The sequence below is a fragment of the Acinonyx jubatus genome, chromosome D3, assembly GCF_027475565.1.
Source record: "Acinonyx jubatus isolate Ajub_Pintada_27869175 chromosome D3, VMU_Ajub_asm_v1.0, whole genome shotgun sequence".
In the NCBI taxonomy this organism is placed as follows: Eukaryota; Metazoa; Chordata; class Mammalia; order Carnivora; family Felidae; genus Acinonyx; species Acinonyx jubatus.
In genome coordinates this window covers 8,302,561-8,588,140 of record NC_069392.1, presented here as the reverse complement: position 1 = coordinate 8,588,140, position 285,580 = coordinate 8,302,561, and the positions used below count along the sequence as shown (strand labels likewise).

General features: G+C 41.9%; 10 protein-coding genes across 35 annotated transcripts; 7 read left to right on the top strand and 3 right to left on the bottom strand.

Moving 5' to 3' along the window:
• The first annotated feature begins 3,421 nt into the window (after nt 1–3,421).
• PPP1CC (protein phosphatase 1 catalytic subunit gamma) lies at nt 3,422–24,217 on the top strand. Its single transcript, XM_027043797.2, has 8 exons — nt 3,422–3,679; nt 14,362–14,493; nt 15,464–15,694; nt 19,860–19,964; nt 21,348–21,571; nt 21,780–21,914; nt 22,875–22,935; nt 23,826–24,217. The coding sequence occupies exons 1-8, from the start codon at nt 3,625–3,627 to the stop codon at nt 23,894–23,896; spliced, it is 1,014 nt and encodes a 337-aa protein (XP_026899598.1). The 5' UTR covers nt 3,422–3,624; the 3' UTR covers nt 23,897–24,217.
• Nucleotides 24,218–48,687: 24,470 nt separating this feature from the next.
• On the top strand, nt 48,688–85,450 carry HVCN1 (hydrogen voltage gated channel 1). 8 transcript variants are annotated; one of them, XM_053206765.1, is made up of 9 exons: nt 49,342–49,477; nt 50,017–50,077; nt 55,142–55,181; nt 60,519–61,534; nt 73,642–73,923; nt 78,418–78,516; nt 80,691–80,922; nt 83,171–83,283; nt 83,636–85,450. In XM_053206765.1, the coding sequence occupies exons 5-9, from the start codon at nt 73,681–73,683 to the stop codon at nt 83,699–83,701; spliced, it is 753 nt and encodes a 250-aa protein (XP_053062740.1). In that variant the 5' UTR covers nt 49,342–49,477; nt 50,017–50,077; nt 55,142–55,181; nt 60,519–61,534; nt 73,642–73,680; the 3' UTR covers nt 83,702–85,450. The 8 variants fall into 8 exon arrangements, with proteins under 8 accessions (XP_026900108.1, XP_026900111.1, XP_014919240.1 ...); XM_027044307.2 differs by lacking the exons at nt 49,342–49,477; nt 60,519–61,534 and adding an exon at nt 48,688–48,881; XM_015063754.3 differs by lacking the exon at nt 60,519–61,534 and having other exon boundaries at nt 49,288–49,348.
• On the bottom strand, nt 84,016–112,679 carry TCTN1 (tectonic family member 1). 5 transcript variants are annotated; one of them, XM_015063751.3, is made up of 15 exons: nt 112,363–112,678; nt 109,218–109,338; nt 102,342–102,472; nt 100,836–100,987; nt 99,058–99,145; nt 97,410–97,519; nt 95,611–95,637; nt 91,201–91,335; nt 90,538–90,663; nt 90,061–90,146; nt 89,380–89,520; nt 88,071–88,233; nt 85,703–85,828; nt 84,973–85,117; nt 84,016–84,104 (listed from the first exon to the last, which is right to left on the bottom strand). In XM_015063751.3, the coding sequence occupies exons 1-14, from the start codon at nt 112,580–112,582 to the stop codon at nt 84,974–84,976; spliced, it is 1,770 nt and encodes a 589-aa protein (XP_014919237.3). In that variant the 5' UTR covers nt 112,583–112,678; the 3' UTR covers nt 84,016–84,104; nt 84,973. The 5 variants fall into 5 exon arrangements, with proteins under 5 accessions (XP_014919237.3, XP_026900104.1, XP_026900102.2 ...); XM_027044303.2 differs by lacking the exon at nt 112,363–112,678 and adding an exon at nt 112,301–112,319; XM_027044301.2 differs by lacking the exon at nt 84,973–85,117 and having other exon boundaries at nt 112,363–112,679.
• Nucleotides 112,680–134,351: 21,672 nt separating this feature from the next.
• On the top strand, nt 134,352–168,781 carry PPTC7 (protein phosphatase targeting COQ7). The gene is made up of 6 exons (XM_015063836.3): nt 134,352–134,874; nt 155,275–155,454; nt 160,528–160,726; nt 164,367–164,490; nt 166,142–166,271; nt 167,399–168,781. Exons 1-6 carry the CDS (start codon nt 134,652–134,654, stop codon nt 167,455–167,457), a joined length of 915 nt encoding a protein of 304 aa, XP_014919322.2. The 5' UTR covers nt 134,352–134,651; the 3' UTR covers nt 167,458–168,781.
• Nucleotides 168,782–170,538: 1,757 nt separating this feature from the next.
• Nucleotides 170,539–202,182, bottom strand: RAD9B (RAD9 checkpoint clamp component B). 7 transcript variants are annotated; one of them, XR_008291821.1, is made up of 12 exons: nt 202,033–202,182; nt 200,124–200,194; nt 199,177–199,329; nt 198,856–198,970; nt 190,795–190,894; nt 189,240–189,346; nt 183,097–183,203; nt 182,951–183,015; nt 182,284–182,406; nt 180,921–181,161; nt 177,727–177,811; nt 170,539–172,617 (listed from the first exon to the last, which is right to left on the bottom strand). XR_008291821.1 is itself a non-coding variant. In XM_053206436.1 (11 exons), exons 1-11 carry the CDS (start codon nt 202,067–202,069, stop codon nt 172,555–172,557), a joined length of 1,182 nt encoding a protein of 393 aa, XP_053062411.1. In that variant the 5' UTR covers nt 202,070–202,182; the 3' UTR covers nt 170,539–172,554. The 7 variants fall into 7 exon arrangements, 6 of the variants coding, with proteins under 6 accessions (XP_053062411.1, XP_014919242.3, XP_026899978.2 ...); XM_053206436.1 differs by lacking the exon at nt 177,727–177,811; XM_015063756.3 differs by lacking the exons at nt 170,539–172,617; nt 177,727–177,811 and adding an exon at nt 173,112–173,381.
• Nucleotides 202,183–202,213: 31 nt separating this feature from the next.
• On the top strand, nt 202,214–210,892 carry VPS29 (VPS29 retromer complex component). The gene is made up of 4 exons (XM_027044183.2): nt 202,214–202,362; nt 206,901–207,092; nt 209,941–210,176; nt 210,411–210,892. The coding sequence occupies exons 1-4, from the start codon at nt 202,360–202,362 to the stop codon at nt 210,526–210,528; spliced, it is 549 nt and encodes a 182-aa protein (XP_026899984.1). The 5' UTR covers nt 202,214–202,359; the 3' UTR covers nt 210,529–210,892.
• Nucleotides 210,893–212,205: 1,313 nt separating this feature from the next.
• FAM216A (family with sequence similarity 216 member A) lies at nt 212,206–222,044 on the bottom strand. Of its 4 annotated transcripts, none has more exons than XM_053206439.1 (7): nt 221,792–222,044; nt 220,182–220,216; nt 216,581–216,696; nt 215,125–215,251; nt 214,862–215,045; nt 214,220–214,302; nt 212,206–212,582 (listed from the first exon to the last, which is right to left on the bottom strand). In XM_053206439.1, exons 1-7 carry the CDS (start codon nt 221,881–221,883, stop codon nt 212,467–212,469), a joined length of 753 nt encoding a protein of 250 aa, XP_053062414.1. In that variant the 5' UTR covers nt 221,884–222,044; the 3' UTR covers nt 212,206–212,466. The 4 variants fall into 4 exon arrangements, with proteins under 4 accessions (XP_053062414.1, XP_026899981.1, XP_026899980.1 ...); XM_027044180.2 differs by having other exon boundaries at nt 220,176–220,216; nt 221,792–222,036; XM_027044179.2 differs by having other exon boundaries at nt 215,125–215,254; nt 220,176–220,216; nt 221,792–222,034.
• A 481-nt stretch (nt 222,045–222,525) lies between these two features.
• On the top strand, nt 222,526–235,636 carry GPN3 (GPN-loop GTPase 3). 3 transcript variants are annotated; one of them, XM_015063760.3, is made up of 9 exons: nt 222,528–222,693; nt 225,952–226,060; nt 229,010–229,081; nt 230,796–230,963; nt 232,214–232,338; nt 233,036–233,151; nt 233,273–233,369; nt 234,328–234,456; nt 235,015–235,636. In XM_015063760.3, the coding sequence occupies exons 1-9, from the start codon at nt 222,646–222,648 to the stop codon at nt 235,075–235,077; spliced, it is 927 nt and encodes a 308-aa protein (XP_014919246.2). In that variant the 5' UTR covers nt 222,528–222,645; the 3' UTR covers nt 235,078–235,636. The 3 variants fall into 3 exon arrangements, with proteins under 3 accessions (XP_026899979.1, XP_014919246.2, XP_014919247.2); XM_027044178.2 differs by lacking the exons at nt 234,328–234,456; nt 235,015–235,636 and adding an exon at nt 234,224–234,279 and having other exon boundaries at nt 222,526–222,693; XM_015063761.3 differs by lacking the exon at nt 229,010–229,081 and having other exon boundaries at nt 222,533–222,693.
• Nucleotides 235,637–239,272: 3,636 nt separating this feature from the next.
• Nucleotides 239,273–248,971, top strand: ARPC3 (actin related protein 2/3 complex subunit 3). Its single transcript, XM_015063762.3, has 7 exons — nt 239,273–239,430; nt 241,829–241,928; nt 244,779–244,855; nt 246,677–246,745; nt 247,595–247,721; nt 248,073–248,167; nt 248,647–248,971. Exons 1-7 carry the CDS (start codon nt 239,425–239,427, stop codon nt 248,707–248,709), a joined length of 537 nt encoding a protein of 178 aa, XP_014919248.1. The 5' UTR covers nt 239,273–239,424; the 3' UTR covers nt 248,710–248,971.
• A 16,878-nt stretch (nt 248,972–265,849) lies between these two features.
• ANAPC7 (anaphase promoting complex subunit 7) lies at nt 265,850–285,356 on the top strand. Of its 4 annotated transcripts, none has more exons than XM_027043878.2 (11): nt 265,850–266,050; nt 269,566–269,752; nt 272,062–272,181; nt 275,334–275,445; nt 275,778–275,931; nt 276,679–276,821; nt 278,519–278,636; nt 279,372–279,568; nt 281,810–282,034; nt 282,694–282,844; nt 284,489–285,356. In XM_027043878.2, the coding sequence occupies exons 1-11, from the start codon at nt 265,851–265,853 to the stop codon at nt 284,676–284,678; spliced, it is 1,797 nt and encodes a 598-aa protein (XP_026899679.1). In that variant the 5' UTR covers nt 265,850; the 3' UTR covers nt 284,679–285,356. The 4 variants fall into 4 exon arrangements, with proteins under 4 accessions (XP_026899679.1, XP_053061673.1, XP_053061674.1 ...); XM_053205698.1 differs by having other exon boundaries at nt 265,930–266,050; nt 269,543–269,752; XM_053205699.1 differs by lacking the exon at nt 265,850–266,050 and adding an exon at nt 273,696–273,735 and having other exon boundaries at nt 269,611–269,752.
• Nucleotides 285,357–285,580: the final 224 nt, after the last annotated feature.

Sequence of the window (285,580 nt, the reverse complement as noted above, 5' to 3'; positions counted from 1 at the left end):
GTTTCTCTGTTCCCGTCTATCTTCTCCATTAGACTGAGAATTCCATGAGGGCAGAGACTATGTTGGATTGCTTACTGCTGTGTCCCCCTGCTTCTCACATGGTACCTGACACAGAGTAAGGCCCCAGTGAACATTTGCCAAAAAGAATACCAGTGTCTATTGGTAATACCACAGGATATTGAAACAAAACTGTGACCTTTGTCAAAGGTTTTCACCCATATTTTTTCCTATGGTTCTTGACTTTGCACAAAACCTCCAGAATATCCAGGCGGGGGGTCCAGATGTACTGGCAAACCTCATCAACACTATTTCTTTGTATCTTTAACAAGAATCCTAATGCTCATTAAATTGGGATAAGGGAGGGAAAAGAGTTCACCCCCTACATCCTAGAACAGAGTTCCAAATTATTGGCCAAGGGCCAAATGTAGTCCAGATAGGTTTTGTCAGTCTCATATAGTGTTTTAGGATTTGAGTTTATGACCAACCAATTTAAAAATTGGAACATTTCACATAAAAACCCATATGCCTAAATTCTCCTGAAAACTCAGAGGATCTGGCCACACTGGGCATGCTTCCCACATGGCCTCAACAGACTGAAAGTGAAAGTGGCCGCTCCTTAGGTGGATGGGGTATGGGCTCTCCAGTTCACCATGGTCCCCATCCACTTGGCTTAATTATTTCATGGTGCCTGAATTCTCCTTAAAGCTAAAGTATCCCTAGAAATACCATGGAGTTTTCAGACATTTTGGCCACAGCCCCTCTTACATGGAAACTCAATGTATAAAAGATAATAGTAGTGATACTTAACATTGATCGTTTAGCGTGTAGTGTGGTTCTGCTTTGGCTGATGCAAAGGATGAGGGACCAGAACCCCATCAGTTCCCCATCATTTCCAGCAGCTCCATAAAAAAAGCTCTGTGGACCCAAGGAAGAACACACAAAAAGCACATTTTAATCCACTATCTTCATTTTCTAGATAGGCAAAATGAGGCATAGAGAGGAGACTCCACCTATTAGACAGTAGCCTTTCAGGCAAATACTTGTCTGCTAGTCCTCTGGGAGACCATTAGTATCCATAATGGCAGAAAAAGGCCAATCAGCTCTTTCCTCCAAGAGCTGGTTTCTGGGAGTCATTCAGACCTATTTTGTGAGCTGATGCCACTCTTGGGCTCTAAGCCAGCTAATTTGCATAGACACATGCCAGCAAAACTGGACTCCAGGGGGGTTGCCCAGTGAAGAATGGCACGTGGATAGAGGCCCTCCCTATGTCCCAGTCCAGTCCGAAGTCCTCCTCCTGCAGCCCTGATGATGTCAACAGATATTAACATACCTGCCATTTTGTGAGTGGAAAATCATGGCACTGTTGTTGTGGTAGAGACATGTTTAGATCATTTCACTGGGTTCCCCATTTACGTGTCAGGATTGTGCTTGGTGTGGTGCATTCACAATGGTGATTTGTTCCATATGAACAAGGGCTTTGGTTTTTAGCTGTCCTGAGTCCCAGCCCTGGCTCTGTAACTTACTAGCTGTGTGACCTTCAGAAGACAACCTAGCCTCTCTGTGTCTCACTTTCTTCACCTGTAAAATGGGGATGATTGTCCTGGGGATTTGATGAGATCATTTTTGGCACATACTAAGAAAATGAGTGCAGTGTTTGGTTTTTTTTTTTCTTTACTGCACTTATCAGAAGCTGACATTTTTATTTGCATCTTTGTTTATTGTCTGTCTGGCTTACTAGATGACTCTCCATGAGAAGGGCCTTGTCTATCTTACTCACCCCTGCTTCCCAGCCTAGAACAATGCCTAGCACAGAGTAGGTGCTCCATAAATATTTGTCTGCTGAATGAATCGCTGTCTTTCATATTCTTGTGATAATTGCCATTGCCATGATGCACCCTGCCCCGGAGGAGCCCAAAGTCTCCTAGAATCCAGCAAGAGCCACCCTGACCTCAACAGCCAGCTGTTCACAACAGTGCTGGGCATCGACTCTGAATGTCACCAACTGGGCCCTGTGCCCTAGGCTGAAAAATGACACTTGTGTATCTTCTGGTGGACAGAGCTACAGCACGAGGGAATGAGCTTAAGACTGGGGAAAGTGGAGTTGGTAGTTGAGTCAAGCAGGGGGAACCCTGAACTTCAACACTCCACCCCCACACCCCCACCCCACCAGCAGCAATGGGACCACAAGTCCACGTGCAAGAAGCCAGCCCAGGGAGGACACCCATACCCGCAAGGATTGATGCCCAGGTGGTGCAATAACCTCAGTGGCATTTGAGGATGGGATGTGCATCCCGAATGCCTTGGGAAACAAAATTAATTTCTCAGGGATTGGGAAAGAGCTTTGCAAACTGTAAAATGCTGCGGGAGGAAACAGGCAAATGTAAAGGTCAGGAAAGAGCGTATGTTTTTGCTAAGTGTGGACTGCACTTCCAAAGCTAGCTAAAGGCGACACGGAGCCCTCGGAGGAGGCATATTTTGGGGGCTTCCTGGAGAGGGGTGCACTTGGAAAGACTGGGAAGCCGAGGGGAACGGGCCAAAGTTTCCTAGGATATCGGCAGAGGACAGGACTGACTGCACTGCCGGCCTCTGCAAACTCGCTCCTCTCTTCCGGCCTCGAGCTCCGACGCGGGAATTCTGCAACTTCTCCCTTTATCTGCTTGCACACGCTTGGTCACCTTCATTCTGGTTTACATCAGGGTAACCGTTCCGGTGATTATATAAGTTCCCGAGTTCAAGAAAGATAATCCAAAGACAGGAAAGATGAAAAATTTTTGAGTGGATTAAAAACATTTTCTCCCAAACGTAAAAGTTACAGAGCGCACACATACACAAAAATATACAAATACCCATAATCCCACCGCTCAGAATGAAAAACTGTTAACCTCTTGATTTATCTGGGAGACGACTTTTTAAATTAGTGGCCAAATGAATCTGTCATTGCCCCCAAATCCCATCAAATTTGAATCCAAAATAAATCAACCTACTTCTCTTTAATGCGGTCTTCACCTCCACCCCAGATTTATCTTAGGAGGTGAATCCCAGGACCCCCGATTTCTCCCGGTGGGCTTCCACATGGCCAAGTCTGCAAACATCTAGCTTAATGAACAGTATCTGGCGGAGACTGCAAACCTAGGAGCGCACACCTGCGTCTACCGCCTCATCTCCAACTCCCGCGTGCAACTTTGCAGCTCCCGCTCCCGCCAGGGGGCCTATTTGCTCGGCCCGTTTGGCGGAGGGATCCCGCGCGGGAGCGCGGTTACGCTCAACCGTCCTCTCCGATTCCCGCGTTCTGGCCCCGCCCCCTTCCCGTACTCTGGTCCCGCCCCCTCCCGCGCGCCCTATGGCCCATAAAGAAGTCCCGGCCGGGCCGCTGCACTCCGCCGCGCGCATCCGTGCGCCGACAGAGACTGGCTAAGGAGTCGGCGGCCATCTTGTTCTTCTCGTGGTTCCAGTGGGGAGAGAAGGAGGAAGCAGGGAGCGGGGCGGTTGGGGGGGGGGACCCGCCGCGGCTGCTGCCACCGCCGCCACCGCCGCCTCTGTGCTCGTGGCGTGGGAAAGGAGGTGTGAGTCCCGGGCGCGAGCCGGCGGCGGCGCCGCTGCGGGAGGGTCGGCGGTGGGAAGGCGATGGCGGATATAGATAAACTCAACATCGACAGCATCATCCAACGGCTGCTGGAAGGTGAAGGGGTCGGCAGACGGGCTGAGGGGAGGCGGGCGCCCCGGGGGCTCGCGGGGGAGGGGGAGTTGGGAGGCCGGTTGGGCTTGCAGCGCCGAGGGGAGTGAGCCCCGCGAGTTGGCTCGTGGCGCCAAGGGTTTGCAGCCCGAGGGAGGCCGGCCGGGGTCCGGCACTCGGCCCACCCCGCAGACCCTCCCGGCCCCGTTCATTCATTGCTCAGAGGTGCAGCCTTCTTCCCAGAGATTTGAAAACTCCGCTCCCCACCCCCACGTTTCCGGTCCGTACCCCCTTGCGCCCCGCAAACGGGACCAGTCTTTGGAGGCGAGAGGGCTGGGGGACCCGGTCCGACCTGCAGGACGGCGTGTTCCTTACTTTCTGGTACTCGTCCTCTCGGAAGGGAATTTGATGGGGCTGTGGGTTCCACCGGCTCTGGGGGCTTCTTTCCTGTCTTGCTTATTTTTGTGTGGGGCTGGTGTCGGGCGGCCCTTTCTTATTACTTGGTGACGAATGTTCATATCTCCGGAGGATCTTGGAACTCATCCCCTCCTGCCCTCCCAAATACTCTTCTTAAGTTATCCTTATCTTGAAGAGGTCTCCGCGCTCTTTTCTGAACGTGCCACTGAACCTGAAACCAGCGATGGTGACAGTTTCGTTATCTTTCCGGTTGTGCCAGGCTGTGTATTAATGAGGCTTTGCATTCATCTCATAATTAGGTTCATAGCAGTAGTCAGCGTTTCTAAAGCGCTTACTATGTGTCAGACATAGAGCAGTTTCATTCTCCCAACAACCTTGAGAGGTGGGTGCTGGTCTTTTTTCCTGTTTTTCAGAAGAAACTAAAACACAAGAGACATTAAGTCACTTGACCAAGGTCACACATTAGTGACAGTCGGGTTTCAAACCCAGGCAGCCAGGAGTTAGAACTTGCTACATTCAACCCACCTTGTGTCTGAAGGAAGGAGCTGCTCAGCGGTTAGGCAGAGGTTAAAAGAAAGCTTGGATTTTGGTTGACCTGAGACTCCTGAGGTGCCTGACAGTCGATTGATACTGACCTGGGAGACCGATGAAGTTTGGATTTCAAAGAGGGTCGCGGAAGTGAATCCCCCCACCCCACCCCCTCCAGGTCTAATGCTAATGTCTTTTTCTGAGGCTTTGGGAGAATTCAAATCTCTTTCTTGATTTGGGCGCTGGATAATGTAGGTTTGGCTGAGTTTTCACTGCTTTTTTGCCTTTATACTGTCCTCTTAAAATAGTGCACTGTAAATGCTTGAGGGATGGAGTCCAGACTAAGAACAATTGGGGTAACTCTGGTTCTAGAATTTGCAGGTCTTTTAAATAAGTCATTTAAAATGAAACCCCTGGGAATATCTTAATCCGTGCTGGGGTTTTTTGGGGGTTTTGTTTTGTTTTGTTTTGTTTTTTTACTTTTATACCTTCTTAAAGGAAAACCTCACTGAATGTGTATAAGGATCCCTGAAATGTCAGTGCATTGTGTGAAAAACTTGTCACTCGTTAAGTACTTGACATTTATTATAAGAACTGTATTTTCATGCTAGTTAATATAGTCCTTTGATTTATATAAGGCCACAGAAACCAATTAAAACTGTTTGCAGTAAGAAAGGAACTTTTTATTAAATATTTTCATTTTAAATCTAACTTCTGTCTGTGCAGGGTTATGTGTCTCTAGATTAGATGGGCTTTATTTCACTGAGGAAACAAAAATTGGAATCTGTGTTGATTAGAATCATCAGAACTTTAAAACCATTTAAGTCTTGTTAACTTAAGATCTATGTTGCCTGTAATTCTATTCACATAAGAGATTTGTTCATTTCAATCTTATTTTTAAAATCATGCTAAGAAATTTACCTTAATGAACTTAGATCATCTAAAATGAGATCAATCATTTCTTAATAGTTCCTCTTTACATGTTATGTTGCACTTGAAAACTGGATTTTTTTACTATTTCATTTTTCATTGAAATTAATATAAGAAAGCATTGTATCTTAATGCCTTCGGAATGGGCTACCTGCACAGTACTATATGCTTAAATTCCCTTTTTTCTCATCAGTGTTAATTTGGCAGAGAAATGGTTGAAGATGATCCATTGAGGGAGGAGATTATATGTGTGTGAATATATATATATGTATGTATGTTAGAAGTTGATAATAAATTTTGTGATTTTGGGGGGTAATGCCCCCAAAACATTTTCCCCTAAGAATTTTAATTAAGGTGTAAGTATATCTGACAATGGAATAGGAGTTTTGTGATCTCTTTTTGTATGTTCATATAAGGTGGAAGATTGGGGGCGCTTGGGTGGCTCAGTTAAGCCTCCGACTCTAGACTCTAGCATTCATGTCACTGTTCCTGAGATGGAGCCACATGTCGGGCTCTGCACCGGCAGTGTGGAGTCTGTGTGGGATTCTCTCTTTCTCTCTCTCTGCCCCTCCCCTGCGTGTTCTCTCTCTCTTTGTCAAAATAAATAAACTTAAAAAATAAAAAGGTCAAAGACTGTGCAAGCTTAGTTGAGAAGTGGCTCAGTAATAGTACTGACAAGGCAACTCAAAGCGAGGTCTTATTTAAGAAAAACAGCGTGTTGATTTAGAGTACAGCTTGGCAGTTGTTTTCTACTCTAAACCCTTAAGTTGTTTTTACTTAGCTGAGGCATCATTTATGTGATCCATCTCGGAAGCTTTATCCAGGCTGTTTGCCTTGCTGGTGATAAAACTTGAAACTCGTAGTTTAACTAATATTCAATTATTTAATTGCCTGTACCTTAAAACTTGGGAGATTTAGAGAGAAAATAAGCCAGGTGTTGGTTTGGTCTGATATTCCTACCATGTTAGAGAAAAGCGAGAGGGCAGAGTTTTAACTTTGTAAGTGAGCTGGTTCAGGGAGCAGTGATGGCTGGTACTTTTCTTACATAGCAGGCAGTGTAACATTTCACATCTTGATTTGCAAAAAGCATCTTGGCTCTGAAGATGGCCATTGTCAGACTGCAAGACTTTGTCAGGCTTTGCATAATTGTCCTACTTACTTTAGTGTTTAAATAATGACTTCTGCCCCAGCCCTCAGAAAGCGCCTACTACTTTAATCCTCGGATGTGTAAGAGTTCATCTGAAAATAGTGTTCACATACTCTCTAAAATTCAGTGACCCGTGTGTTTAGCTCTTTGGTGTAATATGAAACATGTTTATACAGCTAGTAAAATTCTGATCAAAGAAAACAAAAGTAATCTTTTCTAATGAGACCTCTGCATTTATTATTTTTTAATAGGTCATGCTTTTAACGATACAGGTTTTTCTTGGAAGCAGTTACCATAGGGCGTTTTGTTGATAAAGACAGTGATACCCAAGTTTGTGTCACTAACTCCCTAATTTACAAGAAGTCTGTTGTGAGACCTCTGCTCTTCCCTGCTGTCCCCGCTACTGCGTGTCTGCAGTAAGCCTCACCCTCTCCTGTGAGGCAGGAGAAAAAGATCTCTTGGAGACACGAACTGAAGCTTGCACCAGTCCTAACCCACAGCATGGAAAGGATTGCTCTCCTTATGCCTGAAGTGTCCCCTTGTTTGTCAGTAGCAGGAGGCATCAGTGAAATGTTAACAGGATGGTGTGCGTCATGATGTTGTGTTTGAGGGAATGTTAGCCACGGGAGCAAAGGCCAGGCTTTCCTTCTCCCAAGCTGGTGAGGTGGAAACAGTGCTGGGCCACGCGTTAGTAATCTGTTGCCGAAGTGGAGTTTAGTTGGTGAGATTGTTTTATGTCTTTGACGCTGCAGTCCTATAATAATCTTTGACCTGTTCTGCAAAAATGTGTGCCAATGCCAGTTTACTTGAGGTAGGTGAGGATTACTGATCCTGAAGCAAGGCAGTGGTTGGTACTGATTTTATACCAACTTGACTATTTCATTCACTTCATTTACAAATCAGGGCTATTAGGAGACCTTAAAGATTGATATGTGAAGGAGACCATATTCTGATGTGAATTGCTTCAAAACTGTGGAAAAATCTTATTCATGATGAATAAGGAAAGATTTCATAATTTTGGACTTTGTGGAACTCTGGGATGAATTATTAAGTTTTAAGATCAGACCCCTGTATCCAAAGCATGTAGGAACAGATGATTTACTTAGTGGTCTTGATTTACCTGATATCTCCCAAATTCTCCACTGCTCTAAAATTTGCAGGCATCCCTTGTGTAGAGTGGAATGGGTGTCACTGATATTAAGGCTTATGAAAATGAAAACCACTCATAAAATGTAGGGTCAGACCTCGAGTCCAGTTAGTAGTGTTTTATCAAGATGGGTTGTTAGACTGAAAAGATAAATGCTTTTCAATAAACTGGGTTCACTCTAGGTGTAGAAAACTCAAAATATTTTGAGAGCAAGTAGATAAGTGTTTTGCAACTATATCCTGATTATTTTGAGAAAATTGGTATCACCACTAAATGCCCAAAGTATATACTAGTGTAACATTGTGTGTCACCTATACTTCAATAAAATAATTTTTTTTAAAAATGGCCAAAGTATAAGGGCAGCAGTTAGGAAAGTCAATGAGGGGAGGGTATAGTGAGGAAACAGTTTTAAGATGGCCCGAAAGTGGGAAGTCTTCCTCCTGGTGACTTTGCAATAAAACCAAAGGATTCTTGATAACATTTTTGTCTTTTCTATTTTTTGCAGAAAAGAATTCAGTTGTTTGTGGGAAAGTTTTAATGTTGCAAATATTCCCTGTTTGTCTTGGTTTGAAGTCTTCCTTTCCTAAATCTGTCTTCTATTTAGTGAAGTTATTGATTCTGTCACTGCAGTGAATATGATTACCACCTGCTTTAATAAGATTATCTTAAAACAGCAAAATCTGTGTTGGCTTATTTTTCTGCTGGTTGTGTCATTCATAGATTCTAAAACTTCATTGTAATTCATCTGGGGCTTTTTTGTGTATGCCGTTCCTTCAGTAAGACTTTGAATTAAGGGACTTCTTTTTTTTTTTAATGTTTTTATTTATTTTTGAGGCAGAGAGAGACAGAGCATGAGCAGGGGAGGGGCAGAGAGAGAGAGAGCGAGACACAGAATCTGAAGCAGGCTCCAGGCTCTGAGCTGTCAGCACAGAGCCCGACGCAGGGTTCTAACTCACGGACTGTGAGATCATGACCTGAGCTAAGTCGGGTGCTTAACTGACTGAGCCACCCAGGCGCCCCTCAACAATTAAGGGACTTCTATTAAAGAGCAAGAAGAATACTTTTTATTATTCATAAATAATCCCAAAGTAGTCTTAAATTTCCTTGCATAGTTTTCATCTCTACTTTGCTTGTTGGCAAGCTGTGAGAAAAGTTAGTGTTACTTGTAAGAAAAAGCTGGTGTTGCAAATAATCACCGAAAACATTCTTTTTATTATTTCAAGTTTTTGTCAGTTTGATAAAATTGCATGGAAGTTTTTATCATATGCTCATGTTAGTGATTTGCCAGATAAATAGATAAGTTTTTACAGAACAGCCTTTGCTGTTAACAGCCATGATGCATTTTTCAGAATTCTTTTTTTCTAGCCAGGTAAAGGGAAAAGTGTTTACAAAGTTGTATGTTTAAGGTCTAAATTAATGTATTTGGTCACTAACCTATACATGTTCACAATACCTACTGATTTCCATGCACCTAGCATCTGTCTTTATGAGAAACACTCCATCTGGAAAGTGGAATTCTTATTTGTTGGAATATTTTGGATTCCTTTGGCAGTTGTTGAAATAATTTGATATTTACTACTTGAGCTTACCTTGGCTACTACTTAAGAAGGTGACATGGGGTGACAAGTCTTGAATTTTCCACCTAGGGTCTCTTTTTTTATGAACCTTTCTCCCACTATGCACAGAGTACAGTGAGGGCTTTAAACCTCAAGGTAAGTATCGACTGATGTTTATTGAGTAGAGCTGCATTGTAATTCTCTTTGTAGCTACTAGTGATAAAATAGAGATATTTTTATTTAAAAAGCCTTTGTGTTTTTAATGATATTGAAGATACCCTTAAGGTAAACCTTTTAGTTTTATAATCTTTATGGGGGGGGGGGGGAGGGAGTTCTCATTGTAGCATTTATAACAAGATGCAGTTACCTAGTTGGTCTTACTTTTCATGTCCTCCACAAGAGAAAGGCTAAGGTTCCTGTCCATCCTGTTGCCAGGGTATCCCCAGCATCCGCCAGAGGGTCTGGCACATAGTAGATACTCTACACCTATTCTCTTGAATGTTTGAAGCATAGTTAATAAGTATTGACAGTTTTAACAGATTGCCTAATTTAGTTCTGATTTAATGCTTCTCATTTGTAAGGATGCCTTATGATTTTATATCCCATCTTGGAACTTTCTTAGGGAGCAGTGACCATATATTAGGGTTTTGATAGTTGGTCCTATAAAAGCTCCTTTGGTTTGGAAGTTAAAGAAGAACAAATCCTCAGTTGGGAGGAAAGTAGTATGGTAGAAGCACCACTAGACCTAGAGTTCTTTGGGGCCCGGTGTGCTTAAAAGCTCTTGTGACCTTGGACCAAGTCACTAAACCTCTCCCAGGCTATAACAGAAGTGAGAGCCTAACTTCATAGGATTGCTGTGAGGATTCAATGGCAGCGTAAAGCCCTTTAGTGCAGTGCCCAGCACATGGTGAGTGCTTAGTAAATGTTATCTACAACTAGTAAGTAATTCTATTTGATGGACGTCGAAAATAATGAAGTAGATTTATGTGGTATTGGTCGATATGGCCATCTTTTTTTTTTTATTTTTTAAAAAAATCTTTCATTTTTGAGAGAGCGAGAGAGAGCAGGGGACAGAGTGAGAGGGAAACTCCAAAGTGGGCTCTGCGCTTACAGCAGCAAGCCTGACACAGGGCGCAAACTCAAAAACCAGTCCTCAAAAACTGCAAGACCATGACCTGAGTCCAAGTCGAAGCTCAACTGACTAAGCCCCCTGGGCGCCCCCCACCCCCTGCCATATGGCCATTTTTAAGAAATATCCAGTGTGCGTTTGGTTTGCTAAAACACATTTTGAAATCTTTATCTTCTAATTGTTATCATTTTCAACTTGAAATTTAAGAGTAATCCTGGATTTTTACAACTAGAAAAATGCTCTATTAAAGGCTGATAGGAAAATGACTCTATTGATTTTTAACTTAAAGAACAGACACGGGTTGTTGGTTTTTTTTTAACTAATCAGAAGTATGTAGTCTGGTACGCGTGTTTAATTCTGATACCACAAGTCATCAGCGCTTAGAGATTTATCCAGGTTTCATTCACACAACAAATTTTGAGCACCTGCCACATACTGGCGGTGGCATGTACACTGCTGAGCAAGTGGTGTGGTCTTGGGGCTTCTAGTCTGCCGGGAGGCTCAGATGAATAGGTGAAAGCGAAATGGCAATCACAGTACAAAGTACTAAGTATGACGTGTGCTGAGTGGTGTCCAGGTGTCGTGAGAGCATTTCAGAAAGCAAGTAGGCTTATGAAGGGAGAGGAGGTAGACAGAAGAGGCTCTCCAGGGCGGTCCTTGAAGGATGAACAGGTATTTGCCAATTGGTAGATGGTGGTTTTGGCAGAGTTTCCGTTTTTATAATGTTATTCCTTGAGCTAATTGTAGGGAATTCAAGAAGCCTTGGGACCAGGTTATCTTTTTTAAATGTTTATTTATTTTTGAGAGAGACAGAGTGTGTTGGGGGCGGGGGCGCAGAGAGAGAGGGAGACACCATCTGAAGCAGGCTCCAGGCTCTGAGCTGTCAGCACAGAGCCTGATGCGGGGCTCAAACTCACCAACTGTGAGTTCAGTTGGCTTAGCCAGCTGAGCCACCCAGGCACCACAGGGCCATGTTATTTTTAATGAGCACTGTCCTTCAGATATAAATTCTTGATCTGTTCTGGAAAAACTGCAGTTAATCCTTATTCACGTAGAGGATAATTTTTAAATGTCGGCAATATTGCTTTTTACTTATCTATACACTCCACTCATAGGACAAACAGGAAAACAGAACAAGAAAACTTAACATAAACTATGTCTGAAGGTTGTAGTGGGAAGCCTTCAAAACCAGTAAAATTTATATTAACAAGATTGATTTAATCTGATGGCACTGATTTATTATGATAGCATTCTCCTATAAAAAGTATAGCTTTTGTTCTATATAGGTGTAAGTTATTATTGCATACTCTTCTGGAGGACTTAAAGGGCTCTGCTGAAAAGATTGAGGTTGAAAACCAGAAGCTTCTAGGAGTCCCCTCCTAGCCAAAAATAAAGTTCCTGCTGGGCTGTCTGCCCAAACTTCTGGCTGACTTGTGGTATAATTGCTAATGATTGGGGTTTTCTGGCCACTGAAACAGGAATCCCACCGTCTTTCCATCAGGAGCGTTTCTTGAGTTCTTCACTGTGTGTATCTAGAGAGAAAATTACTGTGGTTCTGGAAAAACCATTTTTTGTTGCTCAGTTGCTGTAGTATTATATGTGTGTCTATTCCATATCTTCCCTCAAACGTTATCATTACTGAGCTTTCCTCTTCGTTGCTTCTCATTTCGTAATATTTTTATCAGAAGGAGACTGGCAGTTGTTTACTTCAGTTACATATTTTGGGGTTCAAAGTAGTGATTTGTTCAGGCTCTAGAACTAATACAGAAACTTGGGGCCGGCTCCCAGTCCATTGCTCACCCTTAACGTTTTCTCTTCATTGTGTGCTTCAAGAGCTTGGCCCTTCCCTCTTGTCATCTTTTCTTGTTTACTGTCGTTCATTGAAAAAAATAAAACCCCCTCCACACAGTGTTCCATTTCTGCTCAAACTTGTTTCTTCAGAGAACTCAGGGTTTCAGTGGCTATTCAGGTTGAAGAATGGCTTTGCCTAGGACAGTATTTCTCAAACTTGGACATAGTCGTTTTTTTAAGTGTATTTATTTATTTTTGATAGAGGGAGAGAGAGAATCCCCAGTGGGCTCTGCACTAGCAGTGCAGAGCCCATTGCGGGGCTCAAACTCACCAACCGTGAGATCATGACCTGAGCCAAAGTTGGACGCAACCGACTGAGCACCCAATTAACACAGGCATTTTTAATGGAAAAAAGTTCTCAACAGACAATTGGGTTTTTTACTTGTAATTTTTATCACTCTGTAACATCAGATATTTACAGAACAAAGCAGTTAAACTTACTGTTTTTATTCAGCTATTAGACTGAATGATTTTGTAATTGGAATATAAAGCCTCCAAAACTGATGAAATTTAAACTAGCAACCTTTATTTATTTATTTATAATTGTTTATTTTAAGAGAGAAAGCGGAGGGGGGGTGTCAGTGGCAGAGAGAGACAGAAATAGGGGCTCCAAAGCAGGCTCCAACCAACAGTGGGAAGCCCAACATGGGGCTTGATCTCTCACATAAACTGTGAGATCATGACCTGATCCGAAGTCAGACACTTAACTGACTGAGCCACCCAGACACCCCTAAATTAGCAACAATAATGTAATCTGATGGGTTTTGTGGTTTTGCTAAAACTAAATCATTTTATACTGGGTTTAATGGTGGAGGGATGTGACGTAACATTCTGTATTTAGTCTGGTTCTTTGTTTTTGCTTCGCTTGTAGTTCATAGGATGCCTGCTTTCATTAGTCTTTTATGCAAAACGAGTATTAGGACTGATTGCAAGTTGAGGATAATCAATCCCTGTATTTAACCAGGCCACTGGATAACTGTAAAGTTAAGGTAAAATTAGCAATTCTTTAATCTGTAGTTAGTGACTGTCTAATCTGTTACAACTGAAATCAAAACAAAATTTCATTTCCTGCCCACTTGCTGATAAATTAACTGTTATGGAGCTGGAGTGCTCAACTTTGATAGTGAACAGAACTCCAACAAGAATGCCTGGATGTGGGCAACACCTAGTACTATCCCATGTTTTCTTTTCTCCCTTTTCTTTTTATTTGTTCAGATTACTAGGAAACCTTCCTTACATCATTCATGGACATCCTTTGCCCTGTAAGGTCATGATTGTATTCACAGATGCAGGCTCCGAGGTTGCACGGCAAAATATGTACAATGAACGTTAAAGTGTGTTTCAGTGAAATGCAAACAACACCTACATTTTTTCATAGAACTCTTAAGAAGATAGATTACCTATCACCCTTTGAAAAGCACTGATGGGGGCAGGCTTCTGAGCATTACCGATCTCACATTTTAAAACAAGAAATTCTTAGAACCAACTCAGTAACATGACAATCTCTGAAACCCCCTGCTGTACACATACTGATTCATTTATAAGGCTGGAGAAGAGAAGACAAGATCAAGGCAAAAAGCAATGGCCTGGTGGGCAGGCTGCAGGTGAACAAGCCAATTGTGTGGCTTGGATGCAAACGGAGGCCTCGAGCTGTGCCACAGGGAGTCTGATTTCTGCAAGGAAGACCTTTTCTAACAGTATTCATACAGAGCGTGGCTCCTTGTTCAGGACAGCATAAGAAGTCTTAACTTGGTATAGAAGATGTAACTAAATGATGAAATCCTGTCTAAGATTTTATAGTTGTAATTAGTCATTAAAACCATGTTCTTTATAAGTGTTGAGAAAATAGAGTCAAGTCAGAAAGCCAGTTAAACTGTGTTTTTGACTCCTCATTAAAACTTGTGCCTTTTCAGATCATTGTAATTTTTCTGGTAAATTGGATTTTGACTTCATTTGACTAACTGGAGTTTTTCTTCTCTGCAGTGAGAGGGTCCAAGCCTGGTAAGAATGTCCAGCTACAGGAGAATGAAATCCGAGGACTCTGCTTAAAGTCCCGAGAGATCTTTCTCAGTCAGCCTATCCTACTAGAACTTGAAGCACCACTCAAAATATGTGGTAGGTTTTGGCACATGAACAGCTTTTGGTTATATGATTGATTGACTCAAGGATATAGAGATGAGCTTGTATTACCCAGCAGAATCATTTGCTGTTTATGAATAACCTGGAACTACTTAAAATTAAATAATTTTAGCTTTTGAATAAGTACCATTAATGGATTTAGTTTACTTAGATGTGCTTCAGATTTTCTAAAAACTATTTCACTAAAGGAATATAAACAGAAAGGAGATGAAACTGAATAGAGAGCTAAGAAAAGGTCTGAACTATATGAATATATAAGAATTCTATTTAAGCTTAAAGTAAGACTGGTTATGCTTAAAAATAGACCTTCCTTGATGCCATTTGTCATCTGTTTCTACATGATAGATGCAGATAATCTGTATAAAAACTGAAGTTCATCTGAGTAATGTTCTATATTCTAGCATATTTGACTACATTGATAAAGCTTATTATATGGATGTTTTTAAAGTAAAATGCTCTTTGGCGTTATCTAGCAGGGAGAAATTGAGAGCTGAATGAACTGGTGGGTGTTGTGTGTGTGCCTTTGTTCACCCCGGTCCAGGGCTCAGCAGCAGTGCAGCAGTTGTGCTGACACAGTCCCTGCGAACCGAGTTGCCAGAGGTCTGATATCGATCAGCCGACCTGAAAGGAAAGCGATGTTACTTGGCAGAAAGGCCTGTCTGGGCATTAATAATTCTTTCCACAAAATTAATTCTTAATTAGTTGAGTTTTGTGTGAGACTCTGGACATATACATATGCTTAAAATTTTCAGGAAAGCTCACTTGAACTGAAATGAACTGAAATATAATACAAGATTGGGAATTAGTGTTAGCCATCAAATTTAACTCTCATTATTACAGATCAATCCCATTATGCAGGGAGTGTTTAAAGATGGTCTCTCCAGAGCTTGTTAGTGGATTGAACAAGAAGTATGAAGTTACTGTGTAACACAATTCTTGTTTCTAGGTGATATCCATGGGCAATACTATGATTTGCTTCGACTTTTTGAGTACGGTGGTTTCCCGCCAGAAAGCAACTACCTGTTTCTTGGGGACTATGTGGACAGGGGGAAGCAGTCATTGGAAACTATCTGCCTCTTACTGGCTTACAAAATCAAATATCCCGAGAATTTTTTTCTTCTCAGAGGAAACCATGAATGTGCCAGCATCAATAGAATTTATGGATTTTATGATGAATGTAAGTACTTTCTACCTCTAAGGAAGAGTTACTTAAACTGAGATATTTGGTCATAAATTGAACTATCACATACTTCTGTTAGGATTTATGACTGTTTAGATGAAATGTTACAGTCTCTCGTGTTTTCTATTAGTTGTTTTTATCATAGTTTTTTCTTTCTTGGGGTAGAAAAATAACTGCTGCTGCAGTATAATAATGCCCTAGATTCTTTTATGATGTGATTATTAGATTAAGAAGTAATGGTCTCAGTGATGACTTCTTTAAGATCATTTTTTGTGAAAATTCACAGATAACTTAATTCTTAGTACAACTCTGAGAACCTGTCCAAATAGATAGTTTTGTTTTTAACAACTTTATTGAGATATAATTTCATTCCATAAAATCTGTCCTAGTGATTTGTAGTAAATTTATAAGGTTGTGCAACTATCAGCACAGCCTCAGGCAAGCACTGACCTGCTTTCTGTCTATAGATTTGCCTTTTCTGGATATTTCTTATAAATGGTATCTTGAAATACACAAATAGTTGCTTTTTATTTTTATTTTTTTAAGTTTATTTATTTATTTTTGAGAGTGGGGGAAGAAGGGCAGAGAGAGAATCCCAAGAAGGCTCTGTACCACCCGCGTGAAGCCCAATGTGGGGCTCAGACTCACAAACCGTGAAATCATGACCCAAGCCAAAACCAAGAGTTGGACACTTAACCAATGGAGCCACCTAGGCGCCCCCAAATAATTGCTTTTTAAATTTTGTGATATTGTATTTTTTTTCCTTCTGGCACATGCGCACCCAGGAGAAATGCCAGTTACTATCCTAAAATGTGCTGAAAGGAGAAAGAAAAATTAGAAAACAAACAAAAATTTATTTGTGTAATATTTTACACATATTATCCATTTTGGATTGTTTAATTGAAGGTGCACTTTGAGTTGTAATTGACAAAAACCAAGATTCTTAAAGCCTTAAAAATTGCCAGTTTCGGTGGAGGTTTTTGTTGTAGTGTTAAGTATAAAATGTTTTTTTAAAAAATGTGTGAGTCCTTACCCCATCCTCCTTTTGTGCTTATTTGTGCTAGGAGAGGCTTCAGGCTTGGACGAGAGAGGTGGTTGAGGAATTTGAGTTACTAGCATTTGCCAGTGATGATAACAAGATCAGTAAAGAATTGTCCCTGTGGCCCTCCCCTAGACTGTAGTCATAACCTGTAATGTGTTTTTCTATCTCAGTTCCACATAGCTCATTTGTTAGAAGTGCACTGCTGGAAAGATTACATTTCTAGACTTAGCTCTCCTACTCCTGCCTACCCTCTCCCACAATTGTATACTTGCCTGGTGGTCTAAGGCCCTGAGACCCATCTGGTAAGATGAGGTGGGGAGGGATCACCAAAGAAAAATCTTGTGGGTTCTGAACTGACCAGGGCAACTGAGTCTGTGGCAAGGTTTATTGTTGTTATTTTAAGTAATCTCTACACACAACATGGGGCTTGAACTCACCACCCTAAGATCAAGAGTCAGATGCTCTCCTGACTAAGCAGTCAGGTACCCAAGAAAGGTGTTTAATTTTGACAGTGAGTCTATCAGAGAAGTACTAGTAAAGCAGTTATTACTCCTAAGGTAGTGAGATGAGAGGCAGCGAGTTTTATAAATTGTGTTTTGGATATTTGCTATAGTTGCTACTTTTTAGAAAAGTTCCTTTTAGGGGCACCTGAGTGGCTCAGTCAGTTAAGCATCCCACTCTTGGTTTCAGCTCAGGTCATGATCTCACAAGCTCTGCCCTGGGCATAGAGCCTGCTTAAGATTCTTTCTCCCTCTGCCCTTCCCCTGCTCATGTGCGCTCGCTCGCTCTCAAATTTAAAAAAAAAAAAAAAAAAAGGTTCCTTTTATACACTATTCAGCAAGTACTTTGATGTTTTCATTGATGAAGTTCGAATCCAGATGATCTCTTTGTTGTGACATATATCCAAATGTGAGGATACTAGCTATGTCCTTTTCAGTTTCTATTTAATGCAGAGGACTTTAACAGTTATTTTAGATGGTTGGAATCAGTTTTGATTCTTGTTTGGTCAAGACTCATTGACTCTGTGCTCATGCTCCCCCCAGTCCTCCATCAGGCAGGTATAACTTGCCGTCTAGTCTATTTGCAAGCACAAAAGTGTCCTTGGCATAGGTGGCCTTCAGTTCATGGTTTGCAGACTTTTAAAAAAACTCGATAATTTCATTAAAATTTTATTTTAAATTATAATGAAAAATTTTATTGAAATGTAGACTTTCATGGAACAATTTAAAACCACTGCTTTAAGTGCTAGGCTTATTTCACAAGTATAATAAGCGTTCTTCTATACTACGGTTTCTCCCCCTGACCCCCACCCCAGTTTTATGACTGCAGTCCTGGTATCTGTTGTTAGATAAGATGTGAATGTGTGTTACCCTTTTCTGATACCAGAAAATGGTCTGATCTGTAGTAATTGGAAACTGCATTAGGGGTTCTGGCTCAGAATCCCCAGATTTGGAAGCTTGAAGAGACGTTGGCATTTATCCAGGCTAAGCCTTTCTGGAGCCAGATGTTCCTAGTGGTGTGAAGTAGCTTGAGAGAGGAAATGTAGAGAGAAGAGAAAACAGGGCCCCAGGACTTAGTTAAGATGCTCAGAGGCAATAGAAGGAAGAATCCTCGTTTTTGTTGAAGAAACCAACAAAGATAGCAAAGGACTCTGCAAGACAATCTGGAGTGTGTTGCATGAATAAAAAATCAGGGAGCAGAGCAGACTTTAAGAAGGGAGAGGGTTCGTCAGCACTGGCAGATGCGGCATATGGGCAAAGGAAAAATCCAAGTGAGCCATTGGATGGTCCTTCAGAGATACAGTGGGAAATGGGAGATAGAACCAAATCACTTTTATGAATGGAGGTCAGGACCAGCCCAGCCTTGTTCTTCCATTATTATCATTATTGGAAATTGGAGGTGGTGATTGTGAACAGGTTCCCTTTCAGCCTTTTGTAGAGAGGAATTCTATTCAGCTTTTGGAAACCTCCAATGAAGGAGGATAAGGCATAGGGAATTAGTGACCGCCCAAGAAATACAAACAGGGTAAACCATAGTGAGAGTTATACCCAGGTGCAGAGAAATAGACTATTATGAGAAAAAAGGACAGTCCTCCTCTGTAGAGGGAGAAGTCAAGTATTTGTTGAATTTACATTACATTCCAAACTCTGCTAAATTCCATACCCGACTTGATTTGCACTAGAGTGGAAGGTGTGGTTCAGGAACCTGCTGCTTGGGCCAGTCTCTAATTTTCAAAGAACATTCAGCTTTAAACCTGTAGATGTCCCTAGAATAAGAAAGGAAAAAAGAGACGAAGGACAAACTTGGCTTTAGGAATGAACATTGTGCTTTGATCTTTGGTCTTTCTGGTATGGAGAGTACAGGAGACAAAGGCACCCAACAATTGGGCCATTCTCAATCCAGTTCTGACAGATTTGTGCTTCCAAGGTTTATGAGTAGGTCTTTAACTCAGAATATGATTTTCTTGTGGGAACAGTGCCTTAAAAGACATGCTCTGTCCAGATCACACTGTGACTCCAGTATGTATGGAACACAGGGCTGGTAGAGGGAATATAACCATCCTGTAACATCGTGTCTATGGGGAACGTGAGCTTTTGTGGCAGTTGTAGGAACGGTTATCCTGGGGTGCCTGCAGTAAATCTGTATTCCCCTATAAGTCATTTGTGCCTGCTACTAGAGTATGTAGGACTAGGAATTGTCTGGTACCAGTAGGCTATTGATGATAGTGGGAGATAGGATGGGTGTTAATTCTCAGAAGCTTCCACAGAAGGAAGATGGTAATGACACATGTGTGATCTGTTCATAATTACGTTTAGACACAGGAGCTACTTATGGGTTGAGATTGGACAAAACAGACTAGATTTCAAACAGAGTAGGTGCTACCAAATAATTATTGGGGGTTAATGATCTTTAATCGTTGCATCTGGGATTCTGATCTCAAACTTCTATGGAATTTTAAAGTGTATCTAGTTCTGCTAAAAACCTCCAATGGGGTTTTAATAAAAGCATAGTTTTTGTTTACTTAAAAGGTAATTAGCACCTTGCTTTGGGAGAAATGGTCCTGAGAGAATGAACCTATAGAACACCAGTCTCTTTTTAACCATCCTAAAATTTTCACAGGTAAAAGAAGATATAACATTAAACTATGGAAAACTTTCACAGACTGCTTTAACTGTTTACCGATAGCAGCCATCGTGGATGAGAAGATATTCTGCTGTCATGGAGGTTCGTGGGCCGATTTTAGTTCCAGATAGATTTTGTTCCTTCTAAAGGGTGTGTGTACACTTTGACATTTATGAGTTGTCATTGGGATGACTTCCTCTGAACTCTCCTTTACTGATGTGTTGTATCATGGGTCCAGTCTGGCACATCCAGGATCATTTGACTAGAAATCTAAAGTAAGAAATTGATTTGTTACAGGGAATTCTAGGCTCTGTAACAGTTTGACTTGAAAATAGAGCAGAAAGTGTTTTTAAATATAAAATGAAGTACGATTAATATGCTGTACTATAGATCCTCTAGAACACTGAAAATGTGAGTAGACTTTCCTTGGTCTGTTTTTGATCCTCCAGAAATTTTTATGACTTGGATTTTTATTTTATTATTATTATTATTATTATTATTTTAGTGTTTATTTATTTTTGAGAGAGAGTGCAAGCTGAGGGAGGGGCAGAGAGAGAGAATCCCAAGCAGGCTCTGTGCTGAGAGCTCAGAGCCTAATATAAGGCTCAGTCTCACAGATCATGAGATCATGACCTGAGCCAAAATCAAGATTCGGATGCTTAGCCAACTGAGCCACCCATGTGCCCTGATTTGGATTTTAAAAGGATTTTCCTCAGTGGTTGTGCTCTGTGAAGTAGTAATTGCAAGAAGAATTTCTTTTCATCTATAGTCAGAAATTAGATAACCATCAGAGAGCCAAAACAATACATTTTAATAAAGCCATTGTTCCTGCCCTCCTATACTTTAACTGGTTTTGGTAGAGCTGGACATATGGTTTTTAAATTTTTTAATTTTATTTTTTAAAGTAAACTCTATCCTCATGATGGGGCTCAAACTCACGACCCTAGATCAAGAGTCTCCTGCTCCACCCACTGAGCTAGCTAGGAGCCCCTGGGCATGTGATTTTAGACTCAGATGAAAGTCAGCTACATCTGAACTGGTCTGATAGATTCAACGGTCCTTGGACAGCACAGGTTCCCTGGAAAGCTTATCACACCTGAGTATCTGCACCTTCTACACCCAGTCCTTACTAATGGTCAGTAGTAAAATCTAGAATGTACACTGTTCACTACCATCATCAAAGGAGTTGAAGAGTAGTTGTTTTTAAATCACTGGATCTTAATTTTATACTATTTAAACATAATGTGCCCCACAGATTGGTGCATATAATAAATTCTAGTGCCTTTTCAGTTGAGTTGTTTTGTTTTTTTTTTCTTAAACCAAAGCTAAATAAGAAAGCATAGCCATGAAAAAAATCCTAACCGTAGATTTAATTTAAGCCTTCCAGGTAGAGTCATTGCATCTCTATGTAAGTAAATGGAACCGTTAAAGTGCAAACATCCTTTTTAAAGTTCTGTTTCCTTCAATTTTCATCTCATTGAATAGGTTTATCACCAGATCTTCAATCTATGGAGCAGATTCGGCGAATTATGCGACCAACTGATGTACCAGATCAAGGTCTTCTTTGTGATCTTTTGTGGTCTGACCCCGATAAAGATGTCTTAGGCTGGGGTGAAAATGACAGAGGAGTGTCCTTCACATTTGGTGCTGAAGTGGTTGCAAAATTTCTCCATAAGCATGATTTGGATCTTATATGTAGAGCCCATCAGGTATTGATTTTGAATTTTACATGTACACTTAACAGCATGTGTGTGAGCACAGATTCTCCTTGTTGATTTTAGTGGGTAGGTATTGCTTATTCATACAAAATGTCTCTGCAAGTGACCTAGAGGATATCAGACTCAATGGGAAACTGAAAAATGGTTTTACTCACCTACAATTTACACCTACTTATACTGAAAACATTTTCTCTCCAAGGTGGTTGAAGATGGATACGAATTTTTTGCAAAGAGGCAGTTGGTCACTCTGTTTTCTGCACCCAATTATTGTGGAGAATTTGACAATGCAGGTGCCATGATGAGTGTGGACGAAACTCTAATGTGTTCTTTTCAGGTAGAGGATGTTTTCAACATTGCTGCTTCTTATGATGTCTGAATTTTACTGATTTAAAAAGACTACTTTCTGCCTACTGTTCATCTATGTTGAATAGACTCAATTTTTACTTTCCTGTAACCAGTGTTTGTCCTAACTCGGTAATGAGTGGACCCCTTTTAAGGGAAAAAAATTATCAGAGAACCTTTCCTGCAGTGTTGAATTTAACGTTTTTGCATTATTTAAGTGGGGTAAAAAGAATTTCCTGTCTTCTTTACTATAAATCTGAAACTATAACATCAGTGTGTTCAGCTAAAATTAATCACCACTTGTACGTGAGAATAGAACTAACCGCCAGGTGCCAAATGTGCTGTGTGATTACTCCCTTCTCCCACCACTCTGCTCTCATTTCTACAAAACCTGTTGATTGTCCATGACATCATTTGGCCTTCACTTGGCGCAAAAGCATCGTTTACATGTAAAGTCTGCCTGAATCTTTTTCTCATTCACTGATTACGATTAAACTTATACAGCTTCAAGCTAGCCTAGCCCAATCATTAACACAAATAAAGCCGTTGAAGTCAAGTGGCAGTAAAATGTTGTTTTACCAATTAACTGGGAGAACTTGCAGCTCCCAGAGATTGAGAGACTCAAACATTGCTCTCTAAAGAACTTTCCTCCTTTGTGTGAGAAGGGATAGCCTGAAGGTACTTAACAAGGTCTGACTTCAGAAAATTGTTATTTTATCCAGAGACAAAATAATTTGTCCATGGATTTAATGTGTTCATCATAACATTTTTAACCAAAATGTTCACGTCAGCTTGGCTTATATTAATATGTTAGTGGGGCCTTCAAAGTTTTGGGGGCAGTTTTAAATGGCCAAAAACGTTTCTGAACAAAGATTTGAGTGAGATTTAAGAAATCTTAAGATGGGCGGTTGAGAATATTTCCTAAAATGCACCATATTTTGAATCTTTGCAGATTTTAAAGCCTGCAGAGAAAAAGAAGCCGAATGCCACGAGACCTGTAACACCTCCAAGGGGTATGATCACAAAGCAAGCAAAGAAATAGATGTCATTTTGACATTGCCTAGTTGGGACTTGTAACATATAGTATATAACCTTCATTTTTAAAACTGTAATGTGTATTGGTCAGCTTGCTCAAATAGTGTGTTTGTGGGCTCCCCCTTCCATTTTTTGAGTTAATGAATGGCATTTGCTGGTTATAACAGCAAATGAAAGACTCTCCACTCCCAAGAAAAAATGTTTTGTTTTTTAATTGTCTATTCCTTTTGCAAACAACTTTAATGATGGTGTTAAAGCTGTACACCCCAGGACAGTTTATCCTGTCTAAGGGGTCAGTGTACAATTGATCTTTTTAAAATTTAGTTCAATCCATGAATTATGTAAATGCTTGTTTTCTTTAGAATATAAAGAGAGCCCTAGGGTGCTCAGTCTGTACATGTTATTGTCATAAAATACATACTGTTGATACAAACCACTGTGAACATATTTTTTTTTAAATTTTGTTTCAAAGGGATTGCTTTTTTCTCTCATTGTCTTGTCGTGTACAAACTAGTTTTTATAGCTGTCATTAGGATTAACTCAACCTTGCCAGCATCACTGGTATGATGTATATTTAATTAAAGCACACTTTCCCCTACCATATACTCAAAATGACAATTAAAGCCATTATTTTAAATGTTTGTGACTCTTTCCTAAAGCCAAAGTTTCTGTTGAAATGTGTACTGACACACCCCCTAAGTCCAAGGTGGCGTGGCTATGTACACACACCACACTTGGGATTCAAAAACAGGTTTTTGGTTTTGAATAGCAATTAGTAACATAGTGCTGTTTAAGCTATTAATGATTAAAGTTAATAACATTTTGTACAATTTCCATATAGTCTATTCATTAAGTAATCTTTTTACAGTTACATCAGGCCTGAACCCGTCCATTCAGAAAGCTTCAAATTATAGAAACAATACTGTTCTATACGAGTGACCGATTATGCTTTCTTTGGCCTGCATTCTTTATTCTGCGGTGAAGTTGAGGCTTATAAGTCAAAACAAAGGAACTAACTTACTATCCACCAATTTATACAGAACTCACAGTATCTATGACTTTTTTAAACTTAATCTGTTAAAAAGAAATCTGTTTCAACAGATGACCGTGTACAATACCATGTGGTGAAAATGAATTCAGACTTATTAAACGACGAACTTGTTAAATTCTCTCAGTGTCTATTTATCTGCACAATACACCCAGGAGAACTGTTGATGGCATATTGAATAGATTTTAATGAATAAATTGCTCTGGAAACCACACAGTTTCAATTTGGATTTGTTTTCCTTCAAATAGTCTGTTTTGCAAAGAGGGATTCTAATACGGATGCTCATGTTTGTGGTGGTCTAACCTGGATGGAGCTGCGTTTCTGAAGTGGGGTGATGAGATTGAGCCATCCTTCCGTGTTGTTCGGGAGGGGTGGGGCTTGGTGAGCTGCAGTGTCCCCTGCATCCATGGTTTTCCCTCGGCGTGGGCTCAGTTGAACAACTGTTTGCTTTCTCGGGCTCAACCACCAGTGTTAGCATGCACGGTAATTTGCTCTCTTCTCCCTTCCCTAATTCGTATGGAACACGGTGTTGTGTCATGTTACATGTGTCACACGTGTGTCAAGTGGATATTAATTTCTTAAAGTACATTAAAAGTGGGTGAAGAGCACGTCATTTGCAAAGTGCTTTCTCCTATTAAAAACTGGTTCACCTCAGAATTGGAGGAAGAAGCTGTTTAAGCCAGTGCTGGCATGTGGAGGGAAAAGCACAGGGCTGCTGGGGGCCAGTCTCCTCTCTACACTAACAAGCTTTGGTCCTGAGGCATTGGCCACATCTCATCTTCCCTCTCCTCCCACCCATGCTCCTCAGTCGGTGAGGGGGGGTCAGACCCCCTGACCTCTTGTACTTTTCTATTCCACATTCTGTGACAGATCCAAATTTGTACTATTTTTAACTTCCTTGTCCTATTCTTCCAGGTCTCTTTAAAAAAAAATTTTTTTTAACGTTTATTTATTTTTGAGACAGAGAGAGACAGAGCATGAACGGGGGAGGGTCAGAGAGAGGGAGACACAGAATGTGAAACAGGCTCCAGGCTCTGAGCTGTCAGCACAGAGCCTGACGCAGGGCTTGAATTCATGGACCGTGAGATCATAACCTGAGCCGAAGTCGGCCGCTTAACTGACTGAGCCACCCAGGCGCCCCTCTTCCAGGTCTCTTTAATTGTAGGAAGAAAGATGAGCAGTAATTGATTATGTCAAAGGCAGATTTCATGTGTCCTTAATCTGTGCCCTGGACAGATTGTCGATTGTGTCCCTTCTAGGATTTCAGAATTCTACAGTTGTAAAATTGGGCTACTCTACTCAGGTTATAGAATGTGGAGTGTGGTAGCCTCCTTAAAATTCTTTCAGAAAGAAAACCTAGCACCAGGTAAATAGGTAAGAAAGTCAATCTTTGTTTTAGGACATGAAGTCTTAGGAGAGGCTCATAATTTGAAACTAGCATGTGCTAATAAAACTTGAGACCTTGCCTTATAAATCCCAGTCTGCTCTAACCTTACTTTCTCTTTTCTTACTTATCTTTATTTGCGCCTGAAGTCACATCTGCCTTTATAAACCATTGGTTACACTGCATCCAAGTCTGGCTCTCCTTCTCACTTTGAGTAAATGACTTAAATGCTGAGCAACAGTGTCTTATAAAACAGGGACAGTACCTGCCTCATGGTGAATCTTGAATGCAGTGATACGATACAGTAAGAATAATGCTTGACTCCTAATAGTATTCCTCACTCTCTCTTGCTTTATAATTAATCCCAGTTGTGTCGTGGTTGAGTGTCTCATCTGGCCAGCTGGGTTCTAAGTAGCAACCTGTATGTAATGACCTGATACTAAGCCATGGACAGCCAAGCAATTGAGCACTGACTGCACATAAAACACCTATAGATATTTTCAGCAAATACAAAGGAAACAACCAGGAAACATGAAGTTGCAATTAGTGTAATATTTTAAATTCTAGTTTGCTTCTGTGTGATTTTTAAGCATCCCATTACAATACCATTCAGAAAGGTAATAGCTATCCTTAATGTAGCTAGTCTATATAATATAATTGAAACCATCTTTTGAAATCACTGGTTTGTGCCTACTTGACTAGACCTGCCCATGTCTAGCTACAACGAACAGCACAGATGCTGATGTGGCATACTTCTCAAGTAACAGGCACATAAATGGGACACGGGACAGGGGAACTAGGAACAAATGATTGAGTCCTGAGCCGTGAAGAAGACACAGGGTTTGGACTGAGGAAAGGGAAGGGAAATCACATAAGTTTCCCACTGTGGGACCATGGTGGGAGGTTTTGAAAGGAAACTGCTGCGAAGTGCAGATAAAAGGATAGCTGCGAAACTGAGGCAGGGTGGGCTGGAGCCTTTAGAAAAAGGTTTAAAGGTTTCAAGTTCTCTACGCCCATTTCTCCCACCTCTTAGAAAAAGACCCAAAGCCCATTCAGCCTTGCAAACCAGCTAGCTGGAATCTGCAAGGATCATGATCTGCTTTTTTGAGTTCTGCAAGTCAGATGTAGACATCAGCCCAGATGAGAAGGCTCAGACACCCCAGGCTTTGGTTTCCTAACCTGTAAGATCCCTCGATGGGATTGTGAAGATTGAAAACCCACAAATGGTGTCTACAACTTGGCTTACATATAACGAGCACTCACTAGGCAGCTCTAAGATACCAAGGAATATAAGATTTACATCAATGGCAACAAAAAGGAACTTAATTAGGAAAACTCAGCCCAGGCATAGGCAAAAAATCAATTTTCATTCATCCTTGCTGGATTACGTATGTGAGCTTCAGATGAAGAGTGAAAATGAAAACTTATCCATGCTTTCAACCTCATCCCAAAACCAGTGGAATGAATACTTAGAATTCCTGGTATCCCTGAACTGGCGTGGATTAACGATTGGGTGGTCACAGAGATGACAGCTATTGAACTTATCAGCCAATCCCTGCAGTAGCTTGAAAAGACATGGCATTTGGATTTATTCCATTTATCTGAATAATTTCAAATACAGGTAAGCTTTCCAGTTGCGCAGATAGTCTTTTTTTTTTTTTTTGACAGTTATTTGAAGTATAAATGTAATAGGATGAACACTTCAGTTAATTTTGAACACTTTTACAATCAAAAAATTAATGCAATAAATAGGAAAATAAGTTCAGGAAGAACTTTATATTCCTTAAGCTAACAAAATGCTTTAAGAATTTTTAAATAGGCACGCAAAATACTGGAAATTAATCAACATGGCAAAAATCTTAAGTGCTTCTGAAAATATTAGGAAAGCATCTTACAATAAAGCTTGAGATGGAGGGATTGTGTACAGTTAAATCATTGTCATCAGCCAGAATTTTTAAAGTCTAGGAGCTGCGGAAGACCCAAGTCGTTATCTTACGATTAGGACACAACACTCAATTTGGTAGTAGGACCACTGGTGCTAAGAAAGTTTCATTCCTGCCCAACATCAAACTTTGGAAAATACTGACAGTTTAAATAAAATATTTTTTTTTAGCTGGAGGTCACATTCTTGTGTTACAACAGGCAGTTTCTTTAAAAGTGATATTTAATAGTGTATTTGGCTGTGACCAAATACAGAATTTTAATAATCATTCAGCCTAGATGTGGATTTGGTACAACTGTAGAAGAAATTCGAAGGAGCCATTTTAAAATGTATTCCCTTTTTCTTCTAGCCACCCAATTAGCACAGTATCAAATACCGTGTCTCCCAGAGAGGACCAGCCCACACACCAGTTGTTCAGGGCTGGTGTACAAGAGAACAGTAACCAGTCATTATGTTCTTGGACAGACTGGCTGCTTGACCTTTCCAGAAAAAAGCCTGGCAAGTTAGGGAGGTGTGGCAGGAGAGCGGGTGGGATAAAGAGGTTTTCGCTGTGGTTGGCAGAAGTTCGTTTGCCATCTGCTGGAGATTTGCTCCATTCACCAAGTCACGAGCCTTTAGAGGAGTCAAATTCTATACCTGTTAGTTACCAAAATGAAATCCTGTCTTTCCAATTTTGGTAGTCCACCCACAAACACCAGTATCTTCCTTCGCATGTTTAGTGCTAACCCTCATGATAAAGGGGTAGCTGGAGTTGACTCAAATAATCGCCTAATTGGGAATCTGTGCAATCTAAGTGATAAGCTGTGTGGATCGGGGCATTTTGCCCACCAGCTTGGCTTAGATTGGTTTCAAGTCTGCCTCCTGTTCCTATCGCTCTTCTAGGGCCATTGGGTATTTCTCAAGGCAATGGGATAAGGGCAAAAGGGGAGAGAGAGCCAGCTATCTCAAGATCTGCTGCAGCGCAAATTGCTTATTGGGTGTACGTTTTGGTCCCCTCTGCTTTTACATTTATAGAGAGTTGAGAAAGGTGATTTGCATTGTTTTCCCAACTCCAGAATGCTAGCATTCCTCTAAAACAATGCTGTTCAAACTCTTTTGACAGGTGGAACCCTTCAAACAAAATCCTATCAAAGGCATACATAAAGTGAGTAAAATCAGAATGGCTCTGTAAAAGCAGAGGCTGGGGGCTCCTTGTCCCCCACCAGCTTCAGTCCCCAACGATTGAAACCACTGCTTTAAGAGAACTGCTTACAGGCCTGGGTTTGTAGACCAGCATCGGTAAGATACCAATACAACCTTACAGTCTTAGAACTTTCTCAGCTTTGTGATGCCTTGTCTAGTATCTAAGAAATTTAATCCAGGTACTGTCCTGATAGAAAGTCAAACAGATTATCACTTTGGGGTTATTTAGCTTGCTTTCCCTTCTTAGCACTGCATTACAGGACACAGATCAGGAAAGCATTCTGCAGATCTGAACACAACATCCTTTAGGAGGCCAGGGTGTTTCATTGAGGGGGTTCCAGGGCCATTTTCTTTGTTTCTTGATGTGTGTGTAATTTTAATTAAGTGTATTTTACTGTGTGTGTATATATTACCATTTTATGTGTTACATATTTTATATGCTGTAGATTTTTTAGTGTATTTTTTGTGAAATACCTGAATACAAATATGTGTGTGTGTGTGTGTGTGTGTGTGTGTGTGTGTATAAAACACCCACATACCCACCACCTGGGTTAAGAAACAGAATATTACCAATATCTTAGGAGCCCCCTGGATGTACCTGCCCAATTACATATACTCCCTCCAGAGTTAAGCACTGTCTTGAATTTGAGATTAATCATTTCCTTGCTTTTTATTGTGTATGTCCCTAAACAATATATTGTTAAATTTTGCCAATTTTTGAACTTTATATATGCTGGGTGTATTCTTTTGTGAATGGCTTCTTTCAGCATTTTTTAATTTAAAAAAAATTTTTTAAGTTTTATTTATTTAAGTAAATCTCTACACCCAATGTGGGGCTCGACCTCACTGCCCCAAGATCAAAAGTTGCATGCTCTTCCACCTGAGCCAACCAGATGCCTCTCAACATATTTTTTTTAGAGATTTTTATCCATGTTGACATGCTCAATTCCCATTTTAAGGTTTTTTGGGGTCTGGGGGGGTTCCCCTCCTTTCTTTTTTTTCCCCTTTACTTTTTTTCTATTTGTTTGAAGTTATATTTTTTATGACTGCTCTTTTAGTAGTCACTCTAGTAATTCTAATATGCATTAATCGTGTTAAGAGTTACTATCTTTGCTCTTCTCATTTTCTCTCTTTTGGAATTGAAGATAAGACAGGCATTCGACCCCATTCTTCCATTTCCCGGTAACCTCTCTTTTCCATCTCTGTCCCTATGATCTACATTCTCTATCTTCAGCTCTAGCTTCTAGTTTACTAATTTTCTCCTCACTCATGCCTAATCTAATCCACTGCATTTTTAAATTTTAATTGCTATACTTTTATTCCAAGTTCTGTTTTTGTTTTATTTTCTAAAACCTGCTCGGTCATTCTTTGTTGTTATTTTTCCCCTGCTAATCTTTTAAAACTTTGGTTCTATTTCTCTAAGTATAATAACCATGGTTATTTTATATTCCATCTGATTATTCCAATATCTGAAGTCTCTGGGAATCTGTTTCTATCATTTGTTACTCCTCCTACTGGTTTTTCATTGTTGTTTGGTCTGTGTGTTTTGTGAGTATTGAGTGGGAGTTGCCCATTTTCCTTGCATCTTTACCCATGGAGAGTCCCTGTGGCCTGGATTGAAGTTGAGTTCTGTCAGTCAAGATTGAGTTTGCCTCTGCAGGTAGAGTGGGACAGGGATGGTGAAGAAATTTTAAATTCCTCACTTGACACTTTTCAGATCATGCAGGTATCACAAAATTAGGTCTCAAACCTAGAGGTCCTAGTTGTGAATTCTCAGGAGAGCTTTTCATTTCCCTCTACCCAGTGCCAGGGTCAAGACAGGCAGGTTTCTTTGCTGTCCCCTTACGTGTGGCAGGGTTATTTCTTCTTTTTCTTTATGCCATATATGCAGCTGTATTCACGGTCCACTGTAATTCAGTTGAACCACGGGAGGATGCCTGCAGAATTCATCAGTGTCATAGAAAATGGCAGCTTTCTAACAGACTCCCTTTCCCCCCCCCCCCCCCACCTTTAGCAGGTTCTGGACTTTATGCCCTTCCCCACTAGCCCTAGAGAGTCGTCAGAACTGAAGCAAAAGGTCTCCAGGGTTTTGTAGAAGCCTTGAAGACAGAAACCGTTTTGATGCTCACCTGCCTCCCCGAGCGCAAGTTTCTTATTTCTGCTTTGTTTAGGGATCAGTCTGTCAATCCCTTTAATGCCAACCCTGTAGTTTATTTTTTAAAAACCTAATTTTTATATTTAACATTTTAGGTGTTTTAATCAGGAGGGCCTCTCAGGGTCTTTCTCCATACTTTGGTCTCCCCAAGTTTCTCTCAGCTCATTTCTAGTTCAGTAGTTGATATAATTAAGTTGAACCCTTGGCATTGTTTTTACCCTTGGCATTGTTGTTTCAGGAATTCAAACACCCCACCACTTAAACCCAGAGGCTTTAGGGTCTTGGGTGCCTGTCAGATTTCTCTTTAATAGTTTCATCCTTTGATCCTGGATCCCACTTCAAATGGAAATTATTTTTTACTTTGTATTTAAATTGTTTGAAGTTACCACCTGCAGATCCGTTTAAGGTCAGAGTTTGGTGTAGAAAATAGTTTACTGGGTGGGTGTATTGCTACTGTTATTTCAAAAGCTCCTGTTGATTTGCTGTGCAGTCTTCCTCTGGTAAGAATTTTATACCACTTGACTTGCACACCCAGAAGTGAAGCTGCTGTCGTGGAGAGCTGAATTATCAGGACTGACAGAGGCCAGACAGTGGATGTGGGTCCGTGAGCTCCCTGAAATTATATGCATCGTATTACCTGTGAGTGCCTGTGTGAATATTTCTAAGGAAAGGATTTATAGTTTTGTCAAGTTTGCATAATTAGAGGGCCTAAGTGGTGGTTTAAAATGAGTGAGTGGGCTTGGGTAGTACCTCAAACTTCATTTGACTTGAAGGTGGCCATTCTCATAATTACTACTTTAGTTCTAGAGCGCTTCTAAAATACAAAGATAAATTCTTAGGCCTAGAATTGTAATTCTCTCTCTCTCCCCTCCCCCTCTTTGGTCTCATGTTTTAAAATGGTATTTATGCACTCTTGTTAGTAATTATCTCACTCATGGTTTCTTTGCCAAGTAACAGAGATCCCATTGGTAATAACTAGTATTTATGTTATAGTGCACATTTGTGTTCATTTTGATGAATAAATAGTAGAATCATACATCTTCCAGCCATAAGGGGACTTTCTGAATTATTAATAGTTTCTCAACAATATAGATGAGTGAGATTCAGTTTAAGCTTTCTATTCCTTTAGGAATCATTTGTTAGGGGGCGCTTGGCTGGCTGGCTTAGTCGGTTAAGTGTCAGACTTCGGCTCAGGTCATGATCTTGTGGTTCGTGAGTTTGAGCCCCGCATCAGGTTCTGTGCTGGCAGCTTGGAGCCTAGAGCCTGCTTCCAATTCTGTCTCCTTTTCTCTCTACCCCTCCCCCATTCATTCTCTCTCTCTCTCTCTCTCTCTCTCTCTCTCTTTCTCTCTCTCCTCCCCCCACTCTCTCGAAAATAAACAAACATTAAAAAAAATTTTTAAGGAATCATTTCTTAGAAAGTAGGAATGCAAACCCAGTATTATAAGGTTTTCTACAAAGTATGCTGCTCAAGCTACTTCCTACATAAACTGAGAGAGGTGCCCATTTTTGTAATGAGTTTGAATATATGTGGCCTTGGGCTGGTTACACTAGCTTCCCAGTCTAGGAAGCCCCCATGGGCAGCAGCCTGCAGCATTTCCTCCTCCTGTGTTGGGCAGTGGTTAGAGCACGGGCTTTACAGCCAAGGGCCTGAGTGGGGATCCTTACTGCCACTTCTGGTCATGTGGCCTTGGGTGAGTCATTTAATCTCTCAGTGCCTCAGTGCTTCCCTTGGATAAAACAGGGATGATGACATCTACAGCAGTGAATGCTGGGAGATTAAAATTAAAAGCTAATACATGGAAAGACCTGAGACCTAGACCGATAATAGCTGTGCAATAAATATGATGCATTATTACTATTTTGTGACTATTTCCTGCCACCGAATCCAGGTAGCACTAAATGAATGGTATGAAACAGTTAAAGGAAAAACAAAAAACAAAAAACACCTTCATGCCCCTCCTCCCCTGACCTGCCCCCGTCGCCATCATGTACTTGATAACCAGACGTAGAATTCGTTTGTGAAAAGCACTGTTACAAAATTCCACTCCGCGAATATCCACAGGCTTCCTGTAAGTAACACCAAGCTAACCAGGAAACTGTGATTTTAATACAGTCTCAGCAAATCAGTTATAAATTAATCTTTTTAGCATTTTTAATCTTTTAAATTATTTTTGAGGCATAATATATGTAAATCATTTTCTAAAACTACAGACACCAGAAGGGTTAAAGTAAATCTTCCCTTCACCCCAACCCCCCAGATGAAGCTGTTCCTGGTTTTGGGGTACCGTTCAGGGATATGCCATATACACACACCAGCATGTATGAGTATACATCTCCTTTTTTTTTTTTTTAACACAAATGGCACTGAAACATTGTTTTCATTACTTAACCATATACTGTAGACACCCCATATTAGCATGTTGTAGAACTAACTCATTCTTTCATCTCAACCGTTGATCCTAATTTTTCAAAAAGCTTATTAGAAGAACATTCTTCCTTTTTTGGAAATAGGGAATTGTGAAGTCAGGAGTAACAATAGAAAAATGTGGGGGGTGGGGAGCCTTATCACGACCCAATTAAGAGGACCTGTTTTATGCCAGCAGAACTGACAGTATTTACCTAGAGACATTTGTTCTTGTAACAAGCCACGTTTGTTCCCAACCCTGGTTCCTCAAGTACGGTTGAGGAATGTCTACTGAATTGTTGCCAGAAGAGGGAAATGAGCTCAATGGGCCTCACACAGCCCTGTGATTGTGCCAGAAGGAAGAGGCAGGGGCCACACTCTTGAAATCAAGCCAGGGCTGGACCTTGAGGGCTAGTAGGCCTGCCATGAGCGGCGGCTCGCTCAGTGCTGGTTCCTTAGCTGCCCAGTGTTCATGTAGCCTGGGGGGCGAGTGTGGGTGTTTTCCACTCCACGGTAGCTAATGGTCATGCGTGGGACTGAAAAGTCGTTTTCAAGGATAGAAAAGGATAGACAATGTAAGGTCCCCTAAGCTACCATTTTCTTCCCCAGAGACAAGGAATCCCTCATTCTGCACGTTTATAAGGATAAGTTGATCTTTTTTTTCCGTACACACTAATTTTTTGCACACTTCTACGTCTTGCTTTATGTGAGTCTACTAATAATAGGTCTTGGGGATCCTCCTATATTATGTGTACATGTTGCTGCCTTACGCATTTTAAGAACTGCACAGTATTCCTTTACATAGCTTTCCTTTTCTTAACCAGCTGCCCATGAATGGACTTGTAGGTTGTTTGCTACTATAAATAATGCTAGAATAAATATCGTTGCCAGTACTGAGGTGTGCACGTGTTCAAATCAGGTGCTGTGTGTTGAATATATTCCATGAAATCAAATTGTGAATCAAAAGGGAAGTTGATTTTTTTTAAATTCTTCTTAACTCCTCACTCTGGAAAGATGTCAAATGCATACACAAGTAGACAGAAGAGCACTGAAGTCCTCGGTCATCACCACCTCGCCCCATCGGTCACCAACTGAGAGCTGAGCTTATATCATCTTCCCTCCCCAACACGATCGTTGTGAAAGATGCCCTACATATCACTGTATCTATATGTATTTCAGTTTGTACCTCTGAAAGATGGTTTTCAAAACCATAACTATAACACCATTATCCTACCTAGTATCTAGTCAGCATTCAAATACTGAAATCCATGAGTTCATAATGATATGAAAATCTCAAGGATTGCACAACGTTCATACTCTGATTCTGTCCTGCCTTCTTTATTTGTCACCTAGAATGTGTCTCTGCTGGGGACGCCTGGGTGGCTCGGTTGGTCTTGATTTCAGCTCAGGTCGTGATCTCATGGTTTCTGGGTTTGAGTCCGTTAGGCTCTGTGCTGACAGAGTAGAGTCTGTCTGGGATTCAGTCTCCCTCTCTCTCTGCCTCTACCCTGCTCTCTGTCTCTCTCTTTCTCTCTCAAAAATAAAAAAATAAACATTAAAAAAAAAAAAAGTCTCTGCCAAGAAACTTCCCTTCACCTGCTACTTGATTACCCTGAATTATAATATGTACAGGAAAGTCAGGACATATGCTCGGCTCTTCCCTTTTACTAACTTTGAAAACAAATGCATCCCCCAGCATCCTCTCACAGGTGACCTGTGAGTTAGGATTTTGTTTTGTTTTGCTCTGTTTCCATATCATGATGAACCCTTGGAATTCAGAGTATTTGAAATGTTTCAGTCTGTCGTAATTAATAATTTTGCTCATGTTCACAGTCACCATCCTTAGCCAATCAGAACCTCTTCACGTTCCCTGCGTCCTTTTTTTTTACCCCGTGTCCTTTTGACATGACTCTCCTAGTCGGTGTCTTCGCCTTCCACTCTGATAAGAGGTTCTAGGTGCATCTTGAGGTTGTCTCCATCTCTCCAGAGAGCTATGACTCCCTTCAGAGGGAAGTGGCATTTAGTCTGGGTAATAAGGTCGATGTTCACTGCCACCGACCTGTTAGTGTCTAGGGCTTTTCAGTGAATAAAGCCAGGATATACATATTTTCAAAGAGAAAATAAGTCATTAGTTTTTGCTGATATTTCCCATCGTTATTTAGGATTACACAACTTTACTTTGATTTTACATTGTTATATCTCTTAAATAGTGAAAATCTTCGCTCCTAGCAATAGTAACATAATTATTTGCTTCATCCTATAGTACATATAATGGTTTCAGAATAACACTATATGAATATTATTAACATTATGACTCCTCTAATTTTTTTCCTAAAGTTCTTTTTGTCCTTAGTGTCATTTCTAGTCCTTCCAGGTGCTGTTTTAAAGTCACCTGAGATGATTCTTTTTAAGTTCTATTTATTTAATTTTGCTTTTGTGCGTAAGGATAAAATATTTACATGGGCCCAAAGTCAAGTACATGGAGCAAGGTATATTCAAAGAAGTCTAGCTTCTCTCCCTGCCCTCTCCATCCTGTCCTTACCTCACTCTGTGTATCCTAAGTGCGTGTGCATGTGTGTGTGCACGTGTGTGCATGTCGAATATAAGGAACGCATCTGTATATTCCTAGGCCCCCTTTTTCTTACAGAATGGAGGAATGTCACACACTTGACTACGTCTTGCATTTTTCCTTAACAGTTTCTCGTGGAGACCATTCCATGGCAGTATTTGAGTTCTTCTTGCCCTTTTCCAGCTTCACGATGCTCCAGGGCGGGGTGTACCATAGCTCATTCGACCAGGTCTCCACCAGTGGCCACTGGGGCAGTTCCTACCCCGTGCTCTCACGGCTGTGGTAAGCAACTGGCATATACACCTTTCCATGTCGCTGGCCCGGTGTCGTCGGGATGGTCCAGAGGAGAGGTATTGCTGGGTCAACGGGCAAATCTACATGCTTTTTGTTAGGTTTGCTATATTCACTTGCCCGCCTGCCTTCCAGCAGCAGCGTTTGAGGGCAGTACACTGGTCATTTGAAATGCACGTTTGCAAGACAGTGGCACCCAGTTTGGTAGCCCTGTGTGTTACAGATGTCCTTGCTTGACCCTTGAGCCCCTGGCTAGTAACTGGCCACAGGAGTTAGACGCGGGGCCTCACTGAAGGGATGGAACTGTGCTGAGTTAGAACCAGGAACCAGGGCCATTCTGATGCCAAGTCTCCCCTTGGTCTTTTCATTTCTTCTGTGTTCTTGTAAGTCATTTCTTTAAATTTATGACCACCTGGCTGTTGTGTCAGACATCGAGTCTCAATAACCTGTCAGTAAGTGTCTTCTGATTACCAGTCAACACACCCTCAGCTCCCCCCTTCAAAGATAAATATTTATTAAATGCTGATATGTCCTGAGTGGACACTAGAGGTACCAGAACAAGCTCTTAGCCCTTCCTGGGCTCCAGGGTTATTTCTACAAGGGCGAAGCTGGAAATGATTAGGAAAATACAGGGCCTCCCACAGGTGATGTGGATGGGAATTTCAGGCTGAGGAAGGGATGCATCCCTGGGCTCAGGTATCCCTTTTCCTCTCAGATCTACTTGGGGAGGCTCCGTTGCTCACAGTTAAATATTCCCCCAACTTTTTAGATGTAGATAATCCAAACCTGTTGTTGTGGACACTTGAGACAGAACAGTTGCCTCTCTAACTTGCTCCCTACCCTCTCCTGGTATATAGAGCCCAAGTTGAATGGAATTAACCCATTCCTTGGCAGAGACATTGGTTTAACAATGGTCAGCCCCCGGGCACCTGGGTGACTCAGTCGGTTAAGCTTCTGACTTCAGCTCAGGTCATGATCTCACGGCTCGTGGGTTCGAGCCTCGCGTCGGGCTCTGTGCTGACAGCTCTGAGCCTGGAGCCTGCTTCGGATTTTGTGTCTCCCTCTCTCTCTGTCCCTCCCCACTCGCACTCTGTCTCTCTTTCTCTCAAAAATAAACATTAAAAAAAAAAAAAAAAGAAAGAAAACAATGGTCAGTCTAGCCGACACCCCCTAGCATACAGTATTCCCCTGGCTAGAGTGTATTTTGAGGTGGAAAGATAATCCAGATTGATCTAATCATAACAAAGGGAAGCCCAGGACCATCCTTTGGTTGGGGGTTGGGGGCAGCACCAAGAAGGCCCTCTCCTCTAGAAGTTATGGTATGCCAGTGTGAAGCCTAGAACTGCTACGTTTTACAACAAGGGAGGAAACTAGTCTGAGGACAAAACCAATCCCAGGGAAATAGCAGGGCCAAGAGAACAGCAGAGATACTGCCAAAGCCTTGATCAGACCATACCTGAAACCTATCCTACCATTGGACTTCCAATAAAGAAACACATTTCCTTTATTATATAGGTTAGTTTTCTGTTACATATAGCCAAAATGGACTTCTTACTGAGTGAGCGATAGGAAGAAAAGCAGCTTCTCAACAAAATGGTTTAAGATTACTACCAAATATCAACAGTTCTATCATTCAAGTACCTATATCCTTGTGTTTCGCGGGAGAAGTCTTCACAGATCGCCTTTGTGCTCCAGCCTAGCCCACACCATCTGGCTGCAGATGGGGTGGACTTGTAGGAGAGGTAGCTTTCGTGTGCTCATTTCCCCCCTGCTTCCTTCCCTAACTGCTAGAAGTAACAACCAGCAGAGGAGTGAATTCCCCCACACTTATAGGAAGTCACATTCAAGTGCTTTTGTAATCCCTGTAGATGAGCATTCACAGCCTAAAGTTGGAGGGGTGGGGGGAGGATGTGGAGAAGGAATGGTGTTGCCGGCATAAGTGGGGTGATGCCCACGTTCTGTTTGGTGTAAAACCCGGTGCCTGTCCTGACGTTGGCCCTATACCTCCCACCTTACAGTGACGCCAGGCCCCGCGCTGAGCCCTGTCCCTGCGTCGGCTCATTCAGTCTTCCCAAGCACAAGGTAGGTACTCTGATCCCCATTTTACTGAATAATGAGGAAGCGAAGGCAGATGGCTATTCCTAAGGCAAACGAAACGTTTTTAAAATTAAATGTTAGCCCAGCACACAGTAGGCACTCCAGAAATATTTGTCAAGTGAATGAATGTTGTGTATTTTACTGAGATTGCAAAAGCTGAGACCTCATTAGTACCGTTATTTATGGCAGCTACTCTGCTCTAAGCCCTGGGGAGACAGGGGTCCTGCCCTCATGGGACTCAGTCTAGTGGGAGAGACAGGCAGTAAGCCAAGAATTAAACATTGTGGGTAGGTGTGCATGAGGCAATCACCTGGGGCGACCTGGTCTGGGGTTGTTGGAGGACCCCGCCTAAGGAAATGCCATTACATTACGGGAGCCTGAGAAGGAGCAGCCGGACCCAGCCGGTGGGCCCAGCGTTTCAGAAAGAACATCAGGTGTGCCAGCCCTGAGGGAGGAGGCTGAGAGACAGTCCAGGCCAGCACAGCAGGAGCAAAGGCGTGTGGGCCGGGTGTAGAGCAGCAGGGTCCAGATAGACAGGGTCTCCTTGGCCACAGGTAGCATTTCAATCCCAAGAGCAAGGGGAAGCCAAGGAAGGTTCCTGAGCTTTGTGATTCAAGAAAACAAGTACTTTATTCCTTAACCTGGTGGTAAAGACATGGGTATTCCGCATAATTGTTTGAGTGTCTGTGATATTTCTTAACAAAGCAGTGAGATTATGTAAAAATGCTCTCGGTACTGCGGGGAACAGGTCTGAGGAAGACAAGAGTGGAAGTGGAGAGACTATTACAGCAAGAGACAGTGGTGACAAGGCCCAGGGTAGTTGCAGTAAAGACCAGAGAGGATGTACCCCGGCGACATCAGGAGGCGGAATCATGGTGCTTCGAGTCGGTCACCAGGTGGGGGGGTAGGGAAGAATCAAGATCCTTTTCTAACATGAAAAGTCCACATGCCTAACGAGTAAGAAGTTCTGTTTTCATTCTAAAGACAACAGGCAGTGAAGCATGGTGCTGGCTAGTGGGAATTTGGGGACAGACACAAGTGGTTTCCAATCCACCAGCAGTGACATTAGGCAAGTCAGTCAGCCTCTCTGAACCTCCGTTTCTTTCCTTAAAAGAGATATTCAGCGGATGTGAGGATTAAGTAAGGGCGGGCACATTAAGCATTTCCTCACACGGGGCCAGGCGTCTGTGAAACAGCCAGTCAGTGGAAGGGCTCTGTTCGGTTGTTGGGAAAACCTAGAGAGACCTCGAACACCCAAGCTGGCAGCAGGATCTGGGTTGGATCCCAGGTCACCTAGTTCAGCCTCCAGTTCTCCTATTGGGTGCCAGTGGAATCCCCTACAGTGCTTGACAGGAATGCAGAGTTGCAGCCTCACCTCCAGAGATTCTGATTTGGAAGTTGGGGCCCGGTAATGTGCGGTTTTACGGAGTTCGGTATCACGGCGGTGCAGACACCGGGTTCGTGGATCACACCTGGCATTCACATTGCACCAGCCCCCACTGTAATGAAACACACAGATACTCCCCAACCCCCCTGCCCGGGTGGCAATAAAAAGAGGCCTGGGGCGTCTGGGTGGCTTAGTCGGTTAAGTGTCTGACTCTTGATTTCGGCTCAGGGCATGACCTCATGGTTCATGAGATTGAGACCCCCACGTTGGGCTTTGCACCGGCAGCACGGAGCCTGCTTGGGATATTCTCTCTCTCTCTCTCTCTCTCTCTCTCTCTCCCTCCCTCCCTCCCTCTCTCTTTCTCTCAAAATAAATAAGCGAACAAAACAAAAAAGGCCTGACATCTCTACCTCTGTTAGTTGGCATTCTTCAGTGACAGTGACAGGAACACCAATCAAACTGGCTGCGGCAAAAAGGGAATTTATTGGCTTGTGGAAACTCACAGGTGCAGGGTAGCTCCGAGCACAGCAGGATGCAGCCCCCCGTTTAGCCATCAGATAGATGCCTCTGCTCTTGTCTGTGTTGGCCTAACACCCAAGCAGGCCTTCTCCACATGACGCCCCCCAGGTCCACGCTCACCCGTCCTTGCAAATGGCAGTCCCAACAGCAGAACTGTCGGCAAAGAGTCCCCGCCGGAGGCTCCTGTGGAGCCCCACTGGCCTGGTTGGGTCAGCCACTCTGGAGCCACTTGGACTGGAATTAGGGGACAGCTGGCATTCCCAGGAGAAGGGACACAGATGCCGAGCAGGGAAAAACTAGAGATGGCCACCACACTCCAAAGGAGAGCTCTGAGGAGAAATATGCATAAACACAATGATCTCTCACAGGCGTGAGCCCCCTCTTGCTGGAGATGATCCGGGCTATGGCCAGAGAGCATTTGTAAGGGGCTACCCCAAGAAGAGAAATTTTCTTCCAAATAGTTATGCCTCTAGACCTCAGCTCCCACAGTGTCCTTCTTCCACCTTTTCCTAACCCAGGAGACCCAGCTGAAATCTCACTTTGCCCAAGAAGCCTCCTCCCCCAGCTGCCCTGTGGCCTTGAGGTCTTCCTCGTCTCCTGTGGACAGGGGGCTCAGGTCCTGCCCTGCCACTTCGTAGCTGGGTGACCTTAAACGAGTGACTTCATCCTCTGAGCCTTGTCAGTCTCATCTGTATAGTACCTGGCATTTTCTCAGAGTTCTCTCTGCACTTCCTCAACCATCATACACTTTCTAGCTGGGCACACGGTGCCCTGAATAACAGCCACATTTCCCGTGTTCCCTTGCAGCTAAGTGTCCTGGGAGGAAGGGCTCCCCATGGGGTGGGGACAGCAGTTTCAGAGGCTGCTCTGAAGAGACAGCCTGGCGAGCATCAATTGTCTCTTCCAGGTCTACACCCTCCTCAGGCCTGCTGCTGGAAACACGGATGGTGCCATCTTTGACCAGGAGGAAGGCCCTGGGAGTGCTCTGTGGAACGGAGGCACCCTACCTGCCCTGGAACTCATGCCTCCGGCCTTTGGCATGAAGACAACTTGTGGTTTGTTTAAACCACTTGTGATTCGGGGACTTCTGCTACAGCAGAACCTCGCCTGAACCCATCAGGGTCCCTGCCTCCCAGGGGCTGACGTGGAGACTAAATGAGAGAGGATGTGCTCGGCGTGCCCGGCCCAGGGCCTGATGGGCAGTAGGCGCTCCCTCGATGTGCGTGGCTGCTCTTTTCTCCCAGTGTGGTTACTCCTGTCCACTCCCTTCTGCCTCACATTTGAATGGCTTGTTCACAGTCTGCCTCCTGCACTAAGGCCACGCACCTTCACGGCAGGGACTTTGTCTTCCGTCTGTCTCCCTCTGGCCTGGGTTCCTTGGATGCAAACAGTGGAAACCAGCTGAGGCTCACTGCGGCAGCTTGCTGGGAGACCGCCAGGCACCCACAGGACGGCAGGGGCGGCCGACACCGAGGCAGGGCACTGACGGGCACCAGCAGCCGCATGTCCCACCCTGATGTGAGCAGATGCCAACTGGCCGCCGTCTCCCTGTGCGTCTCCCACTGGCTCCATCTGGGTCACATGCCCACCTCTCAGCTAGAAGGTAGGGACGCCTTGGTGAACACTCCCACTGGACTGGACCCAACGGGGGTAAATGCGTTCCCCAAACGGAAAGAGGACGCTGTTACCAAGAGAAAGCGAAATGGCCTCTGAGCAGCAAATGCCCAAGTATGAATGGGGTCTGTATGCTCCTGGAAGTGAGGAACAAAGACCCTGCCCCAAACAAGAGTCACCTCTCAAAAATGGGCATCTGTACATGGCTGCCCCTGGTGAGGGGGTCGGTGACTCGGCTGCAGCCGCATCAGAGCCCAGGTGCTTTCCACCCCTGGCCCTGCCCTCAGGCTTCGAGCAGGAGCTGCAGACCTGACGAGGAAGGCGAGAGGAAGGCCACTCCTGGGAGGAGGACACTTCCTCAGACAATCCCCCGGGGTCTCGGCGGCCAGGGCATGGCATCACACGCCCTTTCCGGAAACATAATGGCAAGGAGGGATGGGTTTAGACTAATCTCCCGGGTGCAGAGAAGGTGGGGAGAGTCTATCCCAGTTCTGCTCTGGGCCGATGTGGGACCCATCTGGTCGAACCTTCTCCAGCTGGCCAGGAAGGCTGAACCACATTGTTGAGTAGTTGCCGTGAGTAACCAGCAGGTGGAACAAGGCTGTGCTGCTGGATCCTTTAGTTTGAGGTTCTGCTCGTCCACGTGAGAGTCAGAAAATACTTCCAGGGTCCTCTGCTCACCTCTCCCCAACGTTAAGCCTCACCGACATCAATAGGCAGGAAAGATTCCAGAGAACTGTTGAACTGACCCCACAAACATCAGCACCCACTGCTCCTGCCGCAGGCAGGGAAGGAGTCCATTGAGAAGCCTGCACGGAGCAGCTTCCTGTTCCAGCTCTGCCACTTACCCGCTGTGTGGCCTTGTAGTTAACTGTCAGGGTCTGGCCTCTCCATGATGTGGGGACTGGATGCTCAGCACGTCTCGGTCTGAGGTTCTTACATTCCAGGTACCATCTAGGCTGGGGGCTGTGTGTGGGCCCTGCCAGCCCTCCCCCTGTTGTCCCACCTCTTGGCTCCCTTTCATGAGCAGCCATTGTCCCGTGAGCGGTTCCTGTGTCTCCCCTCCATGTCCCTCCTCCGCACCATCCCTTCCTGTCCAGCCCATTCCCATCAGCTTCTGACCCGCTCACACTTCTGTCTTCCTGGACCACTGGCTCCCTGGCCTCCAGGACCCACATGCCGTTGTCTTTCCCTTTGACCTCTGCTTACTCTTTGTGGTCCCTCTATAGGCTCTTCCTCGCCTGCTTGACCTCTAGCTCAGCCCTGGACCCTTTGTCTACACCCCACGAAGGAGGAGGATCTCAGCCTGGTCCAGGGTTTTCAAGACCAGCTATGCGCCGATGATCTTCTCAAAGAAAAACTCCATGTGTTTCTCTACATTCCATACTTTTGTTTCAACGAATGTGTGGGTTTTCCACACCCAGGAGTTGGACACTAACTGCCTGGAGTTAGCACAGACCTCACAGCTTAAGTGCTCAGTCCCACAAGACCCCACCCCCACCCCCACCCCCACCCCCGCCACTTCAGACACCAATCGCATAGGTTGTCACCTATGTCCCTCTTATAAATCAGAGGTTCCCGTGACCCCTCCTCAGTTTTGATAATTTGCTAGGATGGTTCACAGAGCTCAGGAAAATAGTTTACTTATAATTTAGGATTTATTCTAGAAGGACCCAACTTACAAACAGCCAGGCGGAAGCGATGCATAGGGCAAGGTATTGGGGGGTGGCATAGAGAACTTCATGCCCCCTCCAGGGACGCCAACTTCCCAGCACCTCCACGTGGTCACCAACCAGGAAGCTCTCTGCCTTGTCTTCCACTTAGAGTTTTTCACAGAGATTCCATTATGCAGGCACCGTCGATTCCGTTGATTCCGTCACTGGCTACTGGTGACTAAGGCAGCCCCCACCTCCTCTCCCCTCCCCTGGGGCTGGGTGGGGTGGGAGGATGGGGGCGGGGGGGGGGTGGTAGAGGTGGGACTGAAAGTTCTAACCCCTGGCAACCGGCCCCCCATCCTTAGGAGCTCGCAAATATTCTAAGGTGTTCCCTGTGCTCTTACCACTTGGGATATTACAAGGGTTTTAGGAGCTCTGGCCCGGAGCCGTGGATGAAGACCAAAATGTCTGTTTCTTCTATCACAACATCACACCCCAAAACTCTCTGCCGAGTTCCAGACTCAAATCCTACTGCCCACATGACGCCTCCACTTTGACAGTTCAAACCAAACATTATCACAAACAGCTGGGATCTCCCTTCTCAGGGTTTTTCATCTCGGGGATGGCACCACAGGGTATCTGACGCGTCTTCCTCCCCCTCCACGTCCAGTCCACACACTTCTCGTATCTGCTCTACCTCCCGAGTCCACACCCGCTTTTCCTTTCCCACTCCCAGCATACTAGTCCAAACCATTCTCTGGCCTGCACTCCCACTCCTGCCTTCCCTAAGATCTACTCCGTACCCAGCAACCAGAGTTAACTGCAGTGAAAGCAAACTCTATCAATGGGCGAAAGAATAAAAATATATATGGCTGCAGCCACGCAATGGATGTTCAGCCACAACGGGAACGAGATACTGATACATACTTGAACATGAAGGAGCCTCAAAAACATGCTGAGTGAAATAAGCCAGTCATGAAAGGCTACGTATTGTATGATTCCATGTATAAAAATGTCCAAAATAGGCAAATCTATAGGGATGGAAAGCAAGTCAGTGGGTGCTTTGGGCTGTAGAGGAGTTGCGAATGGAGACCAACCGCTTAATGGGTACAGGGTTCCCTTTTAGGATAATGGAGGGGCGCATGGGTGGCTCAGTCAGTTAGGCATCCGACTTTGGCTCAGGTCATGATCTCGCGGTCTGCAGGTTCGAGCCCCGCGTCGGGCTGTGTGCTGACAGCTCAGAGCCTGGAGCCTGTTTCAGATTCTGTGTCTCCCTCTCTCTCTGACCTTCCCCCATTCATGCTGTGTCTCTCTCTGTCTCAAAAATGAATAAACGTTAAAAAAAATTTTTTAGGGGCGCCTGGGTGGCTCAGTAGGTTAAGCGGCCAACTTCGGCTCAGGTCATGATCTCACAGTCGGTGAGTTCGAGCCCCGCGTCGGGCTCTGTGCTGACGGCTCAGAGCCTGGAGCCTGTTTCAGATTCTGTGTCTCCCTCTCTCTGACCCTCCCCTGTTCATGCTCTGTCTCTCTCTGTCTCAAATATTAAAAAAAATAAAATAAAAAATAAATTAAAAAAAAAATTTTTTTTAAAAAGATAATGGAAAAGTTCTGGAACTGAGCAGTGCTAAAGGTTGAACAACATTGTGAATGGAGCAAATGCCCCTGATGGTATACTCTGTAATGGTTAAAGTGGTAAAGTTTTTGTTATGTGTATTTGACAATAATTTAAAAAAAAATCAAACTATGTCCCTCCCCTGCTTAAAATTCCCATGGCTTCTTGCACTTTACATGAATCCAGCACTTCCTATTGGCCTCTGCTCCCCTCTCTGACCTACTCTCTTTCCCTCCTACCATGTTTGGATAATTCTGGCCTCCTTTCGGTTTCTCACCAGGCCAAGCTCTCTCCCACCTCAGGCCCTTTGCACATACTGTTCCTACTGCTAGGAAGGCTTTCCCCTCCCTTCACGATTGGCTCCACCTCAGTTTTCAGTATTAATTTCAATGCCACAGAGAGGCCTTCCCCAACCACCCTACCTTGGTGGGACCTCACCTCTATCCCCACCACTCTAATTGTCTGCCATAACCGCCTGGCCATTTCTTTCATAACCATCATTGGGCCTTTGTGTGCATTCCTATGGAGAGTGAGTTCCATGAGAGGAGGTGGGACCTGTCCATCTTGTTCATCTCTGTTCTCAGTGCCTGGCATGTGGTTGGCCCTCACAGGCTTATTTCCTTAATTAATGAAAGATCACCCGGCTATCAAGGGAAAGGATGGAGGCAGGACTTAAACCCAGGTCTCTTTGACGCCAACTTCTATGCTCTTTCTACTCCTCCACATGATTCTCAACTATGTATGATGCAGAAGCTTGAACCAAGTATCAGAGAAGGGGATCAGAGTTAGCTATGACCTTTTAAAACAACATTTTTTTGAGAGAGAGAGAGCACAAGCAGGGGAGAAGGGGAGAGAGAGAGACAGAGAGAAAATCCCAAGCAGGCTCCATGCTGTTAGCCCAGAGCCCAACACAGGGCTGTTTCATGAACCCCGAGATCATGACCTGAGCCAAAATCAGGAGTCGGACACTTACCTGACTGAGGCACCCAGGGGTCCCTAGCCCTGACCTGATAATGTAGCTACATTATTGTGTCTAGGAATGCAAGACTTGTGTGGCTGTCACTGCCATAGATGAATCCTACCTGCTGGCAAGACAGCCTCTGGACCCAGACGCAGAGCTCTGGGAAATCCAAACAGGGCCCCTGCCGAGGTCTCATGGACCTTCCTCTCCTCCTTTCTGTTTTCTCACATTCTCCTGGAGTCGGGACCTGGGTTTTGCCCTAGGAAGGGAAGTGGTCAACTGCAGCAGCTGAAGACACTGGCCTGGAGGAACCAAAACCGGCCGAGCCAGCCCTCTCTCTTCCCAGTGGGTAAAGCCGGAACTGGCCAATGCCTCGGCCCAGTGCCAGCCAGCCCAGGGCACAAGCAGACCCAGACCCAGGGGCTGTGTTTTGACCTTCCTCAGAATGCCCCATGAACATCAAAAGGCAGACACCCAGTAAGCTCCTGAGACTGACAGACACATACTTGAGCAAGCTGGGCTTACTGCTTGGTATGAAATGTGACGGTGGGGCAGGGACTCCCTTGTGCAAGAGAACTGTGTTAGCGTTGCCCAAACCAAGTCCTTCCTCTAAAGCTGGAGTTCCTGGTCCTTTTTTGTGCCATGAGTCCTCCCCTCAGGGTAATGTCTTTAAATGCATAGTATAGAATACATTCCATTACAAAAGACCCATTGTCTTGAAATGCAGCTATTGAATTATTTTTTTAAATGTGATGAATATATGAAGTTATTTGCTAACACAATAAACTATGAGAACTAACAGCTGGTTTAGTTACTTCAGTAATTTTGCAGTAGTGGTGAAGGGTAAGTTATATTTTAAGGTGTCTAACTATCTTGTGATTTGGAGACATCTGTGATCTCGATGGATGACAAAGTCGTGGGTACTGCTAATACAAGTGTGATCTGTTACCTATATTCATAATGGAAGGAAATTGCTCAATTTCAGTTAGAGGTTATTGAAAATAAAGTAATTTTTTCCCATCCTAGAATACTAGCCTCTTAGACCCTTTGGAGCATAGAGGAATGTGCCCCACTCTTGCCTCCCCAACTCAAATGGGAGCTCTCTGAGGACAAAGCTGTTCCTTCATCTTATATTAAGTGTCTAGAAAAGGCCTGCCTGCCACACGGTGGGCATCCAACACCACTCTGTTGAGTCTCTTGGATTTTCTAGGTAGACAATCACATAGATTGCAGACCAGAGGTTTTCAATCTTTGTCCTTCTCGTCTCCTCTCTTGTCTCGCTGCATTAGCTGGGGTCCCGGTACAATGTTGAATAGAAGCACTGATGGTGGGCACCCTTATCTTACTATGCTCAGTATTCACTTATTAATTTATGCAGCAGAAATGTAGAACACCTACTATGTGCCAAACTCTGAGCTGGGGATAAAGATGTAACAAAATTGACATCTTTTCCTGTCCAACTGAGAAGATTGAGTAATAGAGGCATTTCTGTGGACAGAAATCTTGAGAACATTACTAAATTCTCCAGACTTGCCGACCTGTTGTCTCAGGATCCTGATTCCTAAAAGGTATGGAAATAAGTCCCTGCTGGTGGTCCCAGTCTCCAGAGCCTAGGTAAGGCTGGCAGCTGCGGGCTTCCCCAGGCCCCCTGCAGAGCTGGGCCAGGAGGCAGCACACGGGAGGGATGGAGGGATAATGAGAGATGTCTCCAGCAGGGGTCAGCCAGAAGATCAAGGCTGGGGCGAGGTTTGAGCCTTGGCTTCCTAGGGCCTGTTGAGGCCACCACCTGTCTGCACTTTGCTTGTAACTATAGGCAGGACCAATTGTTAAAGCCTATGGAAAGAGGATTGCAGCTTCCAGGTGGGCAGTAAGGTGGGGAGATACCTGATACCTGTTCTCTCCACCTCTTCCCTTCCCAGACCCTGAGGGAGTGAATGCACAGACCAGTTTAGTGCACACATCCTTTCCATTCTGTCCAGCTGGCACTGGTAGGGGAGGGGCATTTTTAACAGAACAGAAGGTTGAGGGGCGCTTGGGTGGCTCAGTCGGTTAAGTGTCCGACTTCGGTTCAGGTCATGATCTCACTGTGAGTTTGAGCCCCGTGTTGGGCTCTGTGCTGACAAAAGCCTGGAGCCTGCTTTGGATTCTGGGTCTCCCTCTCTCTCTGCCCCTTTTCCACTCATTCTCTCTCTCTCTCTCTCTCTCTCTCTCTCCCTCTCTCTCTCTCGCTGTCTCTATCTCTGTGTCTCTCAAAAAATAAAGAAAAATTTTAAAAACTTAAAAAAAAAAAGAAAGAAAGAAGAAGGTTGAAGTTTAAAATGGACCAGACTATGGCTTAGGGACCAGAATAGGAATGTTGAAACAACAAAAATGTGACTGAGAAGTCAGATCAGACTGAGATGTTTTTAAGAAAGCCTACTTACTATCCAGCAAGAGGTTGGGGGCAGGATTGGGAAGAGCAGACTCAGTGGAAGCCAATGGAAACAATACCCCTGGGGTTACAGCCCCCCCCCCAGATGTCCCCATTTTAAGCCCCAAGACCTGTGAATACAGTACCTGTTGAAAGGGTGTGATTAAGTCAAGGGTGTTGAGGATGTGCCCCATGTAATCAAGAGGGTCTTTTTAGGAGGGAAGGAGAAAGGTCAGATCTAGAGGATATGGGATGATGAAAACACAGGTCAAAGTGAAGCCACCACCTGGAAAAGGCAAGGAATGAGTTCCCCACTAGAGCCTCCAAAAGAAACACAGCCCTCCCAACACCTTGCTTGTAGCCCTATTAAGACCATTTGGACCGCTGACCTCCACAGCTGTTAAGATAACAAATTCGTGTTGTTTTAAGCCACTGGGTTTGTGGTAACCTGTTACAGCTGCAATGGGAAACTCCCAGAACTCCCAGGATTGAGACTCCTCCCACCCCCAATTAAACCAGAAGCAGGGAGGTGCGTGGGAGAGAGCCTCTGCCCAGAGGCGTTTGGGGCAAGTGGTCTTTTTTGGAAGACGGAAACTAACAGAAACCCATTCCAGAGCAGTGCCAGAATGAAGTGCGTGCAGAGTGCTGGGGAAGCCCTGGGCGGGGAGGGACGTTGGGGCTGCGCGGGAAGGTGAGTAGCAGTCAGCCTGGCCAGGGGGCTCAGCCTCCTGGCAGGAAGGCGCCCTCCTCCTTGCCAATACCAGCCCCCAGCAAGAACCCCTCGCCACTGCCAGACACAGCCCCCCCCCCCACCCCCCACGGGTGTCCCGACCACCTCAAGGTTGGCCATCCCCTGAGGGCATTCTGCCCACTCTCCAACCCCTACGTGGCAGATGCAATGCAGGGGACCCTCAAAGCCGCTCGGAGCCACCCCCAAGTAATGAGGGCAGGGGTGCTGCCAGAAGTCAGGCCCAGCTTCCCCGAGCGTGTGCGGTGGGGAGGGGAGCGTTTCCGCCCCCACTCCATCCCGCAGGAGGAAGGAAGTGGTTCCCTCCTCCCACCCCTTCCCTCAGGCTCGCCTGGGACAGGATTCTCGTGATTCGCGATTGGCTCCCACGGGCGGACCTTTGTCCATCCGCGGGACCGCGAGAGGCCCAGGCCAGGCTCGGGGCTGCGGGGCGGGAGGCGGCCGGGTGGGGGACAAGCCGGAGACCACAGGGGAGACAGGCAGGCCAGGGCAAGGGGACTGAGACACAGGCGGGAGCCAGGGACCGAGACGCGAACGGGGTGAGAGGGCGGGCGGGTCGCGAGGAGGGGCGGGTCGGAAGGGGCGGGCGAGGCGGCCCGGAGGGCGCAGAGCTCGCAGTCGCTGCGGTGGCCGCGGGCGGGAGGGGCGCAGGGTAAGTGCTCCGGCGCTGGGACGGGGGGCGCGCGGCCCCCATTCCGAGCCCTCCCAGCCGGCGCCCTCCGAGGAGCGGACCCTCATCCCCGTCGCCGCTCCCCCGCCAGCCTGCCTGGGACCCCGCCCCCAGTTGCCCTCTGTTCTAGCGTTTACCAGGGCGGACGGTCATTCCCCGGGGGACCCCTCCCCCAGCCCTTGTCCAGAGGGTACTAGAGTCAGGTGGGGAGGGGGGGCAGGAGACAGTATGCCACGCGACATGGAAGGGAAGTCCCTCTTGGCCTCAGTTACCTCCCCTTGAAAAACGGGAGCCTTGATAGCTGCCCTTTTGCACGGCGTGCTTAACGTGGGGACAGGTGCCTTCATTCATCACACGCTGAGCGCAGCAACAGGTGAGGTAAGTACCCTCCTTGTCTCCCTCTCACAGGTGAAGAAACCGACACTCGGGCCAAGCCACCAAAGGAGGCAGAGCCAGAACTCACACCCAGGTCCGTGTGAACCCCTAAATCCTTTTATTCCTCGTCCTTGCCTCTCGCTGCCCCGCCAGGGAGACTGCAGAGAGAGAAGGGGTGGTAAACGTAGTACTGGGGACCCCCGGGGGGGAGGCTGAAATGAGGGAACCTCCAGGGCAGCAAATCCTTCACCTGGAAATACTGGAAACACCTCGTGGGGCACGGTGTGCTGAGGAACAAGAAGGGTAGGCTGGGGACAGGTTAAACTCCAGGACACGGAGGTACAGCCAGCCCCCTGCAGGAACTCAGAGACCTTTACACCCCAGCCCCGCGCCTCTGCTGAGTGCAGGGGCTCCTGCAGGCTTAGCCATGGGACTCCACCTCTCCATGCCTCAGTTCCCTCGACCGTTCCATGGGGTTGAGCATGGTACTTCCCTCACAGGAGTGCTGAGAGTTAAGTGAGATGGTTGGTATAAAAGCTTAGCCCAGCCTCTGGCCCAAGGTTGCTACCGAGCTGTGTCCCCCTCCAGCCTCACCCGCCCCTCTGAAAGCGCTCCTCTGTCCTGGACACCTTTAACCTAAGGTCAGTCAGGGCCACCTGAGACCTGCAGTGTTTCTGGAAAGGCCCAACATCGGCTGGAAGCTTCTGATAAGACGAAAGCTGGCTGTGGTAACTTCTTGCCCTCTGAGTACCTGGGGTGAAGTAGGGGCAGGGTTTTGAAAATCTTTGGGCTGAGGCTCGCACAATTCCAGAGTTGCTCTGCAGCCCCCAAGCCCTCCCCATCCCTGGTTTAGAGTGAAGGAGGAAGTCCAGAGTGTTCTTGCCCCAAAACCTGGTCTTCATCTCCTCTCCAGCATGTAAGCCGGCAGCAGGTTCTACTTCTCGGCATGTTCTGAATCTGGCCATTGCTCTGCATCCCCATATCGTTTGCCTCCTCTTGGCCTCCCTGCCACCACTCTTGACCCCCAAATGTTCAGAGTTGTTTACCACGCCCTCTATGAGATCAGACCCTTGTCTCCTGCCACCGCCCCCTTACTGCAGCCACACTGACCTCCTCTTTCTTCCTTGGACTTGCTGAAGGTTTCTCTGTGGGTTTTTTTTTTGCCCTCTGAGGGCCTGTGCACGTGGTCTTCCAGCCATCTTCTTGTGACTTAACCTCTGCAATTCAGGGACCACTATGCAAGTCTCCTACTCAAGTCTTCCCCCACTATTCCACCTGCAGGAGCCACGCTGGCCTGGTCCCTTCTTGCATTACTGTTTTTCCTTCTTCGCATGCTTAGTCTTGGGTGGTGTTACCTTGCTTATGTGTTCCCCTGGTTCCTTGTCTGTCCATCCAGCTGAAGTATCAGTCTGTCAGGGCCATGGCCTTTATCTTCTTGGCTTTGGATTCCCCGGAACTCAGCACAGTGCTTGGCACATAGTGAATGTTCCAATTATATTGTACAATTGCAAGCAAGTGTGTGCAACCATTCGGGGTTCTACTTCTCATTACTTAACAGAATTCTTTCTGTATTTCGACATGACACCCCAGAGTTGTCATTGCTTCTGTCAGCCCATAGCCTTTCTCGGCTTTTCTCAAAGGCGGGGCTTGTGGGGTCTTTCCAGCTTCTAGGCATCATATCCAGCTTAGCTTGTCCACGCTGTACATGTTTTTTGCTATCAAATTATTTCTTTGAGATAATAGTTCCCAAACTGTTGTGTTCAAGTCAAGAGTATGATTATTTTGAAGGCACTTGCCACTTATCACCAGATGGCTGTTGAGGAAAAACTATGCCTGGCAATGTGTGCAAGTTTCCCTACAGCCCCACAAGCATTGAGTTTTATCACTTTTGTCTGTTTTAATGGGCAGTTCGTAGTAGGTTGAAATTTTCTGTTGCTTGAATTAGTGAACCTGGGATTTTTTTTTTTTTTTAATATATGTGCTGGTTCTATTTCCTGTCTTGTGAAGGAAGGAAATCTCCAGGCGCCTTAACTGCCCCCTTCACCTTTGCTTGTGCTAATGGTTCCATTTCAGCCCATCTCCTGAGAGCAGGTCGAGGGACCCAAGGGGCTAGAACAGGAACACACTGAGCTGAACTATGCTGGTTACAGAAGCTGTTCTGTCAGTCAACCAGCAAGAAATTCTCCAAGAGTCCCTTATGCCCCCAGCATGGTACTAAGGAGAAGAACTTTTTTTTCTAAGTCTATGTGAATACTTTTTTTTCAGAATGATCATTTTTTCCCCCAATTATAAAATCACACAGTGTGCAGTGTTATTGGAACATTGGGACAGGAAAAGATGGGGAAATAATCTAAACACGATCACTAGTGGGACTACATACATTCCTACAGGGAAGTCTTGGGCTGTCATTCCAAGGAGTGCACTTGATTTAGCACACATCGATCTAGGATAATCTGAAACACTGTATTATTTTCCTATGGCTGCTGTAACAAGTCACCACACATCTGAGCCTTCAAACAACGTAAATTTATTACCTTGCAGTGCTGAGGGCATCAGATGTACAAAATCAATCCATTGGGTCCAAATCAAGGCCTTGGCGGGGCCGCATTCCTTTTGGAGGCTCTAAAGGAGGATCTGTTTCTTTGCAACTTTTAGAGGCTGTCTGCATTCCTTGGATTGCAATCCCTTCCCTCTATCTTCAAAGCCAGTTGCATAACATCCTCAAATCTCTGGCTCCAACTTCTGGGTCTGATTCTCCTGCTCTACTCTATTCATAAAGACCCTTCTGATTACATCAGACCCACCTGGATATGGATAATCCCCGTCTTGGGATCCTTAATGTAATCGTATCTGCAAAGTCCCTTTTGCCGTGTAAAGTGACATATTCACAGGTTCTGGGGATTAGGACATGTATATCTTTGGGGGTGGGTCATCACTGAGCCTGCCACACCCTAAACGGAAATAAGCAAGATTCACGCAGTATGCGTGGGCTCACATTTGTTTAAGTTTTAAAAAAAGAGTAAATACGGGTGTGTTGGTGAAGGCCTAGAACACCACTGAAGGCCACAAAGGAGACCGGTAAGGGTGGCTGCTTCTGGGGGCATCTGGATGGTTTAGTCAGTTGAGTGTCTGATTTCAGCTCAGTCTGTGAGCACAGAGCCTGCTTCAGATCTTCTGTCCCCCTCTCTGCCCCTCCCCTACTTGCGCTCTCCCCACAATAAAAAAAAAAAAAAAAAAAAAAGTGGCTGCTTCTGGGGAGAATAGGTAGAAAGGAGGTTTTTTTGTCATATATTTTTTTGTGTTCTTTCGCTTTTTAAAGTTTATTTTGAGAGGGCGAGCAAGGGAGAGAGAAAATCCCAAGAAATCAAGAGTTGGATGCTCAACCGACTGAGCTGTCCAGGCGTTCCTATTTCCCTTTAGTATATGCATATGTCACCTACATTAAAAATAAAATTTTTTAATGTTTAATTTTGAGAGAGAGAGTGCACGTGAGTGGGGGGGGGGGAGGAGCAGAGAGAGAAGGAGACCCCGAATCCAAAGCAGGCTCCAGCTCTAGGCTCTGTGCTGTAAGCACTATAGGGCTCGAACTCAACAAACCGTGAGATCATGACCTGAGCCAAAAAGTCAGCTTAACTGCCTGAGCCACCCAGATGCCCAGAAATAAATTTTAAGAAGTAACACAAACTCACTGTAAAAGTTCAGACCTTCTAGAAGTCAGTAGAAGGAAAATACCCACACTCCCTTTTTGTCCAGCAATAACCGCTGTAAAGAGTTTGGCTGTATTTTTGCAGATGTATTTTTTAAAATGCATGCGTAGGGGCACCTGTGTGGCTCAGGCAGTTAAGTGTCTGACTCTTGATTTCAGCTCAGGCCATGATCTCATGGTTCATGGGATCAAGCCCTGCATTGGGCTCTGCGCTGACAGCACAGAACCTGCTTGGGATTTTGTCTCCCTCTCTCTCTCTGCTCCTCCCCTGCATTTGCGCGCTCGCTCTCTCTCTCTCTCTCGAATAAGTAATAATAAAATAAAAATGCATATGTAATTTTTCATGTAGATGGAGTCATACTGTATACACTATGCTGTAATATGAATTTTTAAACAATGTTTATTTTGAGAACACTTGTGCACGTGAGAGTAGGAGAGGGGCAGGAGAGAGAGGGAGAGAGATAATCTGGCAGAGCAGAGACCACTCGGGGCTCCATCCCACAAACGGTGAGATCATGACCCAAGCTGAGATTAAGAGTGAATGCTCAACCAACTGAGCCACCCAGACTCCCCTGAATTTTTTTTTATCTTACTATATTATTCACCTCTTTCCTTATCTGCATATTAAGATTTAACAACACTAGCATTTGCCACTGCTCAGATGTACCCTAACTGACTTAACCAGAACCTCATTGGTGGACATATAGATACTTTGTTGCTTTCCAAGGCATTCCCTGCACTGGAGTGTATGTCTGTGTGTCTTTTTTTTTTTTTTTTTTTTTTTTTAAGTGTAAACTGAAGTGAAAGTCACATAACATGAAATTAACCATTTTACGATTTGGTGAACATTTAGCAAAGGATCCCATGACATTTAGTGCATTCCCAATATCATGCAACTGTCACCTCTATCCAGTTCCAGAACATTTTCATCAAATCAAAAAGAAACCCTGCACCCTAAACAGTCACCCTCTGCCCCCCATCACCCTACTCCCCGGCAGCCACCAATCTTCCTGTCTCTGTGAATTTGCGTGTTCTGGGTATTACAGATCAGTGGAATCATGTAATGTGTGTGGTTTATTTGATTTAGTATAAATCACTCATGTTGTAGCATGGATCAGTACTTGATTTCTTTTTAGGACTGGATAACATTCCATTGTATGGATATGACATCTTTGATATATCCGTTCATCCCTTAATGGATACTTGAGTTATTTCTACCTTTTGGCAGTGACTGTTTGTGTACATGTATTTGTTTGAGTGCCTGTTTTCAATTCCTTTGGGTATATGCCAAGGATGTGCATCCGTCCACATACACTTTGAGCTTTATGCTATTTTCAGAGGCTGTTAACCTAAGCAAGTTAAAAATAATTTGTAACAAAGTGTTGCAAAGCACATACTAAGATAAAGGAGAGCAGAATGTCAGATCCAGACAAATGTTTTCTTACTTTCCAGATCCAGAGAGGACAGGAAAATGGCCACCTGGGATGAAAAGGTAAATTAATTCTGGCAGACCAGCAGCATTAAAGGACTTCCTGGCATTGAAGACAGTTCTGCTTGGTGTTACAAACAAGATAAAAGGAAAACACCTGTTTGGGGTGTTTCTGCCTTACCAAAGTGTTTCGTCACAAAGGTGAAAACTGTAGCAGGAAGTCACAAACCTCAAGATGGCCTAATAACCTGAATCAGACCATTCAAACACCACCTCTGCATTTTTAAAAATGTTTCTTTGTTTTTGAGAGAGCGCATGTGTGCAAGCAGGGGAGGGGCAGAGAGAGAGAGAGGAAGAGAGAAGGATCTCAAGCAGGATGCACACTGTTGGCACAGAGCCCGACACGGGGCTCAAACTCACGAACTGTGAGATCATGACCTGATCTGAAGTCAGACGCTTAACCGACTGAGCCACCCAGACACCCCTCACCTCTGCATTTTAATAACCATGTGTCATAGGCCAAGACTTTCACCTCCCTGAGTCTCTGTGTCCTTATCTGGAAAAGGGAGCTAAAATTACCCTTGTTCCTGAAGGTTGGGAGGAGTTGAAGAGACAGTGGTTTCAGAATGCTAGGCTGATACTGAGCCCATACGGGGCTTTTCCCTACTGCCCATTTTACCATCTTACAGATAAAGACACTTGCACAAGATCACACAGGTAGGAAGTGGCCAAAGTAGGATTTTACCCTGGCCTCTCTCCAGAGAGAATGCTTTGTTTCCTGTGGCATGAGACCATCCCAAGCAGAGCCGTTAAACCCTGTTCTTGATATCTGGATGCAGGTTTGTTGGGTTTGAGGGGACATCAGTTGTGAATAGTGAGGACAAGGCAGAAGGGAAACGTTGGCTTCCGTTTCACCTGTTCACTAGGAGGTTCTGGGGGGTTCTGGCCAGGTAGAGCCATCAGGGCAGTGTTAGAAGCTCAGGGTGGCAGCAGGGTGAGGAGGGCAGGGTCCAAGAGCAGGACCATGGGATGATAATGATGAGCATCCTGTATCTCATCAAATTGATGACCCCTTTAACTGTAAGAGTCCTTCGGATTTTAGGTCTGTTAACAGTGTGGTGGGGTAAATGGCCAGTGGATGCCACCAACTCTGATTTCAGAAATGTTGAAATCTGGGGAAGAATCTGGGGACATGTTTGTCTTTGAATTAATGAACTAAGATGCAGAAGTTGTAATAATAACACAAGCAATGTCTCTGGAGCACTCACTGCTGTGCCAGGCATGTGCTAAGGGCTTTCTGTGTATTTGATTATTTAATGCTCACAACAGCCCTGTGCGCTAAGTACTGTTCTTTCCCTTATCTTCCAGGTAGGGAAATTGAAGCCCAGCAAGGTTTAGCAATTTGCTCAAGGTCACACAGCTGGCAAGGGGTTCAAACCCACGCTGCCTGGCTTCCATGTCCTGATTACTGACTAGTGATTGTGCCCTGTCTGCTTTTCAGACACAGTCTAGCCCAAAGACAGGTCTCCAGAAGGAAGAGACCAAGGAAGAGCTCACCTCTGGCAGGAAGGGAGCCGGGAGTGGGGAGCACAGGGGCAGCACCGGCTCTCTGGGGAGGATTCCTTCCCTCATTCATTCATTCATTCAGCCACAAATGTTTATATCAACACCAGCCATGTCCTGGAACCAACTACAGCTCTCAGGCCATAGCTACCAAACTGAAGGCATTGGTCTCTGCCTGCCGGTGACTTCCTCTCTAGCTGCGAGACCGGTCTCAAGTCACAACACTGAATGTGTGAAGGTGCACATGGGGTGAGCAGTAAAGGAGAAGCCATGGTTAATGTGGGCCCCTCACAAGGGCCACTGAGACCTTCAGACCTTCAGATCAGAGGGCTCCCCGACCTGACACCTGTGGGGCCTGAGGAGGAAGCCAGGTAGAGGATGAAGACCGTGAGTCTTGGCAGAGGAAGCGACCTATGCCATGGACAGAAGGCGGATGGCCAGGGTAGGGCAGCGTGGTGGGGGGCCAGGATGTGCTCAGTCTGAAGAGACAAGGCCAGGCAGGGCCCAGGGGACACTGAAGGTTCTGGTGGTGGTGCTAGGAACAGTGGGCAGGCCACTGGTGGGCAGGGCAGCCCCCGATCAGGCCTGGACTTTGAAAAGCCCTCTCTGGTGTTCTGTGGAGATGGGTGGAAATGCCAGAAAGCACATGGGGGGCAAGCAAGGTGGGAGCCCTCCTGCAGGGGAGCAGGGAGCGAGGCGCTGGCACTGGAGAGAAGCGAGCAGTTGGGAGGGATTTACGAGTTCGGTGCCCAGAATCTGGGGAGGATGACACGGAACGTGGGGCTCATGTTCAGAGGAGGAAGACCCCTCTCCTTTGGAGGGTCGTGGAGGGTTCTACAGAAAAGGCAACCTTTGAGCTGGGCCTTGGGATTTGAACTTACAGGATCCAAGAGAAGGGCATTTCCAGCAGAGGGAACAGCATGGAGAAAGGCCTGGAGGCAGGCTCATGTCAAGTTCTACAGAGCAGAGGGCAGTTGAGGGGTGAGGTGATGGTGAAGGTCCCTGTATGCCCGGCTGAGGAATCTGCACTTTGACCATGGAGAACCCTAGTTCTGGAGCAGATTACCTTCCGGTCTGGGAGGCGCTAGTTTCCCCCCTGTGCAAGCCGGCCTTGGGTTGCTCCGGGGCTCCAGTGGGTCAGCCCCAGGGAGAGCAGCTCAGGGCCAGACAGCCTGGGTTCCAGTGCTACATCTGCCCCTTGTGGGCCGTGTGACCAGCTTCCAAGCCACCCTGAGCCTCTGTGTCCACGGTCATGAGTGGGGTTGACAGTCACCACCACAGAGAGTTATGACCGTTCCTCATAAGGTGCTGGATACCTAGTACCTGGCACCTGAGAGAAACTCCAGGAGCTCCAGTTATTGCACATGGAAGCCATTCATACTTTCCTTCATTTGTAGTTACGTGTTAAATCAGGCAAACCAAAAGAGCATGTGGAAATGCTCGATGCTGGTTATTTTGCAGTGGAACCAGCCCATGTTGTTCTGGACAAAATTCGATAGTGTGTGTTGAGCATCATGAAAATGTTCCTAATCAAACGTGGGCGTCTCACTTAAAAGGAGATAACCCATGAAAAGAAAACTGACTGACAGCACTATTTCTTGTCACATGAGGTGCCATTGATTATAGATGCACCGTTATTTTATATATCACAACATAATACTGTCATTTACTGTGACCTTATGTTGCATAATGTTAACACTGGTCAGTTGTGAGACATTCAGATTTCAAGAGTGTCAAAATATAAGGAAATGTGGCCTTCGAATTGGTGATAAAGGTGCTAAAAATGAGCAATCAGTAAATGCAACAGCGAGAGCATTAACTTCTTGGTGAAGTTTCTTGGCCATTAAAACATACATCTGCGGCGCCCGGGTGGCTCAGTCCGTTAAGCCACTGGCTCTTGATTTCAGCTCAGGTCACGCACGATCTTACATTTGTGGGATCTAGCCCCGCGTCAGGCTTTAGCTGGGTGTGGTACCTTCTTAAGATTCTCTTTTGTCTGTCTCTTTCTCTGCCCTGCACACACACGCTCAGTCTCTTTAAAATAAAAAAAGGGGGGGGGGGGTGGGGAACCAAAAATCTAGTGGGAAAAATAACATATGAGATTGTGTGTGGTCTTTGATTACAATTGTAAAAGAGACCTTAGGTGGATGATAAGTCTGTTGTATTAGGAGTATCATGAATTTACTTCCTTTTGCTCATGTTGTCACGATGCTGAAAGAAATAGATCTAGAATAAAGGTCTGTTCGTTGGGGTGAATGACAGCAGGTAAAGTGGGGGTGGGGAGTGTCCAGGGGAGTCTGAATGAAGCCAGGGAGCTGGTGGGGTGGGGTGAGGGTCGAAGGCACAGAAGCACAGGATAGAGATGAGGAACCAAGGAGACATGCTGGGGGGAGGGCGATGACAACAGTTGTTGGGGGGGGGAATGACCCCTGAGAGGGGGGACACAGGAGCCTTTTTGTCATGCCACAGAGGCCAGTACAAGGGCTGGAGCTGGAGAAGATTGGGCCAGGATCACTTGTAGCACCTGAGCCTCTATTGATTCAGAGAACAAGTTCCTTTTAGTAATTTATCCTTGTGCAGTTAATTGTGTGGGTTTGTTTTTCTTTCTTGAGTTTATTTTGAGAGAGAGAGAAAGAGAGAATGGGGGGGGGAGGGGAAGAAAGGGAAGAGAGGGAGAATCCTAAGCAGGCTCCGCACTGTCAGCACAGAGCCCAATGTGGGGTTCGAACCCACAAACCATGAGATCATGACTTCAGTTGAAGTCGGACACTTAACTGACTGAGCCACCCAGGCACCTCAGTTGTGGGTTTTTTGTTTTAATTTTCAAGTTAGTTAACATACAGTGTAGTCTTGGCCTCAGGAGTAGAACCCAGTGATTCGTCCCAGTGAGACACCCAGTGCTCATCCCAACAAGTGCCCTCCTTAATGCCTGTCACCCATTTAACCCACGCCTCAACTGTGTTTTTTTAAAAAAAAATGTTGTCCTAGAAATGCTTTTAGCAGCTCTTTATTGTCCAGCTGCCCTAGTGTTTGAGGGGAAGATGATGGTGTTGCAGGAGAAACTGGCGGGGGTTTTAGCCCTGGTTCAGAGAGAGAGGGGCCGTGGACTCTGCCCCTTCCCACCACCCTGCAACTCAGAGTTCCTCTTCTGTGAAATGGGAACGGAAACACTCCGTCTACAGTGGTGGGGCTCAAAGAAGCTCATGCGTGAGAAGCACTGAGCAGGGCCGCACAGACTCAACCCACGGGAGCTGTTCCCTGGGTCATGAGGACGAGCTGGGTTGTCAACCAGCAGCTGACCTCCTCTTCCTCTCAGGGGATTGCATGTTGCCAGCCACACGGGGAACCTGGGAGCCAGGGTGCTTAGAAATCACGATAGCCCTTTGCTCATTTCTCATGAGCTGGAGGCGCCAGGTTTATTTATGGTGCATGTTCTCAACTTTGGCTGCAGATGGGAGATCCCAACACCCAGGCCACCCCCAGACCAATCACAGTCTTGGGGCCTGAGACCCAGGTATTGGGTTTTTTGGTTTTTTGGTTTTGGTTTTTAAAGCTTCCAGGTGGTTCCAAAGTGCAGCCAGGGCTGAGAGCCACTGGTTAGACTGTGGCGGGGTAGGGCCTCTCTCCATGGGCTACTTCACAGTGAGGCGGGGAGAGGGTGCTCTGTTCCAGGGCCAAAGCACTGCTAAGATGTTGGAGCCGGAAATTCCCTGGATGCCTCGGTCTCACATTGGTGATAGGTCTTAATTTCTGGCTGAAAAACGGTTTGTTTGTTTTTTTCTTTCTATGCTTTCATTTTCTTATGTTTTTGTAAACAACCTGACTTCTGCTTCCCAGTTAACATGGCTGACGTCACACACTTTAGACGGGACTGTCTCCTCTCTGGCAATCCTCGTTTCCTTACCCCTGGGAAATAGACTGGGCACGTCCTCCCATATCTGCATCTTTAAAACTCAACCCGTTGGTGACTCCTGCAATCGGTCATTTAAGCAATGAACTAGAATAAAACGGAAAATACAAGAGTTCACGCACTTAGAAACTTGAGTGTTGGTTGTGGAACACGTGTATGTATGTCAGAGTGTACTAAAAAGTAGCATGTAAAGTGTCTTTTTCTCACTGAGTAACACTCGGCTGAGCTCCCTGCACGGCCCTGAGCTCCTCACAGCTGTGAGCCTGGTCCAGGGCGGCGTTCAAGGAGGTTGTGCAAGAGGAAGGGGCTCTGGGCCAGGCAGCCTGCGTCTCACTCTCACTGGCCGTGTGACCTGGGAAAAGTTGTTGGCCTCTCCATTCCCAGTTTCCTCGCCTGTCGATGGAGATGTCTCCACTCCCCACCTCACGAGGCTGTTGCAATGTGTTATTAGAGGACTTTGTACGGAGCTCAGAAATGGCAGGTGCCCGGGAGGTAGTTGACGCTCACTGTGGCTCCTGCTACCGGATGTTATTGCCCGCACCATCTCCGCCCAGCCTCACCCTCATCTTGCCAGCGGACCACTCTGTCAAGACGGGAGGGATCCTGACCCCACAGGAAAAGGAGAGAAGTGTTGCAGCATTTCTGGGGGGACGTGGGCCACCGGTCGGGCTCGTTGGCCCATAAGCAGCGGCCCCCGCAAGCCGGTCAGCCATCAGTGGTGGTTGTTTTTGCCAACCTCAGACTTCCTCCCCACCCTAGAGAAGGAAAAGCTGCCACGCTTATTTAAAGACTTCCCTGATTTTAAAAATAGGCATTCCTCAGAACACCACTCCCCGGGGGCTGGGGGCGCGGCCCTGGGGTAGGTGACCGTGCGCCTGGAGGCCCTCCCGCCTCCCTCCCGCCAGAGGAGAGGTTTGCTCCAGGGATTCATTCCACCATCCAGGTATGTTCAGTGGGGAACTGCCAGCTGCCAAGCGTGGAGGGCCCTCATGGTGGCTGACGGTCTCTAACAGAGGACTCAGTTCCTCCGGTGGGGACAGCGCGAAGTGACGTGTCCACTGGGAAGCCTGTTAGAGACTCGGGGCTCAAGGTTGCTGCTGGGGGCTGGTCAAGGAGGTACCTTCTGTACAGCACTTAGAAAATTCCAGGCTCCCTGAAGGAAAGCAAGTGTTCAACATAAACTGAATTGTGTACACACACGGTCTGGGCCCACTGAGCTGTTCTTACCAGTAAATGGTGGAACCCTCCAGATGCCAGCCAAGGACCAAGCAGGCCTTTTCTAAGAACAGCAGCCTCAAGCCTGTTCTGCAGAGAGAGTCTATGTTCTGAGAAGTGCTGTCTGGCTGCAGATAGAGTGCCAGAGAGTAGCGAAGAGCTGCCATATCCTCCACGTGAGAGGTAGAGGTGGGGCCACGGTGGTGGCAGAGGGCCTAGTGCCGAGTGGGCCCTGGGGGTGGGGGAAGGAAGGTAGGCACTGGGGACAACTGCTCTGATCTTCCCTGAGTGTGTTTTCCGTGTTCTGGACCCGAAAACCAGAGACCCAGGTACCTGTCCGGGACTATCCGTTGACTGGTAGCATTTGCCTTGTTGCAGGGCCTCAGTTTCCCCATCTGCTAAGGGAGGGAAGACAGCATCCCAGAACCTGATTTCTACCTCTTAGAAAATCATCATTTTGTTGCTTTAAAACAAATCCACTTTTTCTGCCATATTTTCCCCTTGTTTTATAAGGAGCAAAGCTGGTAGACTTGAGTTCATTTTGCTGGCTTTATCAGTCACTGTTTGTTTTTAGGTATTTGTTCCATTCTTTTTTTTTTTTTTTTTTTTTAAGAGTGAGTAGGAGAGAAGGGGTGGGGGGAGGGAGGGAGAGACAGACAGACAGACCATCTTAAGCAGGCTCCACGCTCAACATGGAGCTTGAAGCAGAGCTCAATCCCACCACCTGGGATCAGGACCTGAGCCTAAATCAAGAGTCAGTCATTCAACCAGCTGAGCCACCCAGGCATCTGTTTTGATTTTCTTATTCAGGGATTTCAGTAGTGTGTGTGTGTGTGTGTGTGTTCATCCTCCTTTCCCCCTTACCCTCAATACTTCATTCACTACTCAATTCTCTGTAGGCGGGAGGATCTCCCTCCAAGAATGGCTATTTCTTATGATTAAATCTAATAGAATAAAATTTGAAAGTTTCTTTTCACCCTCCAACCCAATTGAACTCCTTTCCCAGAGGGAACCATTTAGTTTGGGGTATTGATTTTGTCTGTTTTTAACAAAGGTGGCATTATATGATACAATCTGGTCCACAGCGTGCTGCTTTTCACCTAGATTTCATATAGACCAAGAACACCTTTCTGTGTCAGCGCCTACAGGTACACGGGCTTGCTGCCTTCTTAACAGCTGCCTAGTATTGTGTAGTGTGGGTCTCCCATAGCGTGTTTAATGATGGACTTTGAGGTCATTTCCAGGTTTGGGCTGTTGTAGCAGGACTTTAGGAAGCATCCGTGTGCTTATGTGTGAGTCCCTTGTCATGTCAAAGGAGAGGGACATTTTCAATTTTGACAGAAACCGGTTAAGGCTGATCCCCTCCTTCGCTCCCATGCCTGGCATATTGGAGCCGCTCAAACATCTTTTCGAAAGATGAAAGGAACTGTCCCGCTGCCCTCCTGAGAAGGGCGTATCCATTTACATGCCCCCGTCCCTTGCCTCTGTCATCCTGCCATGCCATGCGACTCTGAGCAGTTGGCCTCTCCTCCCCGCACCTCAGTTTCCCCTTCTGTGGATTGGAGAGCCTGCCCCTCCCTGCCCTGCCTCCCTCCCAGGATTATGACAAGCATGAAGAGCCGAAGGGGGTGGAGGTGGCCTGTAAGCTGTGAGCAAAAGGAAGCCGCTGCTGCCAGGACTGGCTGCAGAAACAGGCTTTTCCAAGTGGTTTGTGACCTCTGAAGGAGCCCGCTTTCTCCTGCTTTCTCCTTGGAGTCCGGGGTTGGGGTGTGGCCCACAAGATACAGGGAGGGGGCACACCGTCCGTGGCCACCCGTCGTAGGCTGATTCGGGCACAGGCTCTGCATTAGCTTCCTGGATCTGCCTTGATGATAACCACACACTGGGTGGCTTAACGCAGCAGAGACGCCTTCTCTCCGTTCTGAAGGCTCCGAGTCTAAAATCAAGGTGTCGGCAGGGTCGGTTCCTTCTGGAAGCGTTGAGGGAGCATCTGTTCCGTGACTTTCTCCCAGCTGCTGGTGGTTGCTGGCTGTCTGGCATCCTTGGCTGGTAGATGCAGCCCTCCGGTCTCTGCCTCCACCCTCACACGGCCCCTCCTCCTCTTGTAAGGACATCAGGGCCCACCCTAAATTCTGGATGATTTCATCTCAAGCCCCTTCACTAGTTAAACCTGCAAAGACCCATAGTCCAAGTAAGGTTATGTTCTGAGGTTCCAGGTGGACAGGAATTCGGGGGCAGCCACTGTTCAAACCCCACTACACGGTCCTAGAAGGCAGATCTCCAGTCATTGGCTGCCTGCCTTTTTCTCAGCCGTGTGTTCTAAAACAAGGGCTCCGAGTCGTAACAGCCCAGGGGCAGATCGTGGCTCTGCCATTTCCTAAGTTGTGACTTGGGACAAGCCACCTTCTTCACTAAGACCCAAAATGATGGTCTTAACCTCAGAGGGTTGCTAGGAATAAAATTCAATAGCTCATTTAAGGAACTTTAGTGGTATATTAATATAATAAAACAACATAATAGTAGATGTCACTGTTATTGTGTCTTATTGGAGTTTGGGGGCAGGAGATGTTGAATAATATGCAAATCAGGTCCCCAAAGTAGACTCTGGGAGGAAGCAGGGAATTGGGGACTTAAGGGACATTGGGAATCCCCTGAATTTCTTTTTTTTTTTAAAGTGCCTTTTTCTGTGATTGTTGGATGACCGTGAAATAGGGACTCCCCCTCCTATAGATGGCAGCTTCAACACCTGTAAAACTAAATGTTCACAAGAACATTTTTTTTCTCTGTCTCTTCTAGGTCTGTTTTTCTCATTTCTCCTCCCTCTCCCAGGTAGCAATCTTTTTGGTATACTTGACATGTGTAGAAAATAAGTAGGCGATACATTTACCTTTGAGGAGGTAGCTCCTGTGGTTTGCTGTTAATTCATTTATTAAATAGTTTTCATACCCCTCCCTGTGAGAGCGGGGAAGAGTCTGCCCTCCCAGAGTTTGCAGACCAGGGCAGGACACAGACGATACTGAGATGGCACAGCACAAGTTAGCAAATGGTGAGACATGGAAACAGGAGGGACACTCACCCAGCAGGTGGCGGCTAAGGAAGACCTCCCTGGGGTGGTACAGTCTAGACACATCTGTAAAATCGTGTGCGACAGGCAAAAGATAATTCAGATAGTGGGCGCAGGCATGTGGAGTTCTAGAGCAAGAGAGAGAGAGGTTTATTCTAGAACCACAAGACATTGGGTGCAGCTGGGGTATGGCGGAGGCAGGGGACCTGCGGAGACCAAGAGAGCTTTGTGCCTTTGTTCTGAAGGCAGTGGTTGGCAGGAGGTACGGTGGAGGACTAAAGGTCATGGGGGAGGAGGCAGGTGAGGCTAGGGACACAGCCAGGTTGTCGCCACAGAAGGGGGACCCTGGCCACCGCTGTGTGGAGAAAGGACCAGGCAGAAGGCCAAGTGAGCAAGGAGGCCAGTGCAGGTGTCTAGGCAAGAGGTGATGGCAGTTGGAAAGGGGAAGAGGGAGAAGAAAAAGGGGCGTGAGCCATTTTTAGGAGGTCAGATTGCCAAGGCTCAAGGGAGAGAGAGGAGCCCAAGATGATCTTTGGCTCTTGGCTTGGGCAGCAAGGTGGGTATGATGCCATGCCTTAGGGGAACATGGAAGGAGTAGTGGATGGGGGGCAGGGAAGATAAATGGATTCAGTTCAGGTCACAGCAAACAGATGACCTGGCAGGATACCACACATCATGCTGGAGGCTGATTTGCACATGACACTGATCTGCACGTGTTCTCAGTGTTGAGAGCCCAGGTGTGCTGAGACTGCCAAAGGGGGAGGCTGGCCCTGCACCAGCACAGGGACACCAGCACTGGGGGACCTGGTGGCATGCGGGCAGGGACATGGAGGCTGAGGAGGGTGGCCGGACATGGGAGAAAAATCAAGAGGCAAGATTGTCAAACGGAACCGAGTCAACGGTGTGAGAGGATGCGGTCCAGTCCAGGTGGCAACCACAGTTGTGGGCTTTGCTCCAGGTGACCCTGGAGAGAGTACTGTCAGGATATAAGGGGACGGCGAAGGTTAACGCAGGGGAGGTAGAGATGGGCGTGTCCAGTGCCAGGGACCCTACAAGTCTAGAATCCTGGCGTTGTCAGTGACAGAACTCAATCTAGCGTAAGCCTCAAAGAAAATCTGTCAGTTCGCGTGACTGCAAAGTCTGGGGGTTGCAGGGGCAGGCAGTGGGCCAGCGAGCAGAGAAGCGAACTGTCCCCGGCCGGGGATGATGTCCGAGGAGCAGAAATGAGAGTTTGTGCTGCTGAAGAGGAAGGATAGCAGGCGCTCACGGAGGGCTGCTCCAGGCCGGGCCCTGAGGCTGGTGCTCCGAGTAGCTCACTGAGTCAATCCTCCCATTTGCCTGGGCAGGGAGGAGGAAGCTGAGAGCCCCAAGTGGGTGGTGAAAAGTTGCCGAAGCCCACAGCATTTTCATGATCAGCTATATCTTTGACCTTTTCTGAAACTCCTCTGCTTTTGGTATGTCATATTTTTGACTTAAAACCAGAGTTGTTTTCTGCTCTGCTGGGTGCCGTAAATATTTTCATCCCAAATTACAGAAAGTTGCTTTTTACTGGTCACAAGGTTTCAGAAAGAAAAATTCCCTCTCCTGTAAAATATAAATGTGGTTTTTACAAAGCACCCCAAGGCTCCCATCATGCTGAGAAAACTAGCCCAGGAGGCTTCCGTCTGCCAGGTGAGGCGTTTTAGGGGAGAATTATGGCCAGTAGCTGCCCAGAGGGCTTTGGGACAGCCATGGAGCTGGCCCTTGGCAACGGAGGGAGGGTCCAGCCTGAGACCAGCTACAGCCCAGCATGGAAGACAGTACCAGTGCCCTCAGCCAGCAGATGGTGGGCTTCTGCTCCCGGTCAGGTGTCACATGAGACTCTGGGGACACAGGCCTTGCGTTCATAGAGCTTAACTGCTAGTGTGGAAAGAGAAGTCATAAGTAAATGGCCATACACACAAAATTCTGATTAGAAACTGTCATGAGGATCTCTCAAAAGAAAAGAATACACAGATTACAAACCTGAGAAGGGGTCTGATTTAGGTTTTAGGGGTCAAGGAGGGCCTCTCTGAAGAAGGGACATTTCAGCTGAGGCTCCAAGCTTGAGTGAAAGTGAGCCAAGCTCAGAGTTGGAAGAAGAGTAGTCCAGGTTGAGGGAAGATGCCATGTGAAGACCAGGTGTGGGGAGAATGCAGAGGGCTGGAGGGACAGAAGGGCCACAGGGCTGTGTATATAATAGGAAGGATCTTGGATTTTGTTTAAAAATTCTTTTATCTTTTTTATTCATTTATTTTTAATGTTTATTAAGAGAGACAGAGCATGAGTCGGGGAGGGGCAGAGAGAGGGAGACACAGAATCTGAAGCAGGCTCCAGGCTCTGTCAGCACAGAGCCTGATGTGGGGCTTGAACTCACAAACCATGAGATCATGACCTGAGCTGAAGTCAGATGCTTAACTGACTGAGCCACCCAGGCACCCCTGTTTTAAAAAAATTTTTGTGTGCATTTTTTATTTATTTTTGAGAGATGGAGCACAAGTGGGGGAGGGGCAGAGAGAGAGGGAGACCCAGAACCCGAAGAAGGCTCCAGGCTCTGAGCTGTCAGCACAGAGCCCGACGTGGGGCTCGAACTCACAAACTGTGAGATCATGACCTGAGCTGAAGTCGGACACTTAACCGACTGAGCCACCCAGGCGCCCCTAAAATTTTTTTAATGTTTATTTTTAAGAGATAAAGAGAGCAGATTGGGGGGTAGGCAGAGAAAGAGGGAGACACAGCATCTGAAGCAGGCTTCAGAGTCTGAGCTGTCAGCACAGAGCCCGAAGACCTGAGTTGAGGTCAAACGCTTAACCGACTGAGCCACCCAGGCGCCCCTGGTGTTTATTTTGAGAGAGAATGTGAGCCAGGGAGGGGCAGAGAGAAAGAGAGAATACCAAGCAGGCTCCACACTGTCAGCACAGAGCCATATATGAGGCTCAGTCTCACAAACTGTGAGATCATGACCTGAGCCAAAATCAAGAGTCAGACACCTAACCAAGTGAACCATCCAGGCACCCCAGGATCTTGGATTTTTATCCAAAAAACAGGGGACAGTGATAGGATCAGATACTATGATCAGAGGTGAGGGTTTATGAGGCCTGCTTGGGCTGCTGGCTGGAAAATGCACTGGAAGAACCAAGTCCAGGGAGAGAAATCTATAAGGAAACAGTTGCAGTCTTTGGGATGAAGACTTGGACTGGGGAGGAGGAAGAAATGAACAGCATACGTGGGGAGATGAGAGCCAAACAGGCTCCAGGATTGTGGATGCGGAAAAAATCAGAAGGTTTACTCTCAGGTGGTCATAAGCTCTCCTTGGACCTCTTCGTATCTCGTACCTCTTCTGTTTGAGGAAATCTCAAACTGGGAGCTCCTAAGGCACCCGAACCATATGGGAGACTGGGCAGAGGAGGCCACCTGGAATCAGAGAGGGGAGATCACCATAGTTAATCCCTTTGGACTCTAACCTTTTCTGAGCTCGTGAAACCGTTTATGAAAAAAGTCTGCATATGCATCAAAGGTGTACTGTTGGAGAAAGATCATTTTATTTTACTTTGAAAAGTATAGAAATATAAAAGAATAAAAATACTATCGAGTACTTCTATAATCATCACCCTGAATTGACAGCTGTTAACATTCTGTCATACTTTCCTCAAATTTTTTTGTAATTTAAAAAGGTGTTCGGGGGCCCCTGGTGACTCAGTCAGTTGAGCATCTAACTCTTGATTTTGGTCATGATCCCGGGGTCAGGGATCAATCTCCGTATCAGGCTTCACTCTGAGCATGGAGCCTGCTTAAGTCTGTCTCCCTCCCTCCCTCCCTCCCTCCCTCCCTCCCTCTCTCTCTCTCTCTCTCTCTCCCTCCCTCTCTCTCTCTCTCTCCCTCTCTCTCCTCCTCTCCCTCTCTCTCCTTCTCTCCCTCCCCGCCTCCCTCTGCCCCTCTCCCCTGCTTGCTCAATTTCTAAAATAAAAAAATTTAAAATAATAAAAATATGTTTTTCAGAGAGCATTCAAGTGCTTTTTGAACCCTTCTGTTTTTAACCTTTATGACTCCCCGAGGGCAGCCACCATCATGAATTTGGTATCTCCTTCTAGTTCATTCATTTTTGTTTGTCCTCCTAAGTGTTCATTAAGCTTCTTGGATCTACATGTTTATATTTTTCCGTCAAATTTGGAAATTTTTTCAGTCATTTTTTCTCCAAATATTTTTCTGCCCTAATCTCTCTCTCATCTTCTTTTGGGGCTGTAGGTACGTGCATATTAGACCACTTGATATTGTCCCTGAGGCTCTGGGTTTTTATCCCTGCCTTTTTTTCTCACCACATTTCTGCTTGATATTTTCTATTGCTCTGTCTTTAAATTCACTAATCTTTCATCCTGCATTATCTAATCAGATTTGAGCCCATTTGAATTTTTTAAAAATAGTTTCCATTTCTCTATTAAGATTCTATACTTGGGGGCGCCTGGGTGGCTCAGTCAGTTAAGTGTCTGACTTTTGATTTCAGCCTGGGTCATGATCTCGTAGTTCGTGAGATAGAGCCCTGTGTCAGGCTCCGTACTGACAGCTCGGAGCCTGCTTGGGATTCTCTCTCCCTCCCTCTCTCTCTCCCCCCCTCTCTCTCTCCCCCTTCCCTACTCTCACTTGCATGTGGGATCGTGCTCTCTCCCTCCTCTCTCAAAATAAACTGGAAAAAAAAAAGATTCTATATTTCTTCATTAAGCTCCTATTTTCTTTGAAATCCTTGAACATATTTATAATAGCTATTTATAAGTCTTTGTTGGCCAATTCTATTATCTCTGTCCATTTTGAGCTAATCTAATGTTTCTACTGGTTACGGGCGACATTTTTCTATAATTTTTTAGTGTATGCTATCCATTTATGAATGCTGCCTTGTTGAGTGTATTTTGTTGTCCTCCCTAATAGAATCTGAGTTTTGTCCCAATAGGCAGTCAGTTTACCTGGGGATCTGCTTGATCTTTTCAAGGCTTCTTTTTAAGTGTATCTGGGACAGGTCTAAGGTAGTTCTCACTACAGAACTAGATTATGACTCCTATGACTACGTATAAGGCATGGCTTTTCTGGAATTTCTACTGAATGCCCCCAGGGTGTTCAGCAAGATTGGTACTAGGGATGTTTGGAACTCACACATCTCCCAGCCCAGCGTTGTATCATCTCTGGCAGCTTTTTAGCTGTTTACAATTCAGCCAAAGTTGGATTTTTGGAGCTCCTTCTCTGTAGAGCTTCCTTTCCTTGGGTATTTTGCCATGTAAATTCTTGAGGCGGGGGGGGGGGGGGGGGGGGCGGGGAGAGGGGGAGAGGCCTTGAACTATAATGTTTGCTGCCACAGTCCAGAAAGTAATTCTAGGCAGAAAGCCAGGTGATTGTGGGGTTCACCTCATCTGTTTCTCTTCTCTCAGGGATCACAGTAAATTTCATGTGTTTCATCCAGTTTTACAGTTTTGTTTGTTTGTTTGTTTGTTTGTTTTTATGGCAAGAGGCCTAATCTGGTACTAGTTACTCTATCATGACCCGAAGCGGAAATCCCATTCTTTTGTATGCTTACACTCCCATTTTTTAAAATATTTATTTTTGAGAGAGAGAGAGACAGAGTATGAACAGGGGAGGGGCAGAGAAAGAGGGAGACAGACAATCTGAAGCAGGCTCCAGGCTCTGAGCTGTCAGCTTAGAGCCCAACGCAGGGCTCAGATCCAAGAATTGCAAGATCATGACCTGAGCCCAAGTCAGACACTTAACCTACTGAGCCACCCAGGAGCCTCTACACTCCCATTTTTACACACTCCCAAAAACGCATATAGTAATATTTTGCATATATTTTTATATGTTTATATAAGTGGTTTATATTCATATTCTATATTTTTCTTTTAAACTCAACATGTTTTTAAAGACCTATCCACATTTGTGTATTCAGTCACTTAAACATTTGAGTGTATTAAGTGCAAGACACTGGGTATGTCATTTGCACAAGATGGAAAAAGTTCCACTTCCGTGGAGCTCAGAGTCTGGGAAGGTAGGAAGATAATACACAGACAGCCAGGTACACATATAATGTCGCCAGTAAGCACAATAAAGGAAAGTGAAGCAGAGTAAGTGGACACAGGGTGAGTGGGCAAGAGCGACCAGACAAAGCCTCAGTGGAGGTGATATTTGAGTAGAAGCCTGACTAAGTGAAGGTGTGAGCCATGCAGATGTCTAGGGGAAGACAGTTCCCAGAAGAGGGCCTGAGTGTGATGAAAGAAGCATTTGAGAGTTTTAAGGAAGGGCATGAAGTGATCTCATTTATGTTTGAGAAAGTTCTTTCTCGCTGCTGTGCGGAGAAGGGATATGGGGAGGAGGTGGGAGGCTGCTGCAGTAATCTAGGCAAGAGATGGCAAGATATGGTGGGGAGAGGTGGTCTTCCTTGGGAAGTTAGCTTACAGGCAGTGCCAACAATTTGCTGTTAGGTAAGTATTGAATGAGGAAGAAGACATTTAAAGAATGATGCCAATGGCTTTGGCCTAAGGAATTAGACAAATGGAATGCCATAAACTGAGATGGGGACTTTTGGGTGGCAAATGAATAATTCTGCCTTGAACTTGCTAGGTATAAGATAGCTCTCAGATAACTAAGGGTGATGCCCTTAGTTGAGATGGGGATTGGAGCTGGTGTTTATGTATAATCAGTGTACAGATGGCTTTTAATGCTGTGCCGCTAAATGAGAACCCCTAGGAACTGAGTGTGGAGAAGAGAGGTGATCATAGGCCTGAGCCCTAGGAATGTCAATTCTTAAATGTAAGGTCTTCCTCTTAGGGAATCCAGCAGAAGAGACTGGTAAGAAGTAATCATTGGGGTGGGAGGAAAACCAGGAGAATATGGAATCCCAGAAGCCAGTGAAACAAGTGTGTGAGGGAAGGAGTGACCTATTGTGCTCAGTGCCGCCAAGTGGGTATATGGACGTCATCAGAGACCTAGAGCCACGCGGTCCGTTCGTGTGAACTGCTGTATAGTGTGCCATCGTGTGAATAGAAAAGGCTCATTCCTCTCTCTCCCACCATTTACATGAACATTTGCAACGAACGTTCTTGAACATGTCACTGATTTGAGCACATGGGGAGGGGGGTTTCTCTTTGGAGTCTTTCTAGGGATGGAATCACTAGTTATTAAGGAAGATATGCACCCCTTCAACTTGACAAAACGATGCCAGATTGTTTCCCAGAACAGTGGTACCAGAGTCCATGCCTGTGCTCAGTGTTCAAGAGATGGCCCACATCTTTGCCAACATTTGCTGTTGCAGACTTTAGAATTCTTGCCACTCACATTTTCCTGAGTACTAGTGAGGTGGTGGGTCTCTGCCACTTGGGTTTCCTTTCTTTATAGGGTTGATTTCTTTATATATATTCTGGACACTAAACCTCCATTAAATACATTGCAAATAATGTGTGTGTCACACCCAGTCTGTGGTATGTCTTAACTTGGTAGGGTTGTGGGTATGTGTATGTGATATAAAAGCTTTTTGCTTTTCTTGTCGATGATGTTTTTAGAGAGAGCACCAGCAGGGAAGAGGGGCAGAGGGAGAGAGAGAACCCCAAGCAGGCTTCACACACAGCGTGGAGCCTGACACAGGGCTTGATCCCACACCCTGGGATCATGAACTGAGCTGCAAGCAAGAGTTGGACACTCAACTGACTGAGACACCCAGGCACCCTAAAATAGATTTGAGTTTTGATGAATCAAATCTATGTGTTTGCTTTGTTTTGTGTCTTACTTAATCAACCTTTCCCTATTTGAAGGTCATAAAAACACTTGCCAATATTTTTTTTTCTAAGACTTTAAAGTTTTTTTTTTTTTTTTTAATTATAAATGTTACGGTTAATGCATTGGAGATTCTGTGTAGGGTGTGAGGTAGGGATCTTTTATGTTTGCTTCCTCTTGTGAAGGCCAGGTCTTCTGACCTCTCCAGCCTCTTCCCACTGATCTGCATTGCCACCACCATCACACACATTTCCTACAGGGGAATAGGTCTGCTTGGGGCTTTTTTTCCCTAATCCACTGATCATATTGCCCATTCTTGGACTCATGCCTAGAAGTTTTCATTATTGAACTTCATAAGAAACCTGCTATCTGGCAGGGCAAGCTGGGCAAAGGGAGGAGGATTATTTGTTTTTTGCTCTGAAGTCATTTGTCTTTAAACAGCTGTCCATAGTGTACTTAAAACAGTACTGCCCGAACTTGGGAAAAAGCTATTTGCCACTCACATACCAAGAACTAATCTGTGGCATAAAGAGGGGGCCTCACTTTTCCGTGAAACTCTGGGTACTTTTACTTTTGACTTTCCACACCCTTGCCCCGCCAACTCTCACCTCCGGTTTTTCAGGTTGTGATGTCTCTGAACCATGGGGCCACTCTTCCGGTATTTACACGTGGTGGGTATTTTGTGACTGAGCTGTGGTACCAATTTCATTGGTTATTGCCAACCAGACCATAGTGACAGGCCTGACGGGTTCTGGGGTTTCCTGTTGCCTCATCGGCACTGAGACCCCGGATTCCAAAAATAAAAGCACAAGAAACCACCGTGACCTCACGGTCTCTGCTTGCACGGTCCTCTGAACGCCAGGGCTGTTTCCCCCCACCCCCCCCACGGCCTGGCCCGGCCTGGACTCTGCTCCCTGCCAGAGCAACGTGGGGTCTGAGTGGCCTGGACAGGCTCTGAGGGCCGTCCCCCCGACCTGAGAACTTGCTCGCTGTCCCCCCCTCTTCAGGCTGGCTCCCGCAGGGCCAAAGTGGCTCCGGCAGAGAGGATGAGCAAGTTCTTGAAGCATTTCACTGTCGTTGGGGACGATTACCATGCCTGGAACATCAACTACAAGAAATGGGAGAATGAGGAGGATGAGGAGGACGAGGAGGAACAGCCGCCACCAACACCTGCCTCCGGTGAGGAGGGCAGAGCTGCTGACCCGGCTGCGGACCCTGTCCCTGCGCCCAGGCCCCCCCTAGACTTCAGGACCACATTGAGGAAGCTGTTCAGCTCCCACAGGTTTCAGGTAGGTGGGCAGAGGCCCAAGATGCCCAGGGTGGGGCAGAGCTGTCAGCCAAGAGTCACGAGGCCAAGGTGGGAGCCCGTCTCTGCCACTGTATGCCTACTGAATGCTAACCGTGTGTCAGGTGCCCCGTCCAGCACTGGGCAGATCCCGTGTTGTCAGGGATAAAATAAGTCACAATCCGAAGTCAGTTAAAGGTCTAGCACCTGATGAGTGAATAAACAAAATGTAGTCTGTCCATGCTCGGCCAGGAGGAGGAAGGAGGCACGGACACCTGCTACAAAGTGGAGGAGGCTTGACAACATGGTACTCCATGAAAGGAGCCAGACACAAAGACCACAGAGTGTATGATTCCATTTATATGAAATGTTCAAAATCGGCAAATCCGTAGAGACAGACAGCAGATTGGTGGTAACAAGTTGGAGGGAGGGTAGAATGGCAATGGGCTGCTTACCGGATACGGGTTTCCATTTGGAGTGATGAAAACGTTCCAGAACTACATAGTGGTGATGATTGTACCACCCTGTGAATGTGCTAAATGCCCCTGAACTATAAGCCAACTTAAAAATGATTCAAATGTTTTATGGTAGATTTTAGGTTATGCAGATTTTATGATACACAAAAAGTAAACTGAAGGGTAAACACTGGAGCCAGAAAAAGATGTTCCTGCGTTCATTCAGCAAACACTGAGTGCGTGCCCTGAGTTGAACAAAGCCAAGATGGGTCCCGTGTCCCAGACACATCACCCTGGGGGCTTCAGTCTCTGATGTTGTAGAGCGATCTGCATAGTGTAGCCCACGGCTGACCTCGGGGTGCAGTTAGGGGAGAACATGAGAGGGAGATGTGGAGTTGAGAGAATAGCGAAGCGTCTGTTGGCATCTTCTGACTTCGAAAGACAAGCGCAGGTCGAGTCTGGTCTGGCTGGCCCCGCAGTGTCTGGAAACGTGTTCTGAGAGCCCCAGGAGAATTCGGGAGGCCCAGGGATACTAAGGAAGCATGCAGCCCCCCAGGTCCTGTAATGGAGCCATTTTGGGGACCCTGTTGCTGGCGTCCTCCTAAAGCAAAATAAACCAGCGCCTCCCAAAGCTGACTTCCCTTCTGGAAGCAGAAACAGCCCTTGCCTCTCCCATCACTGACTTTGTTCCAGGGTAAAATAGAAAAAAAAAAATTTTTTTTTTTTAATTTTGGTCTTTTTCTCATTCTTGCGTAGCTTAGAGAAATGAAGCAGGCCAAACAGCCCAACAAGCCTTGCAGCTCAGCACTTTCCTCTGCGGCTGTGACAGGAAAGGAAACGTGGTATTAAGTTGTTGGGGTTGAAATCCCAAACCCTCAATTTCAGGAGCAGAAGGAAGGCATCAGTTTCCCTCCAGCTGCAAGGGAAACCCTGGACCTCCCAGCTCTGGGAGGTCCTCCCGAGGGGGTACAGGGCTGGCCCCCTGCGCCAGGACCCCTAAGGACACTCCTACTGGATAAGCCTGACTGTGGAAACATAAGTAGAGATGCTTAGTCATTCACTCGACAGTCACTTCTCAAGCACACACTGCGTGCCAGGGGTACAGCAGCAGGCATGGCAGATGTGTCCCTGTCCTTATTCTTGAAGGACCCACGGTCTGTGGAGAGGCAGGCACTCCAGGAACCATCACCCAGACTGATGCTGGTTATGAGTGAAGGGAAGCCCTCTGTAAGAAAACAGAAGGGGGCTCCCAGAGATCCTGGGGGCAGGGAGCCACATGACCCAGGATTGGGTGTCATAAGACATGTAGTGGAGGAGGTGACATTTCACCTGACACCTGAAGCTTAGGCAGGGCTGAGCTCTGTGAATGGGGAGGGGAGGAGCTTTCCAGGCAGAGGGACTGTGTTTGCAAAGGGCCGAAGTAGGAAAGGACCCGTCATATTCCTGGAATTGAGAAGGGTCCACATCGGCTTCCGTGTAGCAAGTAAAGGGATAACTTGGCAAGAGAGGAGGTGCTGGAAGGTCACCTGTGGGCAGTGGGCAGCCATGGAAAGTCTAAATGCGTGGGTGGGAGGGAGTGACACAACTAGATTGTAGAGAGGCTCAGGGAGACCACCGCGGAGTGGGGGTACCAGTGCAGGGGTTTGATCTCTGCCGGTAGAATCAGCATGCAAAAGGATTCTGGAATCCCTTTCTTGGATGCGTTCTCTACCTGTTCCCGTGGTTTGAGGCAGCCTAGGTGACCAGATATATAGTTAATTGCCATCACTTCTCACACAGGATGGTACAAGCAAGGGAAAGAATATAGGGCGTGTTGGGCCTCTGTGGAATCCATGGGTGGACAGGGTGGCTGAGCTGGGGAGGACAATTGTGAAGGTCAAGGAGCTTCACTTTATTACCTGCTCACTACAGCCGGGCCCTGTGCCTTATAAGCACCCTTCACACATTACCTCATGTAATGCTCCCTGTGTCATTCTAGGGTGTAAAATGTGGTCAACCGCATTTTCTCCAAGAGTACGCTGAAGCTTGGAGTTAACACTTGAGAGACGTGCCCAAGGTCTAGGCCAACGCAGGAGCCGGCCCGGTGCTGGCGGCCCCATAGCCTTCACTCTCACCATGGCCGTCTTTGCCCCATCTGGGTTTGGAATTAACCGGCTTCCCTGAATTCTCAGCTTTTCTCTTTGTGACATGACTCCCCTCAGAAATAGCACTGTCTTGTGAAGTGGCAATTTCAGGGTCTGGGGATATTTTCACAGCGGTCAGGATTGGAGCCCAGACATTGTAGTTTTATGACCTTCGGTCTGTCTCACCTTTTTTAATTGAAGAGAAATTCACATAATCATTTTATTACAATTATTTATTTTAAGAGAGAGCGAGAGAGTGCACATGGGATAGGGACAAAGAGAGGGAGAGAGAGACTTCCGAGCAGGCTCCACACTGACACAGTGTAGAGCCCAATGTGAGGCTCGAACTTACAAACCGTGAGATCGTGACCTGAGGCGAAATCAGGAGTCATTCACTTAACTGACTTGACTGAACCAGCCAGGTGCCCCTAAAGTTAATCATTTTAAAGTGAACAATTCAGTGGCATTTTGTACATTCACAGTGTTGTGCCACCCCCACCACGGTCTAGTTCCAGAATGTTTTCATCACCCCAAAAGGAGATCCAGTACCCATTAAACAATAACCCTCGGGCCCCCGGGGACCACTAATCTGCTTTCTGTCTGTACGGATTTGCCCGTTCGGGACTTCATAGGAAAGGAATCAGACAACGCGTGGTCTGGACGCCCGGCTTCTTCCTCCGCGTCACGTCTTCCCCGTCACTCATGCTGTAGTGTGCCAGTGCCGCTTCCGTTTTACAGCTGAATATTCAGTCTGCTTTTAATGTCTCTGTGCCTTGGTTTTAGACCAGACAAAGCTCTCACATCCCTTCAGCTCTAAAATAAAACCAAGGATGAAGAAAGAAAGAAAAGGAAAAACAACCTGCCAGAGGCTGGAATCTTTGAGCTACTGAATTTGAATATGTGTGAAAACTTCATTACAGAGCAATTTGGCATGCAATTTTCACAGTAAACCATGTCACTGAACACTGTAATTACTGAAATAAGCTACGGGCTGAAATGGTCAAAGGGTTTACTAGTCCATCCTCACACAGGCCTGTTGGGTTTCAGCCCTAAACTGCGGGCACTGCCAAGAAAATGGCAGATGAACTTGCGGAATCTACCCCGGAGTGTTGGATGTAGGAAGGGCCCTGAGGGAGGCGAGGGAGGGTCCACAGTTCCCGAGGGAAGAGAGGGGTTACACGGCGTCCTTTGGGTCTCCTCCCATCGCCGCCATTTCCACCACCGGACACCGTCACCCCCACCCTGCCATTATAGAGGCCTCACCAGCATCGTCACTGTCACCATGCCCCCCCACCCCCGTTGGTGAGAGCACGCACTGCACCCCACTCTCACGGAGCCCGCAAGATGGTCCTCCTCCCACCACTCTCTTCAGTCCCCAGCAGACCCAGGACTCCCTCTGCCCTTGGCCCCCTAACGAGCACGCGTGAGCTGGGCAAATATTCGCGGCTCTGGACGGAAGCTATTTCGTGTGTCCCGTGGACATCACTGTAATCCGGCTGCCTGAAGCAGGCAGTCCCTGGAGGCCTTCCATGACTCAGATCTGTGAGACAGATCTTTTTAATTATTTACCGAACATCTGTTCTGGGCGTACCCTGGCAAGAAGATCTCCAGAAACAGAAAAATTAAAACTTAAAAAACATTTTCTTGCCATCTAGGAATCGGCAGTTTGGCTTGAGAGATGCTGAGACACAGTGAATGAATACGAAGACTGGTGGTGACGGAGTGTCACTCAACCACACAGAGAAGCTCCAGGGGGACAGACACTTCCCAGCGGGTGGAGGGGGGGGGGCAGCGCAGGCAACAGGCCTGGAAGGCGCTTGACTGTGGGCCGCGGCCTCCCATCCTTGGCATCTTTACCCAGGATGGTTTCCCCTAGATGTTTCTGGCCTAATGTTTCTTGCGCCTTCCCTTGGTCTGCAGGTTATCATCATTTGCCTGGTCATTCTGGATGCCCTCCTGGTGCTCGCTGAGCTCATTCTGGACCTGAAGATCATCAAGGCTGACAAGAACGCCGTCAAGGTAGTGTGTCAGCAGCCCTTTAATACGGCTCAGTTCTGTTACCTTTCCTGAGGCGGGCAGAGTGGGGCAGACGGCACCCGCCTGGGAGTCGCAAGTCCTTAACAGAGTAGGTTGACTGGGTGCTTTTAACCAAAGAGCAGAGAAAATGTCTTTCTTTCCAAACTGTAGACAAGCATTTACTACAAACAAGAAACCTTCTCATTTCGTGTGATGGCTCGAATCTCAAGTGGTGCTAGACCGCAGAGCTGGAGCCTGCTGCTGCTTCTAGAGGATCTGACCGAGAGAGGGCTACTGTCCCATCTTTAGGGGCAGACGAGCTATTTCTCTGCCTGTCAACATTCTGATGTGGTCCCCATGTTGGAGAAGTGCCCACTGTTTATCCCCCAGTTCACAGCTGCTGCCTGAGCCTGCCCCAGACGTTTGTCCAGCCTTCCCAAGACAGCTGCTAGCTTTTCTTCTGTGGCCAGCCCGAGTCCTTCTGGAATATTTTTCCTCTCTCTCTGAACTTAATCACGGACATACCTGCTGTACTCACTCTCTTGTGCCTTTTTCTTCAACTTTTTGTTATGAAAAATGGCAAATAAACATTTGCTGTATTTGCTTTCTCTATATCCACAAACACACCCATGTATTTTTGACCATTTGAAAGTAAGTTAGACATTAGGACACAAATATTTCAACTTGCTTAAGTATAAGGTCCTTCTGGGGCGCCTGGGTGGCTCAGTCGGTTGAGTGTCCAACTTCGGCTCAGGTCATGATTTTACAGCTTGTGAGTTCAAGCCTTGCATCGGGCTCTATGTTGACAGTTCAGAGCCTGGAACCTGCTTCTGCCCCTCTCTGCCCCCACCCTGTTCTCTCTTTTTCTCTCAAAATAAACATTAAAAAAATTTTTTAATAAAATTTTAAAAAAAGGTCTTTCTCCTATAGAACTACAATATTATCAATTCCTGAAAAGTTATCAATGATTCTATAATAACCAGTTTATATTCAAATGTCCTCATTTGTCCCAAGAGTATCTGTTATAATGTTTTTGTTATTTTTTCAAACTAGGATCCAGACATCTGATATTATACTCGGTCATATCTCCACAGGCTCTTTTAATCTAGAAGAGTCCTCCCACCTTCAATTTTTTCCCCTTAGGACACTGACTTTTTGGAGTCCAGCCAGTCATCTTGTTAAGTGTCCCGTGTTCTGGATTTGCCTGTTTCCACAGAGGTCCTTCCAGCTTGTTCCCCTATCCCCTGTACACCATAGGTGAGGTCCGGAGGCACAATTAGCAAGAGTTCTTGGCTGGTGGGGTGTTTTCTTTATAGCACAGCACATCGCTACCGGTGATCCTCACTGAGACCACTTAAGGCAGTAATTGCTGAGCTGTTCCACTGTCCAGGGACACTTTCCCTTTTCAGTTATAGATAATCTGCAGTGACACTTGACTGCCATGCAAAAATCTCTTCTCCAATTAGCGTCCACCTGATGGTCACTGTCTGAGTCGGTGAATACATTGGGGGATGCGAACTCAGATTTCCATCATTCATTTTACATCTAGTAGGTGGTAATTTCTTGTTCTCTGGCGCAAGACGATGTCCCAGCTGAGTTTGTACTTTCCCTGTCCTAGAATGGAAATGGTTACTTTAAGGAAACGTAGTATTTATAAGTAAAGATCTAGCAATCCTCTTCAATTACCGTCTACCTGGGAGATCATTTCTCGTCAGTACGTAGGAGTCAGCCTTGGTCCTTTGCCCAGTGCTCCATATGGAGGTGCCATAATGCATCTGCCAGATGACCTCTAATATTTCTATACTGCAAAGAATATAGATCTTTTGTCTGTAAATGATGCTGCAGCGAATATCCCTACGACATGCCTTTGTGCACGTGTCAGCTTAGCTGTAGGATAGATTCCTAGCATTGGAGTCACCGGGCCAAAGGACATGGTTTTCAAATCCTGCCATTGCCCAACTGCCTGTCAGAGGGCAGGCAGGGCAGAGCCCCGGTCTGTGGTGTTCCGGCCGTATTCCCAGGCCAAGAACTGAGCCCGTGGAGTTTGGGGTCAAATCAATGAGTTCACTCTCCGGTGCCCGGGCAGGTGCACTCAAGGCCAGCTCGTCTGTGTGCCCTGCCCTAGCCTGTGACCAGCCCTGGATCTGCACTCACTGTGCTGCCTCTGTCCTCTCCAGGTGTTTCACTGCATGAGCATTGCCATCTTGACCTTCTTTATGATGGAGATTTTTCTAAAATTATATGTCTTCCGCTTGGAGTTCTTCCACCACAAGTTTGAAATCCTGGACACCATCGTGGTGGTGATTTCCTTCATCCTTGACATCGTCCTCCTGTTCCATGAGCACCAGTTTGAGGCTCTTGGCCTACTGATTCTGCTCCGACTGTGGCGGGTGGCCCGGATCATCAACGGTATGTTCCCTGCACTCCCGGGCTGCAGAGGGAATTAGAGGGTGGGCACAGCCTGAGAGTGGACCCAGAGGCCATGGTTCCTCCTCCTTCTGGCTAGCATTTTCTAGGGAAAAAGGGGGTGACCTGAGTTTGTAGCCTCTGTGGCTACAAATCGACACGGCGTCACATGCTCAAAGAGGAACCACATTTCTCCTGTAGGCCTTGTTTTCATGATAATTAGAAGATATTTATAGAAGGGGTCAGACAAATGCCTCATTGGTCCCTACAGCTTGGTCCCCAGAGCACCTTTGTTGTTTGGTGTTTTCCCGAAGATTGTTCCACCGCACCCCACCCACTGGGAGGGGTACCATCCAAAAGGGGTGCAAGTAAGCTGACAAACGCTGCACTCTAGATTCTGGCCCTTTGAGGAAGTCACAGCACTTGTTAACATGAGGAAGACTTTGAGAACTGTTTCCCAAACTGACAAACTGGACAGTTTGGGGGGAGATAACACCTCTTAACATGACACAGACTTTGGCTCTAGAGAACACGCTTGGGGAAAGAATGCTCTACCATATTCCTCACACACACCCTGTTGGTGCAGGGAGGCTCTGTTTCAGAGAAGCCATGTTTGTGCTGTTATTGGGTGGACACAGTGATCACCAACTGGTTCAGCTCTCCCTGAACGAGTCAGGGTTGTTCTGAAGCCTGTCTGTAGACCCACCGCACCAGAATCCCCTTCAGGGCTCGTTTTTTCACTGGAGAGTCTGATGCGACGTCTGGGTGGACCCTCGTGGGGTGTCTGTTTTTGAAGTGCTACCAGGTGACCTGGGCGTCCAGACAGGCTTGGGAATCCCTAGACAAGCATCCAGCCCGACAGACTGTAGGTCAATGCCAGGAGAGTGAGGCAGGCCCGTCCTAGGATGTGCAGCTCCTTCACTGGGCAGCAACGAGTCCCACCCCGGCCTTCCGTGCTGGCGGTGAGGGGTCACATCTGCTCCGATGCGGGGCTCTGCCTGTGGGCACTGCGGGCTCCCACAGGCTTTAGGAGCCAGTTCAGATCTGATTAAAGTTTATTAAGAATATTCACTTGGGGGGCTGAGTGGGTTAAACATCCAACTCTTGATTTCGGCTCAGGTCATGATCTCACGGTTTGTGAGATTGAGCCCTGTGTCAGGCTCTGCACTGACAGCAAGGATACTTGCTTGGGACTCTCTCCCATTCTCTCTCACAAAATAAGCAGACATTAAAAAAAATTTTTAATTTGGGCTCCATCAAAGGAAATAAAGGAAGTTTTCCACTTTATTGAATATGCTTATGCTGATTATTTCATTCATCAAACAGAAATGCTCTGTGCAAAGGTTAGCACAATTGAAATGGATCAACCATTACAAACTATGAATGACTCCGGAATAGTTACTACCCATTACTCTCCTATCACACCATTGTGAGATGTGCTTTTACAGACAAAACCAAAAGCCTGAGCTCTGTTCATTTTCTTGGTCCAAATGGTAGCAGGGCACCGGACTGCCTAATAATGCGCACTATTGCGTCGCTATCAAATTTAGGGGCAGGACATGAAAGGTCTGAGAAAGCAGCACAAGCTTCAGCTGGATTCAGACAATCAAGAATGCTGGGGACCGGGGGCCAGTGCTCCCTGACCTGTGGCTACCGAGTCCACACATGGTCACTCTTAGTTGGAAGGCACAGAGCATCCCCAGTTGCTGCACAGTCTTTTGAGGTCATGTCCCCACTGTGGCATGGGCATTTGGGAGCCACCAGATAAGGCCGATGACCCCCCTGTCAGCCAAGGCTTTGTTGATGGCCTGATAGCTGAATTGGCCATAGCTGTGGGAGGCGGAAAGTCAGGACAGTGACAGTTCCAAGGCCAAGCTTGAGCATTTCCAGCCTTGTACTTTCGTGGCTTTTGTGTAGAGTGCTAATAAGCCACGCCGTCATGAACACGCTCTGTGTTAAGGAGCTTAACACTCACGTGGTCAGGGACTATTAAGGACTTCTTAGCCCATGTGGGCTAGAGGGAAATCTTTAGGAGCCAGTTCAGGTCTGATTAAAGTTCCTTAAGAATATTCATTTGGGGAGCACCTGGGTACTGAGTAGCTCAGAGATAAACTCTGACCCTCCTGGTTCTGATGTCTTTAAGGGACCGACCATGCTGTCACCAGCTGGACACATTTATAAATAATACGGGGCTTTTTCCAAGTGGTTAAACTAGAAACCTATATCACTGAGACCCTTAACTATTTTTCAGGAATAATTATCTCCGTTAAGACACGTTCAGAACGGCAACTACTGAGGTTAAAACAGATGAATGTACAGTTGGCCGCCAAGATCCAACACCTTGAATTCAGCTGCTCCGAGAAGGTAAGCCCACCGTTTTGGGAAAATGCCACCTGTCTGCCTTCAGCTCTGCACTTCTCCCTGCCAGGCCCTTGCTCGGACACAGCCCTCGACTAAGTCTTCCTTGGTCTTTCAGACTCAAGTTAGGCATCGCCTCCTTCCCCAGAGCTATGTCAGGTGTCCCTCCTCTGAGTACCTCCTGTCACTGGAGTCGCCCACTGGACCCCATCTGACTGAGGCAGGCTCCACTGGCAGACTCCCATAGGAGTGTAGCATTCATTCGGCTGTGCATCCGGGGGACCCACTGAATGCTCGCCACATCTCTGGGGAGGCTCAGAGGGTAAACTGGCTTGTTTGTCTGCTTTTGTAACGACAGGAACAAGAAATTGAAAGACTTAACAAGCTCTTGAGACAGCACGGACTTCTTGGTGAGGTCAACTAGATGCGCACCTGCTCCACCCCAAAGAGAAGACCCTGCTTCCACGGGCTTGTGTCTCTGAGAGAAAGACAGCTGCCTCTCCTGGGCCCGTTTCGGGGAGAGGTTTGGTTCGATGCCTTTGCCTCACCTCCACCCAGCTTGGATTCCGGGGTGGGCAGCTGGTAGGGGGAGGGGGGAAGGCGGGGGAAAGGCTTGCCCTTCCTTTCTTGGCGTGACCAAGAGCTTCCCATCCCATCCTCACTCCACGTCACCATGTATCATAAACTATATTCTCTCATGTTGACACTTTTGCTTGAAAATGAACGAAGCTGGACAACTAGTTGTATATAAAATTTTATCTCATCAGTGTACTTTTCACATTTCGCGTGTATATTGAGGAACCAGTGCATTCTTTCATATGGGCATTCTGAAAGACAAAGGAAAAAAGAAAGCTACTTTAGCTACCAGCCCATTCTAGAAAGTCTTCTCTTCCCAAGCTGTTCTCAACAGCTCCTCTTGGTGCATATTCCTCCAGGGAGGTTGTCCTCAGGTACCCAGCCCCTCCTCTGCCGCATCTAGCTTCTAACTGGCTCTACCCAGTTCCGCCACCTGACAACTTTTTTCTCCATTACTGTGCAATTAATGTATAAAAGCAACTCCTTCCCTCGGGACCTCCTACTCTATTCTTTCCAGCATCAACTGCTAGGAACTGCTCTGTGGTATTCCGTACAACCACCCGTTGGAGAGCTCCAGTGCCTGCCTCCGAAATAGCAATTAGACCCAAGACTCCATGTAATGAAGGTGACACCGGGGAAAGATCCCCTCATGAGGCCCTGTGCTCTACTTGCATGATTTTGTACAATTTTGCTATTTTTGTATTCGTTTCCACGGGACCAGTAAAGGAAAGAAAACCTGGACTACAAACAATGAGTATTTTTAAAATAAGTCATGTTGAAGCAGAGGATGAATACACTGGATGAACCCTCGATGCCTGAGCTACTTCAGGGTCTGTCCCCTGTACCATCTTCCCAAAGCTGCAATTTGCTTTCCACACGTGACCTATGTGCCGACAGTACTGGAAATCACCAAGACCAGACGGTGCCTCATTCTAAGGTCACACTAAGTAGAATTTCCAAAAGGAAAAAGGAGGGAAGTGAGCAGAGAGAGGAGATGTGTGGTTTGAGGGCAACCCCACAGGTCAGAGGTGTAACACCACAGGAGGTCTCCAAGGGAGCCCACGCCCCACAGCACTTGATTCTAGAGGTGTGGTGTCATTTCCTTGATTAAAAACTTACGTCAAACAAAGGGGAAGAAGAAATTAAACGGCAGCTTGGCATTGATGGTTGGCCGAGCCCTGAAGCCCGCCTCTGCAGGTGCAGACACATCCACAAAAGTAACCGCAGTGGAAATAAGAACCGTTCTTTCATTTCCTGAGTTGGTCTGTAATAAAAAGAGCGATGCAAGCCCTGCCTTCCAGCGTGCTAACAAAGATGGGACATGTTGGGTTCTTTTCCGCACGTGACCGTGGTCAGTGCATCTCATAGGTATGCGGAGGGCCCATCAGCCACTAACTTGGATGAAAGATACCACTTTTACCCAGGTTGTCCTACCCCATCAATGTCAATCGCAACTCAATTTTCAATGAATTTTAAGGATCAAATCTAAACAAGAACGCTAATGTGAATTCAACTGTTGTCAGAATTTTCTAACTAAATTACTGCTAAAGTGTTTAAATTTCAATAATTTTTTAACAGAATAAATTTTATTATCACACTTGAGTTTTGTCTGGACTTACATCTTAACCAATACCTTGATTTTTTTAAGTTTGTTTATTTTGAGAAAAGTGTGGGAGGGGCAAAAGGAGAGAGAATCTTAAGCAGGCTCCATACTCAGCGTGGAGCCCAACACAGGGCTCAATCCCATGACCCTGGGATCATGACCTGAGCTGAAATCAAGAGTTTTGACGCCCATCCAAGCCACCCAGGGGCCCCTTAACCAATACCTTTCTACTCAAGTTAGACGTACCTCAGGAAATGAGGATGCAATTAGATTTGCAGTGACATTAACTATTTTAGCCTGTGGGTTCAGTAAGGATCCGTACTTTGTCCACTTCACTTCTATAACCAAAGCCACTGGGAGCTGGCAGGAATCCTGCAAAACAAAATGCCATTCACCAGTCTGAACATTATACAACCTCATGTCAAACTTAATCTGCAGTTCAGTTTTAATTATAAAATGTTTCGCATATTACAAAATGTTCTGAACAAGAGAGTGAATAGACTCTAGAAGTTCAGACAAAAACAGCTGAGAGCACATATTTTAAAGTACTCAGTGCTCCAAAAATATTTTAACACCTAAAGCATCATTTTTCCGTGCTCTCCCGTTTCTAGAAAGACCAGCCATTATTGGGAAGTTCTGGAGATCCCAACACCAAACTGGAACACGGGGCTTCAAATGCCCCAACTTCAGCTCAGGGATTCTTTAGGGGAGAAACTGGCATTGGGTGGGGAGAGAAGAGAGGATGGGGTTATTCACAGAAATTAAACCTAATTGCAGATCACGTTAAAACACAACTGGAAGAAATGCAGTTGCTCTCGTTCCATTTATTTAATCTCATCAGTTGGAGATCAAGGTGTTACACAGGAACGTATAGAAATGAGTCTGTAAGGGGCGCCTGGGTGGCTCAGTCGGTTAAGCGTCCGACTTCGGCTCAGGTCATGATCTCACGGTCTGTGAGTTCGAGCCCCGCGTCGGGCTCTGTGCTGACAGCTCGGGCCTGGAGCCTGTTTCAGATTCTGTGTCTCCCTCTCTCTCTGACCCTCCCCCATTCATGCTCTGTCTCTCCCTGTCTCAAAAATAAATAAACGTTAAAAAAAAAAAAATTAAAAAAAAAAAAAAAGAAATGAGTCTGTAAGTTGTCAAAGATACTAAGTCTCCTGTGGACTGAGAGCATTGCTCCCACAGTTGCGCCTCCTGAGGCCTCTGCCCCCAGGCAGAACAGGCCAGCAGCCTCCCAACCTTTTTCTTGCCTTTACATCTGGTTTGTTGGCAAATGTGATAACCACTGAAGCTGCTTGACCGGTAGAAGGGATTCCATTGTAATACTCGACTTCTGTGTGTGTGTTTGACATTTTCCCCACAATAACAAGTTTTTAAAAATACGCCTCTTTAGGGCATGAAAAGCTACGAAGCCTGCTAAATTTGGTGCCTGCCAAAAAGGCACTGGTGGAACTCGTTAGCTTGGAACTGCCTTTTAAGAAGTTTGCAGGCAAAAAAATCCCTGTGACTATCCTGTTATTAGAAGATGCGATACACCACTGGCAGAAACTGAGCTTATTAGCACAAGCTCTCATGTCTGCTACTGGAGTTTCCTGGAAGGGGAGTACAAAACCCACTCCAGGCTCTCTGAGCTCCCTGGACCAGCAAAACCCTGAAAACGCTAATGTCTGCACTGCCTCTCCTCCCAACCTGTTTTCCCCTCTGAGGGGTCCTAATAACTGGATGTCTCAACCCAACTGCCAGAAGCCAGAAGCAATTTGCCTCGCTCCGAGGTGGCAGACCCGAGCCAAGACATAGCAGCTGAACAGCAGGGACTGAGTAATCATGGGTCTCTGCCGGGGACTCAGGAGGAGGGCCGGATCAGAGCTAGAGAGCTAGTCCTCAGCCCCATTGTCCCCATGCTATAAATACGCTAAGCAGATAATGAGAGGCCCGAGAAGCTGCCACAAGCAAACGCTGGGCAATTAAAGGATAAGATGGAGAGCACGCCTCCGGTGATGGGGACCAGCCCACGCTCTGACGGCTGAGACAAAAGAAAAAGGTGGGCAGAGCAATCACATGTGATCAGGAACCTCTCTGTAGCATGTCAAGTTCCATTAAACTCTTCAGGGAACTTTGGAACTGAAAGCTCTCACGTGTGGGCTGCCTTTATAGACCAGGGAATGAGAGATGGGACAGCGATGTGGACAGGAGTCGTCTCTCTTTCTGTGACAGTCCACGTCATACTCCCCTGTCCTGTCACGATGCCTCATGTCACACCAGCAGTGATCGTAGGAAGTCAGGATGGTGATGGGTGGTAGTTTCCACGTTTGGAGCGGCCACTAAGCACCACGAATGTCCCTCATTTAACTCCACCACCCCGTGTGGCTGACACTGTAGCCCTCACTCCCTGTTTCACAGATGAGGAAACAGGCTCAAACCCTCAAAGGCAAGAGCGCTAACGAGGGGCAAAAACAGTTTTCAAGACCCGGGCCCATCTGACAGCAAAGCCTGGGCTCCGGCCCAGAGCCATCCATCTCCTTAACAGCTCCCCTACCTTCCCACGGGGGAGGGGGAGCAGTGGGAATAGGAGAGACCACTCGCGCGCAGGTGCGGCCTTCCGCTTCCCCTTTACCTTCATGTGGGGCGCCTGGGTGATGAAGTGGATGGGTACCCAGTCCAGCACATCCTGGGCCCGGGAGTTTCCAAAAGGGGCCACATAATCCGGGAAGCCATGGCCCTTCAGGAGGCTCTTCACTTTCTGCACTGCAAGCTGACACGTGATGGCTTTGGTCAGTCTCGTGGGAAGGAAGAAGAGGTTGATGCAATGAGGCTGTTGTTCATTCCAACAGTTTTCACCGGCTCAACAACACACGTGCCCTCTCCAGTTTATTTTTATTTTCTCACTCCAAACCCATCATTTGACAGAAGCCAAACTGTCTCTAACTCTGAGAAACCTCGGTTAGCTCTGTACAAGCAGAGTTTCCATGGCCAAAAGTTTGGGAAATATTGCATGCCCACATCCCTCCTGAAGCACACTGGCATATTAGAGGCTCTCCTTACAGTAAGGAATCATGTTTTTAAATTTAGTTTGGTGTTGCTCAAACATATTGATTGGACCACAGACATACCCCTACTGACTCTTGTGGAAATGTAGTCCCTGAAATTCCCTCAGAGAAATACTGGTCTAAAGTGATCAGAACCAATCATGGAAATGGAATGTGTTGGTCTAACCAAAACAATGCTATAATTACCCTGAGGGGAGGTAGCGATGGGAAGTGTAGGGTAGGAGAAGAAAGGGGTAAGAGCCAAATCTTGGTCTTCCATAGTGGGGACTCAATAATTCATAAGACCAAAATATCAAGAAGCAGCATTACATAAAGGTTATTCACAGATTTGGGAGTAAGTTTCCAAAAACTCAGCTATAGGAACTTCAAGAGATTGCCTGCAGAGGAGGGAAATGAGGGTAAGCCATGCGGAGCTGACATTTTACGTTATATGTATGTTTGATGTTGACACGGTAAAAACAGAGATCACATGCAGGCTTCCTCTCAATGGGCTTGTTGCACTATGTAAATTAAATTTCAGAAATATAGAAAGGACTTTCAGGGACAGCTTTTTTTGTTTTTTGTTTTTTTTGTGAACTCAGATGCTATGTATGCAACCTTAAAACCAAATCTCCAAAAGCCTTGAGATTTTTACTCTGCCACATCTGATAAGAAAAATGATCTAAACAATTTTCCTTTGAATCATGACAAATGGTGTATGGCTGTGAAAACTAAAATTAGAAAACAAAGGTACTGTCACTAGTGCCAACAGGTCACACTGTGGCTTTCACATGCGCTTGCAGGCTGATGGGGAGGTTCGACCGAGATGGGGGAAGAGTAGGAAGGTCTTGTTTTCTGATCAACACAAGTTCCAAAAGAAACAAGTTTCTCTCTTACCTTAGCTTACAGCCAGATTGCATATCATAACCAAATAACACTGGGGTCCGGATCCCCTCGAGTGCTAAGCAGTCTATCTCCGCTGTGCTTCGAAGAATAGTAAGTTGTCCATATCTGTTCATGGTCTGAATAATCCCAGATATTCACACAAAGTTAAGGGACAATCACCCAGTACAAAAGCAGTCCGATTTTCAGGAGACAGTGACACATGTGTGACATGAAGTGAAACCCAAATATCCCTTCTCTAGGCATCTGCAATTTTGACAGTTATTTCCTGGGACAGAGCAAAAAACGGTTCTATTCTCCTTGATTAGGAGATCCTCAGAAGGAAAATCCTCAGAAACCGTTCCTCCTTTAAAATATTTCCAATTTTTCAAAATCACTAAATGTGTTTAAGAGTCTCTGTTTAAGTATGCAATTAAATATATCTAAAAGTCTGTCAACTTTTCTGTCTTCAGATTTTCACTATAAAACACGTTTTCCAGGGTCTCGCTGTTTCACCCCCAACCACCCCACGTACCTCACGTGCTCTGCGGCCAGACCCACCACCCACCAGAGCCAACCAGAGAAGTCCTGGCCAGAACTAGTCTCCAGCTCACAGGACTCTCAGCAATAAAGAGAAGAGCGACACACACAAGTGGACAGGGAAATCAACCTTGTCTACAGAACCAAAAAGGATATCCCTTCTGAGGCTGAAATCCAGCAGCTAATGGGAGCCCTACAACATAACCAGGGTTTCCACTGAGAGGAACCGGCTTTGTATTTTGCTGAAAGACAAAGAAGAAATGCCCCCAAATAATTCTTAATTTAATAAGGAAATAGGGTGAAAATAAAATGCTTTTCACCCTAGGAAATCTAGGATTTCCAACCAATAAAAGAATTCCTCCCCCCTACTCAGAACTATAAATATATCTGCTGAGTGTAGGAGTAGATCATTCTATAAAAGAACAAGCTCACATGGAAGAAAATCTTACTCCCAGAAAGGATAAGATACAAGGACTCTGCCTGATTTCCTCACAAACACATGCGACATAAACCCTTCGTTTAGTACAAATGGATAGATGGTAATACTTCTAAATTGGGATACCTTTTCCCCTAAGAAGTTATGGTTTCTTTTTATTTGCAATTAAATATGTGTACAAAATTGATCAAACCTACCTGAATGAAACGAATTTCAAACTTTTGCTCAAGTGGAAGCATTGCATTGCTCACTGTCCCCAGAAGGAGAGAGAGATCAGCTTTGGTTATTTCCCCTGCATCTGTATATGTGAGGCTGTACTTGACCTAAAAACAAAACGATACTCCAAATCCACCTGTTCCTGTTGCATTTCTGTAGCTGTATTAATAATTCAAAATACATATAGAAGGCAAGTCCTTTCCCATTTCTCTATTCATGGAAGCTTTTCTGTCCTGGCTCATCAGACTTCAGGACGAGTTGCCTCACCACCCCCAGCTGACAGCGTCATCTGAGCCTCTCTGTACCGAGTTACGTGTATTCCAAATCAGCAGGTTTGAGCAGATCGTGATCAGTCCATCTCCGCAGGGGAAATGTGGTAAAACAACAGCAACGACAACAAATTTTGGTATATTCTTGAAAGTCACTAGGTTTGTGGAGAAAAACCACACGTGATTCTTTCAGAGACCCTAAAGAAGCATCCTCTAATGACAGAGCATGAAGGCAAGCAGGAGGGCAAGCCAAGAAAACCAACACATCAGAATGGGCCAGAGCCCCCTCTGAAGGGCGTCCAGGTCCTCCCTCGGGGCCATGCAGCCTGAGTCTGCCACACAGACTCTGCTTTCAAAGCCAAACTGGGCACCTACCTCAAGAACAACGTTAGTGCAGATTTTAACGTCCCCAGCCTCAACAAGAGTCTGGTTCAGTACATCTGTGTCCTCCAGTCGGGCTAGCGTTTTATTCAGAGACTCCATGAGGATGGACTGAACAGTGATAGGGATCTGCCAAGTAAAGGAGATGGCTCACTGAGGACACCGTCCAATAGAGATGAATCGGTTACAGTAACGAAAAACTGGAGACAAACTCCGCCGACAGACTGCCAAGCAGGGAAAAGCATGCCACACAACAGTATGCATATTATAGTTCCACACTTGCAAAAATACATTTGCTTATATGTAGATATATTTACACAGGAAATACTAGAGAAGGATATTACCAAATCTTTCAAAGTGGTTATCTCCGAAAATCTACGTTCACACAAAAACTTGTACACAAATGTTCACAGCAGCATTCCTAACAGCCAAAAACTGAAAACAATGCAATGATCCATCAACTGATAAATGGAAAAATGTAGTATGGCCATACAAAAGAATATTATTCATCCATAAAATGGAATGAAGTGCTGATTCATTCCACAACATAGATGAATCTTGAAAACATGATGCTAAGTGAAAGAAGCCAGACACAAAAGGTCACATATTACATGATCCCATTTATCGGAAATGTCCAGAACAGGCAAATCCACAGTGACAGAAAGTAGATTAGTGGTTGCCTAGGGGCTGACGGAGAGGATTAGAGAAGAATGAGGAGTGCCTGCTAATGAGCACAGGGGTTCTTTCTGAGGTGATGAAAATGTTCTGGGTGGCTCAGTTGGTTGAACGTCTGACTTCAGCTCATGTCACGATCTCACATTTCGTGAGTTCAAGCTCCACTTCGGGCTTGCTGGAGCCTGCTTCGGATCCCGTCTCCTCTCTCTTTGCCCCTCCGCAACATGCGCGCGCACGCTCACTCTCTCTCACTCTCAAAAATAAACATTTTAAATTAATTAAAAAATGTTCTGGAATTAGGTAGTGGTGATGGTTACACAACCTTGTGAATCTACTAAAAACTGCACAAATCACACACTTAAAAATGGTGAGTTTTATGGTATGTGAATTGTATCTCACATTCACCTATATTCACCTCCAGAGCACAGCTCCTACCGATAAATGCACTCATTCTGTACACACGAGCACATTCTGCACAGTCCCAGAACAAAGCTCCCTATACCCCCACACCCTCCGTGAATATACCTTGGCCCACTTCACACCCAACTTCTACACACACCCTTACACACACACACACACACACACACACACAGTGGTGGGATCATGGTAAGAGAAAACAGACAGATAAATCTTTCAAGCAGAATCAGGAAGCTCTGCTTAACCCAATGCTATTAAAGGACATTTTTCATGGGGCACCTGGGTGCTCAGTCGGTGGAGTGTCCGACGCTTGACTTTGGTTCAGGTCATGATCTCACCATGTGTCGGTTCAAACCCCGTGTTGGGCTCTGGACGCTGACAGCATGGAACCTGCTTGGGATTCTCTCTCTCCCTCTCTCTCTGCCCCTCCCCTGCTTGCGTGCTCCTCTCTCTCTCCCTCCCTCAAAATGAATAACATTGTTTTAAAAAATAAAGGACATTTTTCATTTATGGCCACAGCCAGCAGAACAACAAGCAGCAAGCAATCCTTTAAATGGCTCAACCCTCTAGGGAGTTGGGCCTCTTCATACCATGTGACAAATCTGATGTTTGCTTTAAATGTCAGTACTCAGAAATCACTGTTTAGGAAGGAATCTAACTTGTATCTAGTTGTTTATATTGCTTTGAACTTTGCCCTCAATCATGTACCATGCTGTTTATAATTCAAAATTACTAGGTATTTAAGCTGTCATTTTATAGATAAATAAGTAGTTGTTACACATCTGCTCCCATGACCAAGAGGACCTGTAACTGTCCTTATAAGTCAAACCTCTAGGAACGTGACAGGGTTTGGAAGCAAAGACAAGCTGTCATGTGACAACAGTGGCAAAAGGGCACCACCAAGCACCACAACACCCTCTGCATAACAAGCCCACCAATCCACGTAAGACCCACATAGGGAGACCCTTGCTATGAGTTAATGAACTCCTTGGTTTACATCCTCAAAAGACAACTCTGGATCTCTTTATCTGAACCTACTCATCCCTGGTTCAGCACGAATCCTGGGTTCTAAGAAAGTGCACACCCTTCCACACCAGCCTGTGATGGAGCCATTCCGGTGGTATACAGACGTAGTTGGCAAAAACCGAAGGGCCCAGGTTAGACAAGCTTTGGAAAGACTGGTCTGGCAACAGCCACTGGAATAGTTACAGAATGAAAATGGTGGGGCTACTCTGGTTTCCTGAATGTCCTATTCGGTCCTATCCCACCCCCAAGCTACCCTGTGGCAAAGAACTAAAGCATACGTAACGGTGGAAATACAATGCCGTAACTTAATCTTTCATTGATGGTTCAATAGATATTAACAACGATTCCAGGCAAGCCTAACAGGCTGCACTTAACGGGGAGCCTAGATCCAATTTTTATACTCCTGATCCTCTAACAAATCTTGGAAGTTGCTTTTTAAAAATCTTTATAAACAATCTCTGATATTAGTTGATATATTTGTCCTTTAGAGCACAAGCTTTGGTATCACACAAATCTGAGTTCTAAGTCCCAGCGCCACTTCCTGACTGCATGGCCATAGGAGGCAGAGAAGGAATGTGTGTGAAGCTTGTAACTGGGAGCCTGGCACACAGTATAGCTTGTCCAGTGTTGTGGTTGAGAGTTAGGTCTTTGGAGATTCCTATCCCAGCTCTGCCACTTCACCACTGGGCAGCCTTGAGCAAGCTAATTCAACTGCACTGTAACTCATGTGCCAGGGAGTGACAACAGGCCCTACTCCCAGGACTGCTGAGACTAACAGACTAATGGACTTCAGACGTCCACAGGAATGAGAACAGTGTTCAGCACGCAGCACGCCCCTTCCCATAACACCCGTCATCCTCACACTAGGTCTTCCCTGCTTGATTGAACCAATCCCCTAGGCACTGATTCAATTAACACGTAACCCACTGAGTACCCAGTACATACTAGGCACCAGCTTACTACTATGGATATGTCATGAACAAGATGGACTGGATCACTGTCCCCACAGACCGTTCAAGTTTTGAATGGTAGAATCAAAGCACTTTGATTTGAGGTATTTGAAAGCTAGTCTATTGTATGGTTTCAAACTGGGTTCCTGGGAGCCATAGGTTCCTCAGAAGGACTAAACAGGAGAGAGATGGGGAGGCCAGGCAGGTGGAGAGCTCTGGGCCCCACCCCTGCTCCAACCAGGGGCTTTGGATTCAATCCAACTTAACACAGTAGGAAGAGTTCTGCTAAAGATCACATTTGAAAAACTCTGAACAAGTTTGAAAACACCTTCACAGATGAGGAAATCCAGGCCTACACACAGAAGTGTGAAGTCCAAAATCACATGACTATTTCCTTTCAAATGTCTACCTCAAACACATTTCTGTCTAGAGACTTAACGAAATCAATTACAGTAGGTATCACTGACCCAAGTGCTCCCTGGGCACCAGACACTGTGCAGAGTACCTATGTGCATTCTCCCACTCAAGCCTTACACCTTCTCTGGGGCACACACTTACCATCTGCTCAACAACTGGGGAGAGTGAGGCATATGTCATATGAGAAAATAATGGCAAAGTTGAATTTTGAACCAAGGTCAACCAATTCCATGAGCTTTGGTGGGAGACCATGACAAGGCCATCAACTTGGTCCTCCTTGGGAACTGTATTCACAGGCACAGGGTGCAGACCCAAAAATAAGGGGTAGATCCATGTTCCTTTGCTCTAACATACCCACGAGAAAACCTTGGCCTCCCGACCACAGCCTGACAGAGCCTCTGGAGTGGGGTCGGACAGAATCGACACCCATACCTCAACCCCCGAAGCTATACCAAGAGGGTTCAGCTCCTACACAAGTGTGGACATTCACAGGACCATTCACTGTTTCTACCTTCTACCCCAGACAGATGGACAGACGGCATCCTGGTAGCTAACCAGCTCTCCTGAGAGGAGACCAAGAAGACCTAAAGGGATGCCTGGAAAGCACAGAAGCCAGTGGGTGTGAACCCATTGTCAATAACATAGCTAAACCATTTAAATATGAAAAGGTGCAAACTATGAAAACAGGGGTTTTGAAATTTTGTATTTTTCAAAATTTTACAAATTTTCAAAATCTGTAATTACAAAAAGGTGCTCTACTAAGGAGTTTCCCTATTTCATTTCTGTTTGCCTTTTGGCAAATGTTTTTGTTATTGGCACTAAGGTACCCTTCTAATCATAAGTGTATTCATTTCAAAGGGCTCAGAAATAAGACCATATATTATAATCTATCTTACTTTCCACCAAGAAATACTCTTACCTCTGCCTTTGTTCTTAAACCAGGCACCTAAACAAAAAGAAACAACAAATTTTGTTAAGTACAATGGAAAGAAACATTTCTATTGCTTTTTCAGACCACAGGTTAAAGGATATATTCAACTTATCACAGACTTCACAAAGAAGAAAACAGTTTCCTTAATCAAGACTTGCCACCTACATATTTTTATATCTATCTCCTAATCCAAAGGTAACTTTATGTCTTCCTTCTATATTCATTTCTTTTAGACTGGAAGCTTAATGGAACAGCCTGACAGAGCTGGTCTCTGGAAGCCTCCATGCTTCACTGTAATCTTTATGTACTTTCTACATGGTCACCAGTGACACAGTACTGTGGGGGAGATGTGGCTCCTATCCTCCTAGGTCACCCTCCTGCACCTGTCCTCACTGGAAGGCCACTGTCACTGGCCCAGGTGATTCCACAGCCTCCTAACTGCTCTTCCTGCCTTTAGCCCAAACCACTCAATGGCGAGCTCCTGCGTCCCCAACACAACAGAGTACTCTTCCGAAGGCCTCGACCTCCCTTCACTCTCCATCCCCATCTCCCCCAACCTCACTTTTCATCATAAGACACCCTACCAGGCCAAAGGGAACTTAGGGGTGGGGGATGAGTAGACATGTTTGGGGAGGCCTGGGCTGAGAGCGCGGGGACTGCACGCTTGAGGGGCTACTTCCAGCACCACCATGAGAGGTCAAATACCTGCAAGAATTCAAAGATCTACATGGCTGACTTACGAGGAGAGGGGAAGAGGGAAAGGGATGGGAGAGGAAAAGCTTAAACTTGGTTCTGAAAACTGCAGCCCAGATGAATACTGATGTCATGGGCCACCCTCCTCCCTTCCCGTTCCCCCCAAAATAAGGAAATCAGGAGGTGAGGGTTCACAGCAATCATATGGTTTTTCATTATTGAAAATAACTTTTACCTCTCACAACCCTCCATGCCATCCACCAAGTGGGCCAGTGGCCTCTCTTACTGACTCCCTTCCAGCTTTGGTCACTGCAACCAGAAAGAAGGGGCCTCGATAACACCGTGACCTCTTCCCCTTCTCCAGCAACCCTATCTCCTACCTGTCTTTTCCTGCTTATTTCATCAGTGAACCAGAACGTGGATTTCCTATTCTTTTCCAGCCTGCTTCTCAGAGAGGTATCTTTTTGGTGCTAATGTGATTATTTCTGCCACAGACATCAAGATGTTTTTATAATTTCTAAAGTTTTCAGTTCTTAAAGTCTTTTTTTATTCAGGAGACAGACATTATCTGTTACCATGAAAATGAGCGAGAGCCCCCGCCCCGCAAAAAAAACAAAAACAAAAACCCACAATGACTAAAAGCAAAATATGAGCTATGTAAAAATAAAAATTACTTTAAGTGATTATTTCAATATCTTTGGTAACAGTATACTGAAGAACCAGAGAAGACAAATTTAAACTTGAATTATCAATCAGGTACTGAAATTTTTCTATACTTGTCATTATTTCAAAAGAGCGCAAAGAACATGAGGTGCCTGGGTGGCTCAGTTGGTTGGGCAGCCAACTTCAGCTCAGGTCATGATCTCACAGTTCGTGGGTTCGAGCCCCACATCGGGCTCTGTGCTGACACCTTGGAGCCTGGAGCCTGCTTCCAATTCTGTGTCTCCCCCTGTCTCTGCCCCTCCTCTGCTCACGCTCTGTGTCTGTCTCTCAATAATAAATACATGTTTAAAAAATTTTTATAAAAAAAAAAAAGAGTGCAAAGAACAGAAAACAAACCTGATGAATAAGTTTTGCTTCAAAATAATTCTTACCCTCAAAATTTTAGGGCTGCTGTAATAAGCCATGCCCAGGGCTTCAATTTCTTCACACTGTGCCAAATTTATCCTTCTGGTGCACTTAACAGCTTGGTTCACCAGAAATGCTAGAAATCATAACATTCCCAAGGGGGGAAAAAGAGAGAGAGAGAGAGAGAGAAGAAATTTTTCAACTGTCCAATGGTAACTAAAAACTTGTAATCTAAGTAAAATTGTAAAATAAGTTATAACACAGATATACAACATACTTCAAATAGGGTTTAAGAAATTGTGTTTTGAATAGGTTATACATTCACACAATTCAAAAGGCACAAAAGGATATTGAGAGTCTCTCTCCAACCCTTGTCCCCTTCCCCCCATCCCCGCCCCGGCCCAGCCACCACCAGAAACAACTGCTTGTCTCCAGAGACAATCAGCGTCAAGTTTGTTGTGTATCTTTCTGGAAATATTCTACGCAAATAAAAGCGTGGGTATATGTATTTTTAGTATTCCTTTCCCCTTTTAGAAACAAATATGTGCTATATATTCTGCCCTTCACTTTTTTTCACTGAACAATATATTTTGGAGTTCAGTCTAGCTCAGAATATGAAGAGATTTCTCCTTTTTTTTTTTTAGGGATAATCAGTATTCTATCTTAGATCCGCCACAATTTATTCAACCAGTTCCACATTAATGGACGCTTAAGTTATCTCTGGCTTTGCCATCACCAACAATGCTGCGATCTACAATTTTGCATGTGGGCCAGACATTCTGTAGGACCAACTCCTAGAAGCAGAACAGTGGGTCAAAGGGCATATTCACCTGCAATTTTGACACATACTGCTAAATTGCTCTTCACAGAGGCTGTACCAATTTGTGGTCCCACCAGGTATGTAAGATCAATGCCTGGAGATCAAGACTCTCCAGAGTCTTAAATTTCTTAAGCTTTGCCAATCCACTGGATGGAAATGGTATCTCAGTTTGGTTTTAATTTACACTGTTCCTATTGTGAGCAAGATTGAGCATCTTTTCAACAGAATCCACTTCTATTCCTGTACGAAATGACGTTCCATTCGGCCACATGTGACCATACACTACTCAGCTAGCTTCTTCACTGTGATGCTGCCTTAAGGATTGGAGAGCCATGTCTGCTGCCTCCCACTGCCAGGACGGTGACTCCACAGAGTCTATGATGCTCCTGAAAGGAGAAGCAGGATCCATGGGAAGCAGCTGCATGGGCTGCAACCCTGCTCTGCCACTGCCTGAGCGGGCCTGAGCAAGAAACTGAATGTTCCTCAGTTTCCTCATGGAAGAACACATGGAAGCACTTAATACAATACCCAGCACAAAGTAAGTGTTTAATAAACATTAGCTATTGACAAACTTTAGCTCCAGTGAAGAAAGAACTTCCCCCAAGCTTGGCAGGGTTAAACAACGGTGGGCTGGTTTCGGGTAGTGAGTTCCCCATCACTACAAGTGCTCATGCAGTCACATGGTAGAAAAGATTTGGGCACTGGTTGGGAATCTAAACTGCATAACCTTTGAGACCTCTTTCAAAGATAGACTATTTCTAGTTATGAAGCCTGTTCCATTATGACTACTATAAATTTAAACTAAGAGCAAACTCTGTTTATAGAGAGAAAGAAAAAATTGCCCACTGTCTTACCTGCAGGGTTATCATCAGTGCAGAGAGATGACGTAAGGGGAGAGGGAAATCTCAAGAATGAATCTGAAGTCTGCAGACGAACCCCATACTGTGAACAGACCAACCAATAGCTATTATGGTGCTATTAAAAGCATTCATTCAACATTTACTAGACACCTACTATGTGCCAGACAGAGTAACAGGCATCAGGAACACAGTGATGAACAAAAAACAGATATGGTCCCTGCCCACACGGAGCTTACACCCATGTGCCCCATCCCTTTCTTTTAAGGATGTATGTCTCTGTGTGTGAACATTATTGTATTTACAGGGTTTTTGTTTTGTTTTTTTATTACAGAATTCCTCCAGAGAGGTATATAAGAAGTTGACATAGTATCTTCCAATGCAGACAGAAACTGGGTAGCCAGCAACGGAAGTGAGACAGGTAATTATTTTTTATTAGCAATAATTATTTAATAACAGATACGGTATACATCAAAATCATAAAAATGATAGGTCTTCTTTCCCAAAACCAAACCATGTGAAACTTTTCCCCAATATTCAAATCAAAATTTGCAGCTATTGGGCATACAGCCAATTTTCTTGAATCTCGGTGCCAACAAGGATCTAGGGAAACAAGCCCTCTCCTTCACTGGACCTGGGAGTTTAAACTCCTATAATCTTTCTGGAGGGCAACCTGAGACAGAGGTTTTAAACTTCCATTCATTTTGCCCAAGTTAATCCAGTTATAGGAATGTATCCTAAGGATTTAATCAGACAAAGATATACATATCTATCAGAATGTTCCTTATGGATTATTTATGATAGCAAAAACCGGAAACAAATGTCTGTTAATAGTGGAATGGTTCAACAATAAATGATGATACATACACAGAGGGTATACTTTGGATCAGTAAACTGTAGCTCCGATAAGTTACTTTCCTAGACTGAAGTTTCTTTTTCTCATCGGTTAATGGGGACAAGACGCATTATTTCAGGGTTGTGTGAAGTAATGTCTGGAAAGCTTTGCACAGTGCCTGGCATGTGGAAAATGATCAAGAAATGGTAATTTTTATATTGATATGGGAAGATGCGTAAGATTTATCACTGAATAAAAAAGGAAGCTTACATAACAATGTAGATAACTACAAATCCTACTTCCATACAATACTATACATGTATACTTTTATAGATGCATTTAAAAATCAGGAATATATGCTGATCTATTAACAGTGATTTCCAATGTGCATTTTCATGGACACTATGGCCTTTCCATCATATGTACCTCGATGCTTTTACCTTTTAGAATTAGCACAGAATGTTTTTATATTTCTCTTTTAAGATGTTTCCAAAAAATCTGAAGTTTATTCAAAGTTAATGTATATTACATTGAAAAGTTTACTAATGGATAGTATATAAAATAGCACACATTTTTCTAAAATCTGTAAAACTAAATACAGCTTTGAGAAGTGGACCAGGCACACAACTAATCCACTCTGTGTCCCCAACAGCATGACTCACACACTCTGCTGCGTCTTTTGAGGTGGAGAAGCACAAAGATTTCTGCAGAGAAAAATGCAGGCTTACTAAAGAATAAAAAAACCTTATGTTAGAATTCAACTACTCAATTTTAATCTTTGTGATCTTTGATTTGTAGGCATGAACATGAAGTTTTCCCCTCTGTAATGTGAATTCTGTCTCAGGGAAACCAGTTTTGCTGATAACATACTGAAAAATTAACTCACAAGGACAGGATATTTGCAACAAGATGAATGGACTTAATCAAGTTCTTGATTCACCTCATATTTTGCAGTATCTGGAGCATCTGACTGGATTGTGAAAGAAATCTCTGATTCTGAATTCAAGGAAAAACCATCAGATGTTTCCATCAATTTATCAAAATTATTTTCATCAGGCACTTCTGGATTAATAAATGATAATGCAGGTTTATCTGTTTTTAGAAAAAGTATTTTAGGTCAGCATACAATATAATATGAGCATTATATATAACACATAATATTTTGGAAACAGCTTTTAAGTAGTATTAAGGCTGATGGGAGGGGCGCCTGGGTGGCTCAGTCAGTTAAGTGTCCAACTTCGGCTCAGGTCGTGATCTTGCAGTTCATGAGTTCAGGCCCCGTGTCAGGCTCTGTGCAGACAGCTCAGAGCCTGGAGCCTGCTTCAGACTCTGTATCTCCCTCGCTCTCTGCCCCTCCCCCACTTGTGCTCGCTTGCTCGCTCTCTCTCAAAAATAAACATTAAATTTTTTTTTTAAAGGCTGATATGAAAAGAAAAAAGTGTTTCTTTCCATATTTACCCAAAATTTCTCGAGTCTTATTAAATAAACAGGATCCCTAGATTCGGCCTGTTCCTCTAACAGTGTGGAAGTAATGGTTTGTAAAGCCTGCAGGCGAAGTACAACAAAAGCCAATAATAATCAATCTTTCTGCAGCCCACGGACTGGGGAGCTGGCTGCATCAACCTCTGAGGTGCAGCTCTCTGCAGATGGTGACAGGGACAAAAGACTGTGTTTCTACCATCACGCAGCCACCTCCAACCAACGCCCAGGAGAACAATGTGCTGTGTATGGAATAGAAAGGAGGAAATGGGCTGGTATGCTCAGTTGCCTGGTCTTACGTCATAGGACCCGACAATAACTGACCAGTCATTACTTTAGATTACCAATAACAGAGCATTCGCCTGGTTTTCAACTGCAAGGGAATGAACTCAAAATATAAAGACGTTCTGAAAAGATGATGAAGTTTAAGCAATAAAACCATAAATATGTCTTTGATCTTGGATATCTTAATAACACTTTGCACTTATATGTACTTTTGGCTCTAGACCCCTATCTGAGCTCAATGCTCAGATAAAAATAAAGATCCGGTTTTCATGCAAATATTCTTAGTAAAAATAAAAGAGAAAAAAGGAAATTGAAACCAAAGCTGAACCTGATTTTCAACCATTAAAAAACCAGGAGAAAATAAAAAACTACATAAATATACACACAACCTAAATAAATCTAGATTCCTACGCATGCCTACATATTATAAACACCTGTGAAATAAAGTATGTAACTTCAAAAGACAACTACATAAGCACATTAGTTTTAATGAAAACATGCGTGCCCACAGGCCTATCAAGTTTTTGCAGTCGCCTGTGAAAAGGCCTCAGAAGATACACCTGAGCCAAACCATAACCTGAATGCTTTAAATCTAACTGAATGAGACATTTTTTCCATAAAAGAACTTTTTAAAGAAAAAATTTCCAGGGCTTCTCAAAGTATATCAGCATCAAATACTTACAGTTTGTAATATGAATGCAGAAAATAGATGGATTAATCTGGTCAACAAGTTTAAATATCCTTTGAGGTGGGTTTGCTGTAAAATTCAATGAATAGATGGCTGCTTTTTGACTACAAAACTGACTATCACCCCTGGAAATTAAAAAATAATAATACAAAATTTTAAGGCATATGCACACAATCTTAGCAAGATTATTTTAAAACTGTCAGATGCTTGTACTGTACTATGTTAACAACTACATGGAAGATATTCATGAAAGCGTGATGTTAGAACTGAATCCATTTTTATTTGGTTTATTCAGTGTTAAAATGTTCGGCATTTGAAACTTTTTCCTTTAACAGAGAAAATATTAAGACAAGTAGAATAACCTTTAAGGAAATCGTATCAAGTACAGAATATAGATCAGGGAATAATTTTGATGTAAATGAACCTTGTAAAACTCTGACACCATCAATTATAAAATTTTGCAGAACTTCAGATTGTTTACAAGTACCCAGAATGGATCCAAAATTCCTTGTCTTTAGAATAAAGCTGCCTTCAACAGACTGAAAATCAGAAAATGTGAAGTCATCTGGAAGTTTGGGGGCTTAGAAGTTAGGGTACAGTCAAGACTTCAACCAATCCCAGATTTGACAAAGTGTAATCATTTTGATACAGGTATGGTGTGAAGATAGCAAGGTAACAAAAATGGGATCATATTCTATGTGCTGCTTTTAAGACCTTTTCTCAGTATATACTGCCCAACATTTCTCATGTCATCAGTATGTTTTTGCAATACTATATGAAATGGCTTCATTCTATACCAATTTATTTAAGTAAGCTACCCCAATTTTTTTTAGCCAATTCTCTACTGTTGGTCTAGGTTGTTTCTCGCTTTCCCCGATTACATATAACGCTTTAACATCACCCTTGCACATATATATGAACGTCTCCAGCTATTTCCTCAGGCTGCGCTCCCTGAGGTAGAATTGCTGGGTCAAAAGGTAGGTGTATTGTTCAAGGCTTCTGAGACATACTGCCAGATTCCCTCCAGAAAGGGACACGTGCTCACCAGTACTGCAGTTAAGAGTGCCTATGTCCCTGTACTATTGCCAAGAATACACATTATTCAGTTTCTACACTTTGCCAATTTCACAGGCAAAAATCTGCTATCTCATTGTTTTAATTTGACTTTTCTCATTTACTAGTGAGTGTAAACATTTTTCCATATGGTTATTGCTCACTGGTATTTCTTCGGTAAGGTGCTTCTTCATACCTATTCAACATTTTTTATGAGGATATTTGTCTTCTCATTGGTTTGCAAGAATCCATTTTTTAAGAATCTCGAGTGTCAGGTGTTGTAAATATTTTTTCCCTGTTTGCTACCTTTCAATTTTATGGTGTTTTTTGTCATAAAGAAGTTTTAATCTTTTTTTTTTTTTTAAGATTTTATTTTTGGGGCATGTGGGTGGCTCAGTCAGTTAAGCATTAGACTCTTGATCTCAGCTCAGGTCCTGACCTCAGGGTCATGAGTTCAAGCCTGGTGTTGGGCTCCATGCTGGGCATGAAGCCTTACTTAAAAAAAAATTTTTTTTAACCCAAAAGTTTTATTTTTAAGTAATCTCTACACCCAACATGGGGCTTGAACTCACAACCCTGACATCAAGAGTCACATGCTCTGTGGACTGAACCAGCCAGGTACCCCTTGATTTTTTAAATAAAATTATCAATCTTTTATGGTTTGCCTGTGGGCTTATGCTTAAAAGACATTCCTTAACCCAAGAACAACAAATTTCACCTATATTTTTCATTTTTTCATTAATTTTTTTAACATTTTACTCTTTGATCTATTGGTAATTTACTGATATAACGCTATGACGCAGAAGTCTAACATTTTTACTTTTCAATAGTTACCATCTTACATCATCTACTGAGTGATCCAAACTTTACTCCATTGTTGTAAAATCATACTTACTATATATTAAACAGGAAAAAAAATACATAGTATTTTGTGGGTTTTTTAAAATCAGTACACAGAATGGATTTTTGGACTATTCTCATCCTGATCTAACTATCTGTCTTGAAGCAATATGCATTACTTTCATTACTATAATGTTACGACATGTTTGAAAGCTGATAGTTTGCTCTTCTTATTCAATAATGTCTTGGCTGTTCTCAGGTTTATTCTTCTAGATGAATTTTCAATCATGCTGATGTATTATCCACTCCACCCCCATCTGACAATGGAATTACACTTCAAATTAAGGTGTTTTTTTTTTTTTAACTATTTTTATCTATTTATTTAATTACCTGAGAGACAGTGAGCAGGGGACAGGCAGAGAAAGAGGGAGAGACAGAATCCCAAGCATGCTGTGTGGTACCAGCACACAAACCATGAGATCATGACCTGAGCCGAAATCAGGAGCCGGATGCCCAAGTGAGCCACCCAGGCACCCCTACAAATTAAGTTTTTATAAGTTAAAGTGTTTACATAATGATTCTTCTCATCCCACTACAAAAATTATCTCTCCATGTATTCAAATGTTTTAGGTCTCGCACCATATTTCAGTTTTCTTCACATAAATTCTAAGTACTTACGTTTTATGTGACATTTCTATGGGGTGTTATGAATAGGATCCATTTTCATTATATTTTTTGATGGTTATTGCTGAAGTATAAGGAAGCTATCAATTTTATAAGTGGCTGCTTTTCCAAAAGCTCTGTATAATTCTAATGGCATATTGGTCATTACTGTGGGCATAAAGAACCTATAAATAGTATTTATGAGAAAAGATCCAGCACTAAAAAATTTACGAGGCCTACTGCGTCTTAAAGGATGTACAGGAGTTAGAGAGTGCAAGAATGGCATTGGCCAAGGATGGGTAATGTACTGATGGGGTCTAGAAAATTCTTGAGTACCAAAGTTCGGATGCATGGAGGAGACAAGACGGGTTAGTAGGAAGTAGGATGTGAAAGAGTTTGGGGATAGATCTGAATCGGGATAGATCTGAATCCAGGCTAAGAAGTATGTAGGTAATGAGAGCTTCTGGAGGCTTTTTTATAGCAAGCGACAAAATGAGGTGTGACCTTATACAGAGGGAGTAGGAATGGACAGACACAAGGGCTAGTGTAAAGAATTCAGTAGAACGGAACTCCTTACTCTTCCCCTTCCAGTCTGCCTGCTCTCAAATCCTGTGCAGTGGAGGGGTATCGGTTCTGCATATGTCTCTAGTCACGACCTTCAGCGTGGGGAGGAGGGCACCTGTTCATCCGTATCTCCAACAGTTTCTTACTTGGTTCCCTGCCACCAGGCTTAGCCCCTGTGACCCATCATCACCCCTGCTGCCGCAGAACTGCTTAAGGTGGGAATCTAATCCCCTCACCCCCGGCATCCTGCAGAGTTTAGGACAAAACCCAAACCCTCAGTGTGCACACAAGGCCCCTCACGATCTGACCCCGGCCACTGCAGCATACTCCTCTCAGTCCTGCTCTCCAGCCATACTCAGCTACCTGCAGTTAAGGCAACAGGCCAGGCCATACCCCCTCACTCCCAGGACTCTGTCACGTGGCTCCCTCGGCCTGGAATGCCCTCCCCGATTCCATGCCGGCCAACTTCACATCCTTCAGGACCCAGCTCAGATTGTCTTTTCTAGAAAGACTTCCTTAGTCCAACTGCCCAGGTTGGATGCCACTCTTCTCAGTTGTCTCAGTGCCTGGGGCAGCACTGCCACCATTCCTCTGTCTCCCTTCGTCAGTGAGCTCTTGGAGGGCAGGGCCGCATGTAGCTCATCTTCTACACTGGTGCTCATGGAAGCACGAGGTGTGAAAGACAGCTAGATGGAGAAGGCAAAGAAGAGGAAGGAGTCAGGGTAGCCTGCGGGTTCTGGCCTGGCTGTCTTCCTGAGAGGACAGTGGTAGAGAGGTCAAAAGAGAATACCAGAGGGCAGGTTAGGGGTGGAGGGGGGAAACTCACCCACAGAGTCAACTCACTTCTAATGAGGGCCAACTGTGTGGCAGGAGCTAGACTAGGCACTAGTGACAGAAAGTATGTAAGAGGGATATTAATCTTGCTTTCATGAACCTCACATCTGGTGAGGAAAACAGACATTAACCTAATAACCTTAACAATAAATTTGCAAATCATTAATTAGCTGCTGACAGTTAAGCATATGTAAACAAACCTTTTATGAATTAGAACCTACATAATGAAAATAATTAATTAGGATTATTAATTTTTATTTCATTATTTCTACACTTCGTATTTAGGAGAAAGTCGTAAGTAAAACTAACTCATGGGAATGCAAACTGGTGCAGCCACTCTGGAAAACAGTATGGAGGCTCCTCAAAAAATTAAAAATAGAATTACCCTATGACCCAGCAATTGCACTACTAGGTATTTATCCATGGGATACAGGTATGTTATTTCAAAGGGGCACATGCACCTCCATGTTTATAGCAGCGCTGTCAACAATAGCCAAAGTATGGCAAGAGCCCAAATACCCATTGATGGATGAATGGATAAAGAAGATGTGGGGGGCACCTGGGTGGCTCCGTCAGTTAAGCGTCCAACTTCGGCTCAGGTCATGATCTCACAGTTCATGAGTTCAAGCCCCACATGGGGCTCTGTGTTGACAGCTCAGAGCCCAGAGCCTGCTTCGGATTCTGTGTCTCCCTCTCTCTCTGCCCCCTCTCTGCTCATGCTATCTCTCTCTCTCTCTCTCTCTCTCAAAAATAAATACACTTTAAAAAAAATTTTTTTAAACAAATAAAAAGATGTGGAGAATATACATATATCTCTCTCTCAAAAATAAACTTAAAAAATTTTTTTAAACAAATAAAAAGATATGGAGAATATATATATATGTACACACACACACACACACACACACACACAATGGAGTATTACTCGGCAATCAAAAAGAATGAAGTCTTGCCATTTGCAACTACATGGATGGAACTAGAGGGTATTATGTTAAGTGAAATTAGCCAGTCAGAGAAAGACAAGTATTATACGACTTCACTCATATGAGGAATTTAAGATACAAAACCGATGAACATAAGGGAAGGGAAGCAAAAATAACATAAAAACAAGGAGATACAAAAACATAAGATACTCTTAAATACAGAGAACAAACTGAGGGTTGCTGGAGGGTTTGTGGGTAGGGAGATGGGCTAAATGGGTGAGGGGCATTAGGGAGGACACTTGTTGGGATGAGCACTGGGTGTTATACATAGGGGATGAATCACTTGAATCTACTCCTGAAATCATTATAGCACTATATGTTAACTAACTTGGATGTAAATTAAACAAATTTTTAAAAATGAATATTTATAAATGTAACTTTTTAAATGTAAATAAATAAATAAGTAAAGGGGGCAGAAAACTAACTCAAAAAAAATTCTGAGGTCCTTTCCTGAGGGCACTATGGATTCAGCTCTAATGTCTATACCAGGAGTCCACAAACCACACCTAATTTTGTAAAACTTCATTGAAACACAGTCATGCCCATTCATTTACACACTGTCTATGGCTGCTTTTGCTCATCAATGGTAGAGCTGAGGAAGTTGCAACAGAGACCACTGGTCTATGAAGCTTTTTTTTTAAGTTTATTATTTATTTTGAGAAAAAGAGTACACACAGGAGGGGCAGAGAGGGAGGGAGGGAGGGAGGGTGGGGAGAGAGAGGAACAGAGAGAGAAGCCCAAGCATACTCCACATTATCTTGGTGTGGAGCCTGATGCGGGGCTCGAACTCATGAACCATGAAATCATGACTTGAGCCGCAATCAAGAGTCGGTCGCTCAACCGCCTAAGCCACCCAGGCACCCCTGGCCTGTGAAGCTTAAAATATTTACTATGTGGCCTTCCACAGGAAAAGCTTGCTGACCCATATTCTAAATAGTCTATATCTAAAATTCAGTATTGACTAATAAAAAAAAAGATTCTAAATAATCATCTCGAATTGGAGCTGAAATCTCTCTCAGGCTCCTGTTACTTACTAAGGCAGAAAAGCAGAATGGTTTCTAACAAAGATTTAACTATGATGTAGCCCAGATAACCAGAAAAGTAATCTGACTACAACATACCATTCTCCAAACATTTTTACAATATTGGGAGTAGATTCACTTTCTCATTGATCAATAAAATAGTTCTTCATGGAAAAACACATCCTACTTCCAAAAAGCATTCAATCTGTCAAGTATCAACTGCTACAATTTACTATAAATTTAGCTACAGAGATAGCTAAATTTAAGTTAGCTATCTCTGAATAATAAATTGGTCCCATCCTGAATAAATTAACCTCTTTTAAGTGCTATATTTTTCAAAGAGCTTTGAAATCTGAATTACGAGAAACAAACCATTCAGAAGAGATTATTTCTTAACCTGATAATCAACTGGGAATGTTATTTGCCATTATTCTCCTATACAATGTGAACTGTGAGAATCCCCAGTAGATTTACACATCATAAAAGTATAAACAAAGCTTTCCTATCTGTTGAATTTTTTGTTACAAGTACTATATCCACAACAAAAGCTGTAAAATTAAACTGCACTTTTCACCCTACGCTATATACATGAGACTAATTCACCTATACAAAAACGTGCACATTATCTGTTTACAAATCAGAGTGAAATGTAATTCAGTCTCTGGAAACAAAGATTTCCTTATACTCTCAACCAAGCAGACTCTCTCTTCTCTTTGGCCTGCACTATCAGCTGGCTGGATGCAAATAAGGCATACTCCAAACATATTGGTTTGGACAGCATGGCTTCTGAATGATGCAAAATTCAGGAAACCAGGTATGGGTTTTTCAGCCTGGAAGAGTTTTCACTTTCTGTCCTCAAATTTTATAATCTTGGTTCAATTCCATCAAAACTGCATGCATCACAAACTTACGTGACACTTGGAACTGAACAGGCAGAAAAGACACTGAAATCCACGGAGCTGCAATCAGGATCACAACAGCAGTTGACGTCACACTGTGCTGGAGACAAGTCACAGACACACAGAGCAGCAACTACAGAAACAAAAGAGGTGGGATGCAGAACTTCACAATCAGCAGGGAGTGACTGCCCCCTGCCACTGCAAAGTACCAAAAGTCCATATCATACAAAAGGTCCATTTGATTTTTCCCACTGCACTTCAGGTTGGGGGCGGAGAGGGAAATTTGTGAAGTGAAAATTAGTCAGTTTGAATACTCCTCAATCTGAAGTTTCCCCAAAATAGCTAATCATCTGACTCACTTGGAAAGTTCTCTTTGTGCTTTACCTACAAAGACTCTGATTTGGTAAGCTATGAAACCCAGACATTTGTGTTTTTCAAAACTATCCAGGTGATGCTGATAATTTAAGAACCAGCATGCTAAATCACTTGCCGGACCATAAGAACCTGGTGTAATAGTACAGATTCCCAAGCCCCTCCTCTGGAGACTCTGATTCAGAGGAAGAGCCCAATGAAGGCCACCAGGAATCAGGGTTCTCAATCTTATTTCTCTCCTCAGATGTCACCTTGCAGCTTTAAAACAGAGCCCACATTCAAACTATTAGCCAAGAATCAAACTGGCTCAGGTGCTTTGTACCTGGGGTTCTGGAAATATCTTTGGTAATTTAGACAATAAAACATGGGGGGAGATAGAAAGGGTAGAAATCGCCCCAGTTCACAACATTTAATTTTTAATAATGACTATCTGGATTTTTAAATCTCTATTTTATTCTGTCAAACAGGGGAGAGATAACCCTTTTAAAGATGGCAGAGCATAAGAATGATAAACAGGGAATTCATGGTAGTAATTATTCCTGAGAAGAGGAGAATAAGATCATGCTTCAGTCTTACGTAAAATGTTTTGTTTCCTTTTTCAAAAAAAAAAAAAATCTCATGCAAAACAAACAAGGATCTTAAGCAAATGGTGGTAGAGAGTCAATTCAACATTCTGATTTGCATGAATGAACTATTTCACAACAAAAATCAGCTTTACAAAATACACCTCAAAAAAGGTACAACAGCATCCTCTGGAAGGAAGTGTAAGAGGAAGGTTTTGCCAATAAATACAGAATCCTTTCTTCATCTGAGACACAAAAGTTTTCCCCCTTAAGCTTACATACTTCCCTCTAGCCAAGGACTCTCCTATGTGCTTAGAGAAATGAAAAGGCAACGTGTGCAAGCTAATGTAAAAAAAAAAAAAAAAAAAAAAGTTGTTTAGGCTCCCTGCCTTATGTGCTTAAAATTACAATCTTGACTTGTTTTTCAGAACTCAAAACCCTTGTAAGTAACTATATGACCAGTAAGGACAAAGCAATAGTGTTTAAGAACGCCACTTAGGGAAGAAAAAAAAAAAGTCTCTATCCACGATGTGAGTGCACTTAATCAGCCAACAAGTATCTGCTGAGCGCTCCCAAGGTCTAAGTAGCGCTCAGCTGCTCTTCTAGACCTCTTAACATCTACATGCCTGGCTCTAGAGCAAGATATTAATGAACAGAGCTCAGACCAAGAATGAAGTTATCACTTTTCTCTTCTATCTATAACCCATTCTGCACATGGTGTCCAGTTCTCCACTCCATCAGCCCCTGCTCCAACTCAGGGCAGGGGTGGGACCTAAAATCAGGCAACTAATTCACCTACCCAGAAAATGGGGATAATCCACACCATTGGGAATTAAATGAGATACATTAAGATGAAAAGCTTAGCACAGGGCCTGCTGCTACACAGTAAGCAGTTAATAAATGCCAACTGTCATTTCTTGCCATTAAAGTCACAGATCTAGAGAGGGGTCCTTTAAAAAGATGAAATGCAAATGAATCCCCCATACTGGAAAAACAGCCCTGAACACATGCCCGAATAATGATGGTTCAAGAATAGATTTATTGTGGGGAGAAAGTACATAAACAGATGGAATACTTAGATGGATAAAGGATAACCCAGTCCCAACCTTAGAGAATTGTGGATATTGAATTCTGTTCCTGTATATTATTTATTTACCTCCCCTAGTTCACCAAATCGACAGTTTCAATATAGAAGTTTGGTTAATATATACTGAAACAGAAAATGTAAAAATGTATTTCTCTGTACATTTCCTTACACATAATGTATAAAGGAGGCCCTCTGGAAAAATGATGATTCAGGAACTGAAGTCCTAGAGTACATGGTGTCAGCCAATCACGACTTTTCAACTAATACTGAGCCTTACTCAAGATCTTTTTCTCTCACAAAGGAAAAAAAAATACTGCATGCCTATTGGGGTTGCAGTCAGAGGACTTACAGTTTTGATGTTTTGGTCTGGTTTGTTTTTTGAGATCACAAACCCCTTTGAGAAACTGCTCACTGCTAAGAACCCTCACCCAGAAAAAAGCATATTCACAAAATTTTGCACTCTGAGCATCTCAGGGTTACAGCCATCCCCTTAAGTCATCCATGTCTTATCACATTATACAATATTCACTAATGTGTAACTCCAGCATTAGGTCACTTTCTGAGAAATATGTTAATTATCCCTCAGGATCAATCCTAAGAGGTGGGCATCACCCCTCACCTCATTGCTTCCCACCTCCAACTCAACATGAGAGGAATCCTGGGTTTTCATAACTGAAGTCAACAGACAAGGGCCTAGTCACACTTAGTAAACTAGACATCTGGCGTCTCTTTTTGATAAATCAAAAGTTCAACGCATCCTACGCATTCAACTTCCATAACTGCCCAGAAACTTTGGATTCACATAATTTCACCTTTGGCTGCAAAGGTGTAACAATTCGTTCATTATTACCTCTAGCATAATGTTGTCCAGGACCACTGCAAGTAATTGCAAAGATTTTATACTGTCACACTTACGCTCTGTGAGCCTCAATTTTCTCATGTGTAGGAGAGGGATAATGAGGTCTATCTACCCTTAAGGGCTGCTGAGAGACTCAAAGCCTATGAAATACTTAGAAATGCCTGCACACAGCTGCGTGTTCCATAAATGTTAACTATCATTATTACATCCTCACCCGGGCTAACCGCTCCAGGTTGGATCACTCTGGATCCCCAGGAACTGCCACTTGGTACCCACCGTCCGTGACCGGAGTGGGCCTGGGGCCAGAGAAGGGCCCGGGGGCCTTGGGGGTTCCGGGGGGCCTAGGAGACAAGGCGGGTCGGAGAGTCATCCAGGCTGCCTCCGTAGAGTTGAAGCCCTCCGTCGTCACAGGCGGGGTGGCAGCGGCCTGGGCGCTCACGGAGGCGCAGCAATCCAGGAGCACAAGAAGGAGCGGCCGAAGCCCGGGGGAACCCATAGCCCCGCGGAACCCCACGCGACCCGCAGCGGGGACCCCGCGTGTTGCCTGGCAACCGCGGCCTGGCGCGGGGCATTATGGGATTGGTCCCGCGAGGCCACACGAGACCGCGGTGGGCGGGGCCTGGGTAAGGCCGGCTACGAGGGGCGGGGACAGGGGCGGGACGCGGGGTGAAGACCTGGGGTGGCGTGAAGCTAGTGAAAGCTAGTAGGGGTGAAAGGCTTGTAAATCCCCGCAGCAATTTGCAAGCCAACTTCCAGGCTTGTTTAAAAAATGCGTATTTCCAAGTACTTTCCCGGGATTCAGACTCAATAAGTCTGGAGTAGCGTCCAGGAATATATATACATATATATATTTTTTTAATTACGTGATTTTTTATAGTATTTTTGTGCTATATTATATTGCTAGACTCTATTTTTTATTTCTTATTTTAAAGAGAGCATGAGCAGGGGAGAGGGAGGGGGAGAGAGAGACAGAGAAAGAGAAAACTTAAGCAGGCTGCGCCCTCAGCGAGGAACCCCACGTGAGGCTCAATCCCATGATCCTGGGAAGGTGACCTGAGCCGAAACCAAGAGTCCAATCCTTAATTGACTGAGCCACCCAGTCACCTCCAGGAATCAATATCTTTAACAAATGTCCTGACGCAACCAGTGACAGGATGGAAATTTGGGAACCTATCCCCTAAAGCTACCAAATATTTTTTTTTAATTTCTAATGTTTATTATTTTGAAAGAGAGAGACTGAACAGAGGAGGGGCAAAGAGAGAGGGAGAAACAGAATCAGAAGCAGGTTCCAGCCTCTGAGCTATTAGCACACAGCTGGACAAGGGGCTTGAACCCACGGGCGTATGGTCATGACCTGAGCTGAAGTTGGACCTGAGCTGAAGTTGGTCGCTTAAACGACTAAGCTACACAGATGCCCCTAATGCTATAAATACTAAAGGAACACAGAGAACACATCACAGCCCTTGAATTTCTCCATGTCATGCACTGTTGACACTTGCTTTGCCTTTTTTGTTTTAGATGGCCAGATCTAAGGAGGTCGCCAGATAACTTCTAGTCACCCTGTTGTAATAAGGGGGACAAATGAACACTTTTTTTACAGACAAAAAAAATTGATGAAAATTAAGCAGAATGATTTACAAGTTTTAAAAGAAAAGAAAGAAAACAAATCTGTATGTAATTCTACCAAAGGGGATGGAGACCACAAGACTTAAGAAAGCCCCTACAATCTAAACTGGCTTATTTATAAAGATACCCCAGTCCAGGGATGTTGGCTGTATCATTGACCCTTAATCTCCTTACAATTCAGAAGTAAGTGTCAAAATACTTAAAATCTCATGGTATTTACTCACGAGACACATTTACCAATTCAGAAAAATGCCAAAACAGTACATATCTCTAGTTTGTTAAATTTAGCAAAACTAAATCATCAAAGTGGCACCTGTAGCACCGTTGTCTGGCATGCTGGACAAGTGTAGAAAGACAAAATTGGATCAAATGTATACTACAGATATTTCCTTTTTTTTTTTCTACAAAGGATTACTTTAACATCTGACTGAAATTCTGGACCACTTTTAATAACTGGTGTAATGCTTCCCTTAAAAAAAAAACAACTGTATTTTCCAAACCTTTATTTCATAACTTCTAAATCCAGGACTTACTGTTGTTTTTTAAAACCTTCTCTTTAGGGGCACCTGGGTGGCTCGGTCGGTTGGGCGTCCGACTTCAGCTCTGGTCACGATCTCGCGGTCGTGAGTTCGAGCCCTGCGTCGGGCTCTGGGCTGATGGCTCAGAACCTGGAGCCTGCTTCCAATTCTGTGTCTCCCTCTCTCTCTGTCCCTCCCCCATTCATGCTCTGTCTCTCTCTGTCCCAAAAATAAATAAACGTTAAAAAAAAAAATAAAACCTTCTCTTTACTTCCAGGTACTAATTTTCTTTTTCTTTCTTTCTTTCTTTCTTTCTTTCTTTCTTTCTTTCTTTCTTTCTTTCTTTCTTTCTTCTTTCTTTCTTTCTTTCTTTCTTTCTTTTCTTTCTTTCTTTCTTTCTTTCTTTCTTTCTTTCTTTCTTTCTTTCTTTCTTTCTTTCTTTCTTTTAAGAGAGAGAGTGGTAGGTGCAGAGAGAGAAAGAGAATCTCAAGCAGACTCCACACTGTCACCGCAGAGCCTGATGAGGGGCTCGAACTCACGAACCGTGAGATTGTGATCTGAGCCAAAATCAAGAGTCAGATGCTGAACCAACTGAGCCACCCAAGAGCCCCCAGGTACTACTTTCCTTTCTATTCCTTAATATCTGTGAATCTCTTTGCCCTGTTTTCTGTTTTGAAATTTTAGGCTGTTGGATTAAATTTTGATGAGGTGTCTTTGGGCTCTAACATTTTCATTTTATGGTTTGGGAAATAATCTTCCCACCCTTTTTGTCCAATTTCAAACATTCAGTAGGCAATTTTATGACATCTTGCAAAGTTGAAATGAGGGCTACAATCAACTCAAATCAATTTTGCAAACCTTAGGAACATTGAAAGTTTTCATTTCACAGGTGACCCATTTCTGCCAGGCTTTTTTCATCTTTCAACCCAGAGGATCCTTTCTCCCTTCCTTCTCCTCTGCCTTTGGCAGGTTCCTTCATTAGGATGGAAAGACACAAGGAAGGCTAAGATCAATTTCCATATTTATCCAAAACTGCATCATTTGGGTTGCGCATAAATGCTTGTGATTAAAAATGTCCATCTGTTTCTCTAGGATTACTGGCATTGAAAATTCCTTGTAGTCTGTGCCAACGTTGGGAGGAATCAAGATAATTCAGCTTTTTGGAATTCTGAATTTGGAAGCTGCCTCATATGAGGAGGCTGAAAAACCAAAGACAGGAGTGGCGAGGTGGGAAAGTAGCTAAGGCTGACTTTTTTTTTTTCAATATATGAAATTTATTGTCAAATTGGTTTCCATACAACACCCAGTGCTCATCCCAAAAGGTGCCCTCCTCAATACCCATCACCCACCCTCCCCTCCCTTAAGGCTGACTTTTTAAGGCAGAGTTAGCCACTCTTTCTTGACCTTTGGTGTGGTTTGGGGTACATTGGTTTCTAACCTGTCTAAAATTACGTATCCAGTTTTTCCTATCTTTATTCCATTTAGACAAATATTTTACAAATAGGGAGGCAGAACCATCAAGCTTTATAAAGGAACTGCTTAGCACCACAAGGAGTTAAGGCTATGTGAGGACAAAGGATTGACTCTACCATTTTGACTGAAGTGAACAGACCAGTAATTGATTTCTAAATCAACACCCAGGGGGAAAAAAAAATAATCCTCAGCTTCTCTCCTCCTCTCATTCCTCATGTGTCCAGTCAACCACCAGGTGCTATTCTTGTTCTGGAACACTATGAGGACAGGAGGACTATTTGAGCAGACTTCACATTCTTGAAAGGTCCCAAATTTACAAGTTTGACCTTTCCTGAAAATGACGTAATAAATATGATCACAGACATACACTTACAGGAATGAAATAAGAATTCCTTGTTTACCAGACACTTTTTAAAAAAATGTTTATTTAGTTTTGAGAGAGAGAGACAGAGCACTAGCAAGGGGAGGGGCAGAGAGAGAGGGAGACACAGAATCTGAAGCAGGCTCCAGGCTCTGAGCTGTCAGCACAGAGCCTGACGAGGGGCTCGAACTCACGGACCGCGAGATCATGACCTGAGCCGAAGTCAGACACTTAACTGACTGAGCCACCGTGGCGCCCCTACTAGACAATTTTAAACCTGCCTCCTACTAATGGACCATACTGTAGTTGGAATAAACCAGTTGGTTTTTTAAGAATCATTTTTAGTGTTATTATTTATGAATTGAAACACTTCAATCACAATGAAAGTTACAAAAAAAAAAAGAATAGCACATACACCATGATGTGTGCCATGATCAGGTTTCACATTTTGACATATGTACTCATATTTCTTTCTAGTAATTTTTAAGAGGGATAATTTATATACGGTATAAATCTCTTCGTATACAATTTTTGATGTACAGGTTTTTCTGACACATCAATGTACAGGGTTTTTTGGCGTAGTTTTATAAATTTTAACAAACACATACAGTCATGTGACCACAATTACAATCAAGATGTAGAACAATTTGGGGTGCCCTGGTGGCTCCGTTGGTTAAGCGTCCAACTTCAGCTCAGGTCATGATCTCGCAGTTTGTGGGTTTGGGCCCGCATTGGGCTCTGTGCTGACAGCTCAGAGGCTGGAGCCTGCTTCAGATTCTGTGTCTCCCTCTCTCTCTGCCCCTACCCTGCTCATGCTCTCCCTCTCTCTCTCTCTCGAAAATAAACATGAAAAAAAAATTTAAGATACAGAACAATTTTATCACCCTCAAGGTTTCCCTCATGCCCCTTTATAGTCAACCCCTCCCCCTGGCCCAGCCTTTCATAACAGTGATCTATTTTCTGTCCCTAAGGTTTTCCCTTCTCCAGAATGTCACATCAATGGACTCATACAGCATGCAGCCATTTGGTCCTGGCTTCTTTCACTTAGCCTAATGCCTTTGAGATTTATCCATGTTGTTTGTATCAACAATGTAAAAACACATAACATTAAACTGACCATCATAGTAAATTTTAAGTTCATTAATGTTGAGTGTTTTCACATTGTTGTGCAATAGATCTCTAGAACTTTTTCATCTTACAACACTGAAACTCTACTAATTCCCCTTCCCCTCCCCACAGCCCTTCATAACCACCTTTCCTTTTTCTGTTTTTGTGATTCTACTTTAGATACTTCATATAAGTGGAACCACACAGTATTTGTCCTTTTGTGACCGGCTTATTATACTTAGCATATGTCCTGGAAGTTCATCCAGGTTGTAGCCTGTGACAGGATTTCCTTCTTTTTAAGCCTGTATAATATTTCATTGCAGGTATGTACCGCATTTCTTTTTTTAAAAAATTATCTGAGTGTAGTTGACACACAATGTTACCTTAGTTTCAGGTGCACAGCATAGTGACTGGACAAGTTTATATATTATGCTGTGTTTACAAGTGTAGCTACACCTGTTACCATACAACGGTATTATAATATCATTGTGTAGTCTTGGCACCCTGGTTGAAAATCATTTGACCATAGATGCAAAGGTTTATTTCAGTCCACTTCTTTTTATTGCTGACAAGTATTCCATGATGGATATACCACCATTTCTTCATTCACCCATTGAAAGTATTTGGGTCTTTCCAGTTTGGTCGATTCCAAATTAAGTCATTATAAACACTCACATACAGATTTTGTGCGAGTATCTATTTTCATTTATCTTGGGAACATATACCTAGGAGTCAGGTTTCTGTGTTGTATAGTGGGTGTGTGTTTAATGTTATAAGAAATTGCCCAACTTTTTCCCAAAGCAACTTCACATTTTGCGTTCTTACCAGTAGCGTATGAGATTTCCAGCTGCTCCACATGCTCGTAAAAACTTGATATCATCAGTTTTGTTTTCATTTTTGTTTTTAGCTGTTCTAATAAGTGCGTGGTGGTGTCTCACTGTGGCTTTATTAGTTGGCTTTTAATAAACGCAGTCATTTTGTGATCACACAGATTCCATTACATTTTAATCTTGGGGCTGCCAGGAGCACTTGTTAAATGCTAGACGAAGAAATGAATTCTTTATTTTTCTGCAGGCGAAGAGCCGCAAGAAAAATGGAAGTGAGCTGGCCTCTTGGTGCAACTGAGGGGCACTGCTCTCTCCTCCCCCACTTCTATTTCTATGTCTGTGCTGTAAACATGTTTTCATCGTTGCCCTCAGGACCTACAGGTAGTTCTGCTTTTATTCACCCCTTACTGGAAGCCTGTTAGTGAATTCTTCTTGAGGAGAAGTCACTCTTCAATCTATTGTGCATGCATTACTTCTCAGTTAAAATCAAATTGAATTTTTTTTCAAGGTGCCTGGTTGGCTCAGCAGGTGGAGTATGTGACCCCTGATCTCAGGGTCATGAGTTTAAGCCCCATGTTGGGCACTGAGCTTACTTTAAAAAAATAGTAAAATGAAATTAATTTTTAAATTAAATGAACACAATGATAAAACAAAATTTTAAAGCCTATGTTCCCTCTCTTAACCTATTCTTATGTTCCATTAGGGGGAGCAACTGGAAAATAGGGCAAATATCCTTCCTTCCTGCCAGCTTTGCCCGGTGTCTACCGCTTAAACTAGACTTGAAAGCAAATTTTAAAGGTTTGAACATTTTCAAGTCTAAAATAAAATTAGACTCAAACAAATACTGTAGGCTTGTCCTACAGGAAGTGCTTACTTTCTAGAATTATTGAAAATATGTCACTCTTCTTAAAAATTGTTTAAAGGGATGGCACAGAGGGAGACCAGTTGACTACATGGGTAGCTTCTGATGGCCACTGGTCACCGTGATCTGCAGGCTGGCCCTCCATTCTGACATTTCAGAAACAAAATCTTTTCAGATCAGCCCATCATTACTGGGTCATGGTAAGCAGATCTTCCAGAGATCAGAAGAAGAGATGTCCATTTATTGTTCTGCCTTATCCCTCAAATCTCACTTCCTCCAGGAGGCCCTCCTGCCCTGACCCACCAAGGAGACAGACCCTCACAAATTTCGGAGCAAGACCAGTTTGTGTTAATCTAATTCCATCTCTTATTAACTGGGTACTTAACTTTTCCGATAAAATCCATCATGCTGATGTTTCTAATTAAAATCAAGACTATGAGGCACTTGGCTGGCTCAGCCAGTGAAGTGTGTGATTTTTGATCTCTGGGTTGTAGGTTCAAGCCCCATGTTGAGTGTAGAGATTACTTAAAAATAAAATCTTTAAAAAACAAAAAAGTAAAAAAAAAAAAGTAAAAATAAATAAAATCAAGACTAGAGGGGTTTTACTTAAACACATTGATCTTGCATGTGTATTTCTTTTTTCCCATACCATAAAGGTTGGTTCTCAATAGCTCCAATATAGTTCATTATTTGATTTATCCCAAAAAATACACTTAGCACAGTGCTAAATCTCAGAATAACAATGTCAATATTATCGCTAAATACATGGTTATTGAAAAAACAGGAGAAAGGGCACCTGGGTGGCTCAGTTGGTTAAGCATCTGACTTCAGCTCAGGTCATGATCTCACAGTTCATGAGTTCAAGCCCCACATTAGGCTTGCTGCTGTCAACGCAGAACCCGCTTCAGATCCTCTGTCCCACTCTCTCTCTCTGCCCTCCCAAGCTCACACTATCTCTCTAAAATAAATAAACATTTATTTGTTTGTTTGTTTGTTTATATTTTAAAAACCCAGGAGATTTCTTTTTAGCTGCATGCTTTCATTTAATCCCTCTGTTTTTAGCATGTTGTCTCCACTCCTTTTTCTGAATGCTATCTCTAAACTTAGAGCTGCTCTGTTTGATGTTCTCCAAAGAATAAACAGCTAATCTTCTACAAGGATCAGTGCAAGGAGTCACGGGAGGGGAATCTGAGATTATGTTATTGGAATCTTAGTGTATGTTACTGGTACAATTAATGCTCTGCTTTCACTCCCACCTCTCACCCCAGGTACTTGGGACCTTCAATCCCTGAGCCCTTCTGGGGCTCAACAGCTGCGACTGGCTTGCTCCTCATTGGCATCTCCTTCTGCAAAACCTAGGGTTTTTCCACTCAGCCAAATCATCCATCCACTCTCTAGCCTCCAAAACGGATTTGATATCTCTCGTGAGCAGTCATCAGCTCTCCGATTCTGTGTGGTAAGGTTAAACCTCTTTGATGCTTCTTTTACCATGTTAGTAGTGTTTCAGGAGAGCACAGAAATAAGTGGCCGGGTTCTGTCCATGTATTTCTGTATGTTTCATGAAAACATTTTCCATATCAGGTGTAGAGAGGTAGCATAGAAAAATGATTAAAAGTATACATTATGGCCCCACGGTGTTTGGGTTCAGATCCCTAGTTCTGCTACTTGCTAGCTGTGCAGTCTTGGGCATGCTTTCTATGCTCAGATTCCTCATCTATAAAATAGGGATAATTGTGATACCAGTCTCAAAATGGTGTGTGTGGCATGGTAATGGATGTTTATTAAGAACTCCAAAAGGTTACAAATGTTATTAAAGAAAGGGTACAGGTTTTCTTAATTGGAAAAGACAAAATGGGATGTCTGGTTGGCTCAGTCAACAGAGCATGTGACTCTTGATCTCAGGGTCATGAGTTCAAACCCCACGTTCCGCATAGAGCTTACCTTAAAAAAAAAAAAAAAAAGGAAAGACAAAATGATGTTGATTAATTCTGCCAGAAGCTAGAGGAGAACAATTAATTCTCTGGAAAATCTTGTCGTGAAGTTGACTGTATTTACCTTAGGGCTTTAGTGGCTTTGAATCCTGCAGATTCACTTTTTCCCTGCAGGTGGCAACCTTTGTCACCAAAACTTAGTTCCTCAGCTAGGGCTGACCCTGAGGGGGGAAATAAACCCTATAACTTTATTCTTTCATTCGTTTGATCATTTCCTCAGTAAGTATTTACCGAGTACCTACTGTGTGCCAGGAACCAGGGAAACAGTAGTGGTCAAGTACACACCAGCACTGCCTTCTCAAACTTATGGTTTGCAATAGCCCTGGAACTTACTTCAAAGAAGCTGAGAGGACCCTCCCTCCCCCCACATCCCTCTTCCAAGAAAACCTTCCATATGAATGTGCTTGGGTGTGCAAGCCCTAATTAGAGTTCTACTAAGAAACAGAATGTCCTCTGGAGCAAGAATGATGCTGTAAAGGACGTTACTTAACACCAATACTTTCTCAGGCCTTCTTGCATTTAAAGACTTTCCTAAGTCCCACCCTCCAATGAAAGGGTTGGGAGACTAAGAGGCATTGAGATAGTCACCAGTGCAGAAAGGGGTGTTGCAGTGTTGAAGTAGCTGGACGGGAGGATTTAGGAATTACAGGCCAAAGATAACAACTCTCAAAGTGTCCCCCCAATTTTTAAGCCAGACATCTCCTTTTGAAGAAAACATTATCCAGAATTTGGAATTAAGACCAAAAGAGGGCGGCATAGTTCTTTCCATGTTATCTGGGACATTGTTTAACAAGCCCACCCAAGGATGAATTCTCTAACAGGGGTCTGGAAACTTTTCTTATAAAGTTCTAAATAGTAAATATTTTAGGCTTTCAGGCTATATTCTCAACTATTCAACTCTGGTGTCTTAGCACTCTCATTGTACAGCAAAGGCAGCCTTAGACAATATGTAAAATGGCTATGGCTGTATTCCAATAAAACTTTATTACAAATGTAAGCAGCAGGGCCAGATTTGGCCTTCTGGTCATATATATAAGACAAAGAATGTAACTTTTTTTGCCTAGCTATTTACTATTGGTTAAAGGCTCAGGTTTTTGTCTGGTAGAAAATTTCAAATCATTTCTAACCAGTACGAAAAAATAAACTCCGAAATTTATAGTTTCTATTACCCTGTGGAGATTAACCAGTTTTGTATCTAAGTTTCCTACTTCTCAAAATGCTCTCTGAAACAGCTTTACTATATTACTGTCTCCTCTTTAACAAGTTAAATAAATTTTTGACGTTTATCCTGTATTTGAATGAGTCATGTTGTAACTTTTGACACTGTTATTTGTTACACTCTTGTTGTTCCCTAGCAATTATTGTTCCCTCATTATCATGGAGGGTAGCAAAGAAAGAATTTAGGAACTTCATCCTAATCTGTTGTCAAACTCAGAGAAGAGAAACCCCCTGTGGTAGGGGCAGAGTTTTTGTGTCTTTGGAAAGGAATTTTTTTAAAAGACCGTATCATTTCCCCCTGATTCCCCTTGGCATGAATACAGAACAATTCTTTATATTAACAAAAAATAGACTATGGGAGGATTCATTCTATCTTACCCAACCTCCGTTGACCTCTAGGATTTCACTTCCACATTTTAGTCCTGAAATCCTGGCTCCCACAAATCTACTTTTTTAAAAAATGTTTTTTATTTATTTTTGAGAGAGAGCAAGCAGGGGAGGGACAGAGAGAAAAGGAGACACAGAATCTGAAGCATTCCGGGTTCTGAGCTTTCAGCACAGAGCCCCGTGCAGGGCTCAAACTCACGAACCACGAGATCACGACCTAAGCTGAAGTCGGCTGCTTAACCGACTGAGCCACACAGACACCCCTCAAATCTACTTTTTTTTTTTTAATTTTTTTTTTCAGCGTTTATTTTTTTGGGGACAGAGAGAGACAGAGCATGAACGGGGGAGGGGCAGAGAGAGAGAGAGACACAGAATCGGAAACAGGCTCCAGGCTCTGAGCCATCAGCCCAGAGCCTGACGTGGGGCTCGAACTCACGGACCGCGAGATCGTGACCTGGCTGAAGTCGGACGCTTAACCGACTGCGCCACCCAGGCGCCCCTCAAATCTACTTTTTAAAGCAAGCTCCTCACCATGGTGTTATGAACTAAATGTTGATGTCCCTCAAAATTCATATGTTAACGCCCTAATCCCCAATGTTACTGAAATTGGAAACAGGGCTTTTAAGATGTAATTAAAGTTAAATGAGGTCATAAGGATGGTGATTATGGATGAGGTCATAGGCAAGCCACAAAGAGAGGCCTCACTAGAACCCAACCATGCTGGCACGCTGATCCCAGACTTTCAGAACTGTGAGAAAATAAATGTCGGTTGTTTAAGCCACCCAGTTTATGGTATTTTGCTATGGCTGCCAAAGCTAAGACATCACCAAATGTATTCCCAGCCCAGGACATTTACACTTGTTCCCCCCGCCTGGAATGCACTTCTTCCAGAATAATGAATGATTGGCTGTTTTTCCGCAAATTTTCACTTAGGTTTCAGATGAAATGATACCTTTCAGAGTAGCCTTCTCTGCTCACCCTAATGTAGCCTCCCCACTGTAGTCATTTACCTGATCACGAGATCGTCTCTTTGCATGTCTATTGGACAATTGGCTTTTCTCTTCAGAAATGCCCTTCCTCAGGGCTCCTGGTTGGCTCAGTCAGTTGGGCATCCGGCTTTGGCTCAGGTCATGATCCCACAGTTCATGGGTTCGAGCCCTGTGTTGGGCTCTGTGCTAACAGCTCAGAGCCTGGAGCCTGGAGCCTGCTTCGGATTCTGTGTCTCCCTCTCTCTCTGCCCCTCCCCTGCTCACTCTCTGTCTCTCAAAAATAAATAAATGTAAAAAAAAAAAAAAATTTTTTTTTAAAGAAATGCCTTTCCTCATTAAAAGATAAACTGAGTCACATTAAAAGTTTTAGAAGTTACTTGAACACAAATCCATTTGAATCAGGCAGCACCAAACCAGAAATGGTTAGGAGAGCTCCACCAACAGGAGCTAGGAGCAAGACTTCTAAGAGAAGACCAGGAAGCAAAGCAAAGCAATTACTTGATTGGCTGTACCTTAAGCAATTGCCTTATGTGAGAGAGCCCAGTTGGCTGTTTGTGCCTAGGTTTCAATTTCTTAACCTTGAGGCATTTACAGACTTAGCTTTTGGTTCACTTATATAGGCTGCTCGGGCACTAAGCCACCTCACTCTAATGGCTTCTTTGTTTAATTAATGTAACACCCCACTGGGCATTTTTCATATTTTTCTACTTTGTTATTGAGCTCTTTTTCTTTATTAATGTGAAGAAGTTCTTTATGTACTCTGGATACTAATCCTTTTTGACTTTATGCATTACAAATATCATCTCTCAGTCTACGGCTTATCTTTTTATTTAAAAACATTTTGGGGGTAGTTGGCTGGCTCAGTTGGAAGAACATGCAACTCTTGATCTTGGGGTTATGAATTCAAGCCCCATATTGGGTGTAGAGATTACTTAAATAAATAAAAAACTTAAGAGAAATATTTTAATGATGTCTTCTGTTGTGTAGAAGCTTTAAAAAATGTTATCTGTGGTAAAATATGCATGACATGAAATTCCTGTTAATGGGTAAAATATGCATAACAAAATTCATGTTAATTTATGTTAACATAAAATATGTATAACATGAAATTAAGTGTACAGTGTACAGTTCAGGGGCATTAAGTACATTCACGTTGTTCTGCAACCATCACCACTGCCCATCTTCAGAACTCTTTTCATCTTGCAAAACTGAGACTCCATCTACATGAAAAAATAACTCCCCATGCCTTCCATCCTCCAGTCCATAGCAACCACCATTCTACTTTCTGCCTCTATAAATTTGGCTACTCTGAGTACCTCATGTAGGTGGAATCATATAGTATTTGTCTTTCTGTGTGTGGCTTGTCTCATTAGCATAATGTCTTCAAAATTCATCCATGTTCGAGCCTGCATCAGAATTCCCTTCCTTTCTAAGGCTGACTAATATTTCACTGCATGGAAAGACCACATTTTGTTTATCTGTTCATCCACTGATGAATACTTGGGTTGGCCCCATCTTTTGGCTATTGTGAATAATACGGCTATGAACATGGATGTGCAAATAACTGTTCAAGTCTCAGTTTTCAATTCTTTTGGGTATATGCTCACAAGTTGAATTGCTGGATCATATGGTAATTCTATGTTTAATATTTGAGGAACTGTCGTACTGATTTCCACAGCAGCTATACCATTCTACATTGCCACCAATAGTGCACAAGGGTTCCCAATTCTCCACATCCCTGGTAACATTTGTTACTTTCCGGTTTATTAGAATAATGATAATAATATAATAATAAAAATAATTATTATTTTATAGTAACCATCCTAATGTGTGTGAGGTGCTATTTCTGCAGTTTTGATGTTCATTTCCTTAATGATTAGTGATGTTGAGCATTTTTGCCTGTGCTTATTGACCATTTTGTATATCTTCTTTGGAGAAATGTCTGTTGAAGTCCTTTGCCCATTTTTAAATCTTTTTTTTCTTTTTGTTGTTGTTGTTTAGTTGTGAGAGTTCTTTATATTGTATTATATTATATTATAATCTAAAATATATATAGTATAAATATATATATTTATATAATTTAATTAATATACATAATATAAATATATTTATATTATATTATATTATATTATATTATATTCTGGATATTAACTCCTTGTCAGATATATTACTTGCATATATTTTCTCCCATCCCATGCTTGCCTTTTCACTCTGTTGATTATGATCTTTGATAAACATAAGTTTTAAATTTTGATTTAATCTAATTTATCTATTTTTTCTTTTGTTGCCTGTGCTTTTGGAGTCATAGCCAAGAAATCATTGCCAAATCCAATGTCGTGAAGCTTTTCCTCCATATTTTCTTCTAAGAGTTTTAGAGTTTTAGCTCTCATGTATAGGTCTTTGATCCATTTTGAGGAAATTTTAACTTTTAACATAATCAAATTGGTCAATTTTTTTTTAATTTTTAAAAATGTTATTTTTATTTATTTTGAGAGAGAGAGAGAGAGAGAGAGAGAACAAGCAGGGAAGGGGCAGAGAGAGGGGGAGAGAGAAATCCCAAGCAGGCTCTGCACTGCCAGTGCATAGCCTGATGTGGGGCTCAAACTCATGACCATGAGATCATGACATGAACTGAAACCAAGAGTCAGATGCTTAACCGACTGAGCCACCCAGGTGCCACTGATCAAAATTTTTCTTAACAATGTGTGTATTTTTATATATTATTGAAGTCATCATTTCCTATCTCAATATTCTATATTTTCTTCTATAAAGCTTTAAAGATTTGCTTTTGACCCCTGGAATTTACTCTTGTATATTGTGTGAGTTAGGGGTCCAGTTTAGTTTTTTTTTAATTTTTCCAAAGGGGTAACCAATGTCCTCACATCATTTAAAAATAATTTTTTTCCTGGGGCACCTGGCTGACTTGGGGTTGTGGATTTGAGTCCTGGGGCAACTCTTGATCTTGGGGTTGTGGATTTGAGTCCCAAGTTGGGTTTAGAGATTGCTTAAAAATAAAATCTTTAAAAATAATAAGTACCATTTCCCCCATTAATCTGTAATATTACCTCAGCTTCCTCTCAAGTTTCCATATATGCATGAGTCTCTTCTCCCTCTTAATACCTGTCTAGCTGAGCCTTCAAAAACTCATTTCCCTTTCATATCTATCTGGTCTACTAAGCTCACAGTTCTAGCTTTAAAAAATCCCCGCCTTACTCCATCCAGTTTAGTAAGCCAGTCCTTTATTTGTCTGTCACTCTTCCGCTGGTTCTGTTCCGGTAGTATGACAGAAGCATATTTTTAAAAACAACCTCATCCCTCCCTGATTTCCTCAGCAAACCTGTTTCCCAGAGACAAAATCTTCTGGGTATAAGCTTCATTAACTGCCTTCTTAGCTGTTAGGTTTTCATTAGCATTCTCTACCTCAACCCATAAAGAAACATTATCTCCTGTGTTTAATAGGGGCCCTGTTCTTTTTCTTTGTTTTCATTAATAAAATATACCCCCCATTCTATGGGTAAAGTTGAAGTCTGAGCTCCCTAAAGCCAAAGCCATGATCAAGGTTTATGTAATGAACAAAGCAAAGCTATTCTGGGATCTCAGTAGTGAAATGAGTCTTACCAGCATGTGACAAGCCAAATGTTAAGAAATCAGCCCCTCTGTGGGTCTTGTTCATGGCCCTGAATGAAACTCAGAACAACCTACAGAAGAACAGATTTGGGGCTATTAACTTTGTGGTGTCCACCTACACCCTGCATTTGTGCTGCCAGGAGGCTACAATCACACAAACAAGAGCTCTGCCGACCCTGTATAATTTAGCTGCCTCTGCTGTTTTAAAGTTTAGCTTAAAGCTTTGCCGAAAGACATAATACAAGAAGCAAAAACTGTCTGCCCACCAGAGCCTAAATGTTTGGAGACTAAAGTTCTGCCCTCTTTAAGGTAAGCCTTTCCTGGGACAAAAAGATTTTTTTCCAATGGCCTAATCCCTGTCCCCACCACCTGCTGAGGTCAAAGCTGTGCTCACATGGGTTAGGTCAAGGCCTGCCCCAGCGGCCCTTGTACTCAGGCCCCTGCCAGTTAAAATCCTGCCAAACAACTGTAGCTGTCACAAACTGCCCAGGTCAAAAACCCACTTGACCCACAATTACCTTTAAGCCTAGGGCCCTGACTGCACCAGAAACCTGATCTCCATGTGCTATTTTAGCCCCCCAAGTGTCAGTCGGCATGCCCGCCTCTCAAAGTTTTCCGAAAAGAAAACTAACATGTTGGGGTTTTATGGGGTGATAATTAATTATACCCTTCTCAGCCTTTCCAAATTCTAAACCCACTAAGAAGGAGATGTATCAATCAGGCTGCCGGGGCTCAAAAGTATCAGCTTTATAAGGCTGATTGGAGAATGTGGCTTCATTGTGCACTCAGTTCCCCCTCCGGATTACATTGATTCACCTGATCCCGGGCTGGATTACTGCAAGCCTCCTCCAGGGGGACAGGCTCCCAAAGGTGAAGGAGGAAACACAAGTACCCCAGAGTCAGGCCACAGCAAGAAAGAAAAAAAGAGAAAGGGACTGGGCAACATGCTCAGCATCTTCTCCCAAACACACTGATCAGACCAATCACTCCTCACCCCATGGAAGGAGCTTTTCTTTCACTAGTTTTTCTAATGAGAAGTGGCAGCTCCTCCTCCTCTATGTAAATAAGCAGAGGATAAGTTCTCTTCTCACAGTTGTCTTGGGTTGAGGACTTATTCTCAGTTCAATCAATGTAGCCATGGTACCTGGATCACGTGATGTGCTTGTCAGGATTCACCGTATTGCAAGCTGAACTCAAAGTGACTTAAGCAAAACAGGGAATTAACACGAGTTCCTTTTTCAGGTAAAGCTGGATTCAGGGGTTTGCTCAATGTCCCCAGGCCTCCATTTCTTACCATCTGTAGGCTCTGCTTCTCGTTGTATTACTGCCTTTATTCTCAGGCTAGCTCCTCCTAGGTAGTGGCAAAAATGGTCATCCGCAGCTCCATTCTTGCAGTCTCACCACCTTACAAGCCCTGGTGAGAATTTCTCCTTCTTAATACTTCCAGCAAAATTCCGTAGTGGAATTTCATTGACCCATCTTGGGTTACGTTGCCTTCACTCTGGACTAATCACTGTGACCAAGAGAATGTAATGTTCTGATTGATGATACCTGGGCCACGCGTCCACCGCTGGTCCAGGTCCACCCAGTCTGCACGAACCAAGGGGGTGTTGGAGTGCACCTCCAAGGAAAATCAAAATACCATCATCAGAGAACGGATTCTAGGTGGGAAAAACACGACCGTTGCACATAATGCAAAGCAGGGTAAGTTCAATGAAAAGAACAGCCTGTGGCTAGTTCCTTCAAAGGGCTTTACAGGGCAGGTGCCAAGAGTTTCCTGGACACCTCTCCTGTTCACTCCGTCTCCACCCATTAACTTCATATGGGATGAACATGCTGCTTGCTCCCTTCCCTTAACTGTAAAATAAGTTGCTTGTTTAATGTGATCTCTAAAGTTCTTTTATTCAACAGCATTCACTAATTTGATTTATTTAGCATCTATATACATGCCAGGCACTGTTCTGGACACGTGAGTAAAAAAAAAAAAATAGACAAAATCCCCTGCTTTCCTGGAACTTACATTTTAGTCAGTGGGGGAGCCAAACGTTAAACAAAATAAGTAAGTCCTACGTGCTATGAAGGAAACTGCAGGTGGGACTCTTGGGTCGTCCCATGGTGAGGTAGTCACAGCAGATGGTATAGGTAAAGCACATGGCAAGTGTTCAGTCTATGGTATCTATTATTTTCACTCTATTATTCTTTTCATCACTCTTGTTTTTTATTATTTTATTATAATTCTATTATTATTTATTACTTTATTATTACTACTGGCATATTAAAAGCATTGGGTGACCCCTTGGTGTCTCCAGCATTAAGAACCCTCAGCTTAGAGGGCACCTGGGTGGCTCAGTCAGTTGAGCGTCCGACTTCGGCTCAGGTCATGATCTCACAGCTCATGAGTTTGAGCCCCACGTCGGGCTCTGTGCTGACAGGTCAGAGCCTGGAGCCTGCTTCTGATTCTGTGTCTCCCTCTCTGTCTGCCCCTCCCCCACTCATGCTCTGTCTCTCTCTCTCTCCCTCTCTCTTTCTCAGAAATAAACATAAAAAAAAAGTAAAAAAAAAAAAAAAAAAGAACCCTCAGCTTAGGATATAAGGCCCTCTGCCATAGGTCCTAAACTATTTTTTTACTAAATTTTTTTTTTTTACTTTATTTGTTTATTGTGAGAGAGAGAGGGGGGGGGAAGAGAATCCTAAGCAGGCTCTGCGCTGACAGTGCAGCCCCTATGTGGGGCTCGAACTCATGAACTGCAAGATCATGACCTAAGCTGAAACCAAGAGTCAGATGCCTAACCAACTGAGCTACCCAGGCGCCCCAGGTCCTAAACTATTTTTTAAATTGAGATGTAGCTCACATACTATAACATTCCCCGTTTAAAGTGTACGGTTCAATGCTTTTTAGTATATTCATAAAGTTGTACAACCATCACCACTATCTAATTCCAGAACATTTTCATTACCCCAAAAAGAAACCCCACACCCATTAATTGTCACTTCCCATTTCTCCCACACCCTAGCCTATGGCAACCACTAATCTGCTTTCTGTCTCTATGGGTTTGCTTACTCTGGATATTTCATATAAATAGAATCCTACAACATGTGGTCTTTGGGGACTGGTTTCATCATGTTTTCAAGGGTCATCCATGTTGAGGTATGTATTAGTGCTTCTCTCCTTTAATGGCTGAATGGTTCCTAAACTACTTTCCTAGCCCCATTTCTCATTTTTCTTCACTCAAACCCTAAGGTTGAGCTGCACTGGATTACTTGTCCTTCTCCATACTCTGCTTTTGTTTTCTTCCTTCCTTCCTTCCTTTCTTTCTTTCTCTCTTTCTTTCTTTCTTTCTTTCTTAATGTTTATTTTTAATAGAGAGAGCGCCAGCAGAGGAGTGGGACGGGGAGGGGCAGAGAGAGAGGGAGACACAGAATCCAACGCAGGCTCCAGGCTCCAAGCTGTCAGCACAGAGCATGATGCGGGGCTTGAACCCACAAACTGTGAGATCATGATCTGAGCGAAGTCGGGCGCTCATCCAGCTAAGCCACCCAGGCGCCCCTTTTGTTTCATTTCCTGCCCCTCCTCAGACCTCTCTCTGTGCATTCACACCTCTCACAAATGTCACCTCTTCACAAAGTGCCCTGAGTGTTCTCCCTCCCCCCACAAAGGGTCCCATTTTTCCTCCCCATTCTCCTTTTTTTATTTCAACCGATGATGCTTATTTTTTCTATATATTTACTTAACTTTAACCCTCCTACTCCACTGTGATTGCCATGAAGGTACTACTTTTTAAAATCCCTTTCCCACAGCTTCAAATGTAACAAGTGCTCATCAAATATTTGCTAACTTGCATGGCATTGGTATAACCCAGTGGTTCTAAACTGGGGACAGTTTTGTTCCCCAGGGGACATTTAGCAATATCTGGAGAGCTTTTTGGTTGCCCTAACTAGGAGGTGAGGTGTGCTACTGACATCTGGTAGATAGAGGTCAGGGTTGCTGCTAAGCAGCTTCCAATGCACAGGGTAGTCCCCTACGCACCGCCCCCTCCCCCCCAACACACACACCAAAAAAATTATCTGGCCTTAAATGTCAATAGTGGCAAAGTTGAGAAACATTGCCACAAACTAATTAATGCTCCTTTTGAATAGGTTAGCAAAAAGAAGTTAGGAGAGATCAGTGTATGACTTTGGCAGAAAATCTTATTAAAGAATTTTTTTTCTTTTTTTAGGAGCTGAGGGTAACTCCAGTGCAAACCTCTTTCCTAATGCCATAGTAGGTGCCCTGGGAACACAGATGGTATTTTCACCACTTGTTTGCCTTTGAGAGTGACAACTGACCTCCCAGGAATCTTTGAAGTGCTAGGAATGTAATTCTGTTAAGGAAGAAAACTCTTAGGGATTTTTAAATCTATCAAAATGTCAAAAGTGAATAGTACTTCTGGGGGAGGGCAGAGGAAGGTGTTTTTTTAAACTACCCTCTTCTGGGGGTGCCTGAGTGGCTTAGTCGGTCAAGCATCTGACTTTGGCTCAGGTCATGATCTTGGGGTCTGTGAGTTTGAGCCCCGCACTGGGCTCTGTTCTGATAGCTCAGAGCCTGGAACCTGTTTCAGATTCTGTGTCTCCCTCTCTCTCTCTCTGCTCCTTCCCCACTTGCGCGCTCTCTCTCTCTCTCTCTCTCAAAAATAAATAAACATTAAAAAAAATTTAAAGTATCTTCTTCTGGCTTCCCCATGATGGTGAAACTTTTCAGATCTATATCCGGAATAAATGATTCAAGGGAACCTGAGGCCTTGTCTCCTCTCCTTTCTAAAAACTGCAAAGGAGTTTTGAGAAAGGATTCTGTTCACATTGTGCTCCAGTGAGCAACTCACTTGCAGGAAACTCATTTGCAGGAAACTCAAGGCACCGGTATCATTTAACTGAACACAGCAGCCCCATCAGAGCAGAGGTTACCAGCTTCAGAGGCACTCATCTCATCCAACCGGTTCTTGTGAGTGACACGGAAATTAGATAATATATGCTCTGAAAATGAAAGGTAGGACAGTCTGAAGGAGTTTGACGAGGCAAGGAATAGGGGTTGACGTGCTATTTTAAAAAGTTTGTCCTTGGGGTAGAATTACCTGACAGCCCGGCTGGGATTTGGTAGTGGTGTGTGTGGTTGAAAGAACAACCTTTAGCACAGCTGGCATAGACATAAATGCCAAGCAGAGGATCCACAAGACTCTACCCCCTCTTCTGGACGTGCTCCAATTCTTGTGGGCCATAAAGAATAGTAAGGCGGGACTGCGTTCTTGGAATCGCCATATCTTTTATCCAGTAAATGAACTTTTATTTAGTCTGCATAGTTGACAAAATGCCCTTGCTATGTGAAGTGATTTATTCAGTCCAATTTTTATGAAAACCCTTAAGGACAGAAACATATAGAGTACTCGGCACACCGAAACACAGAAGTGTTTAATGATGACAGTAATTAGGATAATGCAACAATGTGCTTTGATTGAATGTTTGGCAGGACTTTAGATATATTAAGAATCACTTAAATATATATATTATATATTTTTATATTTTATATATAAATATATATATTATATATTATAAACATATATAACATATTTATATATATGTATATCTTTTATATATATATAAAGATAGATATATATAAAGATAGGTATATATAAAGATATATAAAAAAGAATCACTTAAAGAATGAAATGGGAGTCCCCAGAGTAACTGCAGTTCTGTCAAAAGTGAATCGGAAGAAGACCAACGCATCTGAGTGATATTTATGTTTTAATAAAATTAAAAATTATTCCAAATTGGATCACTTGCCTCAAATCTCAATTTTCTTTTGTAACCACCCTTCAATCATTCTTGTATTCAATGTTATTTTTTATATTATTTATGGTTTCTATTCAATTATTTCCTCTTTTATTCAACATGCAATTACAAACTCCCTACTATGTGCCAGGCTTTACGTTGGATTCTAATAATACAATGGCAAATGATTCTTGCCCTTGAAATTTTAGCAAATAGAACCATTCATTCTTTCATTCATTTACTGAAGTATCCACTGTGTGCGCATACATTCTGGGTATACAGCAACAAAGAACATAGGACCCTGAGATAATAAAATTACATTCTAGTGAGTAGAAGGAAGAGCAAGAGCAAAGGTCCTGAAGCAGCTGTGAGCATGGCTAGAGCCCAGCTAGTGAAGGGGACACGGCACCAAATGGGATGAAGAGGTACCCAGAGCTAGATTATGTATGGTATGGTATGTTATCTGGCATGGTATGTAATCTGTACGTGCATACACACATACAAACATATTGCACATATTGGGTGAGCTAACCTTTCCATTAGATTACAAACTCACCGGTAAATTTAGTTATTTAACCTAAATAATTTCAGAAGAAGTGTGTTAATAGTCAAACTTTGGAGAAGGCTACTGTGCTGTTTTTATTAGGGGTGGGCTGAGAGCTTGATAGAAAAAGTAAAAGAACTGCCTTTCTTGCCAAGGGCTGTCCTTCTGAAGAGAAGAGGTAGCAGCCATAGAAGGAGAGAGGAGAGACCTCATCTTTGCAAGTCTTTGGCACTGCACCTCTTCTGGGCAACTCAAGCTAGAGGTCAGAAGACCTGCTCATACAGGTGGGCCCTCAAGATAATTAAGATTTGGGGCAAAGAAGTTTGGGGCTTGGAATTTTTTTATTACCAAATTGGCAGAACCATTTGCAAAGTCTGAAACTCTTCTATATAGCCATATCTACAGTGACCATTTTTGTATCTACATCACTGTCTTCTCATTCAACCCCTAGTCTAATAAGGACAGTAACATCTCCCCGAATTTTCCTAAATAATATGCAAAACGGCTCTTATTTCCAGATTTCTGCCTCTTAACCCTTCCAGTATATAAATTCTGGAGATGTCACTAGAGTAGTATTATGTGACCTGACTCTAGTTTCTTTTGGATTTTTCTTTTAAGGGATGGTGGCGTTATTTAAAACAATAGCCTTTAAAATACGTGGTTAAAACAGGGAGGAAACTTTCAAACAGCCCATCTGTAATTCTCAGTAAATGAATTTAGGTCCCGCGTCTGGGGAATCCTCAAACGTCCTGGATGGTAGGCAGTGAAGTAAACAGAGACTACAACTCCCAGGAGACATTGTGTCCACTCTGCGCACGCTCGACCTCAAAGGCAGCCTGAGGCACGGGGCCCGAGAGGGCGTGGCTTGGGCCCGAGCCGCGAGCCGTGGGCGGGGCTATAGGCGTGGCCACGGGGGGGGCGGCGCTGCCGGCGCGGCCCGGAACACGCTAGTGGAGCGGAAGATGGCGGCTGCAGCGGTGGCTGCAGCCGGGACCCCAGTCGGGCTGAGGCGGAGGAGCCGCCGGCTCTGACCTCGCTCTGGCTCCGGTGCGCGCGGCGCAGCGTGTGCGAGGCCCCGCGCGTCGGGCAGGGGCGGCGCCGGCGGCTGTGCGCCGCCCTGAGGAGCGCTCCGGCAGCGGCGCTGCTGCGGCTGAAGAGAGAGCCGGCTCCGGGCCTCCGCGTCCTCCTGCTCCCCGGGCCCCCCGCCTCCTCGGGGGGGCGGCGGCGGCGATGTTCTCGGTCCTCTCGTACGGGCGGCTGGTGGCCCGCGCCGTCCTCGGCGGCCTCTCGCAGACCGACCCCAGGGCCGGTGGCGGCGGCGGCGGTGACTACGGGCTGGTGACGGCCGGCTGCGGCTTCGGCAAAGACTTCCGTAAGGGCCTTCTCAAGAAGGGCGCGTGCTACGGGGACGACGCGTGCTTCGTGGCCCGGCACCGCTCAGCAGACGTGCTCGGTGAGTCTCCGGCTCGGGTCCCCCCGTCTCAGCCCCGGATCCGCCTCCTGGGGACTTCCCTGCTCCGGGCTTTCCCCAGTTCTCCGGGCGGTGAGAGGAGCCCGAGAGCCAGTAGTAGCTGCAGGGAGGGAGCGCTTACTATGTGCCAGGCGCGATGCCAAGCGCTCCAAGGTGCGTTTTCCGTTGGAACAACCCCCATTTCAGAGATGAGGAAACTGAGCCGCAGAGCGGTCGAGCTCTGTGCTCAAGGTCACCCAGCCTGAGATGTGACCAGTTTGTCCGAGTCCAGAACCGCACTGTTAGTCACTTGGCTCTGCTAGTCCCGACGACCTCGTCCCTTCCCCCGGAGACACCTGCAGACTCCTAACCTCGCTCTTGTTCCTTCCCTGCCTCCTCCCTCTGCGTGCCCCGGAGATCTCTGATTCTTCGCGTACTCCTGACGCCGCAGCCTGTCCACGGGCTGCGGGATCCAGAGCGGACTGTCGCGAGCCCCAGACAGCCCGGCCGCATTCTTTGACCGCCTCGATGGTGACCAGATCTCCATCCTTTTCGGAGTCTCGCAGGCGGTGGCGGTGGCGCTGGCCTGGTGAAAAAACACTCGCAGTACCTTCTCCCAAACTGATCTTGCCCGCTTGAGGTCAATTGGGGTGGAAGAGAATCTCCTTGACCCAAAATAGAATGGTCGAACCTTCTTCAAACTGCAGCCAAGAAAGCCTTGAGAAATTGGTTCAAGCCTTTTCAGGCCACAGGTGCTTCCGAAGGGCCTGTTCCAGTTACACCTTTGGGGACGGGAGACTAGCGTGAGAACTTACAGAAAGGGCTAGATATAATTCACAATCAGAAAGTTTGTCATAACGTACGTCTTTGGAGACAATGTGTATGCTATAGAATCGTATGCCATTGAATCTCCTTTAATGAGTAAAGCACTTCCTTTGAAATTGAAGGACATGCTGTCATTGAATTGGGTTCAAATGTCACTTTGGTTTCACTTCCCAGGTGAGATTGAGTTTTTGATTACTTTAAATTTCATATGCTGGGGCAAAGTTTGGCGTTGGAACAAATGGTCCTGTAACTTTTTATGACAATAATTATTTTTTAATTTGATCTCAGAATAACTGCTTATTATCTTTGTTTCTACTACATGTAGTGTTTGTGAACATGGTATAGAAAGGTTGTTCTCATTTTAATTTATGAATGACCCCATTACCTGGGTAGAAAAAATCATTTAGTGTTTAGGCAACACTCTTGATGTTAACTGTAAGAGGGTGGGAGAGGGTTCCTTAGGTGAAGGAGCTTGTAGATATCCTACAACTCCACTTTGAAGTCGGCTTGACCCTGATTCCGTGTATTTTTTTTAAAGGGCTGTCAGGAGCTGTCTTTTTCCATTACATTTAGAAGCTTCATTTAATGAGCTTGTGACCTGTGCTGCTTTTTCAAATTGCACTCATAGTGCAACAGGATAGGTGACAATGAGCCACTAAGGTTCCCCCTTGTAAATCTATGTAGTGGCTTTTGTGAAATATTTGCAATTTGATTGATGATTTGGGGACATTTTAATGAGCCAAATCCCTGTACTTAAGCTTGATTTAAATTTTTGAAAGGGGCGCCTGGGTGTCTCAGTCAGTTGAGTGTCTGACTTTGGCTGAGGTCATGATCTCGTGGATCTGTGAGTTCAAGCCCCACATTGGGCTCTGTGCTGACAGCTCAGAGCCTGGAGCCTGTTTCCGATTCTGTGTCTCCCTCTCTCTCTGCCCCTCCCCCACTCATGCCCTGTCTCTGTGTGTGTGTGTGTGTGTGTGTGTGTGTGTGTGTGTCAAAAATAAATAAACATTAAAAAAAAATTTTTTTTTGAAGGCTACTTTCTTAATGAAGTGGTATTTCTAAGGATGGGGGAATTTTGGTCAAACCCATTTTGAAAGATAAACCTATCATCTTGGCAGAAACCGTGCCTAATTTGGTGCTGAGCCTTGCCAGGCTGGCTCTGTGATCTGTGATTTTGGGCAAGAGCCTCTCGACTCATTTTCCTCATCTAAACTAGAGGATGGACTACCACTAGAGAGTGGACTACGTGACCCTTAGGGACTTCTGACCATCAGATCATATTTTCTTTTTGTTTTGAAAAGACGGCACCCTTTGCTATTTTGCATCTGAAGTAACGGGCATTACTTCCTATCTTATTCACATGGGTACCTTCAGTATATTTCTTCTGTTTTATGTTTGGTGCTAAAGCAGTGGTTCTTAACTATCCTTGTTTCACAGTCTCAGGATTTTTGAGTGCCCAAGGGCTCTCTCTCCAGAAAAATGTGCATGGAGGCAAAATTTTGTACAGGCATTCAAGGACTTCACTAACCCCATGAAGTCCATCTGTGTGCGACCTAGAGGTGCATGCACGGGGACCAGATTAGGAACTGCAGCTCTGTACCCTTCCAAAAGGGAGGCTGCCAGGCATAACCAAACACGTGTTGCTTATGTCACCTAGGGGTGGTCTTTGGCCATATTTGACAAAGAGCCATTTTAAGAGAGAGAGAGACTGAGTGTGTGTGTGTTTGGCGTACAAATCAGGGAAGACAGGTTCTCTTGGACTGTCCTGTTTTGGAGGAGCTCTTCCAGAGAGCCATCTTGGGAGCCACCGGAAACAACTGAGTTGGCCTCCTTTCTTTGGCTTCCACTTTGTGTGATGGTTACTTCTATTTTATTGACACCGTCCCCTCACAGGCAGCTCTGGTTATCTCTGGCTGTGAGAGAGGCGAAGCATCTCAGCACATCTTTAGTAGTGCTTTTTCTCTAGAAGTTGGAGTTCTAAACTGAAATGTGTTAAAAGACTGTTGAATGATGTTATGTTGAACCTCAGTGCTTCAAACCTTCTAGTTCTACAGATAATTCATTTTCTTTGGGTTGACACCATTTGTTGCTAAGTATATGTGCAACTCACTGTGGTCATTTAGAACTCCTTGACTGTTTGGAATAAAAGCTGTTTGTTTCTTTTTGTATTAGAAAGAGAAAACTGTTGTTTTTCTTTAATTTAGAATTGATCTGTTCTATTAGTCATGCAGTGACTAAAAGTACCTGGTGCATTACAACATTTTGTAGAGTCCCCACTGGATTTCTTTTAGGAAAAACCGACTATGGTGGGTGTGGTGAGACATAGGAACCACTCCTATCCCTTGGAAAATTGGCAAAGGTGCTTTCTCTTTATTAGGTCCAACAGGAGGAAACCAGTACCAGCAGGGGCTATATGTGCATTTTTCTTTTTTCTTCTTCCTTGTGGCTAATCCTGAGTTCTTTCATTACTCTATGTGGCATGGATGCCTAAGTACACAAAAATATGAGAGCTGCCTAGTGTGTAACTGCTAGGCCTCCCACAGCCCTAAGCTACTTAATAGAATCCAAGACTGTTGAGAGTTGTAAGACTTAGAAACCTTGGAGACCAGTGAGAAGATGGACACCTACAGAGGGTCAAATGATTTTGCTTAGGTTACTCCACTAGTTAATAGCAGCACTAGGACTAGCACCCAGACTCCCCATTCCTGTCCTCTTTCCGTTGCATCACTAGTTAGATTTTCTTGAAAAGATAGGTGAATTCAAAACCAGTCTGTCTTTAGGTACTGTTTGTCCTTTTAATGCTTTTCTGCTTAAGGGTGTGTGTGTGTGTATTTACAACTTCTGCATTCACACTATGACTCATAATTAAAATGCAACAAAAACTCCTCTGCATACTAAAGCACAGTTAACTGAAACCACTTCTTTACAAATGGCAGCATGGTCTCTGCCATCTAAAATCTGACCTCTGAGAATTGAGTATTTGTAATGTAATTCTTAAAAAACTGCAGGATATTTATTTAAGCTAGACTTAAACCTTAAAGAGAAATGAAAACAATGTCATATTCTAGCCTTTAGGTATGATTTTGATCGTGGCCAGGATTTCTGAAGTGTTTTTGTAAGTAATGGCAGTCTTAAAAGTAGTTGTCTTTAAAGTGTAAGGATTATGTGAACAATATAAACATTAAAAGTGTATTTAGGAAGTGAATACATTAGGTAGAATTTTATGTTTTCCAACAGTCATGATAATTTTAATGTATTTGATTGAACTTCTGTACCCAAAAGTGAGTTATCCTTTTAGTAGCAAAGTAGTCACCCTGGGAGAGTGTGTATATATGCTAATTTAAGCCTTTGAAGAAGTCCTCTTTGAAACTTGTCTCAGCTAAAATTTACGCTGTATCAGGAAACTAGTGTTATTACTATATAGTCATAATTTTCTGAAAGCCAAATTTTAGCCTGATCTACATCTTGACAGCAGACATGACCTTGGTTGAATTTTAAAAAATTGAGGTATAGAATTCATCTGCCATAGCATTTACCTTTTATAATTAAAAAATTTGGGGGGCACCTGGGTGGCTCAGTCAGTTGAGTATCCCACTCTTGGTTTTGGCTCAGGTCATGATCTCATGGTTTTTTGGGGTCGAGCCCCATATCAGGCTCTGTGCTGGCAGCTCAGAGCCTGCTTGGGATTCTCTCTCTCCCTCTCTCTCTCTCTGCCCCTACCCTGCACATGCTGTCTCTGTCTCTCAAAAATAAATAAATAAAACTTAAAAAAAAATAGTACATTTAGTACTAAATTTAGTATTTAGTACATTCACAAGATTGTTCAGCTGCCACCACTGACTAGTTCCAGAACATGTTCATCCCCACACAAAAAAAACCCCTGTGCATTAGCAGTCACTCCCCGTCTCCCCTCCCTCAACCCCTGGCAACAGAAAGTAGATTCTGACAATAGATTTGCCTATTCTGGACATCTCATATAAATGGAATCATACAAAATGTGGCCTTTTGTATCTAGCTTTTTTCACTTAGTATATTTTCAAAATCTGCTCACATTATAGTTTGTATCAGTGCTTCATTCCTTTTAATGGCTGAATAATATTCTGTTATATGGAAGGACCACATTTATTTATCCATTCATCTATTAATGGACATTGGGTTGTTTCTACTTTTTAGCTGTTGTGAATAGTGCTGTTGTGACACATTCATGTACAGGCTTTTGTATGAACGTATATTTTTCATTCTCTTGGGTATATATCTAGAAATGGAATTATTGGGTCTTATTATAACTATAACTTTATGAGAAATATAGTTGTTTTTTATATAATTATTTTTACATACTTATAATTATCCAAGGGAAATTTTTTTAAAAGGTAAAAATCAAATGTAAGTTCTAAGATTAATCAGTACTTTAAATATGCCTGATTTCATAATCTATGTACTTTCAAGAGAAAATTGTGGAATATTAAGGAAATATGAGAGTTGTGGGTTTAGTAAAAGAGCCTTTAGGACCCATGGAAGCAACAGGGCTTAAGAAGTCACTGGCCAAAAAAGGAAAGAAAGAAAAAAAAAGCCATGCATTTGACTAGTTGCTGTCTGATTTTTCTGAGTGTTCTTTCATTGTGTAATAAATAAGATTACAGGGTTGCTGGGTAGAGGAATTTTGCTGTTTGTTTTTTAAACCCTTTCTCCCTGATATTTTTCTCATTTTGTTATACAGATATATTGTACTTTTCTTAAGATTCTTATAAGGCACATTATTTTTAAAGTCATGTCCTCATTTGTTATACTGTCAGAACTACTTTTCCTTTGTTCAGTCTTTAATCTAGAGATTTCTCAAGCTTAGTTTTAAATTTTCCTAACTCTCAGCTTCTCTCTCAATGTGTTAATCTTTTTAAAGGATTCTAGATGAATCTTTTTTATAGAGCAAGTAACTGAATTTTGAAAGCATGACTGTTTATACTTTTTAGAAAATACATTTTTTAAAAAAAGGTTTTAAATTGTAGCAGAAGGTAAGATGCATATGTTAGTTAGCTGGTTGTGGTGGGGTTTTTTCGGAGGGTGGAGGAGAAGGGGCTGGATCTAAGGAGGCTGTTCCCTGAACTTTAGCACTGCTTTATGAAACTGGGCAATACATAACCTGAATAGTAGCAACAGTATCCAAATGGAGTTTGTACTCATGTGTGACTCACGAAGCATTATATCCGGGCCACAGTATTTGACCTACAACCATGTCCTTTGAGTAAATGCTGATGTCAAGTTCAAGCTGAATGTCAAATGCATTTTATGTAAGTCCTGTGCCTTTTAGAGAGGCCTTACTTGGGGCTTTAGGTTCAGAATGTTCAGGAAAATGCTTTAGGAAAGTAAGTTAACAGTATTTTCTTTCTAAAGAAATTTGACTTTTTTAGAGGCACCTGGGTGGCTCAGTTGGTTAAGCATCTGACTTCGGCTCAGGTCAGGATCTCACACTCTGTGGGTTCTAGCCCCACCTTGGGCTCTGCCCTGACAGTGCACAGTCTGCTTAGGATTCTCAGTGTCTCTCTCTCTCTCTCTCTCTCTCTCTCTCTGCCCCTCCCCTGCTCGTGCTCTCTCAAAAATAAGTAAATAAACATTTTTTTTAATTTGAAAAAAAAGAAATTAGACTTTTCAAACCAGAAGTTCTAGTTAGCTGAAAAACAGTGTGCGTTGTGAGTTTGCCTTTCAAAATTAGTGTTAACTTTTGATCTCATTTTAAGAAGTGATGCCCTGGATCCTAATTTTTGTCATTAGTAATAAAATTTAGTGATCTATTTTGTTTGGGAGTTGTCAAATATTTTAAAAATCTGGTATTTTTCTATTTCCTTGAGAGCTAAGTCATTTGTTTCCTATTATTAAACAATACACACAATTTACAGAATTGCATCATAAATCAAGACTTTTTGCAAAAGCTGACTCATTGCAGAGGACATTAGGCTGATAACATACTTAATCATTTAAACTTGAGTTGGCAAGTGGCACAGCTCTTTCAATTTAGTTTAAAATTTTGAAGAAGAAAAGATGTTCAGTTCTTTTGAATAAGATCCCAAACAGGATTTTGGATGGATTGTGGGGTGGGGTACAAAGCTTTTCCTTGAAGAGTGAAAACACTTCACTCAGTTTTTCCTAAGCATTTATTCAGTATCTTGACACAATATATGATTCATCAGTGCTTTATATGTAGTGCTTTAGATTTTACAGTGCATTTTTGTGTTTAACATTATTTAATCTTTTAACTAGAATAGCTGTTCTTATCTCCATTTAATCTGCATCTGTTTCCTCATCTGTGAAGTTGACTCCTCAATAAGGTCGTTAACAGCTGGTATCATAGCTGGGACTTGGGCCTAAGTTTCCTGCTTGGTTGTCTGGTGCTTTTAAATAAATGCTTTTGTTTTGTGCTTTAAAAAGTAACCCATGTTCAGAAAAGCACAGTATAAAACACCTGTACATCATAATTCAGCTGTAGTCAGTGTGGCTTCCTCTAGCTTTTGTGTATGTACAACAATATATATATTATTAAATAAAATTGACTTAATAGTAATGTTATTTTTTGTAATGTAAATTGAGCATATTTCCTTACATAATTGCATCACATTTTACTGCGTGCATAGTCCATAATTCATTTAACCAGTCATCTATTTTTCGTTATTTAGATTATTGCCAGTTTTCTTTCATTTTTTAAAAGATTTTATTTATTAAGTTTTATTTATGTAAGTAATCTCTACACCCAATGTGAGGCTCAAACTCACACCCCAAAATCAAGAATCGCATGCTCTACTGACTGAGCCAGCCAGATGCCCCAATTGCCAATTTTGTTTTGAGTAACATTAGAATGAATGAATATCTGCATCTGAATATTTCCTTAGAATAAATTCCTTGAAGAGTTCTTGTGTCAAAGGCTACAAACACTTGCAAGGCCTCTGATATGAATTTTAGCGTGGGTCCCTTCAAAAAGGTTATAGTAATTTATCCTTTTCCAATTGTTATGAAATTGCTCTCATTAGTAAGCTTATTATTGATCTTGAGTCTGTCACATTTAATTAACAATTTATAAATTTACCAGGTTCTTAAACAGTTGTTTTGTGGTGAATAAGTTTGGTGAATAGTTCTAGAATTGATTGAATTGTTGGTATGAATCCCACAGGCTACAAAATGACTGCAAAAACTTTGCCAGAGACTACAAAAGTGACTTACTACAAAGAATGCTTTCTGTTGAAAGACCCAGTACTATTTTGACTCAGGCCAATTCTAACACATTTTTGTACCGATTTTTCTTTTACTCATTAACAGACTATTTTGAAAAGAAAGGGAATTTCTTTTTGCGAGTCTGTGTGCCACTATGACTGTACATTTTGATCTTTCAGGGATGCTACCCAGCAAGTTTTTTGATTTATCAGAATTTGTCCATGCTGTCATTTGATGTCTATGAAAAAGATTAGCTGTGCTGAATGAAGCAAACAAAAAGTGCTTCTGTTTTCACATCAATGTTTGGATAGCAGTTTAGGATAAGAAAATAGAGGTGAGCTATTTGCATAAGAGCTAGAAAACGGTTCATGGTCTTTAAGTCAACCACTAATTGGTAATATGGTCATTAATGTTTCTATGAAATGAGGAACTCTAAACAAAGATGTCTTATGCATACATTGTTTTTAAAAAATCACTTCTCTTAGTTCTTGAGCATCAACTTTGATCTTATCATTACTTTTCTTGTTCATGTATGCTAAATTCACTCAACAGTTAGTGGTCTTTGGATAACAAAGTGTGTTTTGTGAATACATTCCATGTATACATATAAATTTCTTTACAGATCAGATGAATTCAGTGAAGTAAATACTAATCGATAACCCTCTTTTATTCTTTTTTTTTTTCTTCTTTTATCAGAGTTTCAAATTGAAAAATGGTTGGCCTGACATTTTGTTAGGCTTAATTAGACTTTTGTCAGGTAGTAACACTTAAAGAAGAAACATTTCCAACATTTTTAAGTGGTTAAAACTAAAGTAAAAGGACATGGGGCAGTATTCTTACCCTCTGAATCATTATTGCAACGTCTCTGAAAACATACGTGTGATGGTGTAATAAAGAAGAAAGGAAAATTTGCGAAGGTTAAAATGGAGCCTTTGCTTCAAAACTAGCTCATGCAATAAATGTAATGTATGTGAAAAAGAAAGCATAGCTGTATGTTAACCTTTATTTTATAGTTTCTAAATCAGGTTCCCTTTTCTTGCAGTGTGATTTAGAATCCCAGAATCTTAGTTCTTAAAGGAACTCGAGAGAATTTGTCCTTCCTGTCGCTTATTTCACAGATAAGAAAAGTAAAGCTTAGAGAAGTGATTTGGCCAGTTTCCTACAGCAGGTTAGTGGCAAAGAAAGCTGGGAGTGGTGTTCTCTCCTGACTCCCTTTTAGGATTCTTTCCATCAAACTTTCTTATAATGGTCTGTGACGGGAGCATCCTGTAGCTAGCATAACACCTTGTGCAACTCTACGATAAAATATTGGGTAAGTTCTCTTTTTGGAGTTCTCAGATGAAAGTTTGTATACCAGAGTGTTGGTATTGTAACTTTTCAGTACAGTCACCTGAATTCATTGTTTACAAGTTGCTTCCTTGTTGGAGAAGACCGAGAACAAAACAGACTTCAGCCTGGAAGTTTCATAGTGGGGCAGGGAAGGCCACAGGAACAGGATAAAGAATACACATCAGGTGTTATGGAAGCCTGGAGTCAGGCCTCGAGAGATGGGTTTTCAGTAAATGGAGGCAAATGAGAAAAATGGTGAAGCTCTCCAGATTGAGGGATCAGCAGAGACACTGGAGATTCTCTGAACTACAGCTGTTTTGTGGCTAAAGAGTAATTTGGGCCAGCTGGGTGGGTTTGGGAGGGTGGTTGAGAATTGTTAGAAAATAGGTTGAGACCAAACTGGAAGGTCACAATTGCTGTGTTAAGTAATTGGGTGTTTCATTTTTGTTGTTGTTAGGAAGCTATAGAAAATGTTTTCACTTTTGTTTTGAGTTTGGTTTGGTCATTTTTAAAGAGGTACCACATTCAAATGGTACAAAATTCAAAAGATACTATAAATTTAAAAAGGTGCAGAGTAAAATGTCTCTCTTGTTCTTGTCTTCTAGCTGCAAAGTTCCTCTCCCAGAAGGAACTAATGTTACCGGTTTCTTATGTATCCTTCTAGAGAATGTTTTTACATATACAAGTAAAAAAGTGTATATACATGGAAGGTATTTGACTAGAAGAATAACATGGACATAGTAAGCTTGTAAAAAGCAAAAAAGAAAGAAACGAAAATGATACAGAGTGTAATGGGAGAACAGGAAGCAAAAGACCAGTTAGGAAGCTACTGAAATAGTCTGAGTTAGAAAAGGCTTTAACTAGGGCAGTGGAAAGTAGTTGGGCTTCAGACTCATTGCAGACATAGAACCAATAGTCCTTAGTGATAATTGGACAAAGAGGATGAAAGAGAAAAGAGGAATTGAAGTTGATTTTGAGGTTTTGCATCTGGAAGCTTCCTTAAGGTTTCTAGCCTACAAGTGTGGGTGGGTTGGGCTGCAAGAGAAGGATCAAATTTGGGAATGGGAAATAGGGAATTGCTTGTTGGGAGAGGCATTTCAGAGGTGGAATCATCTGGCTCATAGAATGTTTAAGTCCAGCTGGCCTTAACTAAGTTCTGAGTGCTCCAGTAGTGATTCTCATTAGAATCACCTGTGCAGTTGTTTGCCATACTTTGCTAGGATGTCCAGGTCCATCCTGGGCATACTGACTCAGGAGGTGGGACTTGGATTCCACAGGTAATGTCATTGTGCAGCAAGAATTGAGAACTGTTATGCCAGCTACTAGGCCAGCACCCAGAGATGAAAAGGATGGTTGGTTAGCAATGTGAAAGAGACTCCGCCCTGAAGGGGAGTCACATTATAAAGAGAAAGGAGACAGGAAAGTTGTGATAGAGGTGCTGTGATTATTGTAGTGACTGAAGGGAATGGTTTAGGCCAATTTATATATCACCAGTTGTTATGTAAGATTTTCCATTTAAAATAAGGAATATCTAAATCTGAACCCTGGCACCTAGCAGACAGCAGGCACTGAGGAGATATTTGTTCACTAAGGTTATTTCAGAATCACTTCTGAAAAAGGAAAACTAATTTCTTCAAAGTGTAGGTGGATCTGTTTTTCCTTGTATATTTTGTAGAGACGTATATGTTTGTTCCTTAATTCCTGTTCAATGTTTAATGAGATACTGAATGGTGGTGGATGTGTGATGGGAAAAGTTGAATGGACTCCATTCATCTTTTATATATTACCTGTGAGTGGGAATTGTCTTTTGGTTGTGACCACAGAACAGTGGTTGTAAACTACAAACACTGATCAAAGATTGCTTGATATAGACTGTTCTATATGCTGTTATTTGGTCTTAGAGAGGCATAAGTCTCTCTTACTGCATGTCGACTATGAGCTGAGCACCCATTTACAGGTGAAGATGCTAAGGCTCAAAGAGCTATCCAAGGGACACCCTTGGATACACATTACCCTGGTCCTGGAGCTGCAGTTTGAACCCAGATCTGACTCCAAAGCCTGTGCCCTTGCCTAGTGTACATACACTGCTTTTCAAGTCAGAAATGATCATTTAAAACTTTGTTTTACTAAGGTGATCTTTGCTGAGTCTGAATACTACCTTGACATTAGCTATTCCTAGGCTAATAGTTGAGCAAAGCCCCTTCATTAAAGCAAATAAAGGCCTCAGTTGAACTAACTAGTTCAGTGGGCCTCAAGGACTTTGGTGGTTTCAGGCCAGTCCTTTCCTTCAGGAGACCTCCTTTATAAGCCTGAACTCCTGCAGTGAATTGTTTGGGCTGATTGCTGGTCAGAGGTTCCTGGCTGGAATGTAATAAATAGGCATTTACCTGGAGGTCAGGTTTCTCAGCTCTTAAGAGTTCTACCCTCACCTTTATTACTGCCCTTTATCCATATTAGTCAGAATCTTAAGGAACTGCCCAAATTGCCTCTTGTCAACCTCCTCCCCCATGACTCATGTTTTCATCTTTCAAGGCACGGATCAGGCACTTCTCTTCTCCATGAATACTTTCTTGATTCCTTCAGCTAGATGTAATCTGATCTTTACTTTAGTTTTTATTGGTGCATGTTTATTTTGTTAGAGCCATTTATCATAAACCTCTCCAAACCCTTCTTCCCTGCCACAGTCACTACCACTTGATTTTAAGCTCCCTGGGCAGGAAATCTTTTATTATATGTAAATCCCTTTAGCTCCCTTTCACTACAATGTCATGCATATAGAAAATGTTCAGTAAACTGTGTTGAATAACTTTAATATTGAATGTAAGTGTAAAATATAGTTCTAACTGGATTTATATAGGTTTTATAATCCCTTCCATAAAGGTAACATATATACTCATTACTGAAAAATGGGAATATCATGGAAAATGGAAAGAAGAAAAAACAATTATTGGTCCTACCACTCAAATACCATTACTTAGTGAAACAGTGTGTAGGAAAAAAAATTAATTAGTGTTTAGAAATTAAGGGACAGTTCTCCACTTGGCAGGCTTATTCAGAGGAATTATGTTCTCATTTTTTAAAAAAAAGAGTTTGTGCCAGGGCTACATGTGACTCTTGACCTCTCCCAGAGGGTGGTATTTTAGTAAAGGCCAGCTCTTATTTTTATAGATGGGTGAGAAAAGCAGGGAGGTAAATAAGTATCCTCTTTGGGGTTAGGTCAAGGATATATAGCTTAATTGTCATAAATATTATGTTAACCTTTAAGACCAGAATTCTAGATCTAATCTTATAAATTACAAGCAAAAGGAAAAATTCTTTTTTAGCCTAAAGGGCCAGTACAAGTAGGTACACATCAGATAACTAACTAGGCTTTAATTGCTGTTGTTTTCTTATTTAAACATTAAATCATTAGGTGTTATATAACATTTTCTAATATTTAGAAACAGAAGTCTTGGCTTTAATAGAAGCCCTTAATTCTATGACACACTAAGGGCCCTGCCCATACACTTCACAGTTCACAATAAGTGTGAGCCCATGATTTGCCTGTTGCTTCCTTCGGTTCAGAAAGCACTGCTAACAGCATTTAGCATTTGAGGAAGATACTGTTGCAGCTCAGAAAGGAGTGAAGTGACCTTTTCTGTGACTTCACCTTCAACTCTTCAGTTTGATGAGAAGGTAGTGATTCATACCCAAGTCTATAAGATACCAAGTTCCCCAAGTCACGCTGAGCCAGACATTCCACATTAAGTGTTGGTATTTAAACAGAAGAGCTAAAGTTAGAGGAAGAACATTTTAATTTTAATTTTATTTTATTTTGCCTTCACAGTATCATTTCCTAATCCTTTTAGCATTTTTCACTACTTTTTTAAGGCAAAGCAACTGCCCAGAATTGTCTGGAAATTACCATCTCTAGATAATGAAGTATTCTGGACAGTAGGGGTGAGTGTGTGTGTGTGTGTGTGTGTGTGTACATTTTAATTTGATTAATCACGAAGTAATTTTGTGTTTACTAAGCTAGTAAGAAATAGCAGCTATATTGTTTAGAATTCTAAAACATAAAATGGACCATTCTACTTTGGATCCTTATTTAAGTGCCTCAGACAGTTCCCTTTCTTTAGCAGAATTTGAGTTTTGTTTATAGGTTCCACTTTCACACATTTTACCACAGAGTTGAACCTTTCTTCCCTTCCATTCTTTCAGCTTCATGGCCTCAGCTCTTGAGTTTGCTGTTCTGCTTAGAGATCTTGAATTCTTGACGTAGATTTGTTCTCCGGAGAATCAGAAGAAGCAGGTTTTGTTGTGATTAATGAAGAATGGTTGCTTTGGGGAAACTTTTTGCAAAGGGAATATATCACTTGCTTGTTAAAGCAGAAAGAACATCATAATCTATATAATTTCACCTCTAGAGAACTGAAAGGACTGTTAGTCAAAGCAAATTGTACTTTTCTGAATAACTCAACTGTTGAATTTTTTTTTCAGTAATTCTGCTTTTTATTCCCTTTGGGATAATTATTTGCAGATACAACATTTCACAGTCCTGAATCACAGGGGAGTGTTCTTAATGCCCAAATAGTTGAGGCTTCAGCAACGTTGATACAAATATGATCTATTCTATTTGATAGAAATTGAGTTTATACTCTGATCTCATTTTTCTTTAGTTATAATGCTGCATGTTGTGATGTCTCTAGACAAAGAAGATTAGCTCGGAGAACACTAGATGATAGTATTTGAAAAAGAACCTTTTCATCTGAAAAGGAGCTGGCCATAGCACTGCAATAAATACTGCCTAGCCAGGGCTTCATTAGATGAATACTTGCTGCAGAAAGTGTAAAAATAGATATCCTGATCCCTCCTTATTCAACTCTTGTGATCCAGCCAGAATCTTACTCAGTTTCTCTTCTGGAGTTTCAATTCACTATCAAGTACCCATCTTAGTAGATAGGAGATGTGTTTCACTGATGGAAAAACAATCCCTGTCGAACTGTCTTGCTTCACTAGAGTGTGAGGCTCAATGTAAAATGCCTCATGATCATCAAAAATGCAAAGAATAAAGCTATTACCTTTGGGTACTAGATAATATCTGAAATTCTGCCAGAGTCTATTTTTAGATAAAATTGTCAAATCTTTTTTCACTGATACATAAAAATTGAAATTTAGAATTTATTCTCTAGGCGTCACTTTCTTCTGGAAAATGTTTGCTTTGTAACTAATTGCATGTCAGTCTGAAGGTGAGTGTAGTAGGAAGGGCTTAAGAATGACAACCTCATGCTTATGGCTGATAATGGACCATACTAGAGAGACACAGACTAATGTTGGCTTAGTTCAGAGTCTTTTTCAAGGTGAGCCTTTTGCAGCTAGGTGACCATAAGTAATTGGAAAGATAGGATTGTTAAGCTTCCACAATTTCAGCTTATGAAATCTTTTCTCCTTCAACTTTTGGCCTAGAACAAAGCTATTAAGTAAAAATTTAAGTTTAATAAAAAGCCAAATGATTTTTTTAAAGTACACAAAATTTTGTTTTTATATGATTATAAGTAAGGAAAAGACAAAAATGTGTTAATAAATGAAAATTGGCTGTTACTTTAAGAATTTTCTTTTTATAGAAAGATACACTTAAATGATAGGAAACACACCAGAATTATCCTATCTTCTTTTCTCTTAACTCTTCACTTTAGAAAAACAGTCTACAGGAAACTTACCAAAATATTATGTGGAAAATTATAATCATCATAAATATTTTCTGGTTGATTATCTTCCACTTTACAAAACTGGCATTTCCACGTAAATAGTACACCTAAGTGAATTTTCTGTGTTCTGTAGTCTCCTCTCAGCCTTTTGCTTGGCTATTTCAGATATGTAACTATTATCTTACTCTAATAATGGTTTTAATTGGATTTGGGGGGTCAAAGGAAACACTTAAGCTAGATATATGCTGACAGAATGTTATTAATGGAGACATAAGATGATTATAGTGAATTAAAGGAAATAGCTTCTATATTCAGTGTAAACTCTCTGGTGGCATTCAAAGCATTCCCAGTCATTAATTTAGGCCTACCTTTTCAGCTTCACCTCTTTTCACCTCTAAAGAAATTATATCATTTTGCCAAACTGGACTATTTCCTTAAACTTTAATCAGTTGTAAAAAACTTAATCAGTTATCATATCTGTGATTGTAATTTGATGCCTGGAGTAAAATGCAATTCACAAATGAGCTATTTGACCAGGAATTCTCATTCCTAAGGTCCCCACTTGACTCCTTGAACTTACTACTCTCTGTGTTCTCCCTGAGCATCTAATCCACCCCTAATGGCGTTACTTCCCAATCTTTGTCAAAGATGTGGCTCTGATTACCTCCCCAGCTGCAGACTTACAGTTCCTGACTTTTCATACATAACATTTCCTTAAAAATGTCCTCCTGGTGCCTAAAACTCAGCATACCCAAGACAGTTCAATATTTTCTAGAGGCATTTCCACTCCTTTCCCAACTGGAGAGTCATCTAATCAATACTCATTCCTGAAATCCAGAAACCTGTTGACATAAAGTACGTTGATATCAAGTCCAGGTGTCTTTCTGTATTCATTCCTTTGTATTTCTAGTGAGTATTCTATTTTTCTTGTTACGTCTAAACTAAAATCTTGCAGCTGATGCCTGACCTCCATCTTCTTCCCAACCCATTCTCTCCACTGCTATCAGTATTATTCTTCTAAAATATAGATTAGAAAAAAAAAAAAGAAAAAAAAAAGAAAATATAGATTAGATTATATCACTTTTACCCAGGAAACTTGATGACTTTATTGTCTATAGCAGTGCTATATATACTGTAAACTACATAATGTAATCTTAAATTTTGTAGTAGCCACATTTAAAAGAGTAAAAATGAAACAGATGCAGTTAATTTCAATTAATATATTTTATTTAACCCACAATATCTAAAACATTTCAATCTATTCAGTATAAAACTATCACTAAAGTATTTTATAGTTTTTTTGTACTACATTTTTGGAATCCAGTGTTATTTTACATTTAACAGCACATCTCAATTCAAACTAGCCACATTTCAAACTCAGTAGCCACATGTGTCTAATAGCTCCCATATCAGTTCAAGTCTATAGCGTAAAGTTTAAAGTTCTTGGATCACAACTCTGAGCCCACAACTTCAGCTCCTGCCCTGCATTTTTAACTTAACTTCTCAGCACCCAAACCCCAGCCACACCTAATTGTCTACCATTCTTTTCCTGTTATTACTTTCCTTTGACTGTGGAAGTGACTTACCTTCCAGGGCCTAATCTGAATGTTATGTCCTAAACGAAGGCTTGCTCCATTCCCACAGGGCACCGTGAGCATTAACCATTTGTTCTTGACCCTCCTATAGCAGCATTTATGGGAGCTGTGTGTCTAGTTCCTGTGTGAGTAGTTGCTGCCCACTAAGAATGTGAGCTGCTTTCTCATAGGTAGGATGTGTCTCCCTCAGCCCCGTTTCTAGTATTTACTGTGGTCTCCCTTTGCTCTTAGGTGTGTTCTTATTTGCTGTTTCATATCTTTGGGATCTTAAGCAATCTCTCCTTTAACAGTTGTTTTCGTTACCTTTGAAATGTATTCTAAGTGAAATTTCTCTTTATATCTGGATTAATTCCACTGTTTAAAAGGTGTTATTCCTTTGTAGATGGAGGCTTTTGCTTGTGCATGAGAGGAAATACTCATTTCCTTGTAGAAATAATTGCCTAATATGAATTAAACTAGGTTTCAAATATACATGTGGTAGGTTATTCTGGTTTTAGCCTGATTCTAATCCCAAATATGACTCTTCCTATTACATAACTTGTTCTTTGTGAGTAAATTATTTATGTATACTAAGGCGTTTTTTTCCCACAGCTTTATTGAACAGTTTATAGGCTTTTTGAATCTCCTTCTTGCCCTAAAGAGATTTCTCCAATGGAGCTTTGCCTAGGATTTTTTCCCCGTAGAAAAGCAAACAGGTGCTTGAAAGGTTACACTCTATTCTGGGAGAAATCTGATTAATGTTGAAGGGCTGTGTCAGGTCAGACTCTATAACCTGCTGACAGATTATTTAGTGAGTGCCAGGATCAACTCTCAACGTTATCTCAGATTTTAATGGTTTTCTTGTGAAGGGCATTTGCAGATGAAACCACTTTGTATTTAAAATTAATTGTGGCTCTTAGAGACTGGTTAAAAAGAAATTCTTTCCTCAAGCAGGCAGTAATTTGAAAAGAACGTATGATTCATCAGATGAAGTTGCAACGGTTATAATTAACACAAATTGTTGCATTTAAAATAATGGTGAGGGGTACCTGGCTGGCTCAGTCAGTGGAACATGTGGCTGTAGGTCTTCGGGTTGTGAGTTCAAGCCCAATGTTGGGTGTAAAAATTACTTAAAAATAAAATCTTTAAAAAATAAAATAATGGTGAAATCTTACCCCCAATAAGAATTCCTCAAAAGAAGTTCCTATTAAACTATCTTAAATTCTGTGAAAATTTTCCAGATATCCTCAAAATTGCTTGAAAAACAAAAAAGTGATACTTCTTCCTGGTAGGGTAGACCTCAGTCATCCTTGATACTTGTCTTTCTCCACCACTGCTATACCTCCATCCAGTACCCCAATGAGTCCTTCTGTTACACTGGATCTCCAATCTCTGCACACTGACTGCACTGCCACCATTTCACCACTGAGTTACTTAGATTCCTGATTCGTCCCCTTTTTCTGCTCTTGCTCTCCACACAGCCAGCAGAAGAATCTTTTTTCTTTCTTATTATCATTGATAATAATAATGGAAATTTTAAATAATGTATAGTGGAAAATTTGTATAACGGAAAATTTCAAATATATATCAAAGTAGAGAAATGAGAGTGCTTCTCATTCCACTTTATAATTTTCCATTCATGGCCAATCTCATTTCATCCATTCCTCCATCACTCCTCCCCCCTATTGTTTTGAAAAAAATCCCAGACACCATATCATTTAATCAACTAATTTGGAACTGCCCCATAGTGAAATTTTGCTTACTGGTTGGTCATAAAGGTAGGAAAAGTTGCTGTCCTAAGAGGGATATTGCTTGCCACCTTCCTTATACTCTCTTCCAATTATGTTTCCTCTCATTTTTTTCAGGATGTATTCCACTTCTGTTTGAGAAATGCAGTCACCAGAAAACAGAGTTTCATGTGTCCATTTCATATTTATTTGTTTGGTTTTTCTGGGTCCATTTCATGTTAAGCCAGTTTTTTCAGGATGCATATATAGACAGACACTCTCCTACTTTTGTACCAAATAAGTTCTTTAAAATGTGTGTGAAAGTTGAACATACAAAAATGTAAATATGTATGTGGGGAGGATGTTTAATGCTCAGCAAGCCTTAAAAATTATAAAATTCCTAATATTTTTATAAAATCAATACATAATCATTATAAAAATAAATTTTAAATAGTTCAGAACAGTATGAAGTTAAAAAGCTAAAGTCTCACCATTTGTTCACTGATCATTTTCAGTCTCTTATTTCCAAAACTACTATTAATACTTCTTATAGATTCTTCCAGAAAGGTTGATATATGGTCATTTAAAGCCTTAATAATGTATATATATCTGATCTTTTAGTTCCCTCAGTTCATTTAAACTTAGCAGACAGAAATTGATTTTAATGTTGAACAACTAGCTTTGGGTTTTGTAAGGAGTTGAATAGGAGGTGGTATGATGTTGACTTTGGTGTCTTACTGACTTTCTTAAACACTAGTTTCCTTTTGATAAAGGAGTCTTGTGTACACTCTGAACTCATCAGCAGCTCTATGGACCCATGCAAATCTCAATACCATTGCTATCCAATGGAAGTACAATGTGAGGGGCCCCTGGGTGGCTCAGTCGGTTGAGGATCTGACTCTTGATTTCAGCTCAGGTCATGATTCCAGGGTTGTGGGATTGGGCTCCACATTAAGTGTGGAGCCTGCTTAAGATTCTTTCTCTCCCTCTGCCCCTCTCCATACTCTCTCTCACCCTCTCTCTCTCTCTCTCGGGGGAAAAAAAAAAAAAGGTGAACCACACATGTCATTTTAAATTTCCTAGTATTCACATTAATAAAACAAATAGAAACATGTGAAATTAATTTTAATCTTTAGCACATTATATCCAAAATATTATTTCAACATGTAATCAATATAAAAATTTAGTGAGATATTTTACCCTTTTCTTATACTAAGTTTTCAAAATCCAATGTGTGTTTTATACTCAGAGGACTTCTTAATTTGGATCAGCACCATTTCAAAGGCTTAGTAGTGACTTGTGGTAGTGGCTGTTGTATTAGACAGTGCTGACCTGTACAGAATAGTGGCTGTCTCTGAGGGAGGAGGAAAGAGGATGGGATATGTTTTTAATTATTTCTTTATTTGATAGTTATTGATCAAAATTTGAAGTTAGAGTTTGCTGTGTTTGATATCCTGAATGATTGCCAGCTCTGGCTCAGTTGTATTATCACTATCATCAGCATTTTTTTAAAAAATCAGTTTTCATTCTTATAAAATAGAACACAGTAATAACATAAATACTTCTATACGAAGACGATAATCCTGCTGAAGTTGAACTCTTGGCTAATAGGCAATGCCACCCTGTGGTAACACACATATTTATTCATCAATTTATGAAAGATCGAATTCTAAGTAGAGAATGTGAATTAGGAGTATTAGTGTATAATACATTATTTTTGAGAGAGAGAGAGAGAGCACACACGGAAGAGGCAGAGAGAGAGGGGGACAGAGGATTTGAAGCAGGCTCTGCATTGACAGCAAGCACCAAGCCTGATGTGGGGCTCAAACCCACGAACCATGATATCATGACCTGAGCAGAAGTCAAGACGCTTAACCATCTGAGCCACCCGGGTGCCCTTTAGTGTATAATACATTAAATATGAGCACTTTTCATTCTGAATTCCAGGGTAAATACATGTACTAGTATGTAGTAAAATTAACTGTTAGTAGGAGACAGGAATAAAAATTCCTGAGAGGTCAGTAAGAACATCCTTTCAATGTAATTTTTTTGTTTTGTTTTTAGGGGTTGCTGATGGTGTAGGAGGATGGAGAGACTATGGAGTTGATCCATCTCAGTTCTCAGGGACTTTAATGCGGACGTGTGAACGGTTAGTAAAAGAAGGACGGTTCGTCCCAAGTAATCCCATTGGAATCCTCACCACGAGCTACTGTGAGTTGCTGCAAAATAAAGTACCCTTGCTTGGTAAGTAGCTATGCTGTGTGTTTTCCTCTGTAAAGAAGCTCAGGAGATGGTCAACAAAACCAAGAAAATCACTTGGCAACCCACCTTTTTTTCTGAGGCTCTTTATTAAGCAGAGTTTGATAGAAAAGCTCTGAGCTTCTCTCACTCTCTACGTAAGTACTACTGCTTGGAGGGGATGTAAATAGGTGCGGCCACTTTGGAAAACAATTTGGTATTATGGAATAAAGTTAAATGTAAACAGAGTGTATGACATAGCAGTTCTACTCCTAGGTCTATACCCTAGACCAGAGAAGCTCTTGCATATCCGTGTACCAAGAGATAGGTACAGGAATGCTCATATAACAGCAGAAGACTCAGAACAAATCTAGAAAGTCCATTTACTGTAGAAAAATGCATTTTGAAAAGGAACAACTTAAAGCTGCACGCAATATTCAGGAACATGATGTTGAGGGAAAATAGAACATTGTGGAATATCACCTAACAGTTTAATTCCACATTTCAAATTCAGAAACATAAATAAGTAAAACCATATTGTTCAGGGTTTCCAAAATGTGATAAAAGAAGAAAGAAAAGTAAGTGGTTGTATAATTCAGGATAGTGGTCCTCTCCAGGGGAGGAAGAAAGGGAATGGGATTGGGTATGTAAAATTAAGTTGATTACCTGTGGGGAGTTCAAGTTGCATTTAGGTACCCTAGACTGCTAGCAGGTAGCTGATTAGTCTGTGAGATAGCATGACACAAAATAGATCCCCATTAATCTTGTATTAGAAAACTTCCAAATATCTAGTGTGTGTTTATCTGGTGTGCTAATAGAGCATCTTTTGGCCAAAGCTTCTACATTTGTTTGTTAAATGGTTTCCTGGGAACTTACCCAACAACTTACCCAGCCTTCTGAGCAAGCTCTCAGAAGGCTGTTATTAAGTTTCTGCTAATTGCCAGCATCTTTCTGGTTAGTAGAAGTAGCCTCCTTCCCAGTCACCATCCATTTTTAAAATCAGCCTCTGATCAGTGTTAATGGAGATTTCCATGTTGTAAAATTTTGCCTTCAATTTAAATCTTTTATAAGAAGGTGTTCTTTTTATCATGCTGCCATCTTCTGTCTTAGTGCTGTGACTAATCAGCTTGTTTTCCTTCTAACTGAAGAGAAACCTTGTCTTGAGGTTTCAATATACCGCTTTGTCTTAATCCGCTATTTTGGACATGCAATGTGGAGCTTGCCTGGCACAGTGAAACACCCTAGATTCTATTTCTAGCACCTCTGTCAACTTTCCATATGACTTTGGGAAAACTACTTAACCTCTGACCCCCTTGCTTCATTTGTTCAATGGAGAGATCTTTTTCTGTGAAAAGGAACAACTCAAAGCTTCATGCAATACTCAGAAGCATGTTGAGGGAAAGAGGGCATTGCAGAATACTATCTAAAAGTCTAACATCTGACAAAGAGCCTATAGACACAGATTCCAGGTCCCAACTCCTGCTTGTTCCCATGAGTCCTTTGCCAACACCCCCTATCAATTCACTGCAACTTGGAATGAGCAATTGCAAAGCAACAACTATCCTGATTTTGTACTTTGAAAGCTTTAGCTTTGTTTTTTGCTATGTTTCTTTCTTATCCCTCCTTCCTTTCCTGTTTACCCTCATGTAGTTGGAAGGTCTTAAAATAAATGTAAGGACATATTAGAAGTTTTCTTACATTGAATATTATAATCACTTCTTTTCTCCTAAAAGACATATTGAAATAATCCTTCATTACCATGTTTGATACATACACACTTCTTTCACCTAATCTACACTCCTTTAAGCTGTTTAAACTCAAGCATCTTTTGGCGAAGACAGCCTGCTGAATTTTACTGAGCCTCTGATATAACCGCAAATAATGATAACTTTAGGTAATTCTTTTTTTTTTTTTATCCAGGAATTGCTAAAAAGCCTATAACACAATTCCAATATAAAGGTCAACTACTCATTTCTTAAGAATTTCTAGCTGCTTTTATATCCAGGTCGGCATCACAGGCTAATTGTCAATATATAATTTCTCAGAAAACCATAAGTGGAGTTAGGTCTTATAAAACCAACATATCTTAAGAATTTGAGGGGGTGAGTCATAATAAGGTTCTTTCTTTACTGCACAAAAGGCTCCATAGTAGTTTACAAAATTAGGGGCCAGTGATAAAAATTATTTCCATTTTAGCATGAGTGATTTGCTTGGGTCCCTGTCTGGATTGTCAGTGGTCTGAACATCTTGACCCTGTTGTCCTCAGCACATTTTTTTTTCATTTCCTGCTTGTTCCTCTACAAATACACAAGAATAATGTATTCCAGGATTAGGCTCTCAGGGCCCAATCCATGTGCACACATCAGTTATTTGAAGAGGCAGAGGAGGAGTATATACTCCCAAATCCAGATGATTCCGTAACACTGGGCTTACCTTCATTTGTGCTGCTTTGCGTGTTAAAGCTCTGTCATTCACAAGGACCGTTTTGACTCCAACTCAGCAGGTGACCGTGACGGCCACAGGGGTGGCAAAACAATAGCCTGGGTTTGTCAGTGAGTAATAATGAGTCAACATGAGTCCTTCCTGCCCCAGGTTTTTCAAGGCTATGCTACTCATCTGTCATTTTTCCTCCTCAGATTAATCCCATCAGCTTTCAGAAGATCTTTTGTGTGGTGATTCTATTAATGAAAAGTGATTGGAGTTTTTGTGCATTGAGTTAGGAAGGAAAGGTAATTGGTGATCTTAACGTAAGCTATGCAGATTATCTGGTGGCACTGCCAGTTCGTTACAGTGCTGTGTTTTTCTCTGATGTTTAGTGGCTAGCGACTAAATAGCTTAGCGTTAGGGTGTCCGATTAGATAACAAGGAAATGGAATTTCTGAACATTATGATGAGATAAATATTTTAAGTGTTTTTATATTAACTTACACATTTTTATTAAGGAAAAGTTAATAAATTACCCATAATCCCACAAAGGAAACTATTAATATTTTAGTGATTATGCTCCCTTATTTTTCTTTTGTGTATGTTTGTGCATAGAATAACGGTAATATGAATTGTGCATCTACCGTGTGCTTATAGCAGCCCCATGAGATAGATCCATAGGTACTTCTGTTTCTCATTTTGTTAGGAAGAAACTGAGGCCTAGAGAGAATAAGTGACTTGCCCACAGTCACACAGCTAGAAAATAATGGAGCCCTGGGATTTAACGCAGCTGGTTCCACAGCCTGTTTATTTTTTTTCATTTTGCTTTTAATAGGCATCTTAACAGTTTAGCTTTTGCCTACTATTATCTTTTAAAAATTACATTAAATTTTACTTTTTTTTAATTTAAATTTAAGTTTGAGAACACTTTTTATTTAAGGAAACTTAAAAAAAATTTTTTAATGTTTATTTTTGAGAGAGAGCAAGCAAGAGAACCAGTGGGAGAGGGACAGAGAGAGAGGGAGACACAGAATCCAAAGCAGGCTCCAAGCTCCGAGCTATCAGCACAGAGTCCAGGGCAGGGCTCAAACTCGCAAACCATGAGATCATGACCTGAGCTGAAGTCAGTTGCTTAACCAATTGAGCCACCCAGGTGCCCCTATTTAAGGAAACTTTAATGCCAACTTGTAATCTACTTGTTTCGCTTAAGTTATCTTTCGTTTGCAAATATATTTCTCTTAACAATTTTAGTGACTATCAGATAGCTAACACTATGTGTTGTAAGTGTTTGACATGCTTTAACTAACTTTATCCTCACAAACTACACTAAGAGGTAGGTACTGTTATCCCTGTTTTGTAGATGAGGAAACTGAGGTGCAAAGAGGTTAAGTAAGTTGCCCAGGTCAGCAGGTGAGTAAGCGACAGAGCCAGCATTCAGATGGGGCCAGGCTGACGGCAGAGTCTGTACTGCTAAGTATTCCTTGATAGTGTGCAGCCTCCTGCTGTTACATCCTCCTGGAGGTGCTGTAACTGATTTAACCAGTCTCTTAATGTCAAATGTTGAGGTTGTTTCTAGTTCTTCAACAATGCTTTTGTACTTACTTTGTTTACATCTCTAGTTGTTTCTTAGGAATTGCTAAATCAAGTGATACACACATTTCCCAATGTTGTATTGCCCTTCAGAAAGGTTGTTTAGTTTTACCCTCCCACCATCATGGAATAAGAATGACCATGTTCCCTGCACTCTTGTCAACACCACGCAGGATTTTTTTTTCTTTTTTTTTTTGGACTCTTGTTAAACTAATAGGCAAAATAGCTACTAGTGTGATGATGATTTTTTCATATATTTAAAGACCATTTACATTTACTTCTTGGTGAACTGTTTATTTTTCTATTTTGCCACTTTTTCTGTAGGTATAAGTTTAAATTTTAGTACTTGAAAGCAGTAGTACTGGTGGTACATCAGCTTTTCAATCTGCAGAAGGTCATGTGAGCTGTGTGCTGCAAAGCTACACAGAAGCTTTTGCTCTCTGCTTGGACATGCTCGCTTCTCTCTGAACATTAATGGTCTCTGTAAGGTCAACAGGTGGATCCCATAGGCTACCTGAGAAAAATTGGTCTTGTCACTTCATAGCAAGTCAGTCTTTGATGAAGGTTCCTCATGACCTCAACAGATGGAAATCTGGTTAAATATTATAGTTATGTGCCCTCTTAAATTTTAGTGAATTTCATGGAGAAGGCTTCCTGCTGATAACTAATGAGAAATGTCAGGAAAACATAACATTCTTATTCTGGCATTTAAGTATTAAAACTTAAAATTTCAACAACATGGTTTTGAGCACTTGGCACAGATTATAGTGCTATTGAAATGAAAAAAGTATGGTTAGATACCAGCCGTTTTTATTGTTTTCTGTCTCTGCAAATGAAAGATTTCAGATTCAGGGGCCTGCTTACTATGTGTAATATTTCTTTCCCTATTATGTTGACCCTGATCAGGTTACTATTGACACTTGTCGGAGATTTGGAGCATGACTAAGATAGGCAAAGGAGGTTCCAGTTGTGGCATATTGCTTTTTGGGGTGATGTGATAAAAATGTGGATGCAAAGATAGGAAGGTAGAAAGAAAAAATAAACGGGGATCATTTTTGTTTCTAGGTAGCAGTACTGCCTGCATTGTGGTGCTGGACAGAACTAGCCACCGCTTACACACAGCAAACCTGGGCGATTCGGGCTTCCTGGTTGTCAGGGGTGGTGAAGTTGTGCACCGATCAGATGAGCAGCAGCATTACTTCAACACTCCATTCCAGCTCTCAATTGCACCACCTGAAGCCGAGGGAGTCGTCCTGAGTGACAGGTAATCTCCCCTCTTGGCCATTACATTAAGAGCCAGTAGGACATGGCTCGCCCACATCCTCCTCCCATCCCCCTTTACCTACAGTGGAGATGGGCATTTTCAGTTCTCATATGACATAAGGCACATTGAGAATGTTCTCATCAAAAAGATCTTTTAGTTTGACTGAAAGATATTTTGCTAGCTATTGCAGCCAAGTTGAATTCTAACAAACACCCAATAATTTGACAAGACTGAAAATATTCTTCAAGCTTACAGAATATCAGTTTTTCATACCAAGACCAACATGGTATATACGGTTATATTTGTTAAATTGTGCTGGAGAAGTGAATCATTGTCTATGCATGCCACTGCCCGTATGAGAATTTGCATATGTTGTTAGGGAAGAGTTCAAACAGACATCTGCTTTATTTATCAGAATAACTTCCTGATTCTCAGGGCCTCCTATTATATGCATCAAATAGAACTTTTAAATTGTCAAGACCTTTCAAGACAATAACTACTTTTCTGAATCAACTTTTACAGTTTATCTTTCCTAAGATCAGAGTACAGAATAAAGCTAAGACAGTCTCAGATTCCTCTTCCTTTAACAAACTTATGGGACCTGGCACAAACATATTTGATTGTGCCAGATTATGATTATGATTCATGAATGCTGTAAAATGGGTAATGAACCTTTTGTAAAAATAGAAGTAGTCTTGCAAAGGTCTGTTGTCTCTACTTAATAGTTCTTATTAAGCCAGATTTTGAGTGCAAACTAAGATAGAATGATTATTACTGCCATCTTTTAAACTGGAATGAGTATATTGTATAATTAGGTATTCAGGATTGTCCATCTAGGTCTGTTGCTGACTCCTAGGGAGAGGGAAGCATTTTTTTACTTTCAGATTAAGGTATGTTACCATAATTGGAAGAATATTTCATTATAGTCCCTTCTTCATTTGGCTCTAACATATATTCATATTAGCCATATTGGAGTGAGGAGAAAGCAGAACCCCAGGGGGTGGTAGATACCAAGCTCAGCTAACAGTTACAGAGAGCAGTGTTTTAATTTTCCCTTATTTGATTCTTGTTATTTTGGCATCTGAGTGCTAGAGCTGCCCTGCCATACCTCACACACTATCTTTGGGACAGTCTGGTTAGGGCAGCGCTCTGGCCTGCCAGCGAGGTGGAGGTTGCTTCCCCCTGGAGCCCACAGACAGCTTGCTAGCATGTGACTTCAGCTCGTGTTTCAGTGCAGTCAAAAGTTTCCAGCAGCACAGTATGTTCAATCAAAACGGGCAAAACTGCAGCTGGCGGAACACCAAGCTCATGGGTGGGAGTGTTGGGAGAAGAGGACAAACCGTCCAATGGTAGCGAGTCTCGCACAGGCAGGATAGCAAAGGACACTCCTGGGGAAGAAAAACCTCAGCAGAAAATTGAGCTTCACTGCCAACCTGGTCATTAATCTAAACTTCTAGAATCTGATTCGCTTCCAAAGTCTGAGCAACTGTGAAGTGTCTTGCATTGTTTCTCTTTATTCCACAGAAGAAATCGACCTGGTTTCCACCAGTTTTACAGTCTTTTTTCCTCCTGCTGAATGACATTTCTTTTGTCACTCGGTTCCTCATATCTATAAAGTATAATTTTTCCTTAATTTACAGGTTTCCTTTAGTTTCCTTTTGGTTTGCTGTCTTTACAAAATATTTGTGATATAAATGTGTAAGTGATATGTGTAAGCCAAAGCCCATCACAGAACTTTGAAATGTGCTACTTCTTTTCCTCAGTCAGGAGTAGATGAACCAGAAATTTTCTCAGTGCACTTTGTATAAATCCCCAGCAGGCGTGGGTGGGTGGGTTTTTATGTTTTCTCTTCACATATTTTATAACATATCAGTTACACAAACAAGTTTTGGGATTTTTCTGTCAAGCTCAGGGTACTTGGTTCTGGCTTCTCCTTTCTGGATCAGTGTGTAAATTTTTTTTTTTTTGCATTTGTTCCCTAATTACAGGTTAAGGCAGATTATTAGATATTTCACCTTTCCTTCACCTTGGAGGCTTGGATTCAGTGAAGCTGGCCTTTGGAGATGGCTGAGAACCAGCCTTTGGGAGAGGGCCATTGACTCTTTGAGTATATGATCTTTTCTCCCCACCTGAGATCCCCCCCCCCCACTCCACTTCTTGTATCTGTTTTCATCAGGTGTTATCACAGAAAAACAAACAAAAAACCACTCCCATCTATCTTTTTTAAAGTTGCATACAAAAAGATGTAGTGAAAAATCTACCTCCTATCCCATTCCCCAGCAATACATTCTCTCTCCTCAGCCACTGTTGTCTGTTCTTTGTGTCCTTCCAGATTTATTCTCTGCATATGGAAGCGTCTGTGTTTATGAATCTACCCCCCCTACACACACACACACATGCACACAATGTCTGTACATTCCTCTCTTCGTTAACAATGTGTTGAACAGTTTTTCCCAATTTGGAGGGTTACTTTGTTTCTTCACTTATTAGATATTTCTTGAAGACCTACTTTGCACCAGGCATACTAATAATTAAATACTTAGGTGATGACAGGGTGCCTGGGTGGCTTAGTCAATTAAGTGTCTGACTTCAGCTCAGGTCATGATCTTGTGTTTGTGAGTTTGAGCCCCGTGTCAGGCTCTGTGCTGACGGCTCAGAGCCTGGATGGAGCCTGCTTCGGATTCTGTGTCTCCCTCTCTCTCTGCCCCTCCCCCGCTTGCATTCATTCTCTCTCTCTCTCTCTCTCTCAACAATAAATAAACGTTTAAAAAAAAAAACTTACATGATGAGCACTCTTTAAGCCCTGGAGACACACAGTCCCTACTCTGCCTTACTAGTCCATACTAATACTAATCTAGTAGTAATACTAGTGATTACTGGCACTGTAGTGAGAAATATCATTGTAGGTATTTCATGTGAATTCTTACAGGATTTGCATGCTCTCTTCCATGGTGCTCTCTTGTTACACTATTACAGCAGCCTCCTGAGAGCCAGAGTCAAGCCTGCAGGGAAACTGATGAGTAGAAAATGAATAAGAGAGGATGGAATTTGGCTCTAAAGAATTAGGAAATAAAGACTCATTTCTACTAGGCTTTTAGAGGCATGTTAGTTCTGACTCAGAAAAGAACCCTTCCTCCTTTTAAGCCATATGTGACTAATCATCAAACTCAGTCTTACTTGGTAGTTTCAGTTGAGCTTTTGAAACATTTATATCAGATTTTTCAATTAATTTTTTTCAAGGTTAGGAATTTCAGAACAACTGGGTTTTTTTTTTTTTAATGTGTTTTATTCTTTTTTGAGAGAGAGGGAGAGCGAGCCAGCACGAGCAGTGGAGGGGCAGAGAGAGAGGGAGACACAGAATCCAAAGCAGGCTCCAGGCTCTGAGCTGTCAGCACAGAGCCCGACGCGGGGCTCGAACTTGTGAACCGTGAGATCATGACCTGAGCTGAAGTCCAACACTTAACCTACTGAGCCACCAGGCGCCCTGTGACTGGGTTTTTTTTAATTTTTTTTTTATTCTGTTATTATAAATTAGTTTTTCTTATAGCCTCATTACAATATAACATAGTGCCTGTTGGAAACTTTCACCATATCTCTGAAGGCCTCTTGTAACTTTGCCCCTACCCTGTCCTTGTCACAGCCCGGATGCTGCTGATAGCACATCTTTTGATGTCCAGTTAGGAGACATTATCCTGACGGCAACAGATGGACTTTTTGACAACATGCCTGATTATATGATCCTTCAGGAGCTAAAAAAGTTAAAGGTAATTAACTCAAAGGTTAGTTCGTGGAAGGAGAGGCCCTCTCTGGGCAGCTAAGTTTCATTGGTACAATTGTATTATCTCTTTTTGTAGGAAAGGACTCTTGTAAATTTAGGAAAGAAATAATAGTTCTGGTCTTTCAAGCAATTGTAAATGGAAATAGTCACAATTGGAGTACTTGAGGAGAAAAGAGGTTTCCCACCTACACCTTTTAGTAGAGTGGTAAAGGTTAAAAAAAAAAAAAAGGTAAAGGTAGGAAAGTCCAGATGAGACATTTCTTGTATTTTTAATTGTATTTCAATGGTGCTGGTTCCTGGTTGTCTTTTTCTCCTTTTATTTCTTAACAGACTCAGCAGGTGTTGAGGTCAGGAAAGACAAGAAATCACCACACTAGAGCCAGCCAGGCCAAGGACTACAGGCAGCTAGGGGCCTTGATGTCAGCTGAGCTGTCCCAGTAACTAAAAGTTCAGACTTGGCCCATATAGAGAGTGGAAGGAAGTGAAAACCAGTTTTTCCATATTTTCCTGGCTTTGTAAAAGTACTAACTCTGGGGAAAATTAGTCTTTTCCTAGGTCCTTACCAGTAAGCAGTTATGACTTAAAGTAAGTTGCTGAACTTTTTTTAAGCAATATTTTCCTCACCTTTAAAATGGGGTGGGGGGTACCATGGTCTTAGTTAATCCTCACCACAATGCTATTATAATTTATAGACTAAGACCATGTATACGAGGTCCTTAGTGTCATGCCCCATCTGTGGGATACAGTAAAGGTCAGGTGCTTATATGGAGCTGGCCCTGTGCTCTGTGTGGTGACAGAGTGGTAAGCAGAAATGACACATTCCTTCCATATGGAGCTGACATTCTAGTGGAGAAAGATAATACAAAGAAAGAAATATATAATAAATGTTGGTGGCTTAGAAAGAAACTAAAGCAGGGTGAAGGAACAGAGAATAAAGCAAGCTGCTGTTTTAGAAAGATTGGCCGGGGAAGGCCTCTTTGAGGAAGCGACATTGAAGCAGAAGCCTGTTATTTATTTATACTAAAACTATTCCGAGTCTTAGCATGTTAGAGCTAAAGTGGACCTTGTTTCCCATCCCCATTTTACAGATGAGGAGGTTGAAGCAGCAAGGATAAGGGTATGGATCAAGATCACACAGCTAAACAAGAATCTTTCATCATGATATAAAATTCTGAAGGTATTTTCAATAGGACACCTGGCAGCTCTCACTTGGAGAGCAAACTGTGTGGTTGGCCAGGGTCACATTCCTAAGCAAGGAAACTTTTGAGGTCCTCCCTGAAGTGCTATCAAAATCCACCTTTTCAGTCCTGTCCAGTTTTAGCAAGAATACCTTAAGAATTCCACATGGGAAAAAAAGCAGAAATAGAAATCCAACCTTCAGGGCCCAAGGCCACCTGAGCAAAGAATGACATCTGACTGACATCTTGTGCAGGCAGCACTGGTGGCCTTGTTCATTTTACTGAAGGTGTAATGTTTTAATGTCTTCTCTAACTAGAGTAAAAACTGAAATGCTGGAAACTGTGGCTAGATAAATGTTACTGTCTCAAAAAGTGGTATTTACAAAAAGTGTATGTACTTGTGTGCAGAAATCCTATGAGGCATTGTGTAAAAATAACTCCCTCATCCTTTCGTCTTAGAATTCAAATTATGAGAGTATACAACAGACGGCAAGAAGCATTGCTGAGCAAGCCCATGAGCTGGCCTATGACCCAAATTATATGTCACCTTTTGCACAGTTTGCATGTGACAATGGATTGAATGTGAGAGGTAAGCATTCCTTAGGAAGGTCATAGGGACTAACTGGGGACATAGTAGGATGGGAGCATTCTGGGCCGTGGGGTGAGGTAAACTAGAGCACTGGGGTGAGACCGGTAAGATATCCTCTTCAGTTGGGAGCCCGTGGCTTTGAGCCTGGTCAGCAGGCCCTAGCACTGAAGGACAAGAGCAAGTACCTGTCATCGTGTCTTCCCCACAGAGGATGCCCTCCAGAACTGAACTCCATTGGCTGTAGAGGCAGGCGGAACCTGAAGCCCTTTATTGCCACCACTGCACTGCTTGGACCTGAGCCCAAAAGGCCTCTAAGTCTGCCTAGAGGCCCTGGACATTCCTAACAGCTTAACATTCTGCCCTTCACGGGTCTGACGTTTCACTTCTCCCTTCCTCTGGCCTTGTGGGACTCGTTGACGATATTTGCCTGCCAGATTACCACAGCAGGTTTTGAAGGGGAAAGCAATGTTAAACTGCCCTTGCCTCAAGAGTCCTTCTATCTGCTGAACGATATGTAACTTCGGGAGCAGGCCAGCAGCTCAGTCTTAGAGCTGGGGTGACATGTTGTGCTGTCGTATCAGAACTTGTGGAGTTGGTCAGTGTCTTGCTGGTACAATATTGTGACATGTAAAGCATTTCTTAGCCCTCCAGGAAGTATTAAAATAGAAAAAAGCACATGCCATAGCTGTTTGGCAGATTAGAATACAAGACTATTCCTAGTTTCAAAACATTAGATATGTTTGTCCAAATTAGGATTGTGAGTAAAAGCCTGTAACTTTCTCATCAGGCAGAATTTATCCCAACCAGATTTGTCTAGTTTACTGCGATTGCTGTAGAGAGAGGATGTGGTAGCCATTTTAATAGAGCTCCTGTGGTAAAGAAGCAGCGAAGGTTTTTTTTAAACCTCAGTTAAACTACATGTCATTTTTTTTTTTAACTATTTCTCTTTATCAGATATTTTCCATATCAAATACTTTTCTACTAGAGCATGTTGACACATCAAACCTGCCTTACTTGCAAACTTTTATCTCCTAGTACCTGCTTAGGCTTACATTTTTAATTGACTTTTCCTTTTAAGATCTCTGAATACATTTTCATTTTCATTTTCATTTTCATTTTCATTTTAGGTGGAAAGCCAGATGACATCACCGTCCTTCTTTCAATAGTGGCTGAGTATACAGACTGACTCGCCTAGGTGTCAACTCCGGCCTTTCCTTTCATCTTCCCAAGTTCTCCCCTGCCACATGTGCTGATCCTGCTGGCGGGACCGTGTTTCTTTGCCACTGATCTCGATGGCCGGTGATGTAAGCGTTTGCCTGTCTTTTTGAGACCCGGTTGAGATCTTTGTGGAGAACCACTACTGTCGTTTGTTCGCTAGCTCATTATCTGCCAGCAACTTTGAAGAGAATCAAGATTTGAAGATAGGCCTTCACTTCCTACTGTCCTTTCTCCGATGGGATGGAGGTTTTCAAGGCCAAAATGGCTATTGCGTTTCCAAAATGCTTTAGGCATTGAAAATGATGATGTTGGTAACGTGCATTCAAAATTACAGTGTGTAAAAGGGATTTTTAAAGTCTAACACAAATTGTATGTTATGGTACATCTACTAGAAACATACATTATCATCAAAAGAAACGTTACACACGTACTATACAGTCTTTGTTATGATGATTGGGTGTGGCTTTATGTTTTCATTATAAACTCCTCTTTTTCAGGGGCTTATAATTCTGCTCTAAAACACTGCTCTGGATTATGAAGTCTTTATCCCAGGAGCTTTTTTGTTACAAATTGGAAGAAAACTTCAGTTTAGTTCTATGGATGCAAATGTTCTGTGGTTTTTAAAAGATGCCTAATTGTACTCCTGTAAGGAAAGTTTCGGCAGTTATTGAGTGGTCCAAATCATAGGCTGGTGGCCTGATCTGCAGGAGGGGTGAGGGAGACTCCCTACCAACATTTTTCAATGGAAATATTATTCAATATTGTAAACTCCTCAAAGCCTAGAAATTTAATGTTGTGGATGAAGTTCCTCCCAGCTGTCAGATACGATGCCCCTGTGTGGGAGTCCCTGGGCCACAGGCCTCACAGTGGAGGCTGTAACTTTGAATTTTGTTGGCTTTTACAGTCGTGCTACTCCTGGTCTCCCTGTCAGACCTGTCATTAGTAGCCTTGCTCTCCGTAGAGCGTGCACCACATTCGGGGAGTCTGTGTGGAAAGAGCACCTTGGGCGATGGCAACAGCACAAGAGTCCACAGGGAAAACTCCTGGTGATGATCTGACATTTGCATTTGCCCTACACAGAAATTTAGGGGTTTCTGAATCAAGCTTAATGTTTACAGTTTCCGAATAGCCATCTTGCAGTGTATAGTTTCCTTATAAAACTACCCCGCATTCAGTTTTCCCTTTATCTGCAAGCCCAGACTTATTTTTAAGGTTTGTGTACAAGTCAACTGCTGTAAAGATATATATTTTTGGGTCAGTTTTTTTTCCTTCATTAACTTGGTGGTAGAAAATATATATATATATATATATATATATATATATATATATATATATATATGTATATGTATATATATATGTATATATATGTATATATATATGTATATATATATATATATACATATATATACATATATATATATACACTTAGAAATTCTTAAATTAAAGCCATGTTTTATATATAAGTCAGGTAACATTGGTGTATAGATGAGAATGCAATTAAACCTGATGAGAATCTACTGGAGGAGAATACAGAAAGTCTCTTTCTCTAAAGGAGATACTTATTCCCTGGTTTATTGCATTAAAACTTATGTTTGAGGTTACCTCAACTTGTTTTAAAAGATTTTGTTTTGTGAATTTGTACTGTATATTTGAGTAACTGTCAAGCTTTTGTTTTATTTAAAATTGTTTAACATGTACCATGTACATGTCATTACTATATTTCAATGCATCATGCTTGTAACAGGCATTTCATTTATAATAAGAATGAGTTATTCATTTGTAAGCCGTTCAGTAATTTATCTACTATTCCTAAATTGGCATAATGTTAGATATCTATTTTGAATCACCTTTAATTACATGTCAGAATGCCTTAACTACCCTAACTTGACAAAACAGAATTCTTTGGTAGAGGAGATAGGGGACGGGGCAGGGGGATGGAGGGGAGACTGTTGAAATAATGAGTAGCCATCGTGCTTTGATAAAACACAGAAGCGTGAGTGGCAAGTGGTGGGGTATTTATTTTGCACAAACTGTTTGCAGTCTCTGTGTATTTAAAAAGTAAAGAAAGTTGCATCCAGAAGGGTTTTGTTGGAAGGAATACATTTATACTTGGACTGACAATTTCAGTTCTTTTGTTTGGGTTTTTAATTATTTCTGGTCAGAGGTATGTAGCCTTATGATCTGGATATATTTTGCATTAATTTTCCAATGCCTACATTTAATTCCTTGTAAGAGCAGTTCTGTTCAAGTCACTGGCTTTCCTCTGCTCTCATTTAACCCTTCAAACACAATCTTTATAAAGCTAGATTGGTGGTGTTTTACACAACACATTTATTTAATCAACTTACTTTTTTTGAGAAATGACTGTTAGAAACCGACATCGTTTGTGTCAGTGATGTTGAAAGTAGCAGGACAAGAATTGAGTTTCACAGTGGAACTGACTTTGGACCTGGCCTGTAGATTAGTGACACAGTATTTTCTCTATTTTCTTTTGCCCTGTCCTTTGTATGTTGAGCACTTCATTTTGTGACTGGGGGTTGGGGGGAGTGGTCAGTTGAAGTGCTGCTTAACAGGGAACTCTCCCTCCACTCCCATCGATCAGAGGCTCTGCTGGATCCATACTGGAATTTTCCAGGTCACAGAACCCAAGTCTCTGGGGGGTGTGACTGAGATATACTACTTGGTGGGTCTGATTCTGAACTTGATGTGTGTGTTAGTTGTATTTTAAATCAAGCGGTATAAAGACACACACACACACACATTTGCCTCATCCAGTGGACTTTTATAACAAAAGAGAATTTGGATTTCTAATTTACAAATGGCAAATTATTTATCCCTCTCTGGATGCACCAAAGACCAGTAAAGTTTATAGCTTTTCCATCTATATTTATAAAGCAATACTGTATTATAAAAATCAATATTTTTATCACATGCTTGAAATTTTTATTTTATTCTGTTTTAAAATGTGCACTCTAAACATATCAGAACCTTATTTCTTCCTGTGAACTTAAGCTGCCTGCGCACAAAAAAATTTACTGAATGGATAATGCAGTAGAATCCATAGGCTCTTCAAAACTGAAAGAAGAAATGGGGGTGGGGGAAACAAGTTATTTGTCCTGAATTACTGTCCTGGCTTGATGTGGTTGATAGGTACTAAATCACAAAAGAATCCATTCCAGGTATGCATGTCTGGGGGGGCGGGCAGTGTCTAGATTAGAAACTAGATTTTAAGCTTTGCGTGATAGGAGTGTGTCCTCTCCTGTCAGCTGCATTTGTTCTGGATAGAACAGTAGCCTTCAGTACCACCTTCAGTAGCACCAACCCACCACCTTGAGTAACGAGGCAGGAGTTGTTGGGATTCACTGAGTCGGTTTTGAGCATTTTGGAGATTGTAAACAAGATTGGCTAGAACTGTAAATGTTTGTCCTCTGGAATAAGTTCATGGTTCCTTGTCACCTTATACCAGCTATCTTTGGTAGAAGCTACAGCATCCAATTTCCCTGGAAACTATCACATTTTGCAGTGAAAAAATTTTACAATATGAAAAACAAGGCAAAATCTACTTATAAAATTGAAAATGTGAAGCAGAAAAGGATTTGGATTCTATTTGCTAAAAAAAAATTCTTTGCAAAATTGAACTTCTCAAACTAAACATCAACAGTGTCCATGGCAAAATTTTAACTGTTAGCAGGTAGTTTGTGGCAAAGATGGCTAAATAATGAAGCAAATTTGAATTTGTGTATACTAATGAGCTGCTTTTTTCTGTTGAGACTATCATTGTTTGTCTTACCCAAGAGGCAATGACCTGAATTGGATGTCTGAAATATAACTTATGCAGGAATAGTTCTGTAAATACATTTAAATAAACTGTAAAGATATTTAATAAATATAGTATTTATACTAATCTGCGTTAACTCCTCTTAATTTGAACCTTAACTACGTAAGACACCAGCCCTTGGCATTTTGTGGGTCTCTGTCAAGTCCTCATTTCCAAGGCTCTTAGTCATGCCAGCAGTACTCCTTACTTTGTAGCTATCATTTTCTGTCTTTTACTAGTTTATCCCACTTAGCTCTTTTTCACCAGCTGGTTTACTACATCAGTTTAGCTGCCTCAAAAATTCATCAAAATGGACTGATAATTGAATGTAAAATATAGATGTTTTCCCAACTGAGAAGGCTTTTGCATCTTCCAAAAATGGTATGGAATGAAGCCACAAAAAAATCTGGTGTCATTTAAACTTAGCATTCTGTATGCAAATTATAAAACCCAAATTACATACAATTTAATAGTGTGACTATCTCTTCCAGACTTGTGCTGCATCCAGGCAATTATTGGTGAGGGTGCCTTCACAACGTGCACCCCTCTGCCCATTTCAGCGAGTGAACCAGAAACTTCATCGTCTGCAAGGAGACCTCCGGTTACTCTTGGGTACACCTGCTCTCTTTGTAGTCATCCGCCATCGTTAGGACTTTGTGAAATTTCAGTGTTAATCATCAGTGTAAGCATAAGATATGTAAATTTTTAGCCTACAGTGTGAAAGGACTTGAAATTATGTGGGCATTGCCAATTTCCACAAAAAGCTTGGTGAAAGCCCATTTTCATTCACTGAGGAACGTTTTGGGATGAACTTGAGTTTTTATTAGGTTATTGTGGGTAGCTCTGACTCATTGACTAAGCTACAAGAGCCAAATTCATTCTGGTTTTAGTTAGAACTCTGTTCACAGTTCTAAAGTTTACTAATTCACTCTGCCACCTTTGTGTATGAAATCCTCACAAAACGTACAACTGCTTGCCAGTGAAACATTTCCTTGTGATGTGTTGGTTCACAAAGACTCCACAGGAAGATGTTACAGAAGTCAAGAGTTTGTCAGGTTATTCGACTCTAAACAGGTTTGGGGGAGGGAGAGGCAGGCGTAAAATTACATAACAATGGTTTTGTGCCAGATTTTTTAGTCTGTTTGTTCAGGTAGGAAGCTGATTCTCAGACGGACAAAGAACAGAGACATTTGTAATCTACCTCATTTTACTCCAAACCTAGGGTCCCTGGCAGTGGAGGCTGCTGATCTATGTCAGATAACAGAAATAATTTTTTGGCATCAGTTCCATTAGATTCTTTTCTGCATCACACTGCAAAATGTAAAAACCACATATGAAAATCAGAACAATTTAAGGCTACAAAATAAAATTTTACAATACCTAAAAAAACTCCAAAGTGAGGGGGGGTAGCTATTATTTTTATTCCAGACTTTTTTTTCCAGAGATTGTTTTACTTAAAGTATAAAAAGCAATGAACAAAAAAAGTCATGCATTACACGAGAAAAGATTGCATAACTTTTAACTGTCTGAAAGCACCCAAACTCAAATGTTTGCAATCAAATACAAAAGCTACCTACTAGTCACAAGACCACAGGCCATATTGACGCATTCCAAAGAGCTGCTGAAGAAAGTCTAAATACCTTTATAAAAACTGGCAAAGAAAATGCTAAAAGCTCTAGTGTGAATGTGCACTGAATTGGAGAACTAGAATGGGCTTTTTCCCTGCACGGGAAAACTCTTCTGCCTCCAAGTAGCATAATGGAGTTAAAGTAATGTCCACTTAACAAGCAGCTATTTCTAGATATGGCTGTTGAGAAAAGCAGAAACCCATCCCCCATTTCGAGGAAGGCCAAGACAATATCTATATTGACTAAATGTGAAAACGTGTCTGAGGTTGCAAGTGAGCTAGCAAATGGGCTGAGGGCCAATTCAGCCATCATTAAGTGTTAGAATGTGGAAAAACTGCCATCATTCATGTCCTCTTCACTGTCACTTGCTGTTGCCAGACTGTCAAAAGGGTGGTTGAAGCGTTCTTGCTGGTCAGAAGAAACTGCTCCAAAGAACATGCAAGAAAACTGGAGGGAAAGAAGTTACTCCACTGTTTATTCAAGTGAAAGTGCTCGTTAGATGCCCCAGGTACCAGCCCCTTTTCAGAAACTTGGCCAATATGGTCCCCTAACATTAACGGTGATGGTTCATGGAACACCCCAAACCTTCATGACTGGTCCAGCACATCTAAAACAAAACCTTTCCCTGACTTCAAGGCACAGTTTGGGATAAGTGATGTGCTTCTGACTCTTCTAAGCCATTAAAAAAAAATTTTTTTTTAAGTTTATTTATTTGAGAGACAGAGTGGAGGAGGGGCAGAGAGAGAGGGAGTGTAGAGCTCTGTCAGCACAGAGCCCAGTGTGGGGCTCAAATTAACGAACCATGAGACCTGAGCTGAAACCAAGAGTGGGACACTTAACCAACTGAGCCACCTAAGTGCCCCCTGCCTGAGCCATTAAAACTCACACCAAGGCAGTGGGAGACAAAGGGACCTTCTGCGGGCTACTTGACTAATTCATCTTCCCTTTCCCTCCTGCTTCAGCAGAGGCTACCACTCACTCCCAGCTAAGGCCAATCCTTCCCTCCCTGTCTCTGCCTCCCAGGCCTCTCCTCTCTTGAATAGGAATATCACCACTGTAATCAAATGTCACTTATCTCTTTTTTTCTTAATATTTATTTATTTTTGAGAGACAGAGCAAACGGGAGGGGCAGAGAGAGGGAGGCAGAGGATCTGAAGCGGGCTCTGCACTGACAGCAGAGAGCCTGATGTCAGGCTCCAGCTCACCAACCGTGAGACCATGACCTGAGTTGAAGTCAGGCACCTAACCTATGGAGCCACCCAAGCGCCCCTCTCATCTCTAAAATATAAAATAGCCTTATCCCATTCCCCACTTCCAACCGTTGCCTGACCTCTGCTGTAGAGTTGTCTGCATTTCTGTCTCCATTTTCTCATTCTCCTATTCCTCAATCCTATCTGAAAAAGCTGCTGACCCCATCACTTCACAAACTGTTCTTGTGGTCACCCCAAATCACCACATCCTTGTCAATGACCATTTGGGGTCTTGATCCCATTTGATACTCACTGACTCTTCTCATACCTTCCCCCTGCCACACTCTCCTGGTTGCCTTTAGAATTTTCAGCTGGCTCGCCCTCTGAATTGGGGTTTTGCAGTCAGCACTACAGACATTTTGGGGCTGAGGGTTTTTCATCGTGGGGACTGTGCTGTGCGGCAGGGGATGTTGAGCGGCACCCATGGCCTCTATCCACTAGATGCCAGTAGCATTCCCCACCCCCCACCAAACTGCAACATCCAAAAAGCCCCTAGACATCGCTCAGTGTCTTCTGGGGAGCATAACCGCCCGGGTTAAGAACCACTGCTTTAGGGGCACCTTGGTGGTTCAGTCAGCTAAACGTCCGACTCTTGATTTCAGCTCAGGTTATGAGCTCATGGTGTGTGAGATCAAGTCCCATGTTGGGCTCTGTGCTGACAGTGCAGAGCCTGCTTAGGATTCTCTGTCCCTCTCTCTCTGCCCCTACCCCACACTCGCATACTCTCTCTCAAAAATAAATAAACATTAAAAAAAAAAAAAAGACATGGAGCCTGCTTAAGATTCTCTCCTTCTTCTGCCCCTCCGAGGCTCTCATGCACACGCACACCCTCTCTTCCTCCCTCTCTCTCAAAACATAAATAAAAATAATTAAAAATAAATAAATAATTTGCCTCAGTAAAACTGCATCCAAAATAATAAGCTACCTAGAAATAGGCCTAACCAAAGAGGTGAAAGATGTGTACTCTGAAAACTGCAAAGCACTACTGAGAGATTGCAGAGGACACAAAGAAATGGAAAGGCATTCCACGCTCATGGATTGGAAGAATAGATATTGTTAAAATGTCTATACTACCCAAAGCAATCTACTCATTTAGTGCAATTCCTACCAAAACACCAACAGCATTTTTACAAAAATAGAACACACAATCCTAAAGTTTGTATGGAACCACAAAAGACCCTAAATAGCCAAAGCAATCTTGAAAGAAAAGCAAAGCTGGAGGCATCACAATTCCGGACTTCAAGTTAAATTACAAAGCTGTAGTAATCAAAACAGTACGGTACTGGCACAAAACCAGACACAAAGATCAATGGATAGAAAATCCAGAAATAAACCCACAATTACATGGCCAATTAATCTTCGATGAAGGAATATCCGATGGGACAAAGAATGTCTCTTCAACAAATGGAGTTGGGAAAACTGGACCACTTACTTACACCATACACAAAAATAAATCCAAAATGGATTAAAGATCTAAATGGGAGACCTGAAATCACAAAAATCCTAGAAGAAAACACAAGCAGTAACTTCTTTGACACAGGCAGTAGCAACTTCTTTATCGATATGTCTCCTGGGCAAGGGAAACAAAAGCAAAAATAAACTATTGGGACTACATCAAAATAAAAAGCTGCTGCACAGTGCAGGAAACAATCAACAAAACTAAAAGGCAACCTACAGAATGGGGAAGTGGTTTGCAAATGACCTATCCAGTACAGGGGTAGTATCCAAAATATGTAAAGAATTTATGAAACTCGAGCACCTGGGTGACTCAGCTGGTTAAGCATCCGACTCTTGATTTCAGCTCAGGTCATGATCTCATGGTTCATGAGTTTGAACCCCACAACAGACTCCACGCTTACAGTGCAGAGCCTACTTGGGTTCTCTCTTTTTCCCTCTCTCTGCCCCACACCTGCTTCCGTGCTGTCTCTCTCTCTCTCAAAATAAATAAATATTTAAGCAGAAAAAACAACACACTTTTAGGAATTTGCCTTGAAGATACACTTTCGACAATATGAAAATACATGTGTAAAAGTTATTCACTGCAGCTTTGTAACTGCAAAATATAAGGGGGGATTATCTAAATGCCCACATACAAGAGAATGGTTGAATTAATTATGGTACATCACAGGTGAAATACTACACAACTGTTGGGGGGGGGGGGGAAACATAGAAAGTGACAGGGAGTGATTTGCAGTACATACTAGTAGGTGCAAAAAGCCAAGCGGAAAACAGCATGTATAGTATAAGAAAGGAGAAGAAATAAAATATATGCATCTGCTCATTTGTGCAAAACTAACACAAATGATCAATGAAAAACTAATGAGATGTATTCTCTACAAAGGGTACAAAGAAGGGAGTGATGATCCCTTCTTTGTCTCTGCAGAGACGCTTGCATAGTTCTGACTTCTAGTGCTGTTCACAGGTCAGCACTCAAAGACCAAATCAACAAGGATTTGGGGAGAACCAGAATGGAAGACAAGCAAACAAAGGTATCCATATGATGATTAATATAACCATACTGAAATGAGTGAAGGAAGAAACTACCCTACGTAACTTTGAAAAATGGTCTTTTGAATATATACTTTATAGCTAAAGACACAAAAATGTTCACAAATATTATACCTCTGTTAGCAGATTCATTTTTCCAGGGGTATGGGTTAGCAATTCTGAAACTACGTTCTTGGATTGAACAATAAGTAAACGTGTTGTGGATAGTAACAGCCAAGTTTCTCATTGTCAGACAGGAGTTATAAAGAAAAGGGGGTGGTGGTGTTGGACTGGAACTGGAGGTATCATTATGAATGCATGGGTTTTCGTGTACATATGTATGTATGTACACAAATAGATACAAAAATCGATCAGTATGTGTGTATGTGTCAATAAATGCATATGTTTCCTAGTTCTGTCTGCTGAGAGGCCCTAGAAGCAAGGAAACCCAAGTACAAAGGAGCACAAAACCTACTACCCACAAGTTGTTTTTGTCTACCATCCCCAATCAAAGGAACCAGGACTCTGGGAGAAATGGCTGATTCCATTTGGGTTGGAGTCAGAGAAATACAAGTTAAGCCTAGCACACTTTAAATTTCCCAAAAGTAAGTAAGTGCTCAAAAAATGCTGGAGACATGCCAAAGAGATAGTCTCCCAGTGGCCAAATATGGAGAGTTCAAGCAACAAAATAAATGATAGTTATGGATCATTACCCAGAAAGTAATATTAATATCCAAGAGTATTTTGTGATCTAAATAACAATAACAGATGAGGGGAAGGAAAGTTATTAAAGTGCAATTTCACCAGATAATAGAAAAACTACCCACCAAAAAATTACCATTTGTCAAGCATCACAGTAATAACTATTTTAGACCAAAAAAGCATCAATGGATGCTAAAATTAGTAGGCAAAAAGTATGATGAGAAACAGGATATTCATGTAGTTTCAAAGTATCTTCCACCACGACACCTTCAATTACTAACAGAAAAAAGTACCTTTACAGTGGAGAGATCTGGCAGATAACACCTTAATTATATGATAAAAATTAGGATTACCAAGGCAAGTCTCCATCATGTGCCTCCAGATATGATGTAGAAGAACACAGCGTCATTGTGTTGTATTCTTACTAAAAATACACAGCTGAAATTTAACCATGAAGAAACCAGGAAAATTCAAAATCAGGGATATTCTAGTGAAGTGTCAAGGTAAAGAAAGGCAAAACAAGATTTAGAAAATGTTCCAGACTAAAGGAGACTGTTAACATTTAGGGAATCTGGGTAAATGGTATGTGGGAATTATATACTAAATTCTGTGAGTCTGAATTTATTTCAAAATTAAAAAAAAATTGATGTGCATGTGTACAAGTATGAGTGTGTACATATGCACAGAAAAAGTCTTAACAGGTAGAGTAATAATAAAAGTGTTCATAGTGATTATCTCTGAAAATCTCTTATTTGTACTGATTTTTCTCTGATGAACTGATAATTGTACTGTTACACATAAATGTTAGCATTTGGAGAGTCTGCGAGAAGGGTATGTAGGAATTCTTTGTACTAATTTTGCAACTTTTTAGAAGTGAAATTATTTTAAAACGACAAGTTAAAAATAAACGAAACAGGGGCGCCTGGGTGGTGCAGTCGGTTAAGCGTCCCAGCCAGGTCACGATCTCGCGGTCCGTGAGTTCGAGCCCCGCATCAGACTCTGGGCTGATGGCTCGGAGCCTGGAGCCTATTTCCGATTCTGTGTCTCCCTCTCTCTCTGCCCCTCCCCCGTTCATGCTTTGTCTCTCTCTGTCCCAAAAATAAATAAAAAACGTTGAAAAAAAAATAAACGAAACAAACAGGATGGGCCATATTATCGTAAGAATGTCACTAGCACCATAATGGCTACAATTTTAGTCTGGTTCACAGGTGATGGCCCTCTAGTGTGCATGGCAGATAACTGCTAATCAACTAGAGATACAACTTTAGTCATTCTCAGCTTGCCCAACCAAATGACTGACAGGTGGTGTTACTAGAGAGGAAACCTATCTGCCATTCCCGGCGTGGAGTGTGTTCTGTAATGGGGCAAGAGGGAGGGAAGGAGGAGGCCCAGTGAAGAGCATAGGAAATATCTTAGGGACGGTCCCCGAATGCCATTCCGAGGAGTTTAGGTGTAATCTCATGGGAAAAAAGGAATGATCCAAGAATTTTGAAGACAGGAGAGTGACGTGTAAAAATAACATTTAATGAGCGCCGACCATGTGCCAGCTCCATGTATTGGTTCAATTAGTTTCCACAGTTCTAATGGGTAGTATTATTATCTCCATTTTACTGATAAAAAAAAAAAAAAAAAAAAACTAAGACAAAGAGGAGTAACTTGTCCTAGTCACACAGCTAGTAAGTGGCAAGCAGGGATGTGAACCCAGGAACTCTAAATCTGGAGCCAGCACTCTGAACCCCTGTACTCCATCCTCAGCTAGAAGGTTTGCACAAAATCTTCTAAAATACTTTGAGGAGAACCAGAGTGCAGGGGAATGGAGGCATGGAGGCCAACTTGAAGGCTCACAGTAGTTTGGGAGGAAGATGGTATGGGGATAAATACTTAACCATATTGGAATTTCAGTTTTGCAGGAATTTGCCACATTAAGGCAAATAATTCCCTTTAAAAATAGAATTTCCTTTTTAGAATTTAAGTGACATGATGGGAAATTTGAAGAAGAGTACCTGTAATGGTGCTCATGGAGCTTACAGTTCTTTATACATGTCACTTTCCCTACTGAGGAAACGGGCAATCTTAGTGAATTTCAGGGAGGTGAAGCAGTCAGAAAATGTTTTTGTGTCGTTATCTGTGAAAAAGTAAGCACATAACGTGTGACCAAAAAAAGGAGGGGGAAAACACTTTCATATAATCAAAGGACAAATTTCTGTTTTCACTTTATGGCCAAGCTAGGAATACAGAAGAGAAAACTGTCAACTGCTAGGAATGTAACAGGTATTCAGTAAACACTTATAGGGCACCTAGGTGGCTCAGTGGGTTGAGTTCCGACTTCAGCTCAGGTCGTGATCTCACAGTCTGTGAGTTCAAGCCCCGCATTGGGCTCTGTGCTGACAGCTCAGAACTTGGAGCTTGCTTCGGATCTTGTGTTTCCCTCTCTCTCTGCCCCTCCCATGCTCATGCTCTGTCTCTCTGTCTCTCTCTCTCTCTCTCTCTCTCTCTCAAAAATAAAATAAACATTAAAAATTTTTAAAGAGGGGTGCCTGGGTGGCTCAGTTGGTTAAGCGTCCAACTTCGGCTCAGGTCATGATCTCAAGGTCAGTAGATTTAAGCCCCATGTTGGGCTCTGTGCTGACAGCCTGGAGCCTGCTTCAGACTCTGTGTCTCCCTCTCTCTGTGCCCCTCCCCCGCTCAAGTTCTGTCTCTCAAAAATAAATAAATGTTAAAATTTTTTTTTAATTTTTTAAAGAAAAAAATAAACACTCATAGCATCAAACTGAATAATAAATGGAGTTTACAACCCAATTTTACTATTCTAAAAATCTTTTATACAGCATAAAAGATAGCAACTTTTACAAATATTCTTTCTCCCTTCAATTTTCTAATTCTAAGAAACTCATATTTCCAGTAAAAGAAGCTTGAATAAAACATTAATGTAAACATGTTAAATTGGGACTGGTATTTCAGATACTTCAGTTTTCTAATAAATCCTATTTATCTTCAGCTCAATAGATATAATAAGGTTTAACACAACAGCACTCCATAAAGCTTATTATCCACCAAGTACAATGTTGGTAATACAAATGTTATTAGCTGGGACTCCACTATGAAAAAATTTATGATGTTTGTTGGGATGAAATTTGTATTTGTACTACAATGAGTAAAGGGTTTCCCAGCCAAATTTGAAAACTAAAATGAGGACACTTATTTTAGAAAAGAAATTATATGACTTTAACAAAGTATTTGTACTCACAGATAAGTATCTTGTAAGAAATCATAATTTATTCTTTTAAACAAGTGACCCAAATCTCTACTTGAATATACTTTGTTACTCAATGAGCAATTTTTAACTCTTTTGTACGGACAGCCTATATAAGTCAGTCTTTGCACCATCTCAGACTGGTTTCACCTCTGCCCTATCAAAAAGTAAGGATGAACTAAATTCAGGATATTGGGGTGAGCTTGGGCAAGGAGACTGCAAAAGGAGACAGATGATGAGAATTCCTGACTGAGACACGGTCGGGTCGGTCGCGTCTCAACGCTTTCCCTTTACCTTCCTCAGATACGGAGACCCCGGCACCTCCTCCGTGTCGCTGACGCTGCTTTCCGACACTTCACTCCTGTCTCCATTCGCTCTTTTCATTATGGGGCTGCCACAGTTTTCCAGTGCAGAGACATCTGTGAGAGTCTCCTTCGGATAAAGCCTTTTAGGTGCTACTTTTCTCAGGATACATTCTGGGGCCTTGCTGGTTACATTTTTACCAGCCTCTGAATTTGAACTCAGCGGCTCTGACCTGAGGTATTAAGAGATTAAATGAACAAACTGTTTGCCTGGAAATATATATTTTCATATAACTGATGAAGCAATATGGGATGACAGTGATAACACTGGTTTAGAGAATATATTGAAACAACACAGAACTAGTTGTTGAAAGTTAAAATTTACATATATGATTATTTAGAAATTCTCCCTACAGATTCAAATTCTTCAGTAAAGCAACCCAGCGTGCATGAGACAAACCTGTGATGTAGTAACAGGACCAAAAGTTAGGAAAAAAGTCAAATACTAAACATCTGTATGATAATATTTTATACAGTCAATAAAAATCATGTTTCCAGGGCCACCTGGCCAACTCAGTCTGTAGAGCATGTGACTCTTGATCTCACGGTTGTGAGTTGGGGCCCCATGTTGTATGCAGAAATTACTTAGAAATAAAATCTTAAAGAAAAACCATGTTTCCGAATCATAATCAGTGATACTGGAACATATTCACAATATATTCTGTGGGGGAAAAACAAGATACAAAACTACATATGCTATATGATCCTGATCTTATTTTAAAACGCAAGTATATGCAAAATAAGAAAAAAAAAAAGGTGAGGCAAATGTTAGCAGTGGCTATCTCTAGGTAGTGCAATTTTGATTATCTTCTTTCTACTTTTCTGTATTTTCCAAATTTCCCATAGTACCTTTAAGCTACTTTTACAGTGAAGAACCCTGCACCAAAAAAAAAAAAAAAAGTTACTAAGAGACAAAAAAAAAGGAAAGAAAAACAATGGCTGTCTCCTTGTCTGAGAAAAAGAGTTCTAGGCAGTGAATAAAAACTGTCTGGTGAAGCTTAACACCATATCCCTCCTAAAAAATGACTACCAAAAATGGAAATGAGTTTTGGGTAGTAACAAAGATAAACCAAAACTATTGAATTCTGATCAGAACAGAAAAAGCAAATTTCTAACACATGACTGAGGATATCTCAATGCTAGTTAGGTCCTACCATAGCTCTTCCTGATTCAGTCAATCTGATCTAATGTTTTGTTCCTCGACTGTTTCCTAAATGAATGCCGATGAATTATTTCAGAATAAGATTGCAATGGCTTTTTCCCAAACAATAAAGACGTTGAAACATTGGCCTTACCTTTTTTGTTTTTGGGAAAGACACAGTGACTGCGGAGAAGATGCTCTACTTGGCTCATCAGCTAATGTAGCCAAAATAAAGTTAGCTTCCAATAACATATCATCAATACTTAAAGCCATAGGTCTAAAAAAAGGCAAAGTCAGAGCAAACATCATACACATTTTCTGATGGACACTGGGAAAACATTAAAAAAATGGCACTTAATTCAAGAGTAAAAGGAGATCATAGAAGTAGAAGTCCTTTTTGTCTTTTCACAAAGTTAACGCAGTCCTAAGGGCTGAACGGACCTTAGACATCATCAGATCTAATTTCATCTATCCTAACCTAATCTCACTTGAAATTTTAGTTCTGAAATACCATAGAAAATATCATAGCTTCATAGAGATTAGACTTATTTAAGCCATGTATAATTTTCTAATTAGGCAATTTATTTGGCACGATGTCAAATTTATACGTGTTTTCACTCTGCAGAATATATCTTTCTCAATTACCAATTAAAAAATGCCCTGTTATGGCATCCTTCAAAATTCTAGTTTGATAAGTGTTGCTGATAAAGTAAGCAATTCCTGAGGTGTGAATTAACTGCAAAGCGATCCAAAGGGTTTTATTATTGATATATAACAACAATTAAAAAAAAAAAAACTCAGAAAACTTCCCAAGGACTTACTTCCCAGGAAAATCAAAATGAATGGCTATAGGAGCATGTGTAGCTTCTGAAAACGTCAGTATTCCCTGAAAGAAAATAAGAAGAAAAATAGTTGAAATCTTTATTTAAAAATTACCAGTGAAATTTTGACACAAATTTTTGTTTACCTTCAATTCTTTGAAGCAAAATGTTATTTCACTATCAACTCCAATTTGAAAGAAGTCAAACTCATCTGGGCCAACAAACATCTCACTGTACACAGAACTGGTCAAATCTGTTCGATATTATAGGAAAATAAAGAATAAAATTAGTTCCAGAGGTACTTGTGAAGTTTTTTTTAAAATTTTTTTTTTTTTTTTTTTTGAGAGAGAGAGAGCGCATGTGTGAGCATGGAAACACAGAGAGATGGAGAGAGAGAATCCCAAGCTGGTTCCACACTGTCAGCACAGAGCCCAATGTGGGGCTCGATCTCACAAACTGTGAGATCATGACCTGAGCTGAAATCAAGAGTCGGATGCTTAACCCACTGAGCCACCCAGGCACCCCATTTGTTAAATTTTAATATAAAAATACAACTGTAAGTGGTAGATTAAAAATAGCCACAAGTCCTTTGACATCCCTTCATTGAGAGATGGGGTCTATGTCTATGTCCCCCTCTCCTGAATTTGGGTAGGAGGGCTCTCTGACTACTGCGACCAATAGGATATGGCGCTATAGGTGAAATGACCTGGTGCTGGTTTCTGAAGAGACTGGCAACTTCTACTTCCTCTATTCTCTATCCCCTTCCTCTATCCTATAACAATCACTCTTGGAACTCAGCCACCATGCTGAGTTCATGCTATATGAAGTCCAAGTTAATGGAGAGGCCATATCTATGCAGTCACTCTGGTTAACGGCCCAACTGTGTTCCCAAGATCAACTACCAGACATCTTGGATGTCTTCATATGATTCCAGACCCAGCCGCTATCTAACTACAATTGCATGAAAGACCCCCAAGTGAGAACTGTCTAGCTGAGCCTCATAAACCCACAGAAACATAAGTGACAAGAATAAATTATTTTTTCACTGCAAAAATGTTTGATATAAATGCTCAGAAATATATACACACACACGAGTACCTTTTCTTCCATTTTCTTTTTACACCTTACTTGAAGTGTAATTAACATACACTGTTATATTAGTTTCACATATATAATAATTCAACAATTCTATACATTCCTCAGTATTCATCAGTATAAGTGTATTCTTAATCCCCTTTATCTATATCAACCATCCCCCTACTTACCTTCCCTCTGCCAACCACTGGTTTGTTCTCTATACTTACGAGAATGGGCAAGGGGCGCCTGGGTGGCTCAGTTGGTTAATTGTCCAACTTCAGTTCAGGTCATGATCTCACAGTTTGTGGGTTCAAGCCCCACATCGGGCTCTGTGCTGACAGCTCAGAGCTCAGAGCCTGGAGCCTGCTTGGGATTCTGTGTTTCATTCTCTCTCTGCCCCTCCCCCACTTGTGCTCTGTCTCTGTCTCTCAAAAATAAACGTAAAAAAAAAAAAATTTTTTTTTTTAAAAAGAGAGAGAATGCTGGGGCACCTGGGTGGCTCAGTCAGTTAAGTCTTTGGCTCAGGTCATGATATCACAGCTCATGAGTTCAAGCCCCACATTGGGCTCTGCCTGGAGCCTGCTTCAGATTCTGTGTCTCCCTCTCTCTCTGCCCACCCCTGCTTGTGCTCTGTCTCTCTCTCTCCTTCAAAAATAAATAAACATTAAAAAAAATAAAAGAGAATGCTTTTTGTTTGTTTCTCTTCTTTGTTCGTTCATTTGTTTCTTAAATTCCACATGAGTGAAATCATATAGTATTTGTCCTTCTCTGATTGATTTATTGCATTTAGCATTATATCCTTTAGGTACACACAAGTTGTTTTAAATGGAAAAATTTCATTCTTTTTTATGGCTGAGTAATATTACATTATATACATACCGCATCTTCTTTATCCATTCGTCTATGGATGGACTTGGGTTGCTTCCGAATCTTGGCTGTTCTAAATAATGCTACAGTGAACACAGGGGTGCATATATCTTTCCAAGTCAGTGTTTACATTTCCTTTGGGTAAATACCCAATAGTGGAATTATTGGATCATATTGTATTTGGGTTTTTTTTTTTAAGTTTATTTAAGAGAGAGAGAGAGACAGCAAGCACAAGCAGCGAAGGTGCAGAGAGAGAGGTAGAGAGAAGATCCCAAGCACAGAGCCCGAGACAGGGCTCAATCTCACAAACCATGAGACCATGACCTGAGCTGAAATCAAGGGTCGGACGCTTAACCAACTGAGCCACCCACATGCCCCTAGTATTTCAATTTTTAATTTTTTCAGGAAACTCTATACTATTTTACACAGAGGCTGCACCAATTTATATTCTCACCATCAGTGCACAAGAGTTCTTTTTTCTCAACATCCTATCCTCGCCAACACTTATTTCTATGTTTTTTATTTTAGCCATTCTGACAGCTTTAAGATGATTATCTCATTGTGTGTTGTGTTTTTTTTTTCTTTAAAGGAAGACAGACTACCACATGCAGCACCTCATTTGTATGTGTCTCAAGTCTTGGAAGCTTGACTACCCAAGTTCTCCTGCAAAAGGACGGTGAGAGCTTGTTTGAAGGTTGTAGCAGGGGAGAGCAGCTACTTGTATACCGTTGACCAAAGAACAGTCCTCTATCAGGGAAGGTCATCCTCTTCAACTGAGCACACAGCTTCTGGAGGGACACACATCAAGCAGTAAGGGAGGAAGGGGACACCTGCCTAGCCAGACAGATTAGCCAAATCAACCCTGGCAATGGATGGGGTGACAGATGTTGCAGCCAGGTCACCCTCACATCCTCATTGTGGTTTTGATTTGCATTTCCCTGCTGATGAGCGATGTTGAGCATCTTTTCATATGTCTGTGGCCATCTGTATGCCTTCTTTGGAAAAATGGGTATTTAGGTCCTCTGCCCTTTTTTTACTGAATTACTTTTAATAGCTTCACAGTATTTCATTACTTTCACTCAACCAATCTTCTGTCATTAAATCTAAAGTATACAAGGAGATGTCCCAAACTATTAAAACTGCTTACTTCTGGATAGTGGGATTTCAGGTGACTTTTTTTTTTTTAGTGTTTGTGTTTTTTATTTTCTTCAATGGACATGAATTATGTAAGAACAAAGGATAAACAGTATATACTTTTTAAAAGGATCAAACACTACCCTAAAAATACATTATTATCAAACAAGAAGGCTCATGTCACTCCCAGTGTACTAGTACAGAGTAAGTTTAATAATAAACAGATGGGGCTCAGGAGTTAAGCATCCAACTTTGGCTCAGGTCATGATCTCACAGTTCATGGGTTCGAGCCCCGCATCAGGCTCTGTGCTGACAACTCGGAGCCTGAAGCCTGCTTCAGATTCTGTGTCTCCCACTCTCTCTGTCCCTCCCCCACTTGCACTCTGTCTCTGTCTCTCAAAAATGAATGAATGTTTAAAAAAACTTAAAAAATAAAATGAATAATTGGGTCTCCAATTGCTACTTGTGCCCATAAGTCCCCAGTCAACCATAACTATAACTACTCATTAGAAAGCTTCTCACAAGGGACAGTGTCTCCTGGTGAGACACAATGGCCATCTTTATTCAGAAATGGCACTACGGAATATAAAACAGACGCTTTTACTAGAATAAGCATATATTTTCCAAATCATGCACTTCTGGGTGTCAAAAAACAATGCTAGATAAGACTTCAGAGAAACAATAATAACACAGTGGTATTGGGCCTGTGCCTTGAAGCCTACATTCAGATAATATTCCAGCACTACTAACTGTGTGACACCAGGCAAGTCACTTAGTTTCTCTGTGCTTCATATTCTTCACATGGAAAAATGGGCATAATAGTACCCACATCACAGAGTTGTTACAAATATTACATGAATTCACAACTGGAAACCGTTTAGAAAAGAACATGGCACCAACTAAATACCACAAAAGTCATCTGATCCAATTTTAGCCCTGGTTCTACTGGTTTTTCACTTCAAATAATACAATTCCCTCCCTTCATATTCTTTACTGCTATCTCTCTCTCTCTCTCTCTCTCTCTCTCTCACACACACATACACACACACACACACACACACAATTACCCAAAATTAAAGAGTCTCAAACAGCTTGTGTCCGAAAGACCCTAGTCAATTTTCTTGGTAGCAAAACTCCCAATTTAATCATGCCTTAGTTTCTCCATTAAATCCAGGTAACTCTTGGAAGAGCTGACTTAAGATGTAGTCACATTTTCTGCCGTGTGTATTTGCCATCTGGAATATCTTACATCTCTAATTTGGAGCTACTTTTTCTTCTTAGGTGATCAAAGATAATCTCAATTGGATTGCTCCCTCTTAATTTTTTTTTTTTTGTGTGTGCCAAACACAAAGGGTGATAAAAGATGAAAAACAGGGGCACCTGGTTGGCTTTTTGGAAAAGCATGCAACTCTTGATCTTGGGGTTGTGAGTTTGAGCCCCACAGTGGATGTAGAAATTACTAAAAACAAAACAAAACAAAAAAAACTTTAAAAAAAAGATGAAAAACAGATCTTAAAATCTTAACTGAAGATATACTTTTCTCAGTAACCATTCTCCTAATTGTATATTTTTAAATCTTTTTTAATGTTTATTTTTGAGAGACAGTGAACATGCATGCCCATGCTCTTGTGGGGGAGGGGCAGAGAGAGAGGGAGACACAGAATCCAAACCAGGCTCCAGGCTCTGAGCTGGCAGCACAGAGCCTGATGCAAGGGTCTAACTAATGAACCATGAGATCATGACCTGAGCTGAAGTCGAATGTTTAACCAACTAAGCCACCCAGGCACCCCACCATTCTCCTAATTTTAAAACACCTGAATTTCCAAAAACAAACTCAACATGGATGAAAGACCTAAATGTAAGACAGGAAACAATCAAAATCCTAGAGGAGAAAGCAGGCAAAAACCTCTTTGACCTTGGCCACAGCAACTTCTTACTCAACAGGTCTCCAGAAGCAAGGGAAACCAAAGCAAAAATGAAATATTGGGACTTCATCAAAATAAAAAGCTTCTGCACAGCGAAGGAAACAATCAGCACAACCAAAAGTCAACCGACAGAATGGAAGAAGATATTTGCAAATGACATATCAGATAAAGGGTTAGTATGCAAAATCCATAAAGAACTTAGCAAACTCAACACCCAAAAAAACAAATAATAAGTGAAGAAATGTGCAAAAGACATGAATAGACACTTCTCCAAAGAAGACATCCAGATGGCCAACTGACACATGAAAAAATGCTCAACATCACTCATCATCAGGGAAATACAAATCAAAATCACAATGAGATACCACCTCACAGCTGTCAGAATGGCTAACATTAACAACTCAGGCAACGACAGATGTTGGCGAGGATGTGGAGAAAAAGGATCTCTTTTGCACTGCTGGTGGGAATGCAAACTGATGCAGCCACTCTGGAAAACAATATGGAGGTTCCTCAAAAAATGAAAAATAGAACTACCCTACGACCCAGCAATTGCACTACTAGGTATTTATCCAAGGGATACAGTTGTGCTGTTTCGAAGGGGCACATGCACTCCGATGTTTACAGTAGCGCTATCAACAATAGCCAAAGTATGGAAAGAGCCCAAATGTCCATCTATGGATGAATGTATAAAGAAGATGTGGTATATATATACAATGGGGTATTACTCGGCAATCAAAAAGAATCTTGTCATTTGAAACTGTGTGGATGGAACTAGAAGGTACTATGCTAAGCGAAATTAGAGAAAGACAAATATATTATTTCACTCACATGAAGAATTTAAGATACAAAACAGATGAACATAAGGGAAGGGAAGCAAAAATAATATAAAAACAAGGAGGGGAACAAAACATAAAAGACTCTTAAATATAGAAAACAAACAGAGAGTTGCCAGAGGGGGTGCGAGAGGGGGGATAAGCTAAATGGGTTAAGAGGCATTAAGGAATCTACTCCTGAAATCATTGTTGCACTATATGCTAGCTTGGATATAAATTAAAAAATCAATTAATTAATATAAAAATAAAACAACCTGAATTTCAAAGCCAAATATTTTAATTATTGGTTATGTTCCATTTCCTGGATCTCTCAAAAATTTTAATGATCTTTCTACATCTTACTGCTTTTTAGACAAGAATAAATGTCATGCCACTAATGTTTACTGTGGTCAGTAATCAAGAAAATCAGGAAGTGACATTCCATGCAAGTGCCCTGACAGATGTAGTCCTTACCCACTGGTTCGTCACTGGAACTCTTAAGGCAAACACTGAGTGGGGTAACAGCAAGAGTAACTTCTTCTTGACTTGATGTGAAAAGAACAATTGCCTCAGCAAGCACTCTACAAAATGTAAAGAAAAGTACTACGTTATTTGAAAAACAAGCAGAAAAAAAAGTCTTATTAAATAAGACTCAAATCTTTAATCTGGAAATAAACAGGTTAGTCAGGATAGATTTTTAAAAACTTACCAAAAAAAACCACAAAAACGTATTTTCTTTTTTCTATGTGAGCTGCAATATTTTTAGTGTATTTTAAAATGGCAACTTCATTTGCAGGCCAAGAAAATAGTAAAATATATTCTTAGTAAGACATGTGAAAACTGCAAGATAAACCAGACACTGGAAGAAAATGTTATTAATTCTATGTTTTTATATGATCAATATATATTTGTAATGGCCTGCAATCATACGCCTAAGGGAGATATAAGAAAACAGAGCTGTTCAAATAGAACCTGCTGGAGACCCAGGTGAGGGTAGAGGTTTACAAACAGCCTGCTGCCTATATTCTCTTTCCCATTGTTATTTGTCCTACATTATACCTATACTTTCAAGGTTGTCTTGATATCCCAAATGCTCTTTTATCCTGGGGCTCCCTTTTTAAAAACAGCTTTATTGATACAGAATTCACATACTGTACAATTCACAGATTTAAAGTTTTAATTTGTATTTCCCTAACTACTAATGATGGTGAGCACCTTTTCATGTGCTTTTCAGCCATTTGTATATCTTCTTTGGCAAAATATCTATTCAAATCCTTTGCCAGCTCTTAATTATGTTATCTTTTTATTATTGCATTACAACTTCTGGGATACTTTTTAAATTGAGGTGTTGTTAGATAAAAAATGAGATTCTTAGAATTTATGTGATGTTGATGTTAACCTGATGCTAGACATTAGCTCAGCAGTGTTTCTGGACGCCAAAATGTCAGGAACACCTGCCAAATTCATCTAGCAACTTTTCCAGTGTTGGGGGGAGGTGTTTTATAAGATACCAAATAACCTGACGTTAAAAAATGACAACAGCGGCGCCTGGATGGCTCAGCCGGTTGCGTCCATCTTCGGCTCAGGTCATGATGTCATGGTTCGTGGGTTGAGCCGTGCTGACAGCTCAGAGCCTGGAGCCTGCTTCAGATTCTGTGTCTCTGTCTCTCTCTGCCCCTCCCCCCCTTCAAAAGTAAATAAACATTAAAAAAATTTTTTAAAGACTCAGAAGGCAATATATAAATGCAAAGTATTATTAGGTAATATATTTCTATCTTGGTATCACTTAATATAAAAATCCAGTAATAGGATATTTTTAGAACTTTCTTGCCACTAAATAATCATTGCTACCATTAAGCAGTTATATCATCTACTATTATCTTTTTCATGGTTTCCTCTTCACTTTGTAAGGTGATTTCTACAAGTTAAATATTAGCTTTTTAAAAAAATATAACTGATTACAAAGCTTAATTCTTTACTATGTGCCCATATTCAGAAAAAGAAAAATAAATACCAGAGAATTCATTACCTTGGTTGAATCACTAGTGTATTAGAACACATACTCTTTTCAAAAATAACTTGCAAGGGCTGACTTTCTTGAAAACATACATTATGAGTTCTTCTAATACCTTAAAAAGAATAAATAAACCTTTTAATAATTTTAAGTGCAAAACAAACTATTTAAAAAGTCTAAGTGTCGCAGCCAAACAAAATTAAAGTAACATTTACTATCTATCAGGCAGGTGCATACATAGCTTGAAGGAACACTATTCCTCCATAAATGTGTTTATCGCCCCCTAGTGGACATTATGCAACATGCCGGGTCCTTGGACAGTATCAGTAGAGCTCCCAAGTTCTTTTGAAATACAGGTTAATTCTTAAATTGTGTGTAAGATAGTGATTGCCCATTACAGTTCACGTACTTACAATTCCCTTTCACTACCTTTTATCCACATCTATTATTTCCAGATTTCTGGGACTCTCGGAAGTCAGACATGAACATCTGGTCTGTGAATTCTTTTCTTCCAAGAGGAGGAAGAGAGGAAGAGTGTATAGCTGTAACGGCTATGACCCCAGGTGCCAGGAACTGTAGTACACATTTTACATACATGACCTCTGATCTTCACAATATTCCTATGGTGTAAGCACTTACTCTCAGAAGAGGAAACTGTAGCTGAGAGAGACTGACTTTCCAAGGCTATGCTATTTTAACATGTATAGTCAAAATTTGAACCTAAGTTTGAATACAGAGCCAATGTAATAAAATCCAAGTGGGCTGTAACTTTCTACAGCATAATAATGTTGCAGTGAGAATCAAAAGGGCTCACTAGAAACAATGTTTCTCAACTAACTGGGATTTTTTGGTACCAAATTAATAACAGCAACATTTATTAATTTCTTAAGTATTTACTGACCACCTACTACGTACAAAGCTGCATTAGTTAGTTTTTTATGGATAACAAATCAAAATAACAAACATTTGTTGTTTCTCACAATTCGACTGAGTCCTTCTGGTTTAGGCTGGCTTAGCTGTGGCTGGACGTTTTGGATGGCTTCACTTTCAGGTCTAGGGCCTCAGTAGACAACAGGCATGGCGGGGGCCTGCGGGGCCAGCAGAGGCCTCTCACCACATGGTCCCTCATCCTCCATAAGTCTATACTGTGCTGCATTTATTCTCATGCTGAGGAAAAGTTCCTACTTTAACAGGGGAAACTGCCAGGCCTCTTAAGGCCTAGGCTTGGAACTCACAGAATATCACTTCTATTGCATCTAATTGATAAAGCCCAAGGCAAGCCATGATTCCAGCTGGGGAATCAGACTCCAGCTTTTGAAGAGGGGGGTGTTGCAAATAATTTGTGAGATCTTTTTTTTTTTTGGTAATCTACTACACACGAACAATTTTAGGAGCTGGGGATTAGCAAAGAACAAATCAGACAAAAATCTCTATCCTCATTGTGTTACATTCTAGGGAGAGGAGACAGACAATAAGAAAATAAATAAGTAAATAATATGTCACAGGGTGATAAAGACCACAGAAAAGCAAAGCAGGAAAGACACTAGGGAGTCCCAGTGGTGGTAGGTAGCAATTGCAAATAGAGAGGTCACGAAAGACCTCATGGAAATGACACCATCTGAGTGAAGACTTGGAGGAAGTGAAACGGCAAGTTACATGCTACCTGGGAGAAGGAGCTTACTGGGCAGAGGGCTTCCAACCCATGTAGGATCTCACTGGCCATTGAAAGATCATTGGCTAATACCCTGTGTAAAATGGGGAAGGTGGTTTTGGGTTTGTTTGTTTGTTTTTTTTTGAGAGAGAGAGTTTTGAGCGCTAGAGTAACATAAGCTGACCTATTTCATCTTTGCTTTCGTCCATAAATTTTAGATGTACTACAAAGAGCATGGCATTGTGAAGGATCACTGTGATTTCTATTTGGGGAAGACACAAATCTAAAAAGTTGGCATAGCTTACCTATTTTAAAAAATATTTTCAAGTTACTTTTGGAGGGACACGTAATAGATAGATGCTGACGGTAGAAAGTTCAAAAGATACCAAAGAGACAGTGAAAAGTAAGTCATCCTCCACTCCTGACTCCTGCCAGCCCTGTATCCTCCACAGAGGCAACTACCGTTACCGGTTTCGCAGGTACTGTTCACAAACAGCCCCGGCACACACAGCACAAGCATACCTCTAAATATTTCCCTCAAGCGAATACTGGCATTGCCAAAGATGTCCAGGCTGAGAAATGTCTAATCAGTCATTCCTGATGCTCCTTTTCTTGCCATCGGCTTCCTTCACCTTTTACCTTATGAACAGGTGCTAAACACTTTCAACCTGTGCCTTTGATCACACTGCTCCCTCATCACAGAATGCCTTCCCATTTCTGCCTGCTGGAAACTTACCCAGATGTGATGCCACTAACCAGAAAGCCTTTCCTCTTCAGCTTTCTCTCCTTCGAGTCTCTGGCTCAAAGAACATCCACTGTCCCTTGTTCGAGTAATTTGGCTTGATGTACCTCTTCGCTGTGGTTTTTCTAGTTTCTAGTTTAATAACAATAACAATCTCCCTTGGTAGCATGCAAATGGCATAAACATTTAGAAGTCCTGTTTCCCCCCTGGGTCATTTATAGGCTTTACCTTATGCTGCACAAAGCACTGGACTGTAATGAGACAAGGGATTTTTCATCAGAATTTACTTCTGGGCCACCTGGGTGGCTCAGTGGGTTAAGCGTCAGACTCTGGATTTCGGTTCAGGTCATGACCACGTGGTTTGTGAATTTGAGCCCTGCATTGGGCTGACGGTGCAAAGCCTGCTTGGGATTCTCTCTCTCTCCCTCTCTCTGCCCCTCCCCGACTTGTGCTCTCTCTCACTATAAGTAAACCTTAAAAAAAAAAAGAGGAACTGACTGCCTTCTTTGATAAAATAGTACTATTAACAACAACAACAACAACAGCTGAATTAATGCAAATGCTTAGTAATGTATTTGGCCTAAATTCTGGCATAAGCTCGCTATCTTCTCACAGAACAGTAACAACAATTTAGGGCCCAGGAGCCAGTCGATGGACCATGCTTAGTGGGTGTCTCATACCATCTGCTCCTGCCATGGGATTCCTGGCGCTATGAAAGAATTCTACCTGCCACTTCATAAGCTCTATTTCAAACTTCCCTCAATGGGTCCAGAGAACTCTTTCAAACCTGAAGGGGTACAGCTAAGGACGAACCATTAGTTTGGAGATGTTACATTTGTAGAGTTTAGAATTTTAGGGGCTAGTGATACTTCAAAAATCGTGTAAGTTATTCAAATATTCCTCAATCCCTGTAAGTTCACCATTGAGTTTAAAATCATTAGCACATCTGTAGAATGCCCAAAACTTGAAAACTTGAAGGAGTCCAACCTTCTTGACATCACTTCATTAATATATGCGTATGATTCAAAGTCTCATTTTCATTCAGTATCCCAGTGCACTCCTCTTATGGAAGCTCCCCTCTGTTGGAGTCCTGTCCCCTTGAGCCAGGACAGAACATATTAGCAGATGGTTCATATCCGTGTGTGTTCTTCAGGAACTCATGGACTCATTTTTAGAAACTCTAGGGCCAGTGCAAAAGAAAAGTATGGAGAATTGGTAGAATTATTAATGACATAAATATTTCAGCTAAATCTTGCTTCTCAGTGGTATAAATCCTTTTTTATCTATTTGCAGATGCTAAATAATTCAAGAAATCACTGTTACAGAAATTTTTCATGGTTAGATTTAGAGAAGTCAGTCCTTTTTAGTAGCTCGGTTTTTTTTCAAGTGTTTTCTATCAGTGAAGAGAGACAGATTTACATCACTATCCTTAATTTCTTACCAAATCCCAAATATGTATTTCTAGCAGCTTATTGGCTATCCCTGCCCAGGTGGTTTTTCTCAACTAAATTTGAACGTTTCTCCACCAGATTATAAATATAAAGTTGCAAGCTTTATTTTCTGGGTACACACAGTTTGGGGAAGTATAACTACTTACCTAATTAAGTAGCAGCATCTATCTCCTATGTTCCCCTTCTTTCCTGAGCTGTCCCTTCCCCATTTTGCAGCTGCCATGAGGTTTGGGTGGGATTGACTCTACTTCCAGCATCACTGATGGGCCCTCATTGGTAGAAATTAATTGGTATAATTTTATCCCCCCCCTACAATTAAATTTGGACCAGGTATGATGCTTAAAGAGTGAATTTCCTGGCCACGAAGATTAGTTTAGGTTGGTCCAATCAGAGCAAAGGCAAGAACTTTTGTTTAATGGATACATGAGGTAAGGCTCTCGCTCCCACTGGATGTGAAAGAGGAAGCATCTAGCCTCAGCTGCTGCTGCAAGCCACCTTATTATTGAAAGTTTATCAGAGAAACTAGCCTTAGGATAAGTCACGTGGAGGAAAGGAGAGCTGAGTGAATTTTAAAAAGAAAAAGGAGAGGGAGGGGCACCTGGGTGGCTCAGTCAGTTGAGCGTCTGACTTCACCTCAGGTTGTGATCTCACACTCCATGAGTTTGAGCCTTGTGTCGGGCTCTGTGCTGACAGCTCAGAGCCTGGAACCTGCTTCGGATTCTGTGTCTCCCCCTCTCTCTGCCCCTCCCCTACTCATTCTCCGTCTCCCTCTGTCTCAAAAATAAATAAAAACAATTTAAAAAAGGGGCGCCTGGGTGGCTTGGTCGGTTGGGCGTCCGACTTCGGCTCAGGTCATGATCTCACAGTCCGTGAGTTCGAGCCCCGCGTCGGGCTCTGTGCTGACAGCTCAGAGCCTGGAGCCTGTTTCAGATTCTGTGTCTCCCTCTCTCTCTGCTCCTCCCCTATTCATGCTCTGTCTCTGTCTCAAAGATAAACGTTAAAAAAAAGTTTAAAAAAAATTTAAGAAAAAGGAGAGGGGCACCTGGGTGGCTCAGTCAGTTGAGTGTCTGACTTCAGCTCAGGCCATAATCTCGTGGGTCGTGAGTTCAAACCCCACATAGGGCTTGCCGCTGTCAGCGGAGAGCCTGCTTCGGATCCTCTGTCTCCCTCTCTCTCTGACCACCCCCACTCATGCTCTGTCTCTCAAAAAATAAAATAAAAAGGAGAAGGAAAAGAAGCAGCAGCTGCTGCAGCCTGAACCAAACCCACACCTGTGACCCAATTTTGAACTTTTCATTTCCATGAGCCAATATTTCTCCTTATTGTTAAAGTTAGTTTGAGTTAGATTTTCTGTTGTTGTTTTTTTCCTGTTACTTGCAACTTAAAGCATCCCAACTCATATAGCTTTCCTACAAAAGCTACTGAAAATCAACCAATTGGAGTGCCTGGGTGGCTCAGTCAGTTAAGTGTCAACCCTTGATTTCAGCCCAGGTCATGATCTCACGGTTTGTGAGTTTGAGCCCTACGTTGGAATCCACGCTATTAGTGCAGAGCCTGCTTGGGATTCTCTCTCTCTGCCCCTCCCTTGCTCGTGCTTTCTCTCTCTCAAAATAAATGAATAAACTTTAAAAAAGACAACGAATCACAAGTATGTATTAGACAGTAATCTAATCAATCTGCTTGAGAGATTCTTAAGAAGCTGAAAAGTTGGTTGTTTAAAATCTAGCTGGAAATAAGGGTTGAGGGTAATTGTAATGACAGCAGTCATTGACTCTCTAGTACTTCCTCCATGTCAGACACCACGCTATGTGCTTCACACAAGTGATCTCGCTTTACATTCACAACAACCTCCAAACGCGAGGGTAAGAGTATCCCCACTTTACAGAAAAGAAAATGAAAGTTCAGAGAGCTGATAAGAGAAACACTCTCCAAAGGCCAGATATACAAAGGAAGCCCTGTTATATTTCTAAGTTAGCATGACTGTTCATAAATTTTGTTCAAACCAAAAGGCTGATTAATGGCCTGCCATGCACACGTTGTACATCTGCTTTGAGAACGAGTAACCTAATGAAAATCACATTGTCAATGCTCCTGTTCCTGCATTCCTCGTGATTCCTGCCTATATGCTAATCTATCATCTTTCGAGCTTTTACAAAATGTAGAAACGTATATAACCCTGTAAGAACTGCTCATTCTCTAGAGCACTTTCTCCCCCATGAAGAGTGTGTTTCCCAGGCAGCTGTCCTAACTTGAGCTCGAATAAACTCTTTCTTACTTTCAGAGATTCTAAAAGCTTTGTTCAATTTGTGTTGACAAAGCTTATGCACTTTCACAAAGCTAATAAGAAGCATAGAAGGGGCACCTGGGTGGTTCCGTCAATTAAGTGTCTGACATTGACTCAAGTCATGATCTCATGGTTCCTGGGTTCGAGCCCTGTGTCAGGCTCTGTGCTAACAGCACAGATTCTGTGTCTCCCTCTCTCTCTGCCCCTCCCCCACATGTGCGCGCGCGCTCTCGCGCGCTCTCTCTCTCTCTCTCTCTCTCTCTCAAAAGTAAATAAACATTAAAAAAAAAAGAAGATGGGGTGCCTGGGTGGCTCAGTCGGTTAAGCGTCTGACTTCGGCTCAGGTCATGATCTCACGGTCCGTGAGTTTGACCCGTGCGTCGGGCTCTGTGCTGACGGCTCAGAGCCTGGAGCCTGTTTTGGATTCTGTGTCTCGCTCTCTCTCTGACCCTCCCCTGTTCATGCTCTGTCTCTCTGTCTCAAAAATAAATAAACGTTAAAAAAAATTAAAAACAAAAAAGAAGAAGAAGAAGCAGCACAGAAGAATCCATACCCAAGTCTGTGATGTCAAGGCCTGCTGTGCTTTTAATCATGCTCTTTACGTGATTCTGCTATTACATGAACTAAAGTTCAAAGAAGGGGGAAATCATGTTAAATCATTGATATTTTGCAGGGGAAAAATTAAAGATTATAATACAAATATGAGGTGAAATTTAAGTAAGACATATAAGATCATTGTAACACTACAATAACCTTCCAGAAGACCATTCCGTTACAAAAAAAGATGTGGACTAATATCACAAGCATGAGCTTTTTTTTTTTTGATGTTTATTTATTTTGATAGAGACAGAGACAGAGTGTGAGTCGGGTAGGGGCAGAGAGAGAGGGAGACACAGAATCTGAAACAGGCTTCAGGCTCTGAGCTGTCCACACGGAGCCCGATGTGGGGCTCAAACCCATGAACTGTGAAATCATGACCTGAGCCAAAGTCGAACGCTTAACCAACTGAGCCACCCAAGCGCCCAGCACGAGCTTTTTTAAAGCATACAATTCTACATGCTAATGTCAAATAAAATAGCAGCAATCATAATAAATACAACAAGCTAACAGAGAATGTGCCAATGTTCTTTTAAACACTTTAGAACTATAACTTCCTCTAACTCATCAAATCCTTCCCTAAAACCCAAGGAAGCTGGTACTAACACGACCCTATTTTACACTGGGGGGGAATGAGGCAAACAGATGGAAAATAATTTGCTGAAAGTATCAGCAAAGAAAGGGCAGAGCAGGATTCCACCCTAGACCTTATGGCCTCCAGAGTCCATGCTCTTAACCACCGTGCTATACATACTTAAGCATGTAAATGTCCCGTGGGTACGTTTGAATATCTACCACGCAAGGCTGGGAGGCAGGAAATCTGTTTTACAGCTTCGTGTAACAGAGAGAACGTATAAAAGTTTTGGCTCCTATTACTGTGACTTACTAATTTTGTGACTGTGGGCCAGTTACCATGCTTCCTTCAGCCCCAGATATAATACTGTGTGCCTCTTGGAGGACTTTCAATACAGGTAGGCATTATTCTTTTCTGTTCTTACCAAAGAACGCTGTTACCAAGGCACTCTTAACAGAATATCATCAAGCAGCCAGTTAATTTTAGAATCACCAGTTGTTTGAATTCAAAAAGACATTTAAAAAATTTTTTGGTTTGTATACAGGCCAAGCTTGTGCCACTGATAAGTCAAAAGAGGAAAAACTGAAAACAAATCATTTCATAATACTTCTAGAGAGACAAGATAATACTTTCCAAGTATTTACAATGGCCCTACAACAAAACCACATAAACTCTAAGCAGTAATGCAATGAGAAGTCTTGACATGCACTTTCAATATTCTAAACATGAAAAATATTAACAAAAAACACATGATACTTTAGCTTTAATTATACCTACCATGTCTGCAGAAGAATTCAATAACCACTTTACATTTATCAGATCTGGTGAATATTTTGCACTTCTCTACATTTCTTTCGAGGGAATTCAGGCATCTAAAGATGGGCAGAATTGACTGTAACACAAATACGTTATAGAACATGGTTTGGTGTTCGGTTGTTTGATTAGTTTAAAAGAACTAACAAGAGTATGTATATTTATAAATGAATAGATTTGTTCCCCACGCCCTTTAAGCCATACATTAAATGCAAGGCAGATGTTGTATCACATATAATAAATATTCCTGCAATACAAGAGAAACACAGGGCCACTTATATTTACCTTCATTCCCAATTTGCAATTTAAGTTTGATGAAGTCGAATCATTATCACTCATTTTCACTGAGGTTGACCATTGATAATGTTGAAAAAACACAGGAGAGAAGAGAACACATCCGTATGCTGACCGACAAGAATTCACAGATCTTAAAGCAAGCTGGAAAAATAATAGTTATTAAGGAAAAAAATCAACGTTCTTTAAAGGATTCATTCAAAAAATTCTATTATGTGTAACACTGCAATTAAATATAGGATGTTAACTGCATTCTATGGACTACATTTTACATATGAATTATTATAGATATTAAATAGGTTGCATTATCCACTATGCATTGAATTTGCATACCTACACACACAGGTACACATCTATATTGAACACGTATAGGTATTAACTCTAATATCTTGCATGTTGAAAATGTAAAGTTGTAAACACCTTTTAACTTTAATGCTCAAAGTGGCAGAAAGCAACGTAAAAGGGGGTAAAAAGATTGCAGCAAAACGGCAATCTCTTGTCCTGTCTAAAGGGAGAAACCATCCATCAGCGCCAGCCAATTATTTCCGCTTGGGAATGCTGGCCCCAAACTGTCAGATATTAAGTTTTCAAGAGAAGCAGAAAACTCCGATCTTTATGTGGACTCCCAATTTTTTAAGTTTAGAAAATTCTTTTTTTTTTTTTTTAAACACAGTGCAGTCCCACAAAACACTTCTGCAAGCAATATCTAGCTTCTCAACCACCAGTTTGCAATTTCTGGTTTAAATCTCTTGTGGTTCTCTGCATGCTTTTTAAGTTTAATATGCTCTAAATGTATTCAGATATGGAAAATAAAGACGAACAATGAAACGGATAATTACAATTTCTGGATTTCATAGTAAACATTCAATCTGGACTGGGATCTATAAACAACTTCTTTTGCCTTAATAGATGGTCTATTGGTCACTTTTCTTACTTACACCTTTTTCAGATGGGTCTAACCACAGCTCGTCACTGACTCGTGATAGAGCTTGGATTGCTTTCCCAAATACTACGGAGCAAAAGAAAGGTATGGTTTACATTTTTTCTCTCAAACAATAACAGCAAATTGTAGGACTACTTCAGCATTCACAGGACTCAAGATAAATTCATAAAGAACAGTCTTTTATACACTAATGCTACAAATTGCTTTAAATACAGAATAATACTCTTGACAAAATGCTAGACACATAGTAAGAGATCAATAAATTTACAGAATGAGTGTGCAAAATGATAAAATGCAGTAACATTCTTCCTTTCTGTACTGTAGCAAGCCAATTTCCATACTAATGTATTTTTAGACTTGGTTTACCACCCCGCCCCCCGCCCAAAAAAAAGAACTGTGAAAATAGAGCATGGAGAGGTTGAAGGGATTCAATAACTTCACAGGTGGCAAGGTCGAAACAAGTCACATGAAAGAAATTAGAGGCATTTAAGATGCATCTCTGAAATTTGAAGGTAGCACGCAAAATGCCAGATCTCAGATCTCACCAAACACACTCAGATGCCCTGTAACAGAGGCTAGGATGAATGACATATTGGTCTAATCTGGTATGACACAGTTCATATTCTTATGAATTATGAATAAGTACAAAATGTGACAAATGGATATGGAATACTATGCTGCAATAAAAATGGATGGCCACAGCAATCCACGGAACAGTAGAAAAAAGAAAAATTAATTCCAGAACATAAAATCAGGTTACAATATTAAGAATCAAGGGTGTGTGAATTGGGTGTGCCAGTGTCAAACTGAGATGGGACGACCAATGGTGGGCGGGGGAGGGGAAAGAGGCATTTTTCCCTTTTACCACTTCACATTCAACACTTTTTCCTAGAGCTGCCTGTTGCAGACCCTTCATTCCTCCAATGACTAGGTTTTGAGCACCCACTATGTTTGGGGTACAACCCAAGGCAATGGGAGTAGAGCAGTGAACAGGACAGGAACGGTTCTGCCCTCACCATACATACAGTCCAGGAGAAAAAGCAAAAACAATCATACAAATTGCTTAGCGAGAACTGAGCTATATACTGCAAGAGAACTTCCTAGAACTCTGAGAACATGGAACAGCTGAGGGCCTGTGCTTCCCTTTCCTGTTCATTACTACTATTCCATATTTGTCCTCAACACAGAGCAAGCCAGCCACAACACAAGATGCCTTTCTAGGATCACTTCACACCTTACAAAATGTAGGAAACCACTGTTTTCCTAAATAGAAACTTTAGGAAGTTTCTGAAAAACCTTGTTTAAGTACTATTTGTAACATGTAATAGTTCCTATACACTCCCATCTATTATTGAGCTCTTTACATGCATCTCCATTTCATTCCTACAAGGCCTATAATGAAAACGTTACTATTTTCATTTTACAGATGAAGAAACTGAGCACCCCCCCGCCCCCGGCCAAGTGATTCAGTGGCTTGTTCCAGGTCACATGTCAAAAAATAGCATTTGGAATAAAAAACAGGTTGATGCTTTTCTCGTGGCACTAAAACACTTCAAGGGTCTAAACATTATTTTTTCTCCCAACTCCACCCAACACTGTCCTCATCAGCGCTCCCAATCTCTGTTCCAATGTGCAACTTCATTTCATGGACACCCAAGAAAATAAATACTACGCATAAATAAAAGCAGATGGGCTCTCTTTCTTCCCTCAGAAGCTACTAGAAGCTTGGGTGGGCGGCGGCTGTTTGTGGCCAGGCCTTGTGTCGCCAGTCATTGAGCATAAGAGCAAAGGAGAAGACCCTGAGGCTGAACCTGAGGCTTTCTCTTTTCTTATTCTTTTACTTTTTTTTTTTTTTTTTTTGGTTTTCCTTTTTCTACAAAGGTAGGCAAAAAAGGTCGCTCCACCTTTCACCTGACTGCCGCTCATCCCGCACTTCAGCATGGCCGCAGCCCTAACAAGCAGGGCCCCGAGGCGCGCCTCAGCTCGACGGCCCCAGGTGCCCGGATGTCGGCCGCACCCTCCGAAGCTTCGAGATCTTACTCCTCCCGCCACCCTCCCTTTCCCAAAGGGCAGCTAAGTTTGACGTCGCGGAAGGGCCTGTACGGGCCTCCGTAGGCCGTCTCCCGTCGACCTCCTCTGTCATTGGTTGAGAGCGAGGTGGGCGGGTCGCCCCGGAGCCCGAGGAAGAAGGCGGCGGCGGCGGTGGTGACTGAGCGCAGCCCTGTGACAGGATGGTGAGGAGTGCAGATGCGGCGGCCGAGGCCTAGCTCTCGGCCGCGGTGCTGCATCGTTGGGAGACGTTGGGAATCTCTGAGCGAGGGCATGGGCGATCTCGGGGGCGTGGCGGGCGCAGCCCAGGTCCGGGCCTGGAGAAGGCCCAGGGGGAGGGCAGGGGCAGCCACCGCTGGGTGCGGCCGGCTCGCACCCCCGCCCCAGGGACCGGAGGACGTCCGAGGGCGAAAGGGCCCCCCTCAGCGACTCGTCCTGTCACGAAACCCGCGCGCCCGAGCCGGGAAAGACCTTTGGGCCTGGTCCTCTAGCTCCTGAGAAAGGGGCATGGTCCCCTCCGTTTCCAGACGTTTCCCTACTCCTTTTCCTTAAAAGGCACCTCCCGCTGGTGAGGGTATACCAGTTGCCTGCCGCTTGCGTGGAACGCTGGCTTCTCGGATGCAAAATGGGAACTAACGAGCAGAATCCCCTATCCATTTTAGTTTGCCGTCCGAGGAAAGGGAATACAAACTATCCCCTTAGCCCCTGCACTTTAGTGCAGCTGCCATTGAAAATTGGTAGTGAGTCCTCAAAGGACTGGATGTGGCTCTTAGAATGGCTGGAACTGTTGTTTCCTTAATGGTTTATGAGCTCCTTGAAATTGGAAACATTTGTGAATGTGTACATTTTTTCCGGGTAAGGAGCCAGTGTGGGTGCCGGGGCGGGGGGTAGTTTTGTGGAGCTTCACCTCGTCAGACTCATCAGACTGCCCTGCCCGCTTCAAGGCCAAACCCCACCCGCTGGCCTCCAGTAGGTGTCCGCCCCTACGACCGTCTTATATAAAAACTCGGGAGCTGCTACTGGAGAGGACTCCGAGCTACGATCAGATTTTCAAAGGTGTCCTTCACTCCCTGAAAAGTTAACCTGTTCAGAAGGAGCTCTGATTATCTTGGTGTTTGTGTTGGTGAGGGTAACTGTGAAGGGACTTCTATTTCTGATGGGCATCCATTGCACGTTTTAAGATTCCCACGATTGTGTGACAAGCATAGCCTTGGAGGTGGTTGTAGACATGACAGCCAAAGATTTATGGTCTGTGCGTCTTTGTATACGTGAAAGGTTTTTAACCCTGTCTTTTGATTTTTGCTTCTAAGCAGACTCCAGTTTGGAGTGATCGGTTTACAATAATTTTGAGGCAGTTATTCCTGAGAGAAGATGACATATGATTCCATACTCATGTTCCTGAAGGGTTTTTTGAGAAATGAACACTTTAAAAAAAATTTTTTTCGTTTTAACGTTTATTTATTTTTGAGACAGAGAGAGAGCATGAACAGGGGAGGGTCAGAGAGAGAGGGAGACACAGAATCTGAAGCAGGCTCCAGGCTCTGAGCTGTCAGCACAGAGCCCAACACGGGGCTCGAACCCACAGACTGTGAGATCATGACCTGAGCCGAAGTCAGACGCTCAACCGACTGAGCCACCCAGGCGCCCCGAGAAATGAACACTTTTTAAGGGGAGTTACACTGGAACATTACTTGTCATGTGAGATAGAACTGGGCAAATTTAGCATTAGCGGACTCTTTGATGGTTAAAAACTTTTTATTTGGCAAAGTAGACTAGAAATATTCAACACCTGGTATACAGGGTCTGTGGGCAGCAAATTCAGGTGTGGAGAAGGTCCAGTTGTAGCTGGAGGAATGTGTTTGGTTTTGTATCATCTTTCGTCGGTGGCTTCATCACTTGATAATGTATTCATAGTGCTGTGTTAGATCTTCTATACAAAATAATGATCTAGCTGCAGCATAAATTTTCCAACTACTAGAATTTTGAGCATAAGAGAATTAAAATCAGTATACTTGAGGAATTAGTCCTTACGCATCCAGAAAATGTTAGCTTTCATTTACATTGTTACTGGTGAATTTTCCAAATTGTTTTACAAAATTTGAAACAGAACAGGAAACAAAAGAGATTGGAATCATGGTAGAGAAGAGTAGGAGAAGTAGAAAAAATCGACAAGGCAAATTTCTTTTACAGTGCGTTTGTGTGTGTGTGTCCGTGTGTGTGTCATGTTTAAAAATACAGCAAATGGTTCTTTTGGTATTGTTTTGAGCAAAGCCAATTTTTAACATTTTCTTTCATAACACTCAGAAATCATTAACAAGTGTTTGCATATTCATTTGATATGAGTTTTTGTTGCTCTGTTTTTGGTTTGTTTCTTTTCGTTGCTTTCTTTTAACATTGGTCATGTTTCACCCTTTTTTTTCATTCCCCTGTCTGCAATCAACTTCTTCATTCCACTAAGGCTGGGCACAGAGTAAGTTTCTTCTCTTAGCTCCTACTAACAATGGTGGTCGGGTGGCTGATTATTGGGATTTCACCCTTTTACAATCTATCAAATAGGAAATAACCAAATTCCTATGCTTTGATTGGGTTGGTTCTTTATTTAAATTTAACAAAGCTGCCATTTCTAGGATCTTTTGCTGTCTCAAAGGACTACAAACTTTGCCTAACCTGAACTGTCAAAAGTGTGGAATTTGGGCAAGGACGTTCCTCAGAGTATGACATTTGTTATGTGACACTATCTCCCCTATAACTTAGTCACCTATATGAAATGAGAGTCTTACTAAGAATCTTTACTGGTTTGAGATAATTTTTGTTTGGTCATTCATATAGTTATATCTTTAGACTGCTAATATCTTTAGACTTAGGCATAATCCGTAATACGTGATAGAATTTAGGTCATCAGTCATTACAAAGTATCGTGTCTTACTAATATTCTTTCTAGCACATTCAGATTCAACAGCTGATTATCAGTCCCAAAGATTTTGAACCTGTTATATATAGATGTATTCCCTTTTATGAGTAGTTGGAGGGTTTTTTTTTTTTTAATATAGACATCTATTTTCTACCTTTTTCTCAAATGCCAGCTTCCCACATTAACTATGTACTTCAATCCATATCTGAAGGGATCCCCCTCTAAAGATGAAGATTGTTCTGTCTCCAGGTACTTTTGCATTGATTACCAGTGAGGGTGGAAACTTCATAGTGGTCTTTAGTTTTACAGTAAGATGTTTTATCCACTAAGATCTGGATTGAAACAATTAAGTCATTGAACAAATAACCAGCTGAAACCACACTTTAAAAAGAAGAAACTTATTTAACAATTTCTTTTAAAGTATGCTAATTGTGTAACCTCGTGTTACTCTGTGTCCTGATAACAGCTCCTTTCCTTTGTAATCATGTTGATATTTGTTGCAAGATGAATCAAGTTTGTTTTAGTAATAATTTTAGTTTGACACATTTTCATTTTTGATTAATTTCAGTTTACAAAGTCTATGGTGGCAAAACTATTTTCTGATTGTATCGTATTTATTTAATGTTTTCTTTGTTAATATTAAGGAATAGTCATGCCTTCCTTAAAAGCAGTTAAAGGGCATGTACATTTATGGACGGAATGTCTGTGTGGGAAAACATCCTGTTACAGAATGAGGGTGCTTATACTAATCAACATAAGAAATTGATTATTGTCCTTTGGGGGGCAGATATTACTTCAAAATGACCTTTTGACAATATTCCATTAAATGACTGAATCAAATAATGTTTATATTCAAATCTTGAATTTTCAAAATTAAAATTTTACAGGATTGAGGGGTTTTTTTACTCTTTTATACTTAAGTGCAAAATTTATTTTTGTCATCTGAGACTATGTTGCAACTCTAAACCACCTCCTGCTAAATTCATGACTTATTTAGTTGATCTCTTTTTTGTTTTGTTTTGTTTTAATCTCTAATGCACATGAAAGACTGTGAAAATGTTATTTTAAATTTGGGAACCAAACTGAGGGTACATAGGCAATTTAATCTAGACAGTAGAAATATGACAGGATTTTTAATAAGGAAAGAAGATAACAGAGATCATAATTCAAAAGCACGTGTTTGTCCTATTGAAACTCTTTGAAGCATAGGCTGTTTTTATTCCTATATACTGTAGAACTAATTGTTTTAAGTAGAATATTATAAATTTTGGCTACTGCTCCTCCATATAGTTTAGTAAACAGTCTAGTAAACATAAATTACAGAATTAAGTTTTTTCTCTATCACTACATTTTTAGCAATTCTCTTTATTAATGTTCCTGGAACATTGGAATCAGTATATTAGGTTTTACATTATAGCTGGAGAACTAGCAATTACCGTATCACACCTCAAAAATGCCAAATCCCATAGGACCCAGTAGTGTATTTTTCATTTTGCAATTTTTTAAGTGTCATTTATAGGTCTCTAAATGAATTGCTTTAGAAAGCCCAATTTTATTCTTGGTAAATTGAATGATGACCTGTATTGTGAATGCACACCTATTTATGACCAAAATAAGGTTGATTAGAACAGAGTAAGTTACCATATATGTGTTTGTTTAAATGGTCATGTTAAGAACTGTATGGATAACTTATGCTCTTATATGGGTTCTGGAATCTCTGCTTAATTTAATTTAAAAGGGGAGTTAAGAGAGAACATCTTGTTTTGACATCATGTTTGACATGACACCTTGTCTCACCTTGACACTTTAAAGTTGGTGTTGGTATTAGGAGACCTGCACATCCCACACCGGTGCAACAGTTTGCCGGCTAAATTCAAAAAACTGCTGGTGCCAGGAAAGATTCAGCACATTCTCTGTACTGGAAACCTTTGCACCAAAGAGAGTTATGACTATCTCAAGACTCTGGCCGGTGATGTTCATATTGTGAGAGGAGACTTCGATGAGGTGATGTATTTCTCTTTCCATTCACAACTATTTCTTTTTCTTAATTCTTACATATATAAGCTTTATTCTTTACACCTTAGTTTTTCAACTGTGAAGGTCTTTTGTTGTTGTTAACATCCCAAATGCAATTTTTTAAGCTTATTTATTTATTTTGAGCAAGGCGGGGGTGGGGGGGGAGTGGCAGGGAGAGAATCCCAAGGAGGCTCCACACTCTGAACTGAGCCTGACGTTGGGTTCGATCCCATTACCGTAAGTAAGATCATGACCTGAGCGGAAATCAAGTCGTTGGATGCTCAACAACTAAGCCATGCAGGTGCCCCCCAAATACCAATTTCCTACACATACTTGTTTCTTACTCTTTGCAAATCACTGATAGCTTACTCAATAAGCATATTAAATACTTGTTCTGACTAAATTGATATGGACTAAAAGTGATTGTGTTGCTATTTTTTGTAGTGATATCATTTAGTTTATAAAGTTTTTTTTTAATTTTTTTAATGTTTATTATTTTTGAGAGAGAGTGTGAGAAGAGGAGGGGCAGAGAGAGAGAGAAGCAGGCTCCAGGCTCCTAGCTGTCAACACAGAACCCGATGAGGAGCTCGAACTCACAAACTGTGAGATCATGAAGTCAGATGCTTAACTGACTGAGACACCCAGGAGCCCTATAAAGTTTTTATTACTTCTCACCACCACCTCTACTACCCTGTTCCAAGCCACCATATCACTCTTAAATTCCAGCTTTCTCATTCTACCCTTCCTTCCTCCACAATTTTTTCTCTAAGTAGCAACCAGTGTGATCCTTTTTAGGCGAAGTAACATCACATCACCACTCTGCTGAAAACCCTGCTGTGGCTCCCTAACTCCAGGGTTGACAATAAAGGGGCATGGGGAAGTTTTGAGGACTTGATAGAACTGCTCTGGGTTTGATTGTGGTAGAGCTTACATGACTATATTTATCAAAAACCCTTGAATTGTACACTAAAAAGGGTAAATTTACTGTATGTGAATTATACCTCAATAAACCTGACTTTAAGGAAAAAAGTTCTGGGATTCCAGCTTTGCCCATTAGTTATTAATGAGATTTTAGGCAAATTACATCCTCTTAGTTTCCTCTCACATAAATGATTGGAATAGATGATTTTTAAGGCCCGTACTCATACTAACACTGTATGATTTAGCATGGTAAATCTGATACTAGTGTAAAAAATTGCCTTTTATTTCTGGGAATATAAGCTTTTTCATAAATTAACTTAATTGGTACTGTTTAATGGGATTCCTTTATATCAAACTGAGTAAGTATAGTGTCTTTTTCTTTTTTTAGTGGATACAAAAAAAAAAAAAAAGAGTTCAGGGATACCTGGGTGGTTCAGTCAGTTTAGCATCTGACTGTTGGGTTTCAGCTCAGGTCATGATCTTGTTGTTCATGAGTTTGAGCCCTGCATCAGGCTCTGCACTGACAGTGAGGAGCCTGTTTGGGATTCTCTCTGTCTCCCTCCGTCCCTCCTTTGCACACATTCTCTCCCCCCTCTCTCAAAATAAATAACCTAAAAAAATAAATTAAAAAAAGATTTCGGGTAACTTTCCACCTGAGAGCAAAAGACAGGGAGATGAGAAGGAAGGCACAGACTTCTTGTCAATAATTAGAATATAGGTTTGGTTTGTTAAAAACATATTTGGGTTTCTGCTTGTGTTATGCTAAAGACAGTTTCAGTAGCAAGAATTAAAATTTTTTGCTTCTGATTGCTAAATTCACAGACCGTGGAGCCATACTACCAGGGTTTAGATCTTGGCTCAACCACTTATTACTAAGGTGTGACCTTAAGCAAGTTATTTTAACCTCTCTGTGCCTCAGTTTCCTCATCCATAAAATGGGGGTCATAACAGAAGCTACCTTTTAGGATTGTTCGTAAGTATTAAATAGGTTGATATTTATAAAGCCCTTGGGATAGTGCCTGCTTTATACTAAGTACTGAATAAGTGCTAACTATCATTATTATTTGAAACCATCTATATAATTATTAAAGCCTGGGATACAATTTGAACACACCTAGCTTATAGGTTGTATGCCTAGAATTCTTAGGTAGAGGAAACTCACAAATTTGGGGGAGTAATTATTCTCCACAGCATGCCCCAAAGAACCTATATTCTACAAAACAAACAAACAAACAAACAAAAAACCCCACAAGAAAGGGATTGCATGATAAATTCCAGTTTATCTGGAGTAAGTTATGTTTTGAGCATAGTTGTAGCCTTAGAGACTGAGAAATAATCAAGTATTTAACAAATGGGGGGTGCCTGGGTGGCTCAGTCGGTTAAGCATCTAACTTTGGCTCAGGTTATGATCTCATAGCTCATGAGTTTGAGCCCTGCATAGGGCTCTGTGCTGACAGCTCAGAGTCTGGAGCCTGCTTCGGATTCTGTGTCTCCCTCTCTGTCCCTCCCCTGGCTGTGCTCTCTCTCTCAGAAATAAACATTTAAAAATATATATTTAATAGGGGTGCCTGGGTGGCTCAGTTGGTTGGGTGTCTGACTTTGGCTCAGGTCATGATCTAGTGGTCCGTGAGTTCAAGCCCCGTATTGGGCTCTGTGCTGACAGCTCAGAGCCTGGAGCCTGCTTTGGATTCTGTGTCTCCCTTTCTCTCTGACTGTCCCCTTCTCACACTCTCTTTCTCTCTCAAAAATAAACATTAAAAAAATTTTTTTAAATATGTATATATTTAATAAATGTATTGGTTGTGGAGGACTGTATCAAAACATCCATATGGGATTGAATGTTTAAGCAGGTTGTTTTTTAAACATAAGTATCTCTGAAATATATATATGTTTTCATGTCTGTTTCTTATCTTAGAATCTGAATTATCCAGAACAGAAAGTTGTGACTGTTGGGCAGTTCAAAATTGGTTTGATCCATGGGCATCAAGTTATTCCTTGGGGAGACATGGCCAGCTTAGCCCTGTTGCAGAGGCAGTTTGATGTGGACATTCTTATCTCGGGACACACACACAAATTTGAAGCATTTGAGCATGAAAATAAATTTTACATTAATCCAGGTTCTGCCACTGGAGCATATAATGCCTTGGAAACGTAAGTAGGAATTTGGGGATTTTTTAAAGTTAATAATTGCATGTGTCGTGTTTCATAAAGGAGAAATGCAGCCATTTCAGTGATAGCCTTTTTGGCATTCTTCTTTGGGTGATTATTCTTTTTAATATGTAACAACTCGAATTCTCCTTGAATCCAAATTGTCATTGTAAATTGAAATTTTTAGTGCGGTGCTTTTTAGTACAAAACACTGACATTATTTATATTTTCTTTCAGAAACATTATTCCTTCATTTGTGTTGATGGATATCCAGGCTTCTACAGTTGTCACTTATGTGTATCAGCTAATTGGAGATGATGTGAAAGTAGAACGAATTGAATACAAAAAATCTTAAAAGCCAGGCCTATCTTGCTGGTTTTTTTTTTCATTCCCTGTTCAAATCAAGTAATTAAACATTTATGAGCCACAGAATTGTATCACTTTTATAATATTTTGCAGTAAAATATAATATCTTCTGTTAATACAGTGTTCCAAGCTTCTTATAAACTGTTAAGAATATATTCCGTTCCCATATATGATTTATATGAAAAAATGTCCACCACCCAGTAAATGGTCACGTGTTAAGAAAAATTTATCCTTGTAAATATCTTCAAAGTTGATATTTGGAACTTTATTACAAAAATAGTGCATGAGGAAAAAGAATCTAGACTTTCTTGTATACATTTTTCTCTTCACTAATAAACAATTAACCATTTATACTTTCTTGGTAAACTTGTTTTAATTTTTTAAAATCATAAAAGGGGTAACTGGCTGCTCAAGCATCCAACTCTTAATTTTGGCTTGGGTCATGATCTCACAGTTTGTGAGATCTGTGCTAACAAGGCAGAGCCTGTTTGGGATTCCTGCCCACCCCCCCCCCCCCCACCTCTCCCCTGCACCTGTGTGTGTGCGCTCTCTCTCTCTCTCTCTCTCTCTCAAAATAAATAAACTTTAAAAAAAAGAAATAAAATAGGCTCCTGGGTGGCTCAGTCGGTTAAGCACCCAACTTTGGCTCAGATCATGATCTTGTGGTTCATGGGTTTGAGCCCCGCATTGGGCTCTCTGCTGTCCGTGTGGAACCCACTTCAGTTCCTCAGTCTCTCTCTTTCTGCCCCTTCCCCGCTCTCTCTCTCTCAAAAATAAATACACATTTTTTTTAAAGTTAAAAATTCTTGGGGCGCCTTGGGTGGCTCAGTCAGTTGAGAGTCTAACTTCAGCTCAGGTCATGATCTCACAGTCCATGGGTTCGAGCCCCACATCGGGCTCTGTGCTGACAGCTCAGAGCCTGGAGCCTGCTTTGGATTCTGTGTCTCCCTCTCTCTCTGCCCCTCCCCTGCTCATGCTCTGTCTCTCTCTGTCAAAAATAAATAAAACATTAAAAAATAATAAAGTTAAAAATTGTTTTAAATAAAAAATAAAAGGAAATTAAATGCACCTAGGCATTAAAGTGATGAGGTAGATGGAGTGACCTTTCAGGGTGCTCTCATTTCTTACAACATTCTGGGTCATAATGTTGGGCTCAGATTTGATTTTCCAAAGAATATACTATATTGACATATTAAATCAGCAATAATTCCTCAAACTGTTGCTTTAAATTGCCCTATTCCTATTTTTCAAGTTTTAACTGTGTGTTTATGTGTATGTGTGTATACGTATTTTTTTAAACAGTAATGTTTAGAAATTCCGGAAGCACACTAGAGTGAATACATAATGTAAAGAATCCTCTGATTAGTACAGTTACTCCCAACTCTAGCTTGAGAGGCCAAGTGTTTGTGTGGCAATTTTCATAAAATAGGGCAAATTGATATTTTTAAGTTGTTTTCAAGCAGCAAATATTTACTAAGCACCTTCTTTACAAATCGGGGTGCTATGTCTATCAAGTGCTGTTCTGTATCAGGATATTTCAGGGCTTTCCTTAGCCCAGTCAAGAAAATAATTTGTAGGGAATTCCAATGTTGCTGTTTTAGGACTTACTGTAAGCAGAAAAATAATTATACAATTTACCTCTCGGGGTTAAAGAAAAATAATTCAATTTTAAGCCACAAGAAAATTTTTAATTGTATCTAGCTAGAAATACAAGCAAATATTACACACAAATTTTATTACACAAGTATCAATTAGCACATGGAACTACATCAAACCAATTACACTGTTGTAAAAGTTTCTGAACAAACTAAAATTACTTAATGACTTACTGGTGAATAACAATACTATCCTAAATGTAGAGAGAGGACACAATTCACAACCCCAACCCCCCACCTTTGGCACCTCATTGACTCACAAGACAAGATTGTCAAGTTAACATCACATGTTCTTGTTCTTCAATTGACATTGATTGCATATACTTATTTAGTAAATCTTCTTCCTTTTTTTCTTCATTCATGTATGATTCAGAATCATTTGTAGAAACTGAAAGGAAAATAAGTTTATAATATCTGTTTTGGAAATAAAGTTGTATTTCATCCTGAATATTGAGATCTGTACATAAGAACAACCTTCAAAATGGCCTACCTTAGTAATAACCTTTCGCAGAAATAAATGGCCTGCAATTTTCAAAACTTAATCACTTCTCCCTTCCCCCAAATGTCTTAACTTTGTAAAGTAAGAGTCGTAGTAAGTACTGTATTCAGGCCAACTTACAGCAAATTCTGTTACTGAGTCTTGTTTTCTCTTTGCTTTCAAAATCTCTTGGTTATGCGAAAGTCACGGCTTCAGCAGTCTCATCTCAGTAAGCCTGAAGTCCTTGCCCATCTCCCTTCCATTGGTGACCACAGACACTTTCCCCCTATCTGCACTGCAGTTCATCCAGCTATTCTTTCTGGACCCAGACTTACTTTTTCCCCTGCCATTTCCCTCATTTCTCGGACAGGTATACTATGGTATTTAAGCAGAGCTGAGCAGCACTGTCATACAGCAAGGAGCCAGGAGTTCAGAAGGCCTAACTTCCCCACTTCCTTCCTACCCACTTCTCTACTCATTGTGTAGCAACTAGGAAATTGTTTAACTTCCACTTAGTCCTCTCCACGTTATCAATTCCGAGGAATACTTCTGAGCATTCTGTCTTTCTTCCTCTTTTGCCTTTTTCATTTTGTGGTATTCTGTACTTGTGATAGAAGGATCCTTTATGCTGATTCTTACCAAGTCTAGATTTTTCTGAGTTGCCCCATAAAATTGTGATAATACCACTTGGTTGGCTTGCTTCCACTGGGTTGTTGAATATTAAACAAAATGATATAGGTGATACAGCCCTTTGTAAACTATGATGCTATATAAAATATGTCGTCTGTCCAAAAATGACACTATCTCATAAAAATGCTATGGCTTAAAAAACTCATGTTTGTGGCTGTGAGTTCTCAGAAATTCATTCTCTGTTAAGTCTCCGACTGTGATATTATGAATACCTTTGTTTAGAATTAGAAGTGCCTTGAATTTTACTCCCCTCAGCAGCATGTCCATTTAGATAAACGCAGAAACTATATTTCATATTTATTTTACTTGGAGAATTAAAAGCAAATAATATTCTATATTTTTAATGTCTTCTGTAATAGAAATGAAACTATATTGGGTTAATATTTTTTAAGCACGGGGCACCTGGGTGGCTAAGTCTGTTGAGCATCTGATTTTGGCTCAGGTCATGATCTCTGGTTCATGAGTTAAAGTCCTGCATCTGGCTCTCTGCTGTTGGTGCAGTCTGCTTCAGATCCTCTGTCCCTGTCTGTCTCTGCCCCTCCCCTGCTCACACTCTCCCTCTCAAAAATAAACATTTAAAAAATGTATTTTTTAACATAAGATCTTTAAAAATGCTATTTTAAAATTCCGTGTTTAAAAAAGGGGGGGGGCACCTGGGTGGCTCAGTCAATTAAGCATCCGACTTTGGCTCAGGTCATGATCTCGCGGTCTGTGAGTTTGAGCCCTGTGTCAGGCTCTGTGCTGACAGCTCAGAGCCTGGAGCCTGCTCCGAGTTCTGTCTCCCTCTCTCTGCTCCTCCTCCACTCATGCTCTCTTTCTCTCTCAAAAATAAACATTAAAAAAAAATCCACATTTACCTGATTGCATGAACAGTCTGCCTGGTTTTCTAAAAATCTTCAGTGACTTACATCTTGTTTTGGATGCATATCCAGTTTTTAAACTGTAAGAAAGAGAAGTATCTTAATTGGAGCCAGTGAAATGAACAACTGTCTAATGCATGTAGAAGACCATACAAATTCTTTTTATTAAGCTGCCAGTATCACCAAAAAGACTCTTTCAATCTCTGAATTCTCCTGTGACTTATTAACCCTGAAATGCAAAGCTCACTATTGTAGTACAGGTTGAATAATCAGGCTTATTTTCTTTTTTCTTTCCTTTTTTGTTTATAGTAGTCCCCTGTGCAGAAGCAACCATATGCTCCTTTTGGAAGTGTTTGTATTATTTTAAATTTGAGTGGGAATTACTAAAAAGGGCAGTCTTCCGTATTTCTAGCTGATCAAGAAATTTTTACAATTCCACAAAAGATGTTCTACAAGGAGTGGCATATTCCAGTCAGATCAGTAAAGAGACTATAAGATAACATCCTTTTGTGCTTTTTGTCTAACCTACTCTGAATGTAGCAAAATGAACATATTAGGAAACAAGCTTTCATCTCATTTAGCTACCCTTCAGATAAAATTGGGATATATTTTCCTCCTTTTAAACAATAAGAAACAAACCCTTCTTTGTTTCTCACTGGTCGCCAGAGTGAATGTTGCAGGATCATTTCAGGTGCAGGTGCAGCTGCGATGTTAGAAGGCCCCAAGTCCACTCTCTCCAACTGGTGTCGCCATGTGGTGCAGGGGTAATGCTGCTTTTGTGAGTGACGAGAACTGAGGCGGCTTCTGTGATGAGTGAAGATACCTGTCATACAGACCAGCTCTGTTAGAAGGCCCTCTTGTTTCTTGCCAGAACTAGTGAGAAACGAATGAGGTGCACCTGCCTGGCTTTTGTGAGTTGCGCTGGATCACATGCATATACTGCTTCTTCATTAATATCCGCAGGTAGTTTGCATTATAGATCTTAGCAATGCTGCACAGATAACGCTTCTGGCCTAAGGTGAGGTCTGGCTGCTAAAATACAAACAAGGTTTATAGGCATTGTAGAACAGAGGTTGCCAAGGTTCTTTATCTGAAAGGCTGAATGTTCAGGACAGCTGAACCATCTGTATTTTTATTTATTCCAATTCAACTATCCTAATTTGTCCAAAAAGAGAAAGAAAGAAAAGAAAGAAATGGCCATTTAAACAGTACAAGTAACCCTGCCTCCTGTTTGCACTCAAGTGATTCAAATGCCCAATGAAGTTTGAGAACCAGTGATCTAGAAGAATAAGGAGAGTTGGGGCACCTGGGTGGCTCATTCGGTTAAGTGTCCTACTTCGGCTCAGGTTGATCTCACAGTCTGTGAGCTCAAGCCCCGCTGTCAGTTCAGAGCCTGGAGCTTCCCTCTTGATTCTGTGTCTCCCTCCCTCTCTGCCCCTCCCCCACTCATGCTCTGTCTCTATCAAAACATGAATAAACGTTTAAAAAGGAAAAAAAAAAGGAGAGTAGAGATTCGCTGTTCTGTCAGTGAGACTTAGTTCCTGTGTGCCTCTCAGTGAATGTGGGCATCTTCCAAATATTTTTGAGGTATCATATGGTTATCTCAACTACTCAACTACTCTACTTAGTCTTAACTAAAGAAATAGTCTTTTCTAGCACCAGAAGAATAACTGTGTTGAACAAACTGGGGAATAGTCTATCGGTCTTTGATGAAAGTAATTTTGACTTAAGATTTTCACTTGCTGATTTTAGAAGGTAACACTCACTTAAAATGCAAGGCTACACTGTGTCTGTATGTGTGTATACACACACGGGATTTACTGAACTGAACAGATAATAGATTCAGTGAAAACTCAAAATGCTGGTCAAAAAAATCTGACCAATTTGCACAGATCTTTTGTAACCTTAATTTGCTTTCCTCTAACAGGGACACATATGGCAGATATGACCTTTAATAGGTAATAGAGGTTCAACAGTTATAAAATGCTTATTGCCATTTTCTTTATTAGCTTGCCTCTGATTTTGCAGTCCTTCAGTGAAATCTAGGAGTTTGGGTTTCCATCTCTGTAATGTAACTTTCCTCAGGGCCATTAAGCTTTCTGAGTGAAGGTACATTAGATGTCAAGTATCATGAAGCCCTAAATGAACTCTTATGATGAGAAATCTATAATGATAAAATCCTCGCATACATTCCTGAGTTTACTCCACAGATATTTATGGAGTCCTAGACAATATGCTGGGTGTACCTTGTCTTCTCAAGTGCCTTACCCTCTAAGCAGCAGATCTCCAATAAAAAGTTCAGCTCTGAATACAAAGAATTTGGCATTTAAATAAAGCATTGGTATTTAGTTAGCATACCTTTAGAAAAGACGCATCTGTCATTGATTTAGGGATGTTAATTGCTTGAATTTGAGGAGTTCTCCATAACTCTTGCAGCTTGGCTATGTGTGTGTTGGGTCCATCTTTGATTCTGTCTGTGGGCAGGACATTATTAGGTGAATTTCATGAGCAAAGATGTACTCAGTAAATTAATTATTAATATCTATATATTTACACATGTCCCTGACTACCCTGCAGTAGGAATACGAGTCACTCTGTTAAAGTTCAAGAGGCTGTATGATATGCCATTTGGTTTTAGAGCATACAAAAGTCTAAGATATTTACAAATATTTTCTCTCTCTCTCTCTCTCTATATATATATAATTATATATAGACTACATTATTTTGAACTCAGGTGAGATGCAAACTATGTTGTTTAGTTTATCGTATGTCAAACTATACTAGACAAGAATATGCATGCAAGACTTGCACTTTAAAGATTTACAATATTTTATCATTCATTTGATTTTAGTATGTTAGTATTAAACTGAAGATAGAAGATAGAATAACACAAATTTTATACCTTTAATGAGGCAGTGTTAAAACACAAAGGGCTTTGCAGAAATTTACTAAAACTTATTTTTACATAATTTCTGTTATTTCATGTTTTTAATACCGATGTGGGTAGACTAATAGTCTTTTAACACAAAATGCAATTTGAGACATATCTAGGAGAATGAAACTAGTTTTCAGTTTCAGACATATTGAGATCAGTAACTTAATCTAGGGTAAAAACTTCATTAACAGTTTGGGGGAAAACAGTATTTGGTGAAATTTAACCAGGAAATAACTTTTTGAAACACTCGCTAAGTCCCCACACACTCTCCCGCTCCAGGCAACCAGTAATGTGCTTTCTATCACTACAGTTAGTATCACTATAGAGTAGTTTGCATTTTCTTGAGTTTGATATAAATGTAAACATACAGCATATATTCTGTTTGTGTCTGGCTTCTTTCACTCAGCATAATTATACTGAAATCCATCTGTGTGATGTGTAACAATAGTTCATTCCTTTTTATTCTTGATATATATCTATCCACCTGTTGGTGACATTTGGGTTGTTTCCAGTTTTAGGCTATTACAAATAAAGCTGGCAGAACAGATTTTTAAGTTAAAAGTTTATATTCAGTAAGTTGAATTAAATAAGCACACTTTTGTTTCAATATTGACAACAAAGTCCATTACAATTTTACATATTAAATTTTAGTTATTTATTTCTTCAAGATTTTGACAGGGATGCCTGGGTGACTCAGTTGGTCAAGCATCCGACTTCAGCTCAGGTTATGATCTCAGAGTTCATGGATTCAAGCCTGGTGTCGGGCTCTGTGCTGATAGCCAAGAGCCTGGAGCCCAGAGCTGGCTTTGGATTCTGCGTCTCCCTCTCACTCTGCCCCTCCCTTGCTTGCACTCTGTCTCCCTCTCTCAAAAATAAACATCTAAAAAATTTAAAAAAAGAAAAAGATTTTGACAAATTGGAGAGTTAATGCAGATAAGTAAGTTATATTTGCATACTAAAGGACTAACTAGTTTGCCAACAAAGAAACAATTATCTGGAAATTATGTCATTATGACCCTTAAAATATAATTTGGAATCTATAGTAATAAAAGCTTATTTTTTTTTAAATCCTTTTTCGAGTGATAAATGTAGGCTAATTATCTAAGACTATATCTTTTGTGTCCCTGCTATTCATTATTTCTGAGATGCGTATTATAGCCTGGACTAACATTTAACTTGTCAAAAGCTTGGTAGCATTTCTTCACAGAAAATTAAACATTTAAAGATAACAGTTAAACTCAGTGACAAACACCCAATTGAAAAATGAGCATAGGACTTGAATAGACTGGATGTCTCCAAATAAGACACACAAAAGGCCAATAAGCACAAGAAAAGATGCTCACTATTAGGGAAACACAAAGTAACAATGAAGTATCATTTCATATCCATAAGGGTAATTATCACCAAAAAAAAAAAATATGAAGGTGTCTGGGTGGCTCAGTTGGTTAAGTGTCTAACTCTTGACTTTAGCTCAGGTCATGATCTCATGGTTCGTGAGTTTGAGCCCTGCATCGGGCTCTCTGCTAACAGCACAGAGCCAACCTGGGATTCTGTCTCCCTTTCTCTCTACCCCTCCTCTGCTTGCTCTCTGTCTCTTTCTCTCAAAATAAATAAAAACAAACTTGAAAAAATGAAAACAGGAGCGCCTGGGTGAGTCAGTTAAGCGGTTCTGGTCATGATCTCACAGTTCGTGAGTTTGAGCCCAAGTTGGGCTCTGAGCTGACAGCTCGGAGCCTGGGGCCTGATTCCGATTCTGTGCCTCCCTCTCTGCCCTTGTCCGCTTGAGCTCTGTCCCTCTTTCTCTCTTAAAAATAAACATTAAAAAAAATTTTTTTAATGAAAACAAGTGTTAGCTAGCATGTGGAGAAATTGGAACCCTGTGCATTGCTGGTGAGCATGTAAAATGGTGCAGCGGCTGTGGAAACAGTGTGGTGGTTCCTCAAAAAATTAAATATAAAATTGCCATATGATCCAGCAATTTCATTTTAAAGCAACCACTTTATTTATACGTATATATGCATTTTTATGTATATACACATTGATATATGTCTGTGTTTTTCTGAGGTAACTGTAAGGACTATAAAATTGCCAAGGAAAAATAAAGTGAATCTAAGTTTATACATCGTAGAATTGAAATTGCTCCCCTCACTGCAACCAGAAATTAGTGAGAGGCCTTTGGGGTTCTGTGTTACTCTCTTAATTCCAGCAGTTTTATCCTTTATTTCAAGTGAGAGGGAAAATAGCAGCAATGAGAAATATTTTACATCCTTTGAAGTTATTCTAGTCAGAACTTTTCCCTTCAATTTGTGTATAAACCCCAGGCCATACCTGGGACATTTCAAACATCAGTTATAAACACAATTCTTTTCAGATTCATTGCTATTTTGAAGTACTCTTTTTAAAATGCTTGATGTGGGGGGCGCCTGGGTGGCTCAGTCGGTTAAGCATCCTAATTCAGCTCCAGTCATTGACCTCAAGGTTCTTGAGTTTGAGCCCTGCATCAGGCTCTCTGCTGTGAGCACAAAACCCGCTTCAGATCCTCTGTACCCCTCTCTCTGCCCCTCCCCCATGTGCATGCGCACTCCTTCTGTCAAAATAAACAATTTTTAAAAATCCTTAAAAACAATTTTTAAAAAAATAAATACTTGATATTAGATATCTTAACAAGAGAAAAAACCTGGATTGTTCTTTTTAATGTTTATTTATATCTGAAAGAGAGATATACAGAGCACGAGGGGCAGAGGGAGAGGGAGACACAGACTCCGAAGCAGGCTCCAGGCTCCGAGCTGTCAGCACAGAGCCCAACGGGGGGCTCGACCCCACGAACCGTGAGATTATGACCCAAGCCGAAGTTGGATGCCCAACTGACTGAGCCACCCAGGCACCCCCCAAAATTTTAAGTTCAGGATGCCAATAAAGTCTATTTTTAAAACTCCATTGTGTTTGTAGTTATAGCAAAATTAGCATCTCTAAACCATGTTATTTATAGGTATTATCTGTTGTATATGCTCTACTCACCAATACCTTTGGAATTCTGATAATAAGAAAGTCCAGGTGATCTGTTGGGGAAAAAAAGATTTAAATAATATGCAATAATTGACAGCTTTATAAACATTAAAGAAAGCACATATTTTAGGGATGCCTGGGTGGCTGAGTCTGTTGAGAAACTCATTCTTAATTTAGGCTCAGGTGATGGTCTCCTCGTTGGTGGGTTTGAGCTCCCAGCCCGCTTGGAATCTTCTGTCTCCAGTCTCCCTGTCTGCCCCTCCCCTACTCGCGCACAGGCACACTTTGCCTCAAAAATAAATAAATAAACGTATTTCTAAAAAGTATTTTAAATGAAAAAAGGGCAGTATCGAGTATGCTTTTTACTTTTCATGTTTCCATCAGACAGAACATCTTGTAAATGTTCTCCTCTAATCCTGGTTATATCCTAATGGCTCCAGGCTTTTTCAAAGTGAGTTATCTGAGGTTTTTACTAGAAAGGATTTACTTTAAGCCAGATTTGGTCTTACTTTTATAGCCTTTTTAATCTAATTCCTACTTTGAGCTCAATAAAGTAGTTTGGGCTTCTGTGTTATCCGTGGCATTTTCTTGCTCTCTTTATTTTTAATCAAGTAACTTGCTATGGAGAAGACTATCTTGTTCTTTACTGTATGTAATTACTGGAACTGATAAATTGGTCTGGAATATTTCTATTTTTGTACAAGTTCTTTTTTCTTTTTTCAAATTAAGACAAAACTCCCTTCCTTGTCTCTTCCTTCAGTTTATTCAGTGACCAAGTGTTCATTTATCTCCTGATACATTTAGGATCTCACACTTTGTCAAGCACTGTAATGAACGGAAAAGAAAGACAAGACCACATCTTTAAAAGTCTTCAGTACATTATGGTCATTTTGTTTTATGTGGCAGGAGCCATGACTGTGTGCTGAATTGGAGAGAAACACCCGGCAAGCTCTCACTTTTAGGTAATAACTGATGGAAGGGATGAGGAGGTACCGAAGACTAATTGTCTTCAGCATCCAGTAAATAATAGTAAAAACAAAACAAAACAAAAAAAAATGAAAAAACAAAAAACAAAAAAACCCACCCTGCTTAAAATAAAATGGATTTATAAAGAAAAACTTATGTGGGAAGAAAATATCAAGATCAAGGTGCCTCTAATATCCCTAATTATCTGTCTCATTGGCATTATGAATCCCTCGGACACGAAGGTGGCTAATGTCGCACATACGGCACTGATTTATTGACTTGGAAGTCCTCCGTTGAACCTCCCTTTCTGGTCTATCCCCCACCCCCTCTTTTTGTAGATATCCTGTGACCAGACGGCATATTTTCCAGCAGGTTTCGCAGCGCCCCCTCGGGGCAGAAAAATGCACCCAGGCAATTGTCGCAATCATCGCGTTTAGTCATTGCACCAACACTCAACCTTATCTCACAAGCCCTTCCCCTAAACTGTGAGTCGGCTTCCATTTGTTCCACCCCGGCCACAACAAAGGCTCTCCCTCCTCTCGCTTCAGTGCACTGGGGACCAGTCTATTGGAGCAGTCAACTCCCACCCCCTCCTCCACTAGGGATCGCGACCCAGGGTCGGTCGCCGTCCTCCCTAACCCGTCAGGGCCCCTCAGCCTCACCCGCCGCCGCCACCCTCGGTTCTGGCCACTGCGGGAGGCTCTGCAGAAGAGCTGCATTCTGTCCAGTCGGACACCGGACCCTGGCCCGGCATCTCCTCCCGGGTGCCCGGACCTCGAGCGGCGTGCGGAAGCGGCTTTCCCCTCTCCCCTCCCCCGTCAGCACGCGTGCGTCAGGCCGGGCGATATCGCGGGTGAAGAGGAGGACGCGGTATTCTAGCCCCCTCCGATGCGCTCCGGACACTGCCCGAATAGCTTCGGGAGAGCGGGGAGGGCAGATGCGCGACGCAGGAGTTAAATTGGGGGAGGGGCAGGAGTTCTTTAGTTGATTGCGCGCTTGCACGTTTGCATCTTTTTTGTGGAAGGGATCAGTCACGAGAAGGAAATATACATGTCCCCTAAAACAGGAGGTGCCTTGCACCTTAGTATTCCAGACCCTTTACAAATTTGAAAATCTTGAGAGTCACCATATAGGTCAAACCTCGGTACACAAACCAAGGACCAAAGCCCCAGACTCAGGGATGCTGAGTGTGGTCCGTTAACCGTTATCACCAAGGCAACCAAGCGTCTCGAGCCTACCAACCGCCTATTTCCGTCAACTACTTCTGCGCACACGCGAACCGCCCTCCCGCCCTCCCCGAAGTTTCCTGAGAACGCGTTTCACACGAGATGTGACCTGCGGGATGCTCCGTAGTCTGGGATGTAGCAGAGCGGAAGGTACAGAAGGACTTTGGATTGCGATTGGTTCGCAAGTCGTGTTCCCGGAATTCAGTCAGCGCCGCGCGAAGGCTGAAGGGAGCGGGGCGGTGGGACCTTGTGTCGAGCCGCCAGCAGCACCCGGGACTTGGAGTGCCGGTATGCCTCGGTATGCGCAGCTGGTCATGGGCCCGGCAGGCAGCGGGAAGGTGAGCATTTGGCCGGAGAAGAAGAGAAAAGTCCGAGCTCGTGGGAGGCAGGGAGGTTCTGGTCCTGACGGCGGGACCGGCGCATGCGTTTACTGGGGACCCTGGGCAGCTCGCCTGTGCAGTCTGTGCTTCAGTGCTCTTTTTGTTGTGGTTTTGAAAGTGGAGTAACTAACGATGGTTGCTAGTGTTTATAATGTGCCTGTACCCCAGATACTGCGTTTAAACACTGTGCGAGAAGTCCTATTCTCATTTTACAGAAAACGAGACACAGAAAGGTTAAGTTCTTTGCCCAGGATCACACAGCTAGTAAGTAAGTGACGGCTGGAATTTGAATCGTTTTGTGTAACTCCAGAATCCGGCCCTCTCGCGCTCATAGAAGGTTCAAGTGTGGTCGCATTAATCACTGTTTTTTAGAGGTTGAGACGTGGACTTCTGGTATTTGAGGCGCTTTTAGGAGGTACATGGACCTAACAGTGAATATTGAATCATGTATTGAGAAAGTTACTCCCTTTTCAATTCTCTTTCAGTTTGCATTGAGGTGAAATTGGCAGTTTGGTGCTTGTATATTAACACTTCTTTAATCCCCAGGTCTCTTCAGAGGTCGGATCTTAGACTCCGAGCTTTTGACAGACGTTTGAATTTAGCTAGAACAAATAGACCTTTAAAGGTACCTTTTAAGGTACCTTTAATTTTACGGTTAATTTAATTTTACGGTTACCTTCATGTTATGATAAATATACCTGGCTTCCTGTTTACAATAGAGATTATTTTTTTCTTGTAAGCAAGTATTAGCAGAGTGATATGAGGGTCATTCAGATATTGCAGAAATGGTGAAGATACTGGTCAAATAACAGGAGTGTGAAAAGCTCTGGAGTCTGGAAGTGTTGTCTGGCTTCAATCTTGAAGACACTGTTCTAAGGCTTGACCTCTTCTGGGTGCAGGAGATCTACATGTGACTGTAATATAGCCCTTGCCTACCCAGTGCCTGTAGTCTATTTGGGAAGACTGATAGGTGTGTTGTTAATTAAAATATAGTGTGATGCATGGAGAGGGCCTCCTGTTAGGAAGAGAGAATGGTATGTGAAAAGTCACTGAGGAGAAAGGGTAATAGAAGTTATCTTCTATATTCCAGATCAATTTTCTTTTCTTTTTCTTTTTTTTAACTTTTTTAACGTGTATTCATTTTTGAGAGAGACAAAGAGAGACAGAGCATGAGCATGGGAGGAGCAGAGAGCAAGGGAGACACAGAATCCGAAGTAGGCTCCAGGCTCCGAGCTGTCAGCACAGAGCCTGATGCGGGGCTCGAACTCACAAACCGTGAGACGGTGACCTGAGCTGAAGTTGGACACTTAACTGACTGAGCCACCCAGGTGCCCCCAGATGAATTTTCTGACTGTGTTAGACAAGTACCTTTCTCTAAATTTTTGATGCCTGCTATCCAAAGTACTCACTGAGCATGTTCTTTTTGCCAGGCACTGTTCTGGGCCCCGAGGGTTGTATCGTGAATAAAACACACATACACAAACATACACACATTTCTGCCCTTGTAGAGTTTATATCTGAACATATTAAGTCAGCCAATTAGAAACAATTATCAAGCATTTATTATGTATCAGGTGCCATGCTAGTTTCTGGGCTTGTAAAACTGAATAAGACACATCCTTGCCCTCTTTTTTTTCTTTCTTTCTTTTCTTTTTTCTTTTCTTTTTTTCAATTTTAGAGAGCGCACAAGTGGGAGAGAGGGACAGAGAGAGAGGGGGAAAAAATCTGAGAGAGAGAGAGAGAGAGAGAGAGAGAGAGAAAATCTCAAGCAGGGTCCACACTGGGCATGGAGCCTGACACAGGGCTCAATCCCACAACCCTGAGATCACCACCTGAGCTGAAATCAAGAGTCATATACTCGACCGAGTCACCCAGGCGCCCCAACACATACCTGCCCTTAAATAGAGTAGGAAAGACAGACAAGTAGCCTAGAGATTTTAACATAGTGTGTTAAGGATTACATGAGGGATAAAGAATTCTCTAAACCAAAAGTTGCAAACTGATAGCCTATCTCTAGGCTATTTATTGACCTCAGTGTGCTCTCATCTTGAAATATTCTTCCCCTGGCTGGCAAGCACATTCACATCCCTTGGCTCAAACATTCCCCCCTCAGGGACATCATCCCTGACCACACTACCTAAATCTTTGTTTGGACTGTAATCATCCTGGTAAGGATATTGTGTGTTACATAGACATTGTGTGTGCTGCATGGTATGATCAGAAATCATCTTCTTAAATTCCACTTTTTGCATGTTAGAGCAGCAGGGAGCCTTAGTGATCGTACAGGCCATCCCAGTTAAGAGATTAGAAAACCGAGCAGGGGGGCACCTGGCTGGTTCATTCCGCACAGCATGCATCTCTTGATCTCAGGGTTATAAATTCAAGCCCCATGTTGGGTGTAGAGATTACTTAAAATCTTAAGGGGCGCCTGGGTGGCTTAGTCGGTTAAGCGTCTAACTCTTGTTCTTCGCTCGGGTTATGATCTCGCAGTTCATGAATTCGAGCCCTGCATATGGCTCTGTGCTAATGGTGTGGAGCCTGCTTGGGATTCTGTTTCTCCTCTCTGCCCCCCCCCTCCCTCTCCCCACCCCCCCCACCCCCCCCCCCCCCCCCGCTCTCTCTCAAAAAATAAATAGGGGCACTTGGGTGGCTTAGTCAGTTAAGTGTCTGACCTTGGCTCAGGTCATGCTCTCATGGTTCGTGGATTTGTGCCCCATGTTGGGCTCTCTGCTGACAGCTTGGAGCCTGGAGCCTGCTTCAGATTCTGTGTCTCCCTCTCTCTCTCTGCTTCTCCCCCACTCATGCTCTGTTTCTGTCTCTCAAAACTGAATAAAGGTTAAAAAAAGTTTTTAAATTAAATAAACAAACAAACATAAAACCTTAAAAAAAAAAGAAGAAGAAGGGAAGGGAGGGAGGGAGGAAGGAAGGAAGGAAGGAAGGAAGGAAGGAAGGAAACAAACAAATGAGCAAAGTAGAGAAGCAGTTTCCCTAAAGTTACGCATGAGTCCCAGCCAGGTCTGGATCTGCAGCCCAGTCTGGTGTCCCCGACTCCCAGCCCAGTACGTTTCCTGTTTTCAGTCAGATTTTGGGTCAATAAAGGCATAGTTTTACCCTTAGTGGATACTAACCAAGGGATATGGAGAGTCCTCCTGGGGGTGTAGGGGGCTGTACTACTCTGCCTGTTGCTTTGACCCCTCATGCCTTGTGACATTACAGAGCACCTACTGTGCCACCATGGTCCAGCACTGTGAAGCCCTCAATCGATCTGTCCAAGTTGTGAACCTAGATCCTGCAGCAGAACACTTCAACTACTCTGTGATGGCTGGTGAGTCCTCAGCAGGGCCTTCCCCCTCCTTCAGGAAAAATAAGGGGGTGGAGAAACCATAAGTGCAGGCTGCTTGGCACAAAAGCTGAAATTTTTAATTACTACAGTTTGCTTCCCTGTTTTATAGTGAACAGCATGAGGCTGAATGTCATTTGGTGACATCCACTCATGTGGACATAGGTGACAGTATCCTTTCCTGGTCTTTGTTTAAGAATTAAGTGAGTAGACTCCTCCCTTGTCACACTTCCCTTCTGTCCCTTTCATGCTTAGTCCTGCTGTGGTGAATCAGGTTTACTGCTGATCATAGTATAAGTAAGCAGCCTGTTTTGTTTTTTAAAATTCTTTTAATTTATTCATTCAGTTGAGCACATGCTTTATAAACATTGCAGATTGTCCTAAGGATTGCAAATAGGCTGATGAGAGGGAGTAAGTGGGGAAGTTGGTTTAGGAAGGGTAGTCGGGGAAAAGTCTCAGGAAGGGAGATTTGGACCCAGGCCTGATGATGATAGTAATGTGCTCACCAAGCAGGGGAGAGGCCTTCCAAGATGAGGGAACGTCAGGGCAATAAACAGCCTAGAGACAGGAAGGGGTTTGGTGTGTTCCAGAAAAAGCAAGTATGTCAATGAGCTGGAACATAATGAGTGAAGCAAAGAAGTGCCAGTAGGACATGAGAAGTTTGGGTTTTATCCTGTGTTCTTAGTCCACTTGAGCTGCCTTAACAAAACCCCACAGGCAGGGCAGCTTATAAACAACAGAAATGTGTTTTTCATGGTTCTGGAGCCTGGAAGTCCAAGATCAGGATGCCAGCAGAGTCAGGTTCTGGTCAAGGACATCTTCTAGGTGGCAGACTGCTGACTCCCATGTCCTCATAGTATGGAAGGGGACAAGGGACGTCTCTGGGGCCTCTTTTATTAAGAGCACTAACCCCATTCATGAGACACCATCCTCATGACCCAGTTGCCTCCCAAAGGCTCCAGCTCCTAATATTATCACCTTGGGCATTAGGTATTCAACATAGGAATTTCAAGGGGACACAAACATTCAATCTATAGTACCTGTCAGCAGTAGAGTACCATTGGAGGGTTTAAAGCAGAGGAGGGGATTGACATCCAATATACTTTTTTTTTTTAAAGAAATACAGTCATCTTTTTTTTTTAAATTTATTTATTAATTTTGAGAGAGCAAGCACAAGTGGGGAGAGGGGCAGAGAGAGAATCCCAAGCAGGCTCTGCACAGTCAGCCCCAACAAGGGGCTCGAACTCATGAACTGTGAGGTCATGACCTGAGCCAAAATCAAGAGTTGGATGCTTAACTCACTGAGCCACCCAGGTGCCCCAATATACATTTTTAAAGATACTGACTCCCAGATGAAAAACAGAGATTCTAGGGGTCAGGAGTAGCAGGGACTAGCAGTATGGCTCTTGAAAATGTCTAGGTGGCTTGGACTAGTGTGGTTATGGTACAGATGGAAAGAAGCAGATGGATTTGGTATCTACTTTGCAAATGGAATTAGCATTCTGTGGGAGAGTAAACCAGAAGGGTGTAAGAAAGGGAGGAATCATCAAGGGTGACTCTTAGATCTCTGACTTGAGTGTCCTGAATTGCTGAAGAGAGCATGTGGTACCATTTACCAGGAAGGAGGACAAGTCTGTTTAGGTTTAGGGCAGTTCTCTTTGCACTTACTAAGCTGGAGATGTCTGACATATCTAAGAGGCAGCGTCAGGGAACCAATTGGATATAATAGTCTGGGACTCTGGGACAAGGTCTGGCCTAGAGATATAAGTTGGCAAATCAGCAGCATATACACAGAACATAAGCCTCCAGGCCTGGATGAGATCATCTCAGGAGGAAGTATGGTGAGAGAAGAGAACCCAAGGCCAAGCCTTGAAGTTGTCTGATCTTCAGCAGTCTGGTGGAGGCAGTGGAGTCAGTGAGATAGGAAAGCCAGAAAAATGTTGTATCACAGAAGCCAGGAGGAGAGACAGTTTCAAGAAAGAGCTTGTGCTTGGTGATGTTCTTGATGGTTAGGAGTTCATGTAAGATGAGGACAGAAGTGGGTGTTAGACGTGGGGACATGGAAGTGGTTGGTGGTGACTGTGCCTAGAGGTTTCAGCAGAGCGGTTTGAAGAGTGGCCCGGAGGTGATGCAGTGACGCGGACAGGAGACAAAGTTTCACTGTGAAAGGAGCAGAGAAGTGGGATGAGAACTGGAGGGGATAGGAAGGTCAAGGGAGGTTTCCTTTTAACGTTGGAGATGCTAACTGGAACACTGGGTCGGACTTGATTGCTGAAGAGAACGATCCAGTAGAAAAAGAAACTGAAAATGCCAGATGGTGGGAATAACTTCACGAGTGAGAAAGGGAGGGGAAATCCCAAACAAGTGGAGGGTTTTGCCTTCACTAGGAGTGGGGGGCTTTTTTTTTTTTTAAAGAAATTATCTCTTCTATTTTTAAGAAATAGAATCAACATGGGGCTCAAACTTAATGCCGCGATCAAGAATTGCATGCTCCACTGACTGAACCACCAGGTGTCCCTGGAGTGGGGTGCTTCTTCCTTGCAAGCAGAGGGAAGGCAGGGTGGAAGGCACCATGTAATAGTGGTGGTGGGAATATGGGAAATTCTCTTTGGTTGGCTTCTGATTTCTATTAATGATATTTGTGCCATCAGGACGTTAGAGTAGCTGGAAGTGGGTGCGAGTGGGGTGGAGGAGGCAGGTTGAATAGTCATATTCCTTGAAAAAACATCATTGCATTGCTTTGGGATTGTTTTGTTGCACCCAACATAAAGCACTCAAGCCAGCTTATATAAAAGGATTATTTAGAATGAATAAGGGAATCTCTTACAAAACCCAAGAGGAAGGCTTTATGAGAGACTAGAACCCAAAACACAAAAACTAACAGAAACTAAAGCCGGCTTTCTGTCTTTCTCTGCCTGTTTCTCTCTCTTACAGACCAGCTTTCTCCGCTTCAGGTGGCCCAGCAAAGTGCCTCCAACTTCAGGTTCACATCCCTTTCTGGTCCAGGTGTCTTAATGGCTGACTTGTGTCCTTTTATTTATTTATTTATTTATTTATTTATTTATTTTTAATTAAAAAAATTTTTTTTAATTTATTTATTTTTGAGAGATAGAACACGAATGGGAGAGGGGCAGAGAGAGAGAGAGAGAGAGAGACAGAATCTGAAGCAGGCTGTAAGCTCTGAGCTGTCAGCACAGAGAGCAACCCATGAACTGCGAGATCATGACCTGAGCCAAAGACGAATGCTTAACTGACTGAGCCACCCAGGCACCCCTTGAGTCATCCTTTTAGAAGACCTATTTTATTGTCTCAACTTGGGTCAGATGTTTATCCCCTGGATAGGGAGAGGAAATGCATAGGAAGATATTATCCATATAAACATGGCTATGAGTGAGGCATTTCTCTGTGAACAGAGATTATAGTTTTGTTTTGTTTTGTTTTTTAATGTTTATTTATTTTGGGGAGAGAGAGACAGAACATGAGCAGGGGAGGGGCAGGGAGAGAGACACAGAATCCAAAACAGGCTCCAGGCTCTGAGCTGTCAGCACAGAGCCTGACACAGAGCTTGAACTCAGGATCATGACCTAGTCCGAAGACGGACGCCTAACCTACTTAGCCACCCAGGTGCCCCTAGAGATTGTAGGTTTGAGCACAAACATAAAAAACCTGTGGTAGAAAGTTATAAGGAATAAATTTCCAAAATTAGTAGTAGAGAAGAACTATACATATACCAGAATTTTTAAGCTCCTGCTATAGGTGATTTAGCTACATTATCCCATGGAGTCTTCATCCTTCTACCCCAGCATATATGATTTGTCCGCCATTTTATAAATAAAGAAAGTGAGATGCAGAGAGGTTACATAGCTTCCCTGAGGTCATGATATTAAGAAATAGCAGTTGGTTTTCTTTGTTTGGTTTTGTTGTACTTGTTTTAGAATAAGTAGTATATATTCACATGGTTCAAAATGCAAAAGGTACAAAGAGTAAGTATACAAGAAAACGTCTCCCTCCCAGCTCTGTGTCTCATTAATCAGCTCCCCTACCTGGAGGCATCCAGTGTTGCCAGTTTCTAGGATGTTTTTCCGTATAGAGTCTGTGCATATAAAATCACATATGTGTATTATTATGTATATAGTGAATCTTTGTCTTTTTGTTGTTGTTGTTGACACATATGATGGCATTTTTACACAGAGTTCTGTACCTTAAACTTTTCACTTGAAAGTATACCTGGGAGGGCCGCCTAGATGGCTCATTCGGTTAAACGTCCAACTTCAGCTTCGGTCATGATCTCGTGGTCTGCAGGTTGGAGCCCCACGTCGGGCTCTGTGCTGACAGCTGGGAGCCTAGAGCCTGCTTCAGATTCTGTGTCTCCCTCTCGATCTGCCTCTCTGTCTCTGTGTCCATCCTCGCGCGCACTCTCTCTCTCTCTAAAATAAACGTTAAAAAATAAAAATAAAAAAGTAGACCTGGAAGACTGTATCACATGCATACTTAAAAGAACTTCTCCTTTTTATGGCTACATAGGATTCCAGTATCTGGCTATATAGTAATTTATTTAATTAGTTCCCACAAATACTGCTACTTGATCAGAAGTGAATAATCATGTACAGGAATAGTTTCATATATGTGATTTTTTTATATAATTATTAACTCTCACTAGTGAGGATAACAATTTTTGAATGGATGTTCTTATATTCTGGGCCCTGTCTATCTTTTGCAGACATTCGAGAGCTGATCGAGGTGGATGATGTCATGGAGGATGACTGTCTGCGGTTTGGTCCCAATGGAGGATTGGTATTTTGCATGGAATACTTTGCCAATAATTTTGACTGGCTAGAGAACTGTCTTGGCCACGTAGAGGATGACTATATCCTTTTTGACTGTCCAGGTAAGTCTACAATTTGAACATGAGCTTTTCCTTGAAGTTGTGCTGGCTCTATCCTCAGTGAGAAAAAGTGGACTGAGCCTTTGTAGCTCTAAACCATATTGCAGTGAAGTACAAAGCTCTTATTCATTGACTCTAGCTCATTCATGAGTTTACTGAGGGTTTACTTTGTATGCTGGGAATACCATACAGAGCCAGGAAGCCATGGCCTTTGCTCTCACGGAGCCCTCAGTCAAGTGGAAGTGCTAAACAGAATGAACAAAATCACCCAAATTATTATTTAATATTCATTTTTGGTAGGTTCTCCACAGGAGTAGTACAGACCCCCACATAGCAAGATTAGGAGTCTTCTGATCAAGTGGCCTGTAAGCTGGGCTGTGAGGTGAAGGTGAGGGAAACCATGGTCCAGGCAGAGGGCACAGCATGCCAAAAGCCTTGAGACAGGAAAAAGTGAGATGGGTTTGGGGCACTGAGAAGGCCAGTGTGGCTGGAGTACTGAAAACCCAGGGAAATGTCATGAGGTGAGGCTGGTGGGGGACACATAATCACGCACAACTTCTTAAGCCAAATTGTGAATTTTATTTTATTTATCTTTTAATGCTTATTTATTTATTTTGAAAGAGAGAGAAAGAGAGAACAAGCTGGGGAGGGGCAGGAGGTGGGGGGACAGAGATCCAAAGCGGGCTCTGTGCTGACAGCAGAGAGCCCAATGTGGGGCTCGAACCCACAAACCGTGAGGTCACGACCTGAGCCAAAGTTGGATGCTTAACCAACTGAGCCATCCAGGCGCCCCTATTTTTTTTTTAATATTTATTTATTTATTTTGAGAGAGAGAGAGAGAGAGAGAGAGAACAACCACATGCAGGAGAGAGGCAGAGAGAGAATCCCAAGCAGGCTCCCAACATGGGGCTAAATCTCACGAACCATTAGATCATGACCCAAGCCAAAATCAAGAGTCAGGTGTTTGACTGAGCCACCAAGCTGCGTCAAAATTGTGAATTTTAGACTTGAGTCTAACCTAGATGTGATCATTTGTGCCCTCACGTTATTTTCCCTTGCTTTTAATTGAACTTACAGAAAAGTGCATATATCCCAAGCGTACAGCTTGATGAATATTCCCAAACAACACACACCTTTGTAGCACTTGCTTTTGATTCCCTTTATTAACCATTTTTAGAAAATTTTTTTTCACGTAATTTAATGAGTTCACATATTTCCTGTTTATAATAGTCTTGTTATTATTCTTCACGTAGGTCAGATTGAGCTGTATACGCACCTGCCTGTGATGAAACAACTAGTCCAGCAACTGGAACAGTGGGAGTTCCGAGTCTGTGGAGTTTTTCTCGTTGACTCTCAGTTCATGGTGGAGTCATTCAAGGTTTAGATCAATCATACCGATTTCTTAGTCATGGGTATATGCAGGTGACAGTCTTTAATCACTGTGTGATTCTGGACATTTCAAAACGATATTCCAGAATTATTTAGTATCCCTTATTCAGTTATTATAATGATGTATTTTTAAGTCAAAATATGATATCATATAGATTTGGGGGAACTACTTACCAAGAAAAATAAAGCAAGTGTATAGTTTATAAGTCTATTTTTGATTCTCTGAGGGCCTTTGGTCTAGCTTATGAACGGTATTTCCCATTAATCGCTCTTAAGGAATATTCGATGAAAAGAAGTTAAACATCTAGATTGAGGTTTGTGATCACTGTAAATTTTTTTTTAAGATTTTATATTTAAGTAATTCCTACACCCATGTGGGGCTTGAACTTACAGCCCCAAGATCAAGAGTTGTGTGCTCAGATGACCAAGCCAGCCGGGCTTGGTAATTTACAATTGTAATTTACAATCACTGTAAATTAAATCTACCTCTTCCTTCTTTATTCTCACCTTTGGAAACCAAGGGTCAACCATCTGATGAATGGACTGTCTTTTCTTTAGGACTAGCATTTCTTTTACTTAGGCCAGTTTTGTTCCAGTGAGGAGTAAAAGACTCTCTTTTATGCAGAGACCAGCAAATTTTATTGGCAACAATTAATTTATCTTCCCTTTTCTGTTTCCTCCTTCAGTTCATCTCTGGCATCTTGGCAGCCCTGAGTGCCATGATCTCTCTAGAAATTCCACAAGTTAACATCATGACAAAAATGGATCTGCTGAGCAAGAAAGCTAAAAAGGAAATTGAAAAGTGAGTTCACTTCTTCCATTATCATCAGATTTTAATTGCAGAGATGTGAAATTCTGTCAGTCTACAAAACTAGTTCCTGATTTATTCTTCATTTTATTCATCATTTTTCTCTCCTTCGAAGGTTTCTAGATCCAGACATGTATTCTTTATTAGATGATTCTGCAAGTGACTTAAGAAGCAAAAAGTTCAAAAAATTGACTAAAGCTATATGTGGACTGGTAAGCTTTCAAGTTTTGTTTTTGTTTTTTTTTTTAAGTTTATTTATTTTGAGAGAGAGGAGAGAGAGAACCAGTGGGGAGGGACAGAGAGAGGGGGATACAGAGGATCCGAAGCTGGCTCTGTGCTCACAGCAGAGATCCCGATGCGGGGCTTGAACTCACAAACCAATGACATTATGACCTGAGCCTAAATCAAGAGTCAGATGCTTAGCCCCCTGAGCCACCCAGGCTCTCATCAGGGTTTTTTTTTTTTTTAAAAAAACCCGACCATAACCTGACCATAACCTGGTCAGCTGTTTACCCATAGCTAGTCAGTGGCCACTATTACAGGAAGCAGAGTCCAACCCTATTCCTTGCAAAAGGGAGGAAGGTAGGGGCAGGCTGTGGCCAGTCTGTAGCTTAAATTACTTACTTACTTACTTACTTATTTATGAGAGCACACGTATATGCACACATGGGGAGGGGCAGAGGGAGAGAGAGAATCTTAAGCAGGTCCCACACCCAGCACATAGCCTGATACAGGGATCATGACCTGAGCCGAAATCAAGAGTCAGACACTTAACCAGCTGAGCCACCCAGGCACCCCTCAGGAGTTTAATTTAGAAGTAGTTATTGGCAGTAGCTGATAAGTTAACTGATGTGTCTACTATTCTAAGCTTTCTGGGGAGGTCAGAACTGTCTGTGCCCTTTTTAAATTCCTGGTGGTTGTTGAATTCAGATAAATGCGTATGAAACAGTAAGTGTCTAGTTAAATAGTAAGTTAATGAGTATCCGGGAGGTCAGAGGCCAGAAAAATCAATGATGATTTGCTGTTGTTCTGTGTCTATCCCTCCTCCCCCTCCTTCCACATGCAGATGTTTTAAATCGGAAGTATAAATGGTTATAAAAGAAAATGTAAGTTGAAAGTTAAGTCTTGTACAGCTTCAGAATGACCCTTTCTGAAATTCCCAACTTGTAGATTGATGACTACAGCATGGTTCGATTTTTACCTTATGATCAGTCAGATGAAGAAAGCATGAACATTGTGTTACAGCATATTGATTTTGCCATTCAGTATGGAGAAGACTTAGAATTCAAAGAACCAAAGGTAATTTTGATTATTGGCTTTTGGTATCAATGTTTGCCAGCACTCAGTGGCCTCTTACATATTCCCAGCAACTCCTTAAATTTTGTCTTACAGCAGTGGTAATCTGGGCTTTTCTGGGAGATCTCTGAAATTGACATCTTTGCTCAACAAGCAGTATCAGTTCTACTCCCTGTTATTGAGGCTACAGTATTATTAAGTTTCTTTGTTCTCAGGGCGTGGGGGCATGTGCAGAGAGGAGATGAAATCCAATTGAACTTGGGCTGCCCTCACATGTCACTGGGAAGCCTGGTGGTAGTCATCGTAGGCTGCATCTCAGCAAAGTAGCTGAGAATCAGCAGGTGTAAACTCAAGTGAGAACTGCTTCCAATGAGTTACAGGCACTTTGATTTGCCACTTAGCTGGAAAAATTCTATCACTCATGCCTTTTGTCACTGTAAAACACACCTAAAATGCAGTTGGGCATTATCTCCTGGTAGGGCATTGCCTGAAAAATACGTAAGCACATACTAGGTCTACCTTAGGGGAAATGAGTATTTTCTATTTTGTTCTTTGTGTCAGGAACATGAAGATGAGTCTTCTTCTATGTTTGATGAATATTTTCAAGGACACCAGAATGAATGAAGAATTTTTAAAATAGTAACCATATATGTGAAGCACTGTGGCTGAACCAGCAAGACATTGTTCTCTTCAAAGGATGCAGTACTAGAAAGCTACTTATTTTAATGAAAAAAGTAATACTTGGCTCTTTAGCAGCAGCATGCCTGAATCAAGTTCTAGTTATTCTTCAATGGCTGGTGTTTCAGGTGGAATCTTTTAGTATCATTTTAACAGCATCAATTTAGATTTTAAATGTTGAAGTTGAAATGAATGCACATAGACTTGTATATAGTATGAATGAGCGCTTGTGGTACATTTAGGACCCAGTCTACCTTTATTTCTACTGTTGGGTTTTTGTTATTTTTGAAGGGTTTTTTTTTGGAGAGGCAGGGATTATTGTAATAAAACATATGTATGTGTGTCCAAAGGAAAAAAATCTAGAAGGATAGAGTTAAGACCCATTGCTTACCTATATCTCTGAGTTTTCCTACTTTGAAAATGTATCATTTGTGTAATTAAAAAATGAAAAGTAACTTTTAAAATATATATGTATGTATATAAATAAAATAAATAGAAAATAGCACTAACCTTTCATTAGACTCTTGTTTTCCAGTCAGAATTTGAAATACTCAGCCAGGGGCACCTGGGTGCCTCAGTCACTTGAGTGTCCAACTTCTGATATCAGGATCAAAACAAAAGTCAGGAACCCAGGGTCATGGGATTGAGCCCCACATCAGGCATCAGGCTCCATGCTGAGCATGGAACCTGCTTGAGATTCTCTCTCTCCCTTTACCCCTCCCCAACGCACATGTGTGCTCTCTCTCATTCTCTCTCTCTCTCTCTCTCTCTCTCTCTCTCTCTCTCTCTAATAAAAAAAAAATGAAATACTCAGCCAGGGCAAATTTTTCAATGAATAAATTTGCCCAGTCATCAAAATGTAGTCAGTGATTTCTTTAAAAATGCAGTTTTTACTTACTCATTTCATTTCATTTCATTTCATTTCATTTCATATTTCATTTTATAAGAGAGAGAGAGCAAGCAGGGTAGGAGCAGAGAGGGGAGAGAAAGAATCCCAAGCAGGCTCCGCACTGTCAGTGCAGAGCCTGATGCGGGGCTTAGACTCATGAACCGCAAGATCATGACCTGAGCTGAAATCAAGAGTCAGACACTTAACTAACTGAGCCACCCAGGCACCCCAAAAATTCAGTTTTTAGTCTCTTGAGCATTTAAAAATGTACAGTTTCCTGGAGTAACGTGCACACAAAAATGCAAAAATGTAAAGTTTTTTCTTTTAACTAATGTGCACATTGGTCAAATTGTTTCTTTTCAGTGTTTTTAAGTTCAGTGGGGTTGGGTATGAAAGCATGGAGAATGGTTAGTCAGTCAACAGATATTTTTCTAGTATCTACCGTGGGGCAGGCCCTGCTAAAGCCCACCGAGTTCTACCAGGCATTGTGCTAAGAAATATCTTACATAGTCTTGGGGTGCCTGGGTGGCCCAGTTAGTTAAGCGTCCAACTCTTGATCTTGGCTCAGGTCACAATGTCATAGTTCATGAGTTAGAGCCCGTGTTGGGCTCTGCACTGACAGCACAAAGCCTGCTTGGGAGTCTGTCTCTCCCTCTCTCCCTCTGCCCTTACCCTGCTCTCTCTTGCATGTGTGCGCTCTCTTTCAAGTCTTTTTTAAAAAGGTAAAAAAGTGGGGCGCCTGGGTGGCGCAGTCGGTTGGGCGTCCGACTTCAGCCAGGTCACGATCTCGCGGTCCATGAGTTTGAGCCCCGCGTCAGGCTCTGGGCTGATGGCTCAGAGCCTGGAGCCTGTTTCTGATTCTGTGTCTCCCTCTCTCTCTGCCCCTCCCCCGTTCATGCTCTGTCTCTCTCTGTCCCAAAAAATAAATAAAAAACGTTGAAAAAAAAATGTTTAAAAAGGTAAAAAAGAAACATTTTATAGTTTCTTTCACTTTCATATCCTCGTAAGGGGCCCAGGCTTCATTGGTCATTTGGTCCTGGATCTTCTAGCAATACAAATTAAGCCCTTTAACCTGCAACTCCAGTTAAATTTTAATCACTCTTAGGCCTTGATAGCAGGAGAGACACCTGTAGTGTCACATTTGATCCATTTTAACTAAAGACTTGCAAACTGTGAGAAACTATAGCTTTCAGTGGTAACTTGTGTCTGGGGGCTTAGGCTATGAGTACAAGTCAGGTATTTGCATCATGGTGCATTGGTGTGAGCTATTGTCATGGCGGGGCAATAAGGCGAGAACATGAATGGGCATCATGGGAATGTGCTGTCCTGCTTGGGGACTCTCCCTGTGGCCCTGAGTATGAAAGGGTAAAAACACTCTGGTCTCCCCATGTTGCAAATTCTTAGAAATTTTATTGCCATGGAAGAAAGGAAAGGCAACTTCGTTTGCCCTCGTTGCTCCTTGAACTATTTTGCCCTGGCTTAGCTTCTGGAGTCTGGTATGTGCCTCTAGGCAAGAAGTGAAGGGCCAAATTGAATTTCCTTCCCCTCAAGACATGGGTTTTAAAGATGACTATGTCCATTCCAGTCCTCAAGGATTTCATTATCTTGCTGAAGATCCTGACATGATTCTGTGGAAAAATTTACTGGTGGGTGCCAGGCACTGGGGATAAAATGGGAGCACTCAGAGCAGACAAGGCCTTAGTCTCATGGAGTTGACATGCTGGGCCCTTGAGACCATAAACAAGGAAACCTTGATAAGGAATGGGAAGAAATGAAAACAGTAATGAAGTGGAGAGTGAGTAAGGGGCTACTTTGGGCTCATTGTCAATGAAGGCTCCTAAATGGTGCTATTTGGCCAGAAACCTGAGTAAGAAATCATTTGTGGGAACACGGGGCAGAGTATTCCAGTCTGAGGGGCTGGCAGGAGAAATAGCCTGAGGCAGCAATAAGGTGGCACTTGAGGTGATGTTGGAGAAGATAATCAAGAGGACGTGACCAGTGGTTGACCCTTAAACTGGACTCAGGCAGTCCAAGGTTCCTCATCCCTCCCACCCCTCGCTGTGGGAGATGTTCCAAGGACATGGTCTTGAGACTAAGGTGTTGAGCCCATCTGGATGTGACTGAACCCAATTATGACCTCTATACAAACTTAGTCTGGCATGTAGGTGGGGACATCTACTCTTGCCTCACCAAAGATAACCCTTACAAGTAAGTTTCCTTGCTTAATTAGAACCACCACCTATATATCTGGATTGGCCTTCCTTTTCAGTCTTCTTGCCTCCTGTATACAAGGGCCAGTTCGCAAACTAACACATGAGGTGCTTTCTAGTAATAGGTAAAAAAAAAAGAAAAAACCCTGAGCTTTTAGTATGTTCCAGGCATTTAAGTTCTACACACTTTACATGTAATTCATTTCATCCTCACAAAACAATGAGGTAAGTATATTATCTCCAGTTTGGGTGAGGAAACTGAGGCACAGAGAGGTTAATTAACTTGCCCAAAATGACACCGCTAGTAAATGCTGGAGCTAGGATTCAAACCCAGAGTCCATTTTCGCAGTTTTTACACACAAATTGGAGTGGGGTAGTGCATAAATCCCATCTCTGAGTGCTCTCCTTTCTCCACTGTTAGGACCAGTTGGGTTCATTCACTCAACAAATATTTCTTGATGCCTGCCATGCACATCACTATTATAGGCGCAGAGGATACAATGGTGTACGAAATGGACAAAATCCCTGCCTTTTTGACGTCCACATGGATGGGGAAATAAATACCAAAAGTAAATAACCAAAGAATCATAACTGTGGCTAAAAGAAATAAGGATGACACAGCGGAGTGGATTGGGGTCGAACTTAAAATGGTGCGACCCTTGGGCTCGGTCCCTTGAGCATCCGACTTGGGCTCAGGTCATGATCTCGTGGGGTTCCTGAGTTCGAGCCCCCCATGGGGTTCGCTGCTGTCAGCACAGTCAATACAGATCCTCTGTACACCCCCCCCCCGCCCCTACCCCGCTTGCGCTCTCTCTCAAAAATAAACATTAAAAAAATTAAAATAGTGTGATCTAGGGAACGCTTCACTGAAAAGACCTTTGAGGAAAAGCAAAGTTTTTAGGGGATTGATCCTTAGGATTCTGTAACCCAAGACCCAGCTCCATTTCGCGCACACTTTACGCAATGCGCGGCATTCGGAGCCCCTGCCTAGTGCTCGGGTGCCCTCTGGTGTCCCTCCCTCCCTGCGGAGCCTCGGCCGCTTCAGCAGACGGATAGCAAGACCGGAAGTGCCGCGTCCTCCCCTCACCCTCCCCTTCCGGCTCACTTCCGCCTACCCCGCCCGGGCCGCCGGACCGGAAGCGTAGCGCTCTAACCCCAACCTCTTGGTCTAGCTTGAAACCGGGTGCCGCCAAGATGCCGGTAAGGGGGCGAAGTCGCGGTGTGGAGAGATGGCGAGAACTGGGGAGAGCGGCGAGAAGTCGTGCGTGAGCTGAGAGAAGCGGGCCGAGGAGGGCAGAGAGGAAGCGGGCCCTGAGAGGGGGAGAGGCGAGGAGAGGGGGCCTGTCGCTGTAGGATTGGGTCGGCCAGCGGGGACGGGGCCGCGGCAGAGTGGGCCAGAGACCCCGAGCGTGTAGAGGAGGCTGCCCCGGCCCCTTTCGCCCCTTTCGCCCCTTTCGCTCCAGTGCCGACCCCTTCTCTCGTTCTTCCTGTGTCCCCGGACTCCGGCAGGATCCCCAAAGCTTCACTAGAGCCGAGAAGCCAAGGGCTGTGCTTTTTTTTTTTCTTTTTTTCTCCCCCAATTCTCAAGTCTAGGGTCTGGTTTCTCTTTTTCTACCCCCCACAGGCCCACTTCCTCTTCAGCCCCCGGGGGCGGATCACTCCCGCTGCTTGTCACTGTCATACCCCACTTCCCGGACTCCCCCTCTGTCGCTCCGGCTGTGGTGGCCACACTTGGCTGCTGGCTGTAGGGCCGCCAGAGCAGACGCTAGGTCGGCGCCTGGTTACCAGATGTTTCTATTTTCGTGTGCCTCGGGGTAGGAGTAAAATTGATAGTAGGCTGGTTGTCCTTCATTGCTGACAGCCAGTCTTGTGGGGCAAATTTATCGCCATCATGGTCTCCATTTTGCGGGTGAGGAAAAGGAGGTTCAATAACGTGATTACTCACACAAAAAAATTACTGAGCATCTGCTGCTTGCCAAGTACTGTTAACGGCTGTAAATAAGGCCAACAAACCCCTACGCTCGAGGTCACAGGCTAATGGGGAGACAGATAAACATGTAAATGTAAATAGAGAAGATGGTTTTAGATAGTGACAAATGCGATGAAGGAAATCGATGGGTAGCAAGACAGCTGGTGGAGGCTGCTTTAGATGAAGCATACCTGTGACAAAAAAGAGCAAGCCACAGTTACATATTTAATGAATCTTATAGCTACCATTTGATTCCTGATGTGTTCCAGGCAGGCCCTGAGCTACACACTGCATGTAAATTATCCCATTTAATCCTCACAGTAACCCTGTGAAGTAGATAACGCTATTGTTCCCATTTTGCAGAGGAGGAAATTGAGGCTCAGAGAAGTTAAGTAACTTACCCAAGGTTGTGTACTGAAGCTAGATTTTTTTTTAAATTTTTTTTTCAACGTTTATTTATTTTTGGGACAGAGAGAGACAGAGCATGAACGGGGGAGGGGCAGAGAGAGAGAGGGAGACACAGAATCGGAAACAGGCTCCAGGCTCCGAGCCATCAGCCCAGAGTCTGATGCGGGGCTCGAACTCACGGACCGCGAGATCGTGACCTGGCTGAAGTCGGACGCCTAACCGACTGGGCCACCCAGGCGCCCCTAGTAAAGCTAGATTTTAAGCTAGGACTTTAGAGTCCTGTGCTCATTCCTGGACTTCCCTGTCCCCCATTAGGTTGAAAGTTCTTCAAGGACAGAGATCATACTGGTCCTTCTTACCATTTTATCACCATGCCTTGCACATAGAAGGTGTTTGGTTATCATTCGGTGAATGAGTGAATATATGAATGGGGCCCTTCTTGAGTTACCGAAAGACAGACTATCTTGTAAAAAGCAGAACTAGGAATCAGCATACAAATTGCGTTCATAAATGTGGTTTCCCCTGCTCCTTTAACCCACACCTACCCGCTGAAGGCATTAGAGAACTCTTCATTTTATAAATTTGGAAATAGGCTAAGAGAAGAAAAGCGATGTCTTGGTCAAACACACAGCCAGGAAGTGGCAGAACTGAAAAGCCAGTGCTTGGGTTCTGGTTTAACAATAGCTTGGGGAAGGGGGGGGCGTACCCCTGATTTTTTTGTGTTTGCCTATCTTTGTAGCATAAAGACTTCCACCAGTTACAAATGTGATGTCACTGAACATGAACTTGGAAGATGCCCGGTAGCACACCATTACATAGTATTTATTCTGCAAAGATAGAAAAGTTATAAATAACCTTAAGATCATAGACCATAGTGAAATAATTTTTAAAAATAGAAAGTAATGAATTTTGAGTACTTATTACCTTTGTTTTTACTATAACTTAGTTGCAAATTTGTATAATTTAATTTTTAGTAACGGCTGTGTTTAACAACCAGCTTACTTCCAAATTTGTCAAAATTCCTCAAAATGTATAACATCCCGTTTTCATGAGCCAGTAAGAGCCAGCTCCAGACCATTGCTGCTGCCATCCCTTTTTCCCCCTCCCCTAGTTAGTCTCGGGTGGGTTATTCTTTTTTCCTCTGGAGAAATGTTGCTTGTCTGCCCCGCTGACATTTGCTCTCTTTCTGTTTCCGTATTCTTACCTGGCTTGCCACAACAGGCTTACCACTCTTCTCTCATGGACCCCGATACCAAACTCATTGGAAACATGGCACTGTTGCCTATCAGAAGTCAGTTCAAAGGACCCGCCCCTAGAGAGAGTAAGTCGAAACTTCTTTCCATTATTTTCAGATTTTAGTAGGAAACAGCTAGCGATCCTCGGACGTTTTCAAGTCAGGCAAAGTCTTAGTTCAGTCCTCGGTCTCAGATTGCTCTTGTATTTTCTCTATGCTTGGTGGATATTGCATTCTAGGCCTTTCAAGATCAAGTGTATTATTGCTGCTGAGTTCTCCAGGATATTTTGTTGAGAGGGAAGAGGAAATGTGCTTCTGGACAGTGTTCTGTCATCCCACTGTCAGTTCTTACAAAGTGATTTAATGCTGCTATTTCTGTAGCATGACATGTCCCCATCCTTTCTCTGTCTTAAGGCTGGGAGAAAAAAACAAACAAACATTTTAACCCCTTCTCCCATTCAATCCTACTTCCTTTATTCATTCTTCAGTATCTTCATTTTCAGTAGTACTTCGATCTTAAATCTTACGTGCCCTCTATAACATTGCACATTCTTTCTCTTGTTTTTCTGAATTTTAGATCTTTGCTTTCTTTCTTGGTACTCACTTTCTCTTTTTTTGAACCATGTCTTACTGTTTAGAAAGCCCCATTCTTTTAGACTCTTCTGACACATTCTGAGATGTTCTGCCAACAGTGTGATTTGTATTGTATTAGACAGGGTTTCCCTGTACCCAGAAAGCATCTGCACTGATTTCCATTTTGGGTTTCTAACACCATAGTTTTCATTGTCAATTTTGTACTGACCTGGTCTCCATTCCTCTGCCAGACTATTTGACTTGACCTCTTCTTAATTTTGTTTTCAACACCAGTGGAAAACTCAGTAAACTCAATAAATTTGGTGAGTTGCCATAGTTTTTACTTGATTCTGAGATGAAGAAAAAGGAACAGATGGGAAAAAATAAAAGACCAAAAAGAAGAAAAAATAGCATAAAAGAAAAGAATTACAGTGCAAAGAAAGAATAAGAATCAATGTTGGCCCAGATTCCTTGAGAAGCAGCCTTTTCAGATGGTTACAAAATACATGTAGCAGATTAGAAAATGTAATTGACCAGGGATGGAGTGTATCTAATTACCACCTTTGCAACATTTCCTGGGCCCTTAAGGGAGAAAGGGGCCCCTAGAAACCAGATCTTTGTGGCTTCTGTAGACAGGGATACTCTTCCTCAGGAGACAGGATTAGACCTGAACAAGAATTAGGAAGGAGTACAAGCCTGTGCTGTGAGCTAAATAATAGGTAGCATTAATCAAATTAATTTATTTATGGGGCACCTGGCTGGCTCAGATGGTTGAGCGGCCAACTCTTGATTTCAGCTCAGGTCGTGATCCCAGGTCATGGGATTGAGCCCCATGTCACGCTCTTCACCAAGGGTAGAGCCTACTTAAATTTAAGATTCTCTTTCTCTACCTCTGCTCCTCCCTTCTGCTTGTGCACGGCCCCCCCCAACCCCTCTTTCAGAACCAAAAAAAATTTTTTTTACATTCAACAGATAGCTTTTGAACACTTTTTTGTGCCAGACATGCTTCTAAATCTTGTAACCCATTCCCCACCCCCCACAGTTTTACATTTAGAAGAACTAACTGGTTTTATAAACAATATTGAATCTTTTGAGGAAGTTTCCTTTTCTCTAGATAAGAAAATAGATTGGGAGAACACAGAGTCTAGAGTTAGAATTATGTTGAAATTTTTTAGCAGGGGAACAAGCAGCATTAAAGTCAGCTGAATCACACAGGATTCAACCTTCAGGATTACCTTGCATTTCTACTGTGTGAGAGGGATAGCAGTCATGGACAAGAAATATAAATAACTGTCTCTGGGGGAAAAAAAACAACAGTCTGTGCATTTCTGCAACCAGCTGCCGGATATCAAGACCCTGGGATTTTGACCTTCTTAAAATAAGAAAAGGAAAATAAAAAACTGCCAAAGAAATTGTATAAAGAGATCTGTCTTTGTGACAACAGTGTTTCTGGCTTTTCTCAGTCTCCAACCACCTAAAACAGCTTGTACAAGTATATATTAAGTCATAGTTTTCATAGAAAGATCTGTACATGAGCCCAGTGTGTTCCTAAATAACAGTTGAGATTTTTTTCCCCTGAAACTGCAGTATGTAAATTCAAATCAAATTACATTGTATAGTTTTTAGTTTTAAATAGCATTTTATCAAAGTTAGTCTGTGTCTCAGTCTATTTTTATAAACCCATTGAGAAACGTCTAGAATGATGTTCACCAAATGTTAATAGTAGTTATTTCCAGGGAGTGAGATTTAGGGTGACAGTAAAATATTTTTCTGTGTTGATTAATTTGTTTCTAATGAGTATATTTTTTATAAAAACAATAAAGCTATAAGAATAAACCATGGGGGTGCCTGGGTGGCTCAGTCAGTTAAGCATCCAGCTCTTGAGATCAAGCCCCAGGTCAGGCTCTGTGCTGACAGCAGAGGCTGCTTGAGATTCTCTCTCTCTCCCTCTCTCTGCCCCTCCCTCTTTCTGTCTTAAATAAACCTTTAAAAAATAGCAAGCTTTTTAAAAAAAATAATAAACCATGTACATACTGATTTTCCTAGAAATTGTTTCTAAAGACCTCATGTCTCAGCCTCATTTTATTTTATTCAACTCCATTTTTAAGTTTGTTTATTTGTTTTGAGAGAGAGAGAGAATATCCCAAGCAGGTGCCGCACTGTCAGCACCAAGCCAGATGCAGGGTTTAAACCCATGAAACATGAAATCATGACCTGAGTCAATGTCAGATGCTTAACCGACAGAGCTACTCAGGCGCCCCTCAACGCCAAGACTTTTGACCATTGAACTGGGGGTTTTTTTCTAAGTGTTATTTTCGCATTTGGCTAATGTTCTCTGCCTTCTTCCCCTTGTGTCCTCCTTAGCAAAAGATACAGATATTGTGGATGAAGCCATCTATTATTTCAAGGCCAATGTTTTCTTCAAAAACTATGAGATTAAGGTAAAGTACAGAGCTTTTAATATTTAATTTGGTTTTCTGGTAGGGATAATAATCTACCTGGCAGTCAGGGTTCTGAGGAGTAAATAAAATTGAATGAGATTGTACGACTTTAAAAACCCAGAATAATGCCTAATATTAGACCCTATATCAACATTAGTTTCTCATTTTTCCTCCGAAGTCTGTACCATGTGTCAGCAAACTACAGCCTGAGGGCCAAATCTGGCCTCCTGCCTCTTTTTACAAATAAAGTTTTATTAGAACACAGCCACGTACATTTTTTTAAGATATTGTCTATGACTGCATTCACTCCACAGCAGCTGGGTTGCACAGTTGTGACAAAGCCTGGCCTACAAAACCTAAAATATTTAATATCTGGTCCTTTACAGAGGAAGTCTGCCAACCTGTCATCTAGACATTTTAATTTATTATCAGCATTAGTAAAGCTCCTACTGTGTGCCAGTCCAAAACTAAAAAATCCTACGTGATATGATATTTTTATATACTTCTGTGTCCTGGACCTGAAATGGAGCAATAAAGAAACTTCACTGATCCTGGTCCTTCCCTTGACTACCCTTTTCTCCTTTCTGCTCTTAGTTCTTGTGAGGAACGGGGTAAAGAGGAAGGTAGGAGGAAGGTGGCAGAAAAGGAGAGGGGGAGATGGAAACAAAATAAAAAAGAACTTTTCTGAGTTCCTTCATTGAGCGAGTTACAGGAATGTCAACAACTTTTCTTGATAACATTCTAGAATATGGAACTTCAGCCTCTCCTTGCCAGACTTTGACCTTTTGGAATCAGAGTGTGAAAATCTTTGTTTGTAGACTCTTGGTCTAGAAATTGTAGTCTAACTGTCCTGTGATACTCACAACGTATTCTGTATTTAATATACGGTCTAAGTGTTACGTTTGTAATAGGTGTAAATAAATGTAATTCTGCCACATTTCATTCTTCTGAGTCATATAATCTTAAAAAAAAGGACATGTGTAATTTGGTTTTTTTTAGACTGTAGATCTGTGCCAGATTTAACCTGAAGTATGTGCCACATTTGCTCAACATCCAACCCTCACATTTTCCTTTTAATTAGATCAAGAGGTGGGCTCATGAAGCTCTTTAAGAACAAGACACATGAAGGGGTGCCTGGGTGGCTCAGTTGGTTAAGCGTCCAACTTCAGCTCAGGTCATGATCTCACAGTTCCGGAGTTCAAGTCCCCTGTCGGGCTCTCTGCTGACAGCCTGGAGCCCAGAGTCTGCTTCAGATTCTGTGTCTCCTTCTCTCCCTGCCCGTCCCCTGCTTGTGCTCTGTCTCTCTCACTTGCTCAAAAATAAATAAACATTAAAAAAAAAAAAAAAAAGAAGACACACATGAAATAGCTGTTCCTCCTTTAAAGTCGTAAAGGCTTTTGTACTCGGCAGAGACTCTGAAGTGAAAGAGCTTTAAAAATTGGCTGACCATATGGTGCACCTCAGGTTTTCCAGGCAGCTCTAGTAACTCTCCTTCCTATACAGAGAGAGGTGCTGTTGGCACAGCTTCCCGGGGACTGAGAGGCAAGGGGAATGCAGCGGTAAGGGCAGCCAAGGTGAACAAAAACAGCCCCACACAGCTCAGGTTGGCAACAGGCGGCTCCCACCCTGGGAGCGGACACACCAGTGGCCCAAGAAGACTGCATTTGGAGAATGGCAACTTTTGATGCTGTAGGAACTATACTTGCAGCTTTCAGTTGATGCTCAAAAGACAAAGCTTGAATTTTTATTGCACGTGATTGTTAGGTTTTAATCAGGACTGTTTTTAACTTCTGTGTTCCCACCCCCGCCCCACCCCTGCAGAATGAAGCTGATAGAACCTTGATATATATAACACTCTATATTTCTGAGTGTCTGAAGAAACTCCAAAAGGTAATTAAACTTGGATGATTGTCTATCTGGAAAACACAGTACTAACACATGTTCACATGCTTAGCCATCTGGACTTGTTGAGACTTTAAGGACAAGTAGTACTTTCTCTTAGAGCCCGGACCCAAGAGGAAAATCTGAATGTGGATTCTAAACCTATAATTTAGTTGACTAATGAGAAGATAAGGGTGTGGTGTTTTAAGGCATTGCGTGTATCTTCCCGAGACAGAAATCTTTCTTTTAAACTCTTGGCTCAGAGGTTGTTAACCTGGGGTCCAAGGATATAATTCAAGGGTTCATGAGCTTGAGAGGGAAAAAGATTACATCTTTCTTTTCACTAACTTGTAACTGAAATTTAGGATTTACTGTAATTATTAATGTAGGCAACAACCCACAGTAGCATAAGCTGTACCTGTGACTTTTTCTTCAGTAGAAATCACAACATTTTCCTATTACATTTCAGAGTTGAAGATGTTTTGAAATTTTATTTTCACTCATTACTACTTCATATTTTAGTTATTAGGCCCCTGCCTGGATCTTGTCATGCAGTGCATTAATAAAGAAGTGCCTGTATGAGTCTGTCATAAATTTGGCTTTTTAATATTGTAATTATTGTGTTTGACTATAAATGATTTCTTTTATAATTTTGTATGTTTTAGTCATTTAAAACATTATTCTGGGGAGGGGCCTAGAGGCTTCCCAGAATGCAGAAGGACACCCAAAAACATTAGTAATCCCAGCCACATCTACTTAGACTAAAAAATTACAAATTGGATGTTATTATCCTTTTCTCTGTAAAATATGTGTGTGTGTATAATTTTTTTTCTTTTTCTTTTCTTTTTTTTTTTTTAGTGCAATTCCAAAAGCCAAGGTGAGAAAGAAATGTATACCCTGGGAATCACTAATTTTCCCATTCCTGGAGAGCCTGGTTTTCCACTTAATGCAATTTATGCCAAACCTGCAAACAAACAGGAAGATGGTAAGAACAGGGTTTCCACCTCCCTCTTTATGGCACAAGATTTTCTCCATTTGATTATTTACCCCCTCCTTTCTTCGTCTTGATTGGTGTACAGGTTGAGAGTAGTAGAATCATTAGCACAGATACTATCTTCCAGTAACTCTCACAAAAGATTCTTGGCAACAAATATAACATGTAGAGAATCTTTTGAACCAAAATAGTTATAAAACCACTGGACTGTCATTTCTATTTCTTATCTTGTCTGAATGTGTAGAAATGTATTACCAAGGTCACTGTCCAGCAACCAGCACACATTGGGGATGTATTCTCAGACAGGATTTTTCTTATTTTTCTCCTGGCTCCTTATTTTAGAGGTGATGAGGGCCTACTTACAGCAGCTGAGACAAGAGACTGGACTGAGACTTTGTGAGAAAGTTTTTGATCCTCAGAATGATAAACCTAGCAAGGTAAGACCCTCTTCTTTACCTATTTAGTTGATAAATAACCTTTTATCATGCAGCTACTATTAAATAAACTAAGGTCTTCCCTTGCAAGAATATTTTAGTCTCTGCATTGCAGTGCTGCTTAACTTTGAGTATGTGCCTAGTACGTACATAGTAGGGGTTCAGTGAGTCACAGTGAATAATGAATTGCATATGATAAACATTTTTGGTTGTATGTTCTTATATTCGGGCATTGTAAACCCATAGGGCAGATTTTCTGTGTGAGATATCTTGAATGTATTACATTTTTTTGCCATCATAATTTTGACTGATTTGTGAGTCAAAAAAACTTTTTTACATGTGTTTTCAAGAAGTTTATAACGTAAGAAATGTCAGGCCAAGATTACATTCTGTTATTACATAAATTAATATTCTGACCTTATCTTGAACTTGCATGGTGATTTGACACCCACTATCCATTCTGTTTTATCCCCTCTTGTTAGTGGTGGACTTGCTTTGTGAAGAGACAGTTCATGAACAAGAGTCTTTCAGGACCTGGACAGTAAAAGGAGCCTGGGCAGATACTTCCCACAGCCATGGGCAGCATTTTACAGCAAGATGTACACAGTTCTTTGCCTTTATTTGATAAAGTTTTATACGGAAGAGAGAAGAGAGCATGTCTTCACTTGAAGAGCTCTTTATCAAGAATTAGGGTGGCGGGGGGAAGAATGGGCTGTCGAAGGGTGATTTGAAATTTTCTGTGTTATTAAGCTGGTGCTTAATAAGAATAGGTAATAATAAAGAAATTTCTAACATTCCATGTCAAAACACTTTATTGCTTATCTTTTACATTCACTTAAAGTGTTTTTGAGCTAATATTCACTCTTTTAAAGTGTACAGTTCATGGCATGCCTGGGTGGCTCAGTCGGTTAAACATCCAACTTCCGCTCAGGTCATGATCTCATGGTTTGTGGGTTCGAGCCCCGCGTCAATCTCTGTGCTGACAGCTCTCTCTCTGCCCCTCCCCTGCTCATGCTCTCTTTCTCTCTCAAAAATAAATAAACATTAAAAAATAATAATTAAAAAATTATAATAAAGTGTACAATTCAGTGGTGGTCACCCCCCCTAACCATTCTTTTCCTCTCCCCACCCCATCATTCCCTGGCAACCAGTGATGTACTTTCTGTCTATGGATTTGCCTTTTCTGGATATTTCACAATAAGGGATCATACAACATGTGGCCTTTTGTGTCCTGGCTTCTTAGAATTAACATTTTCAAGGTTCATCCATGTTATAGTAACAGTACTCCATTCCTTTTTTTCTTTTTCTTTATTGTGGTAAAACATATAATGTTACCATGTCAACCATTTTCTTTAAGTTTAGTTCTTTATTTTGAAAGAGAGAGAGCAAGTACAAGCAGGGGAGGAGAGGGAGAGAAGAGAGAATCCCAAGCAGGTGCCATGCTCCCAGTGCAGAGGCCGACATGGGGCTCAATCCCATGAATCGTGAGATCATGACCTGAGCTGAAATCAAGAGTTAGACACTTAACCGACTGAGCCACCCAGGCGCCCCATTTCAACCATTTTTAAGTGTGTAGCTCACTGGTATTGATTACATTCACAATACTCGCAACCATCACCACTGTTTATTTCCAAAGCTTTCTCGGTATTCCAAACAGCAACACTTAAAACCACCAGTGACTGTAATACCCAGCTCCTGATAATCTCTAATCTACTCTCAATCTCTGAATTTGCCTATCCTGGCATCTCATATAAGAGGGATCAAACAATATTTGTCCTTTTGTATCTGGCTTCTTTTACTTAGCATAATGTCTTCAAGATTCATCTATATTTTAATCTATATCAATACTTCATTCCTTTTTATGGCTGAATAATACTCCACTATATGTCCATCGTGTGTGTGTGTGCGCGCGCGCGCGCGTGTATATCCCATTTTGTTTTTCCATGCATCAGTTTATGGACATCTGGGTTGTTTCCACTTATGGGCTGTTAGGAACAATGTTGCCAGGGACATTCCTGTACAAATTTTTGTGTGGATATATGTTTCCATTTCTCTTGGTTATATACCTACCAGTGGGATTACTGAATCACACTATGTTTAGCTTTCTGAAGAACTGGGAGACTTTTTCCACAGTGGCTGCACCAGTTTACATTTCCAATAGCAAGGAATAAGAGTTCTAATTTCTCTATGTCCTCTCCAACACTTGTGCCTGATTTATAACTATCCGGATAGGCATGAAGCAGTATCTCATAAAACTGTACTGTTTTATCTCATTGTGGTTTCGGGATGTATTTCTCTAATAACTAATGATGTTGAGCATCTTTTCATGTAGATATTGGCCATTTGTATATCTTCTTTGGAGAAATGCTTATTCAAATTCTTTGCCCAGTTTTTACTTTTTTTTTCTATCTTTTAGTTGTTGAGTTGCAGGAGTTCTTTATATTCTGAATTCTAGACCCTTATCAGATATATGATTTGTGGAAACTTGCTCCTATGTCTATACATAGTCTTTTTTTTTTTTTCCTTTGGTGCCTTGTGCTTTTGGTGTCATATCTAAAAAACTATTGTAGGGGCGCCTGGGTGGCTTAGTTGGTTAAGCGTCCGGCTCAGGTCATGATCTTGTGGTTTGTGGGTTCAAGCCCCCGGTCGGGCTCTGTGCTGACAGCTCAGAGCCTAGAGCCTGCTTTAGATTCTCTCTCTCTCACTCTCACTCTCTCTCTCTCTCTCTCTCTCCCCCTCTCTCCCCCTCTCTCCCCCTCTCTCCCCCTTCTCCTCCCTAGATTGTGCTCTCTCTGTCTCTCTCTCTCAAAAATAAACATTAAAAAAATGTTTTTTATTAAAAAATTATTGTATATTCCAAAACATCATTTTACACCTAAGTAATGATTTCCTAAGTGTTTTATACTTTAACTCTTACATTTGGGTTTTTGATCCTTTTTGAGTTTTCCTTTTATATATGATGTAAGGTAGAGGCCCAGCTTTATTCTTTGGGACATGGCTATTTGTTACAATACATTTGTGGAAAAGGCTATCCTTTTCCTTTTGAATTGGCTCTCTTGTCAAAAATGACCATAAATGTATGGGTTTATTTCTGGATTCTATTGTCTATCCTTATGTGACATTCACTTTTCTATTTGGCCAATTTTTTAGCATTTAAGAGGTTTTCATTATTTGGCTGATAAAAGTAGCCATCATGAGTTATTACAAATACTTATGGGACCACGTATTTTCTGGTATGTTAAAGTTATAAGTTAGATGATTCAGAAAAGGCCTTGAGTCCTTTGGACATAAAGTTATTGCACTGCCAGCTCTATCGAGCCTATATGTGTTTGGCTTTTATTTTAAGAGGCAGTTGTTTCTGTATCTACGTTGGGATTGTTATTTGGCCACGAGCCCAGAAAACCCAATTTACAGTGCCTTGGGTGGTGGTGGGGGTCTTGTTTTTTCTTTTGAATCTAGAAGTAGTCCCTGAATGGGGCAGCCATTTAAAGAGGTCATTGGAGATCCAGGCTCCTCCAGTTTTCTTGCTCTACGTTTCTTTACGTGCCACATGTAGAGCACCTCTAGGTGCTCCTGCATTTCTGGGCTTAAGAAGAAGTGGGGACAGCATGAGGGCATACCAGCTGAGTGCCACCTTGAATATCCTTCCCAGAAATCCTGCCTGGAGACTTGTACTATATCTCCTTCATGCGTAGCTACAAGGGAGTCTGGAAAGAGGAAAATTTGAGCTGAGCATATTGCTACCCTGGTTATTTGTGTTATGCTATTAAGGACAGAGGGAAAGCTACATAGAAGCAGAACTAAGTTTAAAATTGTATTAAAACTGGAGCTTTATGGTGTTACTTGATCAACCAGAGAAGAGTTGACCCCAAACATGAGTTTAAACTGCTTGGGTCCACTTATATGCAGATTTTTTTACAAGAATGTATTGTAAATGTTATTTTCCTTATGATTTTCTTTAGCTTTATATAAGAATACAGTATAAAATATTTATGCAGAATACATGTCAATTGACTGTTTATGGTATCGATGAGGCTTCCAGTCAACAGTAGGCTATTAGTAGTTAAGTTTTTCAGGAGTCAAAAGTTAATACACAGATTTTCAACTTGGGCGGGGGAAGGTCAGTGCCCCTAACTCCCACATTGTTATGGGTTATATATAATTGTAATGTATGAGTTACAAAAGCCAAAAGAGGGTTTCTAAAATCAAATTCTGGGTGTTTGGGTTGGAATTTCTATAAGGAACTCAGAGGCATGTCAGAAAGAGAGAGGGAGGGAGGTAAGGGGAAGAAAGGAAGAGAAAAAATGCCACAGTGATCCATATCAAGATTAAAGGGTTGTTTATAACAGATGAGGGTTTTTTGATTTGTTTTTTAAATTATGGAACCTTTGTACTAGCAACAAATCACTATGGTGCCTGTTCTGTAAGTGTCAGCAGGGGGATCAGAGACAATAAGAACTAAAACTTGGCTTCTAAAACCTTTCCATTGGTGCTATATTATAGGAGTTTGGTTTTGTTTTTTTTTAATGTATCTAAGAGAACAGTTTCCAAAGAATCCAAAATAAATTATACATGAAGTGTAGCACAGTAGATTTTAAGATACAGCTTTCATCAAAATGTAATGCCAACATTAAAAGAAGATTGTTACAAGGTGTACATGCTCTTTAGGGAAGGTAATTTTGTAATAATTATATTTTCTTTTGTTTTCTTTTTAAAATTTTATCAGAGTTTTAAATGTTCATTCTTCTTGATCCAGCAACTCAACTTCAAGCATTGTTGAATACCGAAACACACACACACACCTGGAAATAATTCAGTTGTCTTATAATAGAGAATTGGATAACATATGGTACCTCCAGAAAATGAAATATGCAGTCATTAAAAATAACAAAGGACTCAGTCTATCCCATCATGGGACTATACCTCAGTATAAAAAAACAAAACAAAAAAAGGACAGTATTGTAATGTGATTCCATCCTCATTGATTTAATCATACGCACTCCAGGAAAAACTATGGGAGTACACACACCAAACTGTTAACAGTGATTACCTTGGAGTAGAAACAAAATTACAAAGATGTGTCCCTTCTAAGTGATGCATACTATAATTCAGTCATATATACAGTACCTTAAGGGAGAAAATGCCTTTTTAAAAAAAGAAATGTAGGGGCACCTGGCTGGTTCAGTCAGTAAAGCATGCGACTTTGACCTCGGGGTTATAGGTTCAAGCCCTAAGTTGGGCATAGAAATTGCTTAAAAATAAAATCTTTTTTTAAGTAATAAAAAAATATTGGTAGAGGACCAAATACTAGAAAAAATTAACATTAGCCAAAAACGAGGAAAGGACAATCACCTTGTTTTTTCTTAAGCATCCTGTTTACACTTATCATTTTTAATATGCCACTAATTACCATCATATGTGTAGGAAGATTACAGTACATGAAAATACTCGAACAAGATTTATGAGAATTATTTTATTTTGCATTTTCCTTTTCTCCAAAATTATGAGTACTGAAAACCTTAACGAGTTCAGAGCCTTGTCCAAAAGGGACGTGATACGACTATACCAAAAGCCATTTGGTTTGTTTCTCCCTTCATTTTGTTTATAGAAATTTGGAAGAACATTCCATTAGGAAAGTATAATGTTAGGGCTACATCTGTTCTGTGTTGATGTTGAGATAAATCATCAGTCATAGTTTTCTTCTTTGCTTTTACACCACAGCTCCAATTTACAGGTGATTTGGCAATATGCTAAACACTTCACATTTTAAAATTCTCTTTAACCCTTGCAAGAACTGTTGTGGCAGATACAAGTATTCTCCCCTTTTCCAGGTGAAGAAGCTGAAATGTACAGAAATTAAGTAACTTGACCAAACACACACCTGGAAGTTGGCAGAAATGGTGATTAAACCTGAGTCTTGGGGCACTTTGGGTGGCTCAGTAGGTTGGGTGTCCGACTTCAGCTCAGGTCATGATCTCGCGGTTCGTGAGTTTGAGCCCTGCATTGGGCTCTCTGCTGTCAGCACAGAGCCTGCCTTGGATCATCTGTTCCCCTCTCTTTCTCTGCCCCTCCCTTACTTGTACGCTCTCTCGCACTCTCTCTCAAAAATAAACATTAAAAAAAAAAAAAAAAACCTGAGTCTTTTTGAATCCAAGGCTGTCCCTCCTGGCCATTATAAGAAGTTTGCTACATTCGGGCAACAAGATTGGGAGATTGCTGTATTCATTCTGCTGTGCCAGCTACTGAAAGGATGTACAGGAAATGTAAATATGAACTCTCCTCTCCAAGATTTAACTATGTCATGAGAAACATGTGCAACAAGATAGAACCAAGAAACCCTGAGATTGGCATTACTGCCCAGTGCTATAGGAGCTCAGAGACTGTTATAGCTAAGATCAGTTTATTGTAGATGGCATTTAACTGACTTTAGAACAATTGAGCCAGAGTGAGCAGGCTTGATGAGAAAAGGGTATTGAGCCAGCTATGTGGTATGACCGAGCCTGCCGTGAAGGAAATCTTAGGGCAAAGAACATGATAGGGAAGAAGGTGCCATAGCAGGAGGTGTGTCGCACATTTTTTGAGAACCAGGGTCAAGCTTAGAACTTTCAACTTTATTCTATTAGCAAGACAGCAGGACAGATTTTCCACACCAGGGCACCATTTTGCTTTTATCTATCACCATGAGAACTGTTTGCCTGAGCAACTATCATTTTTCCTGCTCCTTTTTTCTTTCCAAGCCATTCTATAGTTTCTGCACTTAACTCTCAAGTGCTGTTTTAAAAAGTTTTATTGAAACACAATTTAAATTTTATATAATTCACCCATTTAGAGTATACAATTCAATGTTTTTTAGCATATTATTTTTATATGTAACATAAAATCTTCCTTTTTAGCCATTTTAAGTGTGTAATTTGGTGGCATTAATTATACTAATAATGTGCAACCATCACCACTATCTATTTCCAAAACTTTCTTATCACCCCAAACAGAAACTCTGTACCCATTAAATAACTCCCCATGCCCCTTCATCTTAACCCCTGGTAACCTCCAATCTGCTTTTCTGTCTCTGGATTTGCTTATCCTAGATATTTCATATAAGGCGAATCATACAATACTTGTCCCTTTGTGACTAGCTTCTTAGCTTGATGTTTTAGGGGTTCATTTATATTGTAATACTTATCAGAACTCAGTCCTTTTTTATGGCTGAATAATAATCCATTGAATAGATGGACCACATTTTTTTTTTTTAATCCATTCATCTGTCGGTGGGTTGTCTCTACCCTTTCACCATTATGAGTAATGCTGTAATGAACATTGGTGTATATGTTCAAGTTCTTGTTTCTCAGGGTGTTTTAAAAAACAAATCACTCATTTGCCATTTCATCACAGGTCCTCTTAAGATTTCTCTCTAGGGGCGCCTGGATGGCTCAGTCCGTTAAGCATCCAACTCTTTCAGCTCAGTTCATGATCTTATGGTTCATGGGATTGAGGCCCATATAGGGTTCTGTGCTGACAACATGGAGACTGCTTGGGATTCTCTCTCTCCCTCTCTCTCTGCCCCTCCCCTTCTCGTGCTCGTCTCTCTCAAAATAAATAAACTTTAAAAAAAAAAAAGACTTTTACACATAGACTAATAGCCAACTAATCTTTGACAAAGCAGGAAAGAGTATCCAATGGAAAAAAAAAAGTCTCTTTAGCAAATGGTGCTGGGAGAACTGGACAGCAACATGCAGAAGAATGAAACTGGACTGGACCACTTTCTTACCCCAAACACAAAAATAAACTCAAAATGGATGAACCTAAATGTGAGATAGGAAACTATCAAAACGCTGCAGGAGAAAACAGGCAACAACCTCTTTGACCTCAGCCACAGCAACGTCTTCTTGACACGTCTCCAAAGACAAGGGAAATAAAAGCAAAAGTGAACTATTAGGACCTCATCAAGATAAAAAGCTTCTACACTGCAAAGGAAACAATCAACAAAACTAAAAGGCAACCAACAGAATGGGAAAAGACATTTGAAAATGACATATCGGATAAAAGGTTAGCATCCAAAATCTATAAAGAACTTGCCAAACTCAACACCCAAAAAACAAAAAATCCAGTGAAGAAATGGGCAGAAGACATGAATAGACAATTTTCCAAAGAAGACATCCAGATGGCTAACAGACACTTGAAAAGATGCTCAACATCACTCATCATCAGGGAAATACCAATCAAAACCACAATAAGATACCACCTCACACCGGTCAGAGTGGCTAAAATTAACAACTCAGGAAACAACAGATGCTGGTGAGGATGTGAGAAATGGGAACTCTCTTGCACTGTTGGTGGGAATGCAAACTGGTGCAGCTTCTCTGGAAAACAGTGTGGAGATTCTTCAAAAAATTAAAAATAGAACTACCCTACAACCCAGCAATTGCACCACTAGGAATTTACCCAAGGGATACAGGAGTGCTGATTCATAGGGGCACATGAACCCCAATGTTTATAGCAGCACTTTCAACAATAGCCAAATTATGGGAAGAGCCTAAATGTACATCAACTGATGAATGGATAAAGAAGGTGTGGTTTATATATACAATGGAATACCACTTGGCAGTGAGAAAGAATGAAATCCTGCCATTTGCAGCAATGTGGATGGAACTGAAGGGTATTATGCTAAGTGAAATAAGTCAGTCAGAGAAAGACAGATATCATATGTTTTCACTCATATGTGGATCTTGAGAAACTTAACAGAAGGCCATGGGGGAAGGGAAGGGGAAAAAAACAGTTACAAACAGAGAGGGAGAGAGACAAACCATAAGAGACTCTTAAATACAGAGAACAAACTGAGAATTGATGAGGGGGTGGGGAAGAGGGGAAAATGGGTGATGGGCATTGAGGAGGGCATTTGTTGGGATGAGCACTGGGTGTTGTACATAAACGATGAACCACGGGAATCTACCCCAAAAACCAAGAGCACGCTTTACACACTGTATGTTAGCCAACTTGACAATAAATTATATTTTAAAAAACCTGCAACTTTAAGTTGTAATTATCATGTTATGAAATAAAATATAAAGAAAACATTTTTAAGAAAAGACCTCCCTCTAAATCATTATCTGGCTGTCTTATATTGCTATTGAAGTTTTTTTACACCGCCATGGGCCATGCCTATCAGCACTGTGCCCCAATGCCTACCGAATTAAGGTGCATGCAGTAAGCACTCAAATATACACTGAATAAATGAAGCTTTTTGAGGGCCAAGACAGACAGCTTCTCATCCAGTAAATACATAGTAAATATTCATTGAATTATTACATTTAAATTTTCAAGCAGAGTAGTGAGAGGAAAAAATCAGGATTCTTATAGGATTGGGCAAGAGGGTAAAGTGAGGATTTTTATAAGATTGAGTTATTTACATCATTGTACTAGGTGGATTGGAATGTAGAGAGATGGGAGAAAGATATATCAGGGAGTAAGAAGCCTTATTAGCAGTCCCGATGTAAGGGCTTAGTGGGTGTTACTGAGAATGTCAGAGTAAGGGGAGATTTGAGGGACATTCTAAAAGAAGGTTCTGTTTTTTAAGGTTCTATTGTTGGTTTGTTTTTGTTTTTGTTTTGTTTTTTTGAGAAAGCACACAAGCAAGGGAGGGGACGGAAAACCTGAAGAAAGCTCTGCATTGACAGCAGGGAAATCGATGCAAGGCTCAAACTCACAAATCATGAGATCCTGACCTGAGCCGAACTTGACCCACTGAGCCACCCAAACACCCCAAAAGAGGATTCTCCTACATTGTATTTAGCAGCTGAAGGATGGGTTGAGGTTTTGAGTCTAGTTGACTTGAAACATTAGCAGTGCCTTTGATAGAAATAGGTTGGGTGACAATATAATTTGTCATCCAAATTCTTGAGTGTAAAAGAGCATGCAATAGTTAATTCTGTTGGGTCAGTAGGCATAAACTGGTATTGTCCCGAGGAAACTTCTGGAAGTAAGGAGTTGGGCCTGGAGTCCTTTGGAAGGGAAGTGGGAGAGGAGTTTAATTTTGAGCACACTGAACTTTTGAGGCGGCTGCTGATGGCCTCAGTGAAATCCAGCAGCAAACGCAAATATGTGTGAAAGATCAGGAATAGAAATAAAGACTTCTAGTGGAATTAGGAAATAGAATTCGATCTCTGAGACAAATCAGCAGTTACAAATCAGGAAGAAGGAAGGAATTAGCAAAGAATCAGTCTAAGGTTAGTCAGAATAAGAGGTTTGATCAGTAAAACATGGTAGTCATAGGAATTTTTTGGAGGGGTTGTTAATATGATTAAAATCATCAGAAAACTTTATTTTATGGCAGTTGAACACTGGCTTGGGAAAGCCCTCTTGAGTTTGCATTTGTGTTTGAATGAGTTAGCTGTTCTAGCTTACTTTCTGCCCATTTTATAAATAAATAAAATGGATGCCTTAGCACCCAAAAATATTCCCTTGCCAGCCACTTTTACTGAAAAGGAAGAAAATCAGTTAGAAAGATGGCCATATGTATTCCCTCCAAATTCTCTAACCTGAAGTTACTTTTCCACTTGAAAGGAGGCTGTCACTGCCAGGAGACACTTAAGAGATGTTAAGTAATGTTTCCCTTACAGCAATTTACAAGCGTTGTGTTTTTCCCCTTGTACAAAAGGCAGATCTAAGAAAAATGTCTAATGCAGCTGGGAAACATTTCAATTCTTAGGAGGCTGCTGAACACTTAGAAATGAACTTAAGTGGAACAGAACATTTACATTTATAAATTGTCCCTCCAATGTATCTGATTCAGCACTCCATGTTATGCATGGTATTCGCATCATTCAAAAGTGGCTAAGTGGCTTACCTGAAAGTTCAGGGCCATCTGTGTATCTGTTTCCATCAATTACCATCCCAGAGCCTCAGTGTCCTTACTGATAAAATGGATATTAAAGGTGAGATGACCTCTGAAGTCCCCTCTAGTTCCAAAATTATCATTTTAGAAGGTGATTCCATGAGAAGGAGGAGGACTTGTTTTGGGTATCTCTCTCGTGTCCCAAGTTAGTTTTAATGGGATACATTCCTTTAAACAATATTACAATCAGTATGATCTGACTTACATTAGGTTAATGGAAATTGCCCATGAATTTATTTTACTTTGGGTTATTTAATTTTAAAAAGGATAAGGGAGCGCCTGGGTGGCTAAGTTGGTTAAATGTCCCACTTCAGCTGAGGTCAGGATCAGCTGTCAGCACAGAGCCCACTTCAGCTCCTCTGTGCCCCCCTCCCTCTACCCCTTCCCAGCTCTCTCTTTCTCTCAAAAATAAATAAACATTAAAAAAAAAGATTGTAGGGGCGCCTGGGTGGCTCAGTCAGTTAAGCATCCAACTCTTAATTTCAGAAGCTCAGGTTTGATCTTACAGTTTGTGATATTGAGCCCTGCATTGGGCTCTGTGCTGACAGCATGGACCCTGCTTGGAATTTTCTCTCCCTCTCTGCCCCTCCCCAGCTCACACACTCTTTCTCAAAATAAATAAACATTAATAAATACATAAATAAAAAGGATTGTACAAAATTTCCAAAAGAGCACTTTCCTTTATCTCTCCTTTTCTCATAAAGTTTTCACTTTTTGATTCTTTCTGTGGGTTTTTCAACTGCACAGGTGTGTTTTGGCATGATTTCTTTATAGAAATTATCAACTTTTCTCCTGCCATTTAGCCGGTGAGATGTTCTCCTTCATTCCTATCAATGTATAAACATGTTCTCTTTCTTGAAATCCTCTCTTTCTTTTACTTTCCCCATCTGCTACCACCTATTTCCTCCTTCCCTTTCTGTTTAGACTTGATATTTAAATGTATACATTTAAATTTCTGCTCCATTTTATTGTGGGAGTCTGTCCTGTGCATTTCAGGATGGTTAGCAACATTCCTGATTTCTACCCCCAGATGCCAGTTATACCCTGCTCTCCCCCTCCAAAACAGGTCTGTAGATATTACCAAATGTTCCCTAGGGACAAAATCACCCCCACATAAGAACCACTGCTCTGCAGCAAAACCCCTCGAAAGAAAGATCTGCACTGTCTCACATTTATGTCCTCCCATCCTCTCTTTAAAAAATTTTTTTAATGTTTATTTATTTTTGGGAGAGACAGAGAGACAGAGAGAAAAATAGAGCACAAGTGGGGGAGGGGCAGAAAGAGACAGAGACACAGAATCTGAAGCAGGCTCCAGGCTCTGAGGTGTCAGCACAGAGCTGATGTGGAGCTCAAACTCGAGAGCTGTGAGATCACGACCTGAGCTGAAGTCGGACACTTAACTGACTTGAGCCACCCAGGGCCCCCTTTTCCCATCCTCTCTTGACCACTACCCTACCGAAACGTTCTTGTCAAGGTCCTCAGTGACCTCCATGCTGTTAATCTGATGGCCATTTCTCATCCCTTTTGACCTCTTACCGGCACTCTATGTTCCAGAGCACCACTCTCTTACTTTTCTTTCCACCTCACTTCCTATTCCTTCTCAGTCTCTTTTACTGGTTTTTCCTCTTCTCTCTGACCACTTGATGGTAGGATGCCCAGGGGTAACTGTGTGCTGAAGCCAGTTACCTTTTAAGAAATTGTTATGTTTGGAGCACCTGGGTGGCTCAGTTGGTTGGGTGTTGAACTCTTGATTTAATGGCTCGGGTCATGATCTCGTGGTTTGTGGGATCGAGCCCCACACCAGGCTCTGCACTGACAGCTTGGAATTCTCTCTCTTTCTCTCCCTCTCTCTCTCTCTGCCTCTCTGTTTCTCTCTCTCTCAAAATAAATAATAAAAAAAGAAATTGTTATGTTTAATAGATTGTGCCAGATTATTAGACCATTGGCACCTTACAATTGTCCATGGTAAAATATTTACACCATGAAAACTGGCAAAAGATACAAGTCATGGCTTCCACCTCACCAGTTAAACATTTACCTGTTTATCAGCTGCCCAGTCCTCAAACCTCTTTTCTAAGTACACACATCCACTTGGTGATCTTATCCAGTCTCGTGGCTTTAAAGACAATCTTCATTCTTCATGAAATAAAATGTAAAGGGGTTAAAAAAAAAAAACAAAGAGAGGAAGAACTTATACAATTTAAGAGACATTTCAACCAATTGCAAGAATCGATCTTTCTTAGATCCAGGTTGGAACAAGCCAACAGTAAAACAAACATAAATGGAGACAGAGATTACGTAATCTTTTCTGTCTGACTTCCTTCATCTAGTATGATTTTATTTTTAGCCTAATATTCTTGAGATTCACTTATGTTATTACTAGTAGTTTGTTCTTTTCATTTTTTATTTCTTGCTGAATAGGATCACGCTGTAGGGATACACCACCTTTAGTTTATATAGTCATCACTTGGTGGACATTTTAATTTTCTCCCTTTTTTGAAATCATTAGATGTAGTGTTAATTATGAAATATTTTAAACATAGAAAAAAGTATAACATCAAGCATTTATATAGTGTTACTCTGTGCTAGCCATTGGTCTAAGTGTGTTAGATACAGTGGTGTGTTTAGCATGTTTCACATCCAGAACAGGTCAATTTTTACACCCCCTCCTCGTCTTTCTTTTTTGTTTGGTAAACTGTTATTTAGAGCAGTTTTAGGCTCAGAGTAAAATTGAGGGTATACAGACAGCTCCCATATACCCCCTGCTCCCCCACATGCACAGCCCTCCACACTTTCAACATCTGACACCAATAGAGTACATTTGTTACAAACTGATGTACCTACATTGACACATCATTATCACCCAAAGTCCACAGATTACTGTTAGGTTTCTTTGACTGTTGTACATTCTATGAATTTTGAGAAATGTTTCTGCCATTACAGTATCATATAGAAGTTTCACTACCTTAAAAATCCCCTGTGCTCCACCTATTCCTCCCACCCCCATCCCCACCCCTGGCAGCCAATGATCTTTTTACTGTCTCCAGTCTCATCTTTTTCAGAATGTCATGCATAGTATGTAGCCTTTTCAGATTGGCTTCTTCCTTCTTTTTTTTAATGTTTGTTTATTTTTGAGAGAGAGAGAGTGCAAGCAGGGGAGGGGCAAAGAGAGAGGGGACAGAGGATCCAAAGTGGGCTCTGTGTCTGTGCTGACAGCAGACAGCCTGATAACGGGGCTTGAACTCACAAACTGTGAGATCATGACCTGAGCCGAAGTCAACACGTAACCCACTGAGCCACCCAGGTGCTTCCTTCAGATTGGCTTCTTTCACTTGATAGTATGACTTTCTATTTCCTTCATGTCTTTTCATGGCTGTGCTCCAGCAATTGACAAATAGGTTTATACTGCTCATGGAACATGAATATCCAAAGATGGCCAGTTTGAATGTGTGTTTTTTGTTTGTTTTTGAGAGAAAGGGAGAGAGAGAATCTTAAGCAGGCTCCACACCCAGCTCAGAGTCCCACGTGGGGCTTAATCTCACAACCGTGAGATCATGACCTGAGCTGAAATCAAGACTTAACTGAGACACCCAAGTGCCCCCAAAGATGTTGTTTTGACAGTCATTGACAAATGCAGAAACTGTATCATTCACTTCTTTGTTAATCCAATACGTAGGATAAAAGTTCTCCTAGGATAAATGTTCCCGTAGGATAAATGTTCCCGTAGAATAAAATGCATTTTAACATTTCTATAGAGGCACCTGGGTGGCTCACTTGGTTAAGCATCCAACTTTGGTTCAGGTCATGATCTTGAGGTTTATGAGTTTGAGCCCCACATCAGGCTCTGTGCTGACAGCTCAGAGCCTGGAGCCTGCTTCAGATTGTGTGTCTCCCTCTCTCTCTGCCCTTCCCCCACTTGTGCTCTTTCTTTCTCAAAAATAAACATTAAAATTTTTTAAAAATACATTTATGTAATTAAAAAGTATTAATCTCTCACCCTTTGTACTATAATACTGGTTTTATTTCTCATTAAACATTTTACCGGCATCTTTATTATCTTTTTCTTTTCTTTAAAAAAATTTAAAACAATGTAAATCCAAGTTAGTTAATATATAGTATAATAATGGTTTCAGGGATAGAATTTAGTGATCCATCACTTACATATAATGCCCAGTGCTCATCCCAACAAGTGCCCTCCTTAATGCCTATTGCCCATTTAGCCCATGCTCCCACCCAACACCCCACCAGCAACCCTCAGTTTGTTCTCTGTATTTAAGAGTCTCTTTATAGTTTGTCTCCCTGTTTTTATATTATTTTTGCTTCCCTTCCCCTATGTTCATCTGTTTTGTTTCTTAAATTCCACATGAGTGAAATCATACATTTGTCTCTCTCAGACTGACTTGTTTTGCTTGGCATAGTACACTCTAGTTCCATCCACATTGTTGCAAATGGTAAGATTTCATTCTTTTTGACTGCCAAGTAATACTCCATACACACACACACACACACACACACACACACACACACACACCACATCTTCTTTATCTATTATCAGTCGATGGACATTTGGGGCTCTTTCCATACTTTGGTTATTGTGGGTAGCACTGCTATAAACATTGGGATGCATGTGAAACACCCTTTGAAACAGCATACTTGTATCCCTTGGGTAAATACCTAGTAGTGCAATTGCTGATCGTAGGGTAGTTCTATTTTTAATTTTTTGAGGAACCTCCATACTGTTTTCCAGAGTGGCTGTACCAGTTTGCATTCCCACCAGAAGTGAAAAAGGGTTTCTCTTTCTCTGCACCTTCACCAACATCTGTCATTGCCTGAGTTGTTCATTTTAGCCATTCTGACAGGTGTGAGGTGGTATCTCATTGTGGTTTTGATTGGTATTTCCTTGATGATGAATGATATTGAGCATCTTTTCATGTGTCTGTTAGCCATCTGGATGTCTTAATGTCTTTTGCCCATTTCTTCACTGGGTTGTTTTTTGGATGTTGAGTTTGATAAGTTCTTAATTGATTTTGCATACTAACCCTTTATCTGATATGTCATTTGCAAATATCTTCTCCCATTCTGTCAATTGCCTTTTAGTTTTGTTGATTGTTTCCTTCTCTGTGTAGAAGCTTTTTATCTTGATGAGGTCCTAATAGTTCATTTTTGCTTTTGTTTCCTTTTGCCTGTGGAGACATTTCAAGTAAGAGACTGCTGCAGCTGAGGTCAAAGAGGTTTTTGCCTGCTTTCTCCTCTAGGATTTTGATGGCTTCCTGTCTTAGGTTTAGGTCTTTCATCCATTTTGAATTTATTTTAAGAAAGTGATCCATTTTTTTCAACACCATTTGCTGAAGAGAGTATCTTTATTCCATTGGATAGTCTTTCCTGCTTTATCAAAGCTTAGTTGGCCATAAGTTTTTGGGTCCATTTTTGGTTTCTCTATTCTGTTCCTTTGATCTATGTGTCTGTTTTTGTGCCAGTACCATACTATCTTGATGATTACACCTTTGTGATACAACTTGAAGTCTGGAATTGTGATGCCTCCAGCTTTGGTTTTCTTTTTCAACATTACTTTAGCTATTCGACGTCTGGTTCCATACAAATTTTAAAATTATTTGTTCTAGCTCTGTGATTTATTATTTTTTTCAATGGACCACAAGTTAGCATAATTATTTAGATGAGATGTAAAGTTTTAAGATAATATTTTCACTATTTTCTGGCCATTATTAGTCATTTCATTTCAGGATTTTACTGAAAGTGATTTTTTCCTAACAGAGAGCAGGTGGTCAAGAGAATGAGAAGGCAAATCACAGACTGGGAGAAAATATTTGTAAAATATTTTACAGTCCTGATAAAGAACTGTTATCTAAGATATACAAAGAATCCTTAAAACTCAACAATAAGAAAATGAACAACCTGGAAGGGGGTGGGTTGGGGCTGGCTCAGTTCCCAGAGAACGTGACTCTTGATCTTGGGGGGTCATGAGTTTGAGCTCCACAGGGGGTGTAGGGATTACTTACATAAAACTTAAAAAAAAAAAAGTTAAAAAGAGCATGAACAACCCAAATAAAAAATGGGCTAAAGATTTTAACAGATACCTCTCTCACCAAAGAGGACCTACAATTGGCAAATGCGATGTTCAACATCGTATGTCAGCAGGGAACTGCAAATTAGAACAGTCAGTTACCACTACACAGATATTAAGATGGCTAAAACTCAAACTAGTCCTTATTCACTCCGAGCTAGTGAGCCACTTCAAAGGGTAAAAATACACCCTTTTGCACCCTCGGAAGTTATCCAAAGGGTGAAACCTGACTTCTGCAGGCACACACACTATCTGAAAGAAGGGGGCGTGGTGTCTTCAGCCTAGTGCGCAAGTCCGATTGTAAAAGCAGTTAAGCCTGCCCCTAGCGCCTGATTAAAATATTTAACTCCAGCTGTAGGAGATTCTCCCCCAACTCTCCTGTATTGTTTATGATAAATCCATACGTTTTTATTAATTTTTGAGACACAAATTTCTCCCCGAGCCATCTTATTTCAATTGAGCATGTATTCATACCGAAGTGCCTTTTGTTCCCAGCCCATTGTGAGCCCTCAATAAAGTTTGCCGCTTAGAACGATGACATAACTTTTGCTAAAACAAAACAAAATAAAACAAAAACAACCCCTAAACCAAATCATTCCACTTCATAGGATGCTTGGGGAAAGGAATGGAGTTTATTATATTTGTGGGTTTTTTTTTTTTCTCAGGCACTTCAATAGTTGCCTATTTTCCTGGGGGCGGTGCCGCTTGTGGACCCGATGGACCCCGGCGAGGCCGCCATTTTGGAGTCTTCCCTAAGGAGCTTCTACCGGCTTTTCGCGCCGCTGCCGCCGCTGCCAGCGGCCTTGCCGGGCAGGATGAATGTGATAGACCACGTGCGAGACATGGCGGCCGCGGGGCTGCACTCTAACGTGCGGCTCCTCAGCAGCTTGTTACTTACAATGAGTAATAACAACCCGTGAGTTGAGGCGGGGAGCGGCCTGGGGCTGAGGAGAAAGTGGCTCCGGTTTGGGAGCGGGGGCAGAGGGGGCCTGGGGACTGGCGGGAAGAGCGACCGCGGGCCTCTCCGCTGAGGCTTCGGGGTCAGCGAAGGCGTCGTCAGGCGGAGCCGTTCTGGGAACGCAAGTTGAGTTCACTTGGTCTCTGCGCTGTGCCAGACGCTGGGATGAGCTCCCTGAGGGAGATGTGGCGAGCGGCCGCTTCGAGAAATGGAAGGCGGAGGCTCTGAGGGCGAGCCTGGCTAGGGTTTCCCGAAAGTTGGGAGCGGCGGGTTTCCTGAGGCACCTGTCGCCCGGCAGAACGACTGTCACTTCGCTGGGCTGACTCCTCTCTTCCCGGCTCTTCCCCGAAGAACGTTTTCTCGCTCGCCGCCGCTCAGAAAGGCCCGGTCTTATACCTTCGTCCCCCATCTGAGATTGATCTTTTCCCCCTTGAATGTGTCAGAAGGGTCCACTTTCTGGCCTCCAGAACCCCTGAAAACGGGAGACTCTGCTGGGTGGGAGTGGCGCCTTTTTAAGGACATGCAGTGCCCCTTTCTTGTTTTCAGAGCTGCGGTTTCTGGAGTCTTATGACGGATGCAGCGCAGGGCTCTTTCCAGCCTTGAGTGCGCGTTGCCCCCCCTGCTTTAATTCCCCCATTGTACTTAAAACTCTCTCCTGTGACCTCCAAGGCCAAACATTTTTCTCCCCGACCTCCTCTCCTGTCCTCTGCTCACTGTGCTTCAGCCTTGCAGGCTCTTCTTTCTGTCACTTGAACACACCAAGCTCAGTTCTCAACTCAGGGCTTTGCATTTGCTGCTCCGCTTGCAGTCCTCACCTCAGAGAGCTGTGTCCTCCGTCAGGTTCCAGCTCAAGACATCCCTCCTAAAGAACAGCTTCTGTAACCATCAGAATTGTCCCTTACCCTCACTACTCCATCCCTTTGTCCTGTTTTATATTCTGCGCCCCTCTTTTTTTTTTTTTAAATTGATGAAGGTCAGAAGGTGTTTTCCTAGCTTCAGGGAGGTCAGTTTAAATTCTGACCTTTATCGTTTATTATTAAATTTCATATTGAATTGGCAGTATACACAGTAAAAAATTCAAACAGTACAAGAAGAGGTATGCAGATAACCTAATTTACAGAAACATGGGCTAAGCTTAGTGGATTAAACTGCTTCTCATTATCCTGTAACATCTGCAGGAACCAAGAGTAATGACTAACTGGTGCATAAATTCCCATGAAGGAAAGTGTGCCTTGACCAGTCACTCAAAACCAACTGCAAGGCTGCAGAATAAACACAGAAGGCTGAAAGAGACCAGGGCTTCCTCGCTGTCAACACTAAGTGGATGGTGGTGAAATGATGGGTCTCACGGAGCAAGGTCCAGAAGCACACTCATGGAAATAAAATAGAGTAGCTGCATTACAGGCGCTTAACAGGCTTTTCCTTTCTGACCTAGACAGCTTCTAGAGCAGGCCAAATGCAAATGGGTCCACCCTGAATAGAAAATTCAGTTACGCCACTCAGAAGTAGACTGTGGTGGGTCAGACTGAAGACTTTAGAATCAGAAGGACCAAAGTCCAGACATCGTGGCTTCTCACGGAGTGTGTGAATTTGGGCAGTTTTACCTCCCTGAGGTTGTACACACTTCCTTAGCACATTCAATAAACATGTGAGTGCTCACTGCACAAAAGCACTGTACTGACCTCCTTAGGTGTTAAGAGTGATTAGAATACAGATCTTAAAAGTTCTCACCACAAGACCTCACTCCATCGTTTCCATTCACCACAGGCAACAACGATTAACAGTCTCGTGTGTCATTCCAAAGATAATTTATAGGTGTATAAGTAGGCATATGTGTTACAATATATAAATATCTGAATGCTTTGAGTGTAGCAATATTTTCTATTAAATCTTATTTCTCAGTAAATAATATAGATTCTTAGAGTTGGAAGAGATCTTAACTAGCTGGACTATACCTTTTAGTCCTTGAATTTCCTTTGTAATTTTATATCCAGTGTTTAGCGTACCTGTCCTTTTTTTCTTTAAGATTAAAAAAATTAAGATCAACTTGACATACTATTAGATGCATCATTTTAAAGCATACATTTCTGTGTTCTTTTTTTTTTTTAAGTTTATTTTTGAGAGAGGGAAAGCACAAGTGGAGGAGGGGCAGAGAGAGAGAGAGAGAGAGAGGGTCCCAAGCAGGCTCCACACTGTCAGTGCAGGGCCCCGATGTGGGGCTCTATCTCACCACCTTGGGATCATGACTTGAGCCAAAAAAAAAAAAAGAGTTGGACACTTAACTGACTGAACCACCCAAGGGCCCCCTTGGTTTTAAATCTATTCACAGAGTTGTACAACCATCACCACTGTCTATCCCAAACTTTCATTATCCCCAAAAGAAACCCCATATTCTATTAGTAATCACCCCTGGTCCCACTTTCTCCAGCCCCTGGCAGCTACTAATCTCTGGTATCTATTCTTGAGTATCCTTCATTTGTTGACAAATTAACTGCTTACACAGTTGACTGTGACTGTTCTTTCATTTTAAACAGCTATAGCTTTACTCGTCAAAGAAAAATGTGTAAATTCTTCTTGTCAGGAATGGTGGGGAGGTGGAATTGGCGATTAAAAATGTTTCCCATTAAGAATGGTGGCCAGCTTCTAGGCGGTTATTATGCTTGTGAGGAATGTTCAACATTAGTGAAAAAGTTTTGAAACATCTTGGTTCTTTTACACTGGTCCTTAAATCCCTGTGACTTGAGATAAAAATTCTAGTGTTAGTAGAAGTTTACTTTTGTATTAAAAAAAAACAAAAAACTTCATCAAATAAGGCTAATCCTCTTTCTATCCTACTCTGTCCCATTGGCTTATTCTATTTTATTCTATTCTGTTCTATTCTCATACTTCAGTATGTTAGTATTCCTATCTTCTCCAGTATTTGAAGAGTTTTCAGTTCCTTTGAAACCTCTTTTTGTTCAGCACTTTCCTGAAAAGGTTTCAAAGTGGTGAGGTTTCTCTTTTCCAAGTTGTTCAACCCATCCTGGTAGAATTTGTTAAGTCATTGTGATTTTTCTCCTTTTGTCTATATTATGCTAAAAACCGATGTTAATATAAGAAAGTATGGATATATATATCAGATTGTTAAGAGGACTTGGGCTAAGGAAGGGGAGGAAAAAATGTATAACATTTCTCTTTGTATATGTGTGTATTACTGTATTTGATTTAGAGGTATCATTGCTTTTTTAGTAAATAAAGGAGAAAAACATTAAAATAGAGCAATTTAAAGCAGTTTCCTGGATGTGCTGACCATATTAGCGTAGAGTGCGACTCTCATGCCTCTCATTTTAAGGACTAGCATTTATGATATGTTGACTTTTTTGTAAACTGTCCTTATACAAGGCTTTATGCTAGGCTTATGTGGACACTAAGGAGGGTGTTCTGTCTAACAGTTCAAAATAACCCATGTAGGGGGTATTTTCTTTGTTTTCCAGTGAGTTATTCTCCCCATCCCAGAAGTACCAGCTCTTGGTGTATCACGCAGATTCTCTCTTTCATGATAAAGAATATCGGAATGCTGTGAGTAAGTATACCATGGCTTTGCAGCAGAAAAAAGCCCTAAGTAAAACTTCAAAAGTGAGACCTTCAACTGGCAATTCTGCATCTACTCCGCAAAGTCAGGTAAATGGAGATGGAAGTGTGAAATTTTTTTTTTTTTTTTTTTGAGGGTGAGAGACTGAAAGAATTTACAAGACTGTGGACTAGATGTAGAGGAGGGGAAAATAAAAAATAGTTTTAAAGGAGAGCTGACTAGAGAAACAAAGATGAGAAACCACATAGATGCAAGAATGCAAAATTCACTCTGGATGAATCTAAAAATGGAATTAAACATGAATTATATGGGTTCACCGAGGTTCTGCATTGTTCCTCCCTTTTATACAAACAGAACTCAAAATCCAGTGTTTTTATAAGTTTAATCAAAGTACAACTTTTAAAATGTAACTCAGGTATTAGGATTGCAAGAACCTAGGGAAATTTATGGGAAATGAATTCCTGCCAGTTTTGGTTGCCTGATAATTAAATAAATGAAGGGGAGAATTGTAATTTCACAGTCTTCTGATTTGATGGAGATATCCAGTTACCACAAATTAACTCTAATAGTAGACTCCAGAAGATTTACAGGGTGTATAACTAAGGCTGCTTATTGCAGCATTATTTTTAATGGTAAGAAACTGAAAGCAAGTGTTCATCAGTGGAGTCTAGTTAAATTAGCGCATAGCCATAAGATGGGATATGATGAACTATTACTGAAATGAAAAATGAGATAGAGGTACATGTGCTGATTTGAAAAGAACTACACATAATAGTAAGGAAAATAAGATTTGTAGAAGTCTGTTCTGTTTGTTTAAAGGGGATGGATTATAGATACATAAATATATCTTCGTATATACCGTATATATATATATGCTGAAAATCGATGTTAATAGAAAGTATGGATATGTATCAGATATATATCTGATATATATTATATATAAACATGTGTTGTATATGCATTATGTATGAAGGATTTTATGTGTAGAAGGAAAGAAATTTAACAGTGGAAAGCTTTAGGGAGAGGGGAATTTTTACTTTGCAATTTGACCCTCTTTTAAGTTTAAATTATACATGCAACTTACACTGAAAAGTAATGTCAGTAGGATGAACTGGGTGTGAAATTATAAGTCATGTTTTTTTCTGCTTTGTATTTTTCCACATTTTGAAAAAAGACAAATTAATGTAGTTTCCCTTTTTTTTTAAAGCCTCTATATCTTCATCTTGTTTTTTTTTTCTTTATGTAAAACCTTTGATTTTTGTTATTAAAGAGCTGATTGCCAGGATTTTCTCTATTTTCTTTTTATTTTACTTATTTATTTTTTAAATAATCTCTACAACCAGTGTGAGACTTAAACTCACAGTCCTGAGATGAAGAGTTGCACACTCCACTGACTGAGCCAACCAGGCACCCCAGGATTTTCTCTGTTTTCTGACACTGAATGGAAATCATGTATATTATCCACACAGGGTCACTCATAGAAGTAGCTAACTTTTTGAGCATTCAGTATGCCAAGCACCATGCTAAACCTTTCATATTAATTAAATGCACTTAATCTTTAAGGAATTTTTTTTACCTCACATTTTAATTTTTTTTTAAGTTTTTGTTTTAATTCTAGTTAGTTAACATACAGTGTTGTATTAGTTTCAGATATACAATATAGTAATTCACCACTTCCATACATCACCCTGTGCTCATCACAACTAGTGTACTCCTTAATCCCCATCACCTATGTAACCTATCCCCTTAGCCCCTCCCCTCTGGTAACCATCAGTTTGTTTTCTATAATTAATCTTTAAGGAATTTTTCAAAAATTAAGATCCATTTCACCTCCCAAAATTAACAATTCACTGGATTGTAGTATATTCACAAAATTGTGCAACTGTCATCACTTTAATTCCAGAACATTTTCATCACCCTAGGAAATTTGCAAGCCTTTTATCTCTTTTATCTCTTTAGCCTCTGGGAATCACTAACCTTTTTCTGTCTCCATGGATTTACCTATTCTGGACATTGCATATGAATAGAATCATACAGTATGTGACCTTTTGTGTCTGGTTTCTTTTACTTGAGCATAATGTTTTTAGATTTGACCCATGTTATGGCATGAATCGGTTCTTTGTTCTTTTTTATTGCTGAAGAATATTCCATTTTGTGGATATGCCATAACTATTCATTAGTTGATGGACATTTATGTTATTTCCACTTCTTGTCTATCAGTAATGTTTATATAAACATTTATGTGCAGGTTTTTGTGTGAACATAGGTTTTTGGTTCTCTTGGCTGGATGTGTAGGGGCAGAATTGCTGGGTCATATAGTAACTCTATGTTTAACGTTTTGAGGAACTGCCTTACTGTTGAAGTAATATTTTGAAGAAATGTTTTCATTGCCTCTTAGTGTCTTCCATCTGAAATTGAAGTGAAATACAAAATGGCTGAATGTTATACAATGCTAAAACAAGATAAGGATGCCATTGCTATTCTTGATGGGATCCCTTCAAGACAAAGAACTCCCAAAGTAAGTTGAATTGACAATTTGGTATATATTCTTCTCCTACCCAGTCCTTCCAACCCATTTCCTCCATGTTTTCTCCATGCATTAGGGAGTCCATCTGAATATTGTCTCTTGACTCACTTTGTTCCCCTGAAAATGGAGTAGATGAGGTTCAGAGAGATAGAAGAATTACTTTCTTATGAAACTCTGAAAATTCGTCTGATGAAAATGGTAGCTGGAGAATATTACAAGTGCTCATATTTTGGTATTTCTTACCAATGGAAATAATTTGTAAACGCTTCCAGGTGGCAACAGTACTTTTTTAAGAATCTCATGTTTGCATTCTGTAGGTGTCCCCATTTGATTATATGAATGAGTTTATTAATCCCTTTGGTTTCAAGATCCAGGACTACAAGATCTTTATTTGTGTGTGAGATACATATTTGTGTTTGAATTGGTAACATATCAGTAGAACACCTTCAACTGAAATCAAAAGATCTTGTCTGAGTTTAGGGCATACAAGCTGTGAAGTGTGTAGTATGAACTTGGGCAAGTTACCAATTTGAACTTTACTTTTTTTTTCTTATTTATAAAATGAGGTTAATAATACTTTGCTAACTTTAAGTTCCTTTATGAAAGAATACTTTTTAAAGTACTATACTGTAAGGAGTATTATATTGGGCATCTTTGATTACCGGTTTTTTTTGAAGTCCAGTTTAGAGGAACAGTGAGAATCTTTGCTTTTAGTATTGAATTCACATCAGTGGTTAATATTCTACCATGTATTCTCATGTCACTTGCCTTCCTCACTTCACTGAAGAACTGTTCTGTGCACCTTGTGCTTAATGATAAGGAATTTTATATGTAAGATGCCTGTGTACTTCCTCCTGCCCTTAGAAAAGGAATCTAAGCGGTGGTGTAGTGTTTTTTCTCCTAAGTGTCGGCTGAGTTTTAAAAGTAACCAATCAAACTTGATTAGAACATGTGTAAGCATCTCCTCATTGAAGATTTATGTATTATTTTCTGAGTTTTTTAAAACTAGGCGATTTTCCCAGTTTATTTTACGGTACTGGCTGCTATTAAAAATATTTGGAAACATGTTTTAGAATAACCTGTCTCATAATAAGCTTGGATACTATATGCTGAATTTTTTTCTGATATCCTATGAAAGTCTTAACCCCAAGGATAATTTTTTTTGCCTATGTGAGGAGTGTCTTTCTTTTGGAAGATGCCATTTTGATTATAAACTTTGAATGATACCTGTTCCTTATCTTATTGGAAATGTACCATAATTTCTTCCTTAATGACTTGAGGGTGGGGACATTTTTTGAAAATGAGTAATGGCAAATAAGCTCAGCTTTGTGGTATCTAACACTTTGGTATTTAAAGCCACCATTTTAAGAGGGACTAAAGGAATCCACATTTGTTAGGAGTACATATCCTTCATTCTGTAGAGCTGTTGTAGCCAGGAACAAGCAAAGATGTATGCCTCAAACATAAACCTATAATATTTACAGTTTTTCTTTCTTGTCCGTTAGGGAGTTAACTGGCTTCTCAGTCTGTGTAAAGGACAAGGAAGTGAGTCAAAATACGTCTAAATGAACGTCTGTTAATGTATGGTAAACACCACCACACATTTCTTCACTTTTTAAAGGAAAATTCCAGTGTGAGATTATTATATCTTGGTAAATCTTCAACTTTTAAAAGTAAACATATCAACATACAATTTCTCACTCAGTTTTTAGAAAATGATGACTGCTTGTGTTTATGGCGTGTGGCTTTGTGATGTTCCCAAGTAAGGATCTGCTTTAAAAAGGATTGACTTTCTCATAGGTAGTACTCAAAACTCATTCTTTTGAAGTGACAGGTAGTTTAAAGGGAATTTTAATATTTGTTGAGACAGATGATGTGTGGGTCATAGTTTGTTAATAACAAGCAGTCAAGAAAGGATCTTAAATTTAACCTTTTATTCTTTTCAAGTATTGACACCAATACTGGAGTTTTCCTTTAAGTATTTTCTTTTGCATTTTCAACATAGCCTAAAATGGAAAAGCTGAGGCCAAATAAAGTTTTATTTCTGGTATTTCATTATTTCATTGTTTGAATCATCAGTATGGATTAATGCCATACTAGATTGTTTTATATACTGTAAGTCATAATTGGAACAGATGTTCTTCATCTTCAGAGCCACTCTTTTGAGTAAATATCTGGCATACCAGGCTACAAATAACTGAAGAGATTGGGGATTGGCTTTTTTTCTTTTGTGTGTTCATGTTGACTGCTTCCTTAGGTTAATGACCTGGCAAAAATTGCTGTGTTTAAGATCTATTAATTTCAAATTGGAATGTTCTCTTTTTCTCCCTGTAGTATTAAGATCATTTACTTTCCCTGTAACTTCTACATTCTTTGGAACTTTTAGGTTTTCTCAAATTTTCCTTGTTGCATTTTTAGGGTTATTTTAATAGAGCTTTACTGAGTTACATATTTGAATTGTGCTAAAAATGCATTTATTGGATTTAAGTGATGTAGCTAACCTTTGGATCAGTGTCATTTCTAGAAGTCAGAGTTTGACTTCTGTAGCATTACTTGGAAGAGTCAGATAGGTCTAAGCTTTAAGCGTTAGAAAGGCAACAGTCTAGCTTCTAGAATAATTATCAGAAGCCAAGTACGTAACTCTGTATCTGTCATTTCCTTTTTGGGGAAAATTCATCTGGTCTTTCTTAACAAGCTGTGTTAAGAATTCCTCTCTTTCTTATGCCTCAATATAATTGCATTTAAAGTATGTAAACTTGAGCACTTCTAGGTAGTTCATCTTCTAAAGATCAAGAAAGAATCAAGGTAATTAGATTTCTGTAACATTTCTCAAATATATATTACTCCTATTTCCAGGGGCAGTATCTTTGGTCTAGATATTACTGGACCTTTTGTTTGGGTAAGTGAGAGGAATTTGACTTTCCTCTTAGAAATGGGAGGACCTAGGAAAAGCAAAGGTAGTAATTTCCTCTTTGGTTTAAAGAATGGGATTGGTCTTTGTTTATTTCCACTGAGCTATGGGTAGATTTTCCAGTAAAAAGTAGAATAGTAGCTGGTAATAAAAAATCAGGACTTAATTGGTGGTGAGATACTTTCTTTGCAATGTACACTTATCTTACTGTCTTGGTTTTTGTTTGTTACAGATAAACATGATGCTGGCAAATCTATACAAGAAGGCTGGTCAGGAGCGCCCTTCAGTCACCAGCTATAAGGAAGTGCTGAGGCAGTGCCCATTAGCCCTCGATGCCATTCTAGGTACAGATTATTCTCAGTTTATTTCTATGTAGTGTTTACTCTCTGAGATGTTCTCAGTCTTGGCTATACATTAGAATTTTCCCGTGCCTAACTTCCAGAGAGTGATCCAGTAGATTATTATTGTCATGTATTTTTCACACATCAAGAAATTTAAATTTAAATTGATTTCACACAATCAAGAATATTAAATTATGGTTGTTTTGCCATCTGCATCTTGCTCAGAATAGGGAAAGGGCACCTTGTAGTCCATGGAAAGGTAACTTATTGCTTCTTGCATTGCAGAAGAGGAGAGCTGTGCCTCACTTTATTTCTCCTGTTTTCTGTTGGATTAGGTTTGCTGTCCCTTTCTGTAAAAGGCGCAGAGGTGGCATCGATGACAATGAATGTGATCCAGACTGTGCCTAACTTGGATTGGCTCTCTGTGTGGATCAAAGCATATGCTTTTGTGCACACTGGTGACAACTCGAGAGCAATCAATACCATCTGGTGAGAGACACAAAGTTAATTCAGTTTTCTTGAGGCCCTTTGCTTGTATGGAGATCTGATGTATCTAAATTAGCAAAATAGAAATAGGAGATGCTTATCTCTTGGTGTCGTAGCCTATTGTCTTTAGGCTTTCTTAGTCTCTTAACGTACTTAATGGTCCTAAGAGTAAGAATCCCTGCTGTGAGGACCTGTTAAATGTAAACTTTGACCAAGTTCAGCTCTGTATTTGTAAAAGTGGTAACTCTTGTAAAGCAGATTGTCTTAGTGTGTCATGCTTGAACCTGGATGAACATCGTCTTTGGACATCCCAGGAGCATAAATTGCAGCATCTGACCTGGGTTGTTTCTGTAGAACTGGGATTTTCTTTCTACTCAAGTAAAGTCCTGGGACAAGAGACTGGGTCTTGTGTTATATGAAGTAATTTGGTTGAGTAGTAAGTAGCAGTCACTTGTGAATGACATTACATTTAACACCATGTTGTCCTCTGAAAACCTACAACCAAAAAGTTCTTTCTAGGTAATGAGAGATTTCTGTTCATTCTGAATATTGGCTTTCTTACCCTATGTAATATTCTTTAAATCATAAACTCAGAATGAGAAAATATAGTGGATATGGTTTGTTTTAAAAGTTTTTATTATGAAATATATATACACAAAAGAGAATAGTACCTATGTTGCCTGTCACCCAGATTCAGCAACTAAGAGGATTCATAATAGATGTTAAGGGTCAATGTTTAATATTTTGAAGTTCACTAGAGAAAAAGTCCTTATTGCGAGATAACGTGGACCTGCTGGGAAGCTTAGCAGATCTGTACTTCAGAGCTGGAGACAATAAAAACTCTGTCCTCAAGTTTGAACAGGCACAGATGTTGGATCCTTATCTGATAAAAGGTAAGTAATTCTTGAGGCAGGGTGAAAGTACCTGTAGAGGGGAGGATCAGGAAAGAAAGGGAGAAAATATAGCATGATCTTCTGATACTAGTTTTCATATAAATATTTTGTGGAACTTATTACAGTAGCCTTTTACCTTTTTAGAGGTCCTGACACATGTCTAACACTTAAGTAATTCCATTTTGAGCAGTTGTTTTTGCTTGAATTCAAGTGTCTCCAGACAGATCATTATTTGGCTCTTTTTCTTTTGGGAGAGGTGATATCCCTTCCTTATGATTTGTAAATTTATGTATGGTGTGCCTGACTGGGAATTTGGATGGCATCCCCAAAACCGTAATATCCTTTTAGGGAATGTAGCTTCACTGTGTCCTTATTATAGTTAAAAGGCAGTAAGTGAATAGACATTAAGAAAGGGATGAGATGATTGAAGGAAGTGATTAGGAATGAACAACAAAAAAAATCATTGATCTGAAAGATTATAGCTGAAGGAGTGAGCCATAGGGACTTCCAAAGGGTGAGTGTCCAGTGACTGGCAGCAGGTGATGGGTAGTGGGAAATAATGTCTGATAGATAGGCTGAAATCTGCTTGTAAAGTCCCAAAAGAGGCCATCAGAAAAACAATGACCTGGTGACAATAGTTAGTTCTGTAGACTCTTAAGCCATGAAAACAACAGAGCAGGGAGATGAGGAAACAGATCCAGAAAGATGAATTCATTTGCCTAAGGTCTCCCTCCTGTCCAGTGCTTATTTCTCTCCTCAGAGCTGCCTGTGCCCATGATGAAAATGGTGTGTTAGAAATACTAGTCTGGCATTAGTTGACAGCTTGGAGTTGAAACTTCAGGCCCGAGTTTGGGGATCAGCAGGAGTGTTGCAGTGATCTTGTCATGAGAGGCATTTTCCTTGGAGCCTGAAGGGATAACAAGGGATGAGGGGGGTGGTGGGAGGAGCTAGGTGACAGCAAGCATGCTACCCTTTTTATAGAACATGAGTGAGAATAAGCAGGGAGTGGGGTGATCTTAAATCAACTGGACTCCAGAAAGAACTAGATGCTTTTTCTGGAATAGGCTAACTTTTTCTGAGACCCACTGGCATATTCAGTGTATACTCTTGACTATGCTTAGGCCTCTTGGAGAAGAGAACTTACTTAATGCTTTTTTTGGGCCTTTTCTGGATATGAGTTTGGATAGCTATATATCATGCCACAGGTTGTAGGGATGAACAGTTCCCGAAAATAATTGGCTTTCAAGTTGTGAGGTGTAGTTCCTTTACTCCTTTGCTTTTTTGCTAGCTATTTATTTATTTATTTAGAGTGAGTGGGGAGTGGGGGGAGGGAGGGAAGGGCAGAGAGGGAGAGGGAATTCCAAGCAGGCTCTGCACCATCAGCACAGAGCCTGATGTGGAGCTCAAACTCATGAACAATGAGATCATGACCTGAGCTGGAATCAAAAGTTGGACACTTACCGATTGAGCCACCCAGGTGCCCCTCTACTCCTTTGCTTTTTAAATTTTTTGGATGTGTTTTGTCTTTTTAATAGCCACGTTGTAGGAAACTGGGAATGCTGGTGGGAGGAGCTCATGATTGTGGAAAGGGCTCAGACCGAGCCGGAGCTGGGGCCTCAGTGGGGACTCTGATGAAGGCTGCTGCTCATTTATAAAGGACTCCTGCCTGCTTTTTAAAAAAGCCTCTTCCTTTCTAGGAATGGATGTATATGGCTACCTCCTGGCAAGAGAAGGGCGGCTAGAGGATGTGGAGAACCTTGGCTGCCGCCTTTTTAATATTTCTGATCAGCATGCAGAACCCTGGGTAGTCTCTGGGTATGTTTATGCATTCTTTTTTCTTTCCAGGTTTCAGTACATCCTTTAGGAAATTGTGGTGCCTCCCAAATAGAATGTAGGTTGAAAACACAGATTAAGAGATAATCAGACTTAGATTCAGATCAAGGCCTTTGACGTTGGATATATTAGTTACCTCTCTGAATCTCTTTTCTCATTTGGAAAATGAGGATTTTCGTGGGGCAGGTGTGAACTGAGACAGTGCATCATGCTTAGCACTGGAAGCCATCAGTGAACAGGCTAGGAGCTGCTGCTTTGTTATTTACCGTGGCAAATAACACGGTATTTGTGTTATACCGTGTTATATCTAAATATCTCTCACCTGATAACATATCCAGATATCAGGTTCTTTTCCATAATTTTTCCTTCCATATCAAGATTTCTTCTTAAAAATAAATATTTAGGATTGCCTGGGTGGCTCAGTTGGTTGAGCGTCTGACTCTTGATTTAGGCCCGTGACATGATCTCAGAGTGGCGAGATGAAGTCCTGTGTCAGCCTCCACACTCAGTGTGGATCCTGCTTAAGTTATTCTCTCTCTTCATAAATAAATGAAATACAGAAAATGGGTTTTTTGGTACCCCCTCTCCCCTCAGTATCTTAGGTTAAACCTTTAATGGTTTGCAATAAGGATCAGGTAGCATGCCTTCTGTTTGGTTTTTAGATGAAGTTTCTTTACCATTTTCTTTTAGGTAATTTTTTTTTTTCTTTCCCTCCAGGTGTCATAGCTTCTATAGCAAACGTTACTCTCGGGCCCTCTATTTAGGAGCCAAGGCCATTCAGCTGAATAGTAATAGCGTTCAAGCTTTGCTACTTAAGGGAGCAGCACTTAGAAACATGGGCAGAGTCCAAGAAGCAATAATCCACTTTCGGGAGGCTATACGGCTTGCACCTTGTCGCTTAGATTGTTATGAAGGTAAGATGAAAGATATAGATAAATAGTGTGTGGCATCAACTTGGATGGAAGGTTTTGCTAGGCCAGCAGTTACCAAACCCTGTTGTATGTTAGAGTTCTCTGGGGGTACATTTTAAAATCCTGATGCCAGGTCACTCCACTGTAGTCTAAATCAGAATATTGTGGTTGTGTGATAGGCACAGTATTTTTTTGATGATCCCAAGTAATGCCAACATGCACGTAAGTTTGGGAATCACTGCATTAGGCATTTATTAGGCATTTTAGAAATCATTTAGGATTTTCACTTGAACTTTAGAATTTTTTTCTCATTCTTTTTTTCTGGTTTTTGGTGAGGGTGTAGTTGGGGTAGGTTTTTTTGTCCTATTTCTGATTGTTTTTCAAACATGGCCCACTCTTTAATGTGAATCTCTGTGCTGGCAGTATGCTAGAGTGCTTGGTTGTGTCTTATTTTTTAACAGTTGTCTTACCTCAAGCCAGAAATATTACTCATGGGGTAACTCCATATCCATATGACAGTGTCAGTTGTGGGAACTAGTCTGTTCATTGTGACCTCCTGAGTGGGCACGATCAGGGTCAAACTTTGTTTTGTTATGTGCTATTTTAAGTACATGTGAACTGACCCTAGGAGTTAAAAGGAGCTGTGCCAGCTTCAGCAACGTTTGGTGACTCAGTCACAGATGTTAAAATAGATCTTACAAGATGCAGTTCCTCCAAAAGCATATTTTTATAAGAATTTAAAAATAAACCCAGGAGTCTAGGAGTGACTTGTTCTTAACAGGAAGATGAGTTTCAGATTTGAGAAAGAAAATTTGGAAGTTGGGGTAAAGAACAAATCTGCTTAGATATTCAGAGAGCTTTGCCTATTGTGGATTTGTTCTTAAAGTGTCCCCAGTAAATCAGGCTTTTGGTTCCAGTTTAAATTTTTGATCCTGAAACTGTAACTTCCCAAGCCTCTCAGCTGCTTTTGTCACGCTAGTTCCTTTCTGCTGCATGCCTGTTTCACAAAAGCCTAGGAATGCAGTTGAATAACGAACTCCACAGTATTTGGACAGAGGATAGTTAGAGTCACTGGGGGTGGAGGACCTTCTGCAGGCCAGCTTCGTGGTCTCCCTGCACTCAAGCTACCATTTGGAGTTTTGAATCAGGATGACATTATGCTGTCCAGTGCTTCTTGCAACCTCCAGCTGAGCTTCCTTTATTGGCAGAGGCACTGGATTAGTGAAGTGCATTCTTTCCATTTCCTTCTGAAGTTCCAGTGGGGGCTTTAGCAGGGAAATGAAACTACTCAATACGTAGTTGAAAGAGCCGTATTCGGAATCCAACACATTGACCTGAAGAGTTAGGTAATTTCTGTTAAGTAACCATAGTGTGTGGTAGAATGTGCATGCACAAATATTATAAATGCTGCTGGGGTGGAGGAGTATGCAGAGAAAATCTGCCAGGGATGTGTGGGTTTGGAGTTTAAGCTGTTTTTCTGTTTTGATGAGTGCTTTGTGTCAAAAAGTACTTCCTCTGTTCTCAAGTTCTTGGCAAGAAGAGTTGAGAGTTGACTCTGCTTGAAGTGTCCCCATAGGGCATCTTGTTGTGGGTATAAGAGGCAGGAGCTGCCAGTCTTGATTTGATGTATTTGGCCCATCTGATTAAGTATTTTTCATCTAGGTTAGGGAAACGTTCAGCAAATGTCTTTTGAGATAGCTTTTATGTTTTAAATGAAAAGTTGTCCTTCTCTTTAGGTTGCTCCCTAAGTCTGTTAGTAGAAAACTACGCCAAACTAGTAGTTTTGTAGAACTGGATTTCACTTGGAACTTAGGAGCTCTTCCATGTAAGCCTAGGACTAAAGGTGACTGAAGACAGCTGGAAATCAGTAGTTCATTAAGGGGCAGTAGAACCTTGGGTTTTGTTGTCAGCTCCATCTCTGTTTCAAGTAATGATTAGGGTCACGTTTGTTCCTCTATCATTCAGCTGGGCTGCCTACATGCTTCAGTTTACTTACGTGTGTTTCCTTCGCTAACTAAAGGTGCCTTTGCAGTGCATGCAGCCTTTTTCCACATCCCTCAAGTGCTCTGGGGAAGAGCACTTATTCCATCTAGACTACTCTCCAGTCTGATCTCATCATCAGAGTTTTCCCCTGGCCTGCCCTTTGTCTGAAACTTTGAAGGTTTACAATCTGGAAGGCTGTCAGAGTGGAAGCATTGCTTGGAATGGTAATGTGGTTGAGCTTTCTGTGTTTTATTTTTTCAGGTCTCATTGAATGTTACTTAGCTTCCAACAGTATTCGTGAAGCAATGGTAATGGCTAACAACGTTTACAAAACTCTAGGAGCAAATGCACAGACCCTTACCCTTTTAGCCACTGTTTGTCTTGAAGACCCAGTGACACAGGAGAAAGCCAAAACTTTATTAGATAAAGCCCTGACCCAAAGGCCGGATTACATTAAGGCTGTGGTGAAAAAAGCAGAACTACTTAGTAAGTGTATCTTATTTACTTCCCTTTTGTCGTTAATTATATAAAACCTGATCTCATTGGATTTCCTGGTCCCAGCTGGTTACAGATGACCAGTCAGGTGTGTGCCTTTTTACAGTAGGTTTGAGTCCATACAACCAAATGTAGCTGGCTTAAACTGGCCTGGATTGGCAGTGACTGACTTTTTGAGTGGCTCAAACCAGCTATACTTGGTTGGTACCTGTTCAGCTTACTTTGATCTGGTTTTGGTTGTCCTGAATTAGTTTGGGCTGAATATAACTGACTTTAGCCAGCTTGAACTGTTTTGACCCATCTGGATTTGCTTACGACTTCCTTTTAGCTTTGGTTGTTTTAGTCCTAATTTATGATAAAGTCCTGGGTTTGGGCTAGTTTGGCAAACAAAATGCATTTTGGCTTTTTATTTGAACTTAGGTTAAGAGTATATTTTTCAAAATCAGAACTCAGGCTGTACATTTCCTAATAGAAGAGGAATTCATATGAGCTTGTTCTTATTTCCTGCCACACCACTGTTCTCTTAAGGACATCTACAGATAGATTGTTGGATTATAATCATTGTTGTGGTTTTGTGTATATGATTTGAGATGGGAGTATATTTTCAAAACGTTGTGTAAGTAGGAAAATGAGGGTCTTTTTCTTTTCAGGCAGAGAACAGAAATATGAAGATGGAATTGCTTTGCTGAGGAATGCACTAGCTAATCAGAGTGACTGTGTCCTGCATCGGATCCTAGGAGATTTCCTTGTAGCTGTCAATGAGTATCAGGAAGCAATGGACCAATATAGTATAGCACTAAGGTAGGCACTTAGCCTCCCATGGGGGGGAAGGTCAATGAGGGGTAGAAGAGGCAGGGAACTATGTAACAGGAGTTCTGGAAACACACACACTTTTGTGCCCATGGTTGAAAACAGAGTAATGATAGTAATGGTAGAAGAGTTATTTGTGAGTTCATAACTTCTAAAAAAAAAAAAATAATAATTTCATAAAGTATATTAGCAACATTAAAGAACTGTTTCACTCCTAACCAGCCCACACCACTATATCATCAGTTTTCATTTGTGTAGATCATCTTCCTGGCCTCACCCATGCATAAACGTATTTTTATAGGGTATATGTAGTTATATATTTTATATTCTGCTTTTTCAAATCAAAGTATTGTAAGTACTTTCCCATGTTTCTATCTACTGTAGTAGTTAAGAACTTAAGCTCTGAAGTTTGAATACTACCTTCACAACACCTGTTATATTGGGCAAGTTACTAACAGATTTCCTTGTCTATATCTACCTTATTAGGTATTAAATGATTAAATGAGGATTAAATTATTATTCCATGTAAAGCTCTTAGTGCTGTGCCTGGTACATAGTAAATACTAAATAAATAGTGGTATTCTTACTGTTTAACATAGAAGTGATTTCTTTGAGGGTTGTCTCCGTGTCTATAAAGTTATGGTGAAGGCCTGTCTTTAATTGAGTCTGATCACATCCATTTACTTGTTCAGCAGTTGAGCACCATGCATGTGCCTGGCATCTCAGTAACCACTGGGTATGCTGTGATTCCGGGAGCTCTCGGTCTCAGGCGTGCAGACTGATCGATGCCACGTGCTAAGTGCTTTCATAGCAGTCTCTAGAAGGCAAGGTGGGAGCCCATAGGGCTGGGAGCCCTGGGTGTGGGTGAGAGCTGTATGGAAGTTTTCAGGGAAGAGGTAACAAATCAATCTACAGTTATGTAAGTAGGAACAGGACTCATTAGAGGTGGGATTTGCTAGAGATTGGACACCCGCTGGCCTTGATGGTAACCACAAAGGCAAGAGGAAGAATTGCTTAGAAGTCAAATAAATGTTCTGGAGCCTCTGAACTTTGGGGGTTTGGGCATGTGTAATCACTCAGCTGCTAAACTCGAATGCTTGGGTAGGGGGGTAGCTTTGGGTCCTGGGGTCTAACTTAGGAGTTGACAAATCTGTTCCATGGTAAGCATGATTTGATTGACTACTGAAATGCTGATATGGTTAATTATGTCAGAAGAATGTGAAACACCTTAACTCACAGAAAAATAAGTATTATTTTGTAACTTTGTAGCCTAAAAATCTGATACTGTTAAGAAATTACATTTGAATTTTTCTGTTAATGGTGGTTTGCTGCTTTTTCATTTGTGTTATCTAGTATCTTCCTCTAGCAGAATGCTGGGCTAATAATGTTTAAGAAATACGTGGAGAAAAACTCAAATTAAGAATTCTAAAAATTAGGACAAGACGCCTTTTTTCACTTCTAGTGGTGGACTCCCTCGATCCTGCCTGTGGAACCACAGTTGTTTGGAGAGGCCAGGCATTAGCAGTTTCTCTGTGACTGGGTGGTCATTTCACTGCCGTGCCAGGGAGATGACGCATCAGCCAGCAAGAAGCAAGGCAGAGATTCAGGCCTCTCCTTTGTTTTGTTGTCCCCTAGTTTGGACCCCAATGACCAGAAGTCTCTAGAGGGGATGCAGAAGATGGAGAAGGAGGAGAGTCCCACGGATGCCACTCAGGAGGAGGATGTGGACGACATGGAAGGGAGTGGGGAAGAAGGGGACCTGGAGGGCAGCGACAGTGAGGCGGCCCAGTGGGCTGACCAGGAGCAGTGGTTCGGCATGCAGTGAGGCAGGCGGCAGCTCTGTGGCCACACTGGCCTGCCCTGCTCTGAGCACTTCCGTGGACTGAAGGAGCCCGGAGGAGCCCGCTCTCTGGGAGGACATTGATTCCGCATGTAATTGCAGCAGGGGTCTCTGCCCCTCGCTCCGTATTTCTAGTAGTGAATTCATTTTTAAAAACTGAGCCTGACCAACCTTCCATCTATCTCTGTCCTCCCCTGCTCCAGCCAGGGAGGATCGAGTGAGCTCTCTGGGAGGCCTGCAGATGTGCCAGGGCTTCTGGGACAGAGTGCTTTTTATATAACTAATTTCTAAATCTGAAAGCTTGAGGAATAGACAGTGTTTTGTCTGTGACATTGTGGGTGAGTTTAAAGGAGTGACTTGTCACCCAGAGCAAAAGCGTCCTCTCCCATGTCAGACAGCAGCATGGGCTGGCCCTTTCAGAGCGGGTTTCCTGTCCCGGAAATCATCATCCTGAGCTGTCCAAACTTCCCTAGTAACCTTGCTTCCTTCTGCAATGTTAGTAATGCCTTAAGCTGACAGTTGCTATTTTGCAGAACAATTTTCCTATTTGCTAATCTGGTAACTTGCCTATGAGCCTGGGCCGGATCTGAGAAACAGGTGTGACCTAGAGCATGACCAGAGGCACACCTGGGGTAATTAACTAATAAAACTGTTTTTTGTACAGTAATGGTGTTGGGTTGATCAGAATGGAAGCCCTTTATAGATTCTTACTTTTTTTGGTCTCTCACAATGCATTGATTCAGCCCCAGAATTATTTGCCATAAATACACTCCCTTTCTTCCCAGAGTTTTGGGAGCCAGGAGGATTGGTAACTTTGGGTAACATTGAGCTAATTCATCTATTTGCATTTTTGATTGGTTAAATTCCCCCGGGGGGGTGAGTCTTGG

What these genes read in the sequence shown, in the direction of transcription:
- PPP1CC (XM_027043797.2), top strand. Translation starts at nt 3,625, where the DNA reads ATGGCGGATATAGATAAACTCAACATCGACAGCATCATCCAACGGCTG. An exon ending in CATCCAACGGCTGCTGGAAG is followed by an intron (nt 3,680 to 14,361) that starts GTGAAGGGGTCG and finishes TCTTCTCTGCAG; the next exon opens with TGAGAGGGTCCAAGCCTGGT. An exon ending in AGCACCACTCAAAATATGTG is followed by an intron (nt 14,494 to 15,463) that starts GTAGGTTTTGGC and finishes TCTTGTTTCTAG; the next exon opens with GTGATATCCATGGGCAATAC.
- HVCN1 (XM_027044307.2), top strand. Translation starts at nt 55,161, where the DNA reads ATGGCCACCTGGGATGAAAAG. An exon ending in TCAGCTCCCACAGGTTTCAG is followed by an intron (nt 73,924 to 78,417) that starts GTAGGTGGGCAG and finishes CTTGGTCTGCAG; the next exon opens with GTTATCATCATTTGCCTGGT. An exon ending in GGTGGCCCGGATCATCAACG is followed by an intron (nt 80,923 to 83,170) that starts GTATGTTCCCTG and finishes ACTATTTTTCAG; the next exon opens with GAATAATTATCTCCGTTAAG.
- TCTN1 (XM_053206763.1), bottom strand. Translation starts at nt 112,582, where the DNA reads ATGGGTTCCCCCGGGCTTCGGCCGCTCCTTCTTGTGCTCCTGGATTGC. An exon ending in TTGAAATTCGTTTCATTCAG is followed by an intron (nt 90,147 to 90,537) that starts GTAGGTTTGATC and finishes TTTGTCTTTCAG; the next exon opens with CAAAATACAAAGCCGGTTCC. An exon ending in GGATTTCAGCCTCAGAAGGG is followed by an intron (nt 89,521 to 90,060) that starts ATATCCTTTTTG and finishes CTTTGTGTGAAT; the next exon opens with ATCTGGGATTATTCAGACCA.
- PPTC7 (XM_015063836.3), top strand. Translation starts at nt 134,652, where the DNA reads ATGTTCTCGGTCCTCTCGTACGGGCGGCTGGTGGCCCGCGCCGTCCTC. An exon ending in CCGCTCAGCAGACGTGCTCG is followed by an intron (nt 134,875 to 155,274) that starts GTGAGTCTCCGG and finishes TTTTGTTTTTAG; the next exon opens with GGGTTGCTGATGGTGTAGGA. An exon ending in GGAGTCGTCCTGAGTGACAG is followed by an intron (nt 160,727 to 164,366) that starts GTAATCTCCCCT and finishes TCCTTGTCACAG; the next exon opens with CCCGGATGCTGCTGATAGCA.
- RAD9B (XM_015063756.3), bottom strand. Translation starts at nt 202,069, where the DNA reads ATGCTGAAGTGCGGGATGAGCGGCAGTCAGGTGAAAG. An exon ending in TTCCAGTGACGAACCAGTGG is followed by an intron (nt 183,204 to 189,239) that starts GTAAGGACTACA and finishes AATATCGAACAG; the next exon opens with ATTTGACCAGTTCTGTGTAC. An exon ending in CATTTTGATTTTCCTGGGAA is followed by an intron (nt 182,407 to 182,950) that starts GTAAGTCCTTGG and finishes GCCTTTTTTTAG; the next exon opens with ACCTATGGCTTTAAGTATTG.
- VPS29 (XM_027044183.2), top strand. An exon ending in TGAGAGGAGACTTCGATGAG is followed by an intron (nt 207,093 to 209,940) that starts GTGATGTATTTC and finishes TTCTTATCTTAG; the next exon opens with AATCTGAATTATCCAGAACA. An exon ending in GCATATAATGCCTTGGAAAC is followed by an intron (nt 210,177 to 210,410) that starts GTAAGTAGGAAT and finishes ATTTTCTTTCAG; the next exon opens with AAACATTATTCCTTCATTTG.
- FAM216A (XM_027044179.2), bottom strand. Translation starts at nt 221,883, where the DNA reads ATGCCGGGCCAGGGTCCGGTGTCCGACTGGACAGAATGCAGCTCTTCT. An exon ending in ACCGAGGGTGGCGGCGGCGG is followed by an intron (nt 220,217 to 221,791) that starts GTGAGGCTGAGG and finishes TTTCCCCAACAG; the next exon opens with ATCACCTGGACTTTCTTATT. An exon ending in CAGATGCGTCTTTTCTAAAG is followed by an intron (nt 215,255 to 216,580) that starts GTATGCTAACTA and finishes TTTGTATTTTAG; the next exon opens with CAGCCAGACCTCACCTTAGG.
- GPN3 (XM_015063760.3), top strand. Translation starts at nt 222,646, where the DNA reads ATGCCTCGGTATGCGCAGCTGGTCATGGGCCCGGCAGGCAGCGGGAAG. An exon ending in CACATCCCTTTCTGGTCCAG is followed by an intron (nt 229,082 to 230,795) that starts GTGTCTTAATGG and finishes TATCTTTTGCAG; the next exon opens with ACATTCGAGAGCTGATCGAG. An exon ending in CTAAAGCTATATGTGGACTG is followed by an intron (nt 233,370 to 234,327) that starts GTAAGCTTTCAA and finishes CCCAACTTGTAG; the next exon opens with ATTGATGACTACAGCATGGT.
- ARPC3 (XM_015063762.3), top strand. An exon ending in TCAAAAACTATGAGATTAAG is followed by an intron (nt 244,856 to 246,676) that starts GTAAAGTACAGA and finishes CCACCCCTGCAG; the next exon opens with AATGAAGCTGATAGAACCTT. An exon ending in TGCAAACAAACAGGAAGATG is followed by an intron (nt 247,722 to 248,072) that starts GTAAGAACAGGG and finishes TCCTTATTTTAG; the next exon opens with AGGTGATGAGGGCCTACTTA.
- ANAPC7 (XM_027043878.2), top strand. Translation starts at nt 265,851, where the DNA reads ATGGACCCCGGCGAGGCCGCCATTTTGGAGTCTTCCCTAAGGAGCTTC. An exon ending in ACAATGAGTAATAACAACCC is followed by an intron (nt 266,051 to 269,565) that starts GTGAGTTGAGGC and finishes TTTGTTTTCCAG; the next exon opens with TGAGTTATTCTCCCCATCCC. An exon ending in GGATCCTTATCTGATAAAAG is followed by an intron (nt 276,822 to 278,518) that starts GTAAGTAATTCT and finishes CTTCCTTTCTAG; the next exon opens with GAATGGATGTATATGGCTAC.